The 288,358-nt window shown below is 40.5% G+C and overlaps 4 protein-coding genes across 10 annotated transcripts; all 4 read left to right on the forward strand.

The window, feature by feature from the left end:
• The first annotated feature begins 45,196 nt into the window (after positions 1–45,196).
• Positions 45,197–151,266, forward strand: dph6 (diphthamine biosynthesis 6). Of its 4 annotated transcripts, XR_008573347.1 has the most exons (16): positions 45,197–45,365; positions 45,591–45,682; positions 50,814–50,998; positions 76,423–76,496; positions 76,634–76,752; positions 85,783–85,844; positions 87,506–87,600; positions 87,947–88,040; positions 92,587–92,737; positions 94,201–94,338; positions 100,116–100,245; positions 100,324–100,498; positions 132,095–132,337; positions 140,516–140,903; positions 150,973–151,080; positions 151,234–151,266. XR_008573347.1 is itself a non-coding variant. In XM_054795634.1 (15 exons), exons 1-15 carry the CDS (start codon positions 45,343–45,345, stop codon positions 146,373–146,375), a joined length of 2,088 nt encoding a protein of 695 aa, XP_054651609.1. In that variant the 5' UTR covers positions 45,197–45,342; the 3' UTR covers positions 146,376–149,397. The 4 variants fall into 4 exon arrangements, 3 of the variants coding, with proteins under 3 accessions (XP_054651609.1, XP_054651611.1, XP_054651610.1); XM_054795634.1 differs by lacking the exons at positions 150,973–151,080; positions 151,234–151,266 and adding an exon at positions 146,257–149,397; XM_054795635.1 differs by lacking the exons at positions 45,197–45,365; positions 45,591–45,682; positions 150,973–151,080; positions 151,234–151,266 and adding exons at positions 48,656–48,983; positions 146,257–149,397.
• Positions 150,472–215,330, forward strand: aqr (aquarius intron-binding spliceosomal factor). 4 transcript variants are annotated; one of them, XM_054795631.1, is made up of 36 exons: positions 150,472–150,580; positions 150,973–151,080; positions 151,234–151,290; positions 151,593–151,633; positions 151,734–151,769; positions 152,280–152,400; positions 152,495–152,635; positions 155,589–155,657; positions 155,773–155,873; positions 155,950–156,026; positions 158,143–158,207; positions 160,464–160,580; positions 160,672–160,785; positions 163,318–163,421; positions 168,408–168,510; positions 169,245–169,365; positions 170,053–170,194; positions 170,603–170,781; positions 172,297–172,464; positions 177,374–177,543; positions 178,223–178,464; positions 179,030–179,185; positions 181,113–181,182; positions 183,164–183,274; positions 183,351–183,460; positions 188,859–188,994; positions 191,071–191,280; positions 194,237–194,374; positions 194,463–194,534; positions 195,851–196,038; positions 196,112–196,283; positions 199,268–199,438; positions 206,626–206,711; positions 209,851–210,025; positions 213,661–213,771; positions 214,491–215,327. In XM_054795631.1, the coding sequence occupies exons 2-36, from the start codon at positions 150,979–150,981 to the stop codon at positions 214,770–214,772; spliced, it is 4,458 nt and encodes a 1,485-aa protein (XP_054651606.1). In that variant the 5' UTR covers positions 150,472–150,580; positions 150,973–150,978; the 3' UTR covers positions 214,773–215,327. The 4 variants fall into 4 exon arrangements, with proteins under 4 accessions (XP_054651606.1, XP_054651605.1, XP_054651604.1 ...); XM_054795630.1 differs by having other exon boundaries at positions 150,483–150,545; positions 214,494–215,330; XM_054795629.1 differs by having other exon boundaries at positions 150,483–150,545; positions 214,491–215,328.
• Positions 215,331–227,517: 12,187 nt separating this feature from the next.
• Positions 227,518–231,912, forward strand: LOC129192299 (actin, alpha cardiac muscle 1). Its single transcript, XM_054796178.1, has 7 exons — positions 227,518–227,611; positions 227,872–228,010; positions 228,577–228,901; positions 228,974–229,135; positions 229,204–229,395; positions 230,682–230,863; positions 231,648–231,912. The coding sequence occupies exons 2-7, from the start codon at positions 227,882–227,884 to the stop codon at positions 231,789–231,791; spliced, it is 1,134 nt and encodes a 377-aa protein (XP_054652153.1). The 5' UTR covers positions 227,518–227,611; positions 227,872–227,881; the 3' UTR covers positions 231,792–231,912.
• A 1,670-nt stretch (positions 231,913–233,582) lies between these two features.
• LOC129192425 (gap junction delta-2 protein-like) lies at positions 233,583–236,715 on the forward strand. The gene is made up of 2 exons (XM_054796454.1): positions 233,583–234,027; positions 234,440–236,715. The coding sequence occupies exons 1-2, from the start codon at positions 233,957–233,959 to the stop codon at positions 235,287–235,289; spliced, it is 921 nt and encodes a 306-aa protein (XP_054652429.1). The 5' UTR covers positions 233,583–233,956; the 3' UTR covers positions 235,290–236,715.
• Positions 236,716–288,358: the final 51,643 nt, after the last annotated feature.

Below are 288,358 nucleotides of genomic sequence, written 5' to 3' on the forward strand. Positions count from 1 at the left end.
ACCACCACCACCTTTTACTGGTATAATGTTCTTTTTCTGAAATGCAGTGTTACTTTTATGCCAGATGTAATGGGACACACACCTTCCAAAAAGTTCAACTTTTGTCTCGTCAGACCACAGGGTATTTTCCCAAAGGTCTTGGGGATCATCAAGATGTTTTCTGGCAAAATTGAGACGAGCCTTAATGTTGTTTTTGTTCAGCAGTGGTTTTGGTTTTGGAACTCTGCCATGCAGGCCATTTTTGCCCAGTTTCTTTCTTATGGTGGAGTCATGAACACTGACCTTAACCTGAGGCAAGTGAGGCCTGCAGTTCTTTGGATGTTGTTGTGGGGTCTTTTGTGACCTCTTGGATGAGTCGTCACTGCGCTCTTGTTATGATTTCGGTTGGTCGGCCGCTCCTGGGAAGGTTCACCACTGTTCCATGTTTTCGCCAATTGTGGCTAATGGCTCTCACTGTGGTTTGCTGGAGTCCCAAAGAACTTTAGAAGCTTTTCCAGACTGATAGATCTCAATTAATCTCAGGTAAGTTATGTTGTAACGGGGGGGCAATCACTTTTTCCCGCACAGGGCCATGTAGGTTTGGATTTTTTTCTCCCTTAATAATAAAATGTTTCATTTAAAAACTTCATTTTGTGTTCAGTTATGTTGTCATTGACTAATATTTGAATTAGTTTGAAGATCTGAAACATTTAAGTGTGGCAAATCAGGAAATCAGGAAGGGAGCAAACACTTTCACACCGCTGTATGTTTTTTACCGCTTCATGACCCTTTTTTTACTGATACGACTTATAATCATGAGCAATTTGCATTTAGTGGTATTTATGACGGAGCTGTCAGAGAGCTTTTATTTTATTTTTTATTTTTTGGAGTGTCATGGCGCTGCTCTTAACAACATTGCAGTCATAAGAGAAGAAGACGGAGCTAGAGGGACGGGGCAATGTTATATTTTTTTATGTATATGGATACAATAAAAACTTACCTGTTAAAAAATATATTATAAATCACACCACAAATTGATCTATAATCATATCTAATGATTCGTCCTACCCGAAAAGTATTTCGCACAGCCATTTTGTCCAATTTGATCTTTTATTGGATCTTTTATTGGATTAGGGACGTGACTCAGAGGTTTGTTACAAAAGCCAAACAATATTGTTGGTCATGCTTTGTAATCCTAAGCCTTTTTCCTTGTTGCTATTCAGTTTGAAAGTCACCAACACACAAGGCGACCTGGCAATTTTCCATGTGGTATCACAAGTCCGATTCACACTGCCTGTAAAACAGTTTTCCATGTCGTGGGTCTGTATAAACGCACCGTTACCTGGCTATTTTCCACTTTAAGTGGTAGTGTCTAAGCCATAACAGAGGTGGAACACCACCTGTATGAAAGGGTATTCCACTAAGTCAAAGTTTAACCCCTGACTCTCAATCCTCCCTCCCTGTCGTGTTGAAAGCAATTGTTTGCCAAGTATTTTATACATCACACCAGACGCTGGCGCAGACGTCATTCAAGTATGAGGATGTTGACCTATGACAGCGCTGTGTCACTAGCTTCTTTATAAAAGGACAATAAATGTCGGCTCTAACGTTACGACTCGAATGCGGCTGTTTTGCAGCTAAGATTTCTGTGTGAAAAATGAAAGAAAATCTTGCTAAACTAAGGTCTGATAAGGTTTCATGCTTGTTGTACAACTTTGGTGCGTATTTTACCTGAGAATCCTGGTCAAATTACGAATTCCAGTGTATGGTGACCTTTTGGTACACTTTCCTACAGAATTCTCTCAAAGCCCACCAGGTCAGCCCAATAAGCTAAAATGAGGCTATCGCTCTTCCATCCACTAGTCACATCCCGACCTTGTTCCTGCACGCACACTCTTGAACGCCTCGCAGGGTGCGTCATTTAGTTGGCGTGGAGACAAAGTAGTTATTCTCTTAATCTCCTTCACTTCCTGCTCTCCACCTGTCAGTTCTGTCTAAATCACTCTCGTCTCACTGCAACAACCGCATGACTTCCCAGCAAGGCTTCTCTTCCAACCACAAACATACGCTGGTTCCATGCCAGCTTCTTGTTATTCCCTTCAGACGTTGCTTTTTAATCCATACTAAAATGCGATCGCTTCTTCCTTGGACACTCTCTCCACAACGCAGCGTCCTTGGTGGAGGTAAATGACATCACTGGGCAGAAGGCTGAATGAGTGGATGTGCAAGAGGATCCTGTGGGCCGTCATTAGGTGTAGCCTGTCAGGACCAGGCCTAATGGTGTCTCACCTGGCAGCCTCTCAGCCTTGCTGCAGACAAGCAGCACAAGACGTGACGAGTGTATCCGGAACCCCTGACGGGAAAAGATAATTAATAGCAAACATGTTTTTCACCGGAATGACAAGTGAGCTATCGCATGCATTGTAGCATCCTCTGCAGCCTTCAAGCCATACGGGCTGGATTGTAATTTACATGTTTTAATGGTCGTCATTCATGTGATGCCATTTTATTATGGAGGGACTGCAATTAACATACGAATTTGGCTTTTGGAAAAGCCTTGTCTGAAGTGAACAGTGGTGTTCTTTTGATGAGGGTATGCTCGGAGCACCCTGTGAAAAACACACCAAAGTGTTGTCATCGGAGTAGATGAAGAATTAGAAGTACCAGGATAACACTAGAGGATGATTATACTGGGAAATGAGCCCCTTGTGTGAGACAGGTCATCTAACATAATAGGTAATATAAAGGAAACTTGTATTTTAGCAAGATTAAAGTTATAATATCCCAAAGATCAAGCGGTCATTTTACAAGAATAATTTTCAAATTTTACTGGAAAACATCCCTGTTTTCTCAAAATGAAGTTGTAATACCATTTTTATAACAAGTCGCAATTTTGCGAGAATAAAGTCGCAATTTACGGAAGATAGTCCTAATTTTATGAACATTTCGGGAGGCAAAAGTTGCAATTTTGCAAGTATAAAGTCAAAATATTGTGAAATAAATTGGTAATTGTGTGGGAAAAAATTGCCTAGTTTATGAGATGAAGTCAAATTATAACAGATAATAAAAAGTCATTTTATTATTATTATTCTTTATATTTTGGTAATTGTGTGGGAAAAAATTGCCTAGTTTATGAGATTAAGTCAAATTATAACAGATAATAAAAAGTCATTTTTATTATTATTATTATTTTATTATTTTATTTGATCTTTTATTATTTTGTTCTATATTATTATTTTATTTACATGAATATACTACTGCTTTTGTCACAGAAACAAACTGCAATTTTACAAGAATGAAGTAAAATTATTACAAAATAAATGTGTAATTTTATGAGGAAAAGTGCCTATTTTGCAAAATAAAGTAAGAATATAATGAAAAGTCATCATTTTGAGGAAATCAGATCATGATTTCAACTGACATCAGTCCTAATATTAAGAGAATTCATGAAAAATGTCATCATTTCAAGGGTAAAAAGTGTGCAGTTAATTTTAGGACACATAATGTTTACTTTTGCACGGATAGATGGGTAATTTGATGAACGTAAGGTTTATGTACCTGTATATGTGTGTGAAGTTGTACAAAACAAATTCTGTAATTTATGGGACAAATTATAAAAATTTTAAGAAATAAATTTTGAATTTCCGAGAATAAAGTAGCTTGGTATTAGTGGAAAAAAAAGTTGTTATTTCAGAAAATGTAGCCATAATTCTACGCAAAAAATAAAGTGACAATATAAATTATAATATTAATTTTATAATTATTTTGGGGGGGAAATGTTTTTACTGGGTTTTTTTTGTATTATTATTTTTACCAAATAAAATAATTAATTTAAAGGAGTACAAACAATTTTTAAAGATCACATTTACAAGAATAAAGATATAATATGTGAAAAAAATGTATCATTTTCAGGAATGTTTTTTCCAAGAATAAAGTTTCAATTGTCAGAGAATAAAGCTCAGGTTAGACTTTTGTATACTTTTAACTCCACACGCTAAAGTCACCACCGTTGTTGTGTTTGATTAGAATAAATGGTGTGTTGTGATGCCTGGCCAAGGTCGCATGTACACATGTAGCATCATAGGAACATACATTACGAGAAGGATGAAGGCCGTCAAAGTGAAGGTCACGTGACGTGAATGATAACACGGTGTATTGAGGGCATTAAAACACCTTATAGGCCTTATAAACTAACAAGTAAGATAAAAGGAAAAAACAAGAGCGTGGCGAGTGGAGGCGGAGTCAGGGGCATTCTGTGACCTTTTCACACAAAGCCCCCCGTACGCTGTCTCTGGCCAAGGTACACTTATTTATGGAAGGTATTTATAGACGTGATTTTCCCGAGGTTATCCTGAGCAAAATGCCACTTCTTATTACCGGCTTGGTCCGGCCTGCGCCTCATTTTACGGCTGGATGAGTCCAGGCGGTGGGGGGGACCCAGCATGCAGCCCAGGGTCACCTATTAAATCCACCATGTCCATGTGCGCCTCTTGTTCCACACTGGGTGGGGCCGCGTCTACTGGGGTGGTCAGGTGTGTGTACACAGGCGTGCTTTCCATGATGTACTGTGATGTATTTATCACATTTACTGAACCTCCACCAAGGAGAGTCCCACTGATGCTTGTTTGTCGGCGGTAAGCAAAATGACTGGATCTTTAGCCTTTCACACAGAAATCCTGCAAAATAGTTAGAACAGAAGATCCGGCACCATTACGAAATGGGGACACAAAGATGACCCGGCAATTTTCCATCTTTTGGAGGAAGTCTCGGCAACTCCTTTCACCCAGCGTTTAAAAGCCGACCTTTTTCCTGTGTCACTACTCCATGAAAAGAGCGCTGTCACAAAACTGGGGGATAAGCGGCTTCTCGGGGGTTCGTATGTGAAGCCCATTTCATGCTAGCTTCAAAGGTTGGCCTTTTTTCATGTTCTGTATAATGTCACTGTTTTGTATGAACGACACTGTCAAGGAACGGGAGGACACAGTAGACCCGGCAATTTTCCGCCTTTGGAGGTTATATCAGAAACCTCTTTCACGTCACAGAATACGGGGGGATGAGGTTGACCCGGAAATGCTCCGCCTTTTTAGGTTGTATCAGAAGCCTGTTCCACACAGCCTGTAAAACGGCTTTGTTTGTTTTTGACCTTTTTTCCATGTTGCTGTTCTGTTTAAACGGCACTATGACCAAATGAGGGGACAAAGCCGTGTTCCACCTTTGGAGGAAGTATCCTTTGCCCCTTTCACGCTGCCTGTAAAGCTTTTCTTCCACTGAAAAACGGCAGTGAAGCAAAGTCAACCCACCATTTTTCTGTATCAGAAACCCCTTTCACACTGCCTTTTTGTGTCGCTTTACCGCACAAATGGTGACATTTTTCAGTGGGGTTGCGGAGAAAGTCTTCCCGGCAATTTTCCAGAAGCCCTGATTTTTTTTTTTCTGTGTAAAATGGAATGCCGGAAAGGTGAGGCTCATGCAGTTTAACATCTGACATGCTTTTCCCATCCCTTCTCTTATGGCTCTGATGCAACGTTTTTCAGGACCTCTGTGTGAAAGAGGCTAATAACAGCAATGTGTGCGCTCCTGCTGCATAAAGTCAAAAACAAATCGGGTCTTTAAAGCCATTGACGCTCCCTGCAGGCCACACTGCTATTTAATCTTCACTTAGCCTCCATTACGCCGCCTGTGGGCAACTTAAACTGATTAGCCTCCACCCGGAGAGCACCGGCTGACCTCCCCACTGCATCCAATATCACCTATTGATGGATATTCCTATTGATTCCAGCCGCCCGTGCCGGATCAAGAGCGAATGTTTCCATCGATCTGACCCGATTAGTGAAGACAAAAGGTTGACAAATAAGTTTAGACGTGGCCCGTCTACAGGATATGACAAGGCGGGATTAGATTTGATGAGCTTTAACTGTGGAATTGATACAGCTAGCTCTGTAGCCGTCGCTAGCTAATCAAGTAACAGGCTCTGTTCATTTCGTCACGCTTGCCCTTTAAATGTGTGAGGTTAGACCAGTCGATACAGCTGATCTGAGCAGGCTTCACATCGAAAGCCGATACATTTATTTACATTTAACGGCTGGGGGTTGATGATGAGGCATTTCTTGACATTTTTGGCAAAATTCAAGAACGCCTCAGGTCAATGCCGTGCTAGTTATTCTATATTCATTTGGTCGGTTCGCAGTTTTTTGTTCAGCAGGATTACGCAAAAACGACACGATTTATGTGTAACTTTCCTGAAGAGTGAGATTTTTTGAAGATCACACATTCCATCTATTTTGCTAACTAACAAATGGATGAACAAATACGCCATTTTGCAATCTTTATTCTATTATTTAGCTACTTTATTTCTGCTTTTTGTGAGGTTACCGTTTTTCTCTGTAAAAAACCTTGCAAAAGTACTATTTCATTCATGTTACAACTTAATTCTAGCCCTTTTTTTCTTGAAAAATTACAAATTTATTGTTGCAAAATTCCAATTCTGTTCTTATCCAACTTTTTTTTCAAAAAAATATGGCTTCATCTGGTAATATATCAACTTTTTTCTACATTTTGCTCAATAAAAATGCAGATCATGGAATCATTCCTTTGCATTCCCAATCCATCTAAAAATCAAATCTAAAAATTCGTCAACAAACAAACGGATGAACGAACAAACACATACTCTTTTTTGCAATCTTCACACTATTATTTAAGAAATTGATTTTGTCTTTGAAAAATTATGACTACACAAAATTATAATTCCGTTTGTAAAAGATTACAACTTCATTAAAAACAAAAAAAAGGGGGGAATTTATCTTGTAATTACAAGTTTGGGTGAGGTTTTGCTGGCTAAAAATGCTGATTGCTCTGTTCCCAATTCATCATCACAAGTGTAAACATCTATTTGTCTATCACTCGTCTCTTTAATCTAGCAGAACATTTGAATCGCAAGCAATGAGGAGTTGCGTTCAAAGACATCACGTAATTTAAGCTCACTTTACTTGTTTTCAGTGTATTTCCCAGCATACTTAAATGTAGCAAATTCTGCATCCACATTAAGAGTTACAAAGTGAGTGATAAGAATATCCACTTCATGTTTGTCTTTATTGTCCTGTTTGTTTACACACACACACACACACACACACACACACACCTACACACACAGGCACTATGAAGCCGTTTTTGTGATGTTTGCAGTGTCCCTGAATGCATCTCGCGTTCCTGTGATGACAATGAGGAAGTGTCGTTCCCAGGATGAACGGATGAGAGACGTGTGTGCGTTGGAGATACATACAGGAAGTACTTGTATATGGTGTTGGAACCGCAGTGTTCAGGTCACAGTGACGTTACAACACAACGTCAGACTCTGTGTGACTGTGTGGGGACGCGGAGGTGCTTGCTCTGGTGCGCTTGCGTTAATTACACACAAAAAAAATTACATAATTAATGAAATAATTAGTTATTTTTGACAGCCCTAAACATTCCTGACACCTAGTGACCAGAATACTACATTTAACTTGGCTTTCAATGAGAGGCCACAGTCAACCACCAAACAGTGGCCATTTATGGAAAAACTATAGGATAGAGTGAGGGAGCGAAGTTCGAACCACGGTGCAGCGAGGGACGACTGTAATCGCAGCTGGAAATATATATCACGTTTGTTGCAAATGTTGACACATGGTGGCCGAGTGGTTAGCATGTCGGCCACACAGTCAGGAGATGGGGAAGATCTGGGTTTGAATCTTTTGTTAGGTTAACTGCCGACTCCAAATTGTCCATCCGTGTGATTGGTTGTTAGTCTGTGATTGGCTGGCGACCAGTCCAGGGTGTACCCGCATACCCAGCTTAGAGGAGAGGGCTCACGAAAGCGGGCTTTTGAAGGAGTTGTACACACAGTCAATAATGTAAAAAATGTCATGATTCACACCTTTACGACTTGAGGTTGGATTTGAGGGTTTGGGGGGAGATCCGAGTTGGAATCTCTGTTGGAAAACATCTTTGTATGATTCTTCCGACTTGGAGTGTTTTTATGCAAAAGCGTGCAAGAAGATGGTGGCGTTGTTGTCTGAGTCACACATGAACAACACAATGTCGCCATTAGCTCCGCCCACTGTAAAAGCGGACACGCAGTGGAAGCATTAGTGTAACTGCAGCCTGCTAGGATGTTTTGGCAGCTTCTCACTCACCCACTTTCATGTCCTATTATACCTTTTTTTTTTCGCTCTCTTTAAAAGAAACTTCCCATCAAGCCGCCAAGCCATTTACAATGTCCAAACACACTTAAGGAGAACTCTCTACCCCCCCCCACCTGCCATACGTAATGCAATCTTTTCTCCCATCAGCCATCACCTTTCAGGAAGTTGTCAAGCTCCACGCGGCGGTCATTTACAGTATGAGAAGTGTACGCGCTAAAAAGAACGAGAGGCCATTTTGGTCGCTGTCAGAAGGTTTTTGTGGCTCTCGCCATCAACGCTTATACGCTCTGACACATCGGAGCAGTTCTGCGCTTTTAAGAGCTCAGCGGGGGCACTCAGCATCACACACTGTCAGGCCAGACCAAAACATACCTGTCACACGGCAAAGACGCTAAGGCTGCACTTAAGGACGTTCTTGGCTCATTTTACGCCAGCGACATGTTGATCACAGTCACACGCGGCTTTTTTTTTTTTTTTTATTTCCGCCAGATATTGTTGAGAACGTTCTTCAAGTTTTTGTTTTTCGTTGCCTGACAACAACATCATCTTCACGCTGTTGTACCTTTATGAGTGGAATATTGAATACCACGCTATCCTTACGACATTACCACGCTCTCTTCGTAACGTTCCCGTTGTTTGGCGTAAAATCACCACCGTACTTTGTTGGAAAGTTTCTCCTTGTAAGATTCCAGTTGCTTTCTGGAAAAATATGACTTTTTTTGCAACATTCTGACTTTCTCCTCATAAGATTCCAATTGTTCTCTCAAAAAACACGACTTTCTTGTAAAATGACAACTTTCTCCTTGCAAGATTTTGATGGTTTTCTTAAAAATACGACTTTTGTTGTAATTTTGCAACTTTGTTCTCGCATAAGATTCCAATCGTTCATCATCCGAGGTCCGGTAGCAGGGTCAGCAGGCTAAGGCAGGAGGCCCAGACTTCCGTATCCCCGGCCGCGGATCCTGGGGTGTTCCCAGGCCAGTTGGGAGACATAGGGGCTTCCACATGGAAACGTTTTTGGGTCAAAAGTATTATCGTTAACCGAAATGGCATTGTAGGTGACCTGAAACGGTATTTTTTGAAAATCTGAAAACGCCGGCTTGTGGTTGCCATGTGGTTAGGCAATGCCAGACCCCCCGCCGCCTCTTCTCCGTCAAGTGATTACTTAATTACAGCAGTCAAAATTCTCCCACTATTTTCTTGTCTTGTGCTCCCCAAAATGACGCAAATGTAATTCCACGAGCCTTGAAAAGCTGCAGACGACAGACTTATGCGCATTAGGTCTTTCTTCTTCTATGGTTTGGTGTGTCAAGTGGTTCCGTTCACAGCGCCACACAGGGGTGTGCCTTGCGTACTGTATTGTCGTCACTCAGTTATCCATTCCTGTCTGGATGCAACTATTTACTAATCCGGCATAGTGTGGACGTGACTTTTTTTCAACCTGCCAAAAAAAAAAAAATCCCAAGAAGGTTCCCGTGTGGACAAGGCCATAGTCTCTCCAACGTGTCCAGGGTCTTCCCCAGGGCCTTCTATGGGCAGGACGTGCCCTAGACACCTCCCTGATAGGTTTCTCCGAAAAATACAAATCTGTTCTTGAGAAATTTCAACATTCTCCTTGTAAGATTACGATTGTTTTCTTGAAAAAGACATTCTCCTTCTGAGATTAAGATGGATTCTGCTTTCACACGTACTTGTTGAGGCCAGCAGGCGTTCTTCTCTGGTGCTGACTGCTCAGCAGTCTTTCCAGGTCTAGCAAGAGAAACAAGCAACAAGCTGTCTGAAAACTAGCCACCTCACTAGCCACCTGAGTTTGCGCCTCTCAATGTGAAGGAGCAGCGGTTCTACTCTGAGCTCCTCGCGGATGACTGAGCTCCTCACCATATCTCTTAGGAAGTGTGACACTCAGGCAGGCAATAAGGGCACCCAGCTGTCAGGTGGTCAGAGCCATCGTCCGAGCCCTCCTCATCCCGAACCCCAACACTGAGAGTGAGAAGGTGGTGCAAGAGGCAAGACAAAGCAAGGCAGGGGAGGACGTGTATTGTTGCAGCCCATCGTCTGTCCACCGTCCAAACCGCAGACCGCATGGCTGTCATTCAGGGCGGCGTGGTGGTGGAACAAGGGACACATCAACAGCTGTTAGCCAAAAAAGGAGTCTACAACATGCTGGTCACCACCCAGATGGGTCATGGAAGGGAATGAGAGTGATTCTTCTCGTTAGTTGACTGTTTGAATGTACTAGAACAGGTTGTTGTTCAAGCTCATTGATTCTGATGAGCGTCGCACAAGGTGCCTTTCAGTAAAGTCTCTTGTTCAAAATCTTTTTAAAAAGATGGATTCTCTTTATCATGCGACTTTCTTCTCACAACAGTACGACATTCTCCTTGTAAGAAACGTGCAACTTTCTTGTGAAATCACATCTTGTAGCATTCTTTCTCCCAAGACTGCTAACAATACCACTTTCTTCTCATAAGATTCCCATTGTTTTCATTATTGTGTAACATTGCATATTTCGTTCAGAAAAAGACAACTCTGGTCCTGCAACATTCCAACTTTCTCCTCATTAGACAATTTTGTTCTCGAAAACAATACAGTTGGTGTTTTTTTTATAAAACATTAATCTCATAAGATTACAAATTAAATAAATATATATTATCTTGTTTTGTAAAGTGACAATTTCATTTTTTTAGGATTTAATTGTTTTTCTAGAAGAAAAATAATCGCAAAAATTACAATTTCATTCTTGCATGATTATGACTACTGCAACTTATTTTCTAAAAAAAAAAAGGTTTTCTTGTAGAATTACATTTTTTTTTCTTTGGAAAAAAATGCAATATTTTATATTTTTTTTTTATAACACTAGTCTAAAAAAATGCAGCTTTGTTCTTTATTTTATTTTTTTAGATATTTATATATCAAGGTTTTACTCTAATACAATTACAATTTTGGACTTTTTCAGAAATACAATATTTTGTGACTTTTAAAAAAGGAAAACATTTCAATCTTATAAAATTGCAATTTTATCCTTGAACGATTAGACAATTTTTAATTGTTTCTTTAAGTTTTAAGTGTATGACTTTTTCTCTCAACAAATAAAACCCTTAAAAATCCCCAAAATTAAGTTCTCTTGTAATGGTGCAGCATTTTTTATTGTAATTTATGACGGTATTCAAAATGCATGACTATTTCTCCATTTTTGCTAATGTTGTTTCTTGGACAAATGGCTTTGTTCTTGAAAGAGTCTAACTTTTTTTCCTGAAAGTTACAACTTTATTCCTGATGGATTACAACTTTTCCTTTAAAAACATCATTTTATTGTTGTCATATGATTGTGTTTGTTTTTAATATGGTTTTAAAAGACACAATTAAGTACAATACCACCGTAATTGTCTCTCAGTGTCAGTTATCATGAACGTTGATCCAGCCGTGACTTCATTCATCATAATGACTCTCAGTCTCATTTTTTTCAGGACTATTTGACATTTTTAGTGTAAAAAAGGTGTCATTTCCATAAAAGGCGGGAAACAGGGGCGGAATACAGACTAAGGCAATTCAATTCAGCCTCTTGTTTCCATTTTGTGGGGAATTTAAATGCGAACGCCGGAGTCGTTCACCTGATTTTTGTCCAAGTGAAGCATGCTTTATCTTCTTTAAAGGAAGGTCAGAGTGTAAACAAAACAAACAGTGAAAGGACAAAGACCCCCTCCCTCCTCGCTCTACCTTTATGAGCTGCCCTATTAACAACTGTTACTGCAGCTTTAATTACGCCCCTGTGATCTCCAGGAGTGGCGGCCGCGTGTCATCTTCCTCCCAGGGGAGCCTGGGTAATTACCAGCATCCATCCCAGAGCCGCCGCTTCTGTTCCTCGGTCACCGTGGCGATAATCACGCCGCCGCCGCCAACATCTGCTCCTCCGGGGTAAGAAGTCCAAGTGGCCTAAGCCTGTCACGCCACGTCTTCCTGTGTCGGGGTTGGCCTCTGACCCCACCCGTGCCGCCTGCGGGCTAAAATGCTTATCTTCACAGACGTCTTTGGGTTTTGAATATGGATGTTATCTATCGGCGAATGTCGCAGCATGGCTCGCACTGCTTTGCCTCGTTGTTGCAAAATCACAATTTGTCATTGAAATAATAATATTTCTATAATTTGGGTGTTTTTGGAGTATTATTTTGTCTTATTATTTTTAGTTGAAATTACTGTGGTCATTACCGTTACCGTTACTACGTAGCTCTGGCTTTGCTAATGCTAAATCTATAAGATCCACACTGCCAGACAGACATCAATTCAACGCCGCGCTTATTTTTTTAATTTAAAATTCAAAATAAATATGTAAAAAATGTTTATATTGGTACAGTATATTTTTTATATTTATATCTATGGATGTGCAATATTTATATAATTAACATTAATTATGTTTATTGTAAGAATAGTTAAAGTGGAAATACATAATAAAAAATGCTATTTTATGTTATTATTTTATTAAATACTATTATCAATATTTTATTCCCAAGTGTATATCATAATAAATACAATTTGGGTGAGGAACCCAATAAAGTTCCAGAATTTAGAATCATTTATTTATGCTTGTTTTGTGTGTGTTAGAGTGTTAGAGTCCGCTTGCATCGGAGACAAGTGGTTCAGTGAGTCACCAGAACCAACAAATGGAGCAGGAGTGGCCTTACGCATCATCATTGCTCAGTTAAACAACGGAGACGGAGATGTTTTGGATTTGGAAAATATGTCTTAAGGGGGGGGGTTTTGTAGTGTAACTACTTTATTCTAAATCAGGGGGTTCCAAAGTGTGTCCAGGAGGCCATTTGTGGCCCACGGTACATTCCAAAAAATGCCTGTTCTCCCCGTGTGTGCGTGGGTTTTCTCCGGGTACTCCAGTTTACCCCCACATTCCAAAAACATGCATGTTAGGTTCATTGGCGACTCTAAATTGTCCATCCATGTGAGTGGTTGTTTGTCTATATGTGCCCTAAGGTTGGCTGGCGACCAGTCCAGGGTGTACCCCGCTTCTCGCCCGAAGTCAGCTGGGATAGGCTCCAGCATGCCCCCGTGACCCTAATGAGGGTAGAAAATGGATGGATGGATGGAAGTCAAATTCTGAAGACACAAGGGTTGTAAGGAAAAGTCACAATTTTAAATACACGATCATTTCTCATGGAGTCACAACCTCATTTTTGATAATCAAAGTTACCAAACGCGGCTTAATTCTTGAACATTCTGACTTTTTTTTTGAAAATAACTTCATTCACGTTATTGTTAACGTTACAACTTTTTTCATGTAATGTGACCACAAACTGAGTGAAGGCCCTTCATGAAACGGCCTCACTTAGAACAAATCCAATGGCAACTTTGGAACATGAAGGCTGGACCAGACCTGAAATCACACTTGGAACTCTCTCCATGCGGCAAAGCACTCCGCCACCCCAGGCCAAGTTTTCGCGGGACCCAAGCTCTGTCTGAGTCGGAATTAGGCGGCAATCAGCGTAGAAATCCTCCGAGGCTATGCCGCGTTTTTCCTTTTCCCCGATGTGGCTCTCCACGAGCACATGCGTGGACGTCTGTGACCACACTTTAGGAGAGGATTAAGAGATGCCGCTCTAAATAAAGACATTTGGAAGAAGCCAATAATGAAAAGCTCCGTGATCAAAGGCACCGTTGGGAAAAGTGACGTATTTAAGCAGGTCACAATCTTTAAAAAGCTGGTTTATTTATGTGCTTTTTTGCCAATATTTGGCAGCTGTGACATTAATGAGGGAGGGGGGTGTTCATAAATATGCATAAAGATATTAGTGGGGTGTTAACAGTAAGCACCTGTCTACTTAGCCGTGACAGGAAGTCTATGAGTGACTTTACCGCGATGCGCCCCCCGCTCCTCCACCGCCCCCCTTCCCCAAGCCACATGTGTCCCGCTTTACTTAGCGTCGCATCGCCTTGCCACTGACAGTGACGGCCCGCACTTGGGGGGGAGGAAGAAAAGGGACACGTTTTCTTGGGGATGTCACCCAGCCATGGTGGAAGCAAAAGGTTAGGCTTGCCTGGTTGCCAAATTGTGTGTGTTCCTCTGCAGTCTGGGAGTATTCCTGCATCGCATTGGGGAATTAATAATACATTACGGTATGAATGGGACAGCATCTGCCAAGCTGTCTTCTAAATTCTAACTATTGCACGTAAAAAAAAAAAATGTGGCTGAGTAGAGAAGCGAGGCTGTATTTTCATTCTTATATATTTTTTTCAAGCTTTACATATTTTAGATGTTATTTTTATATATTTTGCATAGTTTGCTATATTTTTACATATTTTTTATATTTTGTATAGTTGTACTGTTTAGACAGTATTTTTATATATAATGTTTTATATCAATTTTTTGACACTTTTATGTATTTTTTTAAATGTTCAGTATTTGAGTTGAGAGAGATACCCCATTTGCAGCCCCTGCATTATTTAATCATTCTAATTATGTTTTTTTTTTTTTATTCGTTACTTAAATATAATGACCTTCCAATATGGTGCAAGTTCTAAACAACTACAACCACAGAAGTGCACTTGAAATCCATTCCAGGAGACTGTTTGATCTTCCGTTTGTTGCCATTTTATATACCCTTTACAAAATAATGGGATTACCATGAATTAATGAATTTTTTGCCATAAAACATTTGAATGGTGTAAGATTTTAGCATATATTATTGTCACATCAGTGGAAAAGGAAGTTGTACACCTGCTGTTACTTGTAACAACCATATTTTTCTGGACATTTGGGGTCACAGGTATGTGACTGGCACCTGTTCTTGTTTAAATAAATGAATATAAATCAGAAAACTACCAATCTTTACTGACATTTATTATTTTTATACATTTAGATTTGAAATGTTTTATTTTAAATATATATACAGATCCATTAAGATGTACTGATTGATTTATGCATCAATGTATTTATTTAGAATACTTTACTTGTGTGTATTTATTCATGCATTTATTGTATTTTGTCCACATATAGGGGCCGCACGGTGGCCTAGTGGTTAGCATGTTGGCCACACAGTCAGGAGATCGGGAAGATCTAGGTTTCAGTCTCTGTTGGGCATCTCTGTGTGGAGTTTGTATGTTCTCCCCGTGCGTGTGTGGGTTTTCTCCGGGTACTCCAGTTTCCTCCCACATTCCAAAAACATGCATGTTAGGTTAATTGGCGACTCTAAATTCTCCATAGGTATGAATGTGAGAGTGAATGGTTGTTTGTCTATATGTGCCCTGCCATTGGCTGGCGACCAGTCCAGGGTGTACCCTGCCTTTCGCTCGAAGTCCGCTGGGATAGGCTCCAGCATACCCGCCACCCTAGTGAGGAAAAGCAGCATAGAAAAAGGATGAATGGATGTCCACATACGTACTCTTTCTTCTTTTTTATTGGTTTATTATTTTTTTTTAGATCTTACGTTCATGTATTTATTAGATTTTTATTTATTTATGAATTCATTTGTTTTTTATTTATGTCGTATTTAGATTATTTATTTATTTAATATATTTATTTATGTCTTCATTTATTTTCTCCGTATTCATGAATTTCTTTGCTAATTCATTCTTAATGCAAGTGTACCTGGTGTAATGGACAGCAGCAAGCCTTCATCATCTCCCTGCAATGAAAACTAATTGCACCTTTTTTATGAAGCATCCTTAAATGCTGCACGTTGACCCCTATTGCATAATTAGCATTGTTCAATTCAACATTCGCATTCGCCAACATAAAACCATGTAGGCAATTGAGTAAGGGACCGAGTGTGGAAAAAAATGACAGCTATCATTAACAGTAGTTCTACGTCATGCTGACTGACCGGATCGGACAGAGGGGAAAATAAAGTGTTGTTTACTGCAATGTTACTTCCTCCTCTCTGCCCTCCCATCACTTGTTTGCCTCGGCGGGAGACAGGCAGCTTCCTCCTCCAGACAGGCAGGCAGGTAGGATGCAGGAGGTTGTGGGTCAGAACCCAACAAGCTGTGCTGGGGAAGCTCTGCGCGCTCCCATCCTGTTCTTCTGTTTTGGTGCCAGCGCCAGGTGGCCGTTTGGCTCGCACGTTCACTTTCAGTGTCAGTCTCCACGCTGTGAAGTTTACTTAAACAAGACGAGGCAGGGCGGTGAGTGTGGAGGAGAGCGAGGTACCTGCCCTTGTCATTGATGACTTTTTGGACCTTCGCAAGAACAAGCATTTCTGTCACGCTGTTGTTTTGCAGCGGCATGGCTCAACTGATAGAGGGGTTGTCTCCCAACCAGAAGGTTGCTGGTTTGATCCTCTGTCCTCCCGTGACCAGATTGAAGTATCCTTGGGCAAGATACTGAACCCCCAGATGCTGCATCACCAGTAGGTAAACGTGGCCACGGTGTCAAAACACTTTAAGCACCTTGTAGGTTGAAAAGCGCAACACAAGTGAAAGCCTACTTACCATTTGGGGGGTTTGTGTGCGTTTTTGCGTACCTGTGAACATTTGCATTATAAAATAAGGGAAATGTTCCAGAAAAAAAATGTAAATTTTGACCTTCCACAACAATTTCTGCATGTTTGCCCGTGTCGGCCAGTGTAGTATTAGCAATACTGACCCTGTATTTACTTGGTAGCAGATTGATGCAAACATTTGCAGTATCGCCCATCCCTACCGCATCGGACTTTAATTAGCACTGCAAAATAAAGTATTTTTGTTATGACATTTGTGGTCCTCTCTATGGGTTTTGGTCGAAATACTGTGGAACACATGCTAGCATATACTGTAGGTAACCCTAAAAGTTTTAGATAAATGGTCAGCGACTTATGGCCACTTAGTTGCTAAGATGTTTTGCTGGATGGCAGCTGTGTTTTTCAACCAATCTTGCTCAAATGTTCCACACACGTGCTTGTCAGCTGTGTACCAAATTGTGTGGTGATTCGGCCAAACACCATAAAGTTACACTGGGGGTTTAGAAACGCAAACCAGAATCTGTCCCTGCACAGGATGAGGTAAGCTTGGACCGATCAGCATCTATCCCCGGTAGTGTCTCAAGGCCTTCAGACCATGCAAAACTGCCCATTTGTGCATCCCGGCGTTCCAATCCTCTTTTTATTCAAGTAGAAAGCTTTCCCCGCCTTCTCCCTGTTCCAGCTATTCGACACCCAACAAAACATACCTTCAGCCTGCAAGATGGATGAACCCCGGCTGGTCTGACATAGGTCAATGACTTCCCTTCCCATGTCAACTGAGAAGTAAACACCCAGAGCACAGGCGGCTATTTCATTCTCCGTGTCTGGACCCGTGCACTCTGCTGTGAAGCTCAAGATCTCTATCTCTGAGGAAAGAAAGAGCACAAGTCCACCTCCTCCTCCCCCCTCCGTCTCCTCCGCCACCCCCCTGCTCTCTGTCCTCTTACCTTCATTACGCATTTTTTTGTTTATGCTTGGGCGCAACCGTGGCTGCTCCTGATGGTTTGAGGTCAGGCGTGACTGGCCACGGGTTACTCTAAATAAATACACAGGCACTAGCCAGGAAGGAGCGGGTAGGCTGCGCTCGCTGCCGAATCACCCTTGATTAATCAGCTGGCAGATTCAGGGTGACTTTTTGTGTACACTTCCAACCAACCCCCCCTCCGCTCTGAACCCGTGATGGAATCGGGTCGGCGTGGACATGGAAATCCAGGCAGCCAAGCAGATGGAGCGTTGCCACCACCACGGTCGTGCTTCTGCAGCAAACATGATGCACAAACGCAATCGCAAAGGCGGCATCTTTCCCAACTACTCCTGCGTGTGATCTCGAGCTGAAGTGACAGAAAGCCCTATTTTCTCAACCATGGCGGATGAACACAGGGGCCGGTTGTCACACTCGGTGGAGCCAACAAAGTGAATATGGGCTGGTGGAAAGAGCAGTACTTGGTTCGGCACTCTGGTACCAAAATTTCAAACAGAAACGTTACAGCTGTACGTTGTGTGCATGCATGTGCACGCAATTATGCCGTGCCCTGGCCCTCCCCATCCGATCCTGCCAACGGATGGTACAAACTTGAGCGTGGATCAGAGCACTCATGCTTGCCAAGCATGTAGCGGGCCCACCCGTAAATGTGAGGCTTTTTAGGCGTACTTTGCACCCCCAAATAATCTTGTGAGTGCGCGAGCGTGCTATGCGTTGTGACTTTTGGGTTAGTAGAGTCGTATTTTATTTCTATTATGAAATGTGTTGGTTATCATTAAGAATTTGCAGAGTGGTCGCATTGCAGTCTATGTTCTATGACTCGACTATGTTGTGATCTCTTATTTGGTGCAGCAATCTTCCGGCAGCGGCAGCAGCATCAGCTCCTACCTCGGCTGCCATCATTAGTGACAGTGCTGCAGTCTCACCTGTCAGCTCCACTCAAGCATCATGCATCACTACAGCCTCAGCTGGACCACGCAGACCTTCGTCACAACCCTTGACCTCTTCTGTCTCTTCCTGGCTCTGCATCCCTGCCCCCCCCCTCATTTGCCTCCCTGGGCATCCTACCCATCCCCCCCCAACTCCAGAGCATCCCCAAACCAACTCTAGACCTTAGCCTTACCCAGCCCCTGCTCTCCTCTCGCCCCCAGCATGATCGGACCTATCCTCGGGCAAGGTGTGCCCCCCTGTGGCCTGCCTGTCCACAATACAGGTTACCAGCTCTGATCGCTGCAATAGACTTCTAGCTCAACCTGCTGCCCTGAGGGGATGGAGAGGGAGAAAAGAGGGCGGATGTCGAGCAAACAGGAGTTGATGAGTGAAGGGAAGAAAGGGGTAGGAAAAGCCAGCGGAGGGATAGGGATGAAGTTTTTGCCCTAAGGCAGGGATGAGGCAATGAGTAGCCCCTCAAAAACAGGCAGGCAGTTGGAGACCACCACAGGCACGTCTAGAGGGGAGAACATGCAGGTTTTCAGGTGTGTGTCAGACACTAAGAGGCACACTCTCTGTGTTGGAATACATTTCTTTGGCTACCATTTTATTCTATAAACCCCAATTTTACGCTCTTTTTGTCTTTTCTTCTCAAAAATCAGTACTAGACATGTCCATTGGACTCATTTGGTTGTGTCAGGCCATGCTGTTCTACCCCAGTCCTGCGGGTGGCAGTAATGCACAACGTGAGTGCAAACTACATCACATGTCAATCAGATGCATTTTTCACTACAGCGCCGTCTTAATGCCCCACATGACCCCGATGCAAGCAGACAGTAACAGCGATAAGTAAAAAATAAATCTGAACTCTTTCTTCGGAAGTATGACACACTAGCAACAAGCAAGCTAACAAACTAACTTGGTGTGGTTGACCACTAGTAAGTCAGTTATTTACCAGTTAGTTAGCTCATTCTGGTACAGGCTTTGGTAGAGAACATTACAATTTAACTAAGCAGTGGCATTTATTTGTTAGTTTATTTGTCAGTTAGCTTTACTTGCAAATGGTGCACAGGCCTTGGAAGAGGTACTGGAATTCAATTTTAACAAACTAACTAACCAGTCCAATGTAATTGTGTTGTGTTAGTTACTGTAGTTAGTTAGTTAGTTAGTTAGTTGGTTGGTTGGTTAGTTGGTTAGTTAGTTAGTTTTACTCGTCTATAATGCATGGGCTGAGGTATAGTCAATTGTGACAAGCTGATTAATCATTAAAATGTAATTGTGTTCTGCTTAGTGATAGCAAAATGTAATGGTGTCTACTTAGCGAGGTAGTTAGTCGATTAGTTACTTTGTCAGTCTGTTAGTTAGTTAGTCAGTCAGTTCATTTGTTCATTTGTATTGCACGGGCCTTGGTAAAGGCCATTCAATTGTGTCTAATTAACTAACCAGTAAATTGAATGGTGTGGAGTTAGGTTTACTTGCGTATAGTGCGTGGGCATTGGTGTAGGCCATTCAGTTTGTAAGTAAATTACAATTGGCATTGGTCACACTTTACAATAACGTACACAAAAATACAGTAGTTGCTGAGGAACTAATGAAGAACTGATGAGGAACTAATGACTAAGGCACATAAATTTAGAGTAGTTACTGAAGAACTAATGAAGAACTAATTAGTAACTAATGAGTTGTGGTTAGGGAGGTTCCTTCCTCATTAACTACTGTAATTTTGTAAAGTGTTACCTTAGCATTTAACGGTGTCAAGTTAGTTACCGGTAGTTTGTTTTACTCGTGTATAGTGCATGCGCCTTGGTATACTGTATTCCTTTTTGACTAATTTAATGTAATTGTTTAACTAATTTAATTGTTTAATTTAATTTCTTTAGTTATAACCAGCAAAATGTTATGGTGTCTACTTAGTTAGGTAGTTAGTCCATTAGTAACTTAGTCAGTCAGTTAGTTCATTTCATTTGAATCATGTAGAGTGCACAAACCTTGGTATAGGCCATTCAATTGTGACTAATTAACCATTAAATTGAATGGTGTCTCGTTATTTAGTTAGTTTTACTTGCGTATACTGCATGGGCCTTGGTGCAGGCCATTCAGTTTGAAGTAAGTAACTAACGGTGTAACTAACTAATGGTGTCAAGTCAGTTGGTTTACTCGTGTATAGTTCATGGGCATTGGTAAAGACCATTCAGTTTTGACTAACTAACTAGTAATTTGTAATTTTACAAATTACAAACACAATTTTACAATTGTGTAATTGCAAAACAGTAAATTGAATAATGTCTAGTTAGTTAGTTTTATTTATCTATAGCGTACGGGCCTTGGTAGGCCATTCAGTTTGAAGTAACTAACCAGTAACATTTAATGGTGTCAACTCACTTATTTACTGTAGTTAGCTAATTAGTTAGTTCGTCAGTCAGTCAGTTAGTTAGCTAGGTAGGTAGGTTGTCTTGTATGGTGCATGGGCCTTGTAAATGGCTAACTGCTTTACAAACTTACTAACTAACCCGATATACTAATCTAACTAGCATGATTCTAAAAAGTGGACCTATCTAACTAAGCAGCTTTACAAATTAACTAACTACTTGGCAAAATGTCATGGCATCTACCACAGCCCATGCGCTACCCTTCTACAATATTGAGCTAACCAACTCACTGACTTGTACGAAGTAGAATGAACTTAACTAACTAACCTGTCAAAGCAAGATGAGTGTTAATGCTCGGTGTAGTTAATAATCGTGTGTGGTGTTCCGTCCAACACATTCCACATGTGTTGCTGGACATCAGGCCAGTCCCTGACAGGCAGAATCCACGTTGGCAGACCGTTGAAAAGACCGAGTCTGAGCTTCAAGCATCATTAAATCTGGAGTTGTGGTGTCAGTCTCTCGGTGAGATTGCCCAGCTGTCAGTGAGTGTTGCTTCACTTCCTGGTTGTCGACATTGTAATCAGCTCTCAATAATCACACTCCTACAAAGCGCCGGGGGCCCACGCCATGGCGCTGTAATGCGTGAGCGGCACGGGCAGATGGAGGCCCCCGTTGAACACCGTGCAATAGACTTTAAACACACGAGGAAGACATTAGGAGGTGTTGGCTTAGTGGAGATTTCACTTTTCAAACGTCATACTGGATTTTGCTTTATGGCGTTTAAGGCACGCGCAGCACATTACTTTATTTGCATTTGCATTGCTTTATAACTAGAAGACCCGACGACAATGCGAATCATTTACCTTCACCAGGCCAAAACATGAAAAAAACCCCAAGATGCTAACTCAACAGTGTAAGTCCTTAAAGACTATTTGATCACATGAAGCTTGGCTGAGAAAATATATAAAAAAACATACGTCTGCATCTCAATACATTGGAATATGGTGTCAAATATAACAGTTTTACTTCTTACATTGAACTACTGAAATTAATAAGCTTTTCAAAGATATTATAATTGATTGAGATGCACCCGTACTTGGGCTGTTAGATTAAATTGGCAAAATGACAGCAAACCAAATATTGTGCCCAACGGAAAGCATGCACATCTCCAAACATCTTGTTGACGTGTTATTGACATCTCCAGAAGGTCTGACGCAAACCAAAACAGACTCTAACCAAAGCAAATTTTCCGATAGAAAATAATGTAAATCCAATTAATCCATTCCAGACACCCAAGAATGTTAGCGCAAAACAATTTTATAGACAGTAATTAGAATTTTACATGCAGAAAATGATGCAGAAATAATTACAAATGACAAATAAATGGACAACTGAACATTTAACATGACTTTTACCTAGTTTTGTTGGGGAAAAAAAACTCCACAAAACCATCAATTAAGAAAATAACACAAAACAAACCCATTATTCTGCTGCAACCACAATTTGCAAAAAATGCGAAAAATACATAGAACTAAATATCAACATTGTAGAACCAATGTACCTTGCCGTTTAATATAGAAAATGAAAATAAAAACATCCACTGTCGGCAGTGACGTTGCGTAAGTGTGTGCTACAGTACGTTGGAATGTTTACGTTTTGTTGTTGGACGCAGAAATGAGTGTCTCGGCACGGTCCCTCGCCTTTCTGTTTTGTGCCGTCCATGTGTTTGCTACATCGTGTATCTCTCTACAACTCTGATATAAACAACCTGAAATGGTGCACAAGGCCCACAACGCATGGTTACGTGTCAGTTTGGTGAGTTTTCATCTTGTGTGTGTGATCCAAGATGGCAGCGTAAACAAACCGGACAGTGTTATGGACGCTAAACAAGCGGGCAAACGCAAGCCAAGACACAATTTTAGCAAAAACTTTGGTTGTTAACTGAAAAACGTGCTAACCAGGGCGGACGTTAACCGAGGTACCACTGTGTATAAAATAAAAACCCTTTTTTTTCTTTTAATTTAATTTAAATTGAAAAACACACAATATGAAGACTCAGACACTCAGACTGTAGGAAATGCTATTAAGTATTTGTTTTTTTAAATCACATGGTGGAAAAAATGTGAATAAATGAATAAATGTCATCCCTCGTTTATCGCGATTAATTGGTTGCACACCCGACTGTGATAAATGGAATATTTTTGTAGTTAGAACATAAAAATCCTGTTTCCCATCTTCTAAGTACAGTTTTTAACATTATTAGAGCCATCTAGACATGAAATAACACCCCTATAGTCAGCTTTACATTCTTAATACCCAATACAGTAGATATAATAACATACATTAAGCCACTTCAATAAAACTCATGCTCATGTGTGTTACTAAGGGAGATGAGTTGGTGGCAAACAGGAAGTGACCCCCAGGGTTCAAAGTTTAGTTTTAGCTTTATTGTACCTAGGTTAGGGGCACAACAGTAGCCCGTGTTATTATTCTTATTATTATTGTTATGCCTGTTCAAACCTGTAATAAAAGGATATTGTTCTGGCGATCAAGTCTGGTGCCTGAACATTACAGTAACATTCCTGACACCTCGTGACCTGACACCTAATTTTTAAGTATCTGAGTGTACACAAAAACGAGCATTATCTATATACTAGCTATACGCTAACCTGCAAAACAGCGGCATGTACTACGTAGCGCGCTGTTAATGAATTGATTGGCTGTGGAAGTAAATACGTTCAAACCGGATCTTATCATTGGCTGGACGGTGTTCATCATCGTGTCACATTTTGTTACCGCTTCTTGTTCCTGTCACTCACTGAGTTGCATTGCAAAATGGTACAGAATAAATTGTTATGTGTTTATTTCATTTACAGTTCAGGTTGGGTTGTATTTTGTGCGCGGCTTGGATTTGCGGTGCGCAGAGAACTCGGGAACAGTGCGAGATTGTGGACGCGCGCAGCTGAGAGGGAACATTGCTAGTGACCAATGTAGAACACTGCATACCACAATTTGAATGCGTTTTTGGAATGCCTTATATTTATATTTTTGGTCATTTAGCAATTTATCTGATTGAAAATGGTTAATTTAGGCAAAAATATGTATAATATAATAATTTGTTTTGAAATAATTGGTCGTATTCAACCACAAAACTGTATGATTTATTAATTGTTTTTTTTTTTTAAACGTGACAGAGTGAAGCCGTGAAATTTGACGGGCGAAGTGGCAAGAACCAGTGGCATGAATATAGTAGGAATTTGTACAAAAATGTGGTCATTTTATTGCAAATTGTTGTAATCTATCTGATAGCCTTTTGTATGAATTCCTGCTAAATTCTTGTGAGAATATTCCACTTATCGCCCTAACTTACTGCCAAGGGTTTTCTGTTTAATGTCCTGACTAAAAGAGACATTGTTTATGTCCCATGCTCCGTCATGACACATATCTCCTTGCCACTAATTCATTACATGCTAATGGCGATGGTGGACTGGACAAATAACGACGTGTCCGTCATATCGCAGGACACCGATACAGAGAGGCTATAACGAGGCCAGCGGCAAAATGGATCTGACATTGTTTGTGCCAAACGACACGTCTAGCGGGTCAGACCATCTGCACTTTCTAATCACGGCTTCATTTCAAAAAAGCCTCTCCGAAAACTGTAAATCTTCCTACTGGCGAGTCTTTGTTTTGTCCCACTCTGATTGTCCCATGTCTGGATCATAAATCACTACAGGAAGAACTATTAGCTTAAAAAAAAATGTCTGGCAGGGTCTCTGGCAAAGGGGACATTTGACAAAGAGAGGATGTCCAGAAGTGTTGTTTTGTAACCACTTATCCACCGGAGTCACATGACAACATGTCTGGACAGCCCGCATTTAGGATTTTTGTGGTTACTTTGGTTTCCTATTTGAAATGTCACATGATACTGTGTAGGCCCTTGAGTCAACAGTAGCTTAGCCTGTTGCTGAGATCTGGACTTTCATACTCCACAGTCTCCACTTTGCTGCAGCTGCCCGCAGTTTTATCCTTTTGGATAAAATCGGACTCCTTACACAAAAACTTTCACTGTTTTTGTTTGTTGGTGTGTTAGAGATGCCTAACGGAGATTCGAACCTCAATCTTCAACATCTCCTGACTGTGTGGCCAACATGCTAACCACTTGGCCGCCGTGCATTGGTTAAAATGACAAGCTTTCGCTCCTAAACAAACCACCCCGCGGCATAAAAATACATACAAGTTACTTTAAAATAGAATGATCACACATTAGCTTTGCTTTACTTCCCATACTATGATCGTTTTATTATAAAATATAATAGAATAGTTTAATTCAGGGGAACCTCGGTTAGTGTGTTTTTTAGTTAGTGTTGAAAATTTACACCAACATTTTGCCACAATTTGTGTGCATTCTCTGGTTAGCGTACGATATGGCCCGCGTCTTGGCGTGCGTAAGTCCAACTGTGTTCTTAATGCATTTTTTAAAAACACAAACATCCTTGTTAGCATCCTTATCTTGCTAACAAAATGGCAACTGGAATAAGATATCAGCTACGTCGCCCGTCATAAAACACGATTTTATAGTTTTACAATTATACAGTAGTTTAACAATCCTAAATGCATATAAATGGCAAATGAAAGGGATAAATGAACACTTATGATTTATTTTACCTTCGTTGAAGACGTGACTGTTCCCAAATACACAATGTGGCAGCGAGATCAACCACCACCACCACCTTCCTGTTTTCTCATGGGCTTTTTCTTGAATTCAAGAAACCTCACCTTCTTTGCAAATTGCTGGCACTTGCAACTTTCTTTGGCTCTGTTTATTGAGGCGAGAAACTATTGATTCACTAACTCACGGCAAAACAGGAAGGTAGTAGTGGTTGATCGTGCTGCCACTTCGTGTCTTTGGGAACAGTCGCCAAGAATCACGTCTTCAATGAAGTAACCTTAAATGTTCATTTATCCCTTTCATTCATCATTTATATTTACTTATATGCATTTTCAATTATTTTCTCCATGTCAAACTGTAATTGTTAAAACTGTAAAAACATGTTTCTGTTAACATTTTCAGGTTTCTGGAACAGTTTCATTGGACTCACGTTAAAAATGTATTCGGTTAGCACCCGTTTCGGTTACAGTCGGACCTTCTGGAAGGAATTAATGACGCTTACCAAAACGCCACTTTATTAAAAATAATGAAATAATGTAAAAATCCTTATTATATCCTGTAATTTGGTTATTTTTTTTTGTTGGTTTTGACAGTTAAAGTGTTAGTTATTTAACTTTTAAAGTAGCACCAACATGTTTTCACTAGGTCGCTAGCACTGGCGCTAGTGTTAGCTTAACACAGTGCTTCTCAAATAGTGGGGCAAGCCCCCCTTGGGGGTGCGTGGTGAATTGTCAGGGCGGGGCGTGAGAGGCAGGGATAGATAAATAGATAGACAGATTCCTATCCAACATGTATGACTTTGTCAAACTCAGCACGCAATTTGACTGTTAAGTACGCTAGCATGCTTCTCTGCTCTCCATGCTGTTGCATTTCGCTGGTTTCAGTTTCGAGTTCAGGCTGTACAGTACAGCTTAGTTAGTTTAGTTTATTCAGTGTCGCAAAGGCTAAAGTGAATGTCCTGGTGATTTAAGTTTTTTATTCAAATATAGCTCAGTCAGTTTAGCATTAAAAATGGGAGGGAAAAAAAACACACACACACACACACGTGTTGAAATTCAATATTACCACTTGGCCGTTTTGCCTTCCAGCAATTTTTGCAGCGAGGAAAGAAAATGTCTTTATATACAGTAGGAGTCTTTTCTCCCAATATTCATTCATGACTTTAAATAGTTATAAGTAATGTCTGCAGTGGACAGTAATATTATTTTTAATACGGTCATCAGTGCAGAAAAAACATCTTCATGCCTCGACTTTAAAGACCGCAGAAAGCAATGTGCTGAGGCAATTTATGGCCTATCTATAAGTGCACCTTATTATTTCTATAAATCCTTAAAAGAGATCAGTAACAGAGGTATAAATGACCTTAACCACTTCATTAAATCTAATTAAAATGAATTGACATTAACAGCCATCATTTCCGGACCTTTTTTTTCCCCCTTTCCCCACGAGCACAGATTAGCTGCAGCCATGCTGGATATCCTCGGATGTTAAATACATATTGCATACAGTATTACAGAGTTAATGGGACAGATAATTGACAGTGAACCATAGGAGGTTAATAATAGAAGCTCAATTGACTCCGATCAATTTGTCACACTGAACACGGCTGTCTTAAGATCCTCTCTCAGTGCGCCGAGAGCAGACGTGTTCCCATCCAGTCCCATTTCCTGTTCAAGGGTGCACGCAAAGGCCCTTTATTACATGAAAATAATGATACGTTTGTTTCATTTAAAATGTCTCCAAATTTTTAGCTTTCAACAAGGAAGAAACATTATTTGGTAACTTAAGCACTTTAGTTACCAAATATAGTTCCCCAAACCTCAAAATTAGCATCAAACACTCAAGTAAGTTCAATTTATTGTTTATTTTTAAGGAAACAAACCATATTTGGCAACTAAAGTGGTTTGTTTCCCAGATGTGGTTTCCCAAGCCTCAAAATTAGCAACTAACACTGACATATGGGATGCTTTATTTTTTTACATAGTGAATTAGCAACTTAAGTTACCAACTATGGTTCCTGGCACCTTCATATTAGCATCTCACACTGAAGTAAACTTCAAAAAGCCTTTTTTTTAATAATCTTATATAACCTTATATGGTAGGTTAATCAGTTTAGTTACCAACTGTGGTTCCCCAAACCTCAAAATTAGCAACTAACACTCAACTAAGTTTGCTTAATTGATTCTTTTTTAAGGTAACAAACCATATTTTGCAATGACAGTGGTTCGTTTACAGTGGTTGGTTCCCCACACCTCAACATTAAAATCTGACACTGAAATATGTTCCTCAGCACTTTTTAAAATTAAGGTAAGGAACCATATTTGGTAACTAAAGTGGTTGATTTATCAAATGTGGTTCCCCACAACTCAGAATTAGCATCTGACACTGAAGTAAACTCATGTAACTTTAGATTTTTTAGGACAAAAAGCTTACATAGGGAATTAGCAACTTAAGTTACCAAATATGGTTCCCTGCAACTTCATATTAGCATTTCACATTGAAGAAAACTTCTGTAGCCTTTTATTTTTTTAATGCAAAGAACCTTTTATGGTAAGTTTATCAGTTTAGTTACCAACTATGGTTCCCCAAGCCTCACAATTAGCATCTAACACTCAAGTAAATTTGCTTAATTGTTTCTTTTTTTAAGGCAACAAACCATACTTGGCAACTAGAGTGGTTCGTTTACCAAATGTAGTTCCCCAGGCTTCAAAATTAGCCTTATTCAACACTTTCTTTATTAATGTAAGGAACCAACCGTATTTGGTAACTTAAGTGGTTCATTTTTTAAAATGTGGTTCCCCATACCTCAGAATTAGCATGTGACCCTGAAGTCAATTTACTTAACCCTTGATTATTTTGGTACAAGAAAGGTTATACAGTGAATTAGCAACTTTAGTTACCAAATACGGTTGCCTGCACCTTCATATAGCTTCTCATATTGATGTGAATTTACTGTACATAGCCTTTTATTTTAACCTAATCTGGTAATTCAACTATTTAAGTGAACAAATATGGTTCCGCATGGCTAAAAGGTCGCATCAGACACTGAAGTAAGAAGCCTTTCTTTTACAGAGACAAAGAAGCAAAATATTTTGTACATTTTGCCACCAAATAGTTTATTGTTTATTAGTTTATTGTCCGATGCTACTTTTGATGCACAGGGAACCATATTTGGTAACAAAATTGGTTAAGTTTCCAAATATGACTCCTTGTTTATTAGAAGTAAAACCAAACAAGTACTTCAGTGACAGAGGCAAATGTTTTATTTGGTAAATTAACCAATTTTGTTACCAAATATGGTTCCGCATGGCTAAAAGGTCACATCATACACAGAAGTAAGAAACCTCTATTTTTGTTAAGACAAAGAACCAAATAAATATTTGGTAACTCATGCCACAAAATATGGTTACTTTAGTGTCTGATGCTACTTTTGATGCACAAGGAACCATATTTGGTAACTGAATTGGTTAAGTTGCCTTGTCCTATTAAAAATAAAATCACTTGAGTACTGAAGTGTCAGAGGAAAATGTTTAACCAAGGGAACTGTATTTGGTAATTTTACCAATTTAGTTACCAAATACGGTTCCGCATTGACTAAAAGGTAGCATTAGAGACTGAAGCAAGAAGCCTTTATTTCCATTAAGACAAACAATCAAGGAACGTAACTTTTGTCACCAAATACGGTTCCCTGCGTCTCAGAAAATTAGCATGTGAAGCAAATGTACTTAACCTTTTTTTAGTCAAGGAACCATATTTGTTACCTACAGTGGTTCATTTACCCAAAAATGGTTCTGCACACTTCCAAATTAACATTTGACACGAAAATAACTTTGGAGTACTTTGTCATCCATGTTGGCGTCCACTCTTTGAGAATAAACAGCCAAAGAAAAAGCAAATAAGAATGAATTTCATAACTTCATGTTATGCTCTAATGCCTCGCATGACATCACGCATGTCAGTTGTTCAAACGCCTTTGGTGGCGTATTTTTCCCAAAGGTTTTAAGCTCCAAACAATCGGTACAACTCTGAGGATTTGGCAACTTTCAAAAAGTTCTTCCCAGCCCACAGAGCATTATTTAGGAGCCTGGGATCTGCCGCTTCCTGCTTCAGGACAAAGACAGCACCGACATCCATGCACTTGTCTCGTATTTTTAGATCGCTTGCCTGCAAATCTCTTGACAACGTCAATTTATGTCCGCACTCCTCAGTTTCCTGTTGAAAGTAAAAAGCTTGGGGTATAATTGCACAACACAATAGACGTAAATAATACAGACCACATATCCTGCAGTGGGGTTCTTTTAAAAATAGCAAATGTTGCAGACGAATAGAACATGTGAATGTTTCGTGTTTGATATTACATGTGGCCCGGATGACGATGATGTCAGCACAAAACACTTTAAATAATTGCCATGAATTCATATTCTCAGCCAAGCTTCATCTATCAGTCTGCAATCTTGAGTGACGCATGGCGCACAGCCAGCGTCTGTGCCTGGCTTGAAACTACAAGGACATAAAACAACGACAACTTAAAAAGGATTTGTTCATATTTACAGTACAAGTGATGTGATGGCGTCATGTGAAGTACGTGGATGCGACAGTGTTTACCCACGGTCATCCTGTCTCTGTTGACTGGTGGCCTGCAGTCGGCTGGACGGCGCATCGAGATCTGAGGGCAGGTTTCCTCCTGGCGAGCTCGCTAATTGTTTAGGAGGAAGAAGGTGAAACACAATCTATAAACAGCCGTGTTTTACAGGGCCAGGGGGCCTGGGACAGTGGCTGACCTGTCATACTACTGAATGTGAAGTATTTAAAGAAAACCATCCACACAAACATTATCTTAAACCATGGCGCCACACTGACTTTGCCACATATTTGGTCATTTTGGTCACATATTTGCCACCATATTTGGTCACTAAAGTAGCTGATTTGCCAAATATTATTACTGTATTTGCCTTAACAAAAATAAAAGGTTAAGTGAACTTACTTTAATGTCAGATGCTACTTTGACGCGTGGGGAACCGTATTTGGTAACTAAATTGGTGAAGTTGCCAAATTTACCACATATGGTTCCGTTTCCTATTCAAATTAAAGCCAAACGAGTACTTCATTGGCAAACGCAAATGTATAACCATGGGGAAATGATATATTAAAGACTAGAGTTACAGTATCATATGTGGATACGTACAGTATCTTAATAAAAGTAAATGTTACATACTTTAGTGTTAGGCTGTGTTCACACTGCAGGTCAATTCCGATTTTTTTTTGTCAGTGACTATTGATTCATGTCAGTGTGAACAGCAACAATTCCAATTTTTTCAAATGCAACTCAGGCCTCATTCGTATGTAGATATACAGTAGATCCGATATGTATGCGATACCGCTGCCGTCTGAATGGTCAGTTCGCATATACGCGACCTAAACATCTTCGAAAGGCGTGTTTGACCCGTATTTTACCAGATGTGATTCTTTGTTGTACTAAAAATAAAGCGTTCTGTTAAATGAATGACTGTTAGATGCTAATTTTTAGCCACGGGGAACATATTTAGTACAAGACGTCCCAAAAGGTATTGTGTTTGACCTTAGAGTTTCACTGTATTGTTATGTTTTTGTTCCATCCTCAGTTGAACATACAGTATGTAAATGCAGTGAAACAATAACCTGTTGTATCGCTCTATCTTCATACTCCTACACTTCATGTCTTCCCTCCCCAAGCTGTTAAGATGTTATAAACACTCTGTGCCTGTCTGAAGCTCTCGGGACATCAGAGGGGTCTTTGGGTCTCATAAGTCTCACCGCATCAGTTCTTGTCGGCAACGACCCAATTGGCTGAGAGTCTGCTGCCCTGACCCTGAACCCTGAATACGAGGGGTGAGCCAAGGGCCAGGCTGAGAGTCTGAGAGGACGGGGCACGGTGGCTGGGGGTCAGTAAGGGGGGGAAGCGATGGCTATTAAACACAACGGAGGAGGAAGGCCCATCAGGATGTGTCTTTTATAGCGCGGCTGGCACTTGAAGGCATCGCCGGCCACTCTGGCAGATGAGAGGCTAGTGGTGCTGTGACCAGATGAATCCTGTAAGAGTGGAAATGATGGGGTCAGGCGTTTTACAAGGTCACAGGGAGGTGAGTCCAGGGTCAGGGACTGTGTGTTCCCTCCTTTTTCTTTTTCTCTTTCAATTAAGAAGGCCATACGTCTGTTAACTCGATCACACCGCTCACAGTAGCAATAGAACGTGTTAACTATTGATGGCTTTAGTCAAATGTATTTCGGAACCATGTCACAAAGTGATGAAAATAGGACAAAAGAAAAATAATTAAAAAGGTCAATAAAAACTAAAAAAACATGAATAAGTTAAAGGCAAATGTACAGGGAGGCATGTAGGACAATAAGCGAATAAAAAATATGTATATATTGAATGTATGTAAAAGCAATTGTTGGATATATTTGTTGCAGGATAGCACAACAACAAAAATAATAATAATAAAAATAACAGAAATATATATATTAAAAATCAAGTAAGTAAGTTAACAAAATTAAATAAAATACATAAATAAAGAAATTTGTAGGCAGGGTACAGGACAATACAAGTCAAATTCAACTTAACTAAACTAAAACAAAAAAAATAAACAATGATAAACATTTAAAAAATGTATTAAATAAATTAAGAAATAATTGTTTATTTTTATAGAAATAAAACTATTTTTAAAAATTGGTAAATACATACATTCAAAATTTAGAAAATGCGAAAACAACGATTGCTCTGAGGGGGCAGGACAATAATAATGCAAAACTCAGTAAAATAAATTCATTATTTGAATGACTCCCCCACCGCTGAGTCTTTACGGTCATTTACATAAATATTTGAATATTTTCAAAAATTAAAACAAATTAATACAAAACAAAAACAAAAAACATGGCTAAAGGTTAAAGGGACTGTTTACATTTTTTTTTTTTTTTTACAGGCAAAATAGTGACTCTGACGTCATCCCCAATCTTTCCCAATGCAGCCACTAGGGGGATATTTGGATGGATTTCTTTGGTATGGTGCTTCATTAACTATAGTTCACTTTCCATTTCCAATATGTATTTGTTAGTCAGGGACAGTCCAGCATTGTTATCATCTCCCCATCTTCCACCTCTTCCCTCTCCTCCCATGACACTTTTTGATGTTTTCTTTTCACTACATCTCCCCTGCAGGGACTTGAACTTCCTATCCCTTCTGAACCGGCTTGACAAGTCACTAAAACATCAACTTATTTTTATACACTTTATTTACCCGACTCCAGCAACTGCTGGGAGCAGTGGGCAAAATCCGTCTCGTAAAAGAAGCAGAAGCAGGGGTAGATGATGTGCTTCTCCTGGCAGAAGTGTGCACGGCCGGAATCCATCTTCAGTCTGAGACTCTCAATATCATTCTCGCACGATCCACAGGTTTGCGGCTCGTAAAATTGAGGTCATTTCCTATCTCGTTGGTGCTCTCTCATCTGGCGGCCTTGGATTTGGTTTGCTATTTATGGTTAGTCACCGCTTTAGGAATGGGTGAGGATGATCAGAGGCTGTTTTTCACGTGCGGCCTGTCTCCGCTTTTACAGTGGCTGCACACCGCCACTGTAGAATGGGCCAAGGGATGACACTTTGACGGTAGAGGCGCAAAATTGTTTTGTTTTTCCCAACTTTTGTCCAATTGTGAATCATCTCCTTGTCCTCCTCCTGCTGGCTGTGATCAATCCCTCCTCCCAAGGCCCATCCCTACGCTGTCCGCCTCGCATTAATCCTCATCCTCCCCAAAGGAATACCTCCTTTCCTACAGCACTGATGGTATTCAGAGCAAAGTGTTGACATTGGACAGCACGTAAGACAAATATCTCCGAGTGGAAAACCACAAGACAAATGGCAGACATGAGCTTGCAGCGCTCTCTGGCATTGATTCTGTTGGTCTGGCTGACCCGCAGCCGGCTTTTCAGCACAGGTGACGTCTTACTGCAAGAAGGAGACGATGGAGAGATGAAAGGAAATGTGGCAAAGAAGAGAAGAAGATGGGTTTATGCTGGAAAAAAAAAAATTAAAAAAGGAACTTAAACGCCTGTTTTACACAAATATACCGCAAAACTGCCATAACAGACGATCTGGCATTTGTCCACTTGTGTCTTGTACACAGCACTCTCTGAATTTAGATCGACAAAATGACTTGGATCATCACACACTTGATGGTAATTGCTATAGGCCAGTGGAAAAAGCCAATGGGACGTCCCAGAGAAGCCTCTTCAACACAGAGATCCTGTAAAAATGCCTCTGTAACAGAAGACTCAGCATTTGTCCGCCTGTGCATTGTACACAGTGCCGATATTGGCGCAACACGGTGTGCTTTGACTTCCTGCAATCCGATAATTATACAGCAGGATGGGATAAGTGAGCATTTTTCCACCTTGTTCTGTATAAACGGCACCGACACAAAATGGGGGAGAGGAACAAAATGCAACATCCAGGCAATTTTCCACCTTTGTAAATAGTGTCAGAGTTGTAACAGAGGCGGGACGGCACCTGTATGTAAGGGTGTCTCGCCATGCCAGATGCTGCCACTGAACTAGAGTATGTGCGCTTTCACATAGTGCCAACTAACCCTAAAGAAGCCTAACCTACGTCATCCTGCTATGAGATATTTAGATGCGTGATGATGTCTGTGCCAGCGGTGGGACGTATAAGCAACACAAATCCACCATTTTTCTGGCTTTTTTGTTTTCAATCCGGCAATTTTCCGCCTCCAGAGCTGTAACAGAAGCAGAATGACCCTTGTGCGTAAGGGTATTCCGCAATGCCAAACAGGGGTGTGAAGTTTGGACGTCTGTCACTCCTTTCTCTCGCCCTGTTGTGTTGTTGTGTTCAGGTTTCCTCAATTGCGGGATGCCATGTCACACAGTCCGTGCGAAAGGCAAAGGCGGATAAATGCTGGATCTTCTGATAGGGCTTTGATCCTGAACTTTTGCGGGATCTCTGTGTAAAAGAGGCTGTCCCGTTTCCAATTTTTTGTCTCTGGCTTATGGGGTTATGATTTTGCCTTATGAATTCTGCCTAACAACACCGTGTCGCTTTTCTGTCTAAAGGGCACCGACAACAGAATGGGCAGACAATCTGGCATTTTTGTGCCTTACAAGGTAGTAATTTTGTGAGATCTGTGTGTAAAAGAGGCTGTCCTGTCTCCAGTGTTTTTTCTCTGCCTTATGGGGCAGTTATGATGTTGCCCTATGAATTCTGCCTAGCAACAATGCGTCACTTTTCTGTACAAAGGGCAGTGACATAGAATGGGCGGACAATCTGGCAATTTTGTGCCTTACAAGACAGCATCAGTGCCGTGCACAGGCGGAACTCCACTGCAGTTGCAATAATATGCTGGGTTCTACAGCATAAACGTTGCATCTTCAGTTACGGTGCAGATGCAGCAATTTTGTGGCAACACTATGTGAAAGAGGACGTCCTGTTTCCTGTTGGGTCCGTATACATTTTCTCACTTGACTATGGGGCAGTTGTGATTTAGCCCTGTGAATTCTGCCTAGCAACAATTGGTGCAACCATGCAAGCAATTGAGTTTTCTAATTTGGATGTTTTATTATCAATGAATCGCCCTTGTGATTTGCTGACAAACAGTTGAGGGTGTACTCCATCTCTTTCCTAAAGTCAGCTGGGATAGGCTCCAGCTCATAAGCGACCCTGAACAGGACAAGTGGTAGAAAATATACCAATTGCCTTTGGATTTAACAAAATTTGGTCTGGTTTGCTGCTTGTACCCGATTGGTTGGTGCCCCACCAATTTTTCCATACAAAAAAAATATTACAGCATTGAGTGACAATGATACTTAGTCGCCACAATTGTGGTTCAATTCCAACAGAGCTTCACAGACAACGCGGTGATGGTTTTGATTACGGGTGATGTCATTCCAAGGAAGAAAACCCAAACACTGGCCTTGTGACAAACTCAGCGATTCCATCCACACACACACACACACACACACACACACTCGCTGCAGAGATATGAAGGGCCTCGTTTTGCCAAGCCAACTTGGCACCGGGTGGACTGGAGCGATCCAAGAAAAGCAAGACAGAGCCACAAGAGGGCTGAGGCTTTTTTGTTTGCCGAGTGTCACACTTGATCATGAGGGGAAGCCATAACAGGCCCGGGAAGATGTTTGAAGCCATGGTGTGTGTGTGTGTGTGCGTGTGTGTGTGTGTCAGTGTGTGTGTGTGTGTGTGGGGGGGGGTGGGGGGGGGGGGGGGGGGGGGGGGGGGGTAGCGTCCAGTATTCTCATGGTGAGCTATTTCCTGGGTTCTGGAGCACTAGTTTACAACCAACACTAGCTTTTGTAAACCTTCCTATTAATAAAGATGATTGTCGAAACACTGTTAGACATGACAACTAATGATGTGTATGTGTGTATCTCTGGTGCATCATTCAGATTGTGTAATGTACAAGCTGGTGTCTCGTGGTTTGGATCGGACAATACGGCATCTCTGCAAACCATTAGCCCAAGATCTTGTATCAGCGCTTGGCTCAGGTGATAGCCGTGCGTGCACAGTTTGCTTTGGCAGCGTCGTAATTATCGGGACAGGGGCCGTGCTTTCATGGACCACATCCTTTTGGCTGCAGCTTCACTCGGCTTCAAGCACTATGAGGCTATAATTTGGGGGTCTACGGGATGGAAGTTGGAAGAGAAGTCAAAAGACTTCACATCAAGGACAGATATTGAGGAAATTACAGTTGCACTAAAGGGATGCTCCGGCTGGCTTGGATGCCGGAAAGTTTTTTTTTTAAAAGAGACGGTAAATTATCGCTTTGATTAAAATGAGTCTATGAAACCATTTCTTGAGGATGTAGCTTCACGGTTTGTCATTGGAAATAGACACTTGCCAGACACAATATTAGGTACACCTGGGCAGTCTAATTAATGAGAGTTACACTTTTATATTAGGTATATACAGTATACAGTATATACTGTATGTATATATTAGGGATGTCCGATAATATCAGCCCACTGATATTATTAGCCCGATATTGCCATAAAAATGTGATATTGTTAGATATCGGCATCAGTTTTTTTCCCAGTAATGAAAACTGATATTAAAAAAATGCTGTATAGATGGACATTGGTAACACCACATTTTGTTGACATATAGTGAAAGCCCACCTCTTTTGCCCTTGGCACTGGCTATTGTGTTCGTGGCCGCTCTGACTGTCCTGAAGTTGCTAGCTCCACGTTAGCATCTTGGAAGCTAGCTGTTAGCCGTTCAGTGAAGCACAAATAAGCTGCACTCCCTGAGGGTCTTGACGTTCTCGACAGCTCGTCGATCTTGCTCGGTAGTGAATTCACGCTTCCCATGATAATAGAAGGTACGGAAGGCTTGAATCTCCATTTCCTTGCCAGCCGCTTGACTTTCATCTTAGCCCCTGCTCTACCGCCTCGATAGGTAGACAAGGAATCACACCGATGCCGGACGTCCCGCTCATGGCATGTAAAAATGTGCTTGAAACAAACAGAGCTGCTTGTAAGGCAGACACTCGTGGCAGCAGTGTTAATTTCACAACAGGAAGTTCATAGATAGATAGATAGATAGATAGATAGATAGATAGATAGATAGATAGATAGATAGATAGATAGATAGATAGATAGATAGATAGATAGATAGATAGATAGATAGATAGATTATTAATCTCCAAGAGAAATTTATATTTCCAGCAGCTCTGCAAAAATGTCATAATGAACTTAATCACGTAATCACAAAATAAAACAACCAAGGCAAGACATGAGAGATCAGAAAAATAAGAAAATACAAAAAGAATAAATAAATAACTAAACGGAACTGATCACGTCAAATAGATGTTTTTATGGGGATACCTAAAAGACAAAGTCTCACATTTTTACAAAAATATTTTACGTTTTCATAATTTAGTTCATTTTCACTCTTTTTTTTTAAATTTAAATATGAATTTAACTTCACAGTATTGTTTTATAACAGTAATGTATTTTAATGTATTTTAATAATATTTTCCACAGTTAATGTTATTACTATTATAATTATTATAACTTTAATTATTATAGTTATTTTCTTTTTATGCATAGCAGGCTGTATGAAAAGAAAAATGCAATATAGCTAATGTTTGATGGACTTTTCCCAAATGCCAATTAACCATAAAATCCAAGCATGTAATTTAATTTAGGATGTTTTGTTTGTTTCATTCATTTGCCATTATGCAAAACATCCAATATTTGAAATATTTCTTGGTTAAATAGAGTCCTAAGCAATCTCGATTATCATAATGTAATCATAAATACGAGTGGGAGTGATTCAGCAATGCTTTGCTTATCTAATTTATGATTTAGGGGCTGAAATAGTAGTTAGCTTTTATGCAAAGAGTAGGAGGATGAAATATTAGTCATTCACTTGTATGCAGAAGCCAAACGGAGAGATGGCGTAAGAGCCAAGTCTTCATGGGAGTTTTGAGACAAAAACACTGTTAGTGTTTGAAGACCAGGGGGAACCGTTGTTGTGGACAATTTGGATCAAAGCTCGACTTGCTATTTTCACATTGGCTCACATTTCCAATCAAGGAGCGATTAGCCTCAGACATTAATGGGCCTACTAATCCATTTAGGCCTCTCGTGATAACAGTTAATTGTCTGTAAAAATGGGTACAGATCCCCGTTTGGGTTGTTTACTAACTGATTTGGATGTTGTAAGGCCCTAAAGAGGTATCATTATGTTGATGGTTCTTGAGAAAATGAGCCCCTGATGGAGGCAATGTCAGAGTGGAGTTAAAAATGTACAGCCTCAACGCCTGAGCAAATGTATCGCGGGTTTAAAATAATATTTGGCTGTCGTCAGCCCGTATTTAGCTACACCTATAATTTTCTATGAGTTTTCCTAATTTTCCCAATGAAACACCAATTTTCTACCCTCCGTAAATCTAGGAATTGCTTTGACTTGCAGATGATGGATGAGTCTTTTATCTGCCTCTTGGCAAATTCACATTACAATAACATTGTACAACTGAACCTCCAAGGTTGAACAATTAAAAATGTTTTTCCCCATGGGAAACACAAACAATCTGTTCCAGCGTCAAGCTGTCGCCGTCACACAACCTTGTAACTCTACAGCTAGTTTTACGTAGCATTTAGGAAGAATACTACAAAAGCTGTAATTTTCCCAGAAAACAAACATTGTGGGAGCAAAGAGAATAAAGTTGTACAATTGTAAGAAAAATGTGTTTCAATACAAAAATTGTACTAGCACTAGCAGACTGTTAAAATGTTCAGTGTATATGTTAACAGGACAACAAATCATTTAAGACTTACATGCTTGAATTATAATAATACAAGTATTTTGATGAGGATACTGTAAAGTCATAATTTTTGGAGGATAAAATTGCAAAAATTACAATGTAGCAGACTTAATCGCTGGAACAACAGGGTTTTATTGCAGGTTTGAATTGTTTCACAACAGGCACAATAATCTCTAACACAGACTACTGTGGCCAAGCTAAAACTCAACTCTGAACCCCCGATGTCACTTCCTGTTCATCCCCACACTCGACTCCCCTTGCACTGGAACACATTTACAGCAACACACACAAGCACGAGTCTTATTTATGTTATGTTATTTTCTCTTATTATGTCTACTATATTGGGTAATAGGAGTGTTATTTCATGTCTAGAGGGTTCTATTAATGTTACAAAAAAACATATTTAGAAGGTCGTAAACAGGTTTTCTATGCTCTAACTACGAAAATATTCAATTTTCAATAAGGTCCCGCACTTTGCGGAAGTTCATTTATCACAGTCAGGTCTGGAACCAATTAACAGTCAGGGTTCACTGTATACTCTGTAAATATTAGAAATAAAAAATAACCGTATGAATTAACAGGAGGACTGCTGAGGAGCAACAAATCCCATGGAAATAAAATCATTGAATTATCAGAATAAAGTCATAATATAAACATTTTTATAAGGAATAAAGTCGTAATCTTATGAGAATAATTTAATTAGGAGTGTTAAATTAGGAATGTGAAGGATATACACGAAATGTACGTAAATCTTGCAACATTTAATCCCCCTTTGTACAAATGTGCCTTTTGCGTCTCAGTGTTAAACATTCTTAATTGACGCACAATTGTGAAAAGAAACTCTGCGCTACAAAACATAAAAAAATGATAAAACCTGCTGGAGTCTTCCGTACTGCTTTGAATGTGAGCACGCTTACTGCCTGTTCATATTTTTCTCCAACAATCACAGCAAAAAAGTCAAATAAAAAGCAGAACGCATGCGCAGATTTAACCTTGCTCACCAGAATGAGCTTCGGTGATGTCTTGATTTACGTCATGCGTGGCGCCGATTCAAAATCTGCACGTTTTGTGCGAGTTAAGCAGCGCATTCCTGAAAATGTGGGATTTGTACGACCTTGAGGGCGTTTGATTTAGCTGAACAGAGTCCCAACAGGCATCACTTACGTCAGTGAATGATCAGTCACGTGAATTAGAAGGAACTAGAACGTGCATAATGTTATTTAGCTCTGTGTAGTTCTATAAAATGTTGCTTTTTCCTCTACTTTACAGTATCTGAATAAAAGGCATCTGATATTGTGCAGCATACACACTTGCTTTGTCATGTGCTGTCTTTTAAGGCACCAGTAGTGTGTGTGTGTGTGTGTGTGTGTGTGTGTGTGTGTGTGTGTGTGTGTGTGCCGGCCACTCTGCAGTGCAACCTTGGCCGGACTGTTGTGACACTCAATTTATCGTCCAGTGATTTGAGGCGCAGCTTCTCATTACAGCCAAACTTTTTGTGTCCTTGCGTGACAAGAATTAGCCTGTGCGTCCGTGTAAATCACCTGTCGTATGCACACATGCTTTTTTAAGACAAAAAAAAAGGGGGCCAAGGGTGTCATTTCATTCCTGCCGCCTCGCTTTCATATTTATGCGTCTCATATTCGCATCCATTGGCTCTGTCTCTGTTGGGCTATCCATCAACACTTTTTTTTTAATCCCCGTTGCACCAACAATACGGGTATAAAACGTTTTGCTTTCTTTTTTTTTTAACGTCAGCAAAATGCCACCGCGAGTGGAATCAGTGCCTCTTTGTTGTGTCTGCGTAATAAACGATATAAATTAAAAACAATAAGTAGGGACATTTTGCATTTGTCACATCCTGGGGGCTTTAATGCCTCAGGAAGTTTTATGAATATAGCAGCTCTGATAATGAGTTCACGACGACAAACCACATACAAGGCTGTTATTGAAAAAAGCATACGCAGTGTACCACAAAAGTGAGTACACCCCTCAATATTATTTTAATATACTGTATATCATATCGAGGAAAAATAGTATAGAAAGGAAACTTGGATATACTTAAGAAAAGTCCGTGTACAGCTTGTATAGCAGTGTAAATTCACTGTCAAGACACAGGCATTATTGTCTAAAAAGCTGGCAACATAAGTGAGTAGCAAGATAACGGTGGTGGTAGCATCATAGCCTGGGGCTGCTTTGAGTGCTGCCAAGACTGGGGTGCTGTGGTTCTTTGAAGGAAAACTTGAATTGTAACATGTACTGTGACATTATGAAGCAAAAACTGGGCCTTTTGACAGTTTTCCAGCATGATAAGTAGCCCAAACACACCTCCCGGACTACAATTGCCTTGCTGAGGAAGCTGACGACGATGGGGTCGGGCATCCTCAAGGAGGAGGATTCCAATAACAACCTGTGTAGCTCCGGTCAATTCCATACCCAAGAGAATTAAGGCAGCGCGAGCTAACATGGTGCTCACACTAAATATTCACACATTTGGACATGCTCACTGTGAAGTGTACACACTTGTGTTGCCAGCTGTTTAGACAATAACGGCTGTATGTTGACTCATTTTCAACGGTAGTAAATCATGTTTCCCTCAACGAACCGGCAGCACGCATGCAGCCCCAGACCTTGATGCTATCACCACCATGCTTGACTGTAGACGCCTGTTTAGGCAATGATGTGCTGTGTGTTGACAGTAAATCCATTCTACTATGGGTACCAGCTACGGTGCAGTTACGGTACTTGGAGGGGCAGGACACACGGACTACGGTGATTTGAAGCCATAGTCATGTGAAAATATACTGCAAACATATTGAATCAAAAGGGGAAACAAATATTTTCTTTGGGTCTGTTGTGTATAAAGCATGATCTGATATCAATTTCAGCTCATCCGCACACAATGTTGTTAAAAGTGAATCGTGGAAGACTACGTGCAAATGAGTTGACACACAATGTGACACAACTTCAGAGTATATCTGGGTTAGTTCTCCGTTTTTTTGTTGTCAATATTCAGACAATAACAAAAGTGACACTGATTCAAAATGAGAAATATGGCGTAATGTCCACGATATGTGTTGCGATTCCATTTTCTGCTGCTCTATTGTTTGTAATCTATACACTAGGGGGAACTATTGTTGTACATCATGCATTCGTGGAAGGTGAAGTGTGTTACTCTTGAGCTAACAACGCTTTGAAGAACACAGTGCTGAGTTTTGCAAGGAAAAGCTGTGAAAAAAAGCCTCATTGTCATAAATTGTAATAAATAGAGCGCACAATATAATTTTTCCATGACTCTTAATAAAGGTAAGAAAGTTATGTAAAGCAGGGGTCCCTCCAACTAACGGGCCGCAGCTCGGTACTAGTACGTGGGCGGGGGTCGAATTGGGCTGCAGGAAGCTTTCAGGTTAAAAGAAAATACATTTCTAATAACTACGCAGAATTTTTATGTAAATGCATATCAATTTTGGAAATTTGGACCATTCTTTTATTTAAAAATAGTATACAGTTCCAAATCCCATAATTTTTAGTACATGTGTATGTTGTTTGTTGCGAGTTTGTTGCGACCTGTGCTAACTTTCTCCCACGTTGCACAGATAGACTACTATACTGTGTTTTTACCGTTTTACTTTCACCTCATATTTGGTCTCTGCTGATACTGTGTGGGAATGCATAAAAGTAAGTTTTGATGATGTTATTGAGTGCTAATGTGCACATTTGTTGGCGCACAAACTCAAGTTAATTCATGCTAGCACACTGCCTTTTACCACACACATCAAACAGCAATGTATTAATCTTCTGTCCAGGCTCATACTGGTGGGTGGTGGGTCTGTATTCATTTTGTGCTTTTAATTTGATGTCGTTACTGTCTTAGTTTTACACAATGCATAAAAAATACCACACATTATGTTGACATTATAATGTCAACATTGTTTTTTCCAACACCTTTGACTTAAAACTCACTTATTTAATCTTACAAAGTTATCAAAAACATAATAATAAGTAAATAAATTAGAACATTTTTTACGCAAATGTTACAAAGGTGCCCTGTGGCCATGAAATATACCAAAAATGTGATATTTTCTTGCAAGTTTTTCTTCATAAACTAAAACATAAAAAGTGATGCTTTGTTTTGCTATGCAAATTGGTTCAAAAATAACTTTAATTTTTGCTTGCTATGTCATGCTGTTGGTACCCTTTTCAGGAGAACGACCCCATACAAACTGTACACTGGCTACTCTAAAGTACATTGTAACCTTGGTTAGAGGAGGCCCGGTTAGCATGTTATTCGGTTAACATTAAAAAAATTACCCCCAAAATTTTGCCTCGCTTTGCGTACATTTTGCAGTTAGTGTACAACATGATGCGTGCCTTGTTGTGTTATTGATACACTCTGTGAGTCCAGTTATGCTCTTTATGTATTTTTAGCACAAAATTTTCTTGTTAGCAGCCTATTAGCTTGCTAATAAATGGAAACAGGAACCGGAAGTCAACGCCGTCGCCCGTCTATGTTGTCATCAGCGTTTTACATTGTAGTTCTTTGCTAACTAACGCAGTTACGCCACAATTCTCTGCTTTTCACGTCTTCAGTCAAGGTAAAATGGTCATTATTCGCTTTCATTTGTCATTTATAAATACATTTCTAACTGTTACTGCATGTAAAACTATAATTGTAAACGTATAAAAACATGTTTGTGTTAACCATTTTGGCTTTCTTGAAAGGATTAATTGGATTTACATTATTTTTTATGGGAAAACTTGATTCGATTTGAGTATTGTTGCTTCAGCAGACATATTGTGATTAAAAAACGGTTGCAGCAATGTGAGGGGCCCACTGACTTTTGTGAAATATGCTGTCATGGTGGCTTTATGGTGTCTTTATTCACCTGTCTAAGCACTAAAAGGAATATTACCTCCTCCCTAACATTATGTCTACCTGGCTTGAGGGAGTTTGTATTGTTATTGCAGACTTCTAGACGAGAAATGATTGTACATAATGAAAGAACTGACTCAATAGATCCATGTAAATTGAGAAAAGACGTTGTTGTGTTGTCATTTGCTCAACAGTAGACAGTTTTGGGGACATAAATGATGCGCATGTGTAGATTTTGCCACATATTGAGAACAACAACACCAACAAAAAAACTACAAGGGAACGTGGTTAACCGCGTTGGGCTGAAGAGGTGTCTCTCTCCATTTTGTAAGCTCAAAACAGAATCCGTTGCCTTTGGCCCGCTTAGGGGTAGAAGGTGAGCGCAGCACACAAAAGCAGCACAATTATTCTGCTCTGGCACAACAACAGAGAGCAAAAAGAGCATCAAAGGCTTTTCCTCTGTGCGAAAAAGGGCTCCCTCAGAGGAAAAACCCTGTGTGTGTTTGTGTGTGTGCGTGTGTGAATACCTGTGCATGGACTTTTGGGTCTCCCTGGAGAGACGTGAGGCCAAGGATGTGTGTTAGTGTGGAGGAGTTACTGTTTAAAGCAATACTAACTCCATGTACATTGTAACTTTTACAAAGTAGTTTTGATCAAGGGGCTGGGATGTGCAACAATGATATTTAAATACTCCCCAAATTATTATATTTATTATTTATAGTATAAATTATTATTAATATCCAGCTCAAACTTTGAGTTAAAGTGAATTTGGATTTGGTGTTTTTGTCTTTTAAGCTGGAAAATACTGAAAAAGGTGCAAAATACCAGGGATATGAATAATCATGATTTCTAAATGTAAAAAAAAGACTATGAGAAGTGAAAAACATTGAAAAAACCCCATCTTTAGCAGGAGTTCTTACAGTCTGTTGGTACCTTCTTGTGTCATTTAGAGCATTAAACACCCATTTAACAAACACAAATTCACTACTTCTGCAAAAGTATGAAAAGGATTCATCATTTCGGGTAGAAATGTACCGTATGTTTGTTTTTAAAAAGCAAAATTAAACTCCCATCAATAAATAAACATGAAAACGTATTGAAAAAAGATAAAAAGATTCAATTTAACACTGATCAGAGACATAAATGTGAATAATTTAAAATAACATCACTGTCATATACATATACAGGTTATTTCATAGTACAGTCGTGCTTGTTAATGTGGTTGAACTGTACTGAACAGAACTGTACTGCATCGAACTGAAATCTGTTTCTCACATTTTGCTCAGCGAAATAGGAGTAAAACTATTACAGTTAGGGCTTCAATTTAGCGAAGTCTATGTGGAGAGAGAGAACGTGACCGCAAACGTGCAGTTGCAGATTTTTAATCAGGCATATGGGAGGGCACCGTGTTGACTGTTGGGTCCTTTAAAACCCGGAAGTAAGGCTGTCGCGTGTTGTTGTATACATGCAGCTCAAGCACCGGCTTCGATGCCGGGTTGTTGTATGTATCAAATACTGTACTAGCATTTAACCCTACATTACAGTGTTTAATGTTTTGATTTTTAGAACTAAAAAAAAAGAGTCTGAAGATGAAGGTCGTCGCGTTAATAAGGTAGGGCATTTCTGGTTTTGTATTGCAGCAAAGTAAAACTTTCATGTTGCCTGAATCTGTCTATCCTTTGAAACATGATACATTATATTTAATCTGCACCGATGGCAAATAACATGAAGTATGTTCAAAACTGTTACGAGAGCTAGCCTGCAACAGCTTTTTCAAATGCTACTCACCATATTCACACACGTACAAACACATTAAGTATGCTGTGTTGTCTTCCAGTGGAGGAAAAGACAGCTGCTACAACATGATGCAATGTGTTGCTGCTGGTCATCATATTGCAGCTCTGGCCAACCTGCGTCCTGCTCACACAGGTGAGGGTCCGCCTTGTAGTGTTGCCAACTCCTAAGTAAGGAAAGTAGCTAATGGTTTTCTAAAAGTCCCTAAATAACGTAACACCATATCTAATTTGCATAATTAGTTCATTCCTGTATGCATAGGACTTGTTCACTGGTCGCACAGCCAACTTTGAGGACCGCCTTCTTAGATTTCAGATAAACATTTGCATTAAAAGTGACTGTTGTAGCAGATTGATTAGTTCCAGGTCTAGTAACACCCCCAGCCTCTCTTTAATTGCCATTGTTTGCTTGCAATGAAGGAAGCAAACAAGCTAATATGTCAACGAGAGTTGTTCAGTTGTTGCTCACGGAGTTGACTATCCGGACGGTGCCCCTAGCATTTCAACCGAGAATTGCTCACCACACGCTCAACCCCGACAAAGAGCTACAAAACGATCAAGACGGCGTTGGAGGGGACGGCGTAGTGACTACGTAGGAGCATAATTCAGGCTTAACAACGACATGCTTTCAAGATTCAAGATTCAAGAGATTCAAGAGAGTTTTATTGTCATGTGCATGGTAAAACAGCAGTTATACCATGCAATGAAAATCTTATTCTGTTCATTCTCCCAAGAAAAGAAAGAAAACAAATGAAAGAATAAGAACATAAGAAACATAAACACATAAACATATATACCAATAAATTAAGCAACAACAACAGACGAGACATTAATACAAGTAAATAATACAAATAAATAAATAAATAAAGTGCTATGAGTGTGTGCGTGTGTTGCGTGCGGCGTGTGCGAGTGCTTCGTTGAGGAGCCTGATGGCCTGTGGGTAAAAACTGTTTGCCAGCCTTGTGGTCCTGGACTTCAAACTCCTGTAGCGTCTGCCTGACGGTAGGAGTGTGAATAGTGAGTGTTGTGGATGTGTGCTGTCCTTGATGAGGTTGTGTGTTCTTCGTAGGACTCTAGATTTATAAATGTCTTGCAGTGTGGGGAGGGCTGCCCCAACAATGTTCTGTGAGGTCTTGATCACCCGCTGGAGTGCCTTCCTATCACGTGTTGTACAGTTACCGTACCAAACAGTGATGGAGGCGGTAAGGACACTTTCCATAGTGCATCTGTAGAAGCAACTCAGGATTGTGGTGGACATGCCAAATTTCCTCAGTCTTCTCAGGAAGTACAGTCTCCTTTGGGACTTCTTCAGAATTTGTTGGGTGTTGTGAGACCAGGTGAGGTCCTCGCTGATGTGTGTGCCAAGGAACTTGAAGGTTTTCACCCTCTCCACCTCAGTCTCATCAATAAACAGGGGTCTATGCGGCTCCTTTTCCCTTGTTCTTGGGTCGATGATCATCTCTTTAGTCTTATCTGTATTGAGAAGGAGATTGTTATCACGACACCAAGCTATGAGGTCCGCCACCTCTCTTCTGTATGATGTTTCAACACCACCAGTGATCAGTCCGATGACTGTAGTGTCATCTGCAAATTTAATGATGCTGGTGTTGTTCTGGGAGGCCACGCAATCGTAGGTGAAGAGCGTGTAGAGGAGTGGACTCAGCACACACCCCTGTGGGGTCCCAGTGCTCACAATTCTTGAGCTGGATGTGCGGTTGTGGACTCTGACTGACTGGGGCCTGCCTGTGAGAAAGTTAAACACCCAGTTACAGAGGGAGGGAGACAGGCCAAGTGTGAGGAGCTTATCTGTGAGTTTGTGGGGGCTGACTGTATTGAATGCAGAGCTATAGTCTATAAATAGCATTCTGACGTATGTGTCCTGGCCCTGTAGGTGAGAAAGGGCTGTGTGGATGGCAGTGTTGACTGCATCATCCGTGGACCGGTTCTGGCGATATGCAAACTGTAGAGGGTCCACGGTTGCCGCCGGGATGCTCTTTTTGATGTGGGTCATGACTAATCTTTCAAAGCACTTCATAACAATAGGAGTGAGTGCTATAGGGCGATAGTCATTCAAGCAGGTCACGTTGCTCTTCTTGGGTACGGGCACTATGGTGGTGGACTTAAAGCAGGTCGGTACAGATGCTTGTGCAAGCGACAGGTTAAATATGTCAGCAAGCACATCAGCTAGCTCTGATGAGCAAACCCGAAGTGCACGTCCTGAGATGTTGTCTGGCCCTGCTGCTTTTCGTGGGTTTGTTTTGTTTAGAACCCTGCGCACATCAGCTGATGTCACCATGAGAGGTGAGTCCTGTGTGCTCCCCAGGTTCAGCCACCCTCTCTGCTCATCAGGAGTTTGGGTATCAAAGCGGGCATAGAACTCGTTCAACTCATCAGGAAGTGTGGTTTGGCTGGACGTGGCTACGCTACTCTGCTGTCGATAGTCTGTGATGTGCTGGAGCCCCGCCCACATGCGCCGAGGGTCTGAGGTGGAATAGTAGCCCTCCAGCTTCTGTCTGTACTGCCTCTTGGCCTCCCGTATGGACCTCCTCAGGTCATATCTGGCCTTTTTGTAGTCATCAGCGGTGCCCATGACAAATGCAGTCGAACGAGCACGTAGCTTAGCCCTTACATCACAGTTCATCCACTGTTTTTGGTTAGGGTATTTTCTGTAATACTTGGTGGTGGTAACAGTCTCTATGCATGTGCTAATGTAGCCAGTAACAGCAGAAGCATATTCATCCAAATCAACAGTACAATCTTCCCTCCCCGCTGCAGTTTTAAACACATCCCAGTTTGTGCAGCCAAAGCAGTCCTGAAGTACTTGATCAGTTTCTTCATTCCATACTTTAACTGCTGTACGTACAGGGGGAGCTTTTTTAAGAAGTTGTCTGTATGTTGGATAAAGGAATATAGAGATGTGGTCAGCCTTTCCAAAGTGGGGTCTTGGAACAGCCTTCAAAGCACCTTTCATGTTGCAGTAGACTTGGTCCAGGATGTTATTTTCCCTTGTGGGAAAGCTCACATGCTGGTAATATTTGGGGAGGACAGTCCTGAGGTTACAGTGGTTGAAATCGCCAGATATAATAAATACAGCGTCTGGGTGTTTGGTCTCGTGTTTATCAATGATGTCATGCAGGAGGCCTAGTGCATTAGCAGTGTTAGCTCGTGGTGGGATGTAAACAGCAGTTAAATACACAGCGCTAAACTCACGAGGCAAATAAAAAGGTCTGCATTTCACCATCAGCAGCTCAATGTCCTGCGAGCAGTGCTTTTCCATCGTCTGTACGTCTGTGCACCACCGTTTGTTTACGTAAACACAGACGCCGCCACCTCTGTGTTTACCAGACGCTAAAGTCCGATCTCCCCGGTAAGCAGCAAATGATTCCAACTGGATCGCCGAGTCCGGTATATCCTCCGTCAGCCAGGTTTCTGTGAAGGTGAGGACACAGCATTCCCTGATCTCACGTTGAGCTGTAATCCTTGCTCGTAGTTCGTCCATCTTGTTTTCAAGAGAGCGGACGTTGGCTAGCAGCAGGCTTGGTAGCGGTGGCCTCGTCGCTCTAGCTTTTAGCCTAGCATGCAGGCCGGCTCGCTTGCCTCGTTTACGCCTCGGATGCTTTGCTCGCCGGGTATTCAGCTCACCAGGTCCGCAGGCTGCTGCGTTCTCCCGGCGCTTTCACACCAGTGTTTTCAATAACGGCAGAAAAAGTCGCTAGATTGTTGCTATTTGCAGGATAAAAAAAACGCAAAACGCTGCAATGCCCAGAACTCTCACAGACTCACAACAACTGCATGAGAGAAATGCTGCAAGTTCCTGGAACAAAGCGAAAGTTAGCCATGCTTCCTGGGACCTCAAAGAAATGAGTGGGATGTCCGGAAGAAAGTTGGTGGAATTTCTTTGTCTGTGTTCAACACTTGGTTGTAAAAATCAGTTGTTCTACAATACTGTCAAATATTACGGCCAAGCACTGGCAGAGCTACAGGGTGGCCAGGGGTGGCGGTGGACACCCTTGCTCACTCTTCGGCCACCCCAGTGGCCACCACCAATTTTGACAAACATGGCCCTGTGGTGCAGAACATTAGTTAAACTTAACCTAATAAATATACAAACATGTACCAATATGAGTTTGAAATGAAAAAAGTTTTAAAAGTTTCTCCCATAATGCATTTTGTTTGAGCAAAGCATTTCATTGGAGGGCAAGCGGCATAGAAAATGGATGGATGGGTGGATGGTGGTGCCTCTGCAATGCTGCCTCTGTCCACCAAAGGAAACCAGAGGAGCCCGGAGGGAGGCTGATGTCATTGCAGGCACCAATTAATTCATTGCTCAGATGCAGTGCATTATGGGAAAACTTTAAAAAAAAGTAGTTTTGAGTGTTAAGTTGCTGTGTGTGATGTTTAGTGTTCTTTGTAAGATGACACTGTGAGTCAGACTGTTATATTGTTATACATATACATTGTTTTATAATGACCTCCTGCGATTTCCAATGGGTTGACAAGCTCGTTGTGACTGCACTGTTAGCTCATGATTGGTTCCTGCCAGAGAAAGAAAGCCAACGTTTCCTCACTGACTCCTCAACGGCACAGTATTTAAACAATTATTAGTAGTTTTGAAGTAAAGATAATGTCACGGGATTAGAATTTAGCCATAAATTGGCCTCACCGCTATATATAATTGTAACGAAGTGGAAGTCAACACAAGACGTGACGCGTATCTGGTCACATGCACAAGTGCCGACAAGGCAGACCGGCGATTCCGGGGCATGCTTATCAAAATAAGGCGCAGTGAAACATTTTTATGATATTTTTAATCGTTTTCAAACTAATGGTGGCCAATATGTGCGTAAATAACAATCTATATGTATATCTATGTAGCATGTATAGCCATTCATACAATATATTACTTAAAATTGTTTGTCAAAAATTGTTTGTTTAAACAAAACAAAAAAAAAATTTTTTAAGATGTGGCTGCTTTTATTGGTAGAGGCGCACTGCCACCACCAATTACATGTAGCGGAAACCCTGTTACTATTTCACCTTCAAACGAATAATCTATTCATATCGACTGAAGTTAGTTTAGTAGGTTTGAATAAGAAGTTTTTCTTTGTTTTTCTGCAAATGTGACGTGCTGCTGCACCTCCCAAGGGGAGGCCTGCCTCGCGCTTTGAAAACCACTTCCATAACACGTCATAAGCTGCGTAAACGGCAATCAGATTTACTCTGTTTCCTATCACTTCTTGTAAACAAGTTTTTCTTCCACGCCACAGATGAGTTGGACAGTTACATGTACCAAACAGTGGGTCACCAGGCCATTGAGCTGTACGCCGAGGCCATGGACGTGCCACTATACCGACGCACTATTCAGGGCTCCAGCTTGGACACCAGCAGAGACTACCATCAAACAGAAGGGGACGAGGTCGAGGACCTTTATGAGCTGTTGCGCCTCATCAAGGTGTGTCATATTTCAATCACTTTGGTTAGCCTATTAAGACCTTCTCGATATGGAAAAAGTTCCCCAACGCATCAAACTCGTGTAGCTCTTGCAGAGCATTGTTTTTTTTCTGCTGACATGTGCACAACTGCTCCTCAGGAGCCATCTCTCAGAGCGCCACTAAACTTGTTCCTGTCGGCTAAGGTTCATGACGCATGTCACAGCGCCTGAAATGTTTTACAAGTCCTCCTCTTTGGATTCCGAGTCACTTAGTATCCCATTAGCACCGCCTCAAAGGGACCTTACTTGCCTGGTTCCATCTGGCCCGCCGAACGGTCGTTGTTAGCTGCACGCCGGGATTACAGAATCGTGTCACCGCTCTTAATCTGTCGTAGTTGGTAAATCACACTCAAAGTGGGGTGAGTTTTTTTTTTTCTATCAGACAATTAAAGTTTTATAAGTTAAGTTGAAACGAGAACTGGCTTTGGGCTTCACAGATGGTCACGTTGCAAAAAAACGTAATCCCATTTTTCCTGAGCAATGGAGGAAAATGATGCTATGATATACTATGATGCTCCATCCACTTATACTGCTATTTTTTTATTGCCAAAAAAATACACAAATGGTTTCAAATCTCTTTGTATGAAAACACATTCACAGGCTCATTCACATGTCAGGAAAATATGGTTTGTTATTACACTTTATTCACACATAATTCCATTTGATTTGACTAATATTAGTTATAATTATGCTCTAACATACATATGTATTTCTTATGTGTTATCTGCCCGAGGCTAGAGACTAGAGTTGCAACAATTATTCAATTAATCGATGCTTGATCGACAACAATTTTAGTACTGGCTTAATCTTTTTTTTTTTTTTTTAATTTAAAAATGTAAATATCCTCTGATTTCAGCCTCTCAAATTTGAGTATTTTTTAATTTCCTTAATGATCCATGAAAGCAGACCTATTATCTCAGTGTTTTAGGGAAACAAGATATTCACTGTGAAAAAAAACAGTGATCAACATTTTTGCCTCTTTTCTGATATGTTGCAGACCAAACCACAAACTGTTTGTGTTTTGGTTCAAACTGATTTGGTCTGTCTGGGGCCTAACTGATTACTCAGTTAATCGAAACAAGAAGTTTCGGATTAATCGACGAAGAAAATAATTGTTAGTTGCAGCCCTACTAGAGACCGCTTGTCTGCATAACAGGTCCTCCACATGCTTACCACCTTATTCAAATAGCCTTGCGTGTCTAGGCATGCGGGTCTGCCCTTCATCGTTTCTGTTCCTCGCAGGAAGTGATCACCCACTCCCCTCACATACATGGTTTCAACATTTTAGCTTGAATAGGCAGACATTTTGTGTAGAAGCCAATCTGTATTGATTTGTCTCCTTGAGTGCAAGCTTTATTAAATTATATCTCGCATCAAAGAACTTGTCTTGTCTCTCATCTATTTTGGAGCCAGCAGCAGATATTCCCTTGACACATGCCAAAAACCAGGTGGCGCTATTATCCATAAGCATAATAACATTCTAATCAATCAGATGCCTAAAGAAAGTCATTTGGGGAAAATGTCCAATAAAAGTAATGGGAAATGTATACTGATATATGAATAGATTTTTATTTTTCCTTGGTTCTTCCTCTTTGGTTAGTTATGCTCACGCAGTGCCGAGGGCAGCTCCAGAGCTTCCCCTCCCCGCTCTGCATGTCCGCACATACCGCCAGGGTAGCGAGGGGCCCGGCCATCTTGCCTGAGGGCGGTTTGTGCCCTCTGTCTGACTTTCTTTGTCATCTTCTGTTTAAATCGGTGGCTTTACACATTTTGCCTGCGTGCTTTTGTTTCTTGTGTGCGCTCTCCTCCACATGCATTCACACATTCTCTCGCTTTCGGCCTTGCATGAGTTTTCACAAAAAGCTGATGGATGCCCAATTTTTTTTAGAGTTAGACTGGATCCTTTACAGGGTCAAACTGTCTTTTCATAAAACCGTTATTAATTTTACTAGCATACAAGTGTAAAAATAAGTTAACTACTTGTACTTATTATGACATAAGAACAAGAAATAGTTGTAACTTTAATGCCGGAGATTTACTGTGATGATGATCCGTGGCACATTTTGACATTTTTAACTGTCATACAAATGTAAAAAGAAGTTACCCATCTTAAAAACAACACTGTAAACCATGGCTTTAACAAGAAGTAGGGTGACGCCGTATGGTGACTCTAGACTTGTTTTTCCCGTCACTTTTGGTCCAATTCCAACATAGTCGACCACAGGGGCACTCTGCTTTAGAGGTTCCATTAGAAATTGGCTCTTTTGTACCCTTGACACCTGATTTTTTTTACAGCTTCCAGAAAAAATTATGTTCTCATTGGGGTCTTTGTCATTGTACTTTGATGGACAGAATTGGACCACTGCTACTGTAACCCAATTTTTGGGAGCAATGGGCAGGTGACCCTACCTGTGCCTTTTTCGTCATAGACACACAGCTGTTACTTGGAGTCCAATAATTGTCCTCACATTTGTAAATATGATATCTTCAGGGTCAGAAATGTACCACAGTGACCCGAATATAAGATGAGCACCTCTTTTTCAAGACTCGTTTGTGAAAGAAAAAGTTCTTACAGACAAGATCAGACAAAATTAATAAGACCATTGTGAAAAATATTTTTAGATAAAATTGTATAAATTGTTAAATTTGATAATTAATCAAATAAATCTATATTGGTCATCAATGTGCGTGAGTCACCGGAAGAAAAGCTCTGACTCATTGTTTGCCGCTCCTTTACATGTACAAATGTCTACACCCATATATAAGAAAAAATACCTTCTTATATTTGGCTCAGTACGCTACTGCTACCATTTTTTGACTCCTAGTAGTTAAAAAAAAATAAAATAAAATAAAATAACAAATTTAAAAAAACAGATCAGAAAATTACATTAAATGATTTCATATATTTAATATGCATTAAAAAGTAATATAAAATATAAATGTATTTTATATTAAATATATTCATATTATTCTGTAATTTAATATAACTATAAAACTGCGATTGGCTGGCGACCAGTCCAGGGTGTACCTCGCCTGTCACCTGAAGTAGCTGGAATAGGCTCCAGCATACCCCTGCGAGGATAAGCGGCATAGAAAATGGATGAATGGATAAAATTTGAAAATTACATTACATAATTTAACTCATTCAATACCAAAGATGTACTTATACGTTTTTATAAAACCAAACTGCCCGATCCCAACAACGTATTTATACTTCTTTTACGCTTTTTTTTGCGTGAGATGCAAAAAGAGGTGATGACGCAACTCTACACTAATGCATTTCAATTCAGAGCAATTTTAAGCCATAAAAACGGCCACAAAGTGGCAGAAGTGCATTTGATGAGAGCTCTGCAGAGATCATGTGAATGCAAGAATCACACATGGCAGGAAGGAGGAAGTGAGAGAGCGTGGAGGAGATGTAGGGAAATTTGAACGCATGCACACACATGCATGCACAAACATAGTTCAGTTCCAAATGTGAGAATTGTAAATAGTTCATGGTGTTATATTTGTAAATAAATTGTTAATTTGATGTAAAAAAATATTTGAGATACAGTATCTGAGCTGTCACAAAAGGAGATGGGAGTCTAATCTTTCTTTTGGTAGGTTCCATGTTTATATAGCCACAGAACAGTGTTCTGTGTGCCTTGAAAGATCAGTACTGAAGGCGTTGTCTTTTGAAAAATGGCAGGGATTGAATGAGTTAATATACACTACAACATTACATGAAATATGTTAATGTCATTTTCTGGCAGTCTGAAGTTTATGTATCTTTTAAATCTAAAAAATATGGATTGGCATCTTCTTCCTTTCTGTATACAAATATTCATTCACTAGTATTGATTTATTTTTTTTTTTGGTCGTTGAGATCGCTCTTCTTAATATTGTGCTGTGAAGTACATTTTGCACGTATAATTAAGTGTATTTTTGCTTAAATAAAATGACATGCATGTGTTTTGAAGGCTGTTTTGATGATTTTAGAATGATTTTATGTTTCTTGGAATGACTTTACCCTTCTTTTCTGCAAAGCACTTTGAATGACCTTGTGTATGAACTGTGCTCTATAAATCAACTTGCCTTGCCTTACCTATTTTAACTACAAAACAAATTGGCATTCTTTTACTGTGATAAAAGTGGGTCACACTTTATTGACCATGGGAAAATGTGGGTCCCAGGATGAGACCAGTTGAGAACCCCTGATCTAGAGCAACCGCCCTGCAAACCACAGCCACAAATAGATTACAGACCTGTGGGAAACACTGCCTACGATACCCTTTACTACTTCTGCGCCATTGATGTTTCAGAATATTGTGATCATACCTGTAACTTTTTGGCTATGGGAAAGTCCAACAATTATCCCTACGGGATAGATAGCGTAGATTGCATCTTGAGGGACGCAAATGAACTCCTACTGTACCCCGCTTTCACATGTTTCTGGTATGCGATGCAAAAATAACCCCCCATAGTAACCAGGCCTCTTAATTGCAAAGGGCTGCTAATTTCCCCCTTTGCCAAGGCTTCTTACCGTGACCTTCCCAGTCACACAGACCATAGATCACAGCAGTTGCACTCCCGCGAGGTGTGGGGGGCCCTCGTGGACTTGCAGACCTCCAGTCGTCCCCTCGTTTAGCCTTCCCGCCCGTCATCAGTAGACCTGCAACCATAAACAACAGGCTTCCTCCCTCTCGCTCGCCGAGTGACGTCAGCCCGAAAAAGCACGTTTCTTATCTCGGATGTCAAGTTTTGGGAGGTTTTTACCGAGTTGTGTCATTTTGTTGTGCACATGGTGAGAGATGGAAAGTTCATCTTATCAGTCCACAGCCAAAGATGTTTTCTGTTATGCTTAACACATTTCAGGAGATGATTGAAAGAGCAAGAGTAAAAAACAAACAAACAACAACACCTTTGATAAGCTGTTGACTAGAAAAGAAAGTTTATCTTTAAAAAAAAAACCTAAAAACTCGTAAAAGTGTTATATTTTTGAAAGATTCTTTCCTTTAGTTTCAGAATTAATTAAAAGTTACAAGATTATATTTGGCAAATGACGCCACCATAGATGAAAGATTTCTTTCCTGGGAGTTTTGATGAGTTTCAGCGTGGATGATCTTCCCTCCTACTTCTGCTTTGCCTTCATGAGCCAACAGTGCCATCTATGGACTACCCCTGGTAGCTCCCCACTTGATTCTTTGGAGCCATTCAAAAGAATCAAAGGAAGAGATCATATTCTTCTGAACCTTTTGTTGACAGAGAGGAGGGGAAGAGAAAAAATCCCAATAATAAAAGGGAAGAAAAAAAATGAGCCATCCATCTGCGGGCAGCAGCGCTAATGACAGCAGGACAATGCGGTCCTATCCTCGGCCTCTTTGCTCTCACCGCTAGCCGTGCATGGCAGCGTGGCTTTGAAGTGTGTAACCTAATAGACGTGCACGGGACAGCCGGCGAACCCCTGGCCTATTCTGAGAGGTGCTCATCTTGTTTCTGTCTTCGGGCTGGACTCAGGCCTTTTTGTTATATTAGATGGCACGTGTGTGTCCACTTTGGGGAAAAATAATGTAAAAAAATACAAATTGTTATTGTTTTTAGCATGCATTAGTTGCCTGCCATGGTACAATTGTTTATGCAACTTAATGACATGACCGTATAGGAAAAAAATGTGTATAATTTTTAAAAAAATAAGTAAAATATGTAAGGATGAAATATAAAACATCTCTTTACATAAAAAAAAACTGTAGTGTTATGAGGATGTAGTCATAATATTTCAAGAAATAATTTGGTATTGTTTTGAGGGGAATATGTTGTAATCTTATACGATGTAGTCTAATTATGGTGAGTAATAACTAGTGAATGTCAACATTCCCACGTAAACATGAAGGTGACAAACCAGCAGCAGCTGTCGTTCATCAATAAAGTCATTCTAAATAAATATTTGTCAAAAGCGTTTGTTCGATAAGTCATCAGTTAAATGTGTATGATCGTAAAATTACAGTTTTATTTTCTTAATTGTATCATTATACATATAAAATGATGGCTTTATATGTGTGTGTACATATATTTATTATATTTATTTGTATTTTTTTATTTATGCTTCAGTTTTTTTGAACAAAACAAAAAAACGCAGTAAAGCTTAAGTCCCAACCAAAACAAAACAAAGCAGCTTTCGCTCACTTCTTCTTGTTGAGTAATGCGATCATAACAGTCAGTCCATTTCATGTAAACACAGTTCAAGTGCTGGGATGCTAATTGCTAATTGTGGAACCCGGGTATTGGCTGTATAAATAAACATTTCATGAGTGTGGTTGGTTGCAATTGAGGGATGGATGAAGACTCTCTCCGTCTGAATGTCCTGAACACCTGTTTCTTTAGACAGCCAACTAGTTGAGACCGAATCAACAGCACCTCTGCAAATAGTGCACCGATAAATAAGCCTTATTATGCTCATCCCTAGTCTGAAAACTCGAAACGATCGCATCAGTTCTTCTGAACCATGTGTGTTTCCATACTTCACGTGTGTGATCCGCTGTGATGTGTGATACAGATCAGCAGTGTCAGTCACCCCTGGCTGTAACGCTCCGTCCATATCCCGCCCTGCAACCTCCCCCCACCCCGAAGGCCTGCAGAAGCCCTCATATTAGTCATATCACATCCCTCAAATCCTTTATCCTTCTCGCTGTGCTCTGTGACCTGACACAGGGGCTCTTTGTGCCCCATGACCCCTGCTTGTGCAAGTGTGTGTGTGTGTGTGTGTTCAAGGTCAGGTAGAAGCAGAGCTCTGTTATGTGATGACAGGTTCATCTCGGCTTCCCTCACTTGCTCTGTGCTCTTTTTCTTTACTGAGCTCGTACAGCCTTTTAATAGTCTTTTGCCAGCAGCAGCACTGTGTGAAAGTCCTAGGCTATCGCTAGCTTTGCTGTTTATGATGACATAGTACAACACAGTATGTAAGTAGGACTGATAGCATTAGCAGATTATGTTGGGGGAAAAAAATACCGGTGATGTTCATGTAACTTTGTATGAACACATTACATATTGGTGAGGATCTGGAAAAAGGTGCAAGAATGCCACCATTTCACATCATTATGGCATCAATGGGACTCTTTGCCCCCTAGAATCATGCCCATGGAACAGGAAGTAGCCTGCTACAGTAATGCACAAACAAACACAATTATCACACGTTTTATTAACAGTTTGGCCTTGCATGTAGTCTTATAATATATATATATATATATATATATATATATATATATATATATATATATATATACATATATATACACACGATATTTTAGCATTGCTACAGTGACAAGTCCAATGGTTGCTTCAGCACTTTAGCACAGTACTCCAGGTCAAGCTACAAGAACTTTGAGATCATTTCAGTTGAAAGTGACAAAGATGTTTTTAGTAGTTGGCTACTCTACTGCCGCGTAACCTTTGGAGCTGACGAATGTACACAAAGACATTTAAGCTCATTACAGTGATGAGGAACAATAGATGATATCTACGTTCCCTTCCGCCAGATTTAATTAGCAGCGGCGTGACATCTCTGTCACGCTGAGCCTCGGCGTCGCCGAGGATGGAAATGTTACTTTCAACTCGAATTTGCTTCCCTCCGGAGATACTTTTTTTATGAAACACAAGTAGGAACGATCATGTTGGAACACTCGGCTTTCATCTTTTGCAGATACTTGTTCATGCGGTACTTTTTATCCTACTGGAAATTTATATTGACCTTTAATAGAGCAACATGAAATCTTACAAAAAGGTTACGCTGACTGAAATGAAGAATTACTACGCCTTCATGAGTTCTGTATTTAATTTTACAATAACCCAGAATGGTACTCAGGAAAGCACAAACCTCCACCAAGGCCAAATCATGTGAAATGGAATTAGCGTAAATCAGCTGGCTTTAGATCGCGGGCTGAACTTTTTTATATCCGACTGGGGAAAATGTGGATATTTGAAAATATCCTTGTTCATGTCCGTTGTGGAGTGGTTGTTCGTTTCACTACAGTAAAGTGATTGCTGATCGACCACCTTCTCCTCATCCTCTCGATGTCCGGGAAAGAGCGACAGTATTTTATATCCACACATACGTATCACAATCAGCAAGAAGTGTAACTTGGAAGAGTTTGCAGCTGTGGAATGGGCGGATTACACATTTCCCAGCATGCTTTGCTGTAGTAAGATCACTTTTGATGCCTCATCTTATTTAGATCTCATTAAGGTACAGACACGGTGTAATAGTTAAAGTGGTGCTTTTTTTAGTCACGTACAGTTAAATTATTATTGTTGTTGTTGTTAAATTATTGTTACTTTTTCTCAGAATCTCTTATTAACCGTGGTTATGCAATTCATGCTATACTTAATTGCTTGTAACATCAGAGGAGTAGTTGACTCCAGAAGAACTGCTTGATTACGCAGCGACTTAGTTTGTTGAGGTCCGCGATGCGGGCCAACACAATAACATTTTCCAGACAGTTCCGTGCGCCGGATGAAATTGCAGCTGAGTTTGACACACATGGCGTGCATTGTACATTGTAGAAACCCTTTCCGGCAAAACGCCTGCCATGAAGAGTTTGTGTTTGTTTTTCTCTTTCAATATTACACCAAAAACTGTATCTGCACGGAAAAGAATCAACTGACTAAAAAAAAATGTAGTTCAAGAAATGAACTAAATGAAATTGACAAATTTGGTTCCTCCCTCAGGACCCGACTTACGAGTGAATAGAACACGAGTGAGTTCCATTCCTAGACTGTGATGTATTGTGAGTGAATTTTTAGTGCAAGTCGGAACTTGTACCTAAATTACATCTAAGCTAAAATCTAAGTCACTCGCACAGTACACGGAACACATGAAGGACATGTAAAATACGGTAATAAAAACATTAAGTACAAGAATTAAATGACACAATAATACAAAGAGAACAACTCCTTACTTACTGGACTGGAGTTACCCCTTACTGGAAAGATAAGCTCCTCTTCTCCTCCCAGAACTTCTTGTAACAGAACAGAGTCTTTGACCCTCTAGCATTAATTAGCAGTCAGTCATCTTTATCTTTAATAACGGCCGTGACAGTTGGGACCAAAAGAGTGGCCAATGTTGGTGGGCTTCTTATGATGTTAATTTTCACTTCCATGCTGATGCCTTTCCTTTTCCTTGGCGCCCTGCTGCTTGGGAGGCATAACGAAATTGAAAAAGCCAACTAATAAGCAACGTATATAAGCCGTCGTACGCTGTAAGTAGTTCTTGACCGAATCTCGTGTTTACGGACCAAAATTACATTTTTGATTAATTAACGTTCGAAACCGGTCTCTGCCCATGCGTGGTCGTAACAGGATTGATGCACACTGTACATAAACTACTGACACCACAGTTAATATATAATGATTTTAAAATAATTTGCCAAAGAAAATGTGTGCCTGCTTGATGATGATCAATAAAACTAAAATAAATGACAAGCATCCACCAAAAATAATTGGCTTACGGGCCGAAAATTTGTATTAAGTATTAGATAAGTAAGTAATCCCAAAATATGTCAGTTTTCAACTAAGTGCAGTTCATAATATTGTGTCTACTAAAGTATTTAGAGAATATTCTTGTTCACCGTGACTGGCCCTGCATTGATGACATCACCAGGCAGAAATGTCAGTCCAAGCATCCCTATTGGTCTTTGAGCTTTGGTGTTACTGCTTTGCTGTTGCACTTTCTTCCGGATTTTTCTGATCGAGCTCGATCCTGCTGCAAGGGTTGTAGGTAAGGTGTGTAGCAAGGAGGCCGGCGGGCAGGCGTCGGAGTCTTCAGTCCAATTGGGAGCTCTGTTGTATTGATTAGGGAACCGAGGTGTTGGAAGACAAGTCGGAGTGGTGTGAAGTGGGAGAGGGTGGGGAGGAGGGGGTGTCAAACTCAAACATACAGGGCCTCTCTGATTACCGGCACGGTACCGCATTAGACATTCATCGGGGGGGCGGCTCAACAGGAAAATGGATTTTTCTTAAAAGCGGCTTAATACATAAGTCATGACCTCAGGGGTCACCGGCGAGGGTTTAGGAGATCCGATCAATACCACAAGCTAATGCAAGCGTGTTTGCGGTTGAAGGGTAGCGCCGAACGCTGTTATTGGAAAGCAGACAAAACTTGTGGACAATAGCAACACTTGTTTTGAGGAACTTTTGGGTTCCCTTACTTTTTCCGTGCGGCAGCCATTACCGTTTTTTTTTGTGTGTGTTTATGTCGTGACACAGTGGAACCGCGGCTGAGACCAGTACTAGCGCAGCGATAATAGCGTATTGTTGGCCTTAACTGTGTGGAAGTGGCGAGACAGCATCTATTAGACGCAAAGCCCCCCTCTGTCCAGCGGCTCCTCGCAAACAGCAGATAAAGAGCCTGGCCTCGAGTAATTTGTTTGTATTTTTCTGCTTAATGTACTTTGCTCAATCTTGTTTAGTGATGATGGAAGCTGATAGTCTTATCTTGCCGCACCAAGAGCATGAGCCACGACCACTGCAGCGTCAGTTCACGGTTGTCTTGACCTGATTTTCCTTGGACTTCATTTGCTTCCCAATTTTGGGTTAATGGGTCACCTCCCAAAATTAATTTCAGCAACCATTTACAATAATTCCTCATTTATTGCGGTTAATTGGTTCCAGACCTGCGATAAGTGAATTTTTGCGAATAAATGGAATATTTTTGCAGTTGGAGCATAGAAAACCTATTTACAACCTTTTTAAATGTGGTTTTTAACTTTATTAGAGCCCTCTAGACATGAAATAACGCCCCTATACTCACATTTACACTTGTATTACCCAATATAGTAGCTATAATCAGAGGACATAAGCCATTTAAAGGGTCCCTGGCATGATTCATCAACTTTGCTTTAATATGTTATATATTGTTTTTCTACCGTAAATTCCGGTGTATATGTTGCTACATTTCTCTTTGAACCCTGCGGCTTCTGCAGCAGTGCGGCTAATTTATGGCTAAATTCTAATCTCGTGACATTTACTTCATTTACTTCAGAACTACTGCTAATTGTTTAAATACTGTCAGGAAACGATAGCTCAGGAGCCAATCAGTGCACTCAGAACAAGCTTGTCAACCTACTGGAAATTGCAGGATATATATATATATATATATATAAAGGTGTACCTGGCAAATATGCAAACATGTCCCAATATGATTTTAAATTTAAAAAATAAAGTTTTCCCATAAGGCATTGCGTATGAGCAACATATTAATTGGGCCGCTGAAATGTCGTCAGCTTCCCGGCCTTTGGGATCCGGGTCCTCTGACTCCCTCTGGTGGACAGAGGCAGAGTTGCAGCGCCATCCACCATTCTTGATGCTTTCTATGCTCCTCCAATGAAATGTTTTTATCAAACGAAATTCATTATTTCAAAGACTCCCGTTTTTTTTTCATATTAAACCCATATTGGTACATTTTTCTATATTTCTGAGGTATGAGTGTTAAGTTGCTGCGTTATGAGTTTAATGTTGTTGTGAGATGAAACCGTGAGTCAGACTGTTATATTCAGTAATGACCTCCTGCAATTTACAATAGGTTGACAAGCTCGTCGTGAGTTTTTTCGTAGCTCATGATTGATCCTGTCAAATAAATAGCTGCCTGGGCCCCGCGGACTCGTGCGTGCTACAATATGTGATTTTATAACGTAGACATGTGCGGCTTATACACTGATGCTGCTTATATATGAACAAATGTGTTTTTTCTTCTAAATTTAGTGGGTGCAGCTTATACACTGGTGCCGCTTATACAGCGGAATTTACGGTAATTATGTTCTACATTGTTTGATTTTTGGTAATGGTAAATTTGCAAAAGTTACATTTATAGTTCATGGCGTTAGCCATGACAAGCTAGCTCGCAGCTCAGCCTCAGTTCTGGAAGTGCCGTAATCAGGGTAACGCCTCTCAGCTAAAAAAGAGCAAAACACTTCTCGAGGTAGATTGTCGACTTTGTTTAGTATGTTTTTCATCGAAATAGTAGTCTTTCGAAAAGGTTGTTGCTGCTGGATGTTTACATCATCCGAGTGATACTATTAGTTTGTTTTGTTTTCCAAAAGAGGAAGATTTAAGACAACAATAGACAAAGCAAGTGCAGAGAACGAGAGAAAGACGGAAGCCCACCTCGAGTTCTGTTCTTTGCAGTGATCATTTCACTAATTCACTGATTACTGATGACATTTTGAAAAAGGATGCCATTGCGCTGGCACACGGGAAAAAAAAACAAAAAAACAAGACAATGAAGAACGACCAGTACGTCAAAGTTAGCAACAAGGCTGGAAAGTATTATACTTGTTGTATAAACATCTTTTGACAGCAATATGTTTACTTTGCGGGGCAGGGATGGTGGCGGCAACAGCGACGGCAGTGAACATTCATCCTCGACGTGTGGCCACATATACAATACTGTAAAACAATAATTGAAGGATAAGAAACTCCAGAGTAGTAAACGCCTGTTGTTCTGGTGATCAAGTCTGGTGCTTGTGTGTCTCACTGGATATTACAGTAACATTACTGACACCTAGTGACCAGTGTGGAATACTACATATCACAGCATCTTTGAATGCATCTCCTGATAGCCGTATATTTTAGTTCATTTAGCCGTTTTTAAACTTGACAATTCTTAATTTGGGCAAAAAAATATGCGTAATAATTCGCCATACTCAACCACGAAACAGCATGATTTATTAGTTCATATATTTTTGAAATTCAAAGTGGCGAGGGATTACTGTATATCTTATCAAGGGATAACACTATAGAAAGCAGTATAGATTTACTATTCACTAAAAATCCAGGAGTCTTTCAACTCTTCCCCAACCCAAAATGAAGAGTCCTCCTTTATTTTAGTTTGGGAGCCATTCCCCACAAGAAATATTTGTAGCAAGCCCCATTACCTTCCAAAGCTTAAGTCATAAGCCACTGTAGAAAAACACCGGCCAGAGTCTGGAGAGTGGCTTAAACCAGCATCGCAGCTATGTTTTCCCCCCGTCGCTCTCAGGGGAAGGGCAATGGGGGTTGTCCATGAAGAGCGACTATATTCTACACTGCAGGACAGCTAAGATGCCAAGAGCCTGGAACCTGACGTCACCAGAAAAAACATTTACATTTGGGAGTGCGTGTGTGTGTTTATAGGTCAGCGTGCGCACTCTCTGCGGACTCACCGGTTGATACGGACCATGAAAAGCAACTGACGTGGTTTACCTCTCTGCTGAATGAGACTCCAGATTTGATTCCTGTCCTGAAACGTCCTGTCTCTTAACACTCTCACCACAAATGTGACACAGCTGGGATTATTTTTTTTTTTCACTAAAGGATACAGAAAACATTATCTTTTTAGCGGCGAGAAACAAAACCTGGAATGTTTGGGCAGTTGCGTCATGTCCTATCCTTGTTTGAATAATCCCAGTTGATATGTAAAAAAAAAAAAGCAAAAGTACTCATGGGCAAACAGCCTGTAAATGCCGGCATTTTCCTGCCTTTTCCCTTGTTGCTATGCAGTATAAATGGCACCGTCGTGGAAGGGAGGGACAAAGTCGACCTGATAGTTTTCTGTCATTGGGAATAGTATTACAGGCACCCTGTTGTGTTGAAAGCTTTGTCTAGTGCCTAGGTGCATTCGCGTTCATCAGTACATTATTGTTATTATTCTTTTTGCCCGGGCAAAAACTCACGACCCACTGAAAACGACTCAGACCCAAATGATAGATAGATGGCACCCGATAGTGGGTCGCCAACCGCCAGTTGAGAATCACTGGCATAAAGAACATACGTACCTAGGAGTAGGTGTGTCTCGATACAACTTTTTCTCTTCTGATCTGATGTTACCGATATCAATACGAATAATACATACTTTTATTACTTATTTTGTAGCGTGGAATGTTAGAAAAGGCTTGATCAAGTGATATTACACAAACCGAGAACAGTCAGCAACAGTAGGTATGAGAAGGTGCTCAATTGGTGGTGCTTGGAGGTGCTCAATTCACTCACCACGAACAGGGGCTGGCACTTTTCTGCTATAGCTAATGACTTTTTGCCATCCCGTGGGAGTTTTCCTTGTGATGCTGCTTCAAATGCGCGATGAGGTTGCTCGTATTCAACTTCCCCAGTTCTGTGCCACCACGGATAACTTGTGCATGGCAAGTTTTACAGTCAGCCCCAAGTCTTTTTCAGACTTTAATGAAAAATACTGCTACATGCCTACTCCTTGGTACTTTAACATTTTAACACATGCAGGGCTCTATCTGGCTGCTGCTGGGTAGACGTGCTGGGGCAGAGTCTGGAATCAACTGCTTGTATCAAAGTGCCAATATCGTAGATTTTTGATGCAGGCCGATATAATTCGATATTTGTTTTTTTTTATGTCGGCACGATACCCGGTATCAATATTGGATCTGGACACACTTACCTGGGAGGCTAAATTAACATAACAAGGCAGTGAGTCCAATAAGCAAGTTAACGGAAAGCAAGTTCACCAAGCTCCCAATCTCATTCCACATCATTGAATCAGCTTTCTAGTGGCTGTCAATGGTATTTTTCACCCTTTGTTCACCCATGTCAGGCGGTCTGAATTAACGTTTAAAAACATGCACCAGACCAACTATGAAAAAAGTGTGACTTATAGTCTGGAAACGATAACCCATTTTGCTGGGTTCTGTTTAAAAGGCAAAAAATGCTTTTGTTTCTGGCTCTGATGCACCAATTTTGCTGGCTCTCGCTGTATAAAAAGAGGCTATTGATAAACTACCTTCCGTCTCCCCTAACTCCCCAAGTTTAGTTTTCCATGCATGTTGATATGGAACGCTTCCTCATCCTAGGACTGCTGAAACCATGTCTTGTGCTTGCTTTGGCCTCCCTGCTGGCTCAGTCCATGTTTATGTATCCATATATATCCAAGAGGAAACTTAATCTGAACTTTTTTTTAAAAAGGATTTTCTCCATTTTACTGCTGTTCTGCATGTAATATTTACACTGAGGCGCTGTCTTTAAATATTGCTCTGTTATTACAGTATAAAGGAATACAAGTCTCTGTACTGTACCCTCTAGATAACATCTTAACATACAGTCATTTCTTGTTGACCTGTCACTGTCTTAATAAGCATTCTCAGTTATGATACGGACGAGACAGTGTCAGCAGTTTATTCTGATCCCACCATACTCAAATGGTCGAGGATTGACACATGATGTGTCGCAACCCCTAACTGTGAGCTTAGAACCGTCTTGTCAACAGCTGCTAAGGAAGGAAAGCCTCACAAATTTACCAAAGAGTGACTCTGAAAGATTTTTTGAGCTTTTCAAAGACAGATGCTAAGCCCGCCTGTCGAGTCATACACTGCTGCATTGTACGTAGCTTTTCGTTTTGATCGCTGTTTATAATCACATTTTCTGATGGGAACAAGCTGGCATATTTGCAGATGAGTGTGGAGTCTTCCCAGAGTTAAGAGTGACGGATTGGAAGCCAGAACCCGTAGGTTACTGATAGTAGGGATAACCTTTCAAAGAATTACCCTTGATCAATGATGACTGATGGTTAATTTTCCATAACTTTGACACATAGTGACTACACAAGATAACCGTAATATGACCAGTCCAATTTGTAAATATTCCATAATCGAAAACGGACTGATCAAAAGTTGACAATTGATTTATAATCCTCATCCTGGGTTAATGACTAAAAGATGAGATTGTTGCAATCCTCCAGAGGACAACAGAGCTTCGTGTCTCTGTTGAGCCACAATAGGACATAATGCTATGCAGGACTCGTTTTTTAGGTAAACAGCCACTGTTACCATCAAGTAAACATTGCCAGAGAGAGAGGTGGTGAAAGTGGAAGTTCGAGTACATTACGTTCGGGCACTCTGAACGACGTCTGATTTGTTCAGATTTTGTTTTCCATAGAAAGCAATTGAAAAACTATACAGGTGGTCCTCGGTTTATTGGTTACATACACATAATTAACTTAATGGTGGTCCATAAACATGAGATTCGCTTGACATCTAGTTATTACAGTGTGGTGCACCGTTCGTTGAAGAATACACTGTGTGCTCATTATTGGCTGGACTTGTTTCATCATCAACGATAAAGATCGTATTGTAACATCTCAGGATGATGGGGAGGTGGTAAGTCCACAAGTATGATAATATATTTATATATTTATATAATATATTTACTGCCAAGTGTCAGCCAAACCACGCCAAAACAACATCAGCAAAATCAGCTGTCCTCTCTGCACTCAGCGGTCTTCCCGCAGTCACACACACACACGCACAGTTAGGACTCATGTGACATTCACAGACACTCGAAAATGGCAAAATTGTTTAACAGTACACATAACAGCCAGGTTCTGATAACTTGGCAGTTTAGTGGTCTTATTTTCCATGGAAGGGTTTCTAGTGCTGTGGCTTTTATTTTATTTTGTGTTTTATTGCTGTGTTGTATGGCCTTTTTGTCTTCTGTGTACAGTGTAAGGAAGCGACTTAGGAGTTAATGTAGGTATACTTAAAGTCTTGGTCTCAAACTTACGGCCAACCGGGACATATTTTGTGGCCATGTACTTGAAATCAAAGATCAGCGTAAGTGCGTCCCGCAAAGCCTGGGCAAGTTCTGAGACACTTGCACGGGCAAGCACAAGCCAACACTGAACTCACAATGAACTTGTTACACAGTGAAGTGAACTGGTGGGGGTCATTAGACAGAACACTACCTACAATTTTGGTGCCAACACAAAAATTACAGCAGAATATGTAACAGGGAAGTAAGTACACATAGGAAAACTACTACTAAGGGCATGCTGGGAGCAGGCATCACTCCCAACCCTACCTAAGATCCGACTTACACCAAAGTTGACTTACGCGATTTTAGTAGCATCATAACATTCTCAAGTCACTGTATACAGGCTTTAGGATTTTCCACTGACCGATCTAGAGCGGTGATTCTCAACTGGTGTCTCGGGACCCAAAAGTGGGTCATATACTGACTCGGTATTTCATGTGGATTTGATTTCTATCGTCATTCGATTCGTTGTTGTGTTGATGTTCTGGGAGGCAAGACGGTGCTGTGTAAAAATGCATATATGCATAGTTACAAGTGAAGTGCAGGTCCCAGGGTGAGACCAGTTGAGAACTACCATTCTACAGGTCCAACAGAGGGAATGAACCTCGCTTTATCCAGCTAAAAACATTCCATTAAAGCAAAACATCGTATTATGTCTCCTATCACTCCTTCAACTGTGGGAGTCTCCTTGGGGGGATGTCCGCCTTCACCGAACGAGAGCAAAGATTTAAAACAAATACGTGGCGCCTTCTCTGTCTAAGCCTACACTAAGCTTCCTGTCACTTTGGCATGTCTGAGTTGTCAGGACAGCCCAACACGCCCCGGGACGTTGTCCGCATTGCATTAAACACAATCACTTGACCTGAGCTGGCCCTGTCCCCACTATACTACACGCATTTCAGCTGGTCCAGCCCCCTTCTCCATGTTCTCACCATGTCATTACATTACATGACTATAGGCGCAGGGACCTGATCTAATGGAGAGAACATTAAAACCACCTTGCGTCCAGTCACTTACTTGATGGGTCCTGCAAGAGCCCAGGAGAAGGAGGAGATGAAGAGGGGTGTTTGATAGAAGGGGGGAGAAGGAAGAATCGGGGTTAGAAGGGGGCGTCGATATGACGATGACAATACAGTGATGGGGAGCGCGTGATGGCGCCCCGATGCCCTTGAGCAAACTGTCATTCAAAACCACTTTAATTAATTTCTCCACCTTGACGGCTTCCACTCCAGCTCCTCCTCCTCCTCCTCTTCCTTGTCGCCATCACACTGAAGCCAGCCGCATGCAAGAGGCAATAACATAATGGAAAGTGCATGTCAACAACTTTGGACTCCATAAAAAGATGATTTTTTTTTTTTTAATGGAAATATCTGTCAAGGCGGTACATAATAGTCAAGATCCGCCAACTCGGCTGGATTTTGGAAACCCACCATTTCGGCTAAATGGAGCTTTGTATTGTTAGGCTGTATAATTAAGACGTCACGGTGACAGCCATTGGGAGCGAGCTAATGAGACTTCTGATGTGTTCAACATGAATATAGAAATTTGAATATTTCATGGCTTTTCTAATTGACTCTTAATGGCTTTTCAGTATTGTACAGACTGTACTTTTAGTCTGTGCATTAGGCAAAATGTAATACAAGACATATTCCTATTTTCTGTCATTTGAGTGTATGCATTTAAATTGAATATACTGATGGCTTTTAACAAATCAACAGTCCTAAACAAACATATCGCTAATTATACTATTCTTAATAGGCCTACTTTTAATGTGCATTTTAGCGAAATAATCATTCTTTCTAGTCACCTTTTAACCCAAAAATAACAAAACAATTACATGATTCTTTTAATGAGACTTTAAAAGCTTGCAAGGCGCAAGGTCCAAATTAAACTTAATTGAATGAATTAATAATAACTAAAAACATGTATGAATTAATAAAGCATGCTGTTTTGTAGTTGAATAGATCCTGTTATTAATAAAAAATGGACACTTCAGCAAATTGTACATATTTTTTGCCTAAATTAAGCATTTTTAAGCATAAAAATGGCTAAATGAAGTCAAATACAAATATAAGCCATTCAGAAGACGATTCAAATTGTGGATGTAATATTCTACATTGGTCAGTAATTGTTCGGTGAGACAAGCACCCGCACTTTTTGTGTTCAACTGTGGAGGTTCCATTGTATTAGGAACCTTTGCAAAAGCCGCATTCTCAAGCCGAGTGTGCTCTCCTTCCTTTTTGTCAAATCCATGTCTTACTTGATGGTGTGACTCTGCATACATTTGAATAACTCTTTTATTGCCTTACAAAGATGAATGTATGTATAATCGCGAAGTATATCATGCACACAACCTTGCAACTGAGTTTAATGGTCGGATAGTTTCTTTTGCCGAGCATGCCTACTGGCCTTTATCTTCCCCGCAGGTGACATCTTAATAACTCAGTCTTCTCCATCCATTTCCACAAGAGACAACCCGCATGTGTGTGGGGGGAGTGAAGGAGGAGTTTAATGAATTTGACAATTAGTAACAGGAGTTAATGACTGCATGGGGCTAAGTACCCCGATGGACATGGCTGGGGGGACAGAGGGCGTCCATCGCTCTGGGCCATAGATCCTCATTAATAGCTTTTTGTGCCTGATGTAGAGGACAGCGGTTAGCCAGGCCCGGGCCTTTTGTTTCGTACACCTCCTGACTGGGCTGCTGCAGGGTTATGCGGTTGCACAACACCGCCCCAGAATTAGCCCCCCTCGAGGCTTGAGTTAATGCGGGGCCTGAGGTCCGCCATCAGGTGAGTCTGCATTAATGACGTGGGAAACGTGAATCAGAAAGATCCCTGCCCAAGAGTCATGTTGATTGAGTCAGGTCAAAGGGGTCGTGATAACCTTGACCGTTTTATTGTATCTTCTAGAGGGACAACACTGTAGAAATGAAACTTTAGAATAGATGTACTTTAGAGCAGTCAGTGTACAGCTTGCCTAAATAGCTGGTAGCACGAGCGAGTACACCACATAGTGAACATGTCCAAAGTGTTAATATTTAGTGTGTAGCTAGCCTATTTGGCATGAACCGAGGTTCTCCCCAGTAGAGGCAGCACTCAGGCAGCCCCCAGGCCATAGTGCTAAATAAACCACAGTTATGATGATGATGGTGATAATAATAATAATAATAATAATAATCTAATCATAATAATACTAATAATGAATAATTTATTATAATACAATATTTCCTTAAATATGTTGTCTTACACTCTGTAAAGTTGCAGAATTGGCGTTTGTGATATGTATTTTCTCACAGGCAATTCATACTGTCTGTCTCTTTATATTAATTATTAGTATCAACACTTATATTATATTATGCCTTTTTGCTCAGTTTTTCCACTTTTGCTGGGTTTTTGCTTGTTTTAATTCCACAATGGGCTGATGGCCTGAACGAACTGATGGCCCCTGTGCCACACTTTGGACACCCATGCGTTTTTTTCCAGCAAGATGAGGTGTTGTCCAGGTGATGGAGGATTGTGTCCAAGCTCTGCCTTCTTGTTTCTGTTGGGTTGAGTTGCATTGCGGAGGGGTGTATGCAGCTTTCAGACTCGCATCGCACAGTCGTACGAATGTGGAACTCCACGTCAGCTTGCCTGTGCAGCGGACTCTTCACCTTTGTTCGCTGCTTGTATTTAAGTACAGAATAAATGCATGACACACGAAACCGTTCCTGTCTTTCACTTTTCATGCGCCCATTTCTTGGTAAATATAACGACCATGTCGCTAAATTGTCAACACCGGATCTCTTCTACGTATGAGGTGTGTTATGAAGTTGGACATCCGGTCCGTGAAGTACACAGTAACGTCACCAGTATTTGTGAATTGTAGGTGACTGGGATGTTTATTACAATTTTAAGAGAGGCTGCTGCTTTAACTTACCATCCAAATGTATATCTGCTCTACAGAGCTTCTTCACCAGTAAAAGTTTTTCTCCTCTCCAGCGTGTTTATGAGCACCGTGCACGCACAGCTTTCACTCTTGATTGGCTGTTACCTGTGACATTGCTCTGCATGTAGCCAGTCAGATAGTGCTGCGGGTGGGACAATGCTGGAGACAGACAACTGCAAGCGTGGAGGCTCAGCTGTGTCATAGCCAGAATCACCCAGTTTTAAATTGATTTCTTAACGGTTGTCGGATTAAAAATAAAAAAAATAAAAATAAAAGGCCAATGCCGATGCGTGCCAAAATGCTGAATGTCAGCCGATGACTGTTGCATATAAAAGCAAACACAATTGTATCAGTATCAGGTCGGAAGTGAACAAATGTGGATTTGTGCATACTAGGGCTGCATCTAATGATTATTTTCTTAGTCGATTAATCTGAAGCTTGTTATTTCGATTAATTGAGTAATTGGTTAGGCCCGAGATGGACCAAATCAATATGAACCAAACACAAACACTTAGTGGTTTAATCTGCAACACATCAGAAAAGAGGCAAACATGTTAATCACTGTTTTCCAAAGTCAAAGCTGATGTGTGAGAATATTTTGTTTTGACTAAAACAATAGCTCAGCTTTCATGGATGACTAAGGAATTCAAATACTCACATTTGAGAGGCTCAAATCAGAGGATATTTACATTTTTAATTAAAAAAAAAGATTGTTCATATACCAAAATACAGTAGTTGTTGATTCATTGCAAACTCGATTAATCGTTGATTAATTGTTGCAGTTTTAGTGCATACTGTTGCATAAAGAGTTAAAGGGTGCCCAGTGCAGTTCGTTGTGGTCATCTCCAGCCAGTAGCTTTTTTTTCAATGACATAATTAACTTCCAAGGGTTAACTTCAACATCCATCAGACAAAAAGAATGAGAGCATGTCTATATAAATATATGTATGTGTGTGCGTGTGTGTGTGTGTATATGTATATGTGTGTATATATATATATATGTGTGTATATATATATATATATATATATATATATATATATATATATATATATATATATATATATATATGGAGTGACTTCCACAGCAGTGTTAGCTACCCTGTCATTCCTACTTGTCTCCAACTCATCGCTGCTATAATGACGGAATCCTCCAAAAATAATCATTTTCCTAAGCTGTTTCCCAAACGGCTGGTCCAGTTTCAACAGTCTCCGGTACAAAGATATGCGACTAATGTGGCTTGTTGTCATTGGCGTTAGACGTTGGCCTGCAAATGTTAGGTCTGTGTAATGTCATCTCATGAGAGCCAGGAAAGAGAGAAGCCGTGTAATTGACTGAGGCCAAGTCCCAACCTCAAAGTCTCGAATCCCGACACTTTTCTGCCCGAGCAAATGATCTCACTCGTCCTATCTCTTATCCCTTTTCGTCCTTCCTCATCCCACTCCCTAATTTGCCTCTTTAGGAAGTGACAGTTGCATTTAGGCAAAGGGTTATCATTGCATTAGACCAGAGCACCAGCCCCCCCCAGGCTTACCTCGAATTACATGACACTGCCTGCAGCCCCCTCAGCTCCTGCGCCGAGCCGAAATGCTATCAGTCTTACTTCATTACTGTCACTGGTCAGTGGAATTGACTGTAATGTTTAATCCACTGTTGCTCCCAATGGCGGCATATTAAAACACACTGAAACCAGATACCTTCATGTGTTTTTTTTTTGTTGTTGTTTTTTTTACCTTTATTCATCAGTGTGTGTCCCCCACCTTTTTTTCTTGAACCTTTTCCACCACACCATGTGTTTGCACCTCAACCAGGATACGAACACACACACTGCATCTTTTATCTGATTAGCAGGCATGCCTACTTGGAGTGTGTGTTTGTGTGTGTGCAGCCCGGCATCAGGCCTCAGGCAGGGCATGGATTTCATTTAGGAAAGTATCAAAGGTTTACACGCTGCTCGCTTTAATCAGCATGTTTATCAGGCAGAGAAAAATTGCAGGAAGCGAGCGCGGGCTGGAGGAGGAGGAGGAGGAGGGCTTGGAGGGTTATCTTAAGGACCAGTAGCCAGGGAAATTGATAATGTCTACAAGGTAATTTACTGGAGACCGCTCCATCCCTTCTAGCCCGGCCTGGCATTCTAATTACAACCCGTGTAATGTTCTAATGAATCTGCAGGTGTGTGTTGGTGGGGGTGGAGGCACTGTGTGCGTGTGTGTGTGTGTGTGTGTGAGCACATGCATCACTGCACCTTGCTTATGTTTTTGTTATTGTTTGTGTAGCTCCACATGTGATCATTTTGACCCATTTGACAACATCCCTGGAGTCTGACATAGGAATATTATATGAATGCATTTGCATTGACCTTCAGACATGATAAGAACGTATTGTATGTTTAAAAAAAAAAAAAAAAAAAAAAAAAGAGACGACAACAAAAAATCATTGGGATACCTGGCATAGTACCGACCTACAAGTAAAAATTGAATAAATTATGGAGTTAAAAAGTTTTCCACAATTTTAAATAAGTATCAGATGTCCCACAATAGTGTTACACAGAGTGTTATCTTTGTGTGTCTGTAGCTTTAATGCTAATGAACTGGGTTTGTCCACACCTGTCCAGTGTGTGTCTCCAAAAAGCGCTACTGTGCACTTTATTCACTTTTTAAATATACATTGTAACTCTGCACTCTTCCAACATAATAGCAGCACTAGCCTAGCTATGTGGGCTAAAGTGCTCACCTAACAGTTATATTTTAGCAGCAACATTATGCTAGGTTAGCCTATTTGCTGAAGAAGAACAGATTAATCAGATTAATCACAGTTTCCCAAAAACAATTAATCATGATTAATCACCACTTGGAACTATGTCTGAAATGTGCCAATTTTTACTGTATTCTATTGAAAGAAAGATAAATGGAAAGGTAAACAGGATAATATACAGAGTGTCCCAAAAAAACGTGTAAACACTTGAAATAATTGTAAACTAGGTGTTATAATTTGTCCAATTTTCAAAATGTCTTAGAATTCACAAACATGATTTTATTGTTTTGTCACCGCCTGTTCGTAAACTGACGTCCGTTCTGGTCCAGACACTGCTGACAGCGCCAAGCAGTGGAATCGCACACATCACGAAACAAGTCCCGCGGTATTTGCATTCACGTTCAATAGCTGCTCTTAATTCGGCGACTGTTGCAGATCTCATAGTGTAGACTTTTAGATCTCATCAAGGAAGGTTCTAACATCGCCTTGGCGGTGTGGGGGTGCCCCATCTTGCTGAAAATAAAACACCTCATCTTCAAAGACTTCTCTGGTACTCGGCATGACAGACTGTTGCAGCCAGTGTATACATTTTTATGCATATTTGTGTGTATTAACAGCTCCAAATGAACTGAAAATTTAAATCAAGCTAAAAGATAGCGAACATGTCTGAAAAGGTACCTAACACTAATTTCTGTAATCGTAGCAGAACATTGGAATGACACTTTAACCATGTTATTAGGAGCCGTGAGGGATTGCGTTCAAAGACACCACGTCATTTAAGTTGAATTCACATGTTTTCAGTTTGTTTTCTGGGATTTGTGAGCATACTTAAATGCAGCAAATTGAACACCCGCATTAAAAGTTACAAAGTGAGTGATTAAGAATATCCACTTTTCTTTGTCTTTCTGTTTATTTAGCCCACACTCATAATTAAGATGTTGTTGTTGTTGTTGTTGTGAGTGTCCCTGAACGCATCTCGCGGCTGTATAGTGACAATGAGGAAGTGTCATTCCGAGACTGAACGAACTAGAGTTGGAGATATATCTACGGTGTTGGAATTGCACTGTTGTTAGTGTGTTGAGAGCGTCAGACTCTGAGTCTGTGGGGACGCAACACTGTGCCACTGTCCGTCGTCATGACAGAGAGTCGTGGCTTGCCATGATGTGTGTGCATTAATTACGCAAACAAAGTTTAATGTAATTAATGGAATAAATTAGTTAATACCAACGAGGATAAATTCTCATGAGATCATGAAAACTTTATGAATGACCGTCCGAGAGCCTCTTCACACACAAGCGAGGGAGATGATAGATTTTTGTCATGTTTGGTGCTCACATGCTCAATAACGGTAAACATTGCTGTTAGAACCTCATCAAAAGGCCTGTGATTTTTTTTTTAATACATAGAATAATGATAAGGTAATGTAACAATGATGTAATGATGATGATGTAATTATTAAGATTTATTTTCACAGTAAATATAAAAATCAGTATAATAATAAATAAATAATAATAGAGACAAGCATAACAAAACAAGTTCAAGACTCTTCTTCCTTATATTTTGCAAACATTAACTGCTTGTATTGTTTTTTTTGTTTTTTTTTAATTGCTCATCTTGGTGCATTGTTTGGGTTCCGTACTCAATCTGTTCCATAATTTAATTCCACATACTGAAATGCTGTGGGTTTTTAGGATTGTTCTCACGTATAAGTGTTTTAAGTTGAGTTTTTCCCCTGAGATCACATTTATCCTCTCTTGTAGAAAAGTATTGTATGACATGTTTGGGTAGCAGGTTATTGTTAGCGTAATGCATTCCCTTCAGTGCTTTGAAAATGTACGAAATCAGCAAATTGTAATATTTTTTATTTTAAATATAAGGGATTTGTATGTTCTCTGTACGCGGCATTATGAATTGTCCTCACTGATCTTTTTTGCAGTACATTTAGCGAGTGAAGATTGCTTTTATACATGTAGTTGACCCCATGTCTCCACACAATAAGTTAGATCTGGTAATACCAGAGAGCAGTAAAGAGTGTGGAGTGATTTTTGATCAAGAACAAATTTTGCTTTATTCAATATTGAAGTGTTTCTCGCCACCTTATGTTGTATATTTTTGATGTACTTATCATCCATCCTCTCCACAGGAAAAGGAGGGTGTTGAGGCAGTGTCTGTAGGAGCCATTCTTTCTGATTACCAGAGGGTCCGTGTTGAAAATGTGTAAGTCACACACACTTGTTCATATAATGTGCGCAATGCTTTGGTTTTTACAATAACATTTGTCTGGGGGTGAAGCGGAAAGACTGCATTCATGCCTGGAACCTTTCCAGCTTCTCACTTTCACCTGTCCCCCTCAGGTGTTTTCGTCTTGGTTTGCAGCCTCTAGCATACCTGTGGCGCCGAGACCAGGAGTCACTGCTCACTGAGATGATATCGTCTGACCTCCACGCCATCCTCATCAAAGTTGCCGCCTTTGGTAAGTTGGCCTCCATACTGGACAGCCGTTTTTCTTCTCTCCTCTCTGGAGGTTTTCTTCAGAAGTTTTTGTCACTGGAATCGAAAACATGTAGATAAGCGACGGAAAAGGAGGCAGGCGAAGAAGAATAATGCCCCTAATCGTAAATCTGGGGCTTAGCGGCGGTATAGCGACGTGCGCCAGAGGCAAAGGTATTGAAGCAGAGAACAATATAAGAAGAGATAAGAAGCACCGAGGGATGGAGGGCGTGTAAGGAGCAACGCGACGTGAGGCTGGCTGGTTTGGCAGCTGAGAAGTAATTACAGGTGATTGCCCACCCCTCACCATCACATTCAAGCTGTCAATAAGCGACGCCTGTCCCTCGTTGTGCCTGAATAGCACAATGTTCCGTACTAAAGTGAGCACTCATTTACGTCTCTCAAGTGCTTCCACACTGAGGTTAATGCGGCGTCACCTGCGCCTTACCTGCCTGCTTTGGAGCCAGAGGGCAAGAAGATCAGATGGCGGGGAATGTTAAGAGAAAAGAACTTCTTCTTGGGTGCAAGATGGTTGAACTGTTCAATGACATGGTACTATAGAGCCTCTTTTTTTCAGTTTCTTAGTGAGAAATGATAATTACACCAAATCACCTGACCACAAATCGTCATTTTGACAGTTTCTTCACCCCTATTTTAAGGAGTTACCTTTTTTGTTCGTACTTTGCTGGGAAACAAATGGAATCAGACCTCAACCAAAGTTAAACTACTGAAAAAAAGTGGAAAAAAAAAAGAATAGTTTGACTACAGTGTGGCTGTTTCTGCAATCAGCAGCATGCGCTCTGATGATAACAAGGCAGTAGATGCCAGTGGATAGTCTTTATTTTAATGCCACACATAAAAGGTGGTAATTCCTGGCCTCTAACCACAATTTTTCATCAGTTATCAAAAAAATATAGTAGTAGAGTCGTTTCTGCAATCCGCAGTGTGCGCTGTGACAACAAGGGGGTCACCTTGTAACCCTGCTCTCGTTACCACAAACTCATCTAAAGGCAAATTCTCCGCATTTCTAGAAGATTATAATTAAAAAGGTAAATCGCCTCGGGTGTCTTTTGAACGTGTAACTCGGCCTCCCACCATATAGCCGCGTGTGTGTGTGTGTGTGTGTGTGTGTGTGTGTGTGTGTGTGTGTGTGTGTGTGTGTGTGTGTGCGCATGCATTTGTGTTTTGGCTACAGGTAAAAAAGAGAAGATTTTATCGCTCCACCCCCACCACTGACTCCTCACCTGTCCCGCGGCACTGGTAATTAGAAAGGAGACTATTGAATGGGGCTGCAAGCACCCGGGGGCCCTTTAGGTAGTCCTCCGCATAATTGCAGCTCCTGAGTAGTGAGGAGATTGTGTGACAGCACAACGGCGTACCTGGTGGCCTTTTTCGGTGTGAGTGCTGGTAAAAGACACAGATTTGAAGGGATTTACCTTATGGAGGAAAAAAACAGGTGTGGAGGTCATAGGTTAAGTCTCCCTACAAAATGACAGCCAAAACAGCTTATGATATTCTGTCATAATAATGGAAAAATGGCTTTCACTAGGCCCTCCATCTCTTTTTCTTCCTGCCAAGTCAATAAAGATTAATATTCCCTCGTTTGCTGCTCAGAAAGATAGGTGGAAATTAGACGTGAATGGATAAAGTATATTTTTCTTAAGGGTGAAGATGTAGCTTGATGACAAATCCCTGTCGTGAAAAGACAGCTGTCCAAATGCAGGATAATCCTCTAAGTGAATTCTCTGCAAGTTGGAAATCTGCACTGATGGCAGCCTAATACTAGTACCATGTAACAGAAGAAAAGTAGAAGAAAGTGTCATCTCCGCTTTGTTGCAAAGTAGTGTCTTTTCCTCAGAATTTTGTCGGAAAATATACAAAATCTGCAAAACTGGACCAGAATGTCACTGAGCCTCTGCAAGCTCTGTGTATAGGATGCAAATGCCTGCCGCACAAAATAGAAGAAAATGTAGTCATTTTACAAAACTAATATTTTCTAAGGAATTTAGTTGACAAAACTACAAAAAAAGCAGTAAAAATTGGCCAAACGCGTGTCACTGTGCCTGTGCAAGCGCTGTATACATTATGCTAACTGTTGATGCTAACAAAAGAACGTTTTCTTTAGACTTTACTTCTGCTGTTGCTTTATTGTGACACATAGGCCTCACTTTTGCCCCTGCAGATCAGAGGAGGTACTGCATGAATGAGCACCGCTCTAGTTAGACTGAGTGGCTTGCGTTATTTGGGTGATGTCTGGTGGGCCGCCTATTAAGCACCGCTAGTATACATGTTACTTTAGATAAGCAAATTGGTGTTACAGATTTTTTTTTTTGTCAAGAAGAAGCACTTTTGACCTTAATTTCAGATATTTAATCCAATATGGAGTGTGTACATAGACGAAAATACAGTTTTTGCTATGTTACGTCTTGCAAAGTAAACCATTCCTTTGAAATTCTAATTGTACAAAAAGTTCAGCAAGATATTACCAAATTGGCCGATGTTCTAGTACCAAGAGTACCACTGTGACTGTCCAAGCTGTGCCTGTCTCTTATGAGAGAAAACTCAAGCAAAAAAGGCATTTTTGCCACCAAAACTTGGAAGAAGAAGCTAATTTTTACGGTGGTTAGCTTCTTCTTACACTTGAAAACATTCCCTGCATCGAATGTCATAAGAATGAAAAGACAAACAGGTACTTAAGCTATTTGTGCCCTTAACAACATAAATAAAAGATGAACCATGTGAAAAATGCGTGCATGGTATCTCACGCCCACAGCGAGCTAATTGTCTATTCCGAAAGCCATTATCAAATATTCATGTAATTAGTTAATTGATTGAGTTGTGCAGGTGAATGGGAGGGCGCAGGTCCTTCAGCTAATTGGTTCTCCACTCTAGGGATAATTGGCATGTGTGAAAGAAAAGCCTATGCGTTTTTTTTTTTATATATTAGCCTGCCATCATTTAGCCTTTATTTGAACATACTGTGTAGCCTTTGAGCTAAACTCAGCGTGGTTTCATATCACACTTCAAGTATGATTCATGTTCAAAGACTTTGAAGAAATGGTGGACGCTGCAAGCTGGAGGCGAGGTAAGTCAGTCGAGTTCTTTCCATTTAACAAGTGCAACAACAAGGATGTTTGGACCAGTGGTGATTACAAGGAGTTGCATATAAAGGAACCTAAAAAGATTGATTCAGTATCAACCGCCTAAAGAGGAACATGATGGCAGCTAAAGGAAGCTGAGAACGAAAGGCAGTATTTTTCTGCACTTGCATATACACAGGAGTTCAGAACATTCAGAGATTGTCCAAGCTGACTAAAAATGACTTAAAAAAAACAGCAGTTAGTCGAATTCCCCCCATAATCAATAAAAGAAACGTAATCTGATTTACATCCGTTTTTTTTCATGCATTTTGTTGGTTGTTTTTTTTTTAGCAATTTTCATTTCCCTAGTAGTTTCTCCCGTCTTGATTTGAACTAAAACGATTTCATCCTGACACATTTGTTCTGTTCAGACACCAAATTCCAGATAAGAGCCTGACAAATTTTCCATAGAACCTTAATCTTATCATCATTTGTCTCAGCTCCTCTTTCTTCCCGCCGAAGATGAGGCGATAACGATCAGCTATTGTTTTGAGGGTTGTTTAAAGCTCGAGCTGCTCACTTTACAAGAGAGGAGATGTTATTCCCTCCATTTAGTGGCGACTAAAACGCACATCACGAATCCAATTTGCTCTCGGAAGGCGGGGTGAGGATTAAAGCCGAGCTGTCAGCCGGCAACAGCAGATCCCGAGACAAACCCCGCGGATATCTGCGATAGCGCTGTCTTACTTCGGCTCGGCTCAGCTCGGCTCGGACTATCTACCATCTCCAGGCTTTTAATTCAACATACGTATATAAGAAAATACACAAGCAGCTAAATATACTAGACGATATAGCTACCTACTTACTGCTTCACGCAAATAAACCTCTTCAAGGATAGGCAAAAGCCAACAAAACTAAAAATTGCAATTTCAATATCACGGTTTTTCAAAAATACATCCTTAAATCATTCCGTTTCGTGTTTGACTACGGCCTATTATTTATTTATTTATTTTTATTTAACCTTTATTTAACCAGATAAAAACCCATCAGCAGCACACGTCACAAGTGATAAAATATACAAATCTAAAAGATTACATACAATGTATATGAACACACATACTTTGTAAAGTGCAAGTGATTAGTGATAAAATACATAAAAAAAGGCTATTTAAAACAAAGGCACTGTTCTGTGGTCTCACACTCTTTGTCAAACAATATGCAAATAAAATGCGATTTATGCATTTTTGGCCTAAATTAAGCTTTTTGAAGCATAAAAATGGCTAAATAAAGTAAAATACAAATATAAGGCATTCAAAAAACAAAGTGAAAGACACTGGTCACAAGGGGTCATAATGTTACATTATGCTACATTGATGAGACAATAGCCAACATAGGTAGTACGAAACTGGAACTAAAACACGAACAACGAGGAACTGTCCCAATGCTAACGTGTGAGTCTATATTTTGTCTTATTTTCTATTATGCCTACGATATTGGGTAAAACGAGTGCAAAGGTGACTAAAGGGGTATTATTTAATGTCTCGAGGGCTCTAATAATGTTAAAAAACGTATTTAGAAGTTTGTAAACAGTTTTTTTTTATGCTCGAACAATGACAATATTCAATTTAAAATTAAAGAATCCTACTCTGTGGAACGGTCGAGTCTGGAACCAATTAACCGTGATAAAGGAGGGATTACTGTATTCCCTAAATCACAGGTGGAGCCCAGATTCGGCCTGCTGTATTTTTTTTCATGTGGCCCATGAAAGCCTAGAAATAATGCACATCCAAAAGGTCCTTTTAAAAAAAATGAATTTAATTGTATTAATTTTTTAAAATATATTTTGTTTGTTTCAATGTTTTTTATATTTATATTATGGTACTAAAAAATAGAGAAAAAAATCTTTTATGCTAAATATATTGGTTCTGTCAATTTTGACACAAAATTTGTACTGCATGAAATTGTTTCTTTTTATATATAATTATACAATGGTTATATACTTCATTTCTGCTTCACACCTTGACTTCTGATTTCCACGTTAGTTTGTTAGCAAAACATTACGAAATGAAAATAACACAGTCATGAAACACGTAATAATATCAAGAGGCGATGTACATTTACAGTATATGGTTTCGCAGTTATGGGCGACCCTCCGGGGGCAACCATACATGCACTGTGGCCGACTGAAAACGAGTTTGACACTCCCACCCTAAATGAAAAGTCTTTTCAATAATACTTGAACAATAATAATATTACATCGCCTTTCGATAGCACGTTTCTAGGTAATCAGTGACTGAATACATAAATCGATAGATCAATAGACAGAATCTATTAAACCTATTTAATTAAGGGGTAACAAAAAAGGCTAAGGTCTTGAAACTAAAGAAGGTTCATGTAATGATTTAAAAAAAAAATAATAATCTTCCCGATCTCCTGACTGCGTGGCCAACATGCTAACCACTAGACCACCGTGCGGCATAATAAACATTATTATTTGCTTTTTATTTGAATTTTTGCGGTTGAAAACAATCGCAAAAGCGACAAAAGCTGTTTTGATCACGGTTGCTTCGACCGTTTGTTGGTTAGCAGGATTTTGTGAAAACTATGTGAACTATTTATCTGAAACTTTGCGGATGTGCCAAGGAAGCATCCATTAAAATTTGCCCAAGATCCAAGTAAATTTGCGGATATAAAGATCGAGTTTGACTTGATTGCCGTTCCAGTGCACTTGCACTTTGGCCAGAAGCACAGTCACCAAGCAGATCTGGCAGATGAAACAGTGTGGTTTGCACGTCAGGATTTCCCATTAAAACCAGTGGGGAAGGCACGTTTAGAGTAGTAACATACTTTCTTTACAAACTTTTAAAAAATAATTTACACCCATCAAATGCTGCCGACGTTTATTTAACAATCCCCTTCATTACCAGACTCTCTGCTTTTAAAGTCCACTGAATTTATAGGATACGATGACGTAAAATGCCCCCTTTCCAGACGCTTCTTTACCCATCCAAAGTGTGATCTTGCTGTCCCTGGCGGCATTCTAATAGCACATTCTGGCGGGCTTATTTGGCTTTAATGTGGCATAATGACGTTTGATAATTGGGTTTAGGTGGGCTTGTAAAACCGTGGTTCGTTTAAAATAAAGTGGTGTTAGATGGCTGAAGGCTCGGCCATCCTAAACGGCGTCGGGGCGCATCAATTAAAGCAACACCCATACAAGTGCTCCTGCGAGGAGAAATGTGTTGACATTAATGCTATCTTTGCATCCCTTTGGCACTCAGCTGTCTTTCTGTCCTAAGCCCTTGGCCTGTCTCATCGTGGGTCATTAATCATTTAAGAGCAGAAAAGTTAATGAAACTATCAAAAAAAAAGAGAGAAAAAAAGACATGGCATCCCCTTTGCGATTTGGAGCCAATTATTAAGATTTTGTTAAAAGACATGACTAATTATAGGGGATATTTAAAAGGCATTTGAATTTTAATGCATCCCTTCCTTATTACCTTTGCGGCAGGGTGGAGATGAGAGGATGTTGAGATTAGATATTCTCACTCTAATTAAGACCACAGATCCCCTGGGACGAGGCGAATAAGGGTCTGCTCATTCTACCGTCCCCTCATCCTCAAACGCCCCCGTCGTGTTGGACCACCGCAGCCCGGAGATACAACTGGGAATAAGATGAACCCGTGAAGGCGGGACTTCACATCTCTCGTCCGTCGCTTCCCACGGGGGACGGAGGGGAGGGCTCCACCGACTGACACCTTAACCTTTGAGCTTGTCAGGCCATGAGGGAAGCGATATTCTCACATTACGATTAACTTTGCTCCTTTAATTAGACGTGCGGAGGCGAGGAGCGGCGCCGTGTAACGCCCCCCAGAGCACGCCGACGGAATTCTTGGACCCTCTTGGCGATCATTAGGGACATGACAGTTGAGTAATCTGTTACTCTCTAAAGATCGCGTCAGTCAGTTAAGACACAACAGTTCCTTCAGTTTGGATTGGTAAAGCATGGTGAGGCTTCCATTTTCTCAGATTAATTGATCGCGAAGAATGAGGACATGTGAAACGAAGCAATTGCAACAGAAATTTAGGCAAATTGTTACAAGTTTTGCCTATTGTCATGCACCCCCCAAAAAATCAATTACCAAACTAATTGATCATTAAGAATTTTGACAAGGGCCGCCAGGTGGCGTAGTGGTTAGCACGTTGGCCACGGGAAGACCTGGGTTCGAATCTCTGTTGGGCATCTCTGTGGAGTTTGCATGTTCTCCCCGTGCGTGTGTGGGTTTTCTCCGGGTACTCCGGTTTCCTCCCACATTCCAAAAGCATGCATGTTAGGTTAACTGGTGACTCTAAATTGTCCATAGGTATGAATGTGAGTGTGAATGGTTGTTTGTCTGTATGTGCCCTGTGTTTGAATGGCGACCAGTCCAGGGTTTACCCCACCTCTCGCCCGAAGTCAGCTGGGATAGGCTCCAGCATACCCGCGACTCTAGTGAGGATAAGCGGCATAGAAAATTGACGGATGGATGGAATTTTGACAATTGGCAGGACAGACTGTTGACTAATTGAATTGTAAATACGGTGTTCTCTCGCTCCATCGTGGTTCACCTTTCACTGATCCACTGTTTCTTGGATTTTTTTATTGTGCGATTTTGATTTTTTTACACGCATTGTGTTGTGCGTCCTTGTGGTGTATTAGAGCGATCTACGGGTGCTCTGTTGTATGTGTCTGTTATTGTATTTACTACTGTTACCAGTAGAGGTGTTGTATACTCATGTTGAAGACGTGTGCAGCTCCACCTCTTCTCAGTGTGTTTACGCGCATGTACGAGCATGTTAGGAACACACAGTAGACAATAGCCGGCTAAATATTGAGCCACACCAGTCCTTATTGGCTAAGGGAGAACCCACCCATTGTGTTCTGTGTCCTGGTTGGCTGTAGATCCTTGTCAATCAATCTACTTTGTGCCGTCGCTAGCAAATTAGCTAACTGAGTGAGCTGCTTGCTAACTGGCAATAAAAATAGAATTAAAAAAAATAGAATTACAAAAACGCTACAGCCGAACGGCGCCAGGACGAAGCATTAAGAATTTTGATTGTGTTGAAATAATTTTTGATTGTGTCAAAAATGTAGGCAATAGTGCGCCCTATAAAATCAATTAGTAAAGTAAATGTATTACATTGTTAAGAATTTTGCCAGAGATCATTTTCACTTAATTGATTCGTACATTTAGGCAAGCAGCGCACATCAATGAATAAATTAATTGATTCATTAAGAATTTTGACCAGCGGGTTGAAATCATTTGAATTGATATTGTGAAGATTTTTGACTTGTAAATGACCCAAGCTGCTTTTGTTGGGTTTTTTACATACGAAAGGAAGTCGTTTAAAGGGTGAGCTAGAGTTCAGCATAGCGCCATCAAGACCTGGCTGCTAGAAGGCAACATGAAGAATTTTAGTCTCCCCAAGGAGAAAAACTCAACAATACACCAACGCATGTTTATCGTAAGTCTGGTTAGCCTAATCAAGCCACCGTCTCGATTGGATAGCCTGAGGATGTTGACCAAATGAGGCCCAGGAGGAGAGAAGCATGCTGGGTATCCCTTCTTTTCCCTCCTCACGCCCATGAGTCACAATTTCAGGCTAGCGTGAGGGGAAAAGACAAATAAACAACATCTCTTTTCCAGAGTTTATGTTCTCTAGGGAATGAAATGAGAGGGGGAGGTGGCAGGTAGGAATGTGTGTGCAAGTGAGTGTATATTGAAAACTGTTAGCCTTTACCAGGGAGATGTGTATACACGACTTGCAAAGTCAAACAAATAGATTCTGTATGTAGGTTACACTGTGTGTTTGTGTCTGTCATCTTCAATCGCTCGCTCGTCTGTGATAGCTTCTTTCTCCCTCTACCCATATGTCTTGTGTGTGCACGTGAGGCCTGGATCCCGAGAAGCACCTGGGAAAGTCTCTGGCCGACATGGAGCCCTACCTGAAACAGGTCACTCTTTTTTTTTTTTTTTGATGCTCTCGTATGTCATTGCATTAGGTACACCTGCATAACATCTTGCAAGAACGGAATCCCGCTAAAAACGTCATATTCACTTCAAATTGTATGTGTTTTTGGCCTAAAGGAAGCATTGTCAAGATGGCTAAATGAACTAAAATACAAATATAAGGCATTCAGAACACGTACTGTACTCACACATTCAAAGAAAAAGGCCTGGGTACGCGTGTGTAACATTGCATCATCATCATCAAACAAGTTGCGGTGTTTTCACAGGTTAGTGGTTATGTGTAATTATAATGTGCAAGTACAGAGTGTAGGTATTATTATGTAAGCGTGTAGTAAGCGTATCAAATGAAACAAATCGTAGGCTAGGGGTATGGGTGTATGAGTGTTTCCAGGTCACACGAGAGAAACAAGCAACTCAGGAATTTGCGAGTGACTACAAAAAAAAAAAAAAAACAAAGCCCAAAGTTGCTTATAATCAGCAAACCTGGCAACACTTACTTGAGCATGAGTGAGTCAAAATTATGTCATTTTCTTTTGTTATGCCTACTATATTGAGTAATACGACTGTAAAGGTGACTATAGGGGTGTTAATTCATATCTGGAGGGCTCTAATAACGTTAAAAACCATTTTCAGAAGGTCGTGAACAGGTTTTCTATGCCATAACTACAAAAATAATTCAATTTATAAATAAGGGATGAGTGTATTTATTTTAGACAACACATCTTTTTCAAACCTTTTTTCTTGTGATAGAAAAAGACCATCCTACACTGTAATTATCTATTTCAGTACACTTGTATTAGCCTTTTTACGAAAATACAGTTGTCTCTCGTTTATTGCGGTTACCGTAATTGTTTCCAGACCCGACCGCAATAAATGAGTAGGATTCAATATTAATAAATGGGACATTTTCATAGTTTGAGCATAAAAAACCCACTTATGACTTCCTAAATACGTTTTTTGTACCATTACTACAGCCCTGTTTGTCATCTTTAGATGCCTATTATTCTTTGTTTCATACCACATTGCACAGGCTACGGGATCATTGCAGGGACAAAAAGGACCACCCCCGCTAGCAGAGCTAATTATTTAGCCTCTCCAATTTTCTTATTCTAAACTTAAGAAAGTGTTTCAAACGGAGTGAGGAAGAAGGACAAAGTGAGAAGCCAAAAACTGGCCCCTTCCACATCGAATGGGTGGAGAACTTTTTTTCACGCTATCATGTCGGACATGCTATGGCTGACTACATGCAGTGTCCAGGTAATGTCATGTAAGGTAATGTCTCATCAGTGTAACATTACCGATGCCTCGTGACCAGAATACTACATATCATTTGTGTTTTAATAGTTTTTTATTCATAAACGGCTATAGTCAACCACATAAAGCGATCATTTATTAATTCATTCATTTTTTTAAAAAAGCGATAAAGTGAGGGAGTGATGTTCGAACTGCGATGTAGCGAGGGACTACTGTATACTGTATATAAAACATCAGTGGCCCCGCGCATCCTTTGATTTTTCTGTGTGCGGCTGTCGGTGGAAAAAGTTTGGACACCCTTAAATCAAACGTGTTTAGTGGCCATTCACACTCTAAAATGTGTTTTACATTGTACGCATAGTTTCAGAACGACCTCTGTTTTATTTTGTAGCTCTCTCAGAAGTACGGCGTCCATATTTGTGGTGAAGGAGGGGAATATGAAACCTTCACCCTGGATTGTCCTCTCTTCAAAAAGAGGCTTGTCATGTGAGTAAATGGATGAGAAATGTGACTTTGTAATGACGCTTCACCACCTACCCTTCCTACCTACCGCTTTCCCTCCTTTTCCAAGGAAAACCTTGCAGCATTGAATGCATCAGGCGGAACGCAACATGTTAAAAAATGAAGGAGTAGAATGAGGATGTGTATTTGCTTCTTGGCATATTTCATCCAAGAGGAGACTGAGGGCAGCAAGACTATTGAGTGCTGCAACAAAGTGAAGCCTATGGAGTATAACACTGCATCCAGCACAGTAAAAAAGGGGCGCAAGAGATTGTTTTTTAGCTACTAATGCCACAAAGTTTTACAACCGGTTTTCATTCATGTGTTGCAGTGATGCAGCGGAGACAGTGATCCACTCTGCAGATGCCTTCGCTCCGGTCGGGTACCTTCGTTTCACCGCCTTGCGCACCGAGAGCAAAGCCAGCGTAAGTCCAAGTTGTGAGCGATCGATAGTCTTCGACAGCGAACCGATGAACTGACGGCAAAAGAAAAAAAAAAAAAAAGAAAAGTTTGGGCTGCTTTAGGCTTGATTGCTTTCAGAGCACTCGGAGGGGAAAACAAATAGAAGAACAAAAGCCTTTGGTGTGTGATAACTTTGCTCAGGAGGAAAGGAGGAACCAGAGGGGAGAGTTCAGATCAGCCTCCAGAGGGGCCTCTCTTTCGCATATTCTCTCTCCGTCTCTCTCCTCCAGCCCCACATGGCCTACTTTGACGTCTGCAATATTCACTGCAGCCCCAAACTAGGCCCAGCTTAATAAACATGTCCGCTCACATTAGGGCGCTTTGCATTCAGGTAGCAGGCTAAGTGGGTACGGGCGGGGTTTGCAGGGATGTAGCAAGTATTTTTTTTTTCTTTTGGCTTGCAGAAACAGAAGGAGATCAAAGAAAAGGGCTGCAAGGGGACGCTTTTATTTTTATATTATTCACTCTCTAATAAGCATTCAGATTAAGAAACCCGAATCAGTATCCGATGGCTGTGATGGATATGAATCCTAATTAGAGTTGCAGTTGCAAAGAGACACACTAACCATCAAACAACGGTAGAGAAATAGTTTCTTGTATTTACTTCATAAATAAAGACATGCTATCCAAGAGGAGACTGAGGGCAGCAAAAAAACAGACAGCAGCAAAGTGGAGACTGTGGAGTATAATACACCGTTTGACTGTCGTGACTAATTGTGACTCGAGTCAGATTTGAGTCACAATTTTGATGACTTTGGACTTGACTTGACAATATCATCAAAGACCCGCAACTCGACTTGGACTTTGACATCAATGAATCAGGACTTTATCAGACTTTAGTCTGATGACTTGAAAATACTTAAGATGTGTCCTCATTCAAAGTATTCAAATAACGCAGAGGTCGGCAACCCGCAGCTCGGGAGCCGTATGAGGCCCTTCAGCCTCCTTGTTGCGGCTCCCTCTGCCGAGCACGATGATTGTTTTTAGCACCGAAGTAGGGGGCATGTGCATTTTCGAAAAGAATGTGATATCTGACTCACCGCAAGTCCATGAATGCATCTAGACTGTTCTGACTGCTGATTGGATTAGCAAGGGAGGGGGGAGGTCGGCTAGTGTATGCAGGGAGTCTCACTGCACAGGAGAGAAAAAAAGGTGAAGGAGTTTTGAGTTGAGTCTGAAGCAAGTTAGTAAATACTGCGCAGTAAAATAAAACAATGTAGTCAACGAGAGCATATATTTTATAATGACAAGCGCGCTGTAGCTATGCGCTTGGAGCCCGTGACACACTAATCACCGAGGTGGGGACTCCAGGAGAGGCAGATAGTGTGCCGCGGGAGCTGACTGTGCACTCTCCGCTCAGAACAATATGTGCTTCCACTTTTACGTCCCCATCTCCCAACAACACCAGGAAAAGTTTTTACATTTGTCGGTAGTCGCTTTTGAGAAAATAAGTCACCAAGAGGGTTCGGACAGTCGCCAGATTTAGCGAGAAAAGACGGGGAAGCCATTCACAGATGGAATACATGAAAGAACTGTTCATAAAAATATCAGCGCAAACGGTATTGTGCAAACAGCACAATAACAGGTAACAACAGGTAACATTTAGAAAAGATTACGATTTTCACTACGTTATAAGCTATAATATAATGTTTTGCGGCTCCAGACTATTTTTTTTACTGCAAGAGGAGGCAAAATAGCTCTTTTGATGGTAAAGGTTGCCGACCCCTGAACTCTTGTGATTGTTATTGTGTATTTTCCAGCAAGCCAACATATTTTCCCTTGGAATCTGCCTTATTGAATGTATTTGTTAATGTCCAATTACGTCCAATTATGTTTAACAAACAACAAATGTGTGGATCACATTTCTGTGCACTGACTAAATCCTGAATGCTATGTCAACGCTCTTTTTCTGTTTTTCTGTGACTAAGTCTTGTCACACCAGTCTTATTTTAGTCCAAAAGAGACTTGAGACTTGACTCAAGACTTGAGATTAAAGACTTGAGACTGAGTTTCAAAACACTGACTTGCTCCCACGTCTGGTCATAACCAAGCAGTGTCATGGTCATATTATTGCGACGTCCTCCTCCCAATAAGCCAGTCTCTTCCTGTCTTGCAACGCCCTTTCCATTTTGCAAGACAGCCACAGGGTTAAAAGCAAGGGGTTGTTCTTTTTTTATTATTACTGTTTCATTGAGTTCTTGTACAGTATATTACTTTGTATTACTGTATTTTGGATGCAAAGTAGAGACTGTGGCCTATAATACACTGTATAAAAACAGCAAACAGGATATGCTTTTACTAGGCTAATCTACGAGAAAGTAGTACCTGGTTTTGCTTGCACAATATTGCCAATAATGAGTAGAGCAACTGAGTCGGTACTGTGCGGTGGAAAAACAGCATTTGGAGGCTGTTTGAGAGTTTTTTTATTTAAAAAAAATCTATTTAGATTTTTTCAGAGCCTGAAAATGCAAACATTTGAAGCCACACTGACTAGAAACTAGAAATAGCACTTGATTTTGCTAAGGGAAAAGCATCAGCACGTTGAAGGATGTGGGGCCACTTTGATGTGTACATTAAAGATGCTAAAAGCAATCACATGTATGTCAGTATATTGTACTACAAGCCATATACTAAGCTTTGTGTTATAGGTGGCAAAGGAAGTTAGTGTAATAACAAAAAATATTTCAAATTGGGAAGGACAAAGAACAAGCTGCGGTGTGAAAATGACCCCTGAGACGCATTTTGGATAACAGCGTTTACTTTTAGGAAGCTGAAAATGCAACAGTAAGTGTGGTGATGATGATTTTATTTTCAGTAAAGTTCCTTACCTGAAGTACAGCGTGAATAGTCGCAGCTTGCGGCACTGTTCTCATCTCTACTGAACAATGGCAGTACGCTGGTTTCATCTTATGCACTCATCTTTATCTGTTTACGGAAGTGAAGTGTTCAAAACCCGGTGCACCGCACCTCAACATCAGGTCTAGGTGGCGAGGGGCACGTAGCTAAGGAGAGCCACCAGGTCCAAGTCACCGCCTTGTATTGCCGGCACAGACAGGCCGTGCCTCTGTTGTTTGTTTTTAGGCAGACCGTCTCATAACCCCTACTGAAAACGTAATCATGTGAAAACAGTGAACGATTTCCACACCCGCTAATTTTGAGCTGTGTTGAGTAAAAACACAGGGCACGTGCAGTTTCCAATGCAAGCAAAGTAGTACCAAAATCACTACTCACTTACATCACATATCAAAAGATTCAAGAGTTTTATTGTCATATGCATAGTAAAACAGGCAAGTTATACTATGCAATGAAATTCTTATTCTGTTCATTCTCCCAAGAAAAGAAAGAAACAAGACATGCACGTCTTCACACAGCAGCATCACCACCTACTGGCCTGGCATGCGCATTACAGAATTTCTAGTACCTTTTTGGATAATGAAAATAACTTTCCTGTTGTCGTTTTAATGTAAACGTGTGGACATGAGGTGCTAGCGTATTTATAGCGGCGTGTAAAGAGGCCGCACTTGCCTGAGGCGCCATGTCTTTCTGGGATATTTCGCACATTTTATATTATTATAATAAACCAAACTGGACTTGTTGTATGATTGCAAGAAAGAAAATGTGTGCCTTTTTGTAAGCATCTCTTGTATCTCCCTGTTATGGGGGCGGGAGGGTTGTTTTATTATGGACAGAAAACATACCCCCGTCGCACACAACCCGTGACCCCGCAGCCGCACTCCCTGAAGCTATATATTTTTTTCACCCCTCCCTTCATCACATCACACGCCATTCCACCGCCCCTATCTAGGTTGCTCGGGGAAGAGCAGGGAGATCCAGGGCCCCCATGATAAGAGAAAGGGGTTGGGGGGCGGGGGGGGGGGGACCAGGGGAAAACCTGCCCTGGTTCAGCCTTCTGAAGCTCTTCTCGTCAGGGTGACAGATCGGCGGTGACACCAGCACTAGAGGAGACGGCACCGGGCTCAGGGGGTGGGGACAGAGCGCCATCATTTGCCCTCCGTTAATGCTAGTCAAGCTATTTTTCATGCTGGCAAGGAGAGAGGGGCTGGAGTATAATTATTTTGATTATCTTATGGCCTAATGCGGTTGACAGCAGAGGAAGGGGGGGTGGCGGCGGTGACAGTGGTGGTGGTGAGGGTTGGGGTGAGTGAGTTTTAGGCGTGTGTGTGTGGATGGAATATTTATTTAAATGTGGCAGCAGGGTTTGGCAGGTAATATGTATGCCTCGAGAGAATGGTAATGATTTGTTGTTGATTTGAGAAGCAAAGAGACACAAGATAAGTAAACAGGAAGCAGTCGTGTCTCATTTGACTGACAGGCTGCGTGATTGAATCTTTGGTGTCCGAACACTCCGCTCCCTGCAAAATATGTTTCATATTCATTCACCTTCAAGTTATACGTGTGCCCGGGCACTCTCATAAGCAAAAGACTGACATTGACAAGGTTGACTAATTATGCTGCGTTTTGTCTTGTCTCTACGGCTCCTTATCGCAGGGTGTGGCGGCGGTAGCTGTGGCTCGTTGTCCTTGCCAAAGCGCCATGGACAAGATAACGGAGGAGGTGGAATATGCTGATGGAGCCGGAGACGACCACCACCACCGAGAATTTACATCAGATGCTGACCTTAGTTGTCAGCAGGGCCACGGTGAGATTCACTCATTGTGCTGGCTGCCTGTGTGCAACCGTGTATTTAAGTCTACTCTGCACACGCGTCACATGATATCCCGGCGCATTACCCTGGATCCGTGTCATGTGGCCGCCATCGTGATGCTCAATGAGTGACTGTTTGACACGACATGTCATCTCAGCGCATTTGTGACTGTCACTATCTCACCATCTACACACACGTTATCTCTTCCACAGCACACGCGAGACTTGTACAGGCGGTTGCCGTTGTACGACGTTTCGTGATTATGATCCTGTACAAAAGGGAAAAGAGACCTAGTCACGTGCGCAAAACATAAGAATACGTAGTCGCACATCCTAACCTCCTCCTGATTTCAGTGCGTCAAAGAAGAGGAAAGTGAAAGTGACAAGTGAAGTAAAAATGCTCATCAAGTGGAGAAATGCAGGCCAACATTGGCAGCACGCTTGGTTTAAGCCAGTGCTTCTCAAGTAGTGGGGAAGGAAAGTAGTGGGGGGTGGTTGAGAGGCGGGGGGACTATGCTATGAATGAAAGGATGCAAGGGCTACTTTGATATTTTTTAAAGCAACACATTTGATATGCTAAGAGGTTATATATGTACTGTATATGTACTGTGTGTCTGTACACACCATCAGCGTATTTGTACGAACTTCGGTCTTTGCTCTTTTTTTCTTCATAAATGTTTCTTTTCATAATATTAGCATCATAATATTGGCTGGCATTCGTGAACACGTGAAAGGATATGGTAATATGAAATGGACAGTGATAACTAAGCAATGTAGTGGTCTCAATATTGAGACTTCCTCCTCCCTATAAGCCTGTTTCTCTCTCAATTATGATGAAGATCTGACTTTGTGGAGTTATTCAAGTTTACAGTTTAATGGCGAATTGTCTGGTTGATCATCCAAGTTTGTTGCCACGTCCCGCCCACATCTTATGGAACAGCCTAAAATCCATCGCAGTAGAACCATTGCCCGTCTGTCTAGTATCCGTGATTTTCATTTGGTCAAAGTGCCTGAGACTAGTTTCACCCAAAGTTGCCGCTGCAAATCAAAATCGCCGACTTCCTGTTTGTTTGAGAACATGTGTTCTTGAGACTTTTTTGTGCGTCTCCACCAAAGTTGGTGACGTTTTATGAAACTCGTTGCATGGACTAATGTTTTTCAAAATGTAACGGGAGAGCTACTGAGTGAGGTTTGGTTGTTCGTGTTCGGGACCACTGAAATATCCAATTTTTCCCCGGAGCTAATGCACTTTCATATTTTGGTGAGTTTTCATGAAGGTCAAGACCCTCAAACATGTGAGGAAAGTGCTGATATAATAATAATTGAGGCAAAATTGACTGCACTACTTGGCTGCAACCAGCAGGGACACTGTTGCTTTCGTCAGTTCAGTCAACAAGCAGAGCATCATGTGAAAAGGTTCCATTACTAACATGCTAATACTCTTCTTCATGTTTAAAGTGCTTCCTGGAGATTTGCCTCCATCCTGCTCGTTCAGAAGTTCTAGAGGTTATCAGTGGATCTCCGGCATCAACGGGCAACAAAGCCAAGACCCCGGGATCCAGGGCCAGACTGCGGCAGCTTTCATACTCTTGCAAAGTAAGCAAACCAGACTCACTAAACTCTCCTTCACACAATGACTTCCTGATCAGTGCAAAGTAAGTCTGAAGAAAGACTTGCACACATGTGAAAACTTTATTGTTGCAGATGCTCCAACAGAGTTTCATGCTGCTGATTCCAATTTCGATCAACCGTGAGTGAGATCGGCTGATCAGTATACGGTAGTTGTGATGAATGCTATTGGCCAGGGGCACCAAATGGGGGGGAAAAGTTAGGACCCAAAAAATGGAAAGCGGGGGCCTGACATGATTTATTTTTTTCTTGGGGCCCACAATTCCTGGCTGCACCCCTGCTATTGGCTATATGATCTGAATAAAAGAATCATAAAATCACCTTAAGTTAGTTAGTTAGTTAAGTAAGTTTACTTGTGGAACTTCCAGACGATGAGACGCCTTCTTTAAGGGGACTTTCTATGTGAGAGCACATTGTCTGATGGAGCTTTGACGGGACTCCTAGGGAGCACACAGCAGGGCTCCAAGTGAGAAAGCAGTCGCCATCTTCCACCACAGAGAAAGGCTGCTCATCTGGTCTGATGAATTCAATTATTTTTCGGGTTATTAGCTTAGCCTTGTGACTTTCACACACACACGGGCGAGTGTTGACTAAAGCCTAGTTTACGAGCAGATTGGTCGTAAAGAGGTGCGAAGTACAGTATGTGTAACCTGTGCGGGGCTGCGTGCCAGTGTGCAAAGAAAAATTTTAAATGCTCAAAATTTGTGGCAGGCATCATTTCCGCGAATGCACCGCGATCGCACCGCAAAGTACAGAATGCCTAAACAATGCGGCCGTTGCTTGTCAAAGCGTGACTCAGCGTGTCTCCTTCACATGAATGCGTTCACTTTTCCACCACCTCTTGGAGCAAGTCGAGGGGAATTCTCAAGTCATTCCTGTAGCCTCTTGAATCTTCCTTGTGAATTTCTGTTAATGATCATACTCCCCAAAGTGATGTCATTTACTCAGCAATTCCCTCTCCCGCACTGTCCATGCCTCCTTTTTTGTAGTTTAGGCCACCTTCCTGCTCTTTCCGCAGCTGCGAGGTAATATAGACTTACCTTTCTTTTCTGCTTCTCTGGAGTTCAAGTAACATTTTGTAGGTCCCTTGCAAATAGAGGAATTAATGACGCGAGGTGTGATGCCTGCTGTTGCGTGGCGTCACACGAGACATAGTGGGACCAAATAATGCCACGACTGCTTCACGGATGTGGGCCGTGGGGGTGATGATGCATACCCATGCGGGACCAATGCACGTTGTGTGTACATTGCCGTGCACCAGACATAAACAGTACTTGACAAGGTGTTAATAAGTCCAACGTCGTCATTTCGTGCCAGTGCGCACCATTTTCCGTCACAAATTGCATGCCAAATGCGTAATTTGTGCATCAGTTGAACGCAAAGTGTGCGCAAACTAGTGATCACGATTTTCAGGCGCGCCATAAATAAATAAATACATGACACGCATTGCCACGGCAAATTGCGGGACAATGCGGAGGCACAATGCATGCAAGTATAAACACAGCTGCCGTTGGACTGACTGTTGCTGCACCGAGAGCCTCGTTCTTTAAATGCCGTATTAAATTAAAGTTCTTTAACGTGCTACCCCGGCAAGATTGGATGCAAACGTTACATCACTCTCACAAATGTCATATACTGTAAGGTCCACACAGCAGACATGTTGGGTTTGCCGCAGTGTGACGGAAAGAAGGAGGGAGGACACTACCCAAGACATTAGAGCAGGACACGACACCGCACACAGGGTTCTCTGCAGGCTGCAATAGTACGAGTCGGGAACGGTTTTTGTGATCGGCCTTGAAACGCATTGATCGGCATATGCTGATCACATGCTTTCAGAAAAATTGAACTGATACTGATCGCTGGCTAATCGATGGGAGCCTCGCTATTTATTGTCATTGTAGTCAAGGCATACAATGAAATTTGACACAGCAGCTCTGTTACATAAGAGTATGAAATATCATATGAAAGCGCAAGAAACAAAGTAAAAATATGCACAAATGGTGGGAAACTATGTCAACAAACTACCGTATGCTAAAAAATTTGGTTATGTCGACAACCACTTACGTTGGTGTGAATCAGCCAGTCCGAGGGCCGTGTGTCTCTCGTACCTGGTAAGCCTGGGTTCCAAGCATGATGTTGTAACATTTACAGATAAACAGGAAGAAATGACAAAAATAAACAGAAATGCTAAGATGAGCTCACCCTGTTGCTGTGCCTTAACTTAGTATTGTAATCTCCACTTTGCTGCAACGTTCCTGTTTCTTGCAGCCCTCAGTGTCCTTTTGGATAAAATATGTCGTATGGGTGCAGGAATGTGTGATTTTTATAAAGTTTTTTGTCTGCGACAAGATGATTTTTCACGCTCAGAACACAAGTCACAGTTTTATATGGGTTTTATTACATTTTTTTGTGTCTATGAAATATCTTTTTTCAATTTGGATGAATAGAGTTGTCCCCAGCACTTCACGGTTCGAACATCACCCCCTCACTATATTGTGGTTTTTCAAAAAAATGATAAATTTATTGGTTATTCATTGCTAATTAATAATGACAGCTGTTTTTTAGAAAACTTTAGGAATTTTTGGCCTAAATTAAGCATTTTCAAGAATAAAAATGAATAAAATATAAATACAGTTTAAGGGGTTAAAGGATGTTGCTGAACTGTAGTCTACACTGGCCACTTTGCGTCACTAGTAACACCCGAACCAGACTTGATCAGTCAACAATTACTGCAGGTTTGAATGATCTTAGAAGAGGCACACTAATAACAATAATAATAATAATAATAATAACCATCATCATTATAGTCATAACAATAGCACGGGGTTCTGTTGTGGCTGTACTCCAGCTAAAACTCAACTCATCACTTGCTGTCCACACATGTGGAAGACATTTATTGAAACACACACAAGCACAAGTCATATTTTTGTCTTATTTTGGCTTATTTTCTCCGATCATGTCTACTGTATTTGGTAAAGGTGAACCGCACGGTGGCAGAGTGTTTAGCATGTTGGCCGCACAGTCAGGAAATCGGGAAGACCTTTGTTCGAATCTTCGCTTGGGCATCTCTGTGTGGAGTTTGCATGTTCTCCCCGTGCGTGTGTGGGTTTTCTCCGGGTACTCCAGTTTCCTGCCATATTTCAAAAACATGCATGTTAGGTTAATTGGCGACTCTAAATTGTCCATAGGTATGAATGTGAGTGCCCGAAGTTAGCTGGGATAGGCTCCAGCATACCCCTGTGACACTAATGAGGATAAGCAGCATAGAAAACGGATGGATGGAGTGTAAAGGTGACTGTAGGGGTGTTATTGTATGTATAGAGGGCTCTAATAATATTATAGGAATAATATAGGAATCATTTATAATGCTCAGGTCTGGAATCAATTAACCGTGATAAACGAGGGATCACTATATACATAAACACATATATTACCTAATGTGTATGCCTTTTAAATGAAATTCCTTCAAATCTGTCTTACAAACTGTAAAAAACAAACAAAAAAAAAAAATTAGAAAATTCCTTTTCATGAACACACATCCACTCCTAAAAGTCGACGCTCACAGAGACTTCTTCCCCCCTCTGTCCTATTGTCTTTTTTTTCTGTCTTTGTTAGCATGCATGACGTGTAAGAGAATCAAAGCCTTGGTTTTTGTCCCATGTTTAAAAGCACTCGACACCCCAGCAGGCAAAGACCTTGTGTCAGATGCGACGTCGGCCATCAGAGCGGAATAGCAAACAGCAGCCATCCATAATCCGTTCATACCCCAGACGCTTCTTAAATGCAGGCGTCCAGCGTGCACACGTCGGGTGGTGGGGTTATGATTTTTGCCCTGCAGAAGTTTTAAAGTGAGCGCTTTTTATAGTCTATCTGTAGTTTTTCCCCTCTCCTCTCTCCCCGCTTTCCCTTTTTTTGATGGAGAAAGAGGAGCCAAAGATGAAAAGCATATTTAATGTTTATCGCGGTGCTCGGCTGAACCGCCTTCACAGCGCCGAGACAATATTAAACAAGTTAATATTTAATGAAACGGCCTCTTTTGTATGAGGATGAAGTAGTCTGAGACGGTGGTGTTGGCAAAGGCAAAACAAACTTGAAGCACTTTCAAATCATTGCAAGGAGAGAAGGGAGACTTGGCTTTGAGCGTTTTTTTAGTGCACACATGCTGCGTATGCTGCTCACACTTTTACGGGGGGGACAAACACCATTAGCACGGTGCTGCGGCTTAGCTTTTGTTCAAAAATGCATCAACAAGGCTATCTTCTTTATGCTGATCAAATGCACAGGTTGGTGTTATTGCTAGAACAGTCCTAAGGGACACCCACCCTCCCCCAAAAAGCACCCAAACTGAAGTTGAAGTATTTATAATGATACATTAGATCACATTTTTTAGAGGTATTCTGCAAAAAATTTGTTCATTAAACCTTTAAATTAAATAAAAACAAAAGCAATCGTGTTGTTCATTTGTCACTATCCAATGAAAAAATATTATTTCCAAATGTTAGTCTTTTTACCAAAAAAAACCACACAAAACATATTTTCTTGTGTTTTTTTTTTCAATTACAAGAAAAATCACAAAAAAATATGGAGATCCCCAAATATTTGCGATTCAATATTTGCAAATTTTCAAATAAAACAGATTTTTAAAGGGAAAACCCGCCATTTTGCGCTTATATTGTCCATAATTAGGTTGTTTATTAGTTTGACCAGAGAGTGGTCAAACTTCAACTTGCTTGAGGAAGTGTTGTTTATATGATTTGTATTACTGTATACAAACCAACAGGAGCTTCTGGACCCAAAGGCCTACCTCACTCACGGTGCAACACAAATAATAACACACAATGTAACCGTACCACTCGGACTATGCGTGTATCGAAATAGAAGAAATAGACATTCACAACCCGCAAGGCATGCTGGGAAGCCCACACACACATTTTCTCAACATGAACGCACCCAGCATGCTTTGCAGGTTATACATTTCTATACAATAGTATTGTTTTGCATGTATATTAGCTTGTAAGAGTATTGTCATAACTGCATGGTTACATTGTGGGTTGCACGTGTTACATTTTTCTGTTCATCTCAATTCCTGGCGTTTTTTTCATAGTGTTGTAAATTAATTTGCACCGTCCCTTTCAAATAAACAAGTCAAATATGAATACATTTCAGTCAGAAAGCTCAACTTCCAGTACTTAATGAGCTGCTTTTCTGGTACATTTTCTCATGTGACCCAAGTTATGCTTTTCTCCTCAATTACAAAAAAATTCCCAAAGTTGAATGCTGACACACTACGGGCGAGTGGTGTGTTAGCCGATGTGGTATGGCTAAGTGTCAATACCCCAGTAATGTAGTTCGATCGGCGTAACAATGTTAATAATAATAACAATGTCGCTGTAGCTTGGTTTATATGCACGCCACATTATGTAAATGGAGTATGTATGGAGGAATAAGTACTGTATGTCCCGTAAGTGCAGTAATGAGCTGGCTCTTCTTATGTGTTTTTAATATATTTAAAACGCACATAACAGAGAAAGACATATGTGTTCATGTCTCACATAAGGATTGTGGATGATGGACAAAATAACAATTTTAAAAAGTGCAGTTTTCCTTTAAGAAATTATGTGATGCATTCCAGTAATATTACAAATAAATGTTTCCTGTAAAGGTTTCAGCAATTTACTTCAATCAGTAGCAACCTGCAGACACAAATGCTATTATGTTCAACTGCTCTTTTGTTGTCTGTCCAGGTGAGTTGAACAGTAGAGGCTGGAGCATGAAGGACATTGTCCTTGTACACCTGTACGTGAGCCATATGGAGGACTTCGGTCCACTCAACACAGTGTACAAGAAACACTTTGGGACAAACCCTCCTGCCAGGTACAAATGCATCCACACAATATCATAATAAACTCTATGCGGTTGTTGCGGTTGTTGCCTAAGACGACATCATGGCAGGGTGTGTGTGCAAGCCCAGCTACCCGCTGGCCAGCTGCTACAGATGGACTGTCTCCTCCATACCTGGACCGAGCCCCCGACGGAGGACAGCTTTCACCAGAGAGAGGCGCTGCACGTACAGAGTCTTTCTCACTGGGCCCCGGCCAACATTGGGCCCTACAGTCAAGCCCTCAGGGTAAGGTGCCACAAGCACAAGGATCATAAAACCTTTTCTTGTATCGACACTTGTTGTAGTCAGTTTAATGTAATGTAATGTAATATAACCTCATGTCGGGCTGCACGGTGGCCTGGTGGTTAGCACGTTAGCCTCTGTTGGAACGTCTCTGTGAATGTGAATAGTTATTTGTCTATATGTGCCCTGCGACTGGCTGGCAACCAGTGCCAGTGCCCCGTATCCCCAGCTGGGATAGGCTCAAGCATACCCGCGACCCTCGTGAGGACAAGTGGTACAGAAAATAGAAATGATAATGATAATATATTGTAATAATATATTGTAATATTGTATATTGTAATATAACATAAAATATAATACAGTATAAATGTATTATGGTATATAATATACTATGATATCATGTAACATTATTGAATATAATGTAATATAATACTCACATTTTTGACATTTGTATAAAAAAACTCGACAATATTATACCGCAGATATATTTGTCAGCGTTATTTGATTCCTTTTTCAGCATTTTTGAGTCAGACAGTTTGATATTTTTTTTTATATAAAATGTAATACAATATAACACATCATGGTGTGTCATAAACTATAATATAATGCAATATAATATCACAGAATTTAATATAATTTAAAATGATACTTACATACATTTTTGCCATTTTTATAAAATACATTAGATTAATAAATTATACTATAGGCATATTTGTCAGCATCATTTGATTAATTATTCAGCATCTTAAAAAGTACTTAAAAGGTGTGTGTGATATATTTGGTTGTCATTGACTCAAATTTTGTGAATTTTTTTCTTTTAATTTAATTATATCTTTTTTCATGTAATTGTACATGTTTCTTTTTTTTGTTTTTTTTTTTACATTAAAAAATAATTAGTGTTATGGAAATAATAAAATACCATAATGTAACCCGAGGCCCACCAAACACTTTTGGGTGCAAAATCCTGCATTTTTAGCCAAACGTGTTTTCTACGTTTGTGTATTATTTCCACATTCATTTGGATGTAAAGTGTGTCGCAATGGGGGCTGCTGCATGCAAGTTTGCAGGAAAATTGTCCACGTTTGCACATGCATAACCACCACTTAACATCGTGTACTAAACTTTCCTGAGAAAGCATGGCAGTGAACAATTTACAACTCTTTTTGAGTGACCCAGCAGAAACCGTGTACATAATTACCACTTTTGCGTTATTGTTGGCAATGGTTGAATAATGAAGGGATGCAGAGGATCTTTCCCATGACGCGTACTTGTTTTTATGCATGGCTTCTGTTGCTGTTTATCCGTGCAGCAGCGTGTGATTGTGGTTTTGTACGATGCTTGTCGGAAGCTGCTATCCATTTTTGTCACTTGTTTGCCGCTTGGAACCCAGAAAGAATGTTGCATCTAAAAACCCAGCGGGAGGAAGTGGCGATACCGCGGTTGAACGCTCGGCTTGCGTTATTTTGTTTACCCGGCGTGCATTATATGGGATTACACTTGTCAAGGTACTGTCAACAGGGATAGTGTCCATCTCATCCTCACAGTCCTTGATCCTGCTGCCAAATCCGTCTATGAGTGAGAACATGCACGGGATTAGCTATTTGTTTAAGATGCTTAGACAGAGCGTATACGTCGTGACTCACAGAGGCTCGCAGACTTTTGTGCACTTTGGATTCCTGAGGGCTAACCTGTGGAGTCGATGCTGTGTTGGATGTACATGATGGAGTTGCCTTGAGGGGTTGTTTATACGAGGAAAACAGATTTACAAAATGTGTCGTTTTGGCCATTCATTTACATAAAAACGTGCAAAACATGTGCAAGCCTTTTAAAATAGGTCAATGTTGTTGTTTGTTTTTGTGTAGACATGGAAAAGGGTCAAAGATCCCGCCAAATCGTCATGGAATATCTGACATTTATCAGTTGTTTTTTTTTTTCCAAATCCACACCAATTCTATTTCAGGAGTATTCAAACTTTTTCCAGCAAGGGCCACAAAGTGGAAATGAAAGGATGCAAGGGCTACTTTGATATTTTGTGAACCGACACATGTAGATATACTAAGAAGTGATATATATTTTGTAGAAAAGTGTACTATCAATATGAACTTCACTCTTTGCTCCTTTTCCCCCAATTTTTGCTGTTCTTTTTTTTTCATTTTCCAAATATTTCGACCTTCAACATACGGAATTTGCGTAAATGTTGTTCTCATATTATGACTTTTTCCTCATATTATTATTAAAATATTATTATTATTATTATTATCCGCAACCAAATTTTCCAAAAATTACAGCTTAATTTGTTGTTCTGTTTGTTTCTCATAATATTATGACTTTCAAGAAATATAATTATAACTTTATAGTACTAACATGATTTAATATTGCAACGTTATTGCATTTTTTTTTTTTTTTTGCTGGATGACAACTTTCTTCTCTTAATATTTTGACTTTATTTTTGTAAAATTATTGCAAATTTTTTCATTTTTGCTGTTTTTTTTATTTTCATGTTAAATTCTATTTTTACAACTTGCCGCGGGCCAATAAAAAATAAAGAAAAAACACCTGTAGGCCACAAATGGCCCCGGGCCGCACTTTGGACACCCCTGTTATATCTGAACTTTTATTGTACTGTCTTGTAAAGGCCTACTGCATACCGTGTTGCTACAATTGGAACCTTAATTTTCCTCAGGGCACACGCTCGGGGAATCAATAAAGTTCAATCTAATGTAATCTAATCCCATTTGTGCGCTTCGCAGAACCCAGAGAAGCAGGACATTGCTATAAATGTGTGTGTGCTTTCACACAGCAACACAGCACCTCACAATAATTACGTCATTATGACTTGGTGTGAAACTTCACTCCTCTATCATTGTGGAATCCCATTACACACAGACGGCATCCCGCCATTGTTACGGCTCTGACACTACGTTCGAAGGCGGACAATTGCTTTGTTAGTGTCGATTACACATGGGCAGAAAACTATAGCCTCTTTCACACAGACACACCTGCATAATTGTCCCCCGTAACAGTATGTTCCTCTGTGCATTTCACACAAAACAGAGAAGCGGGACTGTGCTGCAGGACTGTTCCACACAGTCTGTGTGGAATTATGGAGGTTGAATTTGGCGTCCCCCCTCTGTTACGGCTCTGATTCTGCCTCTAAAGGCGGACAATTCTGTGGATGAACTCCCTCTACACACGGAGGTGTCATTTATACAGAACAGCAGCATGCAAAAATGGCGGCTTTTAATGTGATAACCAGACTATGTGATGATGATACTGATGGATGAGTGCCTTATTGGAGGAAATACAGTACATGGCGCATGACAGGAGTGACTTTTATGAATTATTCCCGTGCGTTGTTGACTTTTTTTGTGTCTTTACCCTGATGAATACGTTGCAGCGAGGGCAGGCGCTAACATGTTGATTAGCTTGACAGATGACGGATGCTGGACCTTCAAACTCGGCGCGTCTCGGTCATCCATCCGCCCGCCTTGTCACGTCTTCGGCTTTGGCTCTCGGGAAGCTGACGAAATGTCGACTTGGCCCGATAAAGCTGACAGATTTGATTCAAAGAATTAGTTAACCTTTATCATGTCAAACCAGGGGTGGGGGGGGCAGGCAGTCAGGCACCACCCCCCATCGGTGCATTGTATGCTAAACCCGAGGCGATGTTTTCTATTCCTTTTAGGCCTGCACCTGATTTACATGCAGCATCATCATTTCTAAACGTGTTTGCATCAAAGTTCATGCCTTTAATTGTTTTGTGGTTTAGCAGAGATGAAATGCAAATGTGGCCGCCGATTCTTTCAGACCCCATTTGCATAATCTAATTAAGATTCTTTACTGCCTTATTGCATCAATCAATTAACTGAGCAAAGATGCCGTCAGACGTCGCTATCAAACCTTTCATTTCAACATAATGGCGAGCAATAGCTGGCTTTTAAAAGAGTCATGGTCATGGTTTGTTTGTTTTGGACAAGTTACCCTAAACCTCAGTTGCACAGTCCGAAAAAGAGTGGGAAGAATCAGAGCTTATTTTAATCCTACGCCCTTTTCACGTCTCAGCGATGACTGATTTCCTGTGTTTAAATCTTCTAATAGGGAGAGAAAAGCAAAAATGAATAGCTCATGCACTTGTGAAAGAAAGGGGGGGGGGAGAAAAATAAAACAAAGAAATGTAAAAAAAATAAAATAAAAAATACAAATAAGTAAATAAATAAAAATAGATAAAAAATACATAGGCCATGCAGTGATGAAAGAAAAGGAAAACATTAAATAATTATAAAAGGAAGTGTTTAAAAAAAAATAAGTAAATAAATAATAAATACACTAAAATAACAAATACAGAAATAAAAAGTAAAATAAATTAAAATAACTAAAAAGTTTACAGATAAATAAGAACTGAATTAAAATAATTGGTAAAAATAAAATAATCATCTTTTTTTCGGCTTTTCCTGCGAGTCAAAAGCATGATTTGATTTGGCTTAGTTTGTACACCTGATGCTCTTTCTGACATAACCGTCTCTTTGTCCTGGCTTGGGACCAGCACCGGACATCTTCAATGGCAGGTTGTTGGGAATCGAACGCACGCCGTCTGCACGGAAGGTACCAGCCTGCCCCAGGACACCACCAGCCCAAATAGGAAAAAGATGTTAAAAAAATAAAGATGAATTAAGAAGAAGTTAGATTAATGAATAACGATCAGTAAGCGAATGAAGCTTTTAAACAGTTCAACTGGACATTAATCCCTCACCACTTTACGCGCTTCGAATTTGGCGGCTTCACTCTCACGTTTTTTTCAAAAACTAAACTAATAAATTATGCTGTTTTGTGGTTGAAAATGACCTATTCTTCAAAAATATACTTATTTAAGCACAAATGAACTAAAACACAAATATAAGGCATTCAGAAGATGCATTCAAAGACATTGTGATGATATGTAGTATTCTACACTAGTCACTAGATGTTAATAAGGTAACTGTAATGTTCGGTGAGACATACCTGTATACTGTACAAACACCACACTTGATCGCCGGAACAACAGCCTTCTACTGCAGGTGTGAATTATCTGACAATGGGCACAATAATCCCTACCACGGGCTACTGTTGCGGATGAAACCCATGCCAAGCTACAGTAAAACTCAACCCTGATCCCCCAGCATCAATTCCTATCCGGCCCCCACTCAGCTCCCCTAGCGTCGGAACACTTTTACAGCAACACACACTAGCATTAGTTTAATTTATGCCTTAAATGGCTTATTTTCTCTTATGTGTAATATATTTGGAAATAGAAGTATAAAGGTAATTATAGGGGTGTTATTTCATGTCTGGAGGGCTCTAATAATTAAAAAAACTGCATTTCGAAGGTCGTAAACAGGTTTTCTATGCCAGAAAGATGGAAATATTACGTTTTTAACTTAGGAATGCTACTTTGCAGAAATTTACTTACCTGGTTGGGTCTGGAACCCGCGAAAAACCGCGATAAACGAGGCATTACCGTATTATTATAATTTCTGTATTACCAGGCTACTTCTTTAGACAGCATATTTATACAGTAAAACAGACAATAAGGGTTATGAGTGGGCATTTTGATTAAAATGAAAACAAAAAGACCTCCCATTTGCCAAAATCCAACTGCAGGATGTTTCTCCACATCTGTTAAAATGAACGCGGCCTATTTCGCGAACTTCCCCTCGGAGCGGCGTTTACAGCGGTAAACACAATAGCCAAATCAGGCCTGAATGGAGAGATGATGGCTCTGTATGCTTGTTAAACATCTCCTCTTCCCTGTTAAGGTAAGTGGCTCACCCCTGGGATATTTGCCGGGGAAATTATACTCACTGATCACATTCCGCCGGGCGTGTTCGCGGGAAGTGAGCCGGCCGCGCGGGCCGAACGCTGACTCCCCCCACCCCCTTCCTTTTTCACCGCTCGCCTAATTGTGAGTGACAGTCGACATTGTGGAGGGCTGCCGTGCGCAAAAGCCACAATAGGATTTGCATTGGATTTTGAAAATTGTCAAAGTGGACCGGCAGGCATCAGCGGAGGGAAGTGGATGTGACGCTGCCAATTAGCGTCAAAGGGCCAGAGGAGGGACGCCCAGGCACATGGTAGAACATTTGAATAATCTTCCGACGGGAGCTGGAAATGTCGAAAAACAATGACCTGGACTTTACTCAACAGCCTCATGAAAAGTTAGACTTGGCCACACATGTAGAGTTTGGCAGTTGACATTTTTAGCATTGCAAGGGGGCATTTTTTGTCATTTTCCTTTGTTTTTACTACCTAACACAGGAATTTTTATGACAAATTAAAAAAAAGGCCAAATTTTCCCAAAAAATGTTCCCAAAACTTTGTATAAGCTTTATGGATAAAAAAAAGAACCCAATTCTATTTTCATCCAGATCTGTATTGTTTCCAAACTAATTGTATGAAAGACTGGAACTCTTTCTAACTATTATTATTCTGCTTCTTTTTTGATGCATAACTACTTCCACGTTTCTCAACCGAGCCAAACCATTCAGACGTTTCACTGTTCAGCATTCGGGACTCATTCATGTCTCATATTCCAAAAATTCTTATTTCTGTCATTTCACATTTCCCATGACAAAAATTACCATTGAAATTGATTTATTTTTCAATTTTCCAAATTCCAAAACGTCCTATTTTTTCCAGATTTCCACATTTATCCTGATTAAAAATTCCATCTATCCATTTTATACGCCGCTTGTCCTCACTCGGGTCTTGGGGGTATGCTGGAGCCTATCCCAGCTGGCTTTGTGCGAGAGGCGGGGTACACCCTGGACTGGTCGCCAGACAAACAACCATTCACGCTCACATTCATACCTATTGACAATTTAGAGTCTCAAATGAACCTAACATGCAAGTTTTTGGAATGTGGGAGGAAACCGGAGTAAACCCATGCAGGCACGGGGAGAAAATGCAGAATCCACACAGAGATGCCCAAACGGAGATTCGAACCCAGATCTTCCCGATCTCTTGGCTGTGTGGCCAACATGCTAACCATAAGGCCACCGTGTGGCTGATAAAAAAAATTCCACTTGGAATCAATTACTTATTATTACTCCTTACACATTTCTCAATCCATTTTCATTAAAATGTCAAAATTTACAGGCTCATTAAAAAAAAAAACTGACTTTTTTTTCTTGGACTTTCTAATGATTACAATTTTTAATCAGATGAATCACTGTTTGCAACCATGCGTGACATATGCCCCTCTTTGCTGTATTAACAGAAAGATAAATGACAGGGCAGGGTTCTACATATTTCACATTCAATTATATATATCGATATATTTTATTAACAACTCCAAATTAAATACAAATTTAAATCAAACTATGACATACTATACACCATAATGTTATTTGTCTGTATTTTTCCAACGTCTGTCTGAAATTTCTCGTAACTAGGCTTAGGCTATAGGCTGGAGTTACAGATATTTACAACAGTATTGTCATTTTCTAACGCAGCACAGTAACAATGAATTTTGACCCTACACTTGAATCGACTTAAATTGCCTTAGATTAAACCATCTTAGCCAATGTTCCTTTATGTGTGGAAAATGAACTTAGTAAGTATTACTCACTGACATCCAGTGGTGTTGATGTTCGGAGTTTGGAGTGCCCGTGAATGCACCTCGCGGTAGTGTGGTGAGAATGAGGAAGTGTTGTTCCAAGGACTAACGTAGAGACGTGTTTGCAAGTTGGAGACGCATGCATGCTGTTGAAATTGCACTGCTGTTGATGTGTTCCATGTTTCCATGACAAAAAAAGTCTCCTCCTTTTGCCTCATTTAAACATGAATAAAGTTAGCTTAATAAAATACGTTTAACTTAATTTTTCTCAAGCTGATGCACCTTCCTTCAGGTTTCCTGGCACCTCCCAGGGGAGACCCACCTCACTCTTTGCTCTAGTCAACATCAAAGAGTACATTTTTCCACATTTTAATTCATTTCTCGCTGAATAATGCAACAATCACAATGACAGATCATCAGCATGTGCAGACGCTACCTGTCTATGAAGGTGTACAGTATGGTGCTGGTCCAAAGTAGAATTACCAGGCTTTTGCATAGGTTTTTGCTCTACCGAGGCATATTGTCATTTGGATTATTTTAAAAGTCAGCCAAGTTCATAAAAAATGTCTGCGGGGATTTTCGAAATAGTAGCACGTAGAGAGTGCCGGGAAACGAAATGAGACCGTGTTGGAATGCAATAAAGATTCCAAAACCACATGGAAGAAACACAGCCATGGATGTTCTTTGCTATCCCATTTCAACCACTGGCTTACAAGAACATGCTTTAAAACTGTGGTTCTCAATTATTTTCTGTCATACCCTCGCTATTGAGACAGAATTTTTTTTTTCATGCCCCCTTCCTCCATTTGAAATACTATTGAGGAACTGTAGTATTTATTTATCTGTACAAACCACTGTATGAGATGCTGGCACCAGCATCGTTCGAGCGTGAATAGACACGAACAGACAGAAGTGGGAGAAAGTCAGTGTTTTGCAAGTCTGAAGTCTTTGCTCCCAAGTCTCAAGTAAAGATGTGCAAGTCCAAGTCAAGTCTCAAGTCAAGACATCAATCAAGTCTGAAGTCATAAGCTTAAAAATCCTAAACACTGAAGTGTTTACCAAATAAAACAGCATGCCCTCATATTTTCTTTCTTTTTCAGTACAATTCTCGTCGTTTGTTCTTAAAACTGATTGTACGTTAATAGAGGCATTCAATGAGGCGGATTCTGTTGGAATATTTGGTGTCTTGCCGGAAATGACATAAGGATCACATTAGTCGAATACTTTGAATGTGGACACATTTTACTTGTTAGCACTCAAGGGAACATTTAATGACGACACAGAAGGCGGAGAAATCAAGTCATGCAAGTTTCTTAATGAATAAACAAAACAGACAAAAAAAACCCTCCCGTGGCCAAAGAAAAGGTCCTGATGCATCAGTGAGGACAGTGAGGGGAGCAGGCCAACCTTATATGGGGTCGTTGTCCTGTCACCTCACCGCTACCCCTAAATGAGGGAAAAACACAACTAAAACTCTCAAGAAAACAAACTCTAAAACAGGATAGCCGGTCACGCCAGGGCAAATAAGAACTAAAAACTAACAGAAGAGAAAACCCAGGATGCTGCTCAGCGTCATGCGAGCAACCACCACGAAGCAGCTGAGTGGCCCTGGAGTGTGACAAGGTGGGAACGAGCCTCCAGCGGACGAAGGCAGCACGAGCAGAGTAGGGAGCCGAGTAGCAAAGCACACCTGCCCACATTTCCAGTATATAGTCCAGCAAGCACGGGGCCAATCAACCAAAAAATACCAAAAAACAAAGGTCAGACTAAATCAGTGCTCATGCCTAACATTACTCAACACACCCACTGAAAATCTCAAGTATTTTCAAGTCATCAGACTAAAGTCTGATGACTTGTCTGAGTCAAAGTCCAAGTGGAGTTGCAGGTTTTTGCTGATATTGTCAAGTCTGAGTATTGAGTGCGACTGCAAAATAACCCACCACGGGGCCAACGAAAGTTGCGAATGCCAACAATTTGATCAAGAGAGAGAGAAACGCTACGCTTGCCAGAATGTAGGGGAAGTCCGGTTCAACATTAAATGCCAGCCATTTGTCATTTATAACTATTTTGCAGCTTTTTTCTATGTAGACAATTATAATTATTCTCATAAAATGTGAACTTTGTTCATATTTTTGGGCATATGAAACAGATTGCAGTAATCCCTCATTTATTGCGTTTGTTAAGACCGACCATGTTAAGTGAATATCTGCCAAATTCCTCATTTATAAATTGAATATTGTTGTAGAGCAGGGGTAGGGAACCTATGGCTCGGGAGCCAGATGAGGCTCTTTTGATGACTGCATCTGGCTCTCAGACATTTCTTAACACCATAAAATGTGTTTATTTTAATTTGTTTTCCTGACATTTTAAAGTAAAACATTACAGAAATCACAGTGTTAAAAATAACATTAAAAGTGTGCATTCTAATGCATTTTAATCCATCCATTTTATTTTCTGGCATGATGCCAGCTGTCCTACCCATGTTTTCCGTGTCAGACACCAAAACTTGATTATTATTGGGGTTGTCCCTCCTTTAAATCTTCCTTAAATATACACACATTCGGTTGTATTCGGTGTTAAAAAATACGATATGGCTCTCACGGAAATACATTTTAAAATATGTGGCTTTCATGGCTCTCTTAGCCAAAAAGGTTCCCGACCCCTGTTGTAGAGAATAGAAAACCTGTTTATGATCTATGAAGTACGTATTTTTTTAACATGATTAAAGCCCTCTTGAAATGAAATAACACCTTCCATCCATCCATTTTCTATGCCGTTGCAGGGGTATGCTGGAGCCTATCCCAGCTGACTTTTGTCGAGAGGCGGGGTACACCCTCTGGTACACTGGAAGCCAGCCAATCACAGGGCACATATAAGCAAATAATCATTCACACTCACATTCATCTTCCCGATCCCCTGACTGTGTGGTCAACATGCTAACCGCATGCTAATGCCACTTTTACACTTGTATTACCCAATATAGTAGACATAATAGGACAAAATAAGACATAAATAAGACAAGAGAAGATCTAAATAAGACTCAAGGTGATCTCCCTATTGTTCCTTTTTTTACTTTTGGTTTCTGTACTGTATTTCCTGCGGTGGCTATTGTCTCATCAATGTAATATTACTGACACCTAGTGACCAGTGTAGAGTACTATACAGGTATATTATAACGTCTTTGAATGTGTCTTCTGAATGCCTTACATTTGTTTTTTGTTTTTTTAACTAATTTTGCCATTTTTGTGTTTAAAATATATTACATTTGTCTAAATAAGCATATATACTTTACCAATAATAGGCCATATTCAGCCATGATTTCTTAATATATTTTTGAAAAAGCCGCAAAATTTGATGCGCAAAGTGGTTAGGGATTACTGTAATTGGTTTTACGTTATTTCCTATGGGAAATATTGCCTTGGCTTTTGTATGGTCCGGTTTCATCGGACTTTTTGGAAGGTATTTATCATGAAAACCGAGGTACCGCTGTATATTAAGAGCCTACCTGAGCTACCAAAACCTACATCTATAGAGACTACATCCGCCTCAATTAGCACAGAAGAGTAATTATCTCCAAAGCAGTGCCTACGTGCATCTGCGTTCAGGGAGGTCTTCACGGCGTTCTAACAGATTAATTAGGACGTTTAACTTCATTTCTAATACAACAAAATTAATCCCGTAAAATGAGGGATCTCGGAGGAGGTGCCTGTCAGCATGTTGACGCCTCTCCCCCGTTTGCCATCATCTATTAAAACCTCGCTTTTATCTCACCTCTCCCCTGTCGTACTTTATGGATTTATTTTTTTGTTCATAAACACGGCCCATACTTCATAAACGTCTCAATTTTCCCGTCTATTAAGGTTACTTCAAAGGCGGCTGATATGAAAAAAGAAAAAAAAAGAGTGAGGGCATGCGTGAAATAATGTGCCGATAATACGGCGGAGCGCTGGAGGCTAAAGAACAGCAGCCGAGCAAGGGCGGTGGCGTGCACGCTGGCACGACGCGAGGGATGTTATCACATTTAATAAAAGAACAAATGATCACCTCCGACCACGAGGCAGCGAGGGGGAAAAGGGTGGGTCTGGGAGTTGTGGAGTAATTGAGTCGATGAAAAATGAGCTCTTGTAGGCTCAGCGGTTTGCTCCCAAAAAGAACACGTGAACACACATTTGTTCACACTGTTGTGGGGCGGCTGCTTTTCTTTTCCTAATACCTGAATTATGTGCGAGGACTTGAAACTTTTGTCCGCGGGAGCGTCAGGATACTTTTTGACTGACAGTCAGGATTCATGAGAGTCGAGTCACTTCCTGTCCACCCCTCGAACAATGTCTGGGGGCTTTGCTCATCCTAAACATAAACACTGGGGTCAACTGACTTCCCTTGTAGTGGACACGCACCAAACACACTGATCAAACCCACTAAGACCTTTCCAAATTGGTATGTCATGTGGAGTGCCCCCAAGGCCAGGAGTTACACACCTTTGTGTTACATGACTCGTGAATTAGGGTGCATGTTTTGTTCTCTTAAAATGAACTCTGGTGAGTTTGCTCTGTTGGGACGGTTTGCTTGGACATGTCCAAACGTCCGAACCCAGGTGTGTGCCAAACAACTGGGCCGAGACCACTTGAGAAATTGGTCTAGGTCAGGGTTCTCCAAAGTGCGGCCTGGGAGCCATTTGCGGCCCATGGCTGTTTTTTTTTTTTTTTTTTTTTTTTTTTTTGCTGGCCCATTAGGCAATACAGTAATCCCTTGCCACTTTGCACTTCGAATTTTCCTAATTAACTCTTTAAAAATATATTAAATAATAAATCATTGCTGTTTCATGGTTGAATGTGGCCTATTATTAGTAAGAAAAATGTGTCTTTATGCAAATTATATGCTTTTTTTGCCTAAATTAAGCATTTTTAAGAATAGAAAATGGCTAAACTATAATACAAGTATAAGGCATTCTGAAGATGCATTCAAAGATGTTGAGAGATGTAGTATTCTACACTGGTCACTAGATGTCAGTAATATTGATTAGAGAATAGCCACCGCAGGAAGTACAGGAACCAAAAGCAAAAAAGGAACAACAAGGCACTGTCCCAATGCTAATGTGTTATGTCTTATTTATTTTATACATGTCTTATTTTCTATTATGTCTACAGTGTTGGGTAATATGAGTGTAAAAGTGATTATAGGGTTGGTATATCATGTCAAGAGGGTTCTAATAATGTTCAAAACGGTATTTAGAAGGTCGTAAACATGTCTTCTATGCTTTAACTACAAAAATATTAGATTCATAAATAAGGAATCCTACTTTGAGGAAATGAAAGCAATGCGCAAATATGTGACGAACAAGCACCCCCCCCCCCCCCCACCCATCATTTCATCCACATAGTTACTGACACCTAGTAACCAGTGTCGAATACTACATATCATCACAGTGTCTTTGAATGCATCGTCTGCAGGCTTTGTATTTGTATTTTAGTTTTTTAGTTTATCATTTTTATTCTTGAAAATGCTTAAATTAGGACAAAAATACACAAAATACGTTTGTTTGTTTTTTTACTGGCCATAGGCCGTATTCAACCATGAAACAGCGATGATTTATTAATGCATATATTTTTTTTTACTGTTGGGGTGAAGCTGCGAAATTCTGTATTATTTTATTTGTAATTTGTTAACCATGTGCAGTAAATTAGGTGACGCGTTATCTTATGAAGTAAAGACAACGGTAAAAACGATGGCATTCAGTTTCTCCTGTGAGCGTATATAAACCGCCGATGGAGGACGGCGCTATAAAAACCGCGCCGAGAGCGCCACCTTTGGTCGGGCCGGCTAGTATTTGCAAGTAGTCTCTGGTGCGTTCGGGTTCCCTTGATGTGAACGCTGCTTGCACCAAAGACACAGAGTAGTGTTCAAAGAAAAGTAAGAAGCATGCAGAAATGACAGAGAAATGCATTGGAAGTGCTAGCTACTCTGTGTGTTTGACAACGGTGCCCTTGAAAAGGGTATTTTAGAAGCTTTTTACGAAATCTAAACTGGTTAAAAAAAGAATTAGAGCCTGTGTGTATTGTCATTCCCCAGGTACTGTAATTGCATTCGTAGGGCATTGAATTGATTGCAACTGGACTGTCTTAGAAGACAGGCTGCCTCAATTCATAGTCATAGACTAGGTAGGACAGCTCTCGTCTGAGGGGTTGGTACAGGATCCAAAGTATTTATGAAATGCTCCGATAAGAACAGCTTCACTCTTTTGTGGTGCAAGACGACAGTCGACAGCCAGCCACTGCACCGACCCCTCAGGAGCTGTCCTATCTAGTTGTTGAGCATGACCTACTGAAATCTGCTGGGATAAGAGGCGTAATGTCTTCAAAGACAATCTGAACAGTCCGTTTGCACACTGAGAAGTAAAAGGAAAAAAGAGGAATAATAAAATATAAAATATGTGTAATATATAATATAAAAAAGCTGCCCAATCAAGTCCTTAATTTTTGCTGTGTTCTTTAGTGCCTACCCTTTGATCTCGTGACAAAAATACCAGTGTGAACGGTTGACGAACTGCACCAAAATGCGCACCAACTGTCTTTTTTAAAAAAACTTTTTGGTCCGGACCAGAGTACTGAACCAGTGTTATTCTGTTCCAGAGCCGAATGTTAAAGCCTTGGCAGAGGTTTCCACTCTCTTGATGCTTTTTGTTTAACATGTTCCCACAACACGCTCATGTAATTTAGTCTTGGCTCAGAATCCCTTTCCTGCTTGTTTGAGGCTTCCCGGCGTGTATATCAGTGTTGACATGTGGTTTTAAGCTCCAGTCTTGGACGGCGCTGACGCCTTTGCAACTGCATTTGGGTCATTGTATCACATACAGTGTTTTAATGGAACTCGTGTACCACTGCTGTTCACTTACTGGTTCAGTCAACACAGGTTGGTTATCAGCTTGTACCTTGTAGTGAGGACACAGGAAGGGACTGGATGTGTCACAGTGCAGTGGATATCATGTGCTGACAAACAGCAACTCTGTCCACTGTCACACACTCCCACTCATTAATGTGGCCTGAGCCATATTTGAGGCGTTCTTCATGGAATATAATGGTGCCTGACTGCCACAGGAAGGAAGGGGATCATGGACAAATGTTTTTGTCCTTTTTTTGTTGTCCTTTTGCCCTATATGTTGTTATTAAAAGGATGTATGATATGTTGTTGGACATACCTGGTTAGACGCTCACTGGTTATCATTAGATAGTCAAATTTCTTCTAGCTCGACGCCCACGACTGCAGTTGTTGTAGTGGTATTGTTGTATTAGATGGTTCAGCTGGGGGGGGGGCTTACCATTAGGCAAACACAGGCCTAGGGCCCCAAGATTTCCAGGGGCCCTAAAAACTGATTGAGTTTTTTCTTTGATTTAAAGTACATACTACAGTTTTAGCCTTTATTCAAGTGCTTAAAAGTACATCAAAATGCGCAATCTACCATGATCGTTTCGAGCCCTTTAATTTTCTGATAAAGTAGCTGCTAAACATTAGTAGTTATCAAATACAGCCCCAATCACTGGGTTTGCCTTGGGTCCCCCAATGACTAGGGAGGGGATCGTGCTCTGCTTCAGAATGCCAAAGTACATGTTGGACTTCATGTTTGAATGAACCGCAGTTCTCCCGGGGCCGGCAGCACTCGTGCAGCCCGAGATGGTAATGATGCTACCACCACCATGCTCGTAGGCACCCGTGTTACCAGCTATTAAGACAATAACAGATGTATGTTGAGACATTTTCAGTGGCTAGTAGGCCCACCATCACCCTCAATGACAAAGCGGAATTTTTTGAACTCACATTTTGAACTCACACTAATCTTATATTTAAAGGGACTGTTTCTGTTTCGTGGCCTCCCATGCACGCACCTCAAGGCGTCGTAGCAAGGTGAGGAGCACAGACAAGAACATGAGGTGCATTTGGGGACATCGGGTCGTTTTGGGTATCGACTCGGCAGTTGAGAATCACTACTCTAAAGTATAAGAGTTTTTTTCTACAATACTGTACTGACAAAAAGTGTAGTAGGGTCATGTAGAACAGCACTGTACCATACTGAGGGGTGTTTCTAGTATTTTGCACTAATCCACGAATAACTAGAAATGCATCCCCATCAAGGACTGCTTTGTATCCCACAGGGCATCCTCCAATTGTTTGTAGCGCTCTAAATGTACATTTTTCGAATATATCAATTATGTGTACCTAATGTTGCGACCAGTGTGTTTAAATTAAATGCAATGCTTGGTATTGGTTGTGATTTTTAAAAGAACCACATGGTTCATGAGTGTGTGTTTGTGTTTGTCCCCGCTGACGAGCATCAGAATGGTGAAAGGGTTCATGGGGAAGTGTGTGTGTGTGTGTGTGTGTGTGTTTACGGTAGATATCCGCCGTGACACCCGCGCAATCACGGCAGCAAACACTCAAAGTCAAAACACGTCGGTTATTTGTAGTCCCGGGTGCGTGCGTGTGTGTGAGAACCCCCTGTATCCCAGTGTTGGCTTCCCAATCTCAAGGAGGTGGAGGTTGTTTTTTTTTATTTGTGGAGTGAAGTAAGTGAAGAGGAAATGCATAGATAAAAAAAACATAGTCCACTCCCTTCCGTGCTGTCTGAGAGGGGAGAGATATATGACCATCCCATTACTATGGTAACTAGCCGCTATATTCAGAGCTGCCTGTGTGTGTTTCTTCCCCGCGCTTTGACGACAGGCCAGAGCTGACAGGGCCTCAAACACACACACTAGGAAGATGTTTCGAAATATACTCTTGTGGCCAATACAGACCGACCAATACAGGAGCTAAACATCTAATATTGTTGCGGGGTATGCTCTTTTTTCAAGAAGAAATGTTTATATTTGTTTTAATCAGACACAGAAGGTGTTTTTAGGATGCTCCTTGTGTTAAATATATGCATGCGGCCAGTACAGACTGGCCAATACAGGTACCCAGCATCTAATATTATTACTTTATTATTACTGTAAAAAAATATATTAACCAAAATGAGGTCACGTTTATTTTAAAAATAAATACGTAGATATTAATGTCCAGAGGTTTTAAATATGCTCATGTTGCTGTCATGGATCGACTTATACAGACTTGACCAATACAGGTGTCCACTTTCTAATACAAGGTTGTTGTTTTTTTATTAAAAAAACACACACTTATGCAGAAGGTCAAATCATCCTTGTGAAATGAACACATGCAGCCATTATAGTCTGACCAATACAGGGACCCAGCATCTAATATTATTTTTGAGTAGTACTAATACTGATTTACTCCAAAAAAAAAAATATGGAAAAATACAGAAGAAATACAGTATTAAATAAAATATTAAAAATAATAATTAGAATATAAAAGAATAATACAGAAATATAGAAATATTGCAGATACAAACTGACATAATACATTAATTGTTATTTTCTTTAGCCTGTACTCTGTTTATGTCTAGCCTTTCTCCAAACCTGATTTATTGGCGTGGGGGTTTACTTGTAGTGCATTTGGTAGGCATGAGATAAATTGAATAGAGAAAAAACATAGAACAGCGATGTTGTTCTGCACACTGCTGATTTTTTGGGGGGGGGTTTGTGTGTATTTTAGGAATTTGCTACTGCGGATGATGTATGTGATTATTATGCCCCAGTTCTACAATTCCTTAAGTTGCGCACATTAAAAGTGACAGTCTCTGCCTCTGGTTAGAAATGATTATTACTTCCACATGCAACAATATGCCAGCATTTCCATTTGCTGCATCCTTTCATTTAATACAGAATGCATTTATTTATTTATTTTAGCAGCAGCAGCAACACCACAGGAGGACTCAGGCAAGATTAGCGTTTACTTTCCATTTTTGTCTATTTGGCATCCGATGCTTGATCATTATATATTCAGCGTGGACTAATCCGTCTGAGTGGGAACCTTTAACCGGGGTCATTTATTTTTGAAATGCCACTGTCATCAGGTTAAAAAAAAAAGCTGCCATGGATGAATAATACACGCCGTGTATTTTTTACTTGGACGTTTGGGCATGTTGCCTTTTAACGTACACGTCTTATTGATGCTATAGATTGATTATTATTACTCAGGAGGGTGCCAGGCACCTTAGGTTGTGAAGTTTTCATGTTAAGGGTAAGACTGTTTACTTTTCTGATTATTTTTTGTGTGTGCATGATTTGTGTATACTTCATATTTTTATACATGTATATTTATTATTGTTGTTGTTGTTGTTATAGTCACTCAATTTTAGATTGCATATTTTCATTGCTGTATTGTAAACACATCAGATTATGTAGTTATTGAATGAAGAAAAAATAGTACATTCTTTTTGATTACATTTTTGATAATATTTTAATATGTATCATTACAACAAACACATTTTAAAAAACTCTTACATTATATTCCTATATTCTATAGTTATCGACTGACAAAAAATAGGATAGCCTGTACTTTTATAGATGTTTTAGTAGGGCTTCTCGCAAAATTTGCCAATATTTGAATCAATAAAATACGTTTTAAGTTTTATTAAAAGGATAGGATCTTTGATTATTTAACAGAGACACTATTTGTGTCGCTATTCCAGCAGTGCTATCCACAAACATTGCATTCATATTCCTCTATTTGACTAGAGGAATTTGTAGTTTATTAAAATGAACATCTTTGACACTGGGCAACAAAAGAAAAAGAAAGAAATATGAGGAGACTTTGATGCCGTCCACTCTTTTTCATGCTCATAGAAAGTCTCGCTGTTTTTTCATGCAGCCCTACTGCCATCTGTTGAGCCGAGGTGGTACTACACCTGCTGTGTGCGTCCTCAGTCTTGTTGCTATCATCACTCTTTGTGCAAAAGTCATCGTTGAATGGACAATTCTCAATTACAGATTGTTGGTCTGCAAGTGGACTTCCTACATCGTGCCCATTATAAACACGCAAATCAGAGCAAGGATAGAATATGAAAAACTAGAGAAGAGGTGGATAGAGGGGGGCAAAAGAGGGGGGCTGAGGGCTGCCGTTTCATCATCATTCAATCAGACAAACATGGCCCTCAAGCCGAAACAGCGAGACCCTCCCCGATTCTTTCGAATTAGGGAGATTAGCGGAATGGGGTGGGGGGGGGGGCACATAATGCAGGATGATGGAATTTGTCATCATTTGCATTGTCCTGGAAAGACCGGGGCTTGATAGAACGATGGCGCTTGTCATGTCCCCACGGGCAGGTCACAGAGACGGGGAAAGAAAGAGGGGAGACTTGGCAGAAATGATTTTTGCGATATGTGCATCAGTCGTAAAAAAAAAAAAGCCTCACAACCAATTTGTCAAAAGATTTGAGGCGGGGGGACAGTTGAGGGTTGAGGGCGATGAACATCCACAACCCCCGCCTCCGCCCCGTCCTTCCATCAGTGATGCTTTAGCTCTTTTTCTTCATTCCAACCCTGAAATAGTACAGTGTGTTTAATTGTAACACAATAAACACGTGAGTGACGGCGTGTTATTGTTTATTCATGCCCGTCGGCATCGAGGTTGGCGATGCGCCTCCCTGAGCACCCCCACATGCACGACCTTGGTTGGAGACCGAGCGTCAGCCCTCTGACCAGCATAAAGTTGACCAGAGCTGACATGACAGTGTGTAATGCCTGTGTGTGTGTGTGTGTGTGTGTGTGTATGTGTGTGGAAGTGGGCATGTCAAGGGCAGACGTGTGGAATACACGCATGGAAGGGGGTTGGGTCAAGGAGGGAAGAAGGCCTTTGTCTTCAGCTGGTACTGCACATTTTATAGATATATATTTTTAGCATCCTTTTCAACGGTTTCCGATAAATGTGCATCTTAAGACACGGAAGTGCTCGCAGAAAAGCTCCACATATGCCGTCCTCTTTATGTGGCGCGTTAAGTAACACTGATGTTGTGTGACAGTTGAGCACACACGGCTTCAGCTCAAACTAGAGCACACATGGAAACAAACGTAAACATCAGAAGAAAATGAGGACAGCATCGCTCTCGCCTTTTCAATGAGAAGTATAAAGTAGTGAGGAACTGGAAATATTTTGCCAGTGCGATGATATGCCAACACTGTGGTATTTAATATACAATAATCCCTCATTTATCCGTTCCAGACCCGACTGGGATAATTGATTTCCGTGAAGTAGGATTCTTTATTTATAAATGAACATTTTTTGTAGATAGCGCAGCTGTTCACGACCTTCTAAATACGTTTTTTAACTTAATTAGAGCCCTCTAGACCTGAAATAGCACCCCTATAGTCACCTTTACACCCCTGTTACCCAATGTAGTTGACATAATAAGTGAAAATAAGCCATTTAAGGCATAATAGGACTTGTGCACGTGTGTTGCTGTAAATGCGATCTGGTGCGAGGGGGCAGGTAGTGACGTTGGTGTGTCAGTGTTGAGTTTTAGCTTGGCATGGGTTACAGCTGCAACAGTAGCCCTTTTTAGGGTTCATTGTGCCTGTTTTGAGATACTGTCAATCAAACCTGCAATAAAGGCATGTTGTTCCCGCCGTCAAGTCTGGTGAACGCGTCTCACCGAACATTACAGTAATATTACTGACACCTAGTGGCCGATGTAGAATACTGCATATCATTCATAGCGTCTTGGAATGCATCTTCTGATATACTGTATTTGTATTTTAGTTCATTTAGTCATTTCTATGCTTGATTTTTGGCTTTATTTAGGCAAAAAAATACATCAAATAATAAAATAATTTGCTAATAGGTCATATTCAATCATGAAACAGCATGATTCATTAATGAATACATTTGTGAAAACCCGTGACAGAGTGAAGCCGCAATAATGGAAGTGCAAAGTGGCAAGGGATTACTGCATTGCCAGCACAGCTACAAGCCCCAAATGTATTCATAGCAAAATTTAGATTTAAAGTGAATTTGTATGTGTTGAGTTGGTACCTAAAGTAGTAAACGACAAGAACTACGAATTAAAGATGAAAGAAAATTAAAGATATAGTGTATAATTATATACACTTTATTATTGAATATTTTCGGTGTTATTCGAAGTTTATGGTGGTTAATCAGGTCCAGGCCTGAGCGTGGTAAGTGAATGTTCGCGAAGTAGGATTCCTTATTTATAAATGGAATATTTTCATAGTCAGAGCATAGGAAACCTGTTAACGACCTTCTAAATATGGGTTTTAACATTATTAGAGCCCTCTAGACATGAAATAAAACCCCTATACTCACCTTTACATTCGTATCACCCAATATACAGTAGTAGACATAAGAAGAAAAATAAGACTTGCACATGTTAACACTGGGAGAGCAGTTCCTGCAGGAGCTGTTGTCTGACCAGTGTAGTGTTACTGACACATACAGTAGTGACCTGTGTAGAATCATCACAACTTGTCTTTGAATACATCTTCTGAATGCCTTATATTTCTATTTTAGTCCATTTAGCCATGTCTGTGTTTGAAAATGCTTAATTTACGACAAAAATGCACCACATGCATTTTTTTTTTTTTTTTTTTTTTTACAAGTAATAGGCTGTAGTCAACCGCGAAACAGCACTTATTAACATTTATTAGTTAATATCATTTGAAAAATCATGATAGAGTGAAGCCGTGAAATTTCTTCTGAGACGCTCAACCTCCTCGCTGTTCTGTAGTCCTCATAAACCAACGCCCTTATCTCGCATGTCCACACAGCTCACTCAGCAGCCAACTTACTGGTCGTATTTGTTGTCTTTGGGGGAGAAGTGAGCGCCACTTGTTGGTTTGCATGTATACAGTAAATCTCTAGACCACACGTGTCAAACTCGTGCCCTGGAGGGCCGAGACGCTGCAGGTTTTCTCTCCAGCCAGTTTCTTCAGCAGGTGATTTAATTGATGAGCTCCTTCCCTCAAACTGAAGGTATTGATCATTAAAATCACCTGTTTTAGTGACTGGCTGGAAAGAAAACCTGCAGTGTCTCGGCCCTCCATGGCACGAGACACCCCTGCTCCAGACTTTCAATATACAGTAGAGCACCTCTAGTCGCGGGTGTTACGCTCCAAGATCCCCAGCGAATGTTGAAACTATGAAGAATGGATGTATTTTTGACATTCTAAATCACGGGTGTCCAAAGTGCGGCCCTGCGATCCTGCGGCACAGTCTAAAAAACAGAATTTATCAAAAAATCTAAAAAAAACAAAAACAAAAAACAACAGGAGCAGCAAAAATGGAAAAATCAACAGTAATTTTACAAGAATAAACATAAAATATTAAGGGAAAAAAGTTCTAATCTAACAAGAAAAAGACCTACTTCTTTCAAGAAAGCCATCGTAATATCATGAGGACCAATAGTGTCATTTTAGTAGCATAAAGTTGAAATACTAAAGAAAAAAGCAGTAGTTTTACGAGAAACAAACAAAACAACAAATGAAGTGGTCATTTTTTGAGGTTGCAGAAAAAGTAAAGATGTTTCAAGCATAAAACCAACATTTTATGAGAAGAAAGTCACAGTTGCGAGAAAAAAAAATTCACAACAAAAGTTTAAATAGTTGGAAAATGTAAAAAAATGAAAAACGCAATTTTATGAGAATAAACTCGTAACATTGTGAGGAAAAACAATGCCAAGAAAAAAAAAAAAGAAAAAGCAGTAGTTTTACGAGAAACAAACAAAGCAAAGACAGTTGGGTTGGGGGAGAAACGCTATAATATACGTAACAGGAATAAAGTCAAAATGTGATGGCAATAAAATCATAATATTATGAAAAAAAAATGACGATAATTTAAGAAGAAAGTTGAAATATTTAGAAATTAAAAAAAGGGAAAAACCAAGCAAAGACCCAAGTTGATACTAAGTAGTCTTTTTCACCAATATCACAAAGTGCAGATGCAGTTTTATCTTGAAATATATACAACTTCCTATTATATCTATCTATCTAATATCAAAGTGTCCTTTGCATCCTTTCATTTTTCAGTATGTGGCCCTCGCTGGAGAAATTTTGGACATCCCTGCTCTAAATCTGATAATATTCTGCTCACACTGAAACGCGTTTTAAATTAATTTGTACCCATTTGGAAACAAGGACAGGAATACATACAATATTGCACTTGCAAAACCTGAAGTTGCACAACATCACGTCTTGTCAAAACATCCTCCTGCTGGAAAATGTTGAGTGAATTGTCTCGTGAAACAGCGCCATCTGCTGGATTCATGGCTGCAGCACTTTTTTCCCCCCTCCCTGCAGAAAGCGCCATCAAACTGCTTTCTATTGAGGTTACCAAGTAAGTATTTAAGTTACCATAAAAAAACAAATTATTTACAATTTAAAGCAGAGAAAAGAAAGCGTCAAATATGTGTTGTTCGAAATGCCGAAATGGCGATAGGCCGGGAACTACTGTAAGTCAAAACATCTTTTTTTATACACTTTTGCTCCTGGAAAAAAATACCATCTTACATTTGTGTCTATACGGTATCCAAATAATGTCACTGATACTGTATCAAGACGGATCACTATGCAATATACTGCATATTGATAATTTCTCCTAGCCTCAAGAGACTCGATAGAAGGTTGGCGAAAGGGTTGTGGGTCTCCTGAAAGGTTTGCGTTTGCAGAAATGAGGTGTCAAAAAGAAGCGAGAAGATTTCCTTGAGGGCGCGGCGCAACATGAGCCCATCTCTTATCGTTTCCCGCTGGCAGACGTGATCTACTTTGAATGCCCAACGAGCCCCGCAGACACGAAGAAGCCTGTTTAAGATCAAATCACAGCGCCGAAATACTAGCACGCTAGGCTTAAACAGACGTCACATGTCAAACCCCCCACCGTTGCAGAAAAGCAGGAATAATCTATGCTCTTATACTACAAACTTTTACATCGTTTAGAACTTTGCTCAGCTATTTGCCAAACCTAAAATATTCAATAAAAGAGGGAAATTACTGAAGAATAACTACTTTTTGGTTGAATTTGGTCACATGTATTAAAAATGTTCCATGGAGGGATGGAAAATTCAGTCTATTTAGAATAAATAAGAACATTTAAGATGGCAACACACTGCATGAATGCAAAATCCATGTGTTGGAATTCTTAAAAGAGCGCAACTGTTGTGTTTCTAGTCAGTCTAAAATAGTTTTTGAGGGGTAAAAATATGAAAATGTTCCTTGTAGTGATTACAAATTCTCCTCAAGCGGGAATAAATAGGAGATGGTGCATAAAGGCAACATGCATGTGTTGGCATCAGACCTGAGTCTAAAATATGCTAACCATATTAGCATATTTTAGTAGTCTGTATATTTAAAAAAAAACAAAAAAACTTTCAAATGATTTAAGTGTGTGCAGAAAGTTCAAAATTATGTCACATATGGGTAAATTTAATAAATATTACAATTACATAAAATAATAATAGTTATTATTATTATTATTATTATTATTTTATTGTATATCTATTATTATGAAATGATAGTAATAATAATTATTATTACTATTATTTGGTATTATTAATACTAGTTTATTGTTATTGTTATTTAAGTAATAATAGTACCAATAAAAATTATTATTATTATTATTATTATTATTATAACAATTATGTGTTATTTCTTATTATTGTTATTATCACCATCAACATCATTTTTTCCTCATCATTTCAACTCTTACTTTTTGCTAGTTTGTTCACCAGGGGCCAACCAGGTCCCTTAGTTGGTATGTATTGTGTTGTGTTCTACTCTGTTCTATTCTATTCTATTCTATTCTATTCTACTCTATTCTGTGCTTTATATGCATGCTTTGCTTTACTTTATTGGAACATAAATATAGCATGGAAAGCAAATTTATCAACACATTATTATTATTATTATTATTATTATTATTATTATTATTATTATTATTATTATTATATTAGTGGTATTAGTCAAATACATGGTTTTGTGTGTGTATAATCCCTCACAGGATCACAGGATGTGTCCTTGTGTTGGGGAAACATTACACCCCATTAATTTAACCTATTTTACACATTTTGCATGCTCGTTTTCCCTACTTAAATTATGCATGAGGGCCCTCCGCGGGGAGAAACGTGACCATTAGCATAGATGATAGGTGGGCTCCAGCCGCTTTTCCACCTCTGGCTCGTCCTTGGAACCGGCCCGAGAACCTGACTGTTCGTCAATAGCAGGTCATTCTATCCAAGGCTGCCCAGTTTGCACACACACACACACACACACACACACACACACACACACACACACACACACACACACATCTCAAAGCCCTGCTAATGACACCTGGAGACATCCTCGGGAGACATCCGAGACCAAATATAGTCCGGCACTATCTCTGACTAAAAAAAGTGCAATTAGAAACACCTCATCGTGAAAGGCGACACGATTAAGGCAAGACAGTGGAACGGGTGGGACGCTCCCTGAGAACATTTACATAAAGTTGCCGTTCTTCATTGTGACCTTTGTGCAAGTCACAGATCAACATATGGCTCGGTTGTGACGAACTGTTATGTGGCTAAAAGACCGCTTGTTGAGGTTTGTAGCGTAAAATAATGACCTGTAGCAGCAATGAATTATGAGCTTGTGCTTGGGAAGCTGTCACAAAAGCTCATATTTTCAGGGATGGGCTTTTGTTGTTTTAAAACGTTCCCCATGACAAGAAGCGCTAACACTGTCCAAATCCTGTCACTGTGTGTGTATTTTCACTTTTTAAATATACTTTTCCCAGACCGAATGTATCATTACCACATTTTCCTTTTGTTTATCCATAAAATGTGACTCATGTTTGCGTAGGTGGTGGATTTTTCATGGGAATATTGAGTCACAAATGACGCCAACATTTTCTGCCCGACTGGTATTTGTGAGAAATTAATTAGCATGACCTACTGCGTGTAGCAGGCAGTTGCAGATAGCAATTAACGACAGCTACAATGGAAGCGCCAAAAAATACGCCTGAAAAGCCAAGCAAAACTTGAAGATCAAGTCACCGTGCAGAAAATCACGCAAGAGTTCGGCAAATCTCAGTTAGCTTCTAAAGCAGGGCACTCAAACTCACAGGAGGTCATTACTCAACAGTCGCGAAAGAAAAACCACGATAACCATCACATAGCGACTTAAAACGCATGCACAGGGACTGCCTAGTGGAGGATAATAAACAACTACGGTGTTAACTCTAAAGCTGTACTTGGAGCAATTATTTACAAAAAGCTGTCACAAGCCATGCTGGGAGCCGACATCACTCGTGTGACTGAGAGTGCTTCCGGCTTCCCAGCATGCTTTGCGGTACTTGTTTTGTAAAAAGTTGCCAAAGTTATGTGTTTTGAATTAACATAGTTGGAGTTTATCCTTCTCAGGACATGTCTGATTTACATATCATGCCTTACTTGTTCTTTCCTGGGATTGTCCTGTCCTTTTTTGGTTGCAAAAAAAAACGCAAAAAGCCCCCCAAAAAAGGCAAAACGTGCAAGTTAATCTGACATTTGCCGAGTTGAAGTCTCGCAAAGTTGGGGACTTGACGCAAATGTGGCTCAAACGCACACGTTCTTGCTTGCAACTTTAGAGGGCACATTTTTCCCCGGAAATATTGCTTACACTGCAGAAGCTAACAATCATTTGACCTCGGGTTTCTGTGCCGTTCTGTTTTTGGACTCATTTTTGTGCCAGGTTTTGAATGTTCTTCCTTTGGAATTTACGTCTTGGGTTATAGATTGTATTTTGTAATTCACTCACAAATTTTACGAGGACTCATCAATGAGTAGCTGCACCATTCACCATCCTCAACAATTGGTTTGGGCGTGCTTGATGCCAGTGTTTCCAGGAGGCCAGTGGGAATGTTGCTCCTGGTGGTGAAAATGGCTTCACGGAGGGCATCCGCTGTCTGGAACTGATGTCCATTTTTGTAAACTTCCCTTGTCATCCATCCCCAAATGTGCTCAATTGGATTTGGATCAGGGGAACATGCAGAGAGGTTGTTTGTCAGGCCGGCATTGTGAACTGCAGCGTCGTCTTGCTGAAAAAGCCAGTCATTACCACACAGACGAGATGACAGATGCCATCTGATGATTATTGGACTCGGCACCAGTAACAACCTTCATTTGGGCAGAGGATCGTCCCGTGTCTTGACGGACAGCCAATTGGATCCTCCGGCTCATGGTCGGTGACATTTTTTTGGGTCTACCACTTGACTTTTTTGTTCCATAACCCTCAGGATCTTTGAAGAAGTTTCAAATGACTGCGTCCAACCTCAGCAGCAATGCCGCACTCTGCGAGAGGCCTTGCTCATGCAGCTCAACAATCCGGCCGCGTTCAAAGAGAGAAAGCTTTTTTGCCTTTGCCATCAAGAGATCATGATAGTGTGAATACCTGGCAGAAAATGACACGGAATCCACATTTTTGCCAAGATTTTGGTTTTTAAAGGATGTGGTCTTAAACTTTTCATCAGCTGATGAACAGCTTATTTCACTTTAGTGCTTCTTTGCAATAAATTGCTTCCTCAAAAATGTTTTTGTTTCACTCCCATTTCTACTTTTCGCATTTTGAAGCTCTGCTTAGGACCTCCTTAAAGGGATAGTTCAGATTTTTTGACAGAAAGTTGTATGGTACATATTGCGCTGCCATTGTTGTGTTTGCACTGTGCTTGTAGTTAGTGTTCTGTCTAGTGACCCGCCTGAATTTTCAATTCTGCTTTTTCAAGTAAGTTAGGTTTTGCTCAGTAAATAATGGAACCAGCCACTCCAGAAGGCTGAGGTTTCAGGAGACACGTGTAGCTCTCAACGGACATGTACAAGACCTTTCCCGAAATTGTGTGACAAATACGTACGGCAGTCGGCGTCTTTGACTTCAGAGTTTCCGCTGTGATTGGAAGCTTGACCGTATCGATGCTCCATGTTCTCGGTAATGCAGTGCATCCTGTCTTTTCTCTGTGGGCCATTTAGACTGCTAAGACTAGCATTTGAAAAATACTTACCTTGTTATAGAAAGTTTAATGTCATGTGCAGTTGTTTGCCCCCTCCTTATGAATATTAAAAGTTGCTATTAAAAATGCATGCAGCGTCAGTGGGTTGTTGATCACGTTTAGAACGCCAATGCAAATTGGACTGTCTTCCCTGTCAAGGCGTAGGATGAATAATGTAGCTGTGTTGTATATTCAAGCAGCACCACCATTGACAGTCAATTAACAAGTTTGATTGGTGTGTGAACTCATTCTTTTGAACTGTTAATTTTATGGAAATAGTATTCGCTTTCCCCCACCGCCACCCCCACCCCACACCTCTTCTTTCCCAGCCAGGTTCGCCACCAACAGAACCCCAAATCCCCCCCAATTCCACCTCCCACTAAGAGTAACCAGAGCAGTTTCGTCAATAATTGATCATCACACACCTGCTTGGCCGCAGCAAAGGGAGTCTGCCTTTAACAGTCACAAGGGTCCCTCTGTTAGTGCCTTTTGATATTCAAATTGACAAATGGTCGCCAACCTTTTAGGAATTTAAAATGAGCTGAAATCTTTTCATGGGGATCAGCTTTAAAGATTCCGGCCACCCCGTCTAACCCATAGGAGCGGATGTGATCACTTTTGATGACTCCTAAATGGAATGCCAATGACAATTTGTTGCCAGTGTGTTGGAATCTCCTACTGTCTACTCTATCACCACAGTTTTTAATTCATAGCAGGCTTGAGCATGCTTCGACAGTCCGGTTCCCCGTCTGTGCTGAAGCTGAGTTCGCCTCAAAATAATGGACAATAATCCACCAAATTCAGGAAAGTTGCATCAGTGTTGTAGTGATGAAGTGATGGCACATGCAAACATGCACAGTTGGACATGTAGCACTGTCACTCCGATCCTTGGGAATGTTTGTTGCAACCAGAAAATCTCTCAATGTTATCTCTGAAGCCCTGACTTCAGTCCCACACCACATAGACTCGGAAACACACGAAACACTCGGAAATATGCAGTCATCCCTCACGACTTCGGGGTTTGGATTTTGTGGCTTGATGCTATCACGTTTTAAAAAATATATTAATGAATAAATCATGCCGTTTCATGGACGACGTTAAGTGAATTTCCACAAAGTAGGGTTCAATGTTAATTAACGGAATATTTCTGTTGTCAGAACATAGAAAAATCTTTTATGACTTTCTAAATATGATTTTTAACATTTTAACATATTAGAGCCCTCTAGACATGAAATAACCCCGCTATAGTCACCTTTACACTCAGATTACCCAATACAGTGGATATAAACAAGAGAAAATAACGTAAATAACACTTGTGCTCGTGTGTTTCAATAAATGTCTTACGGACGTGTGGACAGGAAGTGACGTTGGAGATTCAGAGTTTAGTTTTAGCTACAGCCACAACAGTAGCCTGTGTTATTATGATGATGATAATGATCATGCTATTACAGTATTATTATTATTATTATTATTATTATTATTATGTTATTATTGTGCCTGTTGTGAGATAAATAATTCTAAAACTCTAAAAGTCTGTTGTTTGGCGACCAAGTCTGGTCCATGTTACTCGTGACACAGAGTGGCCCGTGTAGTACAGTTCATAAACGTCTTGTATTGGCTTAAATTGTATTGGTATTTTTGTTCATTTAGAACATGTTTATGCTTGAAAATACTTCATTTAAACCAAGACCCCGTGATGGCGAGAGGGACGACTGTACGGCTTATTATTAGTAAAAAAAAAATAAGCATATTGAAGCAATTTTTTTTTTTTTTGCCTAAATTAAGTATTTTTTAGCATAAAAATTGCTAAATGTTGCTAAAAATTGCTAAATACAAATATCAGGCATTCAGAAGAGGCACTCAAAGACGCTGTGATGATATGTAGTATTGTACACTGGTCACTAGGTGTCAGCAATGTCACTGTAATGTTCAGGGAGACACACAAGCACCAGACTTGATCGCCGGAACAACAGGTGTTTATTACAGGTTTGAATTAACTCACAACAGCCACAATAATCCCTAATAAAAACACGGGCTACTGTTGGGGCCGTTACCCGCACCAAGCTAAAACTCATCTCTGAACCGCTGATGTCACTTCCTGTCCGCCCGCCACTCAGCTCCCCTAGGGAACACATTTATAGCGACACACACCAGCATGAGTCTTATTTCTTAAATGGTTTATTTGCTCTTATTATGTCTACTATATTGGGTAATATGAGTGTAAAGGTGACTATAGGAGTGTTACTTCATGTCTAGAGGGCTCTAATAATGTTAAAAATATATTTAGAAGGTCGTAAACAGGTTTTCTATGCTCTTAACTACGAAAATATGCTACTTTACGGAAATTCACTTATCACCAATTAACAGCGATAAACGAGGGGTTACTGTACTTTTATTGAATACACAATTATCCTCATTACAGTATTTTTTTGTACTCATTCTCATGAGTACAGGCTTCTTGCATCATAATTCCAAGCAGTGTCTTCCCTAATAAGTGAAGGACCTTGTCTTAATCTGCATCAATTGATCCATATCTCGATCCTCTCTTGGGATTTGCTGATGCACACGCTTCCCTGCGCAGGGCAGCAATTATCACCTTGTCACCAGCAGATATTTGCATTGACCAACACGTTAGAGTCCAGCACAAATGCCATCCAGCTCCAAGGCCTCAGTGCGTCTCTAAAGACCCGACCTCCTTAATACCACCCCTCATTCTTACTCGTCTCCATGCATTAAACAGATAGATCCAAGCCCTGGGTTTGGTTATGCAGGACGTGTCCTGCTAACAGAGGTATTTAATGGAGAATTAGCTCATTATCACATGGCTAATTATGCTTATAAATAGCAGTGGTGTTGCTGAGACCCACTGGCAAGTTTCTCACAGAGTACCTGATTTGTTTTTAGAGCTGTGAAATGAAAACCGTTAGGAGTAAAAAGCTGAAAATTGCAAGGTGGGCCTTGTTGATTAATGCTGCCCAAGAGTATTTATAATGAATGTTAATTTGATTATAGCACCTCACAGATGTGAAAACATTTTGCTAACTTGGATTCGAGATCCAACACCAGTGTGGAGTGAAACTATTCTTCCTCCGTTAGTGATTATTTGCAGAAATTGCAACATTTAAATTGAAAACGTTGAACTATTTTGTTCAATTAATACAAAATATTAAAATGAATGCAAAGACTATAAAATGTGAATAGTAATAATGAATAAAATAAATTTAAACTGATATGAGTAGGCCTATTCATTAATAACAAAAATACATAAAATAGATAAAACTTTATAAATCTATATAATATATATCAATCAAATATAATAAAAAACCTAATAAGAATAATTTCAAAATTTTGTAAATAAAAATGATAAATAAGAGTGTAAGTAATATAATAATAATAATACAAAATAATATAAAATAATATATACAAGATTATGCAAAAATAAATTTAAAAAAAAGATTATTGAATACAAATAAATATAAACGTAAATTTGGATGTATCACAATGTCAGTTAATTCAAAGAACAATACAAAGAACAATAGGAGTGTTTGATTTAGCATAACGTGGAATAAAGCAGTACAAGTAATATTTTTAAAATGAAAAACTAATTTTATAGTGAATATTTTCAATGGCGAACAAGGCTTCTAAAACGTAGAGTGTCCTTTAAAGTCCTTTAAAGCCTGTCAGTTTAATAAAATGTTAAAAATGCAGTTTCTTGAAAATATGCGCTTTTTCCCACATGTCCAGACCTCAGGGACATTCTGTACATTTCTCGTATTGGAAACTGCAGGGAGTAACCGGCGTCTGTTTGGTGTAAGGCCATCTGTACAAATAAATATGATTTATATATAATAAACATGATTTTTAATAATAAGATAATATATGATATTTATTTAAATAGTATTTGAAATTGACTTTCCTACAAATAACTAATACTTCATTAAAATAACATATCTTGCAGTATCATATATGCAGTATCATATATCACGTTCCCTGTAAGCAAAATGTAAAAATAAAGGTGACATTTCTGCAGTTGTTGTGGTACAAATATCCTCTTTAGGAAGACCAACGCTGACATTGACGCTTTTCTCCATGTTTATCCTCTTTTCTAGGTAGATGATGCTGTGTTCTGCGCGGGCCAGATCGCACTGATCCCCTGCACCATGCAGCTGGTGAAGGCCGGCACCTGGATGCAGGCTCAGTTGTGTGTCAGCCACGTGCGGAAGGTTCTGGAGGCCGCGATCAGCTGCTTGAGTCTGGCCCACGTCATCCAGGCCCACTGCTACTCCACAAGACGCCAGGACATCCCCATCATCCGGGCTGTATTAGGACGCATGCTGGAGACGACAGAAGAGGTCAGTGGATGTTCGAATGAATACTTGCTGCTACGTGGAAGGACAAAAAGGTAGACATGTTCAAACTTTGTGTCCAAATCAACACTTTCAACATCTTGAAGCTTTGGATGTCATATGATCTGACCCTGTTTCGCTCTACTTTGAGGATTTCTTAATGTGCTTGTCAAAAAAATGACAAAATCCCACCAGCCTGTGTGATTTGCGCAAAATCTGATTATTGAAGCCTGTAAAAACCTTGCATATTGCGCGCAAATTACCGCTTGGCTTTCCAGGAAGTGACACAAAGTTGACATCCTCTTTCCAGGCTTTAACCCCCGCTCCAGCAGAGCCACATGTTGGAGGTACGTCTCCGTCCCTTGGGATCTAGTCCCACGACGAGACAGATTACAATGGGCGGAGAGAGGCTGCCAGGCAAGACTGGTGCTCCGGAGCAAGGGGTTGTAAGCCGGGGCGGCGGAATGGAGAGTAGGGGGGTGGATAAGCTGCTCTGAGAGTTGAACCCAGCTCCAAAACGGAGTGTAGGGGGGCAAAGGATTAGGGAGGCTCTGAGGAAGACATCTGCTTCTGTGCCAAGCTGCACATTATCAAAGACGCCAGCGCTTCCCACATCATCAAGTTTTCATGAGAGAAGTCGGCGGTGAATATCAGTCGCAGCGCCGGTCTCGGGAGGGGAGGGCAAGACGGGTGAGGAACTTTCTCTTTCCTGTTCACAAAAGTATCGGGACGCTTCACTTAGAATAGAAAAAAAAAATTATCAGTCGGTTCTGGGAAGACTTTGGAGTACGGCATCTGTTTTACTCCCATAAATGCTCTAAATATAACCCGGCTGTTATTTCTGAAATTTGACAACTTATTATAGAGAACGAGTTACATTTTTAACTCATAAGTGTTTGTGGTGCATGAGAAAGTGGAAAGGATGAACAAGCGTATTGTACAACACAGCAGCAACAGAACCAATGCTGTAATAGCAGTAAGGAGCAAAGTAGTCAGCCAGCACGAGTTCATTGTAAACAACAATACGGCAAACGGAACATGCATGAGTCCCTGACAACTGCTGAGGAGCGCAACCCGCATTTTAAAGCGCATGCAGAGCAATATAAGGCTGCTGCATGCTGACCACTCATGATATTAAATTTAGTTTTATGAGGCAGATCACGAGAACCATTTTTTTTTTAACCCTTTTTTACTTCAGCTGCTTTTTTGTCTAACTTATTTTGTCTTTATTTTTTTAGCTCATTTTAATAGTATACTTACGCAGAAAAAACAGAAAACAAACAAATTGAAGCGCTACTAATTATATTGAGAGGTAGCTGCTGCATGCTGACCACTCTTGATACTTTATGCCATCTTTTGGAGCTGATTAAAAACTACATCATGAGCTTGCCTACAGCCACATGCTTTGTGTTTTACGTGTTTTAAGTGAGATAATGAAGAAAATCGTCATCCCAGGGCTCCAGACTGCGACACATTTTGCGAATTAAAATGAGACATTGCGAGTGAATGTTCCATCTCTTGGCGCATGTGCGACCAGATAAAAGTACGTGTCCTGTATTGAGTTGACAAGTGACGTCCCTTTTTACCATGAGAATGAAAAATAGTCTGTGAAATGTGTAGTGAGTGGACGACGGCAGGTCACAGTCTAAGCCTATCGATGCTAGCCTATGTGATCTCTCACGTTTGACTCGCATTGAAGTTCGACTAGTCTACCGTCTTTGTTTATACATTTTGCCTGGCTCCACTGTCTCTCTGGCAGCAGCTAGCTAGCTAGCTAAGTTGTCCGCCTAGTCTCTGGTCCATGGAATCCAAATGTGACTTTTTTTCTTTTCTTTCTAACCACATTGACAAGCAATGCACATTTGTTTCACACAATTAAAGGCAAACAAAAAAACAGTCTGGTTGGTTGGGCCTGCCAACAAGGTGTCCCTTATTTATTTTTTCCAGAAGTTGGCAACCTTACCAGTAATTTTGCCAATTGTATTTTATTATTATTCAACATTGTTTGTTGCTGACAAACCTGTGCTCCACACTTCAGCCCCGTAGTTGACAGTAACGCGCAAATTAGCTCGTTTTCCAACCCACACCAGCTCCTAAAGAGGAAGAAAGGAGACAAACAGCGACGAACAAGTACAGAAAAGAGGGCGGTATTGGAGTTGTAATGTATGTCATGCCTCCAATGAGGCCTTCCAGAAACTAGGGACAGAAACAGGGTGGATAGAGAGGACAGATGTCATTTATTGCTCAAGTGTTCATCAGTAATACAGTGGCGATGAGAGGAAATGGGAATATTTACTTTGCAAGTTGATTTTGGTGTGCGGCCCTAAATTTTCTGCATGCACTCGTAAAATTTTAATAGTGGCCACTGTGCTCTTAGTAAAAATAAAGAAGTTAATCTGGAGCCCTGCATCCTCCAAAGGTTGGCTACATACGTTACCTTCGCTAACTGCAGCTATTCACTAGTTACTCGTTACTTGTCTCACTTATTTTCACACTTAAATGACAGCTAACGAGGCTACGTAAAACCTGGCAAAGTTTTTAATGGCTAACTCTTGGAATAGATTTAATTATGCAGGGAAAAAAAAAACAAACACATTGAAGTGATACCCGGTCGGTGTTTTTGAGTTTTACAAGGGAGAACATGAGCAAAATGGTCATCCGCGAAAAGTACATATAGCATTCTTCTTACTCTGTGCACGGTGGCATGGCTCAGGTTGGAGAGCGGTCCTTTACCACTCTGATGGTTGCTGCTTCCATCCTCAGTCAGTGAATAGATTTCAACATATTTCTGGGATATTTTGACATTTATTCGGTATTTCAGTTAAGCTTCAGCATTTACACACAATTTTGTCTAACTTATTTTTGCATGTGCATGACAACTGACGAGGCTACTTAAAACGTTTTTAACGCGGGGGAAAAAAAAGAACAAATTGAAGCTATGTGTTACTCCCAGCTATTAATGTTTTTAGTTTAGTTTTACAAGGAAGAAATTCAGCCAATACTGTAACATTACTGTAATATTCCACTTGGGACGTTGGTCGTCTCCCATCTTCGTGGTTACTGATTCGATCCTCAGTACGCCAACATTTCAAAAGGTTACTTCATTCCATCACGTGGCGTTAATTAATCTATATCAGGGGGTTGCCTACGGCCACAACTGTTAATGCCAATGTTTTCTGACCCAACGCTCATCTGAGACCCCGGAGGTTATTGGATTTTGTTGACCATGCACTCGGCGACTATCTGAGACCTTGCAGTTAATTGAACTGAGGCGTTATTTGGAACATTGGCGGTATTGCGGGACCTTTGAGGCTTATTTCAAGCTGTTGAAAAAAGACTGAAACCTTTAATACAGGTCAGTATTTCAACTTTTGAGCGCTGCAGCGCTGCCTCACGTTGCAACAGGCAGCAAGTAAACCTATGAGATCTGGACCGGGTCCCCCCTGCACACATGAGCTGTGACCCGCCTCTCTCTTTTTAATGTTTGTTTTGCTTCTCCCCGCTAACTGGCATCCTCGGCGCGGTGGGGCGAGAGGGCGTGAAAGCCGAACGGTAAACACGGTAATAAGGAAGTGGTGTAAAGGCAGCAGGACCAGCGGGGAGCTGATGGGACGGCTCCGCTTAAGCAAGTTCCCCTACATTTCCTGCCCAGCGTGACGCCTTCGGCACGCGGCTCTCCCAGCCCTCAGCACTTACTGTAGCCGCTGTCAGTCTGCCATAATATCCCTTTCACGCTTCTTTTCCAAGGATTCTGCAGGGAGCAAGCCGGGATGTTTGCTTACATGAAACACACCGGGCCTTGTGGTCGTTTGTAGCGCAGGAAATTGGAAGAGAACATTTTGTTAACATGGCTTCACTCGATGCTATTAAAGAGCAAGATGACGGTTTTAAAATGGTAATAGATTTGTTTATTTTTTGTTTAGTTTCTACAAAAATATAAGCACAAACTGCAGTGTTTTCCTCTAAAGAAGAGTCAATGCACACTACTTCTGAAAAGATCTGTTTTTTAAAAAAAATGCTATATTTTGCAGTTTTAATCAGAAGCTAATTGTAACGATTATGATTGTTGTTTTCACCTCTAAATGCAGTCTACGCCGCAAAACCTATCAGACGCAATGTGAAACCAAGCCTAGACATTCAGTGCTATTTACTGTTTGTATAAGTAGTGTATTGGGACACACCTGGGCAACAAAACACACCTGTCAGTCACATGTTCCAATACATTTGCTCACATGAAAAATGGATGGGTTCAAACAAAGGGTGCTATCTTCTAAGTTGCACGTCCATGATGTAAATTCCTGAAAGTTGTTGTCTGGTCTCATCTTTTTCCAAATCTTTTCAGTCAACAGCAAAAATAAAGGAATTGACCTCACTCTTCTAATACTTCTGGAGGGCACACATTTTGCCGCCGCAATATTCCGCAATTCGCCAGGGGCTATGCGTTTCATTCAGATGGCACACCTGAAAAGGTTGAGGACAAGTTTGGGTACGTGGCCCGCGATCCATGACCGAAAATGGTGAGCATTGACACAAAATGCAACCCTCCCGCATGACGTATTTACATCTACGTCAAGTACTCTTTACGTCCAGTGTACGACATAGTAGGCGCGACGCGTGTTGTTCCCGCATGGGCATGCATTGTCACCACCACTGCATCCGTGAAGCGGTCGTGGCAGTATTTGGTCCCGTTTTGTCCCGCGTGACGCCGCGCAAAAGCAGGCATCACCCCGAGCTTCACTAATTCCTCAATGTGCAAGGGAACCCACAAGATGTTGAACTCCAGGGAAGAAGCTGTCATTGCAGAAAAGATAGTTAAGTCCATATTATCTCGTAGCTGCAGAAGGAGAATGCGGAAAGAGCAGGAAGGAGGCATAAACGGGGAAAAAAAGAAGGCATGGTATGGGATGGGAGAGAGAATTGTCACATTTACTGTGACACACGCACAAGCAGGAGCCCGTGCCGGAAATGCAATCGGTTGTACGCATGCGCAGAACGCGTCTGCATCCGGTCGGCCAATTTTCGGCAGTCACATTTTAGGCGTGTGTAATTTACGCCATCCGTCGATCTATTTTACGGCACCCTCCACACGCACCCAAAAACGTTATTAAGATTTGCAAAATTACGGGACGGATTGCGCAGTGACAAGTTTTAAAGAGTTTTAAAGCTGCCATTGCAATACATGGATGAGACAGCTGCCTCTGCAGGAAGTGTGCTGTCCAGAAAAAACAACAAGGAACTGCTAACATGTGAGTCTGTTAGGCAATATGTCTTATTTTCTCCGATTATATCTACTAGATTGGGTGTTTACAAAAGTAAAGCTGACTAAATGGGTGGTAGTTCTTGTATAGAAGGCTCTAATAATGCCATAACCGTATTTAGAAGATCATAAACAGGTTTTCTATGCCAAGACTACGGAAATATTCAATTTATTAATAATGAATCCTACTTCGAAATTGACTTATCGTGGCCCGGTCTGGAAGTAATTAACCGCGATCAACAAGAGATGGCTGCATAGTCTACCTTTTGATGTCAAATCCAAATGTTTTCAGTCTGCAGCAAAAATAAAGGAATTGACCTCACTGGTCCAATACTTCTGGAGGGCCCTGCAAGTCTGGGTCTGTGTAACCACCACAGTCTGGAACGGAGTCCACCTCTGCCATGAAAACTGCATGTAAGATTACAAGTTGAAGGTCTTTTTTTATCATTTGCGGCGGAACAAACTTCTCTCCTGCTCCTACATGAATAAAAGACCAAACAGAGCTCTGATGTGAGCTTGTCCGACAGCTTAAAAAGTCAGCAAGTGGCGTGTCATGACAAAGTCCTGCAGCACCACGCCGGCTGGAACCCCCTCAGTATCCGAGGCCTGCAGGGTGGCCTTTAAGCCTGGCTGAGCAAGGTCCAACCACCACCCCCTCCCTCCTCCCAATCCTGTCACTTCTCCCCTTGTTTACCCTCCCTGTTCCATGTTCAATCAGTATTGACAAGCACTCCCCTCTAGGAGAAACACCTAGCGTAACGCCAGGAGTGCTAATATAACATTTATCAGCGCATCGGCCACGTATGTGTGCTGTCACGTTGACATGCTAAAAGGCACGTCCGTTGTTCCCTGCCCCCACACAATTAATTAAGAGTTTGAGAAAGTTTTATGTGAAGGTGCATGCCGTCGGGTCGTCATGTGACGGGGAAAGGACAAAGAGGCCTCTCCTCGATGATTTCTCTCACCCTCAACAGCAAACTAAAAACGCGAGTAACCTGTTATTATTCTGCACTTACAGACTACGCGGTATAAGTGGATGAAAATTGATCCAGCAAATTGAAAAGGGGTTTAAGTGTTTTTGCCCTATCGACTCTGCCTGAAACGGTGCTTATATAAAACACTCATTTCTGTCCCATTAGCAGATGATGCCACAGCCGAGTATTATCGTCCTCCAAGACATTTTGTTACATCTAATGGCCCCTCAGTCCTTCGGTGGGAGTGAAGAAGAAAGATTTGATGTTGTGGTTGATCCTGCCAAAGAGGTGAAAAGTTGACGTAAAAAGGAGCTGTCATGTTAGCGACGCCCTTGCGCGTTTTTGTTTATGGTTAGCTGAAAGCATTATGGATTCTCTTGCAATTGTTTGCACACTATCATTACTTCACCATCACCTCACAATCTGCTGGTAATGGACAGCCTGTCACAGCTGTCATGGAAAGAGTGCATCTTGGCCGAATTCTCTTAAATGTGCTTCACAATTACTTTTATCGGACAAGGAATTGGTCATTTGTGGGTGTTCAGGCAACAGAAACATCTTATTTTTCCCAACCAATCGGTAATTATACAAAAAATGCACTAGAATGATTTGATAAGAGATATTTTTAATCTGTTTTTTTTTGGTTTTGGTATTTATTTTTAATTTTTAATTATTATTATATTATTATTATTTTTAAGTAGCAGGGAGAAGACCTCCACCAAGGCCATTTATTGTTTTCTTTTTGTGATTAGGTTTTTTTTTTGTTATTTGTTTTTTTTTCATGTCACATCAGTAAACACATCAGGGAGCAGACCTCCACAACGACCAAACAATCTTAATTTGGATCAGCCTATTCTACTATTACTACTATTACTAATACTACTACTACTAATACTAATACTACTACTACTAATACTGATAATAATACAAAACAACTTAGATTTACGGTAATAATAATACATTTTACGGATAGAGAGCTTTTCAAAAACTCAGACGCTTTACATGGTGAAAGCAAACAAATGCAAGTGTACAAAATAGCACAATAACAGTAGAAAGTGAAAACCAAAAAGCAGAGCTGAAGAATAAATAGTGAAGAGTGCATACACAAGACAAGATTAAGAGATTTCAATGTAAAAGAATGACCAACAGGTGCACATTTTGACCACTGAACACGCCCGTACGCCTTGCTGCTCTCCAGGCACGCAACCCGCAAGCTCCAGCCAGAATTGTGTTACAGTAGTCAGTGCGTGATGTGATGATTGCATGAATGAGGGTTTCAGCTGCAGGGAAAGCGAGAGAGGGGCGAAGGCGGGAGATGTTCTTGAGGTGGAGAAAAGCTGTTTTAGTGGCTGCTTTAATGTGTTGGGAGAAGGTGAGTTTACTGTCAAAAATGACCGCAGGGTTCAGGCAATGGGATGAGGCTGAGAGAGTCGGAAGTATATCAATATAGCGCCTTTAAATATCGATTAACAGTGGAGTAATTTAAATGCCTAACTGGTGTTATGTGTTATTAATTATTGCTAGGGATGCTGCGATCACAGTTTTATGTTGACAATTTTGATACCAGTAATTCCTCATTAGTTCCTCATTAGTTCTGCATTAGTTCCTCAGTAACCACCGTATTTTTGTGTACCTCATTGTAAAGTGTGACCACGTGTTTTTACAGAAATCGGCCGATACTTATCGGAGCATCCCTAATTATCACCAATTATTTTATACATGAACTAAGCTCATTAATAATAATACTAATAATAATAATTTAAAGAATAAAGTAAAGTAATTTGGGTCTATGCTGTGCTTTCATTGACCATTTGTATCTTATCTCCCTGCCTGACAGGAGCTAAGCTCATTAATAATAATACTAATAATAATAATTTAAAGAATAAAGTAAAGTAATTTGGGTCTATGCTGTGCTTTCATTGACCATTTGTATCTTATCTCCCTGCCTGACAGGAGCTGATTATGGGGCCTGACAGTAAACCTGCTCCATCACTGGTGCTGGTTGTAGTACCTGCCTTACCCAAAGGCGCCGCTGTCGAGCTCCACATCACAGCCATCCAGGATGACCCCAGCCTAAGGACTTCCTGTCACATGACCACAAAGTTGGGTTATGGCCATATAAAGTGCCATACTGTGACATCTGCTGACCGGTGCACCGCTTCCCTGTCCCTCTGCCTGGCTGTTGTCGACCCCGAGATCAGTGCAGATGTCGGGGAGGTCACTGAAGCAATCGCCTCGGCTTTTGACAAAGCCCTGAAGAAGACCGAGGCCGAGCTGGTGCCGCTCTGTGCACGGGTCTTCTACAAGTGCGACCACTCGCTTGGACAGCGGGTTGTTGAAGGTTTGTCAGTGAACACCACACGCGCGCACACACACACACTTGGAGCCAATCAAATATTTACATTCATTAAGAGGAATGAATAAGTTATTCTGCAGAAAACAGTTGGCCTGCGTGTTAAGCTCGTCAAACACAGTGACAGCCTGCCTTCATGTGTGCTTTCAGCTCTATACTACATGTTCTTCTTGTGTTTAATTATCGTAGGAAAATCCCCGTGTCCACAGTAACACAAGCCAGAACATTTATCATTATTTATCATTCAATCATTCATCAACATTATCAACATCAGTGCTGAAGCTGTCTTCTTATCTCCAAATGTATTTCTGATCAAACAAAGTAATATGTGGTGCACTTTATTTGGTTCTTCATGCAATTTGCTAACATTTTGCAGTAAAATCTTGTTCAACTGGCTCATATTTCATTGTTATACCAAAATATATGGTGTTATATACTATAACTAGGGCAACTATATGTAGGATTTATAGTGCATCACGAAACTGAACATTGCAGTAGTCCAACTAAATACCGTATAGTTTAAATAATATTAGAATTGTCATGCTATGTCAGATATGTGTTTTTGTTTGGACGGTATCCCCCCAAAAAATGTTGGATGCTGTAAATGTCTGATATACCATTTTTCTGAAATGCGTCAGTATGCAAAACAGCAAGTTCCTAGCATTAGACAACAACAAAGCAATATATTTGTCTTTAATAACTACTGTGTTATTACCAGAAAACGATCTTTACCACACCGTCTAGTAGGGGTGTCGCAACATCTCGTGTCACAAGAGATCAAAGCTGAATTAGATCATTTTGCTGTCCTCGGTGCATTGCCATGTGCTTGCGTGTCTGTTTTCCTCGTCTCCTACCTCCAAACAGGCAGGAAGAGGGTTCACTATGTGCATTGGTTTCAGCACCTTGGTGCGTTTGTTCCATAGAACAACGGCGTGAACGGAGTGAGCTCTTTTGTCAGTCATACAGTGTCTTTGTCACGGTTGGAAGAGGCGGGGCCGCAAGCATACACACGGAGTGCAGAAGAGTGTAACATAGTAGAAATTTAGTAGTAGTTTTTCATTGTACTTTTTTAAAAAGTAATGTTAAAACATTGTGTCATGTCGTTCTCGAAGACCCAATATCGTCTCGTGAACCGAGTGTCTCGTGACACCCTGACTGTCTGGCATACCTGGTTCTATTGTGTTCATTCATTTTGAGTTCAAACCCTGGCCAGGTTTCACACAATTAGCCTTAAAACTGACACAGTGGGAAAACACGACACGTCCCCACATTAGGTTCATAGAGTTCAACATAACTGAAGTCATCTTTGTCCTTATGGGTTTGTAATAGCAATGGTTTTATTTCCAGAAAGTTATCTTTGACCTTCTGTCTAGTATACTTCTAAACACAACTGGCTGGCTAATCCGGGGGTGTCCATAGTGCAACCTGGGACACATTTGTGTTTGTTTTATTGGCCCACAGCATCTTCTAAAAAAAACAACAAGAAAATCCCAAAAATATATATACAGCAAAAATAGAAAAAAAATGGCAGTAATTTTACAAGATTAAAGATGAAATATTAGGAGAATAAAAGTCATAATATTATGAGAAAAATGTTGTAATTTTACAAGAAGAAGGTCGTAATATTATGAGGAAAAAAACATCATTCTTAAAATTAAAAAAAATAATAAATACATTAAATTAAACATCAAATTCATTACAAAATATGAAATAAAAATACCTTATTTTTCTAAAGTCGTCACATAATAAGAAAGAGATCAAAACAAAAAAATACTTTTGGAAGTTGTGGAGAATTTTGGAAAGCTTTGGAAAAGACTAATGTTAAAAAATATGATGGGAGTAAAGTCATAACATTACAAGAGAAAGAAAACATTAATGTTGAAATATTTGAAACATAAAAAGCCAAAACAAAAAAAAAGTGTAATTCTAAAAAAGCTTATTCTAAGAATAGGCATTTTCACCTAAATCACAAACCTGAGATGCAAGCTGGATTGTTTCATATCATATAATCATATAAATCATAATGTATCTCACTTCTTCGCATACCTACATGTGTTTAGAAAATGTAAACTATCAAAGGGGGCATATCAGTATTTGGCCCTCAATGGAAACAGTTGGTCTAGTCTGTCTACTTTCATTTTGTTTGTTCAGTTTTTAGTTTGACCCCAAAAATGGCTACCTGTAGCAAATCACGGGGCAAAGAGCATATATCAGCAAAATGTGGTATATCAGGATTACAATATGTCAAAAAGTGGTCATAATTAGAGTCTTTGGTCCCAAGGGTGAAGAGTGTAGCCATACATACAAGTAGATACATAGATATACTGTACATACTGTACATACATAGGATATGTATGCATATCCTTGACTCTATTCACCTTGCAACGGAGTAGGATCATTGATTTCATAAAATCTAATAAATAAAACAAATCCTAGTTTAGTTTTATACAGTTATACTTAAATTGACCCATGTGTAGAGAATCCAAATAGTCAAATAAGCAGAATGACCACGTCTATGCCGCTTCCCCTAAAACCAAACATCGTGACTCATCATGGAAGAGCTGGAATACGCTCGCTCGCTCGCTCGCTCGCTCGCACGCTCAAGTGAACCCCCACCTCCGGAACCTCGCCCTCGGGCGTCTTTATGGGTCACAGCCCGTTCTTCATTGGGTGATGAATCCGAAAAGTCAAAAAGGAGGAAAAAGTAACACCTCTGGCATTGGCGAGACCGCAACGCAACCTCCCCTCCCGTGTTTCCCTCCCCCTTTGCATTATTTGCGTGAGGATTCACAGTTGATAGACATGACATATGCTTCCAATGAAACCTTTAAACATCTTGTCTCAAGTTGTTACTTCCGATCCAAAGCCCTCCTGTCGTGCTGGAGACAGGCCCCCCCTGCCACTAAAAGCTTAATTTTTACACAAGGGTAGCAATACTCTCTTGGTATGAATGCAAAAAAACATGCAAGACATTAAACGCTCCATCATTTTACTGAAATAGCATCGCAATGAACGCTAAAGGGGTCTTTCCATGCCCTTGAGCATCTTTACTCATCCCCCCCTTGCAGTAAGTGAACGATGTTCATTGGCCAATTGCTAATTGTGAGTTCATTTGACTAATTTGAACCATTTGGAAGTCAGTGTAGCACAACTAAAAATCACACTGCTACAGGGCCTTGGCCACTCCTTAAAAGCCCAGCGAGCCTGGGGGAGGGAATCTCTGGCCACCTCACGATTCGATGCGATTGAGATTCTGAGGCCTGCGATGCGGTGATGAAACGATCATCGATGCATCTTTTTTTGTGATTAATAGTTGGTCAGTTTTTTTATGTGTCATGTTTTCTATATATCATTTCTTTTTACTCACGGTGTGCTACTAAAACAAAGAATATTTCTAATGATCCGCAATTAAAATAAGCATCAAACAGATTAATTTACTTCCATTATCTTTTAGTAATTGGAAGGTTACATCTAGCAACATATGCCCCATTGTACAGATGGGCAAAATATGGCAAAATACTGCAAGTATTACCTGTTATCATGAAAGTACATGGTCATAGCATGTATATAAAACCATAAAACCTGGTGGGGGGCTTTTGGAGGTGTTTATTAGCAGTCCGTGTAGGCGGCGTAGGTGTGTCTCATTACGTGCCGCAATAAGCTCTCTCTTTTTACCTGTTTTTATATCTTTAGAATGCACAAAAAAGAGAGACATACTGTATGTGTTTGTGCCTCCCATAAGGGATTGTGGATGATGGGCAACATTCCAAAAAAGTGCAGTTTTCCTTTTAACTTTTTCACAGCTTTTTTTCGGCGGGAGCTACAGATCAGTCATATTCATCTAGTGTGTGAATTTCTGACTCGTAGGCAGTGTATTTCTGTCCCAGCAGGGGGCAAGAGTTCTCTTTTCCTCCAACCGGCAGCGACAGATTGTCTATGAAGAAGACGGATTGTGGGTTGAGAGAGGAAAATGGCGGAACGCATGCAGAAATCGAGCGGAGACAAAAAAATACAGGCAGCCAACACTGTCACAGAGCTTGCCTGGATCTGCCTTTAGTAGCGACGCGATCGCGAAAGATAGAGGTGACATGGGTGATGTAGGTGACGTAGACACAAATGCAGGTGACAGTAGCAGCCGAAGCAACAAGCTAGTGGTTAGCGTTGCTGAGCCACGGAAGCAGTTCAGAGTCGGGTGACTCAGAACCCGACCCTGATTCTTCTGACGAGTGGCTGCCGTCCGGATCGGTCAGCAGCAGGGATTCATGCCCACATCCAGCAGACCCCGTTTTCTCTGTTTTTTGGTCAAAATCAGGTGTTTTTGCTGAAACTACCCTATGTTCTACCGCCAATATCTAAAGACCCAAAAAGGCTAGAAACAAACGTTTTTTTTTCTGATGAAAGAAGAGAGTCTAAAGTTTTTTTAGATACTTTGTATGTTTATGTAGTCCTGAAACTCAATATTCTGTGGGTCTTGAAGTTCGGCAAAAATGCACAAAAGTCAATGAGTTAATGTATCAATGAGGGATTTTCAGATCTGTAATTGTATGGTCTATATACACTAGCATAATGCTTTTATGAACCGAAAACACGCCTTTTCTGTTTGTGAACACATCACATTGACTCAATGTTTCCATTTCAGAGGCGTGGCACATGGTAGCAAACTAGTTTTATGTAGGCCTTTTTTTTCATTCTTAACCGTTACAGTCCACTTGTATTGGGGCCAAGTAGATGGAGCTGGAGTAGAACAGTATTATGACATTGCATGTTGAGCTTTTCCAATCAATCACATCGCTCAATACAATGCACTGTCATGGAAATAGGCGTTCAGAACATATATAAAAAAAATAAGTGAACTGATAATGCATTTTCCTGTCAAGAAAACTTAGCCAAACGCCCATCTTCAGTACCTAACGTGTCTGCCGAGCATTCGATGGGACCACTTGTGACCAATTAGCGTACAAAGGTATCCCAACGGAACGCCACTAACAGACAGGCTGTCATCAAGACGGGGGCTCTGTGAATTCTCACATGTCCGTTGTCCATCTGTAGTCCGGCTGCACGAACAAGAACTGTGAGCTCTCATAAAGATGATCGGCAGCTCTACGGGGCCTCTTCCTCCCCTCATGCACACACACACACACACGCACGCACACACACAGGCAGACGAGGAATTGAATCCTTCCGAACATATATGTCTACACAGCAATGAGTGTAAGGGGGTTTAAGAATATCAATAATTTGTAAATAGCCTCCTGGTCGAAGGGTTAAGTGAAGCCCCAGTGGGAGTGTCGCTCTAATGTCACCTTCTTCCTCCCCACAATATCTCCTTTATCCTCACCAGGACTTGAGGACACCTTTAAAAAGTTTCTAGGAGAGTCCAGTCCATCCGTTGCCCTGGTTCCAGTCCTGGACTTGCCTGACTGCCGCATCCTCCACCTGTCCTGTTGGCTCAGCGCATAAGAACCAGAGCCAGGATCAACAGCCGCACAACTTTGGAGCTCAGTGGAGCTTCTCTCACAGGATTGACTCTTGACTTGAACAACATCTCTGAACAACATGACTATTCAAAGCTCAATGTGATATAATCGTGGTGTATGGGTCGAGAATACATCCAGTTAGCCTACAGTGCTGCTGACTGCTGCTCAGTCTCAAGGATTTCTTAGGCAGACAGGCTTCCAGACTGCAACTAAATACCGGTAGTCGCGTTTTGCGACTAAAATATGAAGCATCGCAAGTGAATTTTTCATCTACTCGCGCATGTGCGACCAGATAAAGTGTTGAGTTCCCGTATTGCGTTCACCGGGGATGTCCCTTATTACCGTGAGAATGAAAAATAGTCAATGAAATGTGTCATGAATCGATGACAGCTTGTCACAGTCTCAGCCTATCGATGCCAGCGTGTGTAATCGCTCACGTTTGACTCGCACTGGTCCCCTCGTCGATAAAATGATACCGACTGCATTGCGGGTTTTGCCGACTGGAGCTAAGTCGGTACTGTGCAGTGGCAAAGCGCCTGTTTTTTAACTGAAAATGGTTAAAAACTTTTGTTTAACATGATAATCTGAAATGGAACGTGTCTCCCAGTCGTATATATTTAAAATATACCATTATGCAAATAATAAAAATGTGGAGCAGGACATGTACAAGCGAGTTAGCAATGTTAACAATGAAAACACATGGCGGACCACTGCGCTATAACACAACATGTACATTTACTCAACCACTAATGTGTTCTAGTACTAACATAAAAAAACATAAAAAGGACAATTTCAGGAAAATCTGTTTGTTTTTTTTTTGTGTTTCTTTACAAATTGGCATTGCCAATACTGGCTCAGCATCAACAGTCGTTTGAACAGGGGTTCCTTTACTTAGTCGCCTCCAGAAAGAAGTAAAGAAAAGCATCTCTTTGTTTCAGGTAGCTTCCTAGTTAACACCATCTGTGTGTGTTTGTGTGTGTGTGTGTGTGTGTGTGTGTGTGTGTGGGTGTGGGTGTGTGTCATGCTCCACGGGACTGGAGGTGTGTTATTATTGTGTAATGGGCAATCAGCACCAGGCACCCGAAAAGATTAAGCCTCTTTATGTTTTCTATTGATTCTAAAGGCGGCCTGGTTAATAGGAGAGGGACTTCGCCTCACACCGCTGCAGGCAAAGAATTAAGCTCAATGTGTGTGTGGAGAAAATAAGACTATTAACCGTCGCTCCTGGAACATTTCTTTTCTCAAAGATCATGAACCATATTGATGAACCAGAGTCAGAATGCATCTTCCATACTCACTCCGCCGCCATTATCACGGGGCCGACTGATCGATCCTCGCCACGCCCAGCCTCGCTGTTGTTTTGTTTTGATTGTTGCTATCAAAAATTGAACAATGGAGGCAGCCAATAGAGCCTGAAGATTTTTCTTTATTGATGGTTGAAAAACACAAACAAGCAATTATTTATGAACTACAGCAAGCTAATACTCTGGAAAGTGTGTTTATGTTCATCTGTTTTGTTTTGGGGGGCTAAAACTTTTTTTCATAATACAACTAGATAAGAGATAAAACACTTGGAGATCTTCAGTACTCTCAAACATGAGCCTACACAGAATGGACAGTCACTAAGAATGTTCAAAAATTGTGGAATTTACAGTGGAGATGGTGATGACAAATTGTGTATGGCTTTACAATTGAAACTAATAGAAAACTAATTTGTTTTTATGCATTAATTATTACAAAACTTACTTGGACATTATTAGCCTACGCATCTTGACATTGAGTGACAAACACACCTTTGCATTTACTCCACCAATCAGCTTTTTTGGTGTGTCGTGTCAGCTTACAATGTTCCATTCCTGATGAACTGTATTTACATGTGTCAGCCTTTTTTAAAAAAAAACATCCATACATTTTCTATGCTGCTAAGGTAGCGGGAGCCTATCTTTTATGCTGCTCGGGTGCTGGAGCCTATCCCAGCTGACTTTGGGCTGTTCGCCAGCCAATGGCAGGGCACATATAGACAAACAACCACTCACACTCACATTCTTACCTATGGACAATTTAGCATCGCAAATGAACCTAACATGCATGTTTTTGGAATGTGGGAGGAAATCGGATTACCCGGAGAAAACCACGCAAGGGGATAACATGCAAACTCCACACGGAGATGCCCAAGCGGAGATTCGAAGCCAGGTCTTCCCGATCTCCTGACTGTGTGACCAACATGCTAACCACTCACCGTGCAGCCCCATACTTTAATTATGTACTTTCAAATTTGAGCTTGTTATAGCCTTTGTAATCACTATGGACACTTTTCAGGATGTCCAAATTGTCTATGAGATTTACAATGGAAATTAGGAACAGTAATAATATCAGTACTGATGATAATTATGTTTCTATGCATTCATTCTTTCCATCTAACTTGTTTGGTTGAGATGGAAGAGCTTTTTACAGAATCTAAGCAGTGTGCATGGTCTGTAAGGATGTCCACATTGTCTATGGAATATACAATGGAAATGAAGAATCAACATTTAATAGAAATACTGATGATGATCAAGGTAGTTATTTGCTTATAATGTTCTAATTCTTGCCATGTAACTTTAGTTTTAGTCAATAGTGAAGATTTTTTTAATGATCTAATATAGTAGATGTTAAATTATATCAAATCAGTCGGAATGTCTCTAAGGATGTTGAAATTGTATATGGGCTTTGTTTTCATACGTCCAAATTTGTGATTTAACTTGAATTCTTTCTAAAGAGGTGGAAGTTTTCACATAATCCTGTAATCAGTATGCACAGTCTATAATGACAATCAAATTGTCTTTGGGATTTACTATGGGAATTAAGAAACAGTGATTCATGTAAATGTGATGATTTTTTTTTATGTGTTAATTATTGCCATCTAACTTTAGATTTTGAGTGAATGTTTTATCTAGCCCATAAAACACAATAAAATATACACAAGCGTTGTACCGAAATGTTGTTGTTGAGATTTGTGTTTTTAATATTAAAACATTGGGTATGAATTACATTGTTGTGCATGTTCTATTTATCAAATATTCATTCTGGAAAAAAAGCGTCATTTACCGGAAGGTGACGACTTGTCGATCACGTCTGTAAACATTTGCTTCCGTCTATTTTCATATAGATGCCGACAAAGCCACAAGGATATAATCATGCTCCCGTGGGCCGACATGATGTTTCGTGACAGACGTTCCTTTGTGTCCTCGCCACCGTTATTTACTCACAAAATGACTAAAGACAGGGTGACATTTACTTTTCTCGTGTGTGTACATTTTCTGCCGAGCTGACCGGCCAACCGCTCTGCATACAAAACTGGCTTTTTGTAACTAACGTTATTGTCCTTTGTGTGCTGTATACACACCGGCCTGCGGCCCTTGTCATTTTGGCCTTGCACATGGACTTAACTGTGTGTTTCTTCCTCCAGGCCAGCCAGCCTGGTGTTGTGTATGTACTGAATGTGTGTGTGTGTGTGCGTGAGGCTCTCTTCGTCTACTCAGTAAGGGAGTTTTAGTAGTGACCTCACTGCTTGAGACGCATCCCCTGACGTTGACATGTTTGGTTTTGTTTGTTTTCATGATTGAATCCTTTTTGTTTCTCGATGTTTGTTGTGTTCTTGACGTAATGTGAAAGCATTCAGGTCACAGCCTCTGCTCAAAGTGTTGGTTTCTAATGTTTGAACAAGGAGGCCATCAAATTGTTATATTAGATGGTGTTTGCTCCCCTCTGTTGGCTAAAGTAGGTATTGCAAATAAAGCACCATGTAGTATTAGGTTTTGAAATATTTAAAAATAATATTTAAATGGTGGTGGCAAAAATGTAAGGTGAAAATAAGGTACTTTTAAGTAATATAGTTTTATAGTTTTTAAATACAAATGACACCAAGCTTTTTATGTACTGTATGCGACTTATGTTATTATTGTGATTACAGTGGGTTTTTTTGTCATTTTGTTCCTATCGGTAGTTGTCTTTGTTTATTTTATTTTGTATTCCTATGAAAATATTATCGCATTTTACCGGTAGGAACCAATGCATGTGTGCCACTGTTTCTTCGGATGATAATGTTGCCCGGACCTAACCAGGAAACGAATCGCGTCCAGCGCGTTTTGTTGTGTACATGCGTAAAGCAGAGGTACAACGTTGCTTCTCACCTATGCTGAAAGAGAAGTAAATGTTTGTTATTCTGTTTTATGGTATTTTTTTTGCTTGCGTAATGCTGAGGTAACAATAGCGACTCGTAAAAATAGTGAGCTTGTAGTATGTTTTGTTAGCTTAGCCAAAGTATGAATTGTGTTGTCTGATAAACGCGTATTATTAACATCTAAAAGGGTAGGACAGCTAATAGAGTAGGCTAAAAGAGTAGGACAGCTCATATTATTGTCTAATATTCTCTAGTATTGTTTCGGTTGCCTTATATGACAAATTGCTAAACTAATTACGAACTTTGCCGCCGTAGTTTCCATCTTCTGTCTTGAGACTTGTTTCATTCCACGTGTGTGTAAATCGACAGAAAAGTGATTGTTCTGCATTTATGCCAATGTGATCTGTTTTGCTGACAGTTGTTGATGAAGCTGCTTGACAAGGCCAACATGGAGAAGAAAGAAACCCCCGCTAAAAAGGCTGCAGCGCCGTCTGTGTCCCAAATTAATGCAGAATATGTCACACAGGTAAGAAACAGGCTGCACATTAATATATAGAAAATACACATTTGAGAAGTTAACTACTTATTTTGGGGGGGGAACCTAAATAGAATGTATCTTTAAAGTAGTTTTCCTGCCTTAAGATAACGCTTGTTAATTGCTTTTATTTCATTATTTCAGTTGGCAAACAAATATTGGGCACCTAATGCAAAAAGCAAACTGCCCTTTGACCCTAAGGTGAGTGGTTGCTGTCCTCTTTCAGAAAACCCTTTCAGAAATAAAATAAAATTTTGTAAATTAACTACACTTTCGATTTTTGATTTACTTATGTATTTTACATATTTATTTGATGCATTTTTATTTAAAATAAATAATATATTTACAGTTTTAAATAAATTCCAATAATTTATTATCTAGACTTTAGGTTTTTTGTTTTTATATTGAATGTTAAGAATATATTTTCGGTTCTAATTGATTATAAATAAATGTGTTATAATTATATGTTATATTTTGAAAATACTGTTGTGACTCTCTGATAGGTGATGGAGGATGTGTATGAAAAAGAGATTCTTATGTCCAAGTAAGTACTACTGTACACACTTTTCTTTTATTGCATTGTAAATTAATTTACCACATATTTTGAGCTCATGATTTTTATTTTTTTGTCATTTCCTTTGCAGGTTTGCCATCAGAAAAATCATGTTGCTGGAGTTCAGGTAAGCTGTTTGTTTCGGGATGGCCTGATTCGGCCCCCACTCCAATATCAGATTGTAGAAATAAAATAATAATAAAAAAAAAACAGGAAAAAATGTGTTTGTTTGATTTGTCTGTGTGTGTGCGCTTTAGTGGAAAAAGTAAAGAGAAATGAACAAACATTGCTCTTTCTGAAGGAGAATGTGAGAATCTGACTACATTGTTAAATTTGTGAATGCCGTAAAAGAATATGGGATTTTCCCCTCATCCACAATCCTTATTTATGTGAGACATGAACACGCGTCTTTCTCTTTTCTCTTTTCCTCCGTCAGGGGAGTTACTGTTTGAACATGGTGTTTTTTAATTGTCTATATTAAGCAAAGCATGTGGATAGAAATCTGTTACTATAACAAGAAAGGAGAAAATAATGTATTGGTAGGCAGCAATGGAAAAAGTAGTATCGGGCCATCCCATATGTATTTTCCTAAAACCAAAGCTTTGTGACTCTAATGAGCTAATCTGTCACCTTGTAGTCAGTACTTGGAGAACTACCTTTGGGTCAACTACACTCCAGAGGTGTCCAGCAATGCCTTTCTCATGTCCATTTGTTGCATCGTCAATGAGAAATTCAGAGAAAACGTCCCAGCTTGGGAGGTAAGAAAGCAGTCTTTTACCTGTCATATCTCTTAGTGTAATCCTTTGCGCCCATCAGCGTCCCACCCTGCTGTCTTACCTTATTCTTCATCAGGTGTTCAAAAAGGGGCCCGGCCATTTTTCATTCTTCTTCAAATGTGTGATGGAAGCCTTGTTGGCAGGGGATGAAGGCGGGCTCAGCCTGAAGGAGCAAACTGTGCTGCTTGAGTTCCTGGACCACTGCTTCAACAGTCTTGTATGTACTACAGCACATTTAGCCAATACACAAACCTGGAAGTTCTCGTAGGATTCTAAAGATTTTTTTTCAGATATCCCTGTTCTTAGATATGTAGGACATGATCTACACTAGTGGTTCTCAACTGGTGGGTCGCGGGTCCATTCCGGGTGGGTCGCAGGTTGTTTTGAAGTGAATTTAGCAATATTTTGGTAATCTTCCTCCTTGGTATTTGTTCATTGCAGAGCTATAAGTGAAATATGATCGTGTGTTCTTATTTGCAATTTTGACATTTAAGTTTTATGTGTGCATGATTTGTATGCATGGGGCAGCATGGCTCAGGTGGTAGAGTGGTAGTCTCCCAACTTGAAGGTTGCAGGTTTGATACTCCGTCCTCCCGCAAGATACCAAACCCCTAGTCGGTAGTCAAAGTACTTTGAGTACCTTGGAGGTGGAAGAGCGCTATACAAGTGAAAGACCATTTACCAGCACAACAATGAGATATGCTCTTCCTCATTTCCTTGACAAAATGCCCTATAAATTCCTCTGAAATGCACTTTGGACGCGTAATTATGTGTATTAATCATTCAAAAGATGACACTTGGTTTTAAAAAAACAAATACCTTTGCTTGGGTTGACTTAAAAGTATAAAAATTATAAATAAAATCATGAAGGAATAAATCAATAAAAATATGACAATGACTTAAAAGTGTAAATGTAAATACAATTCTGAAGGAATTAATAAATATAAAATGACAATGACTTAAGTGCAAAGAAAATAAACAAAAAAATGTAAGAAATCTAAAATGATGTCTTCAATAAAAATAATATAAAAATAATTTAAAAAAATAATAAAAATTACTCACCACCGACGGGCTCGCTATTTTCTGTTATAGCTAAAACTTGTGCATGACAACTTTTGCACTCAGCTGCGACGTCTTTTTCCTGACACACGGCTGCCAGCACTCCTGTTCCTTGCCACTTTGTTAGCATGCTAGCAAAACGTTGTTGCGATCACATGGGCTTTATCCGGTCGCTGCTGGATAGACATGCTGGGGCGGAGTCTGAAATCGACTGCATATACAGTATCGGCGATTTTAAGATGCAGGCCGATATGATCCAATAATTTTGGGGGATTTCCATCCGATATCCAGCCGACAAGAAAAGTTCATTGTAGTTCTAAACATGCGTATTTGTACTCACTTTTTGCAACTGCCTCCTAGCCAATTATGCAAATTTGACAATTATGTCATTACATCACACCCCCAACCCATCACACTGCAAGTAGATTGCAGTCGTGTGTGCTGTAATACTTCCTTCCGTGGTCCATGTGAATGTGCATTTCTAGGGTGTACATTGCATTCCAAAGCAACAGATGTTACTATAATCCCTAGCTAAGGAATACTGTAGCAGCCAATTAGAAAGTCATAGCTGGTCATTTTTGCAAAAATTGAGGAAAAGGGCAATTTTATGTTTTGACTGATAGTGATGTGGAGTTACTTTCAAAATGTAAAAATACAGTCATCCTCGCCACTTTGCTGTTCAAATTTCCCAGCTTCACTCTATCACGGTTTTTCAAAATAGATGAATAAATTGTCGCTGTTTCGTGGTTGACTATTAGTTAAAAAAAAAAAATCCATATTGAATCATATTGTACATATTCTTAGCCAAAATGAAGCATTTCAACCACAAAAAGAACTAAAATGCAAATATACGGCATTCCGAAAACACATTTAAAAATGTGATATGTAGTGTTCTACACTGGTCACTAGGTGTCAGCGATGTTGCATTGATGAGACAGTAGCCGCAGGAAATATGATGTCCAGAAAAAAAACTAGGAACACTCCCATTGCTAACGTGTGAGCCTTATTTTCTGTTATGTCTAATATATTGGGTAATACAAATGTAAAGGTGACTACACGGGTGTTATTTTATGTCTGGAGGGCTCTAGTAATGTTAAAAACCATATTTAAAATATTCCATGTATGTTGAAACTCACTTATCATGGTGTGCTCTGGAACCAATTAACCACGTTAAACGAGGGATTAGTGTATGTATAATTGGCTGCAATATTTGATGTCATACAATAAGCTCCAAAAATCCAAAGTTTTGTGAGGACAAAGAGTCCTGCAGACATTGAAATACGTTGCAATACTGGTGAAAAAGCCTTTTTATTAGTATGAACTTCACTCTTTGCTCTTTTTTCCCCATTTTTTTTTTTTTTACATTTTTGAAATATTTCAGTTTTTTCTTAAATAATCTTTGTAAATGTTTTTTTTTTTTTTAAATATTATGACTTCATTCTCATAACATTATAACCTTTTCCCACAACCTACTTTTCCAAAAATTACGCTATTTGTTGTTTTGCTTCTCATATTACAACTTTAAAAAATAATTTTGTTCTTTTAATATTTTGGTTTTATGCTACTAAAATGCTGTAATTTTTCCTCGTAAAATTGCAACTTTTGACTGTATTCTTGTAAAATTACTCCTGATTTATCCTTCTTTGCTGTTTTTTTGGGGGGGGGTGGGGTTAAGTTCTCTTGTTAAATTATATTTTTAGAATGTGGCGCGGACCAATTAAAAACAGCCGCGGGCCGCAAATGGCTCCCGCACTTCGGACACCCCCGCCTTACACTGTTGAATCCTTTGATGAAACAACAACGGCACATTTTCTCTTTCATGTTAAAGCACTCTTGGATGCATTATCTTATCAAGTCCACGAGGTGGCAGTATTGCACTTGGCTGCAGTGCCCTCAAGTCTTGTCTTGGCCAGTGCTGCATTGGATCTCTAACAGAGTGCCGCAGAGGTCTCATTTGAAAATGTGCTATACTTGCAAACTTCTCAGTATTGATAGTGTCCTATAAAAGAGCCTGTGCATATTTTAGTGGTGAAGGTTTTGTTTATGCGGAGAAGTCCTGTAAAAAAAAAAAAAAAAAGTACAATACATTTTGTTCTCTCTCTTTCTCCCAGGAGGTAGATTTGATCAGAGAGCAGGTGCAACAGCTCATCTCTCTGCCAATGTGGATGTGCCTCCTACCAGTAAGATGCCCACAGATGCATTGAATTCATGGCTACTGTGCACAGTCAGTGTATTTTAAATAATACACTCAACAGCCGGCATCTAATCCTGTCTGCAAATGTGTGTTTTTTGCAGTCCAGACTCCAACATGAGCTGAAGAAGGTTCCCAAGCTGCGGAAATTCTGGAATCTGATCAAGAAGAAATTTGACAAGATGGATGCTGACGCGTCTGAGCAGTAAATAAGATTCTCTTGCAAAACCAAATTTTCTTTTGAAGCTTGCCTCTCATTCATTTGCCTCTTCTTCTTTCAGGGCTAAAAAAGAGCGAACCTTCCTCTCGGCTCTCATTAAAAAGTTTCACGGGGTCCTCGAGTCAATCCCGCCGTCAGGTAAACAAATCATTCCCTCACGGAGGCGTACACAGCTACTCAATGCGGAATATCACGCGTTTTAATAAAAGACATCCGCCAAGTGTAGCGATCACCTCCCTGTTCCAAAGGAGCGTGTGCCCCCGCTGCCACGGCGCCACTGGCACCGACCACCGACTCGTAATGCGGGCCGACACCGAGGGCCTCCCTCCCCACCTGAGTGCTAAAAACAGAACCCTTGTGTGTTTAGGTGGAATTCAGACCTGACAGGGTACATTACAATCCCCAACCTAGCAGGATCTACAGTACATCACTCTAATGCTTGCTGCATGCACCCATCTCTCTCACACACACACACACACACACACACGGGTGATGAGGGTTCCCACATGATGCTGCTCACATTCATCAGTAGCCTCGTTCACACAGACATCCTGCAATATTGCCAAATCATGGCTGTAGCAGTAAATCTGTCATTTATTTTTCGCCTGTGCCTTTTACACAGAACCCAGCACAGTGACACGCCTCCTGCAGTCAGATAATTATATTACAGTGTTTACCGGAGTCTATGTCGCATCAGTTTGTTTTTTTTAAATTTTTTTTTATTGTGTGTCATGGCACCGCTCCTAACATTAAATTCACAAGAGAAGTCGCAGCCAGAGGGAGGGGGGCAATGTTTACACCAACATGGAGACAAACTGAAGCTACAGAAGCTGAAATACGTCATTTTTTAAAGTGTGTGTGGATACAATAGAACCTTACCTGATTAATAAAAGGCAGAATGTTCTGGGAGAAGACACTTGTTTGAAAATGGGCCGCACGGTGTCCTAGTGGTTAGCATGTTGATCGGGAAGATCTGGGTTCGAATCTCTGTTGGACATCTCTGTGTGGAGTTTGCATGTTGTCCCTGTGCTTGTGTGGGTTTTCTCCGGGTACTCTGGTTTCCTCCCACATTCCAAAAACATGCATGTTAGGTTAATTGGCAACTCTAAATTGTCCATAGTTATGAATGTGAGTGTGAATGATTGGTTGTCTATATGTGCCCTGCCATTGGCTGGCGACCAGTCCAGGGTGTACCCCACCTCTCGCCCGAAGTCAGCTGGGATAGGCTCCAGCATACTCTCGACCCTAATGAGGATAAGCGGCATAGAAAATTGATGGATGGATATTTGAAAATGAGCTCGATAATTTTTGCCGGATATATTGCTGTGTGCCGGTGTGTCTGGCAGGAAGACGGTTCACTCTCACTGTGTATTGGATTAACCCATGGGTGCGTTTGTGCCATAAAACAATGGCATGAATGCGGTGAGACCTCTTGTCAGTCCTAATCGTTTTTTCCTCTGTTGGGGAGGCAGGGCCACGAGCACACACTGTGTAGAGGGGTGTAGACTCGTGAGGAGCAATGCTAAGTAACATGGTAGAAATTAGGAGGAAAAAGGATGATTGCAAAGCCAAATGCCACACAAAAAAGTACACATTGCAAAGCAGAGCCTTTTTTCTGCCAGTCAACACTCAGAGACGTTTGGTTAACAAAGTAAACACAAACGGGACAGCACAAAATGGTGTGCGCTCACAGAAAGTGTCGTTTGATTGGGTTAGGTGCTCTTCAATAGAATCAAAAAGCTGGCATTTTGAAAAATGCTGCAAATATTTGACAGACAGTACAAATTGCCTTTGCGAAAATACATGTCACAAACACCAATTCCACAACTTTACAACAGTGAAAGATGTTAAAGGAAATATTGTATTGAAGGCGTTGTGTGTGTGTGTGTGTGTGTGTGTGTGTGTGTGTGTGTGTGTGTGTGTGTGTCTATATATATATCTATCTATCTAAAAAAGTCACAATGCCTTCAACACAACAGAGTGATAAATGTGAGTGTTTAACCCACGTTATCTCCTCCTCCCAGCTAATACCCAGGTGCATCCTGCCTCATTGTTCATCATTAGCATTTTTCTCACACACCCCGCAAAAGGGTGTAACAGTAGATTCACAGTAGCATGTATTCCCCCGTACCCTTCACACAGAACCTTGCGGCGTCCCCACCTCTGTTACTACATAGGACTGCAGAAATTTCAGTTCCGTGTTAGTTTCCTTCACACAGTTGTTTGTCTTACACCTTTTTTTTCCCCCCCTTAGGGTCCATCACCATGGAGAAGGTGCATTATTGTGAGAGATTCATTGAACTTATGATTGATCTGGAGGTAAGACACATAAAAGTCAACATTTAAAAGTGTTATTTTTGCAATTTAAGTGAAGTCTATATGGATTGATCTTAGGGAACATTAGGGATGGGTATTTGACTAGTAGTGGATGCAGTTAACTCAACCCAACCTGTTTGCTGCTTAATTTGGCGGCAAAAGTAATCAGGAAAGTTTTCCACTAAAAAATTATGAATACTGCAATATTGTATATAGATCGCCGCTATTCGCAGAGATTATGTTCGGAGACCTTCCACGAATAGCGAAAAACTATGCATATGCCTATTTTTGACAGCACAAGTTCTATAGTACACCTCACACTCTATGAAACATTTGAAATTACAAAATGTTTACGTACTCACCACTAATGAATGCTATTGAAAGATGATTGATAAAATCAAAGTCACATTCTAGTTTTTAGCCTTGTTGCGATTCAGTCTCCTGTGGTGTCGTCGCCATCTACCTCTAAAGCGCTGCGGGTGGTACATGCCTCCGCTGCCCTGCAGGCCACTGGGTGGTCCCGGCTAGCGGCCCGAGATGATGCAGGCATCTACATAATCTACACTGCTTGCCTTTTGTAATTCCAGTAACGACTTTTTCACACATGAACTTTTGCAATTTTGAGGCCAGATTGTGGCGCAGCCGCGCAAGGTGCCGCCATCTTCTCTCCATGTTTATAATTTTCTGCTTTATTATCACGTATTTATAAGTTAGTACCGACTGAGTGCAAATTAGATGGGTTAAATGAGCAGGCAATCGAAATGACAAAACATCTGAAAATCAAGGCAACACATAAAATCTTAAGCCAAAGGAAGATTTTTCGGTTCATCATAAAATAATAGCAACAATAGCAAATAAGTGCAGACTAACACATTTCCGTAATGGCGTTCAGGGCATGGCGCAATTGATGTTTGTGACTTGGGTTACAGGATTGTTGGGTTTCTTGTGATATCGAATCAAGACCACTGTACTAAACAGTTCGATAAAGATAGATAAATGTACAGTGGTCCCTCGCTCCATCGCAGTTCAAACATTGCTCCCTGACTATCACTCTAATAATGGTAAAAATCATATTTAGAAAGTCAAACAGATTTTCTATGCTCTAACTACGAACATATTTAATTTGTTAATATTGAATCCTACTTTGTGGAAATTCACTTATCGCTGGAACCGTCTGGAACCAATTAACCGCAATAAATGAGGGATTACTGTATTATTTCATTTCTTCAAATGCCTATCTAGTTCCATTCTGTGTATGATGACTTACATAGCTCAGCAAGATGATTAGCATTATCAGATTATTGAATTTTGGAGCTGAAATGCTGAGGGGAGATAGAAGGCTGGTGAAGTTGACTAGCAGAGATAGAGACACAATGTGCCATGGGCTCCTGCTGCGTGTGCAGATCTCCTGTTACAAGCAATGGAGCTCTATAGATTTCATCTGGCCGTCTGCTGACAGGCCAGGCCTCGCTGTTCCTGGCATCGGCCGGTGGCCAGCTAGCCCGCCGCCGTCTCCAGAGACGAGCCCTGTCCTTCAAAGCCGTCTCCTTTTACAGAAGCCTCTGTTGCCTGAAATCAATACAGTACTTCCCTCCCTGCCTGGAAATGCAGACAAAAAGTGGGGAAAAAGCCCCCCACCCACCCTTTTTTTTTTGCCTGTTCTATTCCTCCAGTCTGGCTTGCGTTGATCAAAGATTGTTGCTTGATAAAAGAGAAAAGTTATCCCTACTCTCAGGCTTCAGGTATCACTTGCTACACCTGCATCCTTTGAAGACAGCTTGTCAGTTCATTTTTTTGCATGACAATATTCCGTATCATATTCTTTTGCAGTGTGGTGGGGTTTATTTTGTTTTTTTTTTCCCCTCTCCTGGACACTACTTCCATCCTTTTCGTCTTGACGGATTGAACTCCCTTTTGTTTAGTGGGCAGGAGTCACCCTTGCGCTCGGGCTGTCACTTTGTCAACAAATTGAGCTGATATATTCACACTAAAGCAGCGCTTGCTATCTCATTTTGACAGCTTTCTGTTCTCCCCACCTCCCTAAATCCCTCCTCCCATGTTACTGTGCCGCAACCAGCAAATAAATCAAAGTCTTTCCGTCAGTGCGAGCATGTCGCTGCCAGTTTTTCCATCAAGATAAGAAAACATCAGGGATAAAATAGACGTCCAGATGCTGGGAACTGCACTGTTGCTCTTTTTTGCTATGCAGGACTCTCATGTATTGTTAATTCTCATGAATATGTATTAATATGTGTCTAGGCCCTGCTTCCCACCAGACGTTGGTTTAACACGGTGCTGGATGACTCTCATCTGGTGGTCAGTTGTCACCTTTCCAGCCTCACCCAGCGGGAGAAGGAGGGCCACCTCTTCTGCCAGGTACATAGCAACTCTGCAGCATTATCTTCACACTCTGAATGATAAGCAAAAGACATGACTTGTGCCGCCTTGTCCACCACCCTCCACAAAGTTGCTCGACATGCTGAAGTTCTACACAGGCTTTGAGATTAACGACCAGACGGGGAACGCTCTGACGCAGAAAGAGATGACAACGCTGCACTATGATAGGATCACATCCCTGCAGGTACCCAAGACGACCCTGATAATGCGGCGTTGACTCACCAAGTCAACTGCGTGAAACTGTGCCCCCTATTTGAATTTTGCGGTATTTCCTCCACTCTGAAAGACGCAATGCCCCAATTAATCACCAAAGTCCTAATTCATGCCGCACTTCTAATTAACAGGGAAACAAATATTAGGTGACTGTAATGGCTTGACTGATGATACCGCATATCACAACACTCACCACCAGTAATAGCAGATATGGCATCTGTAAAGCTGACATGTATAGTTATTGGGGTGTCACGAGAGCTCGGTGAAATGAAGGCCCCGTCCACACAGGAACTTTCGTAGGATTTTTGTATTTTTTAGGGTGGGTTTAGGGTTTTTTTCTTAGGGTTTAGGGTGCCGTTTTCAGATTTTCACACTCTGGAAGCCGTTTTCAAAACAATACCATTTCAGGTCACCGACAATGCCATTTCAGTGTGGATGAAAGGCTGAAATGATGCAATACTTTGCTGTTTTGACCTGAAAACATTTCCGTGTGGGTAGCCCCTAAAACATGATGAGAGAAAAGCTGTATTGCGAGAACAGGGTAGCCAGAAGCCAGTCTGGCTATGAATGGTAATACAGTAATATGGAAGTGGCAGCGTGCAAGACATTGTTGGAAGCGCGCATTAAGTGCTCTATGCACACCTGGAAATTCAACCTACCTTGGAGTTCACAGCGTCAGCGAGTGGCGTGCGGATTTTTTTTTCAATCTGAGTCGCTGCTTGCGACTTGTTGATGTCCAAGCAGAAGCTGTAATAATTCTACATTTGATCATTTTTACTTAGGATTTGTCAAATCAACCCACGTGGATGTTCGGACTTAATCACCGAGCGGTTTTATTGACGCTCATTACATTTGCCTCAGCACCAGCTTTTATGCACCAGTGATCAACGGTTCCATTTCGCAACACACCTCATACATAAAAGAGATCTGTGTTCCATCCATCCATCCATCCAGCCGTCCATCCATCCATCTTCTATGCCACTTCATCTCATTAGTGTCGCGGGGGTATGCTGGAGCCTCTCTTACTCCTATATTTCACGAGTAAGGTTACGCATATACTGTAAGTGTTTCATTCGTCATGCATTTATTCGGTAAGTAAATACAAGCCATCAACGAAGATGACGAATCCGCCAAGCAGGCACGCGGGATTTAAAGATAATGTACGGTACATGTCAATGTGTACGTCTCGTGTCTTTAGTGAGTTGTGGTGTGTGCGTATGATGTGTGTTAAGAACTGTTGTCAAACTGTTCCCTTCTCATGTGTTTGTGAGCGAGGGTAAACAGGTAAAATGTAAAAATCCTCAAATCTATCTCTGGTGGTCCAAATGTATCTGGTGTGCCGCTACAAATAAATGAATGTATGGGCAACAGAGTTTCAGCCTGGACACGCCAAATAAATAATTGGTTTATTCCGTACGGGACATACCATAACCGGGTAGTGTCCACAAAATGTATAATAAGAAAGCAAGCGACAGCGATCTTGCCTTTAGTGAGCGATGGAGGCCTTAATAGAATTTATCATGGTGACCTTTTGCAGTGAGTGATACTGCCATGTATCATTACCACACCATGTACCTACTGTGGAGCAGACATGGCATCTGTAAAGCTGACATTCACAGTGGAGTTTAAAGGAAAAAGTGCTGCTTAACATTTCAGCATTGACCTTTGAAGTAATAAGGGATTGTAAAAAAACACACACAAAAAAAAACAGGGAGAGAGTAACCTGTTTCATAGAAAATGAGTGGGGAGTTGGAGAGTAGATTTATTATGTCATATTGTGACGTCATATTTATAATGGTGGCTAGCATTGTTAGCTAGTGGTTAGCCTGTTGGCCACACAAGAGATTGAGAAGATCTGGGTTGGAATCTCCATTTGGGCATCTTTGTGTGGAGTTTGCATGTTCTCCCTGTGCATGCGTGGGTTTTCGCCAGGTACTTTGATGTCCTCCCACATTCCAGAAATATGCAGGTTGGGTTAATTGGACACTCTAAATTGTCCATAGGTATGAATGTCAGTGTGAATGGTTGTTTGTCTATATGTGCCCTGTCCAGGGTGTACCCTGCCTCTCGCCCGAAGTCAGCTGGGATAGGCTCCAGCATACCCCCAAGACCTGAGTGAGGACAAGCGGCATAGAAGATGGATGGATGGATATTTATAATTAACGTGTTTAGTATTTTCATAATGTGATGAAAAACTTGTGCCAACCAAGGTGAAACCTTGGCCCTAATAAATGCCTTACCTTTCTTTCCGCTAATACAGTAGGAGCCTACACTATACTATACAATACTATAGAGAGAGAGAGAGATCTCTGTACATATACAGTAGATATATATATATATATATATATATATATACTGTATATATATATAATATATATATTATATATTATATATATATATAATATAATAATTATAATGAAATAATTCCCCAAGGCCACTATATAAAGAAATATAATATTTATACATTGTTGCTATTTTGTATTTACACATTTTTCTCTTACAGAGAGCAGCCTTTGCTCATTTTCCAGAGCTCCATGACTTTGCACTGTCCAACGTAGCAGCAGTCGACACTCGGGAATCCTTGACGAAACATTTCGGGTCCCTCAGGTAACAAATTCATTTCATTTATTTCCTCGAAATAAATGAGTGTTTGTGCTTAATGGACTGTGTAAAAAAAAAAAAAAAAAAAACTACAGTGACCTCAGCTGACAGACGGGCACATGCACACTTGCACCTTTCGCGGTCCCACGTTAAGTCGCCGTGATAAACAGCACCAGCACCATTGCCGCCTGAGTGCAGTCGCTAAATGGCAGCGAGTGAGGGGGGGCCCCTCCAACAAGCAGCTGCTAGCAGCCAGAGAGCGAGGCACGCCTCATTAATTTAATCGATTTGCAGCGGCGTGTAGAATAAACTCTTTGAACAGCTGTGTTTGTCACGTCATATTAGCTTGCCAAAGAGCCAAAAAGCACACCGGCTCTAATAAACCTGTCTGGTGTGTGGCTTGCGCTGCCATTTCAGGCCACAGTGAACATCTCTTACTGCTTACTCTGATTTTTAAAGGGCCTGGGAAAGTTCCCGTGTCGGCTAAACAAGGCTGTGACTGATTGTTGTGTAGCTGATAAGCGTGCGTAATTGATCCTTGTGTAGTTTAATTGCTCTGATTCGCTGTGTTAGCTGGATGTGATTTGCTCGCTTACACATTTAAAGGCGGACATTGTTTGGTAGTGGACTCTGTGGCGAACGAGGCATTGTTAAACGTGTTCTAACAAGAATGAACATGTTCGGCCCAAGTCTTTTGTATTTTATTTGTTAGGGACAGTAAGGCTGTGTCTCCACAGACACGGTCATTATTCACCATCGCCAATATGTTGTCATGTGTGCTAGTAGTCCAGACTATCAATGTGCAGTAGTCTCAGGTCAAACGGTTCATTCTGGAATGATGACGTCATCATCTATTTTGCAGAATTGGCCATGACGTATGTTGCATGGGTGCTTTGAGGCAATGTCCATAAAATGCATAAAAACACACTTTTTGGCCTCTTTAGCCTCTAGCGTTTGGAAAACTCCAGCCAGGGGGGAGATTTAAAAAAAAAAAAAAAAAATTTGGCTCAGTGTGGACAGGTAAAACTGAGCTTTTGGTTTGTGTAATAAGAAATGTGTAGCATTGTGTCATGTTTTTAAGCTTATTTATCAACACTGCATGAAGTTGCTGACTGACGGGTGTTGGTTTCATTCACGTGCTTGCGTGCGTCTTATAACACACACAGTGATTTAAAGAAACATTCCCGGGCTATAAACGAGCGCTGATTTTAAAGGTAATGTACTATAAATGTAATGTACACTACCCACTATATTGTTGAACAGATGCATTACAATAACGTAGTAGGTAGCTTTTTCAGGCTTCTGACTGATCTGGAGAAGTATGGAAAACATAAACTCAAATATGGAAAAACAATTATATTCCCAAGACTTTTGACACCGTTTTGTTTTCTAAAAGATTAAAACTATGAATAACTGAAAGGGAAAAAAAATAGAAATTGATCAATCTTCTTTAAATTATGTGGCGATATGACATACATATTCACAATAATGAAAACAAACCATTAATTCCATCATTTATTTACATGATATTAGCGCTTCACCTCACGATTATTTTCTTACTCAATTAATCTGAAGCTTGTTTCGATTAATCGGGTAATCGGTTAGGCTCTAGACGAATTAAATCAATATGAACCAAACACAAAGCAGTGTTTTGGTCAGCAACACATCAGAAAAGAGGCAGCAAAGTTCATCACTGTTTTCTAAAGTCAAAGCCGATATGTGTGAATATCTTGTTTTGTCTAAAACACCATAAGATAATATTCCTGTTCATGTTCTCATTCATCTAGGTCATTGGATTCTCAGGGCGTTGAATCGATCAAAACTGGACTATTCAGGTTGTCTTAGAAAACACCTCTCATCGAAGCAGGCTTCATCAGTTGATGCTCTTATGCAATCTTCAAACTTCCGATTACTCATTTGGACAAACTGACTAGGTAGCAATTGAAGACCAAAATAGGTGTCAGTTAATTGGATAATCGCTTAACCATCGACTCATTGAGCTCTAATGATACACATCTAGTGTTATTTCTGGACTATAGGCCACACCGGTCTATAAGCCGCAGGTCTCCACATCGTAATATGGGGTATTTAGTACACAGATAGATGTTACAAGAGTTTTTTTTTTAACTTTTGATTAAGTAAATGCTTTATTCCAAACAGTGCCGAACAATGTGTGGAATACAGTGCTTGTACCAAACAGTAGAACAGTAAATTAAACAGTAGCCTACCCAAACAGTCATTCATTGCCGTCTTCATCCTCCCCCTGGCAATTAAAACCACTAAAGTAGTCTTCTTCAGCATCAGAATTGAACAGTCGCATAATTTCTTTGTCACACACTTTGTCAGTCTCTCTCTTCTGTTGTCGTGCTCGGTGTCACGTTCATCTCAAGGAAAATTCGCCCTTTACCTTGAGCTGTCCTCTTCATCACACAGTAGTCCAGCATTTTGAAACCTGTAGGTCAGGCGTCAGCCACCTTTACCATGCAAAGAGCCATTTTGCCTCCTCTTCCAGTAAAAAAAAAAAAAAAAAAAAAAAAAAAAGTCTGAAGGTGCAAAACATTATTCAGGTAATACATTTGTCAAAGTTGTAATCTTTTTTTAAATGGTAACTGTTAGAATAACAAAATTCAAGAAGTTTAAGGGTAGGCCTACTCTGACAATCAAACACTGAAAAATTAAATTAAATTAAAATTAAAACTAAATGTAGCCAACTTTAACATAAAAAGCTTGTCAGAGTTCACATATCTGCATATCAGTGTTGTTTGTTCAATAGCGTTTACGCCTTTGCTAAATTATCGTCATTTCTTGTTTATTTTTTTATTCAGAGAAGAGATGCTATTGTTGATGCTATTTTTATGAACAATTATTTCATGTATTCTCCACCTGTGAACAGCTTCCCCCGTCATTACGATCTCAGCGCTCAGCAAATGGAGCCGCAACAAGCAGGCTGAAGTCTCATGCCGCTCCGGAGCCACGGGTTGCCGACCCCCACCGTAGGGGATAGTGGATTTTTTGATACACTATAAAAGACGCACTATAAACCTTGCAATTCTACCTCCACTCAATGTTCCCCGTGTCACTCGTTAGCTCAGCTGATGAGACGTGAGGCGCTTTTTTTTCCATCGAAGTTCAACATCTGCCGCCATCTAATTCTACACTTGATCAAACTCACTTAAGATTTGCCAGATCAAAAATCGATCGGTGCAGAAGACTTTAAAACATATTAGCGTCCAGTTCACTACTTCCTGAAGCTGCACTCTAATCATTATGGGAAGTGTAATTCTTAAAGCCATAAATTAGCCACATCACTGTATAAGGCACAGGGTTCAAAGTTTGAGAAAAAAAGTAGCAGCTTATACATTGGAACTTACGGTATTTACTGAGTCTGGGAAAAGAATGGGATTTTGAATGTCATAATGACTAACATTCAGTGGGTAAATAGTTCATTTAACTACTGCTAATTTTGCATTAAATGGAACACTGTGGATCTGGCATTCTCTCCATTGCAAATATTTTAAAAAACAAGATATTTCTTGGCCACCAAAAATGTGTAACCTAACCTCTTTCATGACACAACATCTAATTTACATTCATCATTCTCTCCTTTCTACTAAATGCTTGCACCTCACACTTGTGTTTCTGTGAGCCGAGCACTGCTGAATCAGGTTAATGCTCCTGCTGATTCATTCCTCATATATACCCACAAGCTCCTTGGAGCGCCATTGTTCCTCACTCCATAGCTGTCACCCGAAGAGCTCCTGGAGTAACTCCCTCTGAAAATATCCACTATCAGATTTAACGAGGCAGTCCCCCCATCCCAGCAACTGAAATGCTAATGCCACTTTATTCCTGCTACTCTTTACTAAGCTCCGAGTCACCCGTCGCTCTGAATTTATCCGCTAATTCCCCAAAACACACAAACCGAGTATTATTGCCACAGCTTTGCCTAAAAATAGATACTTCTGACAGTTGTATAAAGCGTGCCGAGTGTCATTTTAGGTGAATAAATGAATTTAATACATTTTCAAAGGGTGTGCATCACGTTGTTGACATGCAAGGCAAGCCTGTTTGCAATGAATGATTAAGTATAATTTTGCATTAAATAGGCTTTTGCTGATTTTTGTTTTGTCCACATTCACTGCCCTCAGTCTCCTCTTGGATAAACATATAAACAGGGAGAGCCTTCTCCTCCAACTTTTGTTGTTTGTTTGTGTGTCTCATTCCGACCGATGCTGCAAATTTTTCACACAGTCTGAAGTGCAGAGGAATATTTTCATCAAGTTGTGAGTTTACCCCATAACAGTTAGGGTCAAGGCAGTCCTCCAGGCGATAGAAACTTATGGTGGACTAGTTCCAGCACATTTGCCAGTGGCTCAGCTGGTCCAGTCATCTCCAACACCCCCTGCGCCCAGAGAGATGTTGTGACACTCTTATCTTGTTGCTGAGGGATGCCCACATGAGCTGTGCCAGGTCATCCACCGGCCACTGAAGTGCAACACTGGCACAATCGCCGCTCTGTCGCTCAATCACGGGGTACGCGCGTGGATATAGGGCCACGTGTGGCTGTCCAGAGCTTGTCATTGCTGTGTCCATAGCCTGCCCTTGCTTTATGTAGCAACAAACCCCGTGTCACAGCCTGTCAACCTGATTAAGACTTGGTGCGGAGAGCCACGCCTCAGCTCGCAGAGACTTTGATTTTCATAATCCTGTCGCATCAATGCGGGCCGGCCCTTGCATGAGTGCTGATGGAGCAGGAGTGTCAAAGCAAACAGAAGGGATTGGCTTTATGTTGCGAGTGCTAACAAGCACAAAAGAATTACATAAGGCTACATAAGAGCTTTGTGCGTACAGCATCACCGTTGGAGAAACCCTCAGAAGTCAAGGAGGGCATGAGTACAGATCGAACCTAGACTTAAAAATATGGAAATATGCCAGTCAGTGAATCCGTAGTCTGAATACGTATTTACAACAAGATGCAATTTTTCTCTATAGCCCAAATACACTCCACCGGGTGGCGTCTTACCTGTGTCTGCTACCTGAGTTGCCTGAGGGCCAAGACACCACCCATGAGAAGAAAGTTCTTCTTGAACTGCTGGTAAGTTCAGCCTCCATACATACACTGCTCTCCTACTTGCCTCCTAATTCATACAGTCATCCCTCGCCACTTTGCGCTTCAAACTTTGCGGCTTCACTCTATCGTTTTTAAAAAATATGTTAATTCATAAATCATGCTGCTTTGTGGTTGAATACGGCCTATTAGTCAACAATTATGCATATTTAAACAAATGTAACATTTTTTTTTAGCTAAATGAAGCATTTTCAAGCATAAAAAATAGTTAAAATTAACAAATACAATTGAAATATAAGGCATTCAGAAGACGCAGTCAAAGATATTGCAATGATGTAGTATTCTACACTGATCACTAGGTGTCAGTAATGTGACTTTAATGTTCAGTAAGACACACAAACACCAGACCTGAAGGCCGAAACAACAGGCTTTTATTGCAGGTTTGAATTACCTTAAAACAGTCACAATAATCCCTAACACGGGCTACTGTTGCAGCCATAACCCACAACGAGCTAAAACTCAACTCTGAACCGCCGACATCACTTCCTGTCCTCAACCCCACTTAGCTCCCCTAGCACCAGAACACAATTACTGCAAAACACACAAGCATTTATGTCTTAAATGGCTTATTTTCTCTTATTATGTCTACTATATTGGGTTGTTATGGTTTCTCCACACGCTGCTGAGGCTCCTGTTATTGTGTTATAAAATTGTTAAAGAAATATGTGTTATTAAGCAATTCTCTTTGTCCACTCTTACAGGTGTCCCGTCATGAGCGCAGAATCTCTCAGATCGAGCAACTGAACCAGATGCCCCTTTATCCAACCGAGAAGATCATCTGGGATGAAAACATCGTCCCCACAGAGTACTTCTCTGGAGAAGGTACAACAATGGGCTAAATGTATCTACAGTCATCCCTCACCCCTTTTGCGGTTTGAATTTTGCAGCTTCAGTCCATCACGGTTGATCACAAACATATAAATTAATAAGTAATGCTGTTTTGTGGTTGAATACAGCCTATTATTAGTCATATTTGTTGCCTAAATTAATCCTTTTCAAGCATAAAAATGGCTAAATGAACTAAATTATATTCAGAAGAAGGCATTCAGAAGACTCATTCGAAGACGCTGTGAATGATATGTAGCATTCTGCACTGGTCACTAGGTGTCAGTAATGTTACTGTAATGTTTGGTGAGACACACACACACCAGACTTGAGTGCTGGGACATCAGGCTTTTATTGCGGGTTTGAATGATCTCACAACAGGTACTGTAATCCCTTATAAAAACTTGGCTTCTGTTGGGGCTGTAACACACGCCAAGCTAAAACTCAACTCTTAACCCTTGACGTCACTTCGTGTTCACCAGCAGAAGGTTGTAAACAGGTTTTTTATGCTCTTAACTATGAAAAGATTTGCTTTATAAAGAAGGAATCCTACTTTGCGGAAATTCACAGTCGGGTCTGGAACCAATTAACCGGGATAAACGAGGGATAACTGTATACTAAGAGGGCCATTGTTTGTACAGTATGTGATACTAATGCCTTGTATCTGTCGTGTTATCTTTTCAGGCTGCCTTGCGCTCCCCAAACTTAACCTCCAGTTTCTCACCCTCCACGACTACCTGCTGAGGAATTTCAACCTGTTCCGCCTGGAGTCCACCTACGAGATTAGACAGGACATAGAAGATGTGGTGTGGCGCATGAAACCATGGTAAGCCATCCTCAGTCATTTTATTGTTTCCCCTCCTCCCCTACTTTAGCGTCAAGTCATTTGTCCCATTAATCGAGCAAGTCTTTTTAACTTTTATGAATGAAGATCCTTATCTCCTCTCCGCCTCTCGGGGCGCACGGCACGCCACATTGAGGATATTTAATTCAAAGACTGTGACATTTGCAACACCACATTTAGAAACCCATTGCTTAACATAATAAGTGTTCCCATTATGTCAAGTGGTGTAGCAACTTTTTAGTTGTTGTTGCTCTCAAAAGTAAATAAGTCGGCAGCGGTGCCATGCGGCTGCCCCAAATCCAACTCATTTCAAGCTTGACAACGGCCCACGGCGCTTGTCACACCTCTTTCCTCCCTCTCTCCCGTGTCCCCCCCCCCCCAAACACACAGGCAATCCGAGTACGGCGGAGTGGTGTTCGGAGGCTGGGCCAGGATGGCTCAGACCATCACCGCCTTCTCCATCGTGGAGGTGGCCAAACCCAACATCGGCGAGAGCTGGCCCGCACGTGTTCGCGCTGACGTCACAGTTCACCTCAACGTGCAAGATCATATCAAGCAGGAGTGGGAAGGTAACGCCGCACGCCAACGTGACAACACCGAGAGCTAAAACTGACCTGCTTCTTTGCCACCTCTGTGTCGCCTTAACCACTAACGCTTGACACGTGAGCCCTGACAACATGTAAGCCTTTGTGTAGCATCTTTTCTATTTGAATAACACGACTACTTGCAAAGGTGACACTGATAACTGAAGTTAACTGGTCACAACATTCGACATAGCTACACAATCTCAAGAGATCCAATTTCAGGGTAATGTGACAATGACTGGTGTTCCTTAAATCCAAATAAATTCAATTCAAATACAATCATCCCTCGTTTATTGCAGATAATTGGTTCCAGACCTGACCTCGATAAGTGAATTTCCGTGAAGTAGGATTCAATAGTAATAAATGGAATATTTTCGTAGTAAGAGAATAGAACATTTTTATGACTTTCTAAATAGTTTTTTTTTTTTTACCATTTTTGATTATTTTTTTTTCAGCCTTGTAGACATGAAATAAAACCCCTATAGTCACCTTTACACTCCTATTCTTTGTTTCCACCACATTGCGCAACTCGTATGCGCAGGCTACAGGATCACTGCACGGACACAAGTGATGGCCGCCACTTTAATCAACCACAAAACAGTGATCATTTATTACAGTAATTGACCGTGATAAGAGTGAGAGAGCGATGTTTCAACCGCAAAGTGGCAAAGGATGACTGTAATACATTAATATGAAGTTATAATATAACAATAATAATTGACTCAAATAAATTAAAAAAGGAAAGTAATTTTTGGTCATAAAATATATTAGAAACTCTGTGTGATGCAGTAAAATTCTAATTTACACCACTGCTTATTAATACATATTACATTTTTATTTTTGCAGAGAAGATAAAAAAATATGCGTTAATTTATGGAATTGGAAATGTTCAAAATATATTTAAATGATATCAATATACAGTAGTTACACTTTTGTACGTGACTGTAATAAAAGAAATCTAATTTTTAACCCCAGCAAACTATTGTGTCTTAGTGTGTTAAATTATTTTATTTATTTTTTGCTCTTTTTTTCTAAATGTTTAATAATCATCATACATGTTTAAAATTAAAAGTTATCATTTGTTTATGACAGTTTGTTTTTGTGACTTTTTTGACATCTTCACAAGATGTCTAATGTTGCAAGGCAAAGAAAGGTCTGAAAAAAACATCCACATATTTTTTTAACGCATTGCAGAATGCTTAACATTCCCGTCTCCTGCATAGAGACCTTTTTTAATAATCCATATCCTCAAAATTAAAGTCAGAATTAAGTATCACTTCCTGTCGTCCACCCTCCTCTATAATTAGAACTTCATGTTTTAAAGATCAGAGCTCATGCTGACAGGGCAGTTTCTCCCTCATTGCCTAGCTCCTATCCCGTAAGACCTCCCCCTACCGCCCACGCCACTGATCTGTCCCCCGCCGATACTCCCTGTCCACCTTTCTGTCAGTCCTTGTCTGTCCTCCATCTTGACTCTCACACCCACCATCCACATTGCAGGGCTGCGTAAGCACGACGTTTGCTTTCTGATCACGGTGCGGCCCAACCTGGTCTACGGCACACGCTTCGACCGCCGCCAGTCCTTTGTGGAGCAGGCCGGGCTGGTGTACGTGCGAGGCTGTGAGGTGCAGGGCATGCTGGATGACAAGGGGCGTGTCATTGAAGAAGGTACTACTCATAAGTGCACCCACCCACAAACATCCCAAACACGCAATGACACATGACATCCATCCTCCCATCATCCCAATCATAACCACCAGCTGATCCTTGGGAGAGGGTCACAGCCGTGTTGTCATGGTGACAGCCATAGTAACGACCTGACCTGTTCGCATTAACATTACATTAACCTGAGGTCGACAGCGACGACGCTTGAGAGCTGTGGGCCCTGCCCTCTCGTACCCACAGCAACTTTCAATTTACTTAATTTAGCTGTGCAGGTTGTATCCGCATGGAAGAACCTTGAACGTGCTTGTCCTGCAGAACCACAGCCATCTATCTGTATGTAATTCAGAAAAAAAAATCTTTCTCACATTTATTCTGTGTGGAGTTTGTATGTTCTCCTTGTGCGTGCGTGGGTTTTCTTCGGGTACTCGAGCTTCCTCTCACATTCCAAAAACATGCATGTTAGGCTAATTGGCAACTCTGAAATGAGTCAATGTGAGTGTGAATGGTTGTCTATATGTGCCCTGCGATTGGCTGGTGACCAGTCCAGGGTGTACCCCGCCCAAAGTCAACTGCGATAGGCTCCGGCATACCCCAGCGACCATAGTGAGGATAAGCAGCATAGAAGATGGATGGATGGATGGACATTTATTTGCCTCTGCTTTTATGATTTAAGATTTGAAAGCTTTTTTTCCTCCCATAGGCAATAATAGACATTGAAATCATCTGTTCCAGGGTCAAACTGTGGCCATCTTCATATCTTTATTAACTATAGAGGCATTTTGTAACTAAATAGTCAATAGTCTATTGGTAACACATAAAATAATTCAGTGTTTGTTTTAATTGACAGCATTTTTTGAGGCCCCTCGCTAACGTTTTTAATTGGCATACAAGTGTAAAAACAAGTTAACCACTGCTATTTGTAAAATGAAGAAAAATATTAAAACATCAGTCAGTTATAATAGTGAATGGCAACGATGTAAAGTGCGGGCTGATGAGTTGAAAGCGGCTTTGAGGCGCCTCATGCGTCTGGCACCAATTAACCACGATAAATGAGGGTCGACCCTATGCTGGAAATTCCGGTAAGTGCTGTTAATGGTAAATGAAACCTATTATACAAATTTTCACACTCCCTCCGCTTGCCGTATGCACATTGTATAATGCTACATTGATTACTTACGCAAAATAAACAGGACACGGATAAATTGTTATTTACAGTTTGCTCTTCTGTCTCTTCAAGTAACGTTGGAAAGGCGTCGGACTTCAGCAACAGTTTGGTGGATAGACCAGCTTCGTATTGGCCCATGTTCACAAAACAGTCCCGTGTGAAGTGCCGTTGACAGATGAGCATATTTTTCTCTTGCTGGCCAGGAATCAGCAACTCCAACCACTTCTGCCTGATGCGTGCCTCTTTAGGCGCACCCGAACAAACATTTTGTGAGCCCTACATGCTAACACGGTGAACAGAGTGAAGCAGAGCGGGGGGAGGGCAGGCCTACAGCGTTTAGCATATCAGGAACTCTGTGTTAAAAAAACTATGTAAAACACAACGTGCAGAGCCATCCAAAACTGCTTTCAGGTCTCACTTCCAAATGTGCAAACCTCATTATCTTTTTTTTTTTTTTTTTTGTCCTGCCAACCTCATTATCTGATGTGTTGGTATCGTTTAACACGAGAATACAACATTGTAACATTCATAGGTCAGAAAAGAGGAAAAGCATAATAGGTCCCCTTTAAGAAAAAAAGTATTGGGACCTTGCTGTAGTCTGACTTTCCTTGTGACTTCCTTTGCACATCTTCTATTGTTGAACTAGTTCTCCTTTGGAATTCCGTAATTCTTGCAAAAAAGACACAAAAGCCAAAGACAAAGCTTCCCTCTCTGTGCTGCTAGCTGAAATAGGGTTTTGCATGATGGCGGCGTTCCACTGAATATTTGAAGCTAAGGGCTGATTAAACCGGCTCGGTGGCTCGCTTGGAGCTGAGTAAGGTTGTTATTAGTTAGACCACCGCCCCCCTCCCCCAACAAAAGGGGTAACGGCGCTCGCGGTGTGAGCTGTCAGCTCCACTGGACTCACGTGAATGTGTCTGGTTGCCTCTCCGGCTTTGAGATGCAAGCCACTGGAACCGTGACAAGACGTCAGTCACTCTTGGAGTCATGACAACAGAATAAACAACTGCGCCGAGTACCGCTTCTTTTCCCGAGGCAGAGTGACAGACAGGACAAGAAGGTTCACACAGAGGCGAAGGAGGCAAACAAAAGTGACGGTTAAGATTTCCTTCTCGATTTATGATGCTATCAGGGATAAAACACAGTGGTGTCTGTGAAAATACTCTTACTGGACCACAACATGAGCTACACTTGAGATCCAATTCAAAGTGTGTGAAGCATCTGAAAGATAAGTCTTTGTTTTTACACTGTCGAGCTGCAGTGGTATATGACTGCACTGCATCACGCCCATCTGCAGTGCAGTTGTATTCCACCACCACAAACTACAACCACAATAATAAACATATTGTTCAACTAATGCCTCTCTGACAGTGCCAGTCCAAACCCAGCATTGTAAAGGCATCTGTTTTTGACACAGCTCTTGTATTGTGATCTCATGAGATTGTGAGGATACAAAGTGTTGATGCAAAGCCACAGCGATAGTTTAGTACAATGACCGCTCTCACATCCTGGCCCAGCTGTCCAAATTGTTTTCCTACGCGTCGATGGTATCGCTTACACTCTTAAGCTATCGCCATACTTTTTTTTTTTAGCCGGGAGGATTTGACAATCCCAGCACAGCCCCACACACACATCGACATGCAAACACACAACAGAGGTCAAGCGGATTGAGTGTCACTCTCCTCTCTCCCCCTTGTGCCCCCAATGCAGCACACATGAATCTCTGCAGACATCCATCAGTGAGCTGCCCTTGGTGCACCTCACAACCCCGCTCTTGGCGTGGACGCCTGTCAGTCCCGCATCCACATTCCTCATCCTAAAAAAGGCAAAGCACTGCAGGAAGACGAGCCTGGGAGAGTTGTTTTGAAAGGGCTACTGCCGCCATTATTTAACTTAGTGTTAATGCTTGTCCATCGGCAAAAGGTACGCCGTCCCTCGTATATTGCGGTGAATTGGTTCCAGACTCAACCGGGATAGGTGAATTTCATCGAAGTAGTATTCAGTATTGATAAATGGAATATTTTCATAGTTATGTCCTAGAAAACCTGTTTACGAGCTTCTAAACATGGGTTTTAACATTAAAGAGCCCTCTAGACATGAAATAATACCCATATAGTCACCTTTACATTCGTATTACCCAATATAATAGATATAACCAGGGAAAACATAGACAAACTCCTGCTTGTGTGTGTCAAAGTAAATGTGATTCATATGTTACCTTAGTGGCGTGCGGACAGATGTGTAGAGGACAGTAAGTGTCGTTGGAGGTTCAGAGTTGACTTTTAGCTTGTCGTTGGTTGTGGCCCTGACAGTAGTCGTATTGTTATTATGATTATTATTAGGAATGTCCCGATCTGATCTTCAGGATCGGGATCGGCTGTATTTTGAAAATCAGATAATATCGGCTTCTGCCACGACATCAGGCCGATCTGGTTGCCGTATAACATTCGTAACTCTGTGCCACAGTCCTTGGTAGGCGCAGTAATGCGCTCACAGCTGGTTGCCACTCGACTCCCGCCAAACGCAACATCACCAGACAGACATGTCTGCGGTGTGACGTGGTAAAGTTAGTTTCACGTTTCACGTTGGATGCTGGATATTCAGCTCCATAGCTACAGCAGTAGTTCCCCCTCACTGTGCGCAGACCGCTGTGTCATGGTGCGGGGAGCTCGCAGGGCAAGTGCCCCTGTAACCGCTGGTTGGGTATACTGGGGACCAAAAAAAGAAAAAAGTCACGATTTTACAATAATAAACTCATAATATTGTGAGGAAAAATAATGTAATTTTAGTTAAAGTATTAAAGGAAAAAAATGCTCGTTTTTTAATGTCCTAATATTATGAGAAACATACAGTACAAAATAAAGCTTGGGGAAAAAATATATATTATGGGGATAAAATCATAATCTTGTGGGAATAAAGTCATAATATCACAAAAAGAACATTTACGAAGAAAGTTCAAATAATTGGAAAATGTAAAAAAAACTAACAGCAAAAATGGGGAAAAAACTGTGAAGTTGATGCTAATAATAGGCTTTTACACCTATAGCACGAAGCTGAGAGGCTTTTTTTTCTCAAAATATATAAATAAATATATTTTTAGCATATCTACATGTGTTTATTTTCAAAATACCAAAGTGACCCTTGTAATCTTTCATTTTTCACTATGTGGCCCTCGCTGGAAAAGGTTTGGGCACCCTTACCCTAAACCGAGATGACTTGAGGTGATCCGATACCATTTAGGCGACTCAAACCCCTACGCATCATTCACTGGTTCATCAGATTTGTCTATTTGTCTGTACCATTATACTCCCCCTAAAAAATTACATCTTTCCAATGGCTGACATAAAGTTCCCACACCACTCTCAACATCCACGCCGCATGTGATTACCATATATTGGTACAAAGGACATTTTCCAACAAGTCCTGTGTATTTACAGCATAAACCACAGTCTCCAATTTGCTGCGGCCTTCCGTTTTCTGGCTGCGCTCGGTGTCTTTTTTAAGAGGAGGACCTCGCTCTCCTCGCTCTCAAGCGTATTTACCATCGGAACACTTGATACACGACTACAAACTAAAAGAAAACTAGAGATGCCCCAAGCTGTGGACTCTGCAGTGTTAGTCTCCACTTGGCTGCCCTCAGTCTCATCTTGGATAACATTCCAAAACAGGAAATTTCTGTTGTGTTGTGACAGATGTGTTGTATGTGTCAATCTTCAGCAAGCACTCTTAACATATGTTCCTCCGTAGGTCCCGAACCAAAACCCAAGCTGCGAGGAGACTCCAGAACATTCCGTGTCTGGTTGGACCCCAACCAGTACCAGCAGGACATGACCAGCAGCATTCAGGCCGGCACTGAGGACCCATACGAGACGTTCAACATCATCATGAGGCGCAAACCGAAGGAGAATAACTTCAAGGTTTGGACCCCCGTTGGCACTTGTTTTCTTCACTTGGGTATTGTAGCTGAAAGGTTAGGGCCGGGGCAAGTCTGAGATTACCGCCCATTGAGAGACACTTGTCAGCGGAAGCTAATGGGATTCCTCTCTCTCACAGCAACATTGAGTGTAGGAAAGAAGACGATTAAGGTTAAAAGCAGTCCTGCTAATAGTTTTACTGATGATGATTTTATGCAGGTCAAGTTAAGTTAAAACTAAACAGAAATGTGTGTGTCAAACCCAACTTCTGTTCTTTGCCGTGCTGTTGTCTTCTGTTTGAGAGCTACTCAACAGGGCTTTGTCATATCTGCTATTTTGAATGCGACTCGTGTACAAATCCGCCTTTTCCCAGCCAGAGAAGTGACAGATGTTTTTCGCAAAGAAGCGTAGGAACTGATGGGTATTCAGAGGAACATTCTTCTACATCTTTGATGTTTAGCTCAGATAAAAGCAACATGTTCCCCGCCCAGTGATTGATGCACAGCGAGCTAGGCACTTTGAAGCTCATTAAAATATAATTGACGGATGTACAAGTTTCCCGCTGTCCCCGTCAAAGCAGCTCCTCCTGTGGGATTGTGAAAACATGAAACCCTCCAATTACTCATTCACTTCTGTTTCTATCTTTCTATTTGTATCTATCCCATTGTGTTCTACGTTCCAGGCCGTTCTTGAGACCATCCGTAATCTGATGAACACGGAGTGCGTCGTCCCAGACTGGCTGCACGACATCATCCTCGGCTACGGCGACCCAGGCAGTGCCCACTACTCCAAAATGCCCAATCAGATCTCCACGCTGGACTTCAACGACACCTTTCTGTCCTTGGAACACCTGCGCTCCTGCTTTCCTGGTGTGTCCGTAAAGGTCAAAGAGGAGAATCCTGAACTGCAAGTCCCGCCTTTCAGGTGAACAGAAAATGAGCGATGAAACGACATTTTTAATGATTACTTGATTACGTTCAAACTTTATCCGGCAAGGGCCGCACACATAAAAACTAAATGACACTGGTGCCAGTTTGTTACATTTGTACATTAAAGATTCATCCATCCATCCATTTTCCTCCGCTTATCCGGGGCTGGGTCGCGGGGGCGGCAGTCTCCTCAGCCACCTCACCCAGCTCCACCGGGAGGACACCAAGGCGTTCCCAGGCCAGCTGTGAGACGTAATCCCTCCAGCATGTCCTAGGTCTGCCCCGGGGCCTTCTCCAGGCTGAGCATGCCCGGAACACCTCACCTGGGAGTTGCCCAGGAGGCCTCGGCACCCCTGTGCTAAGCGATCATAACTTAACATCCACATCTAGTTTTGTGTTATGAGTGACAAAATTAAACATCAAATAATATAGCTCATTAATAATCCATTTTATTTTTACAATATGCAGAGGGCCAATAAAAAAACAAGCTATGGGCCGAAAATGGCCCCGCGGGCAGCACTTTGGACACCCCTGGTCTAACATCTCCTTTGTTTTACTAGAGTAAAGTTTCCGATCTCAAAACAAGCCGAAAAAGGGAAGAAGAGGAAGGCTGATGAAGAAGGCGAGGACAAACAAGAGGAGGAGGACACGACCTTGATTGTTGAGCCCTATGTCACACCCAACCGTGGGCCTTATCCTTACAACCAGCCCAAAAGGTGAGAGATCTACTCCAATCAGTCAGTGTGAGACACTCTAATGTATTTACATCGTGGCATATGGAGAGGAGGAGACTGTGGGCAACAAAAAAAGATAAAAGAAAACGTGGAGACTGTGGAGTAGTACTATAATACTGCTGTGTGTTTTATTTTGTTTTTATCCCTATAACCTCAAATGTTACCATGTTTATTTCTTTCCATGCAAGTACAGTCAAACCTGTCTTAGCGGCCACCTTTATAGAACGGCCACCTGCCTATAGCAGCCACTGAAAAATCCCCCGCAGCAAATTTACATGTTATAGACCCTGTGTATAGCAGTCACCTGTCTAACGCAGCCAGCGGCCACCCATTTCGTTTCCCTTGGTCAATATCTGACAGCATATAGCGGCCAAATTACCAACTCAAGTAGAAGCTTCATGCACGAAAAAGTGATTGGTTGCTTTAAGGTGTAGATGTACTGCTGATTGAGGACGACTAGAATTGTCCCTGCGATGTTGATAAACATCGATAGGATTGATAGAATTGATAGGACCAATTCTAGTGGTCCTCAATCAGCAGTACATCTACACCTTAAAGCAACCAATCACTCTTTTGAGGACAGCGAAGTAAAGATTTTGGCCAAAGAAAACAGATGGTTTGAAAGAGGAGTAAAGGAAGCTATTTTTGTCAAACAACAGAACCCATCATTGAATCGGAATGGTGGTTTGAGGTTTAATTTGGACCCTGTGTTCAGCAGGTTACTGAGACCAAAACCCACAGCTCTTAGTCATGCAAATGAGGTGAAGCCAGGGCCGAGCCAGAACAATAGATGCTAACGAGCCAGTATCAGAGTCGTTTATACCCAACTCAGGGAGCGACACTTCCCTTTTATCGGAGGTGTTAATAGCAGGAGAGGATTATACCACTACTCCGCCCAGGCTTAGTGTAAGGAACCAATAGGAGGAGGGTGTTGGCACACCAATTCCGCCCACTCTTACTGTATTTAAGGCCTAGGCTACCAGCACTTATTAGTTCGCTGACGAAGCTCTTCGGATGAGGAGCAAAACGTCCGACACCTTCACTGAAGTACAGATGACGTCTCAAGAAGCCTTTCCCTCGATGGACAACTCCTGTACAACTGAGAGCCTACACAGACGAAGCCTAGTAGTGCTGTACAACTTTTATCCGCAGTCCGCAGTGTCCTCTACTGGTCAACATTATTATTATTTTTTTCCCATTTTTTTCCTCTACTGGTCAACATTCAAACTGGACGCCAACCTGTCTATGGAGGCCACCTGTCTATAGCGGCCACTTTTGCAGACTCCCTCTAGTGGCCGCTATAGACAAGTTTGACTGTACCTGTTTTTGGTAATAGAAAAGCACCTTTAGCAAGTTGAGCAGAGTATGTACCACGTAGTGAAAAAGTGGCTTAAGAATCAGCTACACTGCACGATCCTCGCATATTCACCATTCAACGTTCACAGCCCTGAAAATTTGCAGATTTATGGTAAAAAAAAAAAAAAAATGTACGATCATTTTCAGTATGTTGCCCACACACACTAAATTTCAAGCAAAAAAAGATTTATACACCATACCTGCCTATAAGCCACAGGTGTCCATGTCGTCACTTGGGATATTTAATACACAAAAATTGTACGCAAAAAAAAAATACACATTTTTATGGGCGTACAGTATCAGTTGTGGGGTTTTTTTCCATTGGCTGGTGGTCCCAGGATGTAACCCTTATGAAAAGGGGATCAACTGTATTACTCTTTGACATTTCACAAATCTTTGTAGTTAATGATGTTTTACATTCAACAACCACGTTCTTCTTGGGTCATTTGCTCCATGCTGGCCTGAATCTGATTCTCTAAAATGAACCTAAATTGGTTTATACTGTCATGAAGCTACTGATGACTAATTACCTGCCTTAATAACATCGTTCCAGGAATACAATTCACTTCACGCCTACTCAAATTGAAGCCATCCGAGCCGGCATGCAGCCAGGCCTCACCATGGTAAGTGCTCCATATTTACTGTTTGATTGTGAGTTACTGTTTGTTTACCCCCAAAAATCGAACAAAATGGCTGGTGTGGAAACCCAGAAAGAGCAAACCTCTTGCACACATAATGTAGAGATTTGCAACCATCTCTAGCTTGCTATTTCTGTCTTTATAGTCGCTAACAACTTCCAGCCTACCATTTTATTGTTGGTGGTGTTATGATTGCACATTGACATGGCGAGGTTGTGGTTTTAGGAGTAAACGAGGCGAGCAAACACCATGAAACACACCCCTTCTCACCTTCCATCTTGGCAGATGCAAAAGATGTCACAGTAAACACACTACAGCCACCTCTCAGTCTGCCTGCCAGCCTTTTCTTCCTTGTCGGCTGATTGCGTGTTGATTTATTCAGGGATGCCAAATTGCGCTCATTATTTTCTAGCAGGAATTACTCACCTGAGATGGCAGATTTTTGTTTGTTGTTGTTGTAAACATGTTGTACCGCCTCCCTGCTGATATAAGGCTTATTTTATGCTAATGCGGCTCAAAGGATGCTGATGCTTCCTTTAGCTTATATGAGAGTGGAACCTCTAATGTTGAACGATGTCAAATCTATTTCCAGGTGCAGAATTTTCCCATAGGAATTTATGGGCATTGAAATAATCTGTTCCAGGGTCAAACTGTCCCCATCATAAACTTTTATTGTACTGTGCTGGCAATGTTTATAACACTGTAACATTCTTAACTGTCATACAAGCACAAAAAAGTGAACTACTGTACAATAAAACTAAAGCTCATTCTTTTACGGTTTTGTTTTTTTTTTTTGCTCGAGAGGCAGAAAGAGGTGATGACGCAGCAACTCTGCACTAATGCATTTCACTTCAGAGCACTTTTAAGCCATAAAAACGGCCACAAGGTGTCAGGAATGCATTTGATAAGGGCTCGGCAGAGATCAAGTGAGCAGAAAATCACACATGACAGCAAGGAGGAAGTGAGAGAGCGTGGAAGAGTGTAGCACGCAAAAGGTTATGCATTGTAGGAAAACTTGCACACCTGTGCACGCTCACGCATAGTTCAGTTCCAAATGTGAAAATGGTATATAGTTCATGGTGTTATATTTATAAACAAATGATGTAAAAGAACTCATTTTTTATGTTGGTATAGTTTTTTAGATTTTTGAGCTATCACAAAAGCAAAAAATATTTGTGTCAAAGTGAAAGTTATGCTTGAAATGTATCTTTTCACTGGGTTTCTCCCTTTTCTAGTCGTGAACTGATATTTTCTTGAAACCTACCTACCTGTTCTACTGCTCATTACTAAAGAACGGAAAAACTTTTTTTCCTAATGAAAGACGGGAGTCTAATCTTTTTTTTGGTAGGTTCCATGCTCATATAGCCATAGAAGACAATATTCTCTGTGCCTTGAAAGATCAGTCATAATAGTCTAAAATGGCCGGTACTGAAGGGGTTGTCCTTTGAAAAAATGGCTGGGATTGAATGAGTTAAGTGGCTTACAAGTGTCAAAAGAAGTTAACCACGATATTAAAGCTTAAAAACACTCTTATGACGACGATGGTGATTGTGATGAAATCCAGCTGACTTTACACTGTTCTTCTGCTTTTTTGTTGACGTATTTCCACTTTAGCCATATTGTGCTGAGCAGCCAGGACAGATAACTGTGGACCGCTCTGAGTTATTCTATTTCTACTTCCGGTTCTGCGGTTATGCATCACACATTTCCTCTTTGCCTTGATTGGTACCCTTCTGTGACATGATGGCAACACAAAAAAATCTGAAGAAAAAGCAAGACACACTTGTTGAGTTAATCCCTAAAATAAGCTCTGCTAGGGTTCAGAAAGTTTTGCTCAAATTCTGAATTTCTTACAACTGGAGGTGCATTTTGCATTCCACTGTATTTCCCTTGCATATACAGTATTTGAGCCCATCTTCCAATCTTTGCTGCTGCTTCCTGATCACACTTTTGCTCTGTCACCCAGGTTGTCGGACCACCAGGCACCGGCAAGACCGATGTGGCTGTTCAGATCATTTCAAACATCTATCATAACTTTCCTGAGCAGAGGACCCTCATCGTCACACACTCAAATCAGGTTTGCCCCTTGAAAAAAAAAAAGGTTGCCGTTGTTGCCAACCCCGACTTATCTTCCCTGCTTCCTTCCCCACCAGGCCCTGAACCAGCTGTTTGAAAAGATCATGGCCCTAGACATTGACGAGCGCCACCTTCTGCGTCTGGGCCATGGAGAAGAGGAACTGGAGACCGAGAAGGACTTCAGCAGGTGAGGAAAGACGGCGATGACAAGCGCAGATACCGAGAGATGCCGTCTTAAGCAAACAGACTCTCTGCGCGTGTGCGGCGGCCCTTAAAGCCAAGACATGCACACATATTGGTGTGTGTGTGTGTGTGTGTGCATATATATATATATATATATATATATATATATATATATATATATATATATATATATGTATATATATATACTGTATATATATATATATAAAAGCTTCCCAGCTGCCCACATACATAATTATCCTTAGCCAAACCACTGACAGGCCACCTGATACTCCCATATCTTTTATCTCCATAAGACATCCTCGGCCTCTCAGGCTTTTCCATCAGTGATCAGATCTCCTTCCCTCAGAGTGATTAGCCCTCTTGTCACTACTCTGGACCTCCACAGACCACTTTGAGAAGCATTTGCCGAACCACATTAAATGTCAGATCTTGAATCCATTTCATTTATATCGCCTATTAGCTGTTGGATTACACCAGTTGGGTTTGTGTGAGGCTCAGAGATTCTTCCAAGTGGGACTCAGCTGATGACTTAATCACAAGCATTAACGGCGATTAAAAGTTCAGCAGTTTGAGGCGGAAGGACCAAAACTTTGCAAGCATTATCTGTATCTAAAAACATTTGGAGAGGGGGTGTTTTTTTTACTGACATGGTTGTTCAAATGATACGTATTCAATATCACTGTTAACATCTACTCAGAAACAACCTGCCTGGGCTGAAAACACAAAACAACTACAGATAGTACAGAAACAGAAAGTAATGAAACATTATTCAACCCGTCTGCTGAGCAACTCATCATTTCCCAGTCCACCGCGATATTATTTTTATCGAAAAGTATGCCTTCAAGCCAAGTCTGCATACATGGTTGACCACTTTTCTCGACATAACATTTGAGACCTAAAGGGTCATTTTATAATTGTTGATAATAATTGTTCCGTTTATGTCAACATGAACCGTGTGAGCTGGAACTGAACTTTATGCTAGGGTTTCCTCTTCCTGTCGTGTGTGTTTCTCCTTCCTCTCATGATGCTCTTCTGCCACCTAGTGGCTGTTTTCATGGCATTAAAATTGCTCTCAAGTCTAATCCATTGGTGAGGAATTGCATCATCACCTCTTTTTGCCTCTATTACTACACTGGCATTTTACTTACCTAATGGTGTATGTACCACCAATGCACCATTTAAACTGTATTTAATGGTTTTTGATTCACTACAGGTGTTTTTGTTTAGGTCCTGTGTCACATGAGGAAGACAATAGGAATTGCCTCCCTTGAACCATGTAATGTAAATCAAGCCTAAGTGACACATCACTGCATCCAATCGATTAGGAAGGAAAGCATTACATAAACTGGGCTTGGGGACACAAACAAATGTCATATATTGTAAAGGTCAAATAGGACATTCTTTTACAGTGGACAGGATTTAGACTGTAGCAAATATTCAACTGCTCTAAACCAAACTTTGTTTTGATGTGAATTGAGATCATCTAGTGCAAGTCCTGTGCTTTTTGCATTAATCACTGTCACCGTATAGTAAAGCGATATCGTCGGTCCTCCATGGCCTCTGATACAATACTAATGTTGTTTTTACAACCTCTGACATGCATTAGGCCCTTTTGATTAATGATTCATTAAGCACTTTTACAACACTGACACGTAGACTAAGTGGGATTGATGGGTAATTACATGAGAGTAAAGAAATGAAAGCGTATAAATGCATTTAGGATTTTACATTAAAAGACGCACGGCTGCTGTTTCTTAATGAAATCGTCTTGGAGTAACGTTTGTGTGTGTGATGCCTTAAAGCAGGGGTGTCCAAACTTTTTCCAGAGAGGGCCACATAATGAAAAATGAAAGTATGCATGGGCCACTTTGATATTTTGTAAAGCCACACATGTAGATACTGTATGTTAAGAAGTTATATTTATTTCAAGAAAAAACTGCATTTCACTAGTGATATAAAAAGCCTCTTAGTAGTATCTACTTTGGCCTTTACTCCCCCACCCCCCACCCCCACCCCGCCCCATTTTTGCAGGGTTTTTCAAATATTTCAACATTTTTCATTAAATAATCTTTGTCAATTGACCTTTCACAGTAGTATGGATTTATTCTTATAATATCTTGACTTTATTTCCATAACATTATACATTTTTCCACAACCTAGTTTTCCAAAGAATGACAACTTTTTGTTTGTTTCCCATACTACTATTACATCTTATTATTATTATTATTATTATTATTTTGATTTAATATTTCAACTATATGCTGGCAAGATAACATTATTTTTCCTCATAATATTACGAGTTTATCCTCGTAATATTGTGGGTTTTTTTTCTTGTTAGAATGCGATTTTTTTCTCTCAATATTTGGACTTTAGTCTCATGAAATTACAGCTATTTTTTTCCACTACTGCTGTCGTTTTATTTTACATTTTCCAACAATTTCACCTTTCTTCTTGCAAATTTTCTTGTCATAATTATAATTTTATTCCCACAATATTTAGACTTTATTCTCATAACATTAAAAGTTTTCACGCAACCTAATTTTCCAAAAATGACAACTTTATTTGTTGTTTTGTTTGTCATAATATTACGATGTTATTCTTGTAAAATTACGACTTTTTCTTGTTAGATTACAACTTTTTCTCTTACTATTTTCACTTTATTCTTGTAAAATTATTGCTGATTTGTCCATGTTTGCAAAAAAAACAGCCACGAGCCACAAAAGGCCCCCGGGCTGCACTATGGACACCCAAATATGATCTCAGGACGCCCGGAACAGTTTTTTAAGGTGTGTTTGAATATAAACAAGCCAGTGTCATTGAGTATTAATTAACACTTTTACACTGCTTCTATTTAAAGTCCCCTTATAGGCGACATTGTTAATTACCGCCTTATCCATCTGCAGCGCTGAGCAAATTGCCCCCTATAGCTTTTAGCTGCACTTCCAGAGGAGAAAGGGGAGGAGGGTTGTACATTTGTTCTGCTTTGCCGTGCCGCGTTTAGTGCTGTTCAAGATGAGCGTACGACTACTAGCGAAATGAATAGTGGCGCATTAGAAACCGGGCCCGGCAGTCTGTTCCTTGTGTTAAATTATGCAGCCGACATGAAAAGAAAAGCGCTCTAGCTATCAGCGTTTAATATGTTCCTGCCTGCTTGTGGATGGCTCATAATAACATGCAAGAAGCGCCACGCTCCTTCCACCTCAGTGACACCAGCAAGCCAGAGAGTTTTAATTAACGCTGCATTGCCACATGAAAAACGGAAGGCTCTGAACGCCTAACAAATGGGATGCTGGCTCCGTGAATGCCATTATGTGTTTTCTGCAGTTTTTAATTAGATTTTTGGTGCCTGACTGTCTAAATTTAGTTGTGGGCAGTGCATCTCCGCCGAAGGTCATAGGCAGTAATAACCTACATGAATGGTGACACCTGTGTTGACCTGTGTGTGAGAGCAGCTGTATCACAGGTGAGTCTTCCTGGGCAGCAAGGTCACTCATCATTTTTTTTTGTTTCATTTTATTCAGGCCAAAGAGGCAGAGCTGTGGCATTGTCATCTGCTTAATGAAGATCTTTGCACACAGACTAAAAATAGTTTGCTGATGTGGCAATATACGCATATACTGTATATGTATACACATACATGTAGTACCTATATAATTGGTAGTATTACCTTTTGTCTGACTTAAGAACAAATCGACTTGCAAACGGTCGTCTGGAACCAATTGTGTTCGTAAGTTGGGGACCTAGTGTATATATTTTTTTGTGGTAATTTTTGGATACTTCATTCATATTTAGGGGGGGAAAAGTCATAAATAGGAAATATTGTATGAAAACATAATCATTTTATAAAAGTGAAGTTGTAATTTTGCGAGAATAAATTCATAATACGACAAGGGGAAAAACATAATTTATGCAATTTTATAAACTTAAAATTACATGGAAAAACAATTTTACAATTGTGAAGTCATAACTTTTTTTTTTTCCGAATTATAGTTGGTCATATTACAAATTCTCCAGGACACCAACATTTGAACGTACTGCTAGCATTATATCCCACCTCTTCCTGCTTTGACTACGCTGATGTAACGCACGTGTGTGCAGTCTTACGTATGTTGTCAGCTAGTGATAGCAATTTGGCAAAGTTAGCTGCTAACGTTAGCTATCATTGAATGTATCGCCTATCACAGGGGTCTCCAAACTTTTTCCATGAGGGCCACGTGGTAAAAAATGAAAGAATACAAGGGCCACTTTGATATTTTGCAAACCATCGCTTGTATATATGCTAAGAAGGTACAGTATATATATTTCAAGGAAAAAAACACATCTCAGCTTTGTGATATGGGTGATGGCTTATTAGTATCATCTTTGGTCTTTGCTCTTCTTCCCCGACTTTTGCTGTTGTTTTTTCATTTTCCAAATATTCCAACTACTTAATTTTCATCAATTTTCTTTTCATAATATTTTGACTTTATTCCCATATGATTTTTTAACTTTATTCTCACAAAATTTCAGTTTTTTTTTTCCATTTCTACTGTTTTTTTTTTTTTTTAATTTTACACCTATTTTAACTTTCTTCTTGTACATTTTGTTCCCGGAATTCTGACTTGATACTCATAATATTTTGACGTTATTCATGTAACCTTGTAACTTTTTCCGCAACCCAATTTTCCAAAAATGACAACTTTATTACTTGTTTGTTTCTCATAATATTAAGACTTAAAAAAAAACAACTTTCTGTTCTTTAATATTTGAACTTTAAGGTACTAAGATGATGTTATTTTCCCAATTACGGTATATTATTCTCATAAAATTGCCTTTTTTTTGTTAATATTTGGCTTTATTCTTGTAAAATTACTGCAGATTTTTCTGTTTTTGCTGTTTTTTTTAAAAGGATTTTCTTATTAAATGGTATATATATATATAATGTGCCTCAGGCCAATTAAAAAAAAACAGCTGTGGGCCCCGGCACGATAACAAGACTACAAATTGTTGACCGCCTCTCTGAGCCTGATTTTGTGTGTGTGTGTGTGTGTGTGTGTGTAAATGTGCAAATGTGCGTGTACAAACCACGGACATATACATGAATACCAGATACTCGTGAACGTCACTTATTTTATTTTGACCAAACGGTTTTTATTCGGTTTAATGTGAAAAAGCTAGACATTTATTTTGTACAGTCTGTTATTCTAGACCACTATTGGTAACATATGCTAGCTGGCGGTGGTGTTTTTACTTTAAGAGCAGAAACCTTAAAATGCTTTAAGCTTTACACTTGTTTCAGGTTTTTTTTTTAACGCTACTTAATTCTCATAATATCTTAATGTAACGTTGTTGTGATAACATCAGACTGCTGATGGACCCCCTTGTGCTCACCCGTCTTCCAGGTACGGCAGGGTGAACTATGTCCTCGGCCGGAGACTGGAGCTGCTCAGGGAGGTTGGAAGGTTACAGGAGAGCTTGGGGGTCCCTGGTGATGTTTCCTACACTTGTGAGACTGCTGGACACTTCTACCTCTACCAGGTGGGTTTTGCATACCATTGCATTGATTGTAATTTAGGATCTTTTGGTCTCAGGTGGTCTTGCATTGTCCTCACATGATATTGATTTACAAATGAAGAATTCAGCCTATAATTGAGGCTCGATATGTTGATAGGTTATTAAAGTGTTTATGCCACGGGCTTGTTGCTGTGTTTCAGCGAGACCGCAAATAACCACGCAAGAGACAGTCCCGGCCTCTTGCTGTTTATTCCTGACACCTAATTATCACCAGCCTCTTGGGTTGTTGCATTCCCTTCATAAGCTTGTAAACAGACTTCGTAGACATTTTAGGGCTGTATTTTATTGTGCTTATATTGTCTTTCCTTACCTTACATTACTTTAGCCTAACATTACATGGACTTCCCCCGTGGAAACAATGTAAGAGGCCCACCACATCGTTCATAGTGGCACTGGCAGGGTAGCGCTTATCTGGTGTGATGACACAATAATAAAAAAAAAGACTTATATGCTGACATCTGTGCCATACATGTTCATATATTATTTTCCAATAGTCTCTTATAGCACAATAAGACTGACTTCTCAAGCCAACTTTGTCAGAGTTGCTCTTCACAGAGGGTATTTATAGACTGAGGCTGCCTGCTGGTTGGTTGAAGCTTTATTAGGTTCACAGCTGGAGCACTTCCCCAAGAGCGCTCCGATCTACTCTCATTTGTCTTTTGTGAAAAAGTTAGAGGCATGTTGTCTGATGTACCGTTTAGAGAGGGTAGACACTTGTAGATCCCAACTGACAGTGGATACTTGTTACTGGAATATATGGAGAAGGAAATAATAAACATAAAGAAATACATCTACAAGTCGCATTACACTGCCTGTAATTGTTGGCCTTTTTCCACCTTTTTCTGTGTTTTCCGGCATATAAACGGCACCAGCACGATGAGACAAGCCGGCAATTTTTGGTTGAAAGCAACGAGTGTTTTATACAGCACACATCTAATCATCTGATTGCAGGAGGCCGTGTTGCTACGTGAAAACATCTAGAGTTGTGGCAGTTTTCTGTTTCATTCGGTTCTGTGTGAAAGGCACAGGTGAATAAATGTCAGATGAACTGTTAGGGCTCTGATACTGCAATTTTGCTAGATTTCTGTGTGAAAGAGGCTACTGTAACATCTTACTTAAAAGACTATAAAATACTATAATAGTGGACTAGTTAATGATAGGCAAGTATGTATCAAATGCAAGCATTTGGAATCATGATTTTTTTTTCATGATTTTTACTTTATACATCAAAAGAGAACAATTTTGCACTCTTTCACTGTGTGTGTATGCTAGTGGCCACCTGCCTCTCCCTACAGAGACAAAGCAACTGTATGACTGACAGGAAGTGTCACTCTGTTCGTTGTTGTTCTATGACGCGTCGAGGTGCTGAACCAATGCACAGAGTGAACTCTCTCCCTGCCTGTTTGGAGGCAAGAGACGAGGAAACCAGACACGCATGCACATGGCTGTGTATGGAGCCTGGCAAAATTGTCCAGTTCATTTTCATTAGTTGTGTGATTAATTGCTGTATTAGTTATCGCAAGAGGTTTTTTTTGTGTCACATTTTAATCTCGTGAGACCTTTTGGTGACGCCCGTAGTAAATATGTTAACAATTCTGTCACTGTAAAATGGAGGTACTCCAGTGTTTCCCAATGGACTGCAATGCATTTGTGGCAGTGGCGGTTTGCCGGTGTTGACGTAATTTCCGATTTTGCATAAGTGGCGATGATGCATTTGCAGAAAGTGGGTAAAAAACATGAAAAGGAAATATGTCTAGATATACAAATGGGCCTTTCCCTCATCTACAAGCACTCACAGGCGGGTTTGTCTTGTTTGTAACGCAAAAAAAACGTCATAAAAGCAGCAGAAGGACGTGAAAATGGCCGGAATTCCTAAATTCTAAATGTCGTGTCTGAAAGTTGGCACGTCGATCACATCCTGATTGTTTTAAAAGGTAAAAATTGCAAAAAACACTCTCCCTGTTTAAATACTTCTGCTCCTAACCGACCTGAATGTCAGCACAAGGACTCGTAACATCCGCTCTGTGTCTCCCACCGCAGGTGATATCTCGTTGGGAAGAGTACATGAGCAAAGTCAAGCCCAAACAGGCCAAGGACGTGGAGGTGGAAGCCGTGGCCACGCTCTTCCCCTTCCACAAGTACTTCTCCAATGCCCCCCAGCCAGTGTTCAGGGGCCGCTCCTATGAGGAGGACATGGACATCGCAGAGGGCTGCTACCGCCACATTAAGAAAATATTCACCCAGCTGGAGGTAGGAAGGTCACACACATATACGCAAACATTCCGCTGCAACAGTTTTATTTATAGAACACACATAATTACTGCAAAGCTCATTCATGTGACCACAGCAACAGTGAATAAGCAACACTGACAGGTTGATGCATGGTGGGTGCTCATTGACTGGTCAGCATATAAATCATATGGGTTTCATCATGATATTATTATTTGCTATTTAGATGACATTGGCAGATTTGTTTAAATAATTGTGGTCACAATCATGACATCATTGATCATTTAACAGAAAACATATTTCTTAAAATGCTTATATATTGAAAATTAACGTTTGAAAATATGAAAATACAACAAAAATGTGTATACAATTAACACTATAATGTATTTAATTTAATTTTTTTTTTACACACAAGTTGATGACAACCCATACGTTGATCCTGTATTAAAAAATATATAATAATTAAAATATTATTAATATAAATACATAGCAAGTATTAAGAATAATATTAAACATATTGTTATATGGAAATATATAGAAGCAATGTGAATACAAGAAATGAGTTATTTTGGCCAGTGTACTATTAAAATAAAAAAATAAAATAAATGTTAATTAATGTGGTAACAAGCCATACAGTGATTGTGTCATAAAAATATTTTAGAAAAATTCCTATATATGAAGAGTAAGCATTTAAAAATATATATATATATATAATTATGTCATATTTGGGGGAAAAATCACTCTGGGAAGTAATTGCATTTAATTTAAATTTAAACAAAAAAAAATCTATTCAATTTTCTGTGCCATGACACACTAAAAAGCTAATTCCCCAGTTATATATTTATAATGCAACAAACACATATTTTTAAAAAGGTTCCTGTAATAACAGATACAAAATTGGCTACAAGTTTGCAGGGTGACAAGTTTTGTAAGTATCTGATCCAGACTGCCCAGGTTTTAATTTGTTTTGCCAATTAGTCTTAATAACTAAAAGGAGAAGTAAAGAAGGATTCAGGATCAAACAATTGTAGGTGCCAATATGATACCACAGGTCCTGTCCTGCATGTTGAAGCCTTGTCAGAAGTCTGCACTCCCGGAGTGCTCGCTTCTTCTATTATACACTCTTTCACACTTTTTCCCACACTGATGCAATCGTTTCTTCTGTAGCACATGGAGTTTTCCTATAGAGATAACAGTAACATATCAGATTTATGGCAACACCAAGGAGGTCTGAGAAAAAGCAATAAAGGAGTTATTGACTGGAGGTAATATCCCAACATGTGTGGTGACCTTGATTTATCAGGCCTGGCCTCTGTATCGCTTCATCACCGCATCTCCTCCCTCCTCCCTCGGCCCCACCCATGCAGCAGTGCGATCCGTACGCCCACTTACGAGAGGAGGCTTCACTCTGCTGATTTTGCTTATCTGTCCTGCCTTTTCAAATGTCAACACATCGCCAGCCCGAGCTGTCCTCGGAATATGCTGAGACTTCGCGGCGGGACAGACTGACAGCAGGGACACAACGTGCCTCGCGGCTGCACCGTCTCTCACGGTCTCATCTTTCAGCAGACGTCATTATTTCTTTGTTCAGGCGCGCCATCTTGATTTCACCCTTCAACCAGCCTGGAGCCACGCGGGTTAAAAATAGACCTCATCAATATTGGAGCTTTTGATTGGTTTAATTTTAATGCTAAAATAGTAACACATCAAATATGTATAACCCAGCATGGTCCTGGTCTACTTCTCCTCTCCTCGCTCCCCCATCCCCTTGTCTTGCTTGGCCCCTACACAGCTGGTGCGCCAACCTGTTTACCCATATTTCCTCCTGCTACTCTTTTCTTTTTTTTTTTTTTTACGGTTATTTTACTTCCCCGCTTGACACAATGCGACATGTCTTGCGATAATCACAGAATTGGGCGAGCATCGCGATGGTATCACATCATGGGTTAATCAGCGATAACCACTTCCTCTGTTTCTCTTCAGCATTAAAAAGGGAGGAGTGTGTGTAGGAGGAGAATTTTACTACTTGAAAAAGGAAATAATCTGTTCCAGGGTCAAACTGTTACCATCTTTTACTTGGACAGGTCATTTTTTTTGCGCAACATTTGTAAATGTCATACTAGCCTAAAAATAAGTAAAAATAACGACCGTTAATATTAAGATGTAGTAGGGCTGGACGATACGGACCAAAACTCATACTGCCTTATATTTAGGGTGAATATCAATATACGATGTATAGCCTGATATTTTTTAAGCAAAGTGAGTTTAGACAAAATCAAAACCAAATATGGGTGTCAAGTTGTTTTATTAAAATAAATACTTAATGTGAGGATGTTTTTTGAAATTTTAAAGCTTCCTGCAAGACGCACATAAAATCGGGAAACTTGTCTGCGCATATGTTCACCTTATGTATTACATAGATTTCATCCAGTGATATGTTCCTGTCTGATTGCAACTATTTACTAATCCAACACAGTGTGGATGCAAATTTTTTCAACCCGCCCAGAAAATTTCCCAGGAATGTTGCCATGTGGACAGGGCCTTAGCCCCAACGTTTTTTTTCGGACATTAAAGAAAAACAGCCACACGGCTGACTTCACTCATATTCGTACACGCCAGCACACGCTGTTGTTGGTCATGGAGGACACTGTGGAATCCGAGCACGACGGGCAAGAGGAGCACAATGCAGATTGACCCAATGGGGAACTTGAGATTTAGGGAGTATTTTATTAAAATAAAGTTACTAAAGTGCCCCACTGGGATCCAATATTTTAGTGCCCCTTTAATGTTGAGGAGCCTGTTTCTTGTGGTGTTACCTCACATTAGATATCAACGTCATCCATCACCTGCTACAGTAATCGTGTTATCCCTCATCCTCCTCAGTGATCATCCATCATTTTGTCAGTCTCACCTTCTAAGAAGTAAAGTTGCATAGAACTACAGCTACAGAGTATGTTTGTACTTTCCACACTGCTAGGAGTTTAGGGCCTTTGAGCTGCTCAGGAGCGGATTGGACCGCACCAAGTATCTTCTAGTGAAAGAAGCCAAAATCATCGCCATGACTTGTACGCATGCTGCCCTCAAACGTCATGACCTGGTGGAGCTGGGTTTTAAGGTAAGACCCTCACCCATGCTCTCATGTGTGCTTGTTGTGTTGCAATTGGTGTTCACTGTTTACTAAAATTGATAATTGCCCTCATTAGTACGACAACATCCTGATGGAGGAAGCGGCGCAGATTCTGGAGATTGAGACATTCATCCCACTTCTGTTGCAGGTAGCATCTCTTGACATTACCTTGAACGGAAAACATAGAACTTAAGCCCTAGTAGCAATAATGAGTAGTGATGTCAGTGTTGCCCACAGGACTGCAATCCGGAGCATTGGGTAGCTTGGGGCATCTCATTTGCATAAAACCTATTTAACAACAAAACATTATTAGGTTGTTGACTTATGGGTTTTGTTTTCATTTTGAGCAGCAGTAGACGTATATGCACGCACAATTGGAGGAAAAAAAGACATTCGTAATCTTGCCTGGGCTCCATGTAAATGTTGCTGATTTTAAAGACAATGTACACATCATTGTACATCTAAAATGATAGATGATGATAGAGGTGAAAAAGCGCATAATTTGTATGAGCTTCAATCTTTGCTCTTTTTTTCCCATATTTTTATTCACGTACCCCCAATGACAATTGCAGTACCCCACTTTAGGAACCTAGGCCCTAGATGTGACAGTCTCTAGACTTTTCGCTAGTCGCTTTTTGCGCTAAGCCAGCTACACTGAATTCCCTCCTGCCACATCTTCTTATTCTCTGGCAGATTAGGTGCATATGAGGTGTGTTTAGAAGCAGACTTACGATGCCATCTAATGTTTTTATGAGCGTGGGCGAACACACAGAGCCAAATCCAATAGCACCAAATGTATCTGTATCTGTTGTTATGGTCCCTCGTTATGTTATGTGTTATGGCCCACCGCTAATACATTTGGACCGCCACAAATAAATGAATGTATGGGAAATACACTTACTTTTTAGTGCCCCTTCGTTGGGCCGGGTGTCAGATAGGTACACTTGCATTGTTGCTAAATCTCTTGATTGACGACAAAAAATTGTTCTTGAGCACACGGCCTTGCTGTTAGCGTACTGACTCCATCACTTGGGGTCTACTCTAACCCTACAAATTTAAAACCTACAGTACAACACACAACATCAAGCCTCCCACTACCTGACTCTCCACATTCATTAAGGCCTGACGTATGTGCTCCAAGCAGAGTAATGATGCTTGTCTTTGATAGTTGCGCCTAATTGTCCGAGATAGAGCTAATGTCTGTGTACAGATGAGATCATTAAGCACATCAGCCCAAGCTCCCCCCCTTAGTGAGTCATACTTACTGCCAGGTGCACGTCACAGAAAGAACATGTCATTTTCCAGCAATACAGTCAACCCTCGTCAAAATCAGTGCTTGATTTACATCAGACAGCATATTATATTTGGCTGAGGGCAATCTCAGTTTAAACTATATTAAAAACTATGGCATTGTGATGTAGACCGCTAGCCTTTCGTGCTTTTGTTATTATTTTCACTCCACAGAACCCAGAGGACGGCTACAGCAGGCTGAAACGTTGGATCATGATCGGAGACCACCACCAGCTGCCCCCTGTCATCAAGAACATGGCCTTTCAGAAGTACTCCAACATGGAGCAGTCCCTCTTCACTCGCTTTGTGCGGCTGGGAGTGCCCACCATAGATTTGGACGCTCAGGGCCGTGCACGTGCCAGGTCAGTCACCTGTTAAGCATAGGTTGTCGTTCTGGTGTTTTCTTGGTTTTAACATCACCTCCCTGGTCTGCAGTCTGTGTAACTTGTACAACTGGCGCTACAAACACCTCGGAAACCTGCCGCATGTGCAGCAACTACCAGAGTTCCAGGTGCCCAACCCCGGCTTGACCTTTGACTTCCAGCTAGTCAACGTGGAGGACTTCAACGGCATGGGCGAGTCCGAGCCCAACCCTTACTTTTATCAGGTCAGAACACGCATTGCCCTTGTCGACAGCAATACTTACATGACTCGCACGATAGACGCATTTCCACTGGCAAACCAGGTACTACGAGGTCAGCCATATACAGTATGCTTGCTATATTATATTTATGCTGTTGGTTGCACATTGGTCCAGCAGGTTTGTGCAATATTATACTCCACAGCCACTTTATGCAGTGGCCCATATTCTTTACCCTCCTGGGTAAAAAGATAACATTTTGCGTCATTTGTAGTGATTGACTGACGATCAATCAATCACAGTTAGCTACAATTCATGTAGTTACAACTTGTACATAGAGATATTTGGCTTACACCAGTGTTTCTCAATTATCTTTGACATTCCTCCCCTAGGGGACGGGCAGGCACGAACAGACCTGCCAACCTTGAAGAAATTTTATGAGGTTGTCCTGCTTCTCACGGCCCCTCGAAACCCCACTATTTGAGAAGCACTGGCTTAACAGATGCACAGTCTTACACACTTGGCTCCTTCAGGGCAGGGCATCCCACATTCTTCAATTTCTCGTTTCCACATTCATTTCATTTTTAAAATGATATGTCTACAAGTCTGTATGATGTATTTATAGTCCTGCTACTGTCCGCCGCCCTTGCACAGTCCTGTGTGTGTTTGTGCCTCTCTTCTCCAGTAGCCAGATAATGTTTCATTTCCTGACATTGCTAAGATATTTGAAGAGTGGGTGTGTGTGTGTGTGTGTGTGAGAGAGGGGAGTGCATTAGTGCATTCATTGCTCAGGTGCCACACTGGTACTACTCAATATCACAGACACTATATTTACTATGATAGTTGTAGAATGTAAATAAGATGTATGCATGCAAGAAACTAGGCATTGACTGGAAAAATGAAGAATCAGTATGTTAAAGATGACGGATGCAGTTCCCCGCCCCCTACAAATGCAGTTATTATAATCATAAAGCACGTCGGGTACAAAATGTTGCACTGGAACCGATGATCAGTCCATATGCCATATAAGAAAATATGTGTGCGCATAAATGTTAATGCGCTATTGTGGCCGTGCAGGCTCGTGTCCTCGAACGTTCTTATTGTTCCTAAATCCAGACCATGTGCACTTCCTCGAGGCTCCAGGTCACATGAACCTCCACTCCACATTGACTGTTGCCATTTGCAGACTCCTCAAGGGAATCACCCACGATCCCTGACTCACACAGGCTTTCTCCTCAGAAACCAGGAGAGAGGCAGACAATGCTACAATGTCCTGCTCTGCACTCTTAATTGTATGCTATACCTCTGTTTCTGTTTCACGGCACTGGTTGATTGTTTAACCCATTACTTATCATTTACGGTAAATGTAATTTATTTGTGTCAATTCCAACTGTCAAAGAGAATTAACCACTTTATAATAAAACAAAAATTGAGTAAATCCACTCATCCATTTGCCTTTCAGGCACTCCACTCAGTGATACAGATCATTTCAGTATGATATGCCTTGATTTGTTTAGAATTATTACTTTACATTATTATACATACACTATTGCATTACAACACCTTAGCATAACAGATACTTTATTCTCCAAAAATTGTGTGGTGTTACAGCAGCTGGACATCCTGTAACTAGACTTAGTTTAAAAGGTTTAGCTTTTAGCCATCAGTCTTAGTCTAAAAATAACTTGGCTTTATTTTTTTTTTTTTTGGATAAACACCCAATGAGAAACACATTGCTTGATCAATACAAGATACGACAATTAATGTACAACTCTGCATAGTCTTACGGCCTTGCAGCAAGTGCATCAATAGCACATGTTGCTGATGGTCTTAGTTAAAAAGACACGGCTTTATTCCTGAGACGAACCAATCTCTCTTGATTGATATGAAATATGACTAACAAAATGCAAATTTGCATGGTCTTAAAGCCGTGCAGCGAGTGCCTCAACAGCACACAGTCATGGTTAAAAGAAAAAACGACACAACCTTGGCTTTATTTTTTGGGAAAAAACATCCTATAGGAAACAAATCACATGATCAACACAAACTACAGCAAAGTACATCTCTGCATGGTCTCACAGCCTTGAAGCAAGAGCAAACCCAAATTAGACTTATTGCAGTAAAGCGTATACCTTAATTAATTTATTTATATTTTGTACAGTGCTTGCACAATAAAGACCCCTACTTAAATAGACGCCTCCTTCAAATAAACACCTGCAGTTAAGTAAATAAACCACCATTTGAGGAAACATACAGTACGTATATTTACCATAACACCTCCATTTTTATTTACTCATCTATCCCTTTTGCATCTCTCCACTCTCCCCCAGTGATCAAGTAGCCTCCATTAGTTTGACCTTGTTGTCAAGGTTACCAGTTTCCCATGCGTGATATACTAATGTCTGGCGCCTACAATTAACACGTTTGGCAGAGCCATAAATTACTGCCTCACGTTTACTTACATTTCAGTGCATGCATTCAGAGTTCAACGTATTTATTTGTACTTAAGCCAACTTGTAAGGCAATCACACGCCTATTCATCCATAATCACAGCTTTGCGTATACCTGCAAGAAACCTCAGCATGACAGGAAAGATTATAGCGGTGCTGGCTGGATCGGTGCAATTTAGAAGAGGCGCAGCGCTAACAAAAGAGTGCCACACTTTCCCCGACATGTGGACTCCAGTGCAGCCGGATCAGGATGAACTGTTAATGATGCTGCATAAGTAATTAGCAAAGATGTGAGGCTGCAGTCCTGACCTAATTGAAACAGGATGAATAATGCATATCGTTCGCTCTACTTTTTTTTGCGGGGGGGGTCACATTTGAAGGACAAAGCTTGGACAGAGGATGCTGTGCAATTTTTGCAGTTGGATTTATAGTAAAGGGGGTAAATAATGGCGAGAGTGCTCCTATTTAGTCCAATATCAATGTCAAAGCCTTGTGGAGTATTCAGGCTTGAAAGATGTCTTATTAATGTTTGTGTCCATTTCTCTTCCTTTTTCTATAAAGAACCTGGCAGAAGCTGAGTATTGTGTGGCTCTATTCATGTACATGCGCCTGCTGGGCTACCCTGCTGATCGCATCAGCATCCTCACCACCTACAACGGACAGAAACACCTGATCCGAGACGTCATCAACCAGCGTTGCGCCGGGAATCCCTTCTTTGGACAGCCAAATAAGGTAAAACATGACACATCTTTGCTATGAATACCCCAAAAAGCTTTTTTACAACCCTGCGCTCCACTCCTCTAACAAGAATGTGGCTTGATTCTGCACGTGGCTTTGAACTGCAAATGGCTTTTACACTGCAGCAAAGCAAAACATCCAATCCCAAGCACTTTAAATCATCATTCTATCCATACTAGTCTGCAGGTCTCAAACAGTTGAGCCAGCTGGATACCTCTGCACAAACAAAACTCCCTCAAGTGGGCGTGAGACAGTGCATGCATGTTTGAGCAGAAGATTAAAAAGGATTGTGGAGGTTGCGTAGCAAAACATGCACAACAACTCTTGATGCTGGACTTCCTCCCTGAAGGACACTGCTGGGTTTTCTTCACGGCGGCCCACGTGAAATGCGTTAAAAGTCAGCAAGCCGCCCGCTAGCGCAGCTTTCCATCACTACCAAATGTTTTGTTTTTTCCCCCCACAGGTTAAGCTTTCTGCTCTCTTCAGTCTTTTTTTTTTTTTTTTTTTTTAAACCTAGAGTCGTTTACCGTGTACACAAATAAATGATGAGGACTTCATTGTGCAGGTCAGGGAGGCCTCGTGTGTCTCACCTGATGTGTTTTAAACAAAATAGAAGTTGTTCTTCATTGAATCAACAAGTATACACGACCAAGAGGTAGGTTGGTTTGAACGTTACACATTTGAACCTTGTACAGGTCATGTTTAACAGTCGTACAAGTGGAAAAAGAAGTTAACCACTGGTAATAGTAAAATGTAAACAAAACAACGATAAGTCGCTTCAGAGTGAGTATAAGTCACATTAGCCAAGAAAAACATTTATGTAAAAAGTAATTACACAAAATTAAAGACTAAAAATGGCCATAATCCAGAAAGACAAGTCATTCAACTACACAATAGCACCCAGAACGTCAGGCTGTACTGAGAGAACAGGGCAGCCAGAAGCCAATCAGCCTGTGACCGTAATATGTACGTGAGTGGCAGTGTGCAAGGCATTATTGGAAGAGCACATTAAGTGCTTTACACACACCTTGCAGTCCAACCCACCTCGGTGTTGCCGGCGTCAGCGAGTGCCGTTTGACTGTTTTTCCATCAAAGTTGCCGTGTTTAATGTCCAAGCAGAAGCTGTAGTAATTGCACATTTGATCAGACTTAGGTAAGATTTATCAGATCAACAGCTATCTCTCAGATATCAGACAACTTTACAAGCTCCAGTAATCACCACTTTCGCTTCATAACACACCTCATACATAGAAGAGATCCATGTTGACAGTTTAGCGACATGGTCGTTATATTTAGCAAGTCGGGGTGTGCGTTTAAAAGTGAAAGTCGGGAAGTGTTTCTTGCTCGAAGTGTCCGCCGCTCACATGTCCGATTGTACATAAATACTGCCGTGCAATGCCAGTTTGAAAGCTGCATAAACCTGTCCACAATGCAGCCCAACCTTTGCAGCGACAAAATCCTGGTCCACAATCCACTCCTCCGTCGTCTGTCAAAGACTCTCCTTCCCGGCGAAACAAAGACAGTGTGGCTCGCCAGGCGTGGGTGTTCAAAGTGTAGCCCAGGGGCCATCTGTGGAACGTGGCTCATTGCAGAAATAAACAAAAACCCAAAAGTGGAAAAATAGAGCAAAAAGGCATAATGTGACAAGACTGATAAAATGTTGATACTAATAACTACATTAATAAAAATGCAAAGATTTGTCTTTCAGTTTGACAGCCAAATTGTTCTGTCAGAAAATAGATGTCATAAACGCCAATTCTGCAACTTTACAGCGTGAACGATGACATACAGTATTAAAGGCAAGATTGCAGTAGAGTATTATGATATATTATATATTATCATAACAGTGGTTTACTTGGTGTCAAAACATGTACACAATATCATTTAGTGCCAAATCGTGGGACAGTAATCATTTCAAAATGCACCTGCATTGTTTTGTGAAAGTCAGTTTGTCCAGGCTTATTTTTTCATTGTATTTTTCATAAAATTAATGTTAAAATCTTGTCTCGTCTCGTCTCAACTCGCTGTCATCGTGTATTGTCCTGTGAGTTGGACGAGGTAAATACCTTTTAGCTTTCACAGGCAAATGACGAAGAAAAGCATAATGACTTTTGTTGTAAATGCGCCTGGTGCATCTTTTTTTTTATTTTTATTTTTTTTACATTAACTGTCACGTATAAAAAGAAGTCAACCCATTGTTAACACAATACAAACAGTCTCCCTTAACTTTGAAGTTGCAAAGCATATGGTCACGCTTCACAAAGCTTCCTGTGTGTCTTGTCCTAAAAGCCTTTATAGAAGCATTAATTGTGGCAAAAAAGCACAGTACAATCAAGAGTTAGTCACCTCACTGAACCACAGTTGGTCTTTGGGGGTGTTTTCTGGCAAGAAAATCTTGAGTCATCTTCAATCATGTCTGTAATTACTGCTAAGAACCTGCTATGATATGCTGTGATGTATGTCATCAGTGTTATAGTCCTCAATTGATATCTTTCCTTTTTTTAGGTTTTGCCATTTTGGCTCAGCAACAGAATCTGTGTTTTGCTGCAGATCTATGTCGAGTCTTTGTAAAATGTATTGTGTTCTGACAGCCAATCAGAAATAGTGCTTGGTCATGGTAAATGTCCTGCCACGTTAAGACTGCCAGTGTCATTCAGTGTGCTGCTGGCCTCAAGTCAGTATGCGTGCCTCATGACATGCTGACAGGGAAGGGGGAGGGGCTAGGAGGACCGTGTGACAGGCTCTTGAGATGTGCTGAGGATAAAGAAAGATGGCTGCAGAAGGAAGGAAGCTCTGGACATTTAAAAGGTCACGGCGCAGAGCTTTGGCTCCTGCCGTGTACCCACAATGTGTCATCAAGGCTAAAACCAAGAAAACGTCAGTGGGTCATCCCACTTCACTGGGATGATTGTAATTAGGCTGAAAATGAAAGGTACCTTTGTGCATAACTCTTATGATAGATAATTGATATTTGACTGGTATATTGTTACATGTTAGTTAGCGTGGTCATCTGTATGTAATATATAACTGGCAAGGTTTGGTGGCTTTGCCCGCAGCAGAAACAGCTGACCAGTCATGCCAGTTAGATATTTACGATGTCACATGATCTCACCCACAGTCAGTAGGGGCTACTGATTCTGCCCAAAAGCTGCATTTTGACAATTGTCGGTTAAGTTTTTCCTGTTCCATGTGAACAGTACCTACATGATTGTGGTTGTGGCAATTTTACGACTTTTGAGGTAGTATCAGAAGCGGGACACCGAAACCCCACTCCCGTTGTGTTGAAAGCAGTTGTCGCTACGGTTGGGTATCGTTTACATGAGTGGTTCTCAACTGGTTTGGCTGCGGGACTCACCATCGCCACTCAATGACAAGCGGCACCCAAATGACGTAATTTTTTCAATTCAAACTTCTCAAATATCTTATATTTAAATGCACTGTTTGTGAGCTGCAGCGGTGAGACGCTGTCCTCTCTTTATGGCGTGCTGTTCTCTAGCAGATATCTGCAGCTGTGTGCACGTTACATCCTCACTCAATTTCTTTCCTCTCCCTACGGACCCTATTGCGATGTAGCACAGACAAGAACGCGAGGTGCATTCATGGACATCGGGTCGTTATGTATATTTTTTTGGCCAGGCATAAACCTGCAACCCACTGCAAGCAGCCATGACCCACTTTAGGTCCTAACCCACCAGTTTAGAATCACCGGTTTACATCCAATATCCAATACCGGTACTTTTGAAACGGTGCCAGTGCTTATACGGTGCCCGTGCCGGTACTTAAAAAATGGAAAACATACACATTTTGTCCAAAAACAATTACTTTTTATTTTTCATGGAACTTTGTGAAATGCAAGCTGAACATTTAAATTTAAATATATCAATAATATAAATCATGTAATCATAATTATTATAGATAATAATAAAAACATAAATAAAATAACCCATTTTTATTTTAATATACTCTTATATTGTTGATTTATTTACTACTTCTAATTTTGTTGTGAAGTGTGTGAGTGTCTTATAAAAGCGCTACATGAGTAACATTTTATAAATGTACAGTAAATTATTGCTATTATAATAAATTCACTAATATTAAATGATAAAAAATAAAGTTCACAAGAAATCGTCATAGTTATCGCAGCAAAAAAAAGCAGCAATACAGAAAACAGATGTGCAAAAAAAATGACAAGATTTTACAGTCCTTAAAGTGCAAACATTCTGCACAATTTGAGCAGAAATTGTGGCGACGTTAGACAACGTTACAACAGTGTTTGCTCCTACATGCGAGAGTTGTGTATCAGTTGAGCAAAACGAAGTTACTTACAAGACGTTACTTGCACAATGTCACCTTGTAAGCATGTGTCGCAGGTCGCTGAGTCTGCATCTTTGGAGGTGAAGTACAACCGAACTTTGGAGCACTTCGGCCTGACCATTTTAGCAAGATGCTCGCCATCGTCTGTACGTGTCTACAGCAGGGGTCACCAACGTTTTTCCTTGTCAGAGCTACTTTTACAAAATGAAAATGGCCAAGAGCTACTCATTTTTGTAACATTTATTTTCAGAGCTTATTTTAAACCCAAACAAAGCGAATATGCTTGTTTTACCAGAACATTAACAAAATGCTGGTGTCCACAACTCACATTTTGTATTTCAGAATGCATTTCTTTCTACTGTTCTTTCATTATTAACTGAAAACCTGAATGGAAAGCAGGCTTGCGGGCACCTCATGTGGTCATGGGGGGCTACCTGGTGCCCGCGGGCACCACGTTGGTGACCCCTGGTCTACATCAACACCGGTGGCGCATCCCTAGTTGTCGCTCTCTACCAAGTATTTTATGTCGTCTTGTGTCTAATTATCTGATTGCAGGATTCCATATCGTTGTGGAAAAGTGCACACATTTACTGCAAAGTCCCGCTTTGCTTAGTTCTGTGTGAAATGCACAAATACTTTATCTGCTGTTCCGGCTCTGATGTGCCAATTTTAAGACGACGAAAGGTGTTTACTATTTCAATGAGTGCCACAATCGCAAAATATATCGTTTTGAATACACTAATTATTGAATGCTCAGCGTTAAAGTAGTATTCTGTAGCCTCTTTCACACAGTGATGATCCTAGATGACATCAAACACAACAGGACAAGATATGACAAGTCTTTGGTGTTGAAATTTCACACACCGGTCCTGGTTTACCACTATTTCTTATTCTCCTCTGTTTCAGCTCGAAAAAAAATTCTCTCTCAAAAATTCAGTTGTCTTTGCGGCACAGTGACATGACCTTGTTCGATTCAGCGCTTGCAAGGTTCCTCATAAATAAGTAAGCACCCTGCCAAATGTCGCACCTTAGGGAGGATTTTTGTGGAACACTTCTTTGCTAAACAAATTTCATATTGAAACTGCTGCACGTCTCACTATGTGGTCTGTCGCCTACTTGGATGGACGGTTGACTGCCATGTGCAGTGCAGACATGCATCACCCCCACCTCCGTAGCTACATACACATGGTTGCTTGCCTCTGGTGCTGCACCTGTTCTGCACGGCAACAAGAGACCTAAATAATGTCCACACTACCTTGTTAGCTGCTGTCTCTTACCTTCCTTTCAGGGGGTCACTAAAAGTTGCAGTATCTTGTAGTTTGTGGTTTGCCAGTACTGGACAGTGTCACATTGATTCAAATGGTGTGCATCACAATGTGTAAACCAGAGGTGTCCAAACAATGAAAGGATGCAAGCCCCACTTTGATGTTTTGTAAAGCAGCATATGTAGATATGCTAAGATGTAAGATGTTATATATAGTTCAAGAAAAAAAAACGATCTCAGCTTGGTGATATAGGGAAAAATTCTATTATTAGCATGAAGTTGGCTTTTTTCTTCACATTTTTGTGCTTCTTTTTTTATTTTTATTTTTTTTTTCCTTTGTAAAAAATGGTCGTAAATTTTTGTTTCATAATGTTATGACTTTATTCCCATATTTATGGTGTTATTCCCATAGTATTACTTTTTCCCCAACCTAATTTTCCAACAATTGAGCAAACAATTGTTTGTCATAATATTACGACTTTTAAAAAATAATATTTGAATATAATATTTTTTCTTCCATGTTTCAACTCTAAAATACATTTATTTTATTTATTTTCAGTTTATTCTCGTAATATTCGGACTTTTTTTCTCGTTAGAATCCAACTTTTTTCTCTCAATATTTTGAGTTTATTCTCGGAAAATTACAGCTGTTTTTTCCCATTTCTACTGTTGTTGGGGGTGTTTTTTGCAACTACCTGTATTTAAACTGTCTTTCTGTTAATTTTCTTCTTGTCATTTTGACTTTATTTCCATATTATTTTGACTTTATTCTCATAACTTTATAAGTTTTTTTCCCAACCTAATTTTCCCCCCAAAATACAGCTTTATTCATTGTTTTGTTTGTTTCTCATAGTATAATGACTTTTTAAAGAAGTGTTTTTTTAATATTTCAACTTTGTGGTACTAAAATTGGGCTATTTTTCTCATAATAGTACAATGTTATTCTCGTAAAATTATGACTATCTCTTCATATTTTGACATTATTCTTGTTAATTTACTACTAATTAATTTTTTTTCATTTTTGCAGTTTTTTTAGAAATTAGCTTTAGTTCTAAGGACCAATAAAGGAACAGCCGCGGGCTGCAAATGGCCCTCAGGCTGCACTTTGGACACCCCTGCCATAAGCTATCAGGGATCTTTCCTTTTTTTTTCCCCCCAAAAGTGAGTTGCCGCCTTTTATGTGAGACATATTCTTGGTAAGCACACCTCTCAGCATGACAGGATTACCACCGTATCAAGCAAATTGGCTGACTTGAGCTTCCCCCTTTTTGCCCTGAAAAGAAACACTACTCTTTCCGGGGAAAAAAATATATAATCCCTTGATTCAGTAGCAGCAACAGCGATGCCCCCGGCTCTTTCCTCCTCCCTGAGAGTCTCAGGGGTCCAGGTAAGAGGCAAGAGGCGGCAAATGCCCTTTAAGCCGTCTTAAGGACTCGTTGACTTGCCCATGTGTCGTGCCATGATAACTCCCCCAACAGGAAACTGCAGTCACCTTCGTGTATCTTTTTTTTTCCTCTCCACTAAACCCTGCTGCTTAACTGAAATGCATTTACTGTACTTTGCATGGGGCATGAGCTAAATCGTGCCTGTGATAACTTTACAGGTGACGACCGTCGACAGGTTCCAGGGTCAGCAGAACGACTACATCATCCTCTCACTGGTTCGCACCAAAGCTGTCGGACATCTCAGGTAAATACCTTTACGCTCACATCAACTGTCTTCACATGTATTTGGATTCCTTTGTCAAGTCTGATGAGTCTGAAGTCTGTGCCAATTTCTGGTGCATACCATAAAACCTCTAATTTTAGCCTGAAAGGGCCGTGCCTTAAATGTGAAAACTCCTACAACAGCTTGAATAATGATTTGGAGTGCATGAGAAAGTGGAAAGGAAACCGTAGCTTTCTTTGACCCCACAATCATTGATTAACAAGAAGAGTGGGACTTCAGTTGTCCTTATTGATCTGTTCCAAAGGCTCAGTTGAAAACCAAATACATTTTTCCCAGAAGAAATGACGTAAATCCAATGAATTCCCTCCACACACCCAAAACACATTTTATAGTGAATAGTTGTAGTTTAACATGCAGAACACATATACATGACAAATGAAATGGATAAATGAACATTTAACGTCACTTTTACTGTTAGCAAAGACTCTTGTTGGGAAAGACTGCGATGAGGGGAGAGGAAGGGAGATCTTTCTTCGTAGGGTGGCTGGTCTCTCCCTTAGAGATACTGTACGGTGAGAAGCACTGTCATTCGGGGGAGACTCGGAGCAGAGCCGCTGCTCCTCCACATTGAGAGGAGCCAGATGAGGTGGCTCGGCATCTGGTCAGGATGCCTTCCGGACACTGCACTGGGGAGGTGTTCAGGGCATGTCCGACCGGTAGCATTGAGTTGGGCGTTGGCGAGACTATGTCTCTCAACTGGCCTGGAAACGCCAGGGAAGGGAATTAGCCAGGAAGAGTGAATTCTGCGCTTCCCTGCTCAGGCTGCTGCCCTTGCGACCTGTCCTATAACATATTTTTGGCAATAATTTTCATCACAAACAGAGGTTCCACTGTATATTGCACGACACAGCGGCAACAGAACCAATGCTGTGATAGCTTTAAGGAGCAAATTGTTCAGCTAGTTTTAATAGCGCGGTTGCGTTAATTGTAAACAGTAAAGAGTTTCACACCAACAGCTGAGTAGCAACCAACATTTTAAAGCACATGTAGACATAGATGAAGCTGCCGCATGCTGACCAATTATGACACTTCAAATGCAGCTACTGCCGTCTTGTGGAGTTTATTAAAAAAAACATTAGGAGGTTGCCTACAGCCACGGCCACCAATGTTTTTGACCCACACAAATTAGAGACCCCAGTACGACTATGCTAATTGACCAGAGGAGTTTATGGTATGCTGGATCTAACAATTGCAGAAGGCCAGGTGGGATACACTGTGGTTGTCTGCAGTCATGTGTTTCTAGCGGCTATTCAATTAGCATATTAAACACAAGGCTTGTTTACTCTCAGAGAGCATCATTTATGTCCTTGCCCACTGTAATTCTGTTTGTCTTGACTGCTTGGACAAGCAGAGACGCCAGGGACATTCTTGCTATGTCAAGTGTTGTTTTTCCTATTTTGGGATGTCCTCCCAACATGCCGCTGAGTCCTGTCTAATAGTCCCCCCCCACCCCCCGCCCCCTTTTTTTCCCTGACTCTCCTCCCGGCAATCCGCTGCCGTGACAACCGCAGGAGGCACAGCCGACCATATGACAAGCCCACCCTTGCTTTCACAAGGGGGGGCATTCCTACACACACACACACGCGGGTCTGACAGGGATGCGCAGATGTAGACACACTCTGACTTGAACACACACACACACACACACACACACACACACACGCACTGGTCCACTTTGCCCTGGCATGTCACAGCACTGCCCAGGTGGGCGTCTCTCGGTCCGTGCCACAGGCTATCATGCTTTGTGATTGGCTTCCTTCCCAGTAGTCGTTTCTCATTGGTTGTGGAGGTTGTACTTTGTCTCTGTGGAAATATTCAGCTTGTATTTTTTTCCCCATTTCATTTCTTTCTCCATTAAGTTTCATTTTGTCGCTTCGTTTAGCTGCAAGCATGCATAAATCCATTGGCTGCACAACAACAGCATCTTGTCCCATTCATATTGAACTCATCACGTATGCAACCGCCATTAATCCTCTTAATCAGGTGGACATATTCCACATTTTTCCACCGCACGCTCCATGCCTCTCCATCTTCTTTCCCCACAAATTGTGTTCTGACATCCTCCAAGTACAGAATGCGTTTGGTATTGAGCCTCATTTCACACAGCTCCATAAAGCCCCAAATGCTTAAAAACACTGCTAAAATGTCATTCAGAGGTGCCTGAAGGCTGAATTATCCTCATTTGGACCAGCACCAGATTGTACACCCTTTTAGATAACCATTTCCTGCTTATTTATTACGGCGGAGTTTGCACGTCTCCTCCTAATGTGACCCAGTTCAGATTGTTAGTGTGAATTTATTTGTTGAATAATGAGGCAGAATAACGCGCACTACTCGGCGCAACCGGCAGAGGTGCTGTTGATTCAATCTCAAATATGAACATCACGATCTCAGCTATGGGATATGCAAATCTCCGCTGTCACACAATTCCTCCATTGGCATGGAAACAGGAGTTGAGAACATTCAGAGAGAGATGTGACAGAATGGCTCACGGACGTCATGGAAGTACAGTTTTTACAAGTTTATGTTTTTATGCTTCACCAATAATGTTTTTTCATCAAACGTCAAGATTTCGCACTTTGTTGAGTGGTCCTTGAACGTACCATAGTTGTCGAGAGACACAAAAGTGAAACGTAAATGTCTAAATTTGACTTAAATCCAACATAACACTGAGAGACCAGTTTTTGCAGTATTTTTGTGTGGTCTAGTACTTTCTGCATAAGCCTGCACGCCAGCCAGCCGCAATGAAAACAGCAAATGCAGAAGTTACTGGTAATTAAAGGCCAATTTTCCTGGCCAGTCCACCGGCTATCATGTGTCCCTGCTTTGCAGTTTTACCTCAGCAACATTCCTTCATGTGTCATGTGATCCTGCACAGAATTCCTTCAGTCTCTCCTCTAATCCCCTTTCGTTCAAGTGTATGGCAGGAAAAAGTATCCAATCTCTGCCCTCTCTGGCTTCGATTCCATCTATTTCCATGACGCCGTCGGTCTTTGTCGCCTCACCTACTGCTCCTTATCCCTCACTAAAGCTCCTCCGCTGCTTTACAAGCTCTAATCTCCACCTTGACGGCATAACATGGTTTTTTGTGTCCCATCAGGGACGTGAGGCGTCTGGTGGTGGCCATGTCCAGAGCCCGGCTTGGCCTGTACATCTTCGCCCGGGTGGCGCTGTTCCAGAATTGCTTTGAGCTGACTCCCGCCTTCAACCAGTTGACGGAGCGCCCGCTGCAGCTTCACATCCGGCCGCACGAGTACTACAACCAGGAGCAGCCGGTACGTACAGACGTGACAGTGAGGCCACTGAAGCACATTTCGCACAGTCTGTAAAGGCTGGAATTTTCCACCTTTGTTGTCACTGTTTTGGGGGCCTATGAAGAGGTCTCTGATATCACCTCTGGGGGGGGGGGGGGGGTGACGATGACGATGAAGTCACACATTTTGCTGTTTGGCTGTTGTGTGTAAACAGCACCAACCAACGGAATGGGGAGATAAGACTGACCTGGCATTTTTCCACCTTTTAGAAGCCCGTTTCCCACTGCTGGTAAACAGCAACTTGTTTCCGTGAGTCTGTTCTCTGCAAATTGCATTAATACAGAATGGGGGAGAAAAGTCAACCTGGTCATTTCCCATTTTTTCCAAAGTAGTATCAGAAGCCCCTTTCACGCAGCCTGGAAAACCAGGCATTTTCATTTTCTGTATAAACACTATCAACACAGAATGGGGGACGGGGACAAGTCAAGCCAGCAATTTTCCACCATCTGATCAGAAGCCCCTTTCACACTGCCCAGAGGTCTGTCATGTGTAAAAGGCACAGACACAGAATGGGGTGAAGAAGTTGACCTGGCAATTTTCCACATACCAAGGTAGTATCAGTAGTCCCTTTCAGTCTGCCTTAAAATGCTGGCATTGTTCTGTATATACGGCACATTGTTCTGTATATGCGGCACATTGTTCTGTATATACGGCGCACAATGTTCTGTATATACGGCACAGCAGTTCTGTATATACGGCACAGCAGTTCTGTATATACGGCACAGCAGTTCTGTATATACGGCACAATGTTCTGTATATACGGCACATTGTTCTGTATATACGGCACAATGTTCTGTATATACGGAACAATGTTCTGTATATACGGCACAATGTTCTGTATATACGGCACATTGTTCTGTATATATGGCACATTGTTCTGTATATACGGCACATTGTTCTGTATATACGGCACAATGTTCTGTATATACGGCACATTGTTCTGTATATACGGCACATTGTTCTGTATATACGGCACAGCAGTTCTGTATATACGGCACAATGTTCTGTATATACGGCACAATGTTCTGTATATACGGAACAATGTTCTGTATATACGGCACAATGTTCTGTATATACGGCACAGCAGTTCTGTATATACGGCACAATGTTCTGTATATACGGCACAATGTTCTGTATATATGGCACATTGTTCTGTATATACGGCACATTGTTCTGTATATACGGCACAGCAGTTCTGTATATACGGCACAGCAGTTCTGTATATACGGCACAGCAGTTCTGTATATACGGCACAATGTTCTGTATATACGGCACAATGTTCTGTATATACGGAACAATGTTCTGTATATACGGCACAGCAGTTCTGTATATACGGCACAGCAGTTCTGTATATACGGCACAATGTTCTGTATATACGGAACAATGTTCTGTATATACGGCACAATGTTCTGTATATACGGCACATTGTTCTGTATATATGGCACATTGTTCTGTATATACGGCACATTGTTCTGTATATACGGCACAATGTTCTGTATATACGGCACATTGTTCTGTATATACGGCACAGCAGTTCTGTATATATGGCACAATGTTCTGTACAGTATATACGGCACATTGTTCTGTATATACGGCACAGCAGTTCTGTATATACGGCACATTGTTCTGTATATACGGCACAATGTTCTGTATATACGGCACATTGTTCTGTATATACGGCACAGCAGTTCTGTATATATGGCACAATGTTCTGTACAGTATATACGGCACATTGTTCTGTATATACGGCACAGCAGTTCTGTATATACGGCACATTGTTCTGTATATACGGCACAATGTTCTGTATATATGGCACAATGTTCTGTATATACGGCACAATGTTCTGTATATACGGCACATTGTTCTGTATATACGGCACAATGTTCTGTATATACGGCACAATGTTCTGTATATACGGCACATTGTTCTGTATATACGGCACAGCAGTTTTCCGCCTTCAGAGGTAGCATCATACGCCCTTTTCACACTGCCTATGTTGCTGTTCTGTATAAACTGCACCGAATAGGAGAATGAAGTTGACTCGTCAATTTTCCCCACCCTATCAATGGCGAGACGCAGTGTGACAGCATATTTAGCAATGCCAGGACCTGGGTCGCTGTGTGAAAAGTGTCAGTAGGGTTTCGACAACATCCCTCCTCCACTGGGTTCTGTGTAAAAGGATAATAAACGTCAGGTCTTCTTTTGCTGCTGCGATGTGCCATTTTTGTGTTGGAAGAATAAAGCACTGGAGGTTCACTGCAAAGTGAGTTGACTCCGCCCCCTCCCCTCAAAGCTAGCCTCTTGACTCCCACCTAATCCCGCCTCTATATTCTGAATGGAATCTTCATTCCCCTTTTCCCCCTCTGCTCTCAAGTCTTACAGCAGCTTTAGCCCAAGGCCCCTGCTCTGTTAACAGCATTCTACAGGGGGGCCATCTGGACGCTCGGGAAAGTACGAGGCCCGGCTATAATTAACCCCCTACCCCGAAGGTCACATGGCGAAACCCTCTCCCGAAGCCCATGGACTGGTTCGTCTGGTCCGACATGTCTGGCTGCCTAGTGGGGGGAGGGGGGCAACAATGCTGTCCAAAATACCCCCACGGTCTCTGACACTTCCTGTGACTGGGGAGTGTCCACCCCCCCTCAGCTCTTTTGGGCACACACATGCGGCCCTCGCTTAAGCACTCGCTGCAGCGCCTCCAGTCAGTAACCCCCCCCCCGCTGCTAATACACGCAGATGCAGATTAGAAGTCTGATGCGGTCTGGCACACTCTGCCAAGCTGTCATGAAAAGAAACAACATCGCCACTTTCAATTCTTCACGCCAACACACGTGTGTGTTGTGCAACAGAACCAATGTTGTAATAAAACTGCTCAGTCAGCATGAATAGCACTGATCAGTTGACAAGTGTGACACGCTTGACTTTCACACCCGCAGCTAAGCAACATTTTAAAGCGCACGCAGAGCTAGATAAAGCTGCTGGATGCCGACCACTGGTGATATCGAGTGAGTGGGTTCATAAAACAAAACTACAGCCACAGCTGTTAATGCCAATGTTTTATGAGAGACACCAGCGGTTATTTATTGTTGTAGACGATGAAGTTGCAGTGAATTGAATAGAGCTTTAATTGTAACATTTACGGTAATTTCAAAAGAAACACAACTTTTTGAGTATTTGCTGCGGGGCACAGAGATGCCTCCAGCCACACTTGGACATGACCGCATGGCGAAAGTGCAGTTGAGCCACGGTGGACAAAGTGGTAGTTTTACAGCAGTAACTACGCTGAAGCCGTAAGTGCAGTGACATGATGCCCGGAGGGCCCCTGAAGGCATCACCTGTTTAACAAGGAAGCACAGGGATGCATCCTTCACTGCTTTGCATAATGCATGATAGCTGCACACGGGAAACATGTGCCTACCCATTTCCTGCTTTTTGCCGTTGGGTGCATTGGACTTGGGGTCTGTTTTGTGGTGAGATCACCAGTTTTATCGGAAATATCGTATTAATGTGATTGTTCATAACAGCACTAGCGTGCATTTTGTCAGTCATATCATTAGTTTGACGTCCTGGGTCCTCCTTGTCTCTGTCCGCTATAGAGAGACGCCTCGGACCGTCCAGACCAAGTGGTACAGAACATGCCAGAGATGGCCAACCTGGTGTACAACATGTACATGCACATGATCCAGACCTCACACAAGTACAGACAGGTAGCACATGGAACCCACACTGGCACCTTCAACACCGCACCTCTTTCAGATGTCATGTTATGACAGCTGCTTCTCAGCAAAACACACGCTAGCTTTAAACTCAATCTAGTGAAGTAAGGCGCAAAGTGGAAAAGTACGTTGACCAATTTGCCTTTGCATCACAAAGAAGCCAAAAGAGGAAAGCATTTTGTTCAAATTCGAGACTCTTTAGGTTCCAAGAATAGTACATAAAAATAATAATAATAATCTATTCGAAATATATAAATTGTAAAGTGGACTGCTCCATGACTGCACATAACATTTAATGTATTATTATTATTATATATTTACTACATTACATTTTGATAAAATCTCTAACACTTTCTAAAAATGATTTCCAACATATGTTTTGTGATAATGTCATATGTTACATACTGTAGATATTATTTAAAATCTTTAAAAAATGGATTATTATAAAATAAGTGTTTTTTGTGAGTTTATCATGATAAAATCTGTATTTAAGATTGTTTTAAAGGTAAAGATAGATTTTCTGTGGCCAGGACCCAGGTAGTAATAATGTAGATGGAATAATTAGTGTTGCAAAAAAGCCAAAGAGATGCCATTTTTCAGATGTTAAAGTGTTATTTATCAAACACACAAGAATGGAACGCGTGTACTCGTGCATGCAGCCCAGCGCATTCTTCCACCACGTTTCCACTGTTTTGCTCTCCTTCTGGCAGCAGCAGCAACAACTAGCTAAACCTCCTTCACAAGACAAGCCTGATGCTGCAGCGGACAGCGTGCCAGCCAGCTCTGAGGAGAATAAGAATAAGGAGGAGGAGGAGGAGGAGGAGGGCCAGACTCCCATGGAGCAGGAGAGCCCAACTGGAGACGAGGCCCAGGCGCAGCAGAAGTCTGAAGATGGCAACGAGCAAGAAGGAGAGAAAGACGTAGAAAAACAAGCCAAGATGCCCGAGCACCCGGGCCGGGACAGCGACAGCGAGGACGGACAAGAGCAATAGCTGACTGGGACATTGAAGGGGACCAAGTGGACGTAAAGTAAAACGCATCTACGGGATGCTATCATGATACATCACTCTGTGTTTTGTAACTTTAGTCATTTTTAATAAAAAACAAAAAACAATTGGTCTGTGGCCCAATGGTGGTCCTGATGAAACCGCCCAAATCCATTAGTGAAACCAAAATACAAGAATGCTAACTGTTAGCATGGTAGCATTTTAGTTATGTTACTCATGTCAAAATGAAAATGTTTACATGTCATGGTGTAAAAACACTATAGACCTGCCTTGCCACTTTCGGTACATCGTGCTATCTTTTTAGGTGGCAGCATGCTAACTGTTAGCATGGTAGCGTTTTAGTTATTTTACTCGTGCCAAAATGCAAATATTTACATGGCAGGATGTAAAAACACTATAGACCTGCCTTGCCACTTTCATTAGTTAGTGCTATCTTTTTAGGTGCCAGCATGCTAACTGTTAGCATGGTAGCGTTTTAGTTATTTTACTCATGCCAAAATGCAAATATTTACATGGCAGGATGTAAAAACACTATAGACCTGGCTTGCCACTTTCATTATTTAGTGCTATCTTTTTAGGTGCCAGCATGCTAACTGTTAGCATAGTAGCGTTTTAGTTATTTTACTCATGCCAAAATGCAAATATTTACATGGCAGGATGTAAAAACACTACAGACCTGGCTTGCCACTTTCATTATTTAGTGCTATCTTTTTAGGTGCCAGCATGCTAACTGTTAGCATGGTAGCGTTTTAGTTATTTTACTCATGTCAAAATGTAAATATTTACATGGCATGATGTAAAAATGCTATAGAACTGGCTTGCCACTTTTGGTACTTAGTGCTATCTTTCTAGGTGCCAGCATGCTAACTGTTAGCATGGTAGCATTTTAGTTATTTTACTCATGTCAAAATGTAAATATTTACATGGCATGATGTAAAAATGCTATAGAACTGGCTTGCCACTTTTGGTACTTAGTGCTATCTTTCTAGGTGCCAGCATGCTAACTGTTAGCATGGTAGCATTTTAGTTATTTTGCAAGTATTTACATGGCATGATGTTAGAACACCACAGACCTGGCTTGGCACTTTCATCACTTCATGCATGTTTTGTAGGTGCCAGCCTGCTAGCTGTTAGTGTGTCGGCCATTTCAATCATTTGAAATGGCGTATAACGGGGGTGTCCAAACTGTTTCCACCAATGGAAAAATCAAAGTATGCAGTGGGCCACTTTGATATTTACGTATATATTTTTTACATTTTACAAAAAATGTATTGAAGCATATTTAAAGCCAAGCTTTTGTGTTATTAGTATCAACATTGTGCCTTTTTGCTGTATTTTTCCCATTTTTGGGGGGATTTTTTTTTGTGTGTACTTTTTTCTACAACTTGCTGCAGGCTGATAATGAACAAGTCACGGGCCACACATGGCCCCTGGGCCGCACTTTGGACACCCCTGGTGTATGCTAACTGTAGCTACAATAAAGTCATTTTACTTAAGAAAAGGCCATAAGAGTTGAAGGGGTTTTGGTACACAAGTGGTCATGATGTTGTACTGTAGCGTACCAAAACTACGCAAAACGCTGCAGTTGTCTACCACCAAACTTTTCTGGTTGTTTTTGCTAAAGGCAAAAGTTGTACACCGGTATATACAAAAAATAATTTTTAAAAATATAAATATTATAACGTGATATCTAAATATCCATTCATAGATAATAAATAATGCTAAATAATAATATACAATAATTATAGACAGTAAATATAATAGCTCTAAATAAATATAATATACATAAAATACATGAAAACAAAAATCAAACTAGCTCATTTTTGAAGTAACACTGGTCGGTGGGTGTTGGCAGGACACTGCCTGGTCTTTAAAAAAAAAAAAAAGAAGTCAGCCCCATGACTGCAATCATGCTGGTGTAGTCACATGACGTGAATGTGTGCATTGTGTAACATCCTCACTGCTAGTTGTGTTGCCTCCCTGCTGCTGTCCTGTGCACCATTCACTAACGACATCAACATCGGCACCAATTAGTTCATCTGAAGTGGTGGGACGAGCCGAGCAGCGTCTCAGCGACGAGGGACTGCTGCACGCCAGAAGAAGAAGAAGAAGAAGAAGCTTCTGCTGCTGAAGGTGAACATGTCTTTTCTAGTCCATCGCCAGGTATTCTTCGTGCTGATTGCTACTTTGGTGTAAACCGCTGATGGACTAACCACCTGCATGCTTGTTGGAACTACGTAAAAGTCGATGTTTGGGAGTGAGCGGGCCAAGGATTACATTGTTTGAAGTTACCAAGCTTGAGAGGAACTTGCCTTTATGGAGAAGTGAAAGTAAAGACACTCAGTGACTAAAGGTTGAGGTTACACTTTAGTGTGAGGGTCTTATGGGTTACGATTGGGGTCTTAGGGTTTTATTGGTTGGGGTCCTCAGGTTAGGTTTATGGGTTAAGGTTCGGTGAAAGGCTTAGCATTAGTTTTAGGTCATGAGCTTTGGGTAGTGACCGAAAGGACGAGCTCGCGGGTACAAGCGACTACTGGAAGCGCTGAGTTGAGGCGGCTCGGGCATCTGCTCAGGATGCCTCCAGGGCGCCTGTCTGAGGAGGTGTTCGGGGCACGTCTGACTGGTCGGAGACCTCAGGGAAGACCCGGGACGTGTTGGAGAGACTATGTCTCTCCACTGGCCTGGGCCTGGCTTCCCTGCTTGGGATGCTGCCCCTGCGACCCGACCTCGCATGAGTGAAGATGGATGGATGTGGGTCGTGGTTAGTTTTAGGGATTAGGTCCTTGGGATTTTAGGATTTAGTTTTAGGTGTTACGGTGGAGTTTGGGATACAGGGTTAAAAAAGGTTAAAAAGAAGGTAACCGGCCTTAATATGGACACAAATACAGTTGAAAGTCTTACGTAATTTTGCTGATTGTCTTTTTCCTTAACTGTGATACAAGTTTATACAAGTTTTGTGCGACTTTCAAGGCACGTTTGTTCCGAAAATGTTGAGCAGAATTCTGAATTGTACGACCTCAAGGTGCGTTCAGCGTCAGACTTTGCTGTTACCCGTTATGGGAATCGAAACAGAAATGAAAAAGGCGTAGCTAAGCTGACCCTTGGCGAGTAGCTTTGTTTGCTGATTGTTGACTTTTTCCATGAAAATCCGACTAATTTAACAATGTTACGTTTTCTTATGAAATTACGAACTTATTGTTGTACCAACTTTTTACCTTTTTTTTGCACATTTTCATTTTTTTATTTATCATTGTTACATTATTACACATTATTGCAATATGACTTTTGCTTGTCACTTTTTAATATTACTTTTTTAAAAAAATGATATATTTTTTTTCTTTTAAAAATAGGCGCATAATGGTATGACTTTTGTGTCAACATAAATTATTGGGGTTAGAGTTTCTGGTGATAAGTTTTGTCGTCCGTTTCCATTTTGGCCGCTTTGTGGAGGATCGTGTCATGAATAGAACTCGTGGATGTGAGAGGTTCCCCAGCAACATGTGGCAAACTTCGCCCGGGATAAGATAATGTTTCAGACAATTCATTCATTTAGTTGTCATCCTCTTTGTCATTATCATCAATTGTAAAACAAAAAAAAAAAATAGAAGAAAACAACAAAATGTTCTCGAGACGAAGAAGAGTCGCTTTGTGTTTATTTTCAATCAACTTCAAAACTAACAACGAAAATGCACAGCAAACTTGATAGCATGTTTGGTTACAAGTCGACTTTGTTCTTTATTCTTTTTGCTGTCATTATGAATTTTATTTGGAACTAAATGCTAGTACTTTTTGACACTTTTGAGGTCAAATCCTAAACTTTTAGGATTTTTAAACTGTCCCTATGAGCTGCTGTCTTACCTTTGCGTCTTGGTTGCAGAGCAGGATGGCAAGCTGCGACTCGTGCTTGTGGTGCATCATCTGGCTGGTGCTGCTGCTGTGCATCGGCTGGCCCCTCAGCATCACCTTGGGGGGTCTCTACGGTCTCATCAGCCCCCTCACCACCTGCCTCGGCCTGGACCGCCTCTCCGACCTGCTCCTGGAGGGCGCCAACCTGGGCCGAACCTGCGCCCTGAACATGCGGCACTGCAAGCCGCTGTGTTGAGGCAGAATAGTCGTATTATTATTATTATTATTATTATTATTATTATTATTGTTATCATCGTTATTATTCTTATCATCATCACAAGAAGGTGAAAGAAACGGGTTGAGCTGGATGTGTTAGCGTGGAAGCAACCTTGTGTGTGTCTTTTGTAAGGCTTTGTCGCAAAGGAAACACTGTCGGCTTCGTGTTGCGTGGCGGCTCCTTAATTCACGATGATGCTGCATGAAGGAGATAAGAGCGGAAAAGGCAAAATGAGTGTTTGCTAGCTTCTAATGAGATTAAACCTGCTTTGAACTCCTGTCTGCATCTGCCGACTCTGTAAAGTTTCTTTTGTTTCACAGGAATTTAGCTTTTTTCGGCTATTTTACTTTAAAATACAACAAATACAATTTTTTTTTTTTTTTGGTTATGATTGACTTTATTCTCTTTTATTCTTTATATTACATTTTCTTTATTATTATACTGTTTTGTAGTATTTTACTTTTATTGCAAATTACAACTTTTCTTCTTGTAATTATTAATAATTTTATTTTTCCAAAAAACCCTCCAGTATCTTGATTTTTGGTAAAGAAATATACTTCATTCATTCAATAAAAGTTGTTTATTTATACTGTACCTTTATTGTAAATCCCATGTTCTTCTAGTTTTTTCTTTGTTTTTTAGTATTTTACTTTATCATGAATTGCAACTTTTCTTCTTGTAATTATTTGTTTTGTTTGTTGGGGTTTTTTACTTCTAAAAAAGTCCAGCAAAAAAAACAATAATACTTAATTCTGTCTTACTGTTTATTGTCATAATAATAATAGAATATTTTTGGGATGAAGTGAGGGGGTATTTTTACTTAAAAAAAAAAAAAAAAAAAGGATTTAAGCAATATATTTTTTTTTAATTCTGCATTTTTCTTTTATTTACATTTTTATACTATTGTACTCGTGTTATTCAGAATATTTGGTCAGGAAATTATTATATTTAAAATGTTTCTTACTCCTCATTACTGAATATTTTCTTCTAATATTTTTTCTTTAAAACAATAATTTAAAAATTCTGCTACAATACAACTTAGAAAATCCAATATTATGATTTTTCTCACTCGTTTTTTGGTAAAATTACAACTTTGTTCTTGTAATTTGGTGCATTTATTTCATTATTGGTGAACTGTCGCCTTTCTATTTGAAGCAGAAGGCGAAGGCCTGACTGCCGTACAGTTGAAGCGTGATATTCTACATTTCCACGCGTGACTGTGGGCTTGTGGCTTATTCCCCGTAGACGGGAGCGCTCGAGGGTCTTGTGCGCCTCATCAGTTTGGGTTACTTGGAAATCAGCAGCGGAATGTGGCTTCATAAGTTAAGAGGGAGAACGAAGTTGAGGGACATTTTGAGGACTTTGGTGAAATCAATTCATTCTCCGAGGCTGGCGTACGTCAGCCAACAGGCGACACCAACAAACACACTCTGGAGATGCTTCTCACTGAGGTACTTTGGATTTTGGGGGAAGAAACTTCAGTCTGTTCTTTATTCATAAAGAAGGCTGCGCTTCTATTTTGGAAGTGGACATAGAAGTTGTTAGTGTAGATTTAAAAGCTCTATTGACACTGGGGATTCATGCCTGACTGGCTTATCGAACGCTAAATGGCTAAACAAACTTTTACAGACTTTCTCCTTTGGAGTTTCTCGACTGACTTGAATTCACGTCACGCTTGAAAGTGTACGGGAGCGCGTACGTGAACATAAAGTGTACAACACGCCATCGCGTGGAGAAAGGATTTGAGGTTTTTCTTCAAGGTGAAATCACGAGAAGCGTTTCATCCGGCCCATCACGCCATCTTAATATTCCTCACTCGTAGCAAATATTTGAAAACGGCGGCTTTTAATCTCGGACAAGATGCTATTAAAAAAAAAAAACACTGATTAGACATCAAGTTGTGTTTTTTCTGATTCCAAACATCCCGAGGATGGAAGTTTTGTGCCAGAAGATTAGAAACCAAAGCGGAGTGGAGCAGGCAGGCCTGAAGGCAAACGCATGTAAGCGTTTCTTGCGTCATGCATTTATTCGGTAATTAAATACGAGCCGTCAACAAAGATGAAGAATCCGCCGAGCAAGCACGCGGGAATGAGCTCCAACCCCGTATCGCCGTGCAACGCACGTCTGAAAGCTGTAAAAATCCTTTCACGATTCCAACTCCGCCCCTGACCGACAGATCCCAATCCCAACCAAAACCCTCATTTGGACCCCAAACCCAAAGTGGAAACCCTACTTTCAAACCCTTAAAACTAACTGGAAACTAAACCTTACTTTGAAACCCTAACCCTAACTGGAAACCCTTCTCTGGAAACCTAACCCTCTGTAGAACTCTGCTTTGAAACTCTAACTGGAACTGGAAACCCTAACCCAAACTGGAAACCCTAATTTGAAGCCCTAACCCCAATTGAAAACTCCAATTTGAAGCCCTCACGCTAACTAGAATGCCTGATTTGAAACCCTCAGACCAACTGGAAACTGTGCTCCGAACTCCATGGCAAGAGTTGAACACCCCTGCCTTATGCAGGAACACTAATCCTAACCCTAATTGGAACCCCAACCATAATGAAAACCCTAAACTAAACCTTAACCCTAACATAACGTAACTATCCAAACCCCAACCCTTTCCAAAAACAGCGCTACGTGTGAGCTAAACCCTGACGGTGAGCCTGAGCAGGCTGTGTTGTGGCTCGGTGGCATCAGGCGGGGGTTCCAAAAGGCTGTTGAAAGCGAGCCTTCCTTTCATTACATAAGAGCTCACCAAAGCGGCGAGGTCATGGCTGGAGGTCAGGTGACAACAGCATATGATTCACGGCTCAGCGTGTGCCCTTTTGTCTCGTCCTGCTCGCGGTGGGAGCGTCCATGCTGCTCCTCTGCCGGTGGCGCTACGAAGCCCTTCCGGAACGTCGCCCCATCGCCCCTTCGGAGAGGAGCGGCAATGTCATTCCGCATGCCTCCGTCTTCCCTTGGCGGCCACGAGGAAGAAGAATATGGCACATGTCACAACAAGTGATGTCCCCGCTGCGCTCGTTGTGCTGACGCCGCAAACAAAGCTTTGACTGCATGTGCCAATGCAACATGCTCTGATGCCAGCACATGGAATATTTATTTTTTACGTGTCCTGTCAAAAACGTGCTGTCATTCGCACAAAAATGTCTTATTCAGGCCAGTCAATGAAGATTAAAAATGCAAAAAACATGCACGACTGGAGTACGTCATGTTTCACGGCCAGCCCATCAATAACATCCACACAGCTCATTCCACTCATTGAAACGCATGGACGCTACGCTAACATGATCTACGACACAATCTTACCTTTATTTTAGTGCAATGCTACGTTTTGGGAACTCCATCCCTGCCTGCCTCCCCCCTTTGGGACAGAGCACGGGTCCTGGTCTTCAAAGAGCTAGCAGCTGCTGACGCCAACTGTTTGACACAAGTGGTCCACACTCGGTAGACGAGCGCTACCGAGTCTGCACACAGCCGAACCTGTACTCACGAGGCCCACCGCCAAAATAAAAGAGAAACAGTCAAATGCGACGTAACGTAGCGTAGCATGATAGCACCAGTTATGAATAGTCTGCAATTGCAATTTTAGCAGGAAATTATGTTTTTATAATGCGTACTTATTTATTTCTAACACTATTACATTTTACATACATAAGTACTGTGCAGGTTGACTATGAAGTCCTGTCATTAATATTAAAACATGATATGTTGCCATTATCTTAACGCAGGTAGGGCTGCGGCGTATTACGTACATACGTAAACACTTTTAAAAGCACAAAACCAAATTAAAAACAAATAAATATAGCGGACATGCTGTTCTGTCATTGTTATTGTGTCACAAAAGTAGCATATTTTGCTATTGTTTGTTTTTTTTGAAGCACTACAGTTAGAATAATACTACAAGCTGTGCTAAAAATATGACATTTTAAAGAAAAAAAATACATAATTTGTCATTATTTTAAAGAAGTTAGCATTAGGGCATATAATTTATATAATCATCACAAGTAAAATAAAACAACATCAAACCACACAAAATAAAAAGATGATTTATATAGTAATACAAGTAATACTTCAAAAAAATGTAAAAGATGGACATGATTGAGTAGAAATGTAATATTTTGACATAAAAAGCATATCATGGCACAAACATGCTTTATTTTGCCGTAATTTATAGAAAATAGTACATCACATTTGTATTCTTATACCTGTATAATGCCAATGAGCGCTGTATAAAAATCTAGTTTTCTATGCCGCCTATCGTCATTAGGGTCGTGGGGGTATGCTGGAGCCTATCCCAGCTGACTTCGGGCGAGAGTCGGGGTACACCCTGGACTGGTTGCCAGTCAGTCGCAGGGCACATATAGACAAACAATCCTTCATACAAGATACAAGATTCACCATTAATTTTATTGTCTCACAGAGAGACATTTGCCTTGGGTCCCCCCCCACCACCCCCCCCCCCCTCGCTGCAGCTGCAATACACCACATACAATATAGTCACAATATAGTCACAATATAGTCACAATATAGGAACAATATAGTCACAATATAGTAACAATAGTCACAATATAGTCACAATATAGTAACAATAGTAATATAGTAACAATATAGTCACATTATAGTAACAATATAGTCACAATATAGGAACAATATAGTCACAATATAGTCACAATATAGTAACAATAGTCACAATATAGTCACAATATAGTAACAATATAGTCACAATATAGTCACAATATAGTCACAATATAGGAACAATATAGTCACAATATAGTCACAATATAGTAACAATAGTCACAATATAGTCACAATATAGTAACAATATAGTCACAATATAGTCACAATATAGGAACAATATAGTCACAATATAGTCACAATATAGGAACAATATAGTCACAATATAGTAACAATAATAATAATATAGTCACAATATAGTCACAATATAGTCACAATATAGTAACAATATAGTCACAATATAGTCACAATATAGTAACAATAGTAACAATATAGTCACAATATAGTCACAATATAGTAACAATAGTCACAATATAGTCACAATATAGTCACAATATAGTCACAATATAGGAACAATATAGTCACAATATAGTCACAATATAGTAACAATAGTCACAATATAGTCACAATATAGTAACAATATAGTCACAATATAGTCACAATATAGTCACAATATAGTCACAATATAGGAACAATATAGTCACAATATAATCACAATATAGTAACAATAGTCACAATATAGTCACAATATAGTAACAATATAGTCACAATATAGTCACAATATAGGAACAATATAGTCACAATATAGTAACAATAGTAACAATATAGTAACAATATAGTCACAATATAGTAACAATAATAATAATATAGTCACAATATAGTCACAATATAGTAACAATATAGTCACAATATAGTCACAATATAGTAACAATAGTAACAATATAGTCACAATATAGTCACAATATAGTCACAATATAGTCACAATAGTCACAATATAGTCACAATATAGTCACAATATAGTAACAATATAGTCACAATATAGTAACAATATAGTCACAATATAGTCACAATATAGTAACAATAGTAACAATATAGTAACAATATAGTCACAATATAGTAACAATAATAACAATATAGTCACAATATAGTCACAATATAGTCACAATATAGTAACAATATAGTCACAATATAGTCACAATATAGTAACAATAGTAACAATATAGTAACAATATAGTCACAATATAGTCACAATATAGTAACAATAGTCACAATATAGTCACAATATAGTCACAATATAGTAACAATATAGTCACAATATAGTCACAATATAGTAACAATAGTAACAATATAGTCACAATATAGTCACAATATAGTAACAATAGTAACAATTTAGTAACAATATAGTCACTATATAGTCACAATATAGTAACAATATAGTCACAATATAGTCACAATATAGTCACAATATAGTAACAATAGTCACAATATAGTCACAATATAGTCACAATATAGTAACAATATAGTCACAATATAGTAACAATAGTAACAATATAGTAACAATATAGTCACAATATAGTAACAATATAGTCACAATATAGTCACAATATAGTCACAATATAGTAACAATAGTAACAATATAGTAACAATAGTAACAATATAGTCACAATATAGTAACAATAGTAACAATATAGTCACAATATAGTCACAATATAGTCACAATATAGTAACAATATAGTCACAATATAGTCACAATATAGTAACAATAGTCACAATATAGTAACAATATAGTCACAATATAGTCACAATATAGTAACAATAGTCACAATATAGTCACAATATAGTCACAATATAGTAACAATATAGTCATAATATAGTCACAATATAGTCACAATATAGTAACAATATAGTCACAATATAGTAACAATAGTAACAATTTAGTAACAATATAGTCACTATATAGTCACAATATAGTAACAATATAGTCACAATATAGTCAGAATATAGTCACAATATAGTAACAATATAGTCACAATATAGTCACAATATAGTCACAATATAGTAACAATAGTCACAATATAGTCACAATATAGTCACAATATAGTAACAATATAGTCACAATATAGTCACAATATAGTAACAATAGTAACAATATAGTAACAATATAGTCACAATATAGTAACAATATAGTCACAATATAGTCACAATATAGTCACAATATAGTAACAATATAGTCACAATATAGTCACAATATAGTAACAATAGTAACAATATAGTAACAATAGTAACAATATAGTCACAATATAGTAACAATAGTAACAATATAGTCACAATATAGTCACAATATAGTAACAATAGTAACAATATAGTCACAATATAGTCACAATATAGTAACAATATAGTCACAATATAGTCACAATATAGTAACAATATAGTCACAATATAGTCACAATATAGTAACAATAGTCACAATATAGTCACAATATAGTCACAATATAGTAACAATAGTAACAATATAGTAACAATATAGTCACAATATAGTAACAATATAGTAACAATATAGTCACAATATAGTCACAATATAGTCACAATATAGTAACAATATAGTCACAATATAGTCACAATATAGTCACAATATAGTAACAATAGTAACAATATAGTAACAATATAGTAACAATAGTAACAATATAGTCACAATATAGTAACAATAGTAACAATATAGTCACAATATAGTAACAATATAGTCACAATATAGTCACAATATAGTCACAATATAGTAACAATAGTAACAATATAGTAACAATAGTAACAATATAGTCACAATATAGTAACAATAGTAACAATATAGTCACAATATAGTAACAATATAGTCACAATATAGTCACAATATAGTCACAATATAGTAACAATAGTAACAATATAGTAACAATATAGTAACAATAGTAACAATATAGTCACAATATAGTAACAATAGTAACAATATAGTCACAATATAGTAACAATATAGTCACAATATAGTCACAATATAGTCACAATATAGTAACAATAGTAACAATATAGTAACAATCGTAACAATATAGTCACAATATAGTAACAATAGTAACAATATAGTCACAATATAATCACAATATAGTAACAATATAGTCACAATATAGTAACAATATAGTCACAATATAGGAACAATATAGGAACAATATAGTCACAATATAGTAACAATAGTAACAATATAGTAACAATAGTAACAATATAGTCACAATATAGTAACAATAGTAACAATATAGTCACAATATAATCACAATATAGTAACAATATAGTCACAATATAGTCACAATATAGTAACAATAGTAACAATATAGTCACAATATAGTAACAATATAGTCACAATATAGTCACAATAGTAACAATATAGTCACAATATAGTCACAATAGTAACAATATAGTAACAATATAGTCACAATATAGTAACAATAGTAACAATATAGTCACATGTAAACATAACAACAGGATGCTGCCACTCATTGACACTCGCATTCATACTGATGGACTATTGCTCTTTATCTATTGATAATGCATGATTTTGGAATGTGGCAGTGAACCGGAGTACCCGGAAAAAAACCCATGCTTTTTAACAAGTATTATTATTGTACTTCTTAAAAAGAAGGACACATACACGTCCCACATTCTGCATTAAAAACATCACATTTTTGCCACAAAATATGATATTTTCAAGCAGTTATTGTGTATATGTTGCATATTATTCGCATCAAATTCACTTCAATTGAACACTGATGCTCATCCTTCAAGCAGTTCTCTTTTGCCCTGATCGACACATGCGTCAGCAGACAGCAATGTGTCACCATTCTAGAAAGGCGGGCTTCCGTGACACGGGGGTAGAGTAAAGATCAAAAAGAAGCCTATCCTTGTGTCTCCACCCTCGCCTGCGTCCTCCATACATGGACGCCGGCACAGATGGACTTCCCTGTCCCCGTCATGCCATTCATGGAGCGCCTGTTGTCAATGGTGTGGCGGGCTACCAAATATGGAGACGGGGGTGGGGGCCTGCGCTGCATAGCGGCCACCCCACGCTCAGCGACACCAAGGCTATAAAACAGCCTGACATGACAATTCGGCACCCCCTGGTTTACAACACTGTCAAGGTCCCAAGGTGCCTGGTGCTTATCTGGTGAGTAGAGGACGGGAAGATCGTGGATTTATCCCAAATATGGACTTAAAGATTTCATTCTCCCACCTTAACACCTCAACTTTGACTCGCCATGTCCTCATCTAACGGGAACCGATGCTCATCCCATCTCATGTCATTTGTGTGTCGCTGGAATGGAAAATGAACTGAAGTTCTAGACTCCTCTCGCTAGATAACACGCCGTCTCCCCCAAACTCAGATGTTCTGCAAAAACCCAAACAATAATGACAACTGTGTTGCAGAGGCGACACTATGTGCGACGACGAAGAGACCACCGCCCTTGTGTGTGACAACGGCTCCGGTCTGGTGAAGGCCGGATTCGCCGGGGACGACGCACCTCGCGCCGTCTTCCCGTCCATCGTCGGTCGCCCTCGTCACCAGGTAAAGAAAACACTCGTATTTTAGCGATCGCGGCAAAAACTCAGTTCAAATGATTGTCTTGAGTAGAGTCTATGGTGGGTAAACTTTGTAATACGGTACCGCAAAAAGGTCTTAGGTGGCTTGTAGCTTTGATGTTGTGGTGATTACCGTATCAACACGGATATAAGGCGGCATTTTTTCCCTAGAAAATAGTCCAGACTGTGTCTCAAATGAAATACTTCAGTTCGTACGCGTCCATGTGTGTACTGTGTACGCAGTGTAGTACAAAGTAGTAGTGCTGCGTATGGTCCGAATCAATTACATTGCAGGAATCAGGATGCAGGGATTCGTTTTCCGTTCAGTTTGACATCCTCCATTAGCCAGGAAGTAGCCCAACAAACGCCAAACGCGAAGCTACTTTGCACAGTTTTGTGAACAGTTTGGCCTGTTTTTTAAAGAGCTATGAATGTTGCAGTAAACTACCTGCGACTGTTGTACAGAACTCTCCCTGGTGCTGCAGGAGTGAAATATTCTGGTATCGTATGTCCCCCGCCCCAATCTGAGTCTTCCCCTGTCTGCCTTCCCAGGGCGTCATGGTGGGTATGGGGCAGAAGGACTCCTACGTGGGCGACGAGGCCCAGAGCAAGAGGGGCATCTTGACCCTGAAGTACCCCATTGAGCACGGCATCATCACCAACTGGGACGACATGGAGAAGATCTGGCACCACACCTTCTACAACGAGCTGAGGGTGGCCCCCGAGGAGCACCCTACCCTGCTGACCGAGGCCCCACTAAACCCCAAGGCTAACCGCGAGAAGATGACGCAGATCATGTTCGAGACATTCAACGTTCCCGCCATGTACGTGGCCATCCAGGCCGTGCTGTCCCTGTACGCCTCCGGCCGTACCACCGGTATGTCACCATTCGCCGGGTAAGATGCGTATATGCTGGACGACATCATGGCGTTGATGATGTCATTATTAGGTATCGTGCTGGACTCTGGCGACGGCGTGACGCACAATGTGCCCATCTATGAGGGTTACGCACTCCCTCACGCCATCATGCGCCTGGACTTGGCCGGTCGTGACCTCACAGATTACCTCATGAAGATCCTTACCGAGCGCGGATACTCCTTTGTCACGACAGGTGAGCGCAAATAGCGACTTTTGGTTTTCCTTGCTCCGTTTCACCGAACAAATGTTGTGCTTCTCCAGCCGAGCGTGAGATCGTGCGTGACATCAAGGAGAAGCTGTGCTACGTGGCCCTGGACTTTGAGAACGAGATGGCCACGGCCGCATCGTCCTCGTCTCTGGAGAAGAGCTACGAGCTGCCCGACGGTCAGGTCATCACCATTGGCAACGAGCGTTTCCGCTGCCCCGAGACCCTCTTCCAGCCTTCTTTCATCGGTGCGTAGAGCGTTAACTACGACAGCTTCCATTATGGACTTGCACTGTAACACTAAATCACATTTGATGACTTCACTGTCATAAGGAAGCACAGAAATATGTTTCCATGTGACTGATAGACAAAGATAGCAGTTCACAATAAGGATCCATCTAATCTACAAATGATGCTTTCACTATAATCAACTTTTAGTGCTTGAAGTGGATGTTTAAACCAAACCCTGCAAGCTTGGGTCCTTCCCGTGAGCCAAACATATTAAAATACGTCAAATTGTGTGCCTGGTCGATGATCCGTTAAAAGCCCAGCAGTCGGTGACCCCAAAAAATGAGCCTTGCAACCCATCTTGTGCCCCGACCCTCAATTTGGGAACCATGGTTAACATTTTAAGATTAAAACTTGGAATACTAAACCACATCAATGTAGCGGGTTCATTTGTCAATGAAAACATGCACAGGCGGTCCTCGGTTTACAGCGTTCTGAGTTCCCCGTTTCGTGGTTGCATACGCACTGCCATTAATTATTAATATTGTATGAAAAGAAAAACAGAGCAGGTTACGCACGCAGTGCAAAACCACGTACGCATGTTACTACGCGTAGTCACGTGTTCATGATTGTTTTTACGCTTTTACGATTGTTCTATTTACGCTTAATCTCCATTATGACTCCAGAAGCAGTGAGGCGGGCTCTTCTGGAGTCATAACAGTGAAAGTGAAAGTCAAATCATACTTGACCAGTCCAAGCTGCTGAAACGTGACGACCATCATGAAGGATAAAGGTGGAATCTTTGAACATGTGATGGGATCTGCTCCGATGAAATGGACAGTGATAACAGCATAAGCAGCGTTTTGGTGTCATTATTGAGACTTCCTCATCCCAATAAGCCCGTCTCTCACTCCTTGTCAGACAAGCACTGGGTATTTAGTGTTGTATTACTGTATTTTATACAGTATGTCGTCCATATTCTGTGTACAGTGTGAGTGACTTAGGATTTATTCATTATCTCCAATTTGTCCTTGTTCTTTATCATTCGCGTTAGCATTGCACTGATTGTGCCAACTGGAAGTCCCACTTTATCCCCTCCTTTGCGATTGAGAAACATGTCTGACTTCTTTAAAGCAGACGCATATTGTTCACATTTGCACCCACAAACGAGCGCAGCTGTCGGGGGGGAGCTGTCTGCAGTAGCGCTTGCTACAACAGCTGATGTGTTTGGGGTTGGCAGAACGAAGGAGAGGGGGGGATTTAACATCACTGGGTTGACCTCCCTGCTTCGCGTGTGCTTGGACAGGCATGGAGTCTGCAGGCATTCACGAGACCACCTACAACAGCATCATGAAGTGCGACATTGACATCAGGAAGGACCTGTACGCCAACAATGTGCTGTCAGGCGGCACCACCATGTACCCCGGTATCGCTGACCGCATGCAGAAGGAGATCACAGCTCTGGCGCCCAGCACCATGAAGATTAAGGTAGCTTTAGCACACAATTCAGTAGGAAATCGTACAAAAGCAAATCATTAGACGGTTTTCCAGTGACGTGAAGGCAGAGTCCACAAAGATCTTCAACTTGACACACTAAAAATGCAAGTTTGCCAAAAAATATTGTAAAAATTTCATATTTTGCTTTAAAAATGGAGAATAATAGATATATTATATTAAACATAAAAATGCAATTTTTGTTTTCAGATTTTAGAAAAAAAATTTGCATTGGGTCTAATTTTTTGGCTGCAAAAAATAATTTTGTTTATGTTTTCATTAAAAAAAATTCCACAAATATGAGTCATACTAACGATATAAAAAATGCTATGTATAACTACAGAAATGCAATACAATACATATTTTGATAGATTTATATTAGTTGAATGAAATTGAATTGAAATAGTTTACTGTAAGTAAACTTCAGAATAAAAATTCAGATAAATAAATACAATAGTAAATTAAATAAAGATGCATTTTGTATGTAGTGGATGACATACAGTTTAAAAATCAATGTGGTGACTGAACAATCGTTCTTTCCTACTAAATTCTTATTTACCCTTCTAGCAGGGAATACACCATCACCTTGTTTTCTGATCCGTCCATTTTCTATGCCGCTTATCCTCATTATTAGGATATGAAATTATGAAATTGTTTTTTTCAGCACTTTACAGCGTCAGACTTTTTGTACAAAACCCAACTAAATCTTTTAAAGATCAGGGTTTGGATTTTTTTTTTAAATTGCAACACAAAAATAATAAGTTCTGGTTGTGTCCAGATCATCGCACCCCCTGAGAGGAAGTACTCCGTATGGATCGGTGGCTCCATCCTGGCCTCCCTGTCCACCTTCCAGCAGATGTGGATCAGCAAGCAGGAGTACGATGAGGCCGGACCCTCCATCGTCCACAGGAAGTGCTTCTAAGCGAGCATCGTCCTTCCTCCCGCCACCCACAGCCAGCAGTTCATTTGTCATCACCACAACTATTTGTTTACAATTTATATATGTATAGCTTTATAAATAAACAAGAACCCGGGACTTGCAAGTCACTCCTTTTTGCCTTCCTTAGTGCTTTGAGTGTGGCTTATGCAAGGCGAGCTGTACCTACCGTAATTAAAAAAACAAAAGCGAGGTGACGTGTCCTTTGGCCGTGTGATTGACGCGTAAAGGTTATTAAAGATTTGAATTAGAAAAGATTACAGGGAGCGGAGAGGATAAGCCACCTCGCCAAGTTTCATTGAGGGAAAACACATGCAGTCATGTGACCCCTAATCTGCTTTTGTACATTGATGGACAAACCTGACTGTGACCACAATAGCAGTAAGGGTCTAATAATAGTACGCGCTCTCGTCTATGTTCTGTTTAGTGATCGTATCACTAAAGACAATTTAGGGCAAGACTATTTTTAACCCTGCACAAACACACAGAGCAAATCTCGCAATCTCTGTCCTTCCGAATATCACAACCACGCAATTCTCATGTGTACATTCTGGTGGATAAAGGGCTAGATCGGACACTCGCATTGGGGCAAAGTAGTGCAGTGACCCACGTTATCCAGCAGATGGTGCTCCGACGAGAAAAAAAAGCTAGTTGGCGCCATCTTAATATGGCACCGACACGACCGGGGTGCAATACCGAAGTATCTCATGGATTGTTTTTAGTCAGATGGGATGTAAATTTACAAGCAAAAAAATTCAAATGTTCCTACGGTTGTTGAAATTATTATTGCATCTGAGGTTGTAAATTTACTCTTAAAAGTCCTCATTTTTGGAGAATAAATTCTGAATATAAAAAGAAAAGGTCGTAAGGTAAGGTGCTAAAAAGTATGACGAAAAAGCAGCAGGCCGATATAATACTATTATGAGGGAAGAGAGGTCAGAATTTTTTATAATTATAACTACGTAATTATGATTAGAACTGCATTCGAATTTACGCGTCGGAAATTCATGATAAAGCAATTGTATGAGAGAACGTGAATATTATGAGAACAGATGTTGTAAAAAAGGTCATAACATTACAAGGATGTCGACTGTAATTTCACAAAAATGAAGCCATTTGGACAAAAACATCCCTGGAATAAAGTTGTATGGTGCAACTTCATTCATGCATAAAGTCGCAAACACGAGTAGAAAACCAACATAAACAGCAGATTCATGCAATTGTTTATTGCAATATAAAAATAAGTCACAATTGCATAATGATATTGGAACACCAGCATGTTTACTCCTGCTTGTAACATCACAACTTTGTGCTCTGAAAACTACTTGCTTTCCTCGTAACTTGAATATTTTCTTCATTAAAGTGTGGATCTAATATTGATTCGGCAGTAAGTATGTCACCACTAATTGCATGTTTGCATGGCTGCTTGTTGCTAGGCAGACTTCATGGAGAACTATCAAGGAAACTAGCCCTAAATCAGCACTACAACATTTCTCATTTCTCATCTAATTTCATCAGCTCTGTATTAAGTATAAAATACATAAAAATAGTGCCATCTGGTGGCAAACTAATTGCGGCTGCACACCATGTCTTATTATGTGTCCTCAGCGAGGTGTGGAGTATGTTCAATTGAGAATTACTCCCAAATCAGAAGCCCTGTGCACGCGTGCGTGAGGGATGGATGGACGGGAGGAGGGGGAGGAGCAGGGAGGCAGAGGAGGAGGGAGTGGGGGTGGGGTGGGGGGACTACTTAAAGGCGGATTAACGCTGGCAAGACATTAAATCCAAGCTCCCCTCCATCCAGGCGCGGTCAACCTGATGTGAGGATCGAAAATAGGAGGGCTTATAAGTCACCCCCCCACACTCCCATGACGAGGGGGCAGCGTGGCGGCGGCGTGGTCGTCGGGGGAGCGCACAGCACACACAGCGGGACGCACAAGGAAGGCAGCAAGCAGAGGGCGCACACAAAGAGACACTTGGCGCGGCGGGATGCGCTCGTATTGTGACTCTCTTTTATGGGGGAAGTAGGAAATTAAGCCCCCCCCACCACTGGCCGGCACCACCAACCCTTCTTTTTTTATACATATATATTTTTGGGGAAGGACTGGACCACCACTTGTGCCCTCTTCTGCTCCTCCGGATGCTCAGAAATGGGGGAATGGACTATACTAGAGAGGCTCCTGGAGGCTGCTGTCCAGCAGCACTCTACTATGATAGGAAGGTAAGGTGACCCAAGCGAAGAAGACAAGAGACGCAGCAGCCTCCAGGATCGTCTTTAGCATGGTCCCCAGTCCCCCAGCTTCTGTCTTGTGCCTACAGGATCTTGTCTCCCCCTCCTCTCCTATTGGGTGTCTGTGTTGTCTGTGGATTTCCTTTTAGATTTTAGATACCCCCCACTGTACCCTAACCTTAACTAGTCTTCTGGATGCTGTTGTTGCATTGTGATGTCTGTGTCCACTCATAAAGCACACATGTCATTCACATAGAACACAACAGGGCAAAAGACGGTAAGGAGGAAGCGGTTCAGCACTGGACAGCTCCCGCGCACCACACTCAACATGTGCTCTGTCTTTTTTTTCCCACTTATTTTCACATTGTGTTTTCTTCTTCCTGTTTTTTTTTTACTGAAAAAGGATCCTACTGACAGTGGTGGTGATCTTCCGAATCCTGATCGTGGCCATCGTGGGGGAGACGGTGTACGATGACGAGCAGACCATGTTCGTGTGTAACACCCTGCAGCCGGGCTGCAACCAGGCGTGCTACGACAAGGCTTTCCCCATCTCGCACATCCGCTACTGGGTCTTCCAGATCATCATGGTGTGCACGCCCAGCCTGTGCTTCATCACTTACTCGGTGCACCAGTCGGCCAAGCAGAAGGAGCGCCGCTACTCCACCGTCTACCTGACCCTGGACAAGGAGCAGGACTCGCTGAAGCGTGACGAGGGCAAGAAGATCAAGAACACCATCGTCAACGGTGTGGTGCTGCAGAACACCGAGAATTCCACTAAGGAGGCTGAGCCGGACTGCCTAGAGGTCAAGGAGATCCCCAACTCGGCTGCCGCCAGAACTACTAAGTCAAAAATGAGGCGCCAGGAGGGCATCTCGCGCTTCTACATCATCCAGGTGGTGTTCCGCAACGCACTGGAGATAGGCTTCCTGGTGGGCCAGTACTTCCTGTACGGCTTCAATGTACCCTCCGTGTACGAGTGCGACCGCTACCCGTGCATCAAGGACGTCGAGTGCTACGTCTCCCGGCCCACGGAGAAGACCGTGTTCCTGGTCTTCATGTTCGCTGTCAGCGGCTTTTGCGTAGTGCTCAACCTGGCCGAACTCAACCACTTGGGCTGGAGGAAAATCAAGACGGCCGTGCGAGGGGTGCAGGCCCGCCGGAAGTCCATCTACGAGATCCGGAACAAGGACCTGCCAAGGATGAGCGTACCCAATTTCGGGCGCACGCAGTCCAGCGACTCGGCTTACGTCTAGGAGAGGAACTTTGGACGCACGCATAAAAAAATCCATGACTTTTTCCAACAGTGGGCAAGTTTTATTTCCCTTTGCTTTTAATCTTTTGGACTCTGAAGGACTCCAGCAGGCGTGGATTACACGTTTGCTCACTTATTTATTATGATTTCTATGATTATGATTGCACTGATGCAACTTTTTAGCAACGTTTCTACGTAAGAGGAACTACGTGCTCACTGAACACTTCATAAGGGACACCTGCCCTTGCAATGCTCACTTTTGAGGTATTCATGTAACAGCACGCATATTATTGCGCTTGTTTGGTGCAGAACTGCCAAATCAAGTGAACCAAAATATTAGAAACGACATTTCTACACCACTGCAAACTACAAAACTGTTAGCTGAATACCTCAAAATTAGTAGTTCTATTTGTGCAGGGGCACCTAGTGTTGTGGTCAGTGAGTTGAGCTGGACTAGAAGGGAGGAAAATGCAAAAAAAAAAAAAAAAATGCACTAAGGAGGTGAACTATATGTGAACTAATGTGCTTCTTTAACCTGAAGACATGCTTTTATTTCCACCTGTAGTTAAATGGCACCATAAAAAGGACATCCAGATTTATAAATATATATATATATATATATATATATATATATATATATATATATATATATATATATATATATATATATATATATATATATATATATATATATATATATATATATGGTTCACATACATTTACATGTATTTTGTTGCCTGTGTCACACCACTTGACCTTAAACATAACATGTAAGTAACCGTTCCATTGCTTTCTATCAAGCAGCAAAACGCTAACGTCTGTGACACTTAAAAATATTTTTAGGACACACCAAAGCGCCCACGGCTTTTTTTTTTTTTATATATTATTTGTCAAGTTGCTTCTTCTCTTTGTTGTCTGTGTAATCAAGTGCCATACTTGTATATAGACATAATATAAATGTATACAATTATAAATATATAAATAAATAAATATATACATATATATATATATATATATATATATATATATATATATATATATATATATATGTATATATATATATATATATATATATATAAAATAATCATCATCGAGAAGCTTATTCCCCTGCTTGGATAAATGCTAAATGCCGCCCATTTCTTTTTTTAAATAATAAAAAACTTGTATTCAATGTATTTGTGATTGCAACTGGGAATCTTTTTTTTAAATACAAGAATAAAAATGCTTCCCCCCCAATTAAAAGCTCAAAATATGAACTATAGCACAAATTTATGTTTTTAATCAAAGAAAGTACGATTAAAAATCTGCTTTGGTGCTACAGTTTTTGTTTTTTTTCGGTTTTAAAATGTAACCAAAAACACAACCCAGGAGGAAATGATGACCATCATCCTGTTTTTTTTCTGTGAAAAATAAAAAGTGGGATTCATGTACACCACAAATGTGTGAGGCGCAGTGTTTTGTGTTGATTGTTGACCCTGCTTATATATTCTGTATGTGTGTGTGTGTGTGTGTGTGTGTGTGTGTGTGTGTGCAAATTTGGCCTTGGTGCAGTGACTGTAGCCACGCCCACTCCAGTGCAGGACACACCTTACGCAGGAGGTGCTGCAACTGCAAGGCTGATGCTGCATCGACTAATTATACAGCTATAATAAACACACTGGCCACATTATTAGGTACACCCGCACAGTCTAGTACATGTAAAAATGTGTTTATTATTGTGCTGAATTGCAGTAAGAGCTGTTTCTAATATTATTTAGCTACACTAGAGGTGTAAATTAATACCTGACAATATTAACTGTTGTAAGTTGAGTGGGTGTACAGTACCTAATTAAAGTGTCCAGTGAGCTGAAGCCCTTTAAAATCATCTTTTTGACCACTTAATGTTTTTGGGGTTTTTTTACTGTTGTGGAGGACGTGAGACGTGTGCCCTCAACCTTTCTTCTTTCATTTAAGAAAGGCAGGGAGGCAGAACTGATTAGGAGGAGGGAGTGTGCACCCTGAAGGTCAGAGTAAAAGAAGAAGAACAGAGGAACAGCTCAGACCCCTCCTCCCAAATAGACAAATAGAGAGAGAACGAGAGATGAAAAGGGATACTTGCAGGTCCTGTGTGAAGGCCATGTTCTTCTTGCAAGCGTCACTCTGCAAAGCCGGGAAGAAAGAAGACGCATCGGTGCGTCAACTCCGACGGGACCCGCATGTTCTCTAAAGTTCACCAAAAGAACACAAAAAAAATCAACTCTTGTTGCTCATGAAGTACTTCAGTGTTGCAAGGAAAAAAGCAGGGAGTGATCAGCTTCCATCGGTGATAACAGAAGACAGACTAAATGTTTGGATGGCTTTTATCTGGTGGGAGTGTCCCCCTTATACTTCTCCTTTCAAACGGCAGCAACGACAACAGAAAGTCAATAATTGGGCTATGTTGCAATGCGATTATGAATGCTGCCGTGCATTTTAGGGGTGTAACGGTTCACATGGATGTATTGAACCATTTCGGTTCTGCATGTTCGGTTCGGTCCACTTGTGTACCGTTTTGGTTGTATTTGATGCTATTTTTCTCATAAAATTTTATTACTAGAGTGATCTAAGCGCTTCACGCAGACCTAAAGTCCTGGACGAGTTTCCGCACAGACGCCTCTGAGTGTCGGACATTGACTGAGGGGGAGGAACGCCACATCGCCGCCGTAACAAATGGCATCATGGCAAATGCAAGCGCGGAGCCTGAGCTGGAAAACCCTCCAATCCCACTACGGTCTCCTGTTTGGGAACACTTTGGCTTCCCTGTTAAAATTACAGATGGACAAAGGCAAGTGGATAAATCCACAGCTGTGTGTCGACATTGTTCCACGGATATCGGGTATGCTACAGGAAACTCGTCTAACATGTTAGCGCACTTAAAACGGAAGTGAATGTTACATCTACAAGAAAGAAAACCAGCTTAGTGCAAACACCAATAACTTCAGCATATAAACAACCTCTAGCAAGAAACTGACGGGCCAAAGCAGAAAGCAGGGAGTTTTTATAGCCATGAGATTACGTCCATATTCAGTTGTTGAAAATGCTGGCTTTAAGTACAGTCATGGAAAAAAAGATTAGACCACCCTTGTTTCTCCAGTTTCTTGTTCATTTTTATGCCTGATACAACTAAAGGTATCTTTGTTTAGAAAACAAAAATAGCTCATGAGAGTTCAATTTTTTGGCAGTACAATGCTGTAGCTATTCATGTAAGAACTTAAGCGATTTTGGTTATCAACAAGAAAACCATGGAAGTTGCTAGATATCAGCTCTTAAATTCAACCCTTATGATCTATATTTGTTATCATCATTATAGTTGTCCAAACAAATGTATCTGTAGTTGTACCAGCCATTTCAATGGATCAATAAACTGAAGAAACAAGTGTGGTCTAATCATTTTTTTCATGACTGTATATGATTAAAGTTCTTGAACCTCGCGCAAAATACCATCGCATCCTCACTTTAGCCAGAAAGTTATTCCAGCACTTTATGAAAAAGCTAAAAGTGATGTCGCCAACGAGCTATCAGTGAAATAGCTACAGTATAAGCTATTTCACTTATTGTACAACAGGTGGTTGGACTTCACATGCAACAGAGAGCTATTTAACTTTAACTGTCCATTACTGTACATTTCGCCACAACGTTTAAACAATCGTTTAAATACAACATTAGTTTTATTATTATTTTTCTATTTTAAAAAACACAGTCTAATTTATTTGAAATATCACCCAAATGGGTCGCTTTTATTTATTTAAAAAATGTTCTGTTTGCATAAAAAATGAATGTCTCACTCGCTCCCTTTTTAAAGTCTAACCTCGACTACGGTTGAGTATGAACTTACCAGACACTTCATTAGGGTCACCTGCATAATCTAATAAGCTCGAGTGCGAGAGCCTGATTTGTGAATATACGCTTTCTATTTAATGTCCCTTGAATTAAAGAGGACAAGTCATGATGGGAGTGACGTAAATCCTTCGTACAACACTTTTGTCATTTATCATTAAACTTGAGATCCTTTTTATGTTGTTGTAACAGTGGTTAACTTATTTTTATGCTTGAAACTTAACATTTTGCTAGAAACATACCTGTACATGATGTTCAGTATTTTTATTATATTTTATTATAAAATATTATTGTATATATATTATCATAATAATGATTATATAAATATAAAATATATTATGTTCATTTTATATATTATTGTTACATTTATTATAATATCATTAAATATAAATTATTATTATTATTGTACATTATAATATTGATTATATACATATTTACATATTATATGATCATACATATTTTTATGAATGCACAACGTGGACATGGAGACACTGTGTTTTCTGCAATTGAGGTCTTCACTTAATGATGGCAACAGTTTGACCCTGGAACAGACTCTTCCTAGTTCCATTATTACTTATTGGGAATATTGTTTTGAAATTTGAACAAATTGGATCTCAGTATTGTGCGGTATCACTGACAAATAAAACCACAATAATAATAAGAACAAAAAAATAGGGAATCAATAAAAAATGTCGTCATAACTGAGTATAATCATCTTTCTACAGGCAGTATTTTGTATTCATTCCACGGTGCCGCTGTACCTAATGTTGTGGCAAGTGGGTGTAATCACCTGCAGCAGTTAGCCTCCATGACAACGGCAGCAGAACACACTGGGAGCTATTTTAGGAGTGCACCGCTGCCACGCCAATCCCACCTGATCCAACCTTAATGTGCAATTCAGTCGTGTTGATTAAAAAGATTTACCAAAAAAATGCGGTATAGCAGATATCCACCTGTGTGACACGTTCTTAATCCTCCATACATCAACATCACGAGAAAAAGGGAGTGATTGGTGGGGGTGTCACTATACAGTGCACATATCTGGATCATGAACATGGCTTAGGGGCTCAACAACCCTGTCTAAACCTGTGCAAATCTATAGCTTCATGAATATATTTACACGAGAACGCCTACTGAAAGTGGAAGTCAGCATTTTTGCAGGGTGAAGGGCTCTTTTAAGCAATAAATCATACATAAATATAGAAACTGTGCAAGTAATGGCACAAAAAATACATTTGAAATGTATTTTTGCATTAAATTGCCTGCAATGAAATCCTGTGTCTCAACAGACAGGGCCAGCAAAGCCTTCTCTGCTGGCCTAAAGACTATCAGAAGCACCAGCCTACATTTACAATTTAAACTCTATTTTTAAACTTTATTTTTAAACTTTATTTTTATTTTTGTATTAATTTACTCTCAACAGTCTATTATCTTCATTTTGTAGTGTGTCTCTTGGTTACACTGCTTCCATTACACGTATGTGTATGTTAGATTTATTTATTTTTTTTTGTCTAATCAGATTTTAGCCTCTATGTGTTGCCATGTTAATTTAATCTGCCCAGGGCCTTCAGAATCAGCAGCGCTGGCCCATGTCACTCAAACACTATTTTAAAGTTTCATATGATGTTCATATGATGCACACAGAGCAATGAACAACTTCATGCTGTGTCTCCTTTTTGCTCTGTTCTCCTTGAGGCGTTCAGGCGCACTCGTAATTCTGAGTGTTAATTGTTTTTCATTTTTATTCACGTACCCCCATTACAATTGCTGTACATCTGGGGGTACGTGTACCCAACTTTCAGAACTTACAATGTAGGATGTATGAAATCACAGAATATTTACATTTTCAAATTTAAAAAACGATTAATCTAAAGTATCTGTTTATTAATCGGATAATTGATTAATCATCAATCATTTTTGTAGCTCGAATGTATTTTATTACATTTTTTTATGTTCAAGTCATGGTTTTAGTGAATATTGATGCGGTATAGAAAATGGATGGATGGATGGATGATCCCGAACTGCTCCGGACAATGCTGTAGTGTAGAGTTTTGGAGCTGTTCAGTTGTTATTAGGTACGCTTGCACAACGAAATAACATTGCATTAAAACAGTGTCTTTACGAGGATGAAAATGCTCAGAGGGGTATTAGTTCAGCTATGTGACTACAATAATACTGCAGTGTGAACTCTACTGAAAACTGTTTACTTTAGTGGCAGTTGTTTGCTTAGCCTGTCAGAAAATGTGACATTTCTACAAAGCTTTTCACCTGCGAGTTCACTCTCCCTCCTCATTCTCCTTCCCGCCAAAAAAAAAACAAGCATATCCTCCCTCGCGTCTCCTCCGCGACCAACTTGAAAAGAGATGTTTTGCTGCGGGGCGAGTGATGCTTTGAGTAGGCCTTTTTTCCCCTCCTCACTCAGATTACTGCCAAGAGAAAAAGAAAACGAAAACATCAACAACATTGCACAAGTCTTTTTGATGCACTCAGGCAGAAACAATGACATTAGTTTGCGTACGGCGGCACATATGCATTGGCATGGCGTGGCACGGCATGGCATAGAACGATATGGCAGTCGCTGGGATGTACAAAGCATCTGGGGGAGGACATGCGTAACACGTTTGCACACTCTTAACTTTGTCAACATTCAGTTGGTGCCACTTCAAAGACAAAACCTTTTCACTTCAACAAACATAACTCATCTTTTGAAAGCCATTCCTTCCAACATTTTGCTTGACTTCTCTCTTAAATTGATAAGCCAAATCAAATAGGGAAGATAAATCATCCTCTAAAGTTTGGAGACACAGCGAAACCTCAGACGTTGATTGACCTCTGATTTTACAGTAAATGCTCCCATAGGAAATAATGATAATTCAAGTAATTCGTTCCAGAGTCAAGCTGTCCATCATTGAAGATTTATTAACTGTATAGGCAATGTTTTTTGTGAACACCTTATTAGTTAACATACTTAACAGTCATGCAAGTGCAAAAACAAAATTAGCTGCTGTGTAATAGCATATTAGGAAGTACATTCTTGTCATGCAAGTTCAAAAAGAAGTTAACGGTCACACTTAACAATAAGGTACACAAAAATACAGTAGTTACTGAGGAACTAATGCAGAACTAATGCAGAACTAATGAGGAACTAATGACTAAGGCACATACATTTACAGTAGTTAGTGAGGAACTAATGCAGAACTAATGAAGAACTACTGAGGAACTAATGACTAAGGCACATACATTTACAGTAGTTACTGAGGAACTAATGCAGAACTAATGAATAGTGCATAGTGTTAGGGTTAGGTAGGTTCGTTCCTCATTAACTACTGTAATTGTGGGTACCTTATTGTAAAGTGTTACCAAGTTAACTGCTTTATAATAAAACATACAAACAATAAATTGTGCAGCGATGTTTCAGTGATCTTCCAATGCCCACTACCATTTTAGCCATATTGTACTGATTAATCCTGAGTTTAAATCTTGGAAGATTTGCTCAAGTAACGTGAAGCAAAAGTGCCACAAAAGTTTTGGTCCGTTTCCAAATTGTACCACATTAAGGGCATTCAAATGTTGAGGTTCCACAGTATGTGGTTTTTAATAGACAGCGGCAATTATGCACATTTTTTGTCTTGCATTTTAATGATCATCAAGGACAAAGGGGATATCTAATAATCTGTGCCAAGAGATTTGGCTGTTCGGTTTGGTTCCTGTTTAGCCCAAACAACAGAAGGATTTGGTTTTGGCATAGACAAATTGTTCTACCTGACAAAAGATTAATTTCTCATCCATTTTTTAAAAATGTGACCCGTACCGTCCCAGGATTAAGAACATTAGCGGATTATATCAAGCACAGGCTCACAGTGGGACAGTGAACACCTGGACGAGGAGGACACAGTGCACCCAAACCCAAAATTGATGCATTCCAGAACATTAATCAGGTTAATCATGGTGAGGTGAGGGTTTGATTGACACGATCAGAGAGGTGTTCATGTAACAATCTGCTTATTATTGTGCTTGTTGTTTGCAGTGGTGCACTTTGTAATACCATATTTCCTTAAAAAGAGGAATAGACACGGTCTCTCAATTAATTAGTCATCCATTTGGAACCAATAAACATCTCTCCCCAAATACATGCCTCCAATTCCCCCTAACCTGACCCATTTTGGCCCTGTGGCTAACTTTGTTGCTAACCAAAACAGCAGCACCTACCAAGCACTAAAACATGCAAATGTTGTAAACAACGATCATTTTATGTTATGTAGGCATCTTAAGCAATTAGCATTGTAGCTGCCTGTGTGCTGTGTGGTGGGCACGTCCATTTTTATGTTTCATGCAGCTTCACATTACTTCCGCCTCTGTCCAGCGTGCCGAGGATCTTGCTGTTCCTCCTGCCGCTTTTATTCTCTTGAATTGTATTTTGTCAACTCCAGTTTCACTTGACAAATACAGATCAACCCCGGTTTTCGTCATGAATTTGTTGCAAAAGGTCAGACGAAACAAAACGTACGAAAACCGAGGCAATTTTTCCCGTAGGAAATAATGCAAATCCATTTAATCTGTTCCAGACACCCACAGATATTAACAAAGAATAGATTTTGTACAAAATAATTCATAGTTTTGCAAGTAGAAATCAACGCAAATAAATTATAATTAACAAATGGAGTGAACCACGAAACAGCAATGACAGGGTTTACTGTAAATTATTATAACTGCCAAGTAGTTATTTAACAAATAGTGATTTATTTCTGGAAACGAAAAAAATGCTTTCCAAAATGTCTTTTTTAAATTTTGTGTAAAAAGGGACAATTCATTTGCTGCGATTTGTTATTTATTTGCTAAATAAATAAAAATAACATTTTAGTTTTAAATAAGATGTTGAAAGATTGAAAGAACAATTTGACTAAAAAGTCTCCTCCCTAATAACCCCCTATTAACACTGGACATATCGTGGTATATGAGGACTGGGGCACTATAGGAGGAAATACTGTATTTAGCCCCCCCCATTTCCATATTATAACCTATTAAAACAAAATGCAACCTTGTGGAGGGGTACTTAATGTTGTGACCTGTTAGGAGGTCAACGTGACGCATTAAAACACCACGGGCACAATAACAAAACAATTTCCTTCCGGTAACAACTCTCATTTCCCTGCAAGAGGTGACTCATTCCAACACATACTTTCTTTACGCTCTGTTCCCTAATAGCTTTGTACTATGACACAGCGCAGCCCATTGTTTCTGATTAATGTTTAGTTTCTGCACCATTACACAGCCAATAAAAATCAACTGCTGGCAAGTCTTAATCAGACGTGTTTGGACGGGCCAATTGGACTTCATATTGCAAGAGGTCCAGAATGGCGGAGCACTTGGAAAGATGGAAGAGACATAAGTATTGATATTCATTTACAGCTGGTGACACTAAAATACAATCTCATATACAGAGCTATATGAATCATTACAATGCGCAGTGGGGAATGGAGGATAAAACCCATCTTGGAAGATATGTGACAACACAACAAAAGGATAGAGAAATTATAAATACAGCCAATGGAGAGGAAATATCGCCGCATTGATGATGTTTTTTTCCTCTCTAAATCTGCAGGGGGTTGTAAGATTACACAATGTGGGATAGATTCACTGTCTGTGCTGCTTTTTTCCCCATCATCTAATCTACCTCACTGCCGCTTACCTTTGGACTTTCTTTGAACCTGACACATTTCCACAGGCTGCTACTGAGCCGAGGATTTTTTTCTCTCCCCGTTTAAAAATCTATCTCACGTATTTCTCGTTATCCTTTTTTTTTTTTTTTTTAAGTCTCCCTCACCTTACCCGCTTTTTTCGCCCATCCCCCACGCGCTTTGTCATTGGCTGAATCACACAGGCGGTTGTTTTATCGAGGTATAAAATCCCGCTTTAAGGTTTTTTCTTTATTACGAATGAAACCTTTTTAAAGCTGGAAGCAAACGCTGACGTTTGGAAATGTTACTGTAAACTGTTACTGTGATATAATATGTTTAAGCATATTGTGGAATCTGAAAAAAAAATCTGATTTCGTGGCTTTATTTTGTGCAATTTTGATATTTAATTTTAATCTATGCATCATTTGCACAGCTGCCTGGTCCAACAGACAGTCAATACTGTATAGGCAAATGCTAAGGGTGCATTTGGGTGCCAATAATTATGTGTATTGATGTTCAGAACCGGCCGCACGGTGTCGTAGTGGTTAGCATGTTGGCCACATAGTCAGGAGATTTGGAAGCTCTGGGTTCGCATCTCTGCTCGAGCACCCCTGTACAGAGTTTGCATGTTCTCCCTGTACGTGCGGGGGTTTTCTCCAGGTATTCCAGCTTCCTCCCACATTCCCACATTGCCATAACATGAATGTTAGGTTAACTGGAGACTCTAAACTGTCCACAGGCATGAATGTGAGTGTGAATGGTTGTTTGTCTGTGTGTGCCTTGCGATTGTTCGGCGACCAATCCAGGGTGTACCCCGCCCCTGGCCCAAAGTCAGCTGGGACAAGCTCCAGCATACCGCCGCAACCCTAGTGAGAACAAGCGACACAGAAAATGAATGAATGTTTAGAAAGATGACATAGGTGATTTAAAAAAAACAAATACATTTGGCAACACGTGGCTGCCAGGTTGAGACTGTTTGAAAACCCCTAGCTATGTTATAGATATAATAAATATAGTAATTTTGGAGTAAGTTTCTTCAGGAAATTTCCGGTTTGGAAGCATAGCAGCATATCATGCACTGTCATGACTCTTGCATTCTTGTAATGAGAATGAGGAAGTGTCGTTCCCAGGATGAACAGACTAGAGACTAGAGTTGGAGAAACATACAGAATATGGTGTTGGAATTGCACTGCTGTTAACGTGTTCAGGTCAGAATGAAGGTAAAATGAAGGTAAAAGAAGAGCATCAGACTGTGTGGGACTGAGCGGGGACGCTCCACCGTGCTGTCGTCATAACAGAGAGGTGTGCTTGCTCTGGTGTGTTAATTACACTAAAAAAATGACCAGAATTAATGAAATAAATTAGTGACCACCGTTAACAAGTTATTTTTGACAGTCCTCATGAAAAGGTTTTGAATTTTTAGTATTTTACCCAAACAAAAGCAAAAATATTTGTCTTTCTTAAGTGTACATTAAAAAAGTTAATTTTAGTTTATTTTTTTACCAAATTGATGCATGCATGATAAAATCCAGTGGCTACATTAGACTGTGATCATGCTGATCGCAATCCTCTACGTTAATGACATTGTTAGCTTTGTGGAACATGTTGTTCTACCTTGCGATTCATTTTCAGAATTGGGGCATTCACGGTTGTCAGCGAACAGCGATGCTATGGGATCAAGTGGCAGTCTACACAATGAACAAACAAACATGGAGTCCCCCCGGGCTCTGTTCCTGAGCCTCTTTTGTTCAGCACTCAGACAGTGAGGAATAAAAATATCTACAGTAAGTGTAAGAAGATGACATTACCACACCTCAGGGGACTTTTGTCCCATTCATATGCTGAGTAAATGCATTGAAAAAATCTATAAACTGGATTACCAAAATTAACTCAACTAACGAAAAAAAAGAATACATATAGATGTCATATAAGGCCAGTGAAATATTGATTGTGGCTTCAGCAGCAAACTTTACATAAACACTCAAAAGACTTTGACTATTATTTTTTTTAAGTAAGAACAAACTATTCAAAATTTTGTGATCACGTATCTCCAAATTTTGGGAATGTTTCTCTTTTTTTTCAACCAACGCACAGAAATCTGTGAGGAAGGTCTGTTGACTAATTGCACTCAGGTGTGCACAGTTGGCTCCGCCCCGTCAGGACCAGCAGTGCATTGCAAAAGCCAACAGACAGGCAGCAGCAGAGCAGCAGCCGCAGCAGCAGAACATGACAGCTCTGACTCTGAAGTCTGGTGCCAGTTGGTTGTTTGCATGGATAAATCTCTCAAAGCCAAATATAAGATGACCCAACTTTTTTTATGTCTTACATTCGGGTCCAAGTACATCCCTGCTTTTCATCAGCGAATGGTGAAAAAAAGTCATTTATACGCCCATAAAATGTCTATTTTTGACAGACGCACCCCCAACGCACCTGCTAGATTGAGGAACGCATTTTAAAATAGAAAATTTATAGTTACTCACAACTAATGAATGATAAAATAAGATGATCGACGAAAACATGGAATCGGAATCACACATCTCTCGTGCGTTCGAGAACTGCCGAACAAAATGCGAAATCTCAAGGCTTGATGAAAAAACATTATTTGTGAAACATAAAGACATAATCATGTAAAAATTGTTGCTTCTCAAACTTTTTCTCACATATTTGTAAATTACCGTTTTATGGTGAATGAGATGTGTTTTCTGTGGGAAAAAAAAGAGTATTTTCAGAGAAAAAAAAATACACATTTTTACCAAAAATCGAACAAATTTGAGGACCTGCAAAAGTGTGGGAATCCACTGTGAATAATTTGCAACATTATTCAAATATTTCACCAAGAGCCAAATGCCATGTTAACATGTGGCACCATATCTCCAAATGAAGTTACTGTATGGATATGGATGCACAACGCAACTTGCATATGTCAGCTCTTGAAACAGATGAAAGACGAGATAAAAAGTTGAGTCTTTTAGCCATCAAACTTTATCATCTCTTTGTGTTTTTTTATAAGGAGCTATGATGCTGACAATAGCAGTAGTGGTGGTGGTGTCCCCCAAGTTGGCTGCAGGCTATCAACCACACATAATCCCAATCGCATGCAAGTGTGCACCGTTGGCCCAAGATGACCTATGATGGAACGCACAATCCTCATCGCCCAGTTCCCCGCAAGCGAGCACGCCCGTTTGGAAAGTCAAGGAAAGAAATAAACAACAAAAAAAACGTCTGCTGTAGGGGAAGGAAATTGTGTCGAGACGTATGCCGCTGCTGCTGTTGTCGCCCAGGCGTCAATTAGAGTGAGAAATCTTGTCCTCGACCCGCCTTCCAAGCTGCCCGGCGACACTTTTGCAAACATACACAATCACACAAACATTAGGAGATCCAGCTTTGTGGCCAGAAAGATGCGTCAGCGTTGAGCCACTTGAAATGTGTGCATGAAATCGCAGTTGATCAGTCTCAACCCCGGTGTCGTTCATTTGCTGTGTGACGACATGCTCAGAGCAACCGAGCTTTGGCGCAACAACGAGTGTTGAGCGCGCTAATGACTTCCTGTATTCTCCTGCCAAGCTTGGCTGTGCAGCCAAAGGTAACACTGACAAAAAAAACAAGCTCGGTTTAGACTGCAGCAAATACAGATAAGGAAAATACCAACAACTTGAGCAGAACTGATGGGCCTCTCATGAGCCTCAAAGGCAGCATACAGAGGAAGTAAGGTAAAAAAAATATGTGGTGTTCCGGAAAAATATGGCAATAGAGCAGTGGTTTTCCAATGGTTTGGGTGCAGGAGTCACCATGACCACTCAATCACAAGGGGTGATCCAAATTGCAGGAATTTTTCAACTCAAACTTTTCAAATATGTTATATTTTAAGGGACAGCACTGAGACGCTGCCTCTTTATGGCGTGCTCTTCTCCAGCAGATACCTGCAGCTATGTGTCAAGCGGAAAAAACATGTACAGTGCTGCAAAATGGCTTGTTTAGCTTTTCCTTTAGATTTTTGCAAGACTTATTACAAAAGAGGAAAGAAAAATAAACAATAGGTTACGTGAAGTTTGCAGACTGGCTGTAAGACTTCAGCGTCATAATGCATGTCGTCACTTTTTATCACAGGTATTTTAGGACTATAGTGGTTAACTTCTTTTTACACTAACAGTGTGTCCTTAAGAAAGCTATAAAAATGAGAGGTGTACCTGCAAATAGATTCACATTATGTCTGAAAGACAGTGTTGTATTGTTTTACATCCTAATATTAAAAATGGTTAACTTATTTCTAAACTTTACAGTTAAGAATGTTGAAATATGTCAAACTGAATGGTTACCGTGCAGTACCAGGCAAATAATAAATACCATCATTTTAGAGTAGGATTCGTCGGGAAATTTCCAGTTTGGAGTCACAGCACTATATCATGCACTGTCACAACTATTTGAGTGTAATCGTACTCATCTGTAAGTTTACAGTGGTACCTCAGTATTAATTTGATGCAAAAGATCAGCCAAAAAACACAACGTACAAAAACCGATGCATACAAAAACCGGGGCATTCGAAAACCGAGGTGGACAAACTTCCCAGAAAAAAATGTGTTGAAACTCAGAAGTTCCACTGTCTTTTTTTAATTCCAACTTGACGTCACAGCACGATACTAAACAACATTTGAAACACTTGACACAGATAGTTACTAGCTAGTATTAAAAGCTTTTGGCTTTTTGAGAGAGAGAGCGAGTCGTAGCCTAGAACAGAGTTAAAAGCGACAGCAAACCAAAAAGACCCAAAAGGATTTGAGACATGTTTACCTATCCCGCTACTCTGTATTACATATAACATATATATCGGACTGGCATGAACCCCCCCACTCCCCTCTTCCCTGCACCAAACACAAGAGTCACTGTAGTGAATTGAATAAGGCAGGGTTTTCAAATCCAAATTTTGTAAAAATATACTGTATCATGTATTACCATGTATTACCAACACTGACGAATGTATGCATTTACTAAAAAAAACATCAAGAAATGATGTCGACCCAGTAAAATGGACTGGTGACCCATTTTAGGTCTGGTCCCTAAGATTGGGAAATCCTGACACTGACACTTACAAAGCATGAGCGATGTTTGCTTATCTATGCTATGAGTCAAAGATCAATATGGAGGTGTGGACCAACGAGGAGGCGACTGTACTGCAGCTCGGTGGCTGCTGATGCAGTGGAATTCTAAAAGAAAACTGCTTAATGGTATTCAGGGATCAATACATCAGCCGGCTAAGAGATGACTGGCTTTACCTGCCCAAGGTCTCCTGGCCTCCACCTCATTTTTGCCCACGCATTGCAAATAATATCCATATGTTTAACCACTGCTTTACAATGTTATTTTTCTCACACTGAGGTGATGTTACTTTCACAACTGAAGTATCCACAGTAGAATAATACACAGAGGAATGCTTCTACTCCTAGAACAACTCACAAGCGATAACGATTTGGCACTTGTTGGTTCAATCAAAGTATGTAAGATTTACATAACAATATACTGTACTGTATACTCTATTTTTGCTAACAGTTTTAGAAAATAAAAGGGATGCTTAGTAGGGCTGCTCCGATCGATCGGCCACCAATTAGTATCGGCTGATTTTCTGTAAAAAACACGAGGTCGGCATATGCTGATAAATGCCTTTCAAAGCCGATCACAAAAAACGACGGCGACGGCGACATAACAATTCATGTGCTAACACAAACATGACATGAATGTGCATGTCTGTTGTGTCTCGGAGGGTTGCCAACACCTGTATTGAGCCGACAAGGCAAGCACTTGGGCCCGTATTGCCGTGAGAATCAACACTTGGCTGTAAAACCTTAATGGTTTCAGTTTGACAGCTTGACAGCTACGGCAATCGATGCCAGAGTGTTTGATCACTCCCTTGTTAAAACTATTGGTGTTCCATTTTTCGTGCATCTTTCTTTACATACATGTGATTGGTATCGGTATCGGCCGATCTCACGAATGGATGATCGGTATCGGAATCTGCATCATAAAACGCTGATCGAAGCATCTCCAGATTTTAGACATTAAGTATTCATACTGAAGGACAGCAGTTTTTCTGTAACCTCATAGTTTAGTAGCAGTAAACTGTTCAAACTATGACATTACCTTTGGCTTGATAGTCCAGCAACATGATGAAAATGTGCATAAAGCCCTGTAATACAAAAACAAAACAGCAAAAATAAATGTATTAAAATATATACAATCTTTTTTATAATAAAAACAAGTATTAAATGTTATTTACAAATTTCAAAAGTATTATACATTATTTCCAAATAAATAATCTATAATAAATTATTTATAATGTATTTATAATAATAATCTTTACTATTAATAATACAAATATGACAAAAACTATTACATCAATTAATAATTAAAAATTACATTTTTTAAAATAAAAAAATACATTTCTGCAACCTTTACATTTTTTTTGTACAAACAAAAAAGCAAGAAAAAAATGTGTAGTTGATTTTTATAGTCAATGAAACAAACGCATGTTGTGTCTTTGCTTTAGACCAAAAAACCTCAAACCTGTGCATACACACTTTATAATGACTATGGATGCTATTTATAAATAAAGATAGCTCAAGTTTGTCTTTACTCTCATAACATCTAAATACAACCTACATGAGTCAGCCATGACACAATGAGCCAGTCGGCTTAGGTAATCATCCAAAGTCATGCTGACTTCATTCATCATTAATTAGCTGCAGTGGTGATGATGATATCATGATAGTGCACTCTCTGAATCACACTGTTTGCACTCAACTGGGTCACCACTGACCTCTAAACAAAAAACACGTGTATATTGTCCCCCTCTTTATATGAAATACCTTGTTTTATTTTTCATATTTCAAAAAATGGTATCGTCCAGTGAGAGCAGGATGGGTTCTGGAAGCTCTCTCATGGCCCGAGGAGGCAGAATTGGAGACAAGCTGTTCTCCCTCCAAACAGAGATTTGGGCTCACATGACTCAAAACGAGCAACGGAAGCGAGCAGCTTTCGCCCGCAGTCGTGCCCCACAGCAGCATGCACTGCACAGCGAGCGCCATGGTTCTCAGTGCGCATGTGCAGGCCACTATTTGAACCCGGCGCTTGGAAATCCCGCATGCATGCACTCACTGTGACCCACCAAGCACCTACACACACCATTTAAACACATCGCTTCCAAAATATCAAGCGTGGTTTTGCATCTGGCCAAATCAATACACACCCTTTATAGTGATAAGTATTGATTGACCTTGTGAGCAGATGATAAATAAAACAAAAATATGTAAAGATAAACATGATCTATTTTGAGGTGCACATAATAAAAATAGTAATTTTGTTTCATGCGGACGTTGTCTCCCATTTTTGAATTTGTAGGCAGAGATGCATCATCTATACCAGCATCATCAAAGAAGTCCTACGATACACCAATAAATGACAATAGAGTACCACCATTTACACATCAATCATGTGATATGACATCATCCAATCAAGCAAGTTCAGTCCAGTTAGGTCACAGGATCGACAATATGCGGCATCATGGTGGGACACAATTCCAATATTGTGATACATCAGTGAGATAAGATATCGATACACCGACATAGTGTGACTGTCTGACGCAAAACGTACAAACTTAACAAGCTAGAAATTTAGATAGCAGGATTATGCAAAAAGTACAAACTACAACTGTTCCCCGCATCAAACAAATTGCAGAATTTGTCACACCATTTGATGCAAAAATCGATTATTACAACACATCCGGACAACACATTGTTATCTATCAAGGTACAGTATCGATACACCAACACACAGTATTATCTCCCTTTCGCACAATTGGACGCAAAATAGCTCCTGATGTTCCAAAATAAGACAGGTCATTACAACCGCATCATGTAAAGCTAGGGAATTGATTGACCAAAACTGACATTGATCAACACCTTATTATCTCTCAAAGTACAGGGCCGATAAACCACATACAATATCGATCCCTGTCTGACATCTGTGTATGTTCAATTGCACACTTAAAGTTTGACATTTAGTTAGCAGGTTTACGCAGAAATGACAAAACCAATTAACTTGAAACTGTAGAGTCATAAAAAGCAAACAGTAGTAGGCCTTTCCGTCATACAATTTGACGCAAACTAACTTGCAATGCTGTGATTGACCAAATTGAAAACAACGGCCAATTATTATTAATGTTGTTTTTCCCGACCGGTTAGGTTTGTTTTGACAAAGAGTCACATGACGGTCGTTACTTTGTATTAATGAATATTTAGCCTAAAATTATAAATATCGCAATATTGTTGTATTCAACCCTAATGTAGTGTGAGCAAGAAGTTGTGGGATTTGGTTGGCCTGAGACACACAAAGTTAATGACGAGGTTTCTACAGTGTTCTCTCGTGATTGAAACAGAGTGTGAAATTTCTGTTCAAACATTCATGAGTGTCGACCGGCATGACATCACTTCAGCTCCAGCTACTGTTGAATCACAGCCAGATCACAACAAAGCAAACACATGCAACGCCGAGTGGTATAAAACAAATGACACCTGAACGGGAGGGGGAGGCAGAGCGAGCGGTTCCGCCATCTCCTCCAGACGTTACTTCACTATTCGGCTTCCTTGTTTGCACATATGACCTCACCGGCCTGGCAGGGAGGACGCCATCCAGCATTAAGGAGGAAGGAAGCTGACGCCCCGCTCACCCACCACCATCCTCTGCAGCAGACGTTCAGGCTGCATCGAGCCTTTGATAAATCATGCAGTGTTTACTACGACGAGAGAGAGCCAAATCCCAAAAATGTTTGGCATGATCCGAAAAACTGCATAATTCATCAAAGCTGAGGTGGAACTGTGCTGGATCTCCATCTTTCTCTTTCAGCAGATTTGCCTCTTTATTTGTTTACAGCGTCGTTCTCAAAAATGTACTGCATGGTTTTACGTATTGGCTTATTCACACAATAACGGCTGTTTTTGTACACTCAATTTAGATGTACAATTACACAATATATGTGTATATCATATCATCATTCATCCGCTCATAGCTTGGTAAAGTCAGTTAGTAGCTAGCTAGCTTGGTAGCACGACAGATTTTTTTCAATTTTGTGAATCTCTTTTTGACATTTAAGTGATAATGGAACCTGTCTCCCCTTCCCAAAATCAAAAAGGGTCTTAGGTTGTACTCCATGAACCAGGAAGTAGCCTGCTAGCTAGCAAATGGTCATAAAAACAAATAGCAAATAGCAAACAGAACATTATTTGACTTGTTTTCCTTTGTAAGAGGATTGTTTTCTACTGTCCCCAAAAAGTAATAGAATTTGTAACAGAATTACTCCTTTATAAATGTAATTACTTACCAGGGCAAGTAATTATTGTGTTATTTTTTTGAAAAACCCTCATTATCTGACATGTGAATAATGGAATGACCTGTCTTAGCTTTGTATTGATGTTTGGAGTTCCAGTGTCCATGAATGCACCTCACGTGCGATTGGTGGAGAATGAGGAAGTGTTGTGTGGGTGTGAAAATGATGCCGATACAGTGTACAAGTTGGAGATGTTGGAACTGAGCACTGCTGTTAACCTGTTAAGGTCATAATAAAATTTAAAAAAAGTGTGTCATACTCTGTCAGGGCGCTACAATAAAAAGGTTTCACAATGACAAAGGCTTTGTAATGTTTGAAATAGTACTTGATGAGATTACCTTTAACTGGAAAACAATAATGGTGTTAGTAACAGCACATTGGTCATAATAGAACCTCAACATCCAATAGGTTGGTTACTGTTTTCTTACCAGGAAGAAGCCTGCTAGCTGTACCTAATAAATGTACTGTACCTAAAAATGCACTGTTTCTTTTATTAATTTTTTTTTTTTTTTCCATAAATCACTCTTGTCTTGTCATCAAAATACAAAATGGTTGATGGTTCTTGTTTTCTAATACCATACTCCTTGAACAAAGAAGTAGCTGCTAATTACTGAACTACCATGGCTCTAAAGAGTCAAACAGGCTCAATGCTGAACTGGTGAAGACAAGGACAAGACCGCCAGACACTATAAACTGGAATCCATCATTAACACCCACTTTGCCTAAGGGTTAGTGTTAAAGCCCAGGCCTTAAAAATAAAACAAACATATTCATGGAAAGGGACCTCTGGCTCTGAAAAGGTGACCCTACTGACACCATGAATCATCACTTATGGGTGGTGCTGAGCTTTGCTTGAGTGTCCAGTCCAGTAGAAATCCAGTCTCTCCTGAGATGGACATCCTGTGTCACCACATGTCCGTCATCGTCCGCCAAAAAACAGCTTATATAACAAACTCTTGTTGTTTCCTGTCACTTGAGAGGCCAAAATGGGACACCTACTTTGGGACTGGGACCAGAGAGAGAGGTTGGTTGGCTGATGGGTAGATGTCAGGCCAGAGGGATGCCTCTCAGCCATTTTTTTGACAGGAAAATGACTGACAGCGAGTGTTTGCTTGGCTGGCAGACACAGACACCCAGAGGTGGGTCAGCAGAGAGGTCCAGAATAGGAAAAATATGTGCCAGGAACGGGACAACAAACAAGGTCATGCAAACTGTGTCAGCAACAAAACTATAAGGGGACTGTTGAGGACACGAATGTCCATCTGGGTCTTAAATCTATTCAAGAATAACTCTTGTAAGCAGGCTACTTCCCTTAAACAAAATTGTAGCAATGTTACAAAATGTTGACATTTGTAATATCAAGTCTGTGATTAATTCGACCTGATAAAGCATGACTTGAACTTTCATTTGATACATTTGATACTTGTATGTTCGTTTGTTAGCTAGTACGTGTCTTCCTGGTTCACAGAGGAAGGTGTACGGAAACAGAAACCAGGAATTTGGGGGGGCCGGATTCTGTTGTTTGGGAACATTTCATCATTATTTCTGTATATAATGGATATCTTCTGTGAATTGTAAGTATGTAAATATCTATAAATGGCCATATTGTGACAGAAGACGACACCACGCTATATAATGTCCTCCACGGCTGGCAGGTAAGAAAAGCAGCAGAAAATTCAGGCATGCTAACGTTATGCTAAATGGCTCTCTTGATTACGACTGATAAACTAAGCTGTTGTCACTTAATGGGATTGTAGGGAGATCCAGTGGACGCCAATTTGGCCGCATTATGCAATAGACGGTCACTTCATACCTTTGGCAAGTTGCCATGGCAGCCATGTTGGAAGCGTTCTTGCCACTTAACCTTTGTTCCCCGCCCGCTTTCCCTTCTCGTCTTCCCTCCTTCCCTGGTGTCTGTTTTCCTAGCGCTTGTGCACCTGCTGGAGATTAAAGCCTGGTCGGCCTCTTTTTGAGGGCTGCGGCGCCTGTTTATATCAGCTAACAACACAAGCCATGGGTGATATCAAACCCCTCCAATTTATGTAATTGATACATTTATATTGATATTGTCACATTATTTTTATTTATGTGTGCATTTAAAAAGAAAACTATAACCTGCCTCTATAGTAATAATACTGATAAAATACACAATACCATATTATATTGATACCCTCACAAGTATCAATACCGCACTATCAGTCCGCAGATTTTTAGCCAACACAGACTTGTTTGAGTTCAGGATGGGACGTCTATAAACCCTCCACCCACAAACACCACTCTTCAAGGTTGATACCAGCTGATACCGCCATGAGTATCAGGGGTACCAAATCAAACCACCAATTCCTACCCAACACACACTTTTGTCCCAGTTGTTGTTTTTTCCGTCTGCTTGCTCATAATTTGATAGTGATATAAAGGTGGAAAACTTTACTTGTAGTACTGAACGTGGTGCTTTTGAGAAAAATGCAGTGAACAAGACTGACAGATGTTTGCATGAATCACCAACTTCACAAAGATCCTTAAAAAAGAAAATTAATAATAAAGTCTTATACAGATCACTTACATACATACAGAGTACACATATAGCTGAACAAACAATAAATAAAGCAGCTTCTGATCAATACATGTCAATTTCAGACTTAAAACAATGCAAATAATAAGCCCCACCCATTTCCGGTTAAACCATGCCCACTTTCGGTTTATGCCCGTTATTCTTTTTCAATAAAAAAGTTCCATCCATATAATTTGCTTCATGATTGTTGAAAAGCTCAACCCGCTGAAGAAGTAACCAACTTATCTAACATGCCGACAAGTAGCAATGTTGCTGCACGGTGGCCGAGTGGTTAGCATGTTGGAACCCCCCCCGTGAAGCCCCTGTGTACTCTGGCTTCCGTCCACATTCCAACAATATGCATAATAGGTTAATTGGAGGCTGTAAAAATTGACCATAGGTATGAATGGTTGTTTGTCTTTTGGAAAATCTCTAAAATAAAATAGGAAAATAGAGTAATGCTCCAAATCTGGAATATGTAAAAGCATTTTTTCTTAAATCTAGCCTCATAAAGCAAATTTGATCTCAATTTAGGAATCTTATAGAAGCATTTGGCTTACTTCTTAGCTTGTAATAAGAACATTTTACTTAAATGTACGTAGCTATGTGATTAAGAACAACTTGCTTATTTTAGGACTCATTATATTCTTAAAAGTCACAAGAAAAATATTCTTATTATACAGTAAGAATTCTAGCCAAGCAAATTTTGCTTACCCCATTGGCAGACTTTATTGCTTGAAATAAGAAAAGTCGTCTCATTTTAAGATAATTTGGGCTTCTTTCAAGTATGGCTGTTCTCCCAGTGATCCCCGGTAAGCGTGTAACCCTTTATTAACCCCCCATAGCCACCACTGGGAAAAGTTCTGGTGTTTTTGCACTGAAAAAACAGATTTGATACAGATCGATAATTCCATGAGTTTCAATGTATCACTACTGCAGTATCGTTCTACCAATCCCCGCCCCTACTTGTGCCTGTTCTTCGGTGCACCGACAAGACAAAAAAAAAAAAACATTAAATTTATGAAACACGGTTCCATGCATACTTCTTCGCCGGTAATATAAAATCAATCTTCCAATCCATGTTGGGACACATTCCGCCGTGTCCTTTGCGACCTCACATCCTAAATACGCTCGTTGGTATTCCACTCGCCGCCGTTTGTTTTCGTTGTAATGCTGGAACGTCATTCAGCTTCACGCTTCTTCCTCAAACATTATCATACAAATAAAAGCTAGGAAGGAAAAAAAGAAAAGGTGGCGGGGAGGGAAGGGGGGTGAATTTATGGAGAGGAAGCCCAGGTGAATTTCATATAGCGGCAGCCTGGTAATGATGATAATAAAGGCAATAAAAAGCTGCCCCCTTAGTAACACGCCGAGTATGGATTGGTGTAAATTGACATTGTAAATAATTCTCCTTCATTGCGAGGAGATTAAATATACACGGCGCACACATCGTTACGCCTGGTGTGTTTAGTTTTAAAACTGTGTTTACATTGCAGGGTTCAAGAGTTCACAAGGCTTCATCCTGATCCATGGAGCCTTTATAAATAATAAAGCCATGCTATAGCACGGCTTTATTATTATTAGACCAAGACTACAAGCTTGGTGGTTGTTAAAAAGAATGCAGTCATAGTGATTGTGGTCAGCGAGCATGATGGCCTTTCTTTGTACTTCACTCATGCAAAGTGTAATTTTTAGGGAATACAGTAGATCCTCACTATTCCTGGGGGTTATGTTCCAGAAATACCTGCGACTGGCAGGTAATTAATTTTTGACACATGGTCCGCCCTCCTGTCAGCTTGACATTCTCCTTCGATTTGAACATTCGCAATAAAAGTGATTTCCAATTATTTGATTAGATTGAGCTCCACAACCCTCCACTTCTCTTCTCAATTTGCCATTGTTCACTTGTGACACAATCAGCCCTAAGTATGCCTCACACACGTATTAACACATTTAATGTATCAAATGTGTATATAGCGTAGTCACCACTAATGAATGATAATGTGAGAGAATAGATGAATGTTGCAAAGGTAAGATTTAACATGTAACAGAAAGAAAAGATACTTAAAAGTACAGTGTGTACCTCATCACTTTGTGGTTCCAACATTGCGCCCTCACTCTATCACATTATAAAAAAAAAATCATGAATTAGTAAATGACCGCTGTATCATTGTTGACTACAGTCTGTTACTAGTCCAAAATATACATATTTAAGCAAATTTTATGTATTCTTGGCCTAAATTAAGCATTTTCAAGCATACAAACGGCTAAATGAACCAAAATACAAATACAGTATAAGGCATTAAATGACGGTGATGAAATGTAATATTCTACACTTCACTAGGTGTCACTAGTAACAAGCACCAGGCTTGATCGCCGGAACAACAGAATTTTATTGCAGGTTTGAGGCACAATAATAACATAATAACAATCATAATCATAATAACACAGGCTGCTCTTGTGGCCGGAATCCAGCTAAAACTTAACTCTAAATCCCCGACATCACTTCCTGTCCACAAGTCCGGTAGACATTCATTGGAACACAGACAAGCACGAGTCTTATTCATGCATTAAACAGCTACTACAACATCTACTATATTGGCAAATAGGAGTGTAAAGGTGTTATTTCATCTCGGGGTGTTAGTTCATGTCCAGAAGGCTCCGATAAAGCTAAAAAACGTATTTAGAAGGTCGTAAACAGGTTTTTAATGTTCTAACTATGAAAATATTTATAATATTTATAAATAAGGAATCCTACTTGGTGGAAATTTGCTTATCACGGTCGGGTCTGGAAATAATTAACCATGATAAACGAGTGATCACTGTAAGCATAAGGGTGTGGCTTTTAAAAACGACTCCAAAAAATAGAACAATAGCCTGGACAATAATATTTGATTACAGTAACATAAAAGTAATTAGTTTCCTTTCTGCCGACAGGTGGCAGAGAAATACCTGGCTCCCACCTCAAGCGAATCACAGCTTTTCTCCCTGTCACTCACATACACATTAGGGACCTGGAGCGATGCAGACACTCACTGGCAAAATAGTGCATCAAAGGTTGTTACCATGTTCGCAAACAACAAAGGAGGGGGTATGATGCTAATGGTGATCAATGAAGCAGAGTTATCAAACATGTGTCGAGCAAAGAAGACATGATTGAAAAACAAAAAGATTCAGTTTGTCTTTAAACCATTTTTCCAAATACGGGTCTTGAAAAAAGGGGTTCCTAGTGTCATGTTTATTAGGGTAAATAAGGTGCCATAATTTCCGTTGTATAAGACGCACCAGTGTTTAAGCCGCTCCCACAAAATTTGGAGAGAAAAACGGATTTGTTCATATATAAGCTATAAGCCGCACATGTCCACGTCATCAAATGGCATATCGTGGTGTGCACAAGTCCACGAGGACCGGATAGCTCTTTATTTGACAGGATCTTCAATCTTACCAACAAAAAAACCCACAAAATCATCACACAGCAACTTAACACTCAAAAGCTAGGTAAGAAATATACAAGGCCAGTGCCAATACGAGTTTAAAATAAAAAACAACACCTATTTTAACGTCATCCCATAAAGTATTTCGTTCCAGCAAAGCATTTCATTGGTTATTGCTGCCGGCGCAAAGCAATGACGTCAGCCTCCCTCTCAGCTCTGGCTGGGCTCCTCTGGTGGACAGAGGCAGAAAAAAGTAGTATACACTGGAAATGATGGTGATTTAACAATGTTTTATTATTACTTTGGTTGTTTGCAGGATGTCATTATATTGTGTTTTATTTTATTATTATTATTTAAAAGTCAACCATCATCATAGTAATATATTGACTTGTTGACTTTGAGGGCTGATAGGAAAAAGCATGTATTTTATATTCCGTGTGCCTAATATGCTAACATAAACATGCAGTCATGCTCCTGTGCCCACGCAATCACATGACAAGGTAGCCATTCTGCAGACACATTTCCGCATACATAAACACCACATTTAATCACATACTGTACCGCGTTCCCTGCATTTGTTGTATGCAAGGAGCGAGGCAGCGCGGAGAGGAGATTAACGACACGTTGTGAACGTGAATGTGCTGCAGTGGCAGGGCTGCACAGCGTCCAATGTGTTGCCCGGGCCCTAAATTGGAGGGGCTTTCAAGTCACGCATAATCTGCTTTCGAAACAATGAGATAGTGTCGCCTTTCATTGTGGGCTCAGTTTTAAGCTACACTCAGGGACATACCGTGCATCCAACTGGTTTGTGTTTTGTTTTTGTTTTTTTTACAGTTCTGGGACGAACAGATTTAGATTCCGTTGAGTCGACATGTGCATTTTTCGGGAGATGGTGCGAAATAATCTCTCGGAGGTTCTGATCTCTGACAAACTGTAGTGTTGTATTGTAGCTTAATCTGCACATTGATCATGTTTGCTCAGGACAACAATGGAGGAAGAAACAATAGAAAAAATACACCCACTATCAAGACAATCTCTCTTTTTGTATGAATAATAGGTTCTTGCCTTCAAAACAAAGATGTTTCAGCTGTTCTTCCAATCAAACTGCTCCTGTTAGTGTCTATTTTATTTTAGTTTTATGATAGATTTCATACTTGTACAGCAGATGTTAATGTAAATAGCATGTAGCTGAAACTGTGAGTAATGCAAGCCAGTAATTTTACCTTATTTAAGTCTGATTTAATAATATTAAACAGTTTTTTTGTCACTCGCACGGCAGTTAAGAACGTTAAAAAGCTTGCCTGGACTTTTACACCCTGGAATGGATTATTCACTTTACGGTATTTCCGATGGGGAAAATGGTTTGGAAGTCAACCAGCAACTTTGCGGATGTTCCGCTGCAGAGTTTCAAAAACTGAAATCGAAGAAAATTCAAATTGGGGTAACAAGATAAACACATTTTTTACCAGGCACTTTTTATATTAGTCCAATGCATTTATATTAATAATATGTCAAATCTGAGATGTATGACTTAAAATAAGCAAAATAATCTGCCACACAACAAAAAATATTACTTGCCAAACCACTTGAAATGAGTAAAATGCCATCCCGGCAAGTCAAATGTCAAATGTTTGGATAATTTTGCTTGTTTGTTGTACCACTTATGGGGCGTTCTAATGTACTTATTGTTGACACCGGTGTGTCCCCAAAAACATCTGCGCGCTATGTACTTGTCTTTTCTAGTCAACTATTGCACAAATCTGCAGTGTCACTGTCTTCTACGGTAACCCGCCCATCTGTATTCAAAACACGCCCTGGCACCAACGCGCCGCATCAACCGCTTAGCGTCCGCGGCCTCGCTGTCTCACTTATTGAACCGTCATTGGCTTTGTTTTGCCGAGAAAACTTGCCTCTTTTTTTATGCTCCTCACTCCCAAAATCATGGCCCATTTATTCTAACCTAATTATTATTGAAGCAGAGTGATAGATGCTACTTTGTCTGAGCACACACACACACAGCGGCCGCTGTCATAAAGGCACATCCCATAGAGGATTAAGCGGGCACTCACAGCATTAGAAATGATCCTAATTTATGAGGAGTGACAATTTTACTAATTAACACAGCGGCGTGAGACAGTAAAAAGTAAAAAAAAAAAAAAAAGGGTTGAACACAAATGGCTCAGGCAGGACAGTTTGTTCTAGTGCGTTTCGCCACGGCTCGTTGGTCGCCATTACAAAGACAGTGTGTAATTGTGGAGAATTTATGTGTCATGTGTAGGAAGTAGCCAGCAATTAACCCCAGTCACTCCTCTCTGGTCTTTTTTACATCATAATTGTGAGCGGCCGGGCTGCAAAGCTTCGTTTGATGAAATTAAATGATCATAATAATGCTTTGACATGAGCTCATTCGACTGCATTATATGCAGTGCTGGCACCTAAAATGTCATAAAAGGAAATACAATGTAACGCTACATGAGAGTTTAGTAGCATTTATATTGGGCGGGGGTCACAAGATCTGGTTCAGAAATCTCGTCTCGTGGGCACTAGGTCTGGGACAATAATAAATACAGTGGTACCTTGCCCACGTCAGCGCGTTTTTTGGTGAACAACCAAAATTCTCACTGAAATTTTGCCTTGGCTTGTGTTCGCCCGCGTATTTAGCGTCCAAAATACCGTCCGGTTTGCGATCACACTCACAAGACGAAATCTCGCGATACTTGCACTTGATGGCGCAATGCATTGTGGGCCGCAGGTCATTGACCAGTATTTTTTTTCTGCAGCAGGTTCTTAAAAACAACAGCGTGCTCCAGTCACATAGAGTATCTTTGACTTTTTTTTTTTTTGCAGTCAGTCCTGAAAAACAGCAGAGTGCTCTGGTCACATAGAGGATCTTTGACTAATGTGTGTTTTTTTTTGCTGTCAGTCCTTAAAAACAGCAGAGCGCTCCAGTCACATAGAGGATCTTTGACTAGTATTATTTTGCTTAGTTTTTCCAGTCAGTCCTTAAAAACAGCAGAGCACTCTGACCACGTAGAGGATCGGTGACTGGTGTTTTTTTTTCAATAGGTCCTCCAAAACAGCTCCCCTCCCATGTAGAGGATCTTTGAGTCGTGCTTTTTGCAGTAGGTCCTTAAAAACAAAAGAGCGCTTCTGTCACATAGAGGATCTTTGACAAGCAATTTTGCAGTCAGATTTGGGAATCGTGTCACTACTAAAGCCAGTCTTAGACTATCTGCACAACACGTTACCTCAGATGACTCTGGTGCAGCACACAAATATTAGTACTCGATGAGTGGAGGGTTACTGACTGCTAGGCTTGTTTAAGCAGGTGATGGGCGGAGCTATGAGGCGCAATGTGGTCACGTTCGAGTCCGAGCTAACTAACAGTGTGCCAGCCTGGCTCCAGACTGTAAGACTGGAAGCGCGGCCTGCATGTCAATGAGCCTGAGAGCTCGCTAAAGCAAAGCAGAGATGGAGGCTCTCTTGTCTCTCACACACTGGCTGCCATCTGCACCCTGAATGGGTTTTGTGTGTGTGTCTGCGTGTGTGTATGTGTGTGTGTGCGCTATACTTCAGAGGATGGGCTGCAGTTAACCCCCGTCCATGCCTGTCTCACAGCCTTTGAGAAGCAGACAGATCATTGAGAAAAAAAAGGGATCTATTTTTAGACATGCAATAAGGGAGGGGGATAAGCGTGAGTGGCGTGCATGTGGACAGGCATGTGTGTGTATGTGTGTGTGTGTGTGTGTGTTTGATTCTATGGGGGTGAGCATGATGCGCAGTGATAGTCTTTTCCAAAACAACGTCGCCGAGGAGGCACAAGCTAGCGTGCACTTCACACACAATCACATAAGCTAGATGCAGCGACACATACACACATGCACACACACACACACATGCAGAATATGGTCCTATTGTGCCCGCAGCTCGGCCTGACAGCGGTGTTGTTGGATTCACATCACAAACATGCCACCTCCCTAGCAACGGCACACATGATGCGATAGTAGCAACGTAGATGCCAACCTTTTCCCGCTCAGTCTCTAATCCCCGGTCCCTCTCATCCCGCCAATTAATGATTAGAGACGGCCACAGTGGACACATCCAAGCTGAGGTCAGGACAATCTCTCTTTAAATGAATTAAGATGGACGGAAATGTGTGTAAAAAAAGCGGAAACTAGTAGTAGGGTTGTGAACGATTTGGTTCGGCTGCGCTGGTAGAAGCCTCCTGTATCGATAACAATAAGCCATAAATCTTAAGATTAATCGATTGTGGAAACATGCACCGAGCATCGCAAAAGAAGCAGTCGGTTGAGAGAGTGTCTTTTAAACAACACTAGAGCCAGGACTGCTGCCGAAAGGATTGTCGCGCATGCTCCATAGCTTGCCATGACCGAAGAGGAGAATGAGTGCTAGCTAGCGCGTGCTAGCTAGCACTCATTCTCTGTTAATTAGCAGGCACGCACTAGTCACCGAAAGAGTTTCAACACATCAGTAAAAAACAAAAAACAAAACAACAACTAAAGTTTGGAATGTCTTTGGATTCATTTCAAGAAGTGTGGAAAACTTGAGCAGCCAGACCAACAGAGGCGAGTACGGTAACTTTTCTGCTTTGTAACTTGATTACTTTGAAATGTTGTGCCTGGAGTGTTGAAAACACGATGCTCAGTCTGAAATGTTGTACAATTACCGTTGTTATGATATTTTGAGTATGGGATTGTAGACTTTTCCAAGCTAAAACAGCATTTTCATTGCACACATATACTTCTATTTACTTATCTGTGCTTGGAAGAGATAAGTCATTATTTAAGGGCCTTTCTCACTATTTACTCTTTTTGTATTATTAATTGGACTGAAGCTTAAGACTTCTGTTTTTTCATTGTTACATTTTAGATGGATGGATGGATGGATGGATGGATGCATATGTAGATAGATAGATAGATAGATAGATAGATAGATAGATAGACAGACAGACAGGCAGACAGGCAGATAGACAGACAGATAGACAGACAAATAGACAGACAGACAGACAGACAGACAGACAGACAGACAGATAGACAGATAGATAGATAGATAGATAGATAGATAGATAGACAGACAGACAGATAGATGAAGTGAATATGTTAATCAAGCTAAAAGACGCCACACAAGTCTAAAAATCTATTTTTCGAACACTTGTCTCAAGTTAAACTGTTATTTGAGCATTTTTTAAAAATAAAAAAACAGAAAAAAATCCAGTTATTTCAAGTTAAACAGTTTGCCACTATCGCTACAGGATGACAAGTACGGTAGCATTAAACAAAAATCGCCAGCTTTCGTTTTGTTGCTGCACAACCAAAGAAAAGAAAGATGAATTATTTTCCCTTTTTGTCCAAAAAACACTGTAGCCATTTCAATGACTGTGCATGGTAAATGTACACATGATGTCTTGGAATGATTTTCATTTTTAAAAAGTCGTGCACACTACCCGAACACTGATTAGCACTGATGCTAACTGTACCATGAGATGAGAGGCGTCCCGGCTGGCCCACCGATGTTAGAGGCCACTTTCACCATGTCACCATGGTGATGACTACGAAGCCCGTATCCACATGATTTGATTTGAGTTATTTTGGGGAACAATTATTACATAGCGTAGCTTTAAAATGTGGGTCATGTAATCAGCGAGACAATCAATCAGTTAACCTGACCGCCTCAAGCAAGATAGCAATCCTGCTTGCAATCACTCCAAAAAAAACCCCGTCCACCCTTTCTCCATCTCCTTCACCACCTTACCCCAATGTTCCTCCAATCCCCCCCCCACGCGCCAGCCCCATCACCCAATCTCTGCAGCACTTTCATCTGTGTACCAGCTTGTTGTGATTCCCACACACACACGCACGCACACACACACACACACACACATTTCAACAACACAGTCCCTGCCTCTGACCTTTCCTAGTTATTGGCCGCTGACCCTGCAAGAAAGCAAAGGCGGCGGTCTTTAATTATTCATGTGTGATGAGAGCTGCGTCTCCCCACTGCAAGGACAAGAATAAAAAAAGATGATACTTGTACTGTAACTGTACATACACTGTGTATGATGAACTTGTATCATGCATTCCATTGTTTACCACTCAGAGGACGCGTTTCTGACATCTTAGCATGCTAAAGTGTTGCTATTATAGGTTGAGATACACTCACTGGCCACAGCACAGTCGAATAAGATCTCATTTTTGACTTTTTTCTCTTCAGGGTTCACCTCAGCAAGTCGAATGCGAGCATGTTATATGGCTTGTGGGTGTGGGTGCCTAATAAAGTGGCCCTTTTCAACTTTGCTCATCAATTACATTGTCATGGTGTTACAGAACGTTATCAAATAGGGCTCTTCCTCCCATCGGGGCCTACGTGTGGGGATTCTTTGTACAGGTTGTCCACAGTTGAATGACGTAGAATAATAAATAACAATAGAATTGGCTGCTCCTTTGCTTTACAGGCCCGTAATAATAAACACCGTGGACTGGATTGTTCTCAAAATGCTTTGGAATACATGCTAGCATACGGACGAATGGTCAGTGACTTATGGAGTTAGTTGACGAAGGTGCCCCTGCAAAGATTTTGCTTGATGGCAGCCATGTTTTTCAATCAATCTTGCTCAACTTGTACACATATTTGAACATCAGTCCCCTAAAGGTGTGTGCCAAATTCCATTGTGTTTCAACCAAACACTCCAAAGTTACAGAGGGTGTTTTGTAGAGCTTTCCGACTTATGGGGGGAAAACTTTGGGGTTTAATAACAGCGCCATAATGTGCTGTATTTGTCAGAAAAATAATAGCACAGGCAACACAGTAGGGGTGCATGTTTTGACAAATTTTCACCTTTTTGTGTGTAACGATTCAGAAGTAGAAGATATACACAGAGCTGCAAAAACAGTTGGTCATATTGCAAAGCCTGTTTGTATGTAATCACATGTGACCAGTGAGTGTAGGTGCATGATGCTGGAAAGCAACACACACACTCCAAGAACTTTAAAGCAATTCCTTGTTCCCTTCCTGACACCAACGAGCACTCCACATGACACCTCCGGGGGTTGAAGCCCCGAATTTTAAACTCCTTACAAATTTCACCATTAGGCTGACAAATGAAATGCAGGCTTTAAGTCAGCAGAGAGCCTCAATAGCTGGCTGTGGAGTGGATGGAAGGAGATTAGAGGAAAAGAGGCCTCATCTCACACCGAGATGTGCCGGGGCCACAAATCGCTGACAGTCGAGGCAAAAGCAGGAGTGTCACGCCTCTGATGCATAAAGTCGAGAAGTTCATTACCCCGCATATCATCACCCAGCACGGCGAAGAGCCCGGAGGAGCTTTTTTTTCCCTCCTCTTTCCGTGCTACCCCCTCATCCACCCACCCGTCACTTTACTGCTCCCTTCCCTCTCTTTTTCACACCAGCTCATTCACGCTATCTCTTTCTGCTTTGTTGCTGAAAGCTGTGGTTGGTGTTTTTATGACAAAAAAAATGGTGGGGCAGTATCTAGTTAGGTACAAAAATTAGTAGTCTTCCTTGATTTGGTGGCCTTTAAAGACCACAACAAAATGTCAAGATGTCCCCTCCCCCGTTAAAACATACCTGTTCTCAATCAGGAAATCACTTAAATAAGACCTTTCTGACAAAGATGGAAGTGGTGAACCTTCCGAGGAGTGGCCGATCAACCAAAATTACCCCAAGAGCGCATCGACGACTCATCCAAGAGCTCAAAAAAGACACCACAACAACATCCGAAGAACTGCAGGTCACTGGGCAAAAACGGCCTGCATGGCTCACAAAGTTCCAAGACGAGAACCACTGCTGAACAACAAGAACATTAAAGCGCATCTCAATTTTGCCAGAAAACATCTTGATGATGCCCAAGACTTTTGGGAAAATACTCTGTGGTCTGACGAGACAAGTGACGCCGCTTTTCAGAAAAAGAACATCATGCCAACAGTAAAATATGGTGGTGGTAGTCTGATTGTCTGGGGCTGTTTTGCTGCTTCAGGAACTGGAAGACTTGCTGTGATAAATGGAACCATAAATTCTGCTGTCTACCAGAAAGTTCTGAAGAAGAATGTCAGGCCATTTGTTTTTGACCTCAAGCTGAAGCGAACTTGGGTTCTGCAGCAGGGCAATGATCCAAAACACACCAGCAAGTCCACTGCTGAATGGCTGAAGCGAAACACAATGAAGACTTTGCAGTGGCTGAGTAACAGTCCTGACTTGAACCCTATTGAGATCCTGTGGCAGGACCTTAAAAAGGCAGTTCATGCTAGAAAACCCTCCAATGTGGCTGAATGACAACAATTCTGCAAAGATGAGTGGGCCAAAATTCCTCCACAGCGCTGTAAGAGACTCATTGCAAGTCATTGCAAACACTTAATTACAGCTTGCTGCTAAGGGGGGCCCAAACAGTTATTAGGATTAGGGGGCATCACTTTTTTCACACAGGGCCATGCAGGGTTAGATTTTTTTTCTCTGTTAATAATAAAAACTTTCATTTAAAAAAGGGCATTTTGTGTTCAGTTGTGTTATATTTACGTAAGTGTGACAAACATGCAAAAAAATAAGAAATCAGGTACGAGAAAACACTTTTTCACACCACTGCATATTTTATATAATATATAAATATGGAATATATTATATAGTATCAAAAAACAATAATTACCAATAACATTTATTATTATATCGATTATTATTACTATAAATTTAAATAATAATAATGGCAATATTTTCATGTTTCAGGGGCCAATTTTGACAACAAAATGTTAACATTTGTTTTTAAATTATTTGTTATTTTTATCATCATTATGTTGTTTTATATTCATATATGTAATAACATTTTATTTTTTTTAATGCAACAAACAAGCAAGAAGTACAAAGGCCTCAAAATCAGATGATTACATTTTTGTTTTTTCCAGATGAATACATTTGTTCATATTTTTAAAAAATAATACTAATGTTTGTTAGTATTAGAGTGTTCGCTCGCTCTAAAGCGGTCCACCTATCGCAAGTTCACTGTTTCGCTGACCATTTAAGAATACCGTAATTGCGTTGTGGGAAGTTGAGTGTTTAGGTTTTCCCTCGCTCTTGTGTCTGCACAGCCAATTGTTTTCTGCCTCCTGACCATTGCCAATCAATCTCCTTTGTGCCGTCCTGCCATGTCTCCTGTGACATTGCTTGCTTGCTTGCTGGCTTGTAAATGAATCTTCGGTTTGTCAGCAGCAATATGTTTTAACAAGGATACAAAAACGCTACAGTACAGAACGAAAAGGCACAGTCAAAAGAGTAAAATATACTTGAGTGACTTAATCATTTTTTGTGTTGATCATTAAGGTTGATCATTAAAATTCTAAAGAAGGTTTGAACTTTTTTGAGCGTGTTTAAACAAGAGAGTAATGTGAGAAAATGTTATTGCCTGTCTGAGAAAAGTCTATAAAGTTTATGGTGAGAGGTTTTCCAGTCTAAAAACATATAAAATAATTGTAAAAAAAACGAGGGAACACTGTATTTAATTTTATTATAATGATGCTGACTATTAATTTAGATACAGTTTGTGTAACACAAAAGACACAATACAATTGGCCCCGCCCATAGTCCGGTATGGGAACCCTTGTTCTATGTGCTTCATTAGAAAACTTCACAACTGAAATACAATTTTAACTACCGAGCAAAATCAGTATATTCTTTTGTTCACATCACAGTTGCTAGGCAGAGTTCAGAGGGGCCCAAAGCAAACTGCCCCACAGGCCACAGAAACAAAATGCACACGACAGCCACGCCCACTAGGCACTTTGATTGGCAAATTCAGTGCAATACAAGACAGACAGCTGGTAATTTTAACTACTCTGTATTAAATATAAACTATTGTTGAAAAAGAAAACAAATGGTTCAATATTGGCCGCCTGCTCAGTTTGCCAAATCCAGACGCGTTATTATAACTTATTATAACTGCATGCTAATGTTGTGTCACGTGAATCACCAAAGAGAAATTAAGGTTTGTGTTTTTTTTTAAACAGCCCCTGCTCAAACACCTGCATGACACCATGACTTACATCCTCCTGGTCTCTATGGCGACAGCACTTCCCCTGCCAGGCGACAGGGTCACCCACTCTGGCGAGCTCATTAGGGCTGTTGTCACGTCCTCCATGCCGCCCCTTGGGCACCTGGGAAGATGACACTCAGTGCTGTGTGTGGGTGCGCGTTTGAGAACACACTACATCTACCAATGAAGTCATTTCTCTCGCATTTCTGGATGCTTTTTTTTTTTTTTTACCAGTGGCACTCCAAAAGTCTTCATTGGTTTAGGAAATTTAAAAGGAAATCAGTAGAAACTTGTGAGTTGATTTGGATGGAATTTTGTGTTCATGACCCAAAGATGAATTGATTACCTTCTGATCATGATCCAGATTCACTTATGGAGTCCAGTTGTGGAATTTGGATTACAATTCAAAAGGTGAACAGATTTCTATTTAATTTTGTGTGTAGCTTTGGTCTTGATCTTTTGATCATGATACAGCTCCAGATTTTTACCAGTAATTTTTTTTTTTTTTTTTTTACCAGAAATTGGTGTGCAGCATCAGTATAAAGCTAGAAAAATGAATTACTGTAAATTTGGACCCCAAAAAAAGTGACTTGTATTTTGTGTGTAATGTGACCGCAATGCAGCCGCGAAGTGATGCGAATTCGCACAAAACGACGCCACATGCAAATGAGTGTGTTTAGGGAAGTAAATATTGCATTTTGGCAATTTCAAAGATTTAGATTTTTGTGGAAATTTCAAAGATTTTGTGCAACCGGAGTCTACATTTTGTTCACCAAATTATTTCATATAGGAGATTAAGAAGGAAGATGGCAATAATTTTGGCTAGGGTAGATTGTGGGGAACTTGCTGCTACCTCAGTTACTAGTGGTGTCACAAGATCTTGTGTCACAAGATCCCGCGAGATTTCTCGTTCAGTCTCGTGGGCACAAGCCACAAAGTACAACAAAAAATCACTGCTAGCTAAACATTTTGCAGGAGGAAAAAACACACTACGTGAAACTGAAATCGCTGCCGAAAACCAGGCAGGAAATTACTAACGGTAGCAGGCTAGATCTCAGCGAGAAAAATGCTGGACAACACAACTACTCACTACTACACAGTAGGAATGCACGAGGCAAAAAGCACACAAGTGGGAAGGCAGGATTGGCGCAGGTTGCAGGCGGAGATCGGAGAAAAATCTGGCACTGGAGTGCTGCCTTCCAATGGTTTATGAACTGAATGAGGCTAATTGGCTGCAGGTGCGTGTGTCGCCAGCTCCGCCTCAGCGGGGCAGCATGCACGACAAAGAAACGACAGCAGGCGGCAGCAGAGCGCCAACACAGATCATGCCACCTGGGACGATAATTAATAAATTAATTAATCACACAATAAATGAAAATTAACTCGTCTAGTTGTCTCCAAACAAGCAGGAAGAAGGTTCACTCTGTGCACCGGTTTTCAGCACCTTGGCGTGTTTGTTCCATAGAACAATGGCATGAATGGCGTGAGCCCTTTTGTCACCCTACAGTCACTTTATCTTGGTGGGTGGAGGCTGGGCCTGTAGCATACACACAGGAGTGACTGCAAAAGAGTCTAACATAGTAGAAGTTTTTTGTATTTTTTTCATTGTACTTTTCTTAAAAATAAAGTTACTCTTGTCTCGTCTCGTTTTTGCAGACCCACCAATGAAATGACATCCAATCTTTTATGTGGTTGCACACATGAAAAAAAGCTGACTTGTCAATGTAAACGCAAGGCATTCGGGAAGTATGGGGAAAACCATGACATCACAAGCTTTGCCGTGTGTTTTCTGAAGGAAACATCACCTCAGTTCGTGCTCTCCTTGGCACGTTTGTGTCAATTTGAAGAATTTTGTGCGACCGGAGTCAACATTATCTTAACCAAGACTTTTGGCTTTTTTGGCAGGGCAAGACTTTACGCTATGGCAGTTTGTGGACAACTTGCTGCAATCTGTTCCGAGGAGTGTGTGGATGGATGCTGGAGCTAGGAGTGGTGGGATGTCGACGTGAGCTGCTCCACTGACACTTTCTTCAACTCATTTTTGAACGACAATAACAACTTTTGCCTACATCAGTAAGTACCTTTATCCAGTCTCAGTAAGCACGGCAAAATACGTATTTCGATGATGTACAGGTCGGATATACACTGTATACAACCTCACCGTTCAGACTGCAGTAGCTCGGATATATATTGGATTTATATCTACATGTGAATAAAGCCTGCACTGATTTACAGATACATTGATTACCTTGCTCCCATATGGAAGAAGATCTAGACTCCTGGTCCAGACCTAGTTTTGTAGCATAGACACACCTTTAAAATTGAAAATAAAATTTGGTTTGCAACTTTAGTATGACTCACGGATAAACGGATTTCATTTGTGATGATGATATTGATCCAGATAAGGAATATAGATCCATATCATTTTGTATCATGGACAAGAAAATTAGATTGTTGAGAATAAAACTTAATTAGATTTTGATCCAAAATCTGTCAAAGAAGAGCAAATGTGTTTTATTCTGTCAGAATGTGATTGTCATTGGCTCTGGGCTCTGATCTCATACGCTCAGCTTTATTTATTCATGTGTTGTGACTTTGTGCGTGAGGCGTTGCTCAATAATACATCGAAAGTGAAGTCATGTGTGCAGTCATGCCAGATGTTCATATAAGGACAAAATAAGGAAAAGAAACAACCAGAATTACGCACATATGCAGTACCTCTGGTACTTTCTCTTGATCTAACATGTCCCATGAGGGAAACCCATTTTTATATCAATATTATGCACTGATATGAGGGCACTTCCTGCACTGACCAAACTTAAAAAATGATTGAATGTCTTTTCCCTCTGAGACAAAAAGTCAATATTGGGGGATTATTGTGGTTTCAAAACAGAAGCAGCAAATCAGCGGACTCAAGTAATTTGCAAACATGAGCTTATCGTGCAGGCTGGAGAGCTGCAATGGTCGCTATCGATCCTTCAATAACTGGAAAATGTGTCGTTTCTGCAGTGTTGGAAAACTAAGGTTCCATAAAGTGTAAAGTATCTGGACTTAGGGATGTTAAAATCAGTAAATAAAACCATATTTGTCATGTTCCTCATGGCAGTTTGGACTCTTTCTCTGCTCTCTAGTTGTAGTTCTAGTTGCTGATTCATTGTTTCTGCTTTACTTTTCCTTACATTCTTGTTACCTGTGGGTTGAATACATTCGGTTGCATCTTTGTTAACTGTTGTTGTTCCCTGGTACTATTCTCCCCATCGTGTTTCCACCTTCCATGGTGAGTTGTATGTTAGCCCTAGCTGTGTCTCCTAGCCTTCTTTGATACTTTGCCTCTTTTTGTGTGCCGATTCTCTGGTTCTTTGATCCAACCTGCCACACAATCCTTATATGAAACATGTCCACATGTCTTTCCCTTTTCTGAGCAAAAAACAGCTAGCATGTTGGAGCTAACAATGTATGTAACGGGACACACCTATTTTGACTATAAAGCACAAAAAAAAAAATCCAAAAAACAGCAGCAATTTTCTATTCGCATAACTGACCAAGCTACAGCAACATTGTTATTGTAACAGCTAACACTGAAGAACTATTTTTCTGGTTCATATTTCTCCTATCTCCTCTCTTTCTCCTCTCTTGTTGAGAGGAATTATATTATCATGGGTGGACTTTTCAGACACTTGAAAAACCAAAGAAAAATACAACAAGCTGAAGGATCCCCTACACTAACCCCGTCTTAAAAAGGATTTCCGTAACTAGAGAAGCTGCTGTCCTTGTCCGAAAAGCAGCATTACTGTCCATCTTGCTTGCGGATAAATGACAAGTAATGACATTTTTGTTGCTGTAAAAAGTCCCCGCTTGCTCTGCATCCTCATTAAACGACACAGCCCATTCCCTTATTATCTCTTACGGCACATGGAATGGCAGACGTCCACACCCTGCTGAGAGCCTTTCCTCTCTTCCCTCATTATGTTTCTTCAGTCACCAAACTGAATAAAAAAACGATTTCACGGCGCAGGAGCTAACAAGGACCATGGCGTAGACTGTAAATAACTTTGTTGACGCTCAGAATGCTTTCGAAGACATGCCGCTAAAGTTGGATAATCTTTACGCAAATAGTCATTGACTTCTGGACAATTAGTTACTAAGTGCCACCTGTGCCCCTTGATGGCGGCCGTGTTTTTCAACCAATCTTGCTCAAATTTTATACATATGTGCTAGTCAGTCCCCTAATGGGGTGTACTAAATTCCGTGGTGACTCAACAAAACACTCAAAAGTTACAGTGGGTGTTCTGTAGAGCTGTGTGGGAAATTTCAAGTCAAATAACAGCACCATCATGTGGTGCATTTTCCAGAAAAAAATAATTATTTGACATTTTAAAAAATGTAATGTTAATCCTGTGTTATTAAATAACAACATGGGTGGAGGTGACCAGGCTCTTGTTTCTGGTGCTGTGGAACGCCTCCAGCCACACTGCACCATTTGTTGCCCTAATTAAGAATTCATTGGCCACTAACGATGAGTTCTGACCTCCATTTCCTGCACCTTTGGCTCCCCTATTGTGCACTAAATCAGCCTAGAGTGATAGCCATGACACACACAAGCAAATAAACACACACCAGCACTAGCAGCAATGATGAGAAAGAAGAGAAATTAAACGGGCATTCTTCAAAGGAGGCATAGTGGGAAGAGGAGTGGCTCTAATAGGGAGCCTTGGGGAACGCCTCCTGTGATAAACACATCAAACCACACAGCAGTGTTATCCCGCTGGGATTCAGCAGCAGCAGCAGCAGCAGCAGCAGCACTAATCCCCTCTGAGGTGGCATTACGGCATTCCCCGCGTGTTGGAATGCTGATCCCTGTAACATTCTTGGAAAAATATGTCTCCATACATCTTAGCAGCCTATCTGCAAGGAAACATATTTTATTTGAAAAGGACATGGTGATACAAAGTAGTAGGGCTACATGGAGAGAAGGGGTAACAAAAGTGCACTACTGCAATACATAATCCCTAATCCACATTAATATATAATAGGAGTGTGTTTGTGCTGCGAAAACTCTGGTGGAGTGTAGCGTTCCTGTACGAAAAGTAGGTACACCACAATACAATGTTAAATCTCTCTGACGGTGTCAGTCATAAGGAAGCATTATGTTTTTCTTCTACATTCTATCTCTTGTATTGGATTGGATAAATTCAATAAATAGCCTAATAAATAGTTAGTCGCTGTCCAAATGAAAGCATGTACCTCTATGTCCGAATTTTGTCCCTCTTTTTGCTTTCCAAATGCCAAGCAATTTTTATTTTTTGGTGCTTTTTTTTGGAGATGCAAATGTAAAAATTTCACATTTGGAGATACATGGTTTTAAGTGAACGGCAATCTAGGGGCATAATGTGAGAAAATATAAATATGAAGAAATCAGGTAACATAAAAAAATATATAAAATAATAAAAAATTTACAATTAAGACACAGAAATATTTACATTTTTAAAAATTAAAGTGAATAAATAAATTTTAGTAAACTATAGTGTATTATTTTGCAGTTAATTTCATTATATAAGGGTGGGAGACACTAATTGCCTTTTCTTCAATTAAACTAATGACTTAGCATTTTTAAGAAACCACAAAAAAATGTCCTCTGATGCACAATACTATTCAATGTATGCTGTAGGGAGGACGTGGGGGTGGGGGGTTGTTTTGGCTCTTGTACTGCTGCTGTTAGCAAGTAAAGAAATACTGTATATAAATATAAATATATACAAAGCACTTCCTGGTGCCAGAACAATGTCAGCGACTTTATGGGCATGCTGATTTTTGGCGCCACGGCACCCGACGCTGCCATGGTCAGCCACACACACACACACACACACACACACACACACAGAGGCAGAGCTCAGCATGATAGATGGCGAAAGACACAAAGGTCAGCAGTCAGCATGGCTTCACTTAGACATCACGAGGGCTTCTTTTACATCACCTTGACTCGGGAGATGGAGCTGACCCAAAACGATCTTTCCCCATCTATCGGCTAACACACAGCACAGGTCAGCAGCTCTTTTAAAGAGCAAGTAGCTCTTTAAAAACATCTCTTCCATACAAAAGCACTCTTTAACCTGCTGTGAAGACACTTCCTGTATCGGCACGTGAAAAGGAGAAATCCCAGGAGGCTTTGAGTGACATTCATCTTGTCCCTGTTTGCACATCAGCACCTCTGTCAGTGTGATTTGTGCTGTATCGCCATGAAAAGATGGCCTCCAGAGGAAGCGATATACGACACTTATCATTCACAAACACACACACACACGTGGTGGTGTTGGGGGTGGGGGAGTATGATCACACAGCCTATCCAGGAGATTGTTAAGTGACTTATCGTACGTCGTAACCACACCAGAGATGCACAGGACCATCTTGAGTATTGCATAGTGTACTGTATGCAACATTCAGTGCGCCTACACAATCTCACGATAGGCAATATTTGCACACATGCGTGTTTCAATAATACAAATTTTACCAGATCAATCAGTAAAATTAGACTTAATTTTTAAAGGTGTATGCTTTTTTAAGGTTGGGCATGAATGTATTATTATTTACAATAAAAAAATTTTTAAAAATATATATTTAAAATATATATTTAAAACTACCTAAAAAAGTATTTCTCTCTCACTCTCTTTCTCTCCAAATCACTGAAAAAAAGAAAATATGTAAACACTTATATAGAATAAAAATGTTTTATTCTATTAAATGTTTAAGCTGTTTGTTAATTACTTTCAATAAAAGTATATAATATCATGACCACTATATTTGAAAAAAATACTTCTATATATATATATATATATATATATATATATATATATATATATATATATATATATACATACAAAATATACAATTAAATGTGAAGTCTTGGGATGAAATGGCTCGGGTTTAAAACCAACAAACGCGATTTCCCGTTGTCAAATTAAATTAAATGAAGTTATTTTTTAAAAGACACAATTCCGTTATTATATTTAAAATTATTTAGAAAATCTAAATAAATATAAATACAAACATGAATAGAAAAAAATATTACAATTAAATGTAACAAATGTTCTGAACGCCAATAAAAAAGTTGAATTTACATGCAAATTTCAGTGTCAAAAATGAGCATTATTATCATTGTAAAGGCATAAATTGGATACAACACATGTACTGGTTCTCATTAGAATATGCAGACCAGTCAGTCTAGCTTCCTTTTACACTCTCAACATTACAAAAACCTCCTCCTCCAGCATTCCTCCAAACACACGCGCACACACACAGTGCAATGTGTGTGTAGGATATCTAATTAAAGCTCCTTTATTGGCGTGGCCTTGGGTTGAGGACACAAAGGTTAGAAAAAGAGGACAGAAGCCACCATGACGACCAGTTCAAAATTAAATGACCTTAAAGTGTGACAATGAATGATTTGGCTAAGATGATGAAATAATAATGACTCCATCATATAATCTGTACTATCTGTATAAAGGACACGTAAGGAATAGTGGCAAGACCGCAGACCGCTTGGCGGGGCGGCGTAGCACGTGCGTACACACACGAGTACAAGCTGACAATCGGCTTCGGCGGGCTACGGCCTCACCTTGGCAAAGACGGCTTTAAGTAACAAGATTGGCTGTGTTTATCATTTGAAGAAGCCAGAGTAAAGTGGATTACCTTGTAAATGATCCGGGATCTGTCTACACACTCTGTGCAACGCGCTCATCTGACCAACTGCAAACAACTGATGATCATTTGGATGCATTACGCAACAGCAAAGTGGGAAAAAAAAGCCATATACGTTTAGTATTGGATGTACGTATTACAATCCAATATTATACTTGCTAGTGTCAGGAAAGGAGGAGGGTGTTCTGTAAGGAGAAGAAACATAGATTAAAATCAGACTAGGAAAGGAGAGGAAGAGTAGAAAGACACTAGGAGAGGAGAGTAAAATGAGGAAGTGGAGAGTCGAAGGACACAAAGAGAAAAGGAGATTAAGAGGAGATGAGAAAGAAGCCAGGAGAGGGGAAGAAGAAAAGGAGATTAAAAGGAGAACAGGAAAGGAAAGGAAGAGTGTAGCAGGCTTGGCAGGAAGGAGGAGACCAAAAATGCAAAGAAGAGAAGGATGCTAGTAGAAAAGGCAAAGGAGCTGAGAAGGAGGCTCAAACAGAAGAAGGGGGTTGAGAGGAGACAAGGGCAGGAAATGGGGAAGGCGAAGGAGACAACAAAGGGGAAGAAAAGGAGATGAGATGGACTCTAGATGAGGAGAAGAAGGTGGAAATTAAAGAAGGTTAGGAGAGAAAGGAAGGGAGAAGAGACACAAGAAGAAACAGATGCTAGGCGAGGAGAAGAAGTGCCGCAACATTAGCACATCAAAGAAGGTAACACTAGATCCAGAATGTAGTCACCAAGGCCTTTTACACAGAACCCAGCAAAGTGGGAAATTGTTGTGTGTGCTTTTACACAGCAATGTGGCACCTTACACTCAGGGATCGTCCTGCTTCTGTTATGGCACTAACTTCTTTCACACGGAAGTGCCGCAACATTAACGCGTCAGAGAAGTGAACACTATGCGAAATTTAGCCACCTGTGCCTTTTACACTGAACCCAGCAAAGTACGTGTGCTTCTACACCTTTCTGTGTGTAACCTTACGCTCAGGGATCGTGCTGCTTCTGTTATGGCACTCGCGGGCCACCTTCACACAGCAATTGCCCAACACTGGCACATTAGAGCTGTAACAGTACATCTGGCATTCATCCACCTCTGCCTTTCACACAGAACCCAGCAAAGCGGGATACTGCTGTTTGTGCTTTCACACAGCAACGCGACACCTTACATTCAGGGATCGTCCTGCTTCTGTTATGGTGCTAGCCACTTTCACACATAAATGCAGCAACACTGGCACATCAAAGCCGTTAACAGAAGATCCAGCATTTATGCACCTGTGCCATTTACACAGAACACGGATATTGCTATGAGTGCTTTTACACCCTGCTTTGTGGAACCTTACACTCAGGGATTGTCATGCTTCTGTTATGGCACTCGCTAGCCAATTTCACACAGAATTTATGCAACATTGGCACGTCAGAGCTATAACAGTAGATCTGGCATGTATCCACTTCTGCCTTTTTACACAGAACCCAGCAAAGCAGGATACTGCTGTTTGTGCTTTCACACAGCAATGCACCATCTTACACTCAGGGATCATCCTGCTTCTGTTATGGCACCCACTAGCCTCTTTCACACAGAAATGCCACAACAATTTATTCACCTATGCTTTTTACACAGAACCCGGAAAAGCAGGATATAGGCCTGGTGAGACAATGTGCTGGCTTTCAACACAACAGGCCTTGGGAAGTTAGTGCCTGTTCCAGCATTACACACAGGGGTTGTCCTGTCGCTGTTACGGCTGTGATAGTACCTCATAAGGTGGAAAATTGCCGGGTCGACTCTCGTGTTGGTGCCATTCATACCAAACAGTGACAGGGAAAAATGTTGTTAGTGTAAAAAGGGCTGCTAAGGAGACACAGCACGTCCTTGGTGGAGGTAATGATTGCTTCCTTGTCCTAGTTTTCAGGTGCAGCTTGGCTGGTGTCCAACAAGCAGAAGACTGATGGCACCGGCCCATCTCCAGTCGGATCAGCACGGTCTCACCTCCACATGAGTTAAGATCCCGCCTGCCCTTATGCCTCCAATTTGCGTATTGATTCCAGATTTTCATCAGTGGTCAGTATTGAGGTATGTCACGGAGGGGGGCCATGAATCTTACGCCAAGCCCCAAAACAACATCTCCCTACTGGCAGAGACGCTTTAACTTGTCGGGACGGGGGAGGCTAGTAAATTGCGAGCCAGTTAAGCAGTGATATAGGGATGTGCTAGTTGAGAGATGTGCCATCAGGTCACATGCGCTCACTGCTTGTCACAGCGGTCCCAGGAGGGAGCATCACTCCGACCTTTCACTATGCTGAATGAGCATGTGTCAATGTCCTCTCTCACACAACTTTTGAGAAATTACCCATCATGCTCCTGCACTTTTAAGGCTATCATCCAAATATTCATCCAAATTGGAAAGAGGCTGTCACTCCTGAAATGTGAAAACTCATAAAACTCATAGAAAAAGTCATACAACAGTTAGATTGCACTAAAAAAAACATACAGTCAAACAGTTATGCTTTTCAGCTGTGGACCAATGCAAAAAAAAAACAAGCTACGGGCTACAGATGGCCCCTGAGCCAGAGTTTGAAGACCCCTGACCTTATTTATTTGCTAAGAGACTCTGGAATGTCCAAACAAATATAAAAATAAAATCTCCCACAAGAGACACAGCCCCTGAGATGATCACCTTGAAGATATGCGTGAAGGACAAAGTATCCGTGCACGCACACAGGAGGAGGATAAAAAGGTCAGGAAGTGAGCACACAAGGGAGAGACGCAATCTGGAAGATGAAAATCCAACAGCCAAGAAAAGCAGCACAAACCCAGTGACGCAGAATGACTCTGTAAGGGATGGGATGGCTCAGACGCAATAACCCAGTAATCAACTATGGGAAGTTGAGCAACATGCATGGAAACAGGAGTTCGGAACATTCACACTCACATTCCCCCGTCCTATTTCATCCAAGGCAATGTAGTAATCGTGACTTGAAGCAGAGAGGCTCAGGATAAGCATGTATCTACTGCACACGTGCACAGGGGATGGCTGCAGCATATCAAGCGGCTACAAAATGTGTGAGCCGCCGCAGTAAGAAGATTGATGGCAGCGACAAATCGCAAGCCGCCGCAGGAGCCGCAGGAGTAATGGTCACTAAATCAGCCGCGTCAAACATTCATAACCGGGTTACAACTCTTAATTCACGTGCCCCAGTGGCAGACAGTTCAATTTGTGGACAATCTGAGATAGCGTCACGGCGGCATACGGTTCTAAAAGAAAACGTGGTGGATGTTGTTAAATGGAGGATTGTTTTCAGAGCAGGAACTCAACATACAGGCAGCATACCAAATTACATTTGGTATTTGGCATTATTACCTTATTACTATTATTATTATTATTATTATTATTATTATCATTATTATTATTATTATTATTATTATCATTATTATTATTATTATTATATTTTAGTTTTTAATATTATTATTTCTATGTATTTGTTGTTATCCACCTTTTTTATTTTTGCACTTATTTTTCAGTGTGTAATAATGTTATAATTGTTGTTGTTATTATTATTATTATTATTATTATTATTATTATTATTTTCATACTTATTAGATATAATAATAATAACAATAATAATCATAATAATACATATTGTTATAATATATTATACACACATACATAAATATAGAATAAAAACAACAATAATAATAATAATATTAGAATTAAAAATATAATTTAAACAAAGAAGAAATAGAAAGGAAGAAAGCTGAATCCAAGAACATACAATGAAAAAAAATACAAAAAATTAAATACAATTAATTTTTAATTATTAACATGAGTAAAATCTAATCATAAAGTAAACTAAACATCTTAAAATCAGCATCAGAACGCATAACCTTTGAGACAGGTCACTGGTGTGTGTGAGTGACAGGAAGAAAGGCTTGGGGAGAAGTCGCTTGGTGCCACCTGTTGGTTTGCATGTAGAAATCTCGACCCTGAATATAAGACAGTCTGTCTTTTTCATACTTTCATATATACTGTATATAAAATATATATACTGTATATATATTTGTATAAATAACATAAATAAATATGTTACTTAAATCATCAGTTTGACATGCTTTTCCGTACATACAAACATGGCAGCAAAACGCTATATTTTGCCATAATAGCATAGGATTGAGGTATATTATCATCACTTTGTTTGTATAAAGAGCTGTTTTTTCTTCCCAATTGGATTGAGTGTGTTGGTGTTCCTAAGTGTGACTAATAGTGAACACTCTTGGAGCTTCTTGCATTTCTTAAGCCTTTCTCTTCATAAATGTGTCAGCTGTAGCACTGTTAATGAGTTCTCATGCAGAAACTGGCCTGCAGCTACAAAAGTGAACCGTTTCTGTGCGCTCGCAAAAAGGTCAAATGAGGGGCGCTCACCTGTGAAAGATTTTTTTTTTTATCCTTGCAGAACGAGACAATGAATGAGTGTGCAAGTTAATCTGGCTAGAAATGATCCCTGCAAGCTGTTCATTCATTAAAGACATGAGTGAAGCCTCACCTTGTGCAAACTCTTCGAACCACTTTTACAATGTTTTTTTAAGCCTACACATACTTTAGTTTGACTGAAGATGTTTTTTTTTAAATACCCCATGTGACATTTTTCTCCGAGAACCCAAATCCCCATTTCCTCACCCGTTGCCAATTTATGCTGTCACAAGTATGGATTAAAGAATCTCAGACCAGGCAAACACACCTTGTCTTCTTTTCCGTCTTTCTTCTTCTTCCGCCCACGTCTTTTAGGCTTCAATCCAGAAAGGCAGATTATGGACATCAAACATATAGAAAGGAAGGGAAAAATGTCACATGAGAGGATGCACAGTCGAGATGAAAGATGGTGTTGTCATCCAAAAGTACGCCTGCACATCTTCATGCATTGTTGTTCACTTGGGATACTTTTGTCATTTGGACACAACATTTTTCACCATTTATGATCCAGTAGCTCATTTATGGAACCCTCTCCTATTCACACATCCAATGCATTTAATCCAGTTAAAAAGTCTCTCCTTGTGCACTTCCTCCCACTTTTTCCTCCTTCATAATGAGATTTTTAGCCAAGTGCAGATGCTTGACTGAATGAGCTTTTACATCATAATAATACCTATGAAATGTGAAGTCATGAAATAGACATACAGTATGCGTAGACGTTTCACAACACGTTTCCCATAGGAATGGAGGTAAATACTGAAACTAAACAATAAACATGTTCATTTCTAAAGTGAAGTATGTGCAACAAGTACAGATATACTTTTCTTATATTACTTTGGTATTGTATTTCATTTATACCAGTTTTTAATTCAATTAAATTTAAATTAATTGAATTAAAAATATATATTTAAAATATAATGATACTTTTAACATAATAACCATTATTAGTCATTTAATGAACACTGTTGCATTCAGCCTGCTGCACTGCTATTGCTGTTTACTGTCTTATGTACTGCATTTGGTGTTGCTGCTACTGGAACTTGAAATTGTTTGCAATATTTTGCAACATTGTCAATGGTCAAGCAAGTGTAAAAAGAAGGTAACCCCCATAAAATGTAAAAATGAAATGGCACGATAAACCTACGTACCTAGCTACCTGTGCAAATGATTTGTCCTTAAACGGCCCTTATTGGGGCTTCTCCTGTCAAGAAAAATCAAAACGCAGAGTTAATGCTTGTTGATGCTTGCTGAACTGAACTTGCACATAATTATAATGCACCTGCTTCTTTGTTAAGTGCTATAAATTGTCAACAAATGTGCTGAGAATGTCAGGAATAAATCAGTAAATGTTTTGTTTGAAAGAAACTATTTTCCCAGGGAAAGATCTGTTCCAGAGTCAAACTGTTGCCTTGTTAAAATGCTCCTTTTGATAAGTGTGGCCAACAAGCTAAGATAAAAGCAAAATAGACACATTTAATCCTTTGATGCTCTCTGAACTGAGATGAGATGAGGCAGATACTTTATTGATCTCAACTGAGCGCCAAACTGCGAAGCTTTGTGTGATTTTCAGAGTGTACATTTTCCTGTTGAACGTTCACTGGACTTTAGACTGTAGTTCAATGACGACACACTAGTGAAGTTGGGAGAGGATGCTGCTGGCGTCTTTGAGACAACTTTTTCCACTTTAACCTGAAGCAGTTTTTAAGAAGCCACACTTGCATGGAGCCCTAATGAGGACGTTTGTGCTGGTGTGCAGCTCAAACACTGGTGAAGCTCATTGCAATGACAGTGTTGAGGATCCTGTCCTTACAGTATCCCTATCCTGCTGATGTCGGCCTTCTTGCTATAGAGGTTATATTAGTGCACAACAGGACTGGAAGGATTGTGTGCATCCGCTGGTTGACATGAGATATCTGCTGTGACGCCCCATTGAGAAAGAGATGGTGGGGGGGGGAGTTCCATAAAAAAAAAAAGTGCTGATACTTGCAGGTGTTGACTTGCATTACACAGCAGAGATCAGTAAAGTCATATGTGACGTGTGACGCATTATAAGGTAACTGGTGTTCAGAAGAAATTAAACCAGAACCAGAACCAGAACCAAGTCATTAGCATTGGACAGTCACCTCGTGTTTGCTTAGGATGCGTTCATACCTGTGGTTTGGTACTCTGGACTGGACTGAACCCCCCCAAAAAACACAAAACTGTTAATACGTATTTTTGTCATAACGCCGCGCAGTAAAGAACATATGCCTAAAGTCAAGTCTGAGCAGTGTCCAAACTGCAGTCTGGGGGCCACGGTGACCCGAGGCTCTTTTTTTATTGGCTTGTGGAACATTGTAGAGTTAAAATTAAATACAAAACATACCTGCAAAAATAATTTACATTTTGCACTGTTGGATCTTAAGGAGGTTCTAAGTAGTAGCTTCAAAATGCAAAAAGAAGAAATGGGAGTGAGCGTGAATGTGAAAATAGTTTAAGACCATAGCTAAAAGAAACCCAAACCTCCCTACAATAGAAATAAAATGTTCAAAAACGGACTCAGTAATGAGTAACTGCACCATTGTTGTTAATCACCTCAACATGCTTGATGCCAGTGTTTCCAGGAGGCCAATGGGAATGTTGCTCCAGGTGGTGAAGATGGCTTCATGGAGGGCATCCACTGTCTGAAACTGATGTCCATTTTTGTAAACTTCCCGTGAGATCCATCCCCAAATGTTCTCAGTTGGATTTAGATCAGGGGAACACGCAGGATGGTCCAAAAGAGTGAGGTAGTTCTTTGTCAAGCGGGCAGTGTGAACTGCAGCGTTGTAAAAAAAAAAGCCAGTCATTACCACGCAGACGAGGGCTTTCAGTCATGAGGAATGCCCCCTGCAACATCTCCACATAGTCACCTGCCGTTTGACGCCCCTGCACAACCAGAAGCTCTAGCGCCCCCTCCACTGTGCCGTGTGGAAAACACCTTAGGTGGGATCTCCTTGTCATGTCAGTAACGTTGGAAGCCACCAGGACCGTCAAAGTGAGATTTTGAAATCTGAAGCTGAATCACCACAAAATTCAGTACACACCTTTCGGGGACTGACAGGCACATGTGTGTAAAATTTGAGCAAGATTGGCTGACAAACATGGCTGCCATCAAGTAAAACGTCTTTGCAACTTAGCAACTAGTCACTGAGCATTTGTCTAATGATGAACAAAAACTGAGAATATCTGTATTCCATGTATGCTAGCATGTCTGCTAAAGCATTTTGACCTGTTCCTTGACAGACAGAATTTTCAAAGTTTTTTTGGACTGATGAAATGCCTTGCTCTATATGTCATGACAAGTCCAGCGCGTGGAAGAGAAAGCAGGATACAGGCAAGCGGCATCCTGCAGCCCTGCACTATCATTAATAACAATACCGTTTGATTTATGACTCCTACACAGCACAAAGTGTAAACCCCAGTTCCCGGTGGGGGAGGGTCAAGGTATTTTTCAGGGAGGTGATCGGATCGGGGAATAGAGAGTCACAACCCCGCTGGTTTCAGCTCTCCAATACCGCTATTTCAGGAGGCTCCATATAGACCAATATAACCCTCTTACTGCACTGCAGTGGCGGTGGGGAACGAGAAGGTGCGCGACTCCACAGAATGTTCCGGGACACGCTCCTGTTTAAATAATGTTCCTAAAGAGGATTTCAGGTTTTGCCTCCACCATCCAAACTTCCTCACAGAGTGAAGTTATTAGATGTGACGCAGTAAAGATTACCAAACTTAGCGGGAAGGCAAGAGGAGAGAGCAGAAAGTTTGGTGTTTTATTTTGAAGTGCTCCACAAGAGCTCCACTCCATGGAGGACTTTCATGCTGGTGCAGCTATCTTTTCCCAAGGAGGAAAAAAACTAAGAGACAGTGACTGAAGGCGATGACAAGAAGTGATGCCAGAGCGCAGCGAGATAAAGCCGGCCGACATACAAGCATCAGCACAAAGTTTCCATCTTTATGTGGAAGCAGCAATTAATATGCATCGCTTTCTGGCCGAGGTTCTAATGGGTTTGAGTTGGGGGATCAGATTGAATCGTCTCCACGACGCCTTATCATTAATTCACACACTCAAACCCCCTTCTTTTAATCTCTATCTTTCCTCTCACTTTCAGCACATCCACAGCCAGACGGGGTGTTTTTTTGGCACGGTTTTACCTCCTAAGGCTACAGAACACCTGCAGTGGAGAGCAGTAAATAATAAAGAGGCACAGAGATCAATTAAAAAAAAGAGTTTAACAATTAAGTGCTTTGTATTTAGGCTGATTGGAAATAGAAGCCGGTCTGTGGGAATTTTATTACATTCACTTGTTAAAATGATGACTTTATTTCTTTTAATGTTGCAATTTTTTTCCTAAAATTAACTCTTTAAAAAAAAAAATTGTAATATTATGAATTATTTTCTCATATGACATTTTTTTTTGCAATGTTACAGCTTTGTTCTAGTAATATTAGTACATTTTCTTAAAATACCACAACAACAAAAAACTAAATCATATTTTTATTTTAATATTACAATTTTATTTTCATATAATTACAACTTCTTTTTTTGTAATAGTACAAATTTGTTCTTTGTTCTCATTCCGATTTTCTTCTCATAATATTAAAAATGTTTTTCAAAAACAAAAACATTTTTCTTGTAGTATCACAATTTTGTTTTTGTAAAATTAAGACTTTTTTCTTTCTTACTTTAATATTGCAATTAAATTTTCATAAAATGGCAACTTTTTTTGTTTGTTTTAGTAACATGAAGACGTTTTCATGCTATTTCTAAACTTCTAAACTTCCCGCTTTACTGTCACAGGAACAGCTTGGCTTCTGGCTGGATAAATCCCACCATCGCCACCAATGTAACCTTGCAGGTGAAGGTTTCCACTAATATTGTGGGACAGCAGAGTGGACAAAAGCACAGGAGCCGGAGCTGCATGAGGCACGTTTATTCTTAGCCCACCTGGCTCTTGACTGACTTCTATCAAGTCACCTCAACACACACAACAACAACACTTCTGGCCTTCAAATAACAGCACATCCTGTGGGGGTACCAAAATAAGGGCGTGACAAAACCAAGCCAAATGGACATACGAGCATTCAGCATGGGATTATGCAGCAAGCAAACATGCACAGCAGCACATAGCTAACACGATTAAAGCTCACCTCTGTGCATTCACACGCAGCATTAACATTTGTGAACAAGGACAAGGTGAAAGAAAGAATAGAAAATACACGTAAGTCATACACATAAGTCTAATCTGCGTCACACATGGTGTGTTCAAGGACCGCTGAACAAAACGACCGCAACACCTGAAGAAGACGAATTGTTCGTGAAAGCATAAATTGACTTACACATGCAAAATTGGAGGCTTTCTAATGTCGTCAGTACATGCAGTCAACAAACAAATGTCAGGCTCATGCAGCTCCGAAAACACACTAATTAGCCACAGCCCCACGTGAGGAGACCAGCGCTCATTTAGCACACAGTCTTCAGGATGAAACACTTAATGTACAACGTCATCATCAAACGTACTGTTTAATATTCATCCAACACACGCACAACAAAGAACAACTTCATGCTGTCACCTTTCTTCTGCACTGTACTTGCCTACTACCTGCACTGTGGCTGTTTACATGAGGCGTTCGTGTACATTACGTAAATCTTGGAGTTTAATGTCTAATGTAGTCAAGCTGTTTTTAATTTTTATTCACGTACCCCCTTACGGCAATCTGCGTACCCACTTGTGGAAACTGGGCTCCATGGCATCCATCCATTAAGTATACCTGCAGACTATACTGAATCGAAACGAGATTCAAAACAAATGCTGTTAAAAATGCCATTATGGTTGCAGTTTAGAGTTACTGCATCACCCTTTGTCCTATTTAGCTACCTGCCACTGAAAAAGCACTTCATAGTGTAAGCGGTGGCTGATATAGTATCAAGGTGCAGCTTGCGGCAGGCGTTAAGTGCCATTA

The sequence above is a fragment of the Dunckerocampus dactyliophorus genome, chromosome 13, assembly GCF_027744805.1.
Source record: "Dunckerocampus dactyliophorus isolate RoL2022-P2 chromosome 13, RoL_Ddac_1.1, whole genome shotgun sequence".
NCBI classification, from domain to species: Eukaryota; Metazoa; Chordata; class Actinopteri; order Syngnathiformes; family Syngnathidae; genus Dunckerocampus; species Dunckerocampus dactyliophorus.

Coding starts and splice junctions, on each gene's coding strand:
- dph6 (XM_054795634.1), top strand. CDS start 45,343: ATGAAGGTCGTCGCGTTAATAAG. Junction 92,738..94,200: donor TAGTTGTCAGCAGGGCCACG/GTGAGATTCACT, acceptor TCATGTTTAAAG/TGCTTCCTGGAGATTTGCCT. Junction 100,246..100,323: donor GGGACAAACCCTCCTGCCAG/GTACAAATGCAT, acceptor ACATCATGGCAG/GGTGTGTGTGCAAGCCCAGC.
- aqr (XM_054795629.1), top strand. Junction 155,658..155,772: donor TGTGGATGTGCCTCCTACCA/GTAAGATGCCCA, acceptor TGTTTTTTGCAG/TCCAGACTCCAACATGAGCT. Junction 177,544..178,222: donor CGAAGGAGAATAACTTCAAG/GTTTGGACCCCC, acceptor TCTACGTTCCAG/GCCGTTCTTGAGACCATCCG.
- LOC129192299 (XM_054796178.1), top strand. CDS start 227,882: ATGTGCGACGACGAAGAGACCACCGCCCTTGTGTGTGACAACGGCTCC. Junction 228,011..228,576: donor TCGGTCGCCCTCGTCACCAG/GTAAAGAAAACA, acceptor CTGCCTTCCCAG/GGCGTCATGGTGGGTATGGG. Junction 229,396..230,681: donor CTTCCAGCCTTCTTTCATCG/GTGCGTAGAGCG, acceptor GTGCTTGGACAG/GCATGGAGTCTGCAGGCATT.
- LOC129192425 (XM_054796454.1), top strand. CDS start 233,957: ATGGGGGAATGGACTATACTAGAGAGGCTCCTGGAGGCTGCTGTCCAG. Junction 234,028..234,439: donor CACTCTACTATGATAGGAAG/GTAAGGTGACCC, acceptor TTACTGAAAAAG/GATCCTACTGACAGTGGTGG.